The sequence below is a fragment of the Gopherus evgoodei genome, chromosome 7 (genome assembly GCF_007399415.2).
Source record: "Gopherus evgoodei ecotype Sinaloan lineage chromosome 7, rGopEvg1_v1.p, whole genome shotgun sequence".
NCBI lineage: Eukaryota > Metazoa > Chordata > Testudines > Testudinidae > Gopherus > Gopherus evgoodei.
Genome location: NC_044328.1, coordinates 113091974 through 113380258, shown reverse-complemented (window position 1 = coordinate 113380258; position 288285 = coordinate 113091974). Strand labels below are relative to the sequence as shown.

The 288285-nt window shown below is 42.0% G+C and overlaps 3 protein-coding genes across 15 annotated transcripts; 1 reads left to right on the top strand and 2 right to left on the bottom strand.

The window, feature by feature from the left end:
• Window positions 1-14386: 14386 nt before the first annotated feature.
• CAV3 (caveolin 3) lies at window positions 14387-20586 on the top strand. The gene is made up of 2 exons (XM_030569873.1): window positions 14387-14643; window positions 19586-20586. Exons 1-2 carry the CDS (start codon window positions 14530-14532, stop codon window positions 19925-19927), a joined length of 456 nt encoding a protein of 151 aa, XP_030425733.1. The 5' UTR covers window positions 14387-14529; the 3' UTR covers window positions 19928-20586.
• A 6494-nt stretch (window positions 20587-27080) lies between these two features.
• Window positions 27081-44890, bottom strand: OXTR (oxytocin receptor). The gene is made up of 2 exons (XM_030569911.1): window positions 43687-44890; window positions 27081-27467 (listed from the first exon to the last, which is right to left on the bottom strand). Exons 1-2 carry the CDS (start codon window positions 44603-44605, stop codon window positions 27220-27222), a joined length of 1167 nt encoding a protein of 388 aa, XP_030425771.1. The 5' UTR covers window positions 44606-44890; the 3' UTR covers window positions 27081-27219.
• Window positions 44891-123037: 78147 nt separating this feature from the next.
• On the bottom strand, window positions 123038-279840 carry RAD18 (RAD18 E3 ubiquitin protein ligase). Of its 13 annotated transcripts, none has more exons than XR_004001236.1 (14): window positions 279742-279840; window positions 265383-265464; window positions 255509-255570; window positions 252745-252815; window positions 236890-237248; window positions 233782-233881; window positions 230298-230482; window positions 219045-219121; window positions 218148-218208; window positions 201570-201704; window positions 197619-197781; window positions 174087-174149; window positions 156372-158593; window positions 142822-142886 (listed from the first exon to the last, which is right to left on the bottom strand). XR_004001236.1 is itself a non-coding variant. In XM_030569312.1 (13 exons), the coding sequence occupies exons 1-13, from the start codon at window positions 266434-266436 to the stop codon at window positions 123285-123287; spliced, it is 1461 nt and encodes a 486-aa protein (XP_030425172.1). In that variant the 5' UTR covers window positions 266437-266477; the 3' UTR covers window positions 123038-123284. The 13 variants fall into 13 exon arrangements, 11 of the variants coding, with proteins under 11 accessions (XP_030425172.1, XP_030425173.1, XP_030425169.1 ...); XR_004001235.1 differs by lacking the exon at window positions 279742-279840 and adding an exon at window positions 266389-266477; XM_030569312.1 differs by lacking the exons at window positions 142822-142886; window positions 156372-158593; window positions 279742-279840 and adding exons at window positions 123038-123339; window positions 266389-266477.
• Window positions 279841-288285: the final 8445 nt, after the last annotated feature.

Genomic DNA, 288285 nt, shown 5'->3' with positions numbered 1-288285 from the left:
TCAGACGAATTATTACCTTTTATTATGTTGTTTCAGTTAACTAGCTAGGAAAAGTGTGGCCTGTAACCACTGCTTGGATTATATAAACAACCAGTAGTGCTGCCATACAGAGCAATACTAATCGGGACTAAGCATATTGGTAGAAAAGAACCAGCAACTTAGAGGGTATTAAATAAACACATGCGCTCCCCCATGCTACTGCTTTGAATTCACATTTCACTTCCTGTTCCAGGCAAGGATTTTGATCCTGACTGAACTTTTTGTAGTTATTAATAATTTAATCCAGCTGTATGTGGCTGAAACTGAATGTTTACGATTTAAGCAACGCAGAAGTCACACCAGAGCTGAATGTGACCCATGAAATACAGAGGACCATGAAACTTTGCTGCAGGATGTCAGATGGGTTCAGAAAAGTTCCTGCCTTTAATCATACCCTCTTCTTTCGTGTCTAATTTTTTTATGATAAAGGGCATAGTTATTCGTTCAATTTCTTTGGCTTTCGCAGCAACAGTAGTGAGATTTAAAAGAAAGCAGTAAATATGTGGCACTCTTACTTATAACCCTGATTAGTGTCCTGTGGGAACAGTGCAAATAATCATAGGAAACACCGTTGTATTTGTCTTTGTGTTTTATACAGCACCCAGTTCATTGTCACCATTAAACAAATAACATTTAATGATAATAACAACTAGGGACTATACAATATTGTGGGTTATCTTTATCCTAATATTGCCTCAGCAATAACTCTGTGTACATGCTATTCATCTGCCTAACTTCTCTCGTTTCTGTAAGAAAGGACTGCCAGTTCCAGCAGCTGTTTACCAGGGTTTACCACCCCACTTCACAGTACTGTCAGTCTGGGCTAATACAACAGTAGATAATAAAACAAAATCACACAAACCAGTATTAATGGGAGAGGTGGAACTTTTGGTAAGAGGTTAGTCCCACGGCACATCACAGAGATGGGTAAATACCTCATTTGAGTGCTTTAGGTCCACATTTTCAAAAGCAGACTGCAGTTTTGGTGGCCTGCATTTCTGAGTGCCTGGGGTCAGATTGGTCAAGGAGCTGAGCACCCTCAGCTGAGTCTGAGATTCAGACAGGCTTTCCTGAGACTATCTCCCTGTGTACAGTCCTGAATCTTGCCACAGTAGTCTGTGCTTTCATGCTAGTCCACAGCCTGCTTGTGCTTGGATTCAGCTGTAATATTAATATTGTCCTGTTTTTGTCTTTCTATTAAGCAGGAAATCTATCCGACCCTGTAGTAGTACAAACATCCATGCTCGCAGATCCCATTGCAAAACTAGGCATGAAAGAGCTTTTCTTAGGTGAAGTACAACTGCTGTGCTTTCATCCATCCACTCTCATCTCACAGCCCGAAACTCTTCTTTCCTGTTCTGCAGTGATGGGCTCAAATCTGAATAAAGACTATCATGTCCTCGAACATATTCTAGGTTCCTATTATACATCTCTCATTACTCTCCCCAAATCTCACCTGATTGGAAAAAAAACATTATAATTTTTGTCCTAAACAATTGCCATCAGTGGAACATCAGCATCTGTAAGGCATTTCTCTGTGAAGAGGGTCTTATTTAATCTCCTCTCCTAACATAAACATTTCCATAAATGCAAAGAGAACATAAGAACGTAGATATGGGGTCAGACCAAAGGTCCATCTAGCCCAGTATCCTGTCTTCAACAGTGGCCAACGCCAGGTGTCCCAAAGGGAATGAACAGAACAAATAATCATCAAGTGATCCATCTCCTGTCGCCTATTTCCAGCTTCTGGCAAACAGAGGCTAGAGACACCATCTCTGTCCATCCTGGCTAATTGCCATTGATGGACATATCCTCCATGAATTTATCTAGCTCCTTTTTGAGCCCTGTTATAGTTTTGGCCTTCACAACATCCTCTAGCAAGGAATTCCACAGGTTGACTGTGCGTTGTGTGGAAAAATACTTCCTTTTGTTTGTTTTAAACCTGCTGCCTATTAATTTCATTTGGTGACCCCTAGTTCTTGTGTCCTGAGAAGGAGTAAATAACACTTCCTTATTTACTTTCTCGACACCAGTCATGATTTTATAAACCTCTATCATAGCTCCTTTTAGTTGTTTCTTTTCCAAGCTGAAAAGTCCCAGTCTTATTAATCTCTCCTCTAACGGCAGCCATTCCATATCCCTAATCATTTTTGTTGCCCTTTTCTGGATTTAAATAGCAGCTGTATGATATTTTCTGTCTTATTATCTATTCCTTTCTTAATGATGAGTGGGTTTTGCCACTAGGGCATGGGTTTGATTTTTCAAAGGCTTCCTCTTTCTCTCAAATCCCAAACTGCTTTAAATTCAAAAGTGCTAAGGAAAAGACTTAACTTTAATAATAAATATATGTTTTTGTACCTCCTCCACTATGAATTTAAAATTTTAATTGATATTAAATACAACAGAGTTTCTCTTTGAGCTTTTTGTTTGCAACAGTACATTTTCCAGCTCTGTCTGAAAGGTAATGGTGTTAATGCCCTAGTACTCTGTGCAGCTTCAGTCTTCATTAGCATTTGGGGGCTCCTTGAATTCAAACTGAGAAATATAAGGCTGCAAAGACCCCAGGCCTTTCATAAAAGAATATTGTGAGTCACGGCAATTTGGTTTCCGAGGCCATTGCTACAGTGCTTTGCTTGCTGTACCTTCTTGCAAACATTCCTTCAGTAGGAAAACTTGGTGCCAGCTAAGAATCTCAGTCCTATGGGCATTAACTGTCTCATCTGAGTGATCAGATATTAACAAAGCATTGTAGTAAGGTTGGACTTCTCTTCCAGATTAATAGATGCAGTCATACTGAGAGAAGAGAAAGTCCAGACAGACCTTGAAGATGGGGAAGAAAAGGTTTGTGATCAAGATGAGATTTCTAAAGATAAGGGTCCTCTGGTGGAGAACAGGGACCCTAAAGCTAGAAAATAACTATTTTCGGTAGGTAAATGGGGGAGATCAATTCCTAAAATGTCCTTTGTAACTTTAAAGCAGGTGTAATTCCCTGGAGCATACTTAAAATGTGTTGCTAGAAAACTGTGTAACAATGGAAACTTCTAACTTGGCACATCTGTTCCCCATGTGTCTTTAAATCCGATTTGCGGGCTTGAATGGCATAATTAGGTTTTTACTACCTTTTACAGCTAGGGTGACAAATGGTCTGGAAGAGCTAGCTGAACTCCATTGTGCCTCGTGTGGCATGAACAAAATTGTCAGCTACACTCCAAAGGGACAGTCTTTCAATCCAGTGAGAAAGACAAAGGCAGAATCCAGCTTTGTCTGCAGATTCCTGGTTGAGTTTTCAGATTTAGCAGTTCCAAAAGCAGGGCATATTCAGTCCAGGTGCAACTCCTTTGCACCCCTTAACATTGGGTGTTTTGTCACTTTAACATGAGGTCCTAATTTATAAGCATTACTTTTCTGCCTGTTTTCCCTTTTCCACTCATAACACATCCCAGGCTTCAGAGAGGTAGCCGTGTTAGTCTGGATCAGTAGAAGCAGCAAAGAATCCTGTGGCACCTTATAGACCAACAGATGTTTGGAGCATGAGCTTTCACGGGTGAATACCCACTTCGTCGGATGCATGTAGTGGAAATTTCTAGAGGCAGGTATAAATATGCAAGCAAGAATCAGGGTAGAAATAACGAGGATAAGTCAATGTCAAAGCTTTTCAGCTCCCCAAATTCCTTTTCTCTTTATTACCCCCTGTGGCCCGGACCTCTTTGGTTGCTCATGAGCTTTGATTTTCTGCAGGTTTGGTTTATTTCTGTCTGTTTATTTCTTCTCTAATCTAGAGCAATATGCTTCCTTTGCTAGATCTAAGGAAACAGGAGCCCTCTAGGTTTAGGATGTAAACAGATCTATCCCATGGAACAACTGAGGGAGCTGATGATGTGTTTACAAATGGGATCCCCGCTGCCTGGTTGGAATTAGGAATGTAATCAGGGGTTCTAGTTCATGAGATGAATGCTAGATAGTACTAGTAAAGAGTTTAACTATCAATAGATTTTTGGGCAGGGATTTTCAAAGGAACCTAAACAACTGAGGAACCCATCTCCTACTGAATTTCAGTGTTAGTTGGGCCCCTTATTCTCTTAGGTGCCTTTGAAAATCCTAGCTGTAGTGTCCTGTAGTCCCAGCAATACAGGGGGAAGGATCTAATGGTCACAGTATCCAGCTCTGAGAGTCCAAACTAGGCAATTATTTCATAGCTTCCACTTTGGAGTAGAAACATTAAGTAGGGAATGGGTTTGTGCGTGTCAGTCCAGCAGTGGAGCCAGTGAGCACCCTTGATAATTCCATTATTTTCAGACTCTTTATTTACTTTCCTTTGAGACAATGCCTTTGACATTGCCTGTTGTTCTGAACTATTTAATGCACCACATAGAACATTCCCAGGTCAAATACGTTTCTATAAGCCCCCAAAGGGCAGTAATTTGAAACACTGTTCTAACAAGCCTTTGCAAACTTGTGCCTTGAAATGTGTGAGGCATGCACCTTTAATTCATAGTAAAGGCCTATCCTGTTGTTGTGCAGAACGGGCCGCTCTCTAATGCAAACACTTTGCAACAAGGCCATGAGCATCAGGAGGAGTCTTGGTTCCTTCCTGTTGGTCAAGAAGCAGCATTGGCCCTGGCCCCTTCCCTGCATTCTAAACATCTTTCAGTCAGGGTGCAAGGAGCCTCCATAGAACACCGCCCTGTGGCAGTTAGTGGTGCAGACTTGCTGCCTGGCAGAAACACACCAGTTTCATTGCATCCAAGGCCTTCCTAATTTACCCTAAAAGGCATAAATCTACATAACAGTGTCCGCTGGCCCCAAAGCCATGAAACAAAACCAAATATAATCTGAATTATTACACTAGGAAAGTTAAATCTGAATAAATGGAGCTCTCCCAGCTCTTCCCCTGACCTTTATGGTTTAATTAGACAGCCCACTCTGCAGCATATTGTAGTTATAAACTCATGGAGCATCCCAGTCTTTAGACCCCAGACAAAATGATGTTATTTCCCTGAGGAAAAAGTGCAATGGTAATTCCAGGGTGTCTTTCACTCATGTGGCCTACTCGCTGCTGTTTGTTCTGTGTGTCAGCATCTCAGAAGTGATCCATAAATATTACCAGCAGAGATGGGAGTTGGAAATTAGCTCCTATTTCTACACCCGCAGGCATCCACACCCCAACCCCAGAGAATGCTGAAAGAAAAGAGCGAGAAATACCCAGAAACAAGTCAAGACAGAGCTCAGGTCTCTCTCCCAAAGAAAACAGCGTAGAGTTATTCATTCTAATCAGTCAGGCTAGCAGATGAATGAAGTGGAGAAAATGACCCAACATCTGGGCTGAGATTGGCCTTTTGGAGAAGTGATTTCTCTCCCTGAAATGGCAGGCAGGGGGAGGTGGTGTTGTTGATTGAAATGAATAACTGGAAGTAGTTCTTTGGAAGGACGGATTGGTTTCCACGAGGGACTGATTCATAGGGTGTGGGGTGGATTGGTCTTCTTCACCTCAGTCTCTCCTCTGGTAACCAGCGACTTTTCCTGACTTTCAGTCAGCATTTTCTTCGGGCATAGGAGACTGAAGAGAACAAGTAAAGAAAAATATCCAAGGTCTGTAGCAATAATTAATGAGTTGGGGATTTTTTTATGTTTAATATTTCTTTTTTTTTAAAGAAAAATTGCCCTACAGACCTGGAGTCAAAGTCCCACCTATTCTACAGATGGGCTGAGGGGGAGGGAAGATAGTTCTAAGCCAAAACAGCCCTCAGTGTAACATAGAGCAGTCTCAGGCTGTTCTATCTTTCCCCACCAAGGAACTGTCAGAGCACAATGTACTCAGCACTGCCCTTGGATTGACCCCATCTTGCCCCCAACATGCCCATCATTCAGGGTGGAGAGGGATAGGAGTTGGTTGCACCACTTTTATCATCAGAGGATTCCCCTCTGATGTGGGCATCCTCAGCTGCTCCTTTCTAGCAGTTTTTCAGCTTTTTTTGTGGTGGTGTTGAACAGGAAGCTAAGGATCAGAGTCATCATTTTTTATAGGAAATCAGTGATATTCCACATGGCAGGGCAGGGGAGATATTAATGACCTGAGACTGTAGCACACAATACAGAAAGTAGGTATGAATAACACATGTAGCAGAGCTATACGCTATAAAATGGAATGCAACAGTGTAATATGCAGAAGATGGTAGACCCACGTGTAGCCTTCCATCTAGCATGCACAAGCCCTGTGACCTGTGCTGTACATCAGACCTAAGTTAAATAGCAGGACCTTTAGGCTGATACAGCTGTCTGTCCCCAAGCATCCCCGTCCGTTATGGTCTCCCAAGCCAGGCAAGTCCAGTACACTACAGCTTCCATGGTCTTCTATTTATTTTGCTATTAAAATCAATAGAGCATCCACCCCTCTCGCACCTCCCACCCCCAATTTTCATTGCTCAGTGTGCTGCAGATTTTTGTATGGACAATGAATAACCATTGTGGAAGTTGGTGGGCCCGGGGGTGGTGAGGTAGCTGAAGTTTTGGCCAGCTGGGAAAGCTGGTGCTTTTGGTGCTCAGGAATGTGTGGCAAGTGGATTTGGATTTTGGCAACTGGGGGGGTAGGGACAAAGGAGAAAGACATTCAGCTCTAGATTAAGGTTGACCTTAAGAAAGTCTGCCAGGAGCTCTTTTAGCTCCCACCTTATGTGGCATAGGAAGCACCAATATTAGCCCTTCCACCCCTAGGGCCCAGAAGTATTTATAAGGCCCCCCCACTACATACAATCTGAGGTGCTCATAAACACTAGCAGATTTCTCCTCACCCCACCCTGTGAGGGAAGGATATTTTATTATCTCCTTGTTACAGATGGGGAACTGAGGCACAGAGAGACAGTGATTTGCCCAAGGTCACACCTGGAGTCTGTGGCAGAGCCAGGAATCTCACTCAGACCTTCCTGCTCCCAGGCCTTGCCTTTATCACAAAACTATCTGTGTAACTTCCCCTTCCTCTCAAATCAAGGAGACTTCTCTGTGTCTGTGTGTGAATGGGGGCGGGGGGGGATTAAGTCGCCTGGGGCATAAAGACAGTGACTGACTACCACCATTGGACATCCTAGAGAGAGCAGCGTGGGGGCAGGGCACAGCCAAAGTAGGGGAGAGTGCGTGCTGCACCCTTTCAAACTATGTTACAGCCTCTGCTCTGGCATTCTCACGTCCCCATTGCTCCTAAAGGCATTCTGGCCCAGTCAGCTAGAATACTTTCTGGGTCTGCTAGTGGGCTGGAGCATCTTCAGACCAGCCCTTTGCCGTCTCTCCCCTCTACCCCACCTCCAAGTGCATGTACTGCTGGTAAAAACCAGAGCAGGGCCCTTAACATTATCATTGCTCAGTGTCAAAGACAGGATTGCTACTGGGGGAAAATATCCCAGATCACCCCCTTCTCCATCTGTCAGAAGACAGTATTGCTCAGAACAGCTGTGTTTCCTAATTTCACTGCCTGATCTCTGGATCCCTGCCAGACAAGCATTGCTCTTCCATGAGATTTATATTGCTCAGACATTTTCAGCGATGGACTCCACTGCCAGGGCTCTGGAGTGAAATGACTGATTGCACTGGGATGTATGTGTCCCAACCCCCGAGCAAGGCAAAAATAGTTTCCTTTGGATCTGTCCTGGGTAGCACGGATTAACACAATTTAAAAGCTGCTTCCTTCTCTCCCAGACATGGCTGCATTTCAGCAACAGATTGTGTATCTAATTCATAATATCTGTTTTTGCATCCATGATTTTGTACCCTTAATGCATTGCACCCACAGTTCTGTGTCCATGCTTCATTTGGACATTTTGTTGGCAGTATATTGCAGCCAAAGACCTGAGGGGGGAGGAGAGGGGAGGGCACAGTTCATCGCAGGCATCAAACACAAATGGAGGCCCAGCTTGCATGTAGACCACTAACGAATTTGCCTCAGGTTGCAGAAGGAAGCCTGTGGTAAAGACAGAAACTTACCTAAAGTATCCCAACTTTGGAGGTGTAGGGTCATCTCTCTCCTCCTTCCTATTCCTTCGGTCTCTGGAAGCCTCTTTACTCTCCTGAACTTTGTACATATTTGGTATGTTAACAAATGGATGCTTAATACAGAACTGTGTATCTTGTCCTATCTTGGGTAGCAGTTCAAAGGAAGCAGCAGTGAGCCTGATCATTCCCCCATGATCTGCCTGCAAAAGGAAGCCTTCTGGTATGCATCTCCCACTCTCACATGGAAAGGAGGGTCAACCATCTCCACAGCTCCATCTCCTTGTTCTCAGATGGCATGGCAGGCACTCCACAGGTCTGATGATCCATTCAAGCCCAATGGGTGTGTACTGGGTGTGAAGGTCATCATTTTTCCACTCCCCCCCACCCCAGAGGAAATATGGTCTGTGGGTGCATCACTTTTCTCCCACTCAGGTGGGGATCTTGAATGCAGAGGGCGGTCCTGTGGGGCTTCCAGGGACCAGAAGGTGAAGCTCTAGTAGGGTGACCAGACAGCAAATGTGAAAAATTGGGATGGAGTGTGTGGAGGGGGGGGGTAATCGGAGCCTATATAAGAAAAAGACCCAAAAATCAGGACTGTCCCTATAAAATCAGAACATCTGGCCCCCTAAGCTCCAAACAGCCAGAGCTAGTGTAGAGTTGTGGAGCCTTTCACTCTAGGATCCCTTATATCCCTGCCTAGGATAGATAAGATCCCAGGACTTCTTGGAGGTTAGGACCCCTGACAGATTGGGTGCGGGGAGAGGGAGAAAGACAGGACAGGTGGTTGTGTCTTTTCCCAGAGGTACCTCCTGGGTACCTGAGGCATCTTCCTACCAACTGCCCTTAACATGAACAAGTCTTGTCTGTGCCTGGCAGGTGTCAGCATCCTGACTCCACCAGCCACAGGCAGACAAGCCCTCCCCTTTCAGCCCAGACAAGCTCCGCTGTACCTCTGCAGGTTAGTGATAGTCACAGGCAGGGCAGCTTTATGACCCGTGGGACCTGACTGGAATACTCAGTGACGGTACGGTGCTTTGGCAGCACTTCAGCGGTGGAGGGTCCGCTCCGAGTTTTCTGTAGCACCAAAGGACCCCCCCCAACCGAAATGCCGCCAAAGACCCCCATAGAGGACCCCCCCACGGCCAAAATGCCGCTGAAGACCTTCAGAGCAGGGCCCCTTTAGAGCATGGGGCCCTCTTCGACACAGGGCCCGATTCCGGGGAATCAGGTGAATCAGCTTAAAGTCGGCCCTGGGCACATGCCAACCCTTGGGTCGTCCAAGCATCTCCCTGGAGTGTACACATCCAGCTCCACAGCACACTCGCAGAATCACCAGAGCCGCTGTACCCAAAGGAACTTTTTATCTGTACACACATTTCCCAATAATTATGGTGATCAGTGTGACCCTGGCTTTCAGCAGAGCCCTTACATGACATTCTCTGACAAACTAGTATGTAGCTACCAGACACAGGGGGCCCTCCAGCTCTTATGCATCCCTCCATCCTCTGCTAGCGGGCACCAAGAGGTTGCTGGGTCACAGTGTCAAACCCGACACTATGATGGAATAATTGGAGAGAAATCTCTGCAAGGAAAACATCACTGATATTTACTCTTTCTGTAGCCCGAGGTTGCCCTACCTAAGGAGGCCCGTGCCCCCCCATACTAGCTAACCCTTAACTTACATCAAAACCCTTGAACTTCCTGAAATGAAGAAAACAAACCACAATAGGCATAGCTACGGATTAATGCTGCTTTTACTCACAGGATCCTTGTCTCAAAAAAAAATTGCAAATATTGTTAAAACACTCCTAATTCATATGCCTGATCTCCAGGCCGTGTGGGGGCTCCATTCTGGATATAGTCATCTCTCCTTTCTTGAAGAGTATGAGGATTTGTTTCAGTGCTATTTAGCTTCATGGTGGACAGGCTTAGCTTTAATGCTGCAGAAAGTAAACAAGCAAACCCAGCTTTAACTAAGAAGGACTCAGATGGAGTTATACTCAGGCTGGATTTGGTTTATTAAATCAGGATCTGCCAGTACTCTTAGAAAATACCTAAGCACTCTGAATTTGGGCCTGAATTGGGGAGGGAACAGGGGTGGGGGGGATTATTTCCATAAAACTCACTGGCCAGTGTGGATTACAGTCTGCCTTTGTGCCAATCCTGAAATGGTTTGAGTTTGTTACAGCCCCCAGCCAGGGGATGGAGGCTCTTTAACTCACGCCATAGCAGCTCATGCTTTTAGCTTTGGAGGTCCCTGGTTCAATCCCACGTGTGTTAGCCAAGATGGTGGCCATCACATATGACATGATGGTGATCCCCTTAAACACGCTGAAGATATCTTTTTCCTTGGGTGATTCCATTGACTTCAATATGAAAACCAGTACCGTGCACTCTAGAATTCAAGCCAGCAGAAGGTGGTTGGAATTCCATCAGGTCCCTAACAGTACAAAAGGTGCCCTCGTAGGAGAGATGGTTACAAGAGGCCTGTCACGTTTCAACCAGTGAAAGAGAGAATGAAATCTGGTTTTAGTGCTTCATTATACAAACTGCTTTAAAGAGGTAGTTAAGAAAAAGGGTTTGTACAGAAAATACCTAAGCACTGATAACCTCAAACATCAGAGACTGTTGTTGATGAAAACAGCAGAGGCACTGCGTTGGGGGTGCTGAAGCTGATGGGAATATATTTTTTTGCTGTTGTGATTTTTAGCCCCATTCCAAGCGGCTGCAGTCATTAGTGGTGTATATCTTACATAATAAAATCTTCATTATAAATCACCAACACTTATTTGGTAGTTGCTTGTGTCTCTAGGCAATGATCTTTCCTTTAATGAGTCATAGATCTTTCCTTTTTCCTACCGCTTTCATTATGCAGTCTCATCATAATAGGCTCTAAATCAGACTCTCTCTGCATGGCAGATTTTTGACCTGGAAGGAACTTTTTACCAACAAGATGCTTGTAAAGGAAAGAGTCCATAAAACCGGAACACATTGTCCAGTACTAAATCATAGGCCCGAGGGAGCTGATGTTGGAAAGCACCCCAACCTATGTGTCTATGACTTCAGCAGAACCAGCTGACTGAATTAAAGCTGTACTTTTCACTGCAGACTATTTGAATTTGGTCTATTTTGATCATTGATTTATGTCACAATACACTGTTTGTGCACAGACTGCGTTTGGTTTATCTAACTCCACTGGATTATAATAGGCCAGACAGACAGCAGCTTTGCTGTGGGAATCTGCTGCTTGTGCAGTAGCTAACTATCTCTGCTCAGTGTCCATTGTAAGAAAGAGTCCAACACATGAAGATTTCAGAAAGTTATAAGGGGAAATGATTGCATAACCTGCTACCAGCACTTGCTCAGATCATGCTAGGAATGATCAGCTGAAATGCACAGCAGGCAGAGGCTGATTTTCAGAGGTGCAGAGCACCTACTGACTTCAGCTGTAGCTATAGATGCTCAGCACTTCTGCAAATCAGGCCCTGCCACACTTGTGAGTCTGGGACCTGATTCTGCATTTCTGTAAATGAAGTCAGTGGAGTCAGACTGGTGTACAATCTGAGTGAGACCAAAGCCAAGTCTGTAGGTAACTAGACTAGTCATATCCAATTCTACATAGGCACGTTAGGACAGTGACTGTAAATGTTTGCCGTTAATAGTTTCCTCCCTTCACCTGCCATTTCTCACTCTTTGTGGACCTACTGAAAACACCCCTTCCAAACCTCCAACACATCCCAAATCTCCCTTCACACACACAACATGCAGACACAAACCTCTATGTACACACACACACACACAGAGACACTTTGACTGAAGTGTGGCCTCTTGGGAGAAGTCACAGAATGTGTGAAATCTCACGTTTGCACTAGTGTTATGGCTTTGGCATCATCTTGCAACACAGCTTGTCTCAGTTGAGGGAAGAAAATTCTTTCATTAGATAGACACACCCATCCAACATGGCCACCGTTGCCTACCATAGAGAATAGAATTATGACATACTAATAGGTTCCTTTTCTGTATTTAGCTGTTATCTTAGCTTCATTTGTGTGAAAAATAAACTGAACAGGTCTCAACTAGAAATCTGATAACCCATGTAAATGAAAACATTACTACGCTGCAAATTCCACAAATCCTTTGCTGAATCCATTCACCAGTCCAGCCAATGAAACTGGCAAATGAATCCCTAGTGACACAGACTGCTCAGAAGGGTTGGAAGACATCTTCATGTGTGACTCCTTGGGTTTTGTAGGACCGGTTACACTCATTTTGCTCCCTCTTCGCTCAGTTGTAATGGTTACACGAGGTACAAAGCAAGGGAGAATCAGGCCTTTCCTTCTTTATATGCTAGCCATTATTATTTGCCTTACTGTACCATCCTCTGACAGTGTGAATCATTCATTTGCTTTTCACTGTAGATTATTTGAATTTGGCCCATTTTGATTGTTGATTTATGTCACAACACACTGTGTACAGAGCGTGTTCATCTTGTCTAACGCCATTAGATTATAATAGGCCAACCAGACAGTAGCTTTCTTGTGGGAATCTGCTATTTGTGCAGCAGCTAATGCAGGTAATATTGGCAACCCTGTTAGTGAAAATCTAAAACTTAAAAATAACTCTCGTTTTGTTGTTTATTCCACAATACCACATGATAGCACAACGCGGGGAACTAGACTAGATGATCTAGTGAGGTCTTTCCAATCTCTACATGTCTGTGGTAGGAGAAAATAATGATTAGTTATTGTCCAGATAGTCTGTGTAATGCCTTCAAATTAAGATGTGTGTAAACATATTTTTTTCATACTGAAATTTTTTTACACTACGTTTAGAATAAATGTGTTAACGTAGTCACCAGAACCTACAAAGCACTGGAAAGAGAGAGTAGATAGATATTTAACTGCAATAAATGTTCGAAGAATCCTACTTAATATAGTTATGATGGCTCTTTGCCTAACTTTCTAAGGAGACAAATATCCCTGAGTATGTGCCCTTCTTGATTTGTGATGTTGATTATTTCTGTTTGTTTGAAATTTTCTTTACATGAAAAAGCTAGAAGACTCCAAGTTCTTTCCCCGAGACTATATATATTTTGGCTGCCTTTTAAAAGGACTCTGGGGATTTGTTCGGCTGTTCCGTGACAATATGGCTTCTTTGGAGATATTTATAGACCATGATCTGCCTCCCCTGAGTCACTTCTTTTACAGGCTCCAAATAACTCTATTTGCCTCAGCCTCTCATAGGGTCCTGCTCTCTGATCTATGTATCATTTTTGTTGCTTTCTTCTGTCTGCTTTGGTAATGGGGCACTGGAAGGATGTGTAAAATACAACCTTTACTGATACTGGGGTTGCACGGAGCATAGTTCATCATGGTGCTGCCTGCTGTTTGCAGTTAGTGCTGACCTGGGTTGGAGGGAGTGCAAAGCTGCAAAGCTTCAGTGGGAGCAATGGGATATATCATGCTACCTCCCGGTAGCACAGGGAAACATTGTGCTCCACCATACAGAGGAGCACATGCTTGCTACACAATCCCTCAGGAGTAGATTGTATGCGTTTCTCCCTTCCCTCGTTGTCACCTGGACAGTTAGCTAGTGTGTAGGATGCAGGGCCTTCAGCCCACCTCACCTTCCTTACCCTTTTGTGGGTGCCATGAGACCCAAGAGTTATTTTCAGGGAGCAGGCTCCACACCTATTCAAACACTAGCCACTATCTAGCCCATAATGTCGCTTGTACGTTTCTTGGTGGGCTTACATTCTGCCACTGGGCACACTGAAGGATGAATGAGTGATGCCATGGTCCAGATTGTGGCTGGCCTTACACAGGTGTACAAGAGGCGAGGTGGCACAAGCCTACTTCCAATCCCCTCCCTCTGCAGTGGGATCAGTCCTGACTGCATTAGTCTAGCACGGCCACCAGTGTTAGACTGTGCACGTGGGAGTAGGATAGTCCAAGCCCCCTCTGCAGTCACCAATGGAGCTGAACCAGAAGTGTGTGATCATAGTGCACTCTGGAAATGGATGCTAAGTTCCTATTCCAGCATGCACCCCTGCAGAGCCCCTGAAGTTCTGTGTTCTATACTCTGAACTAACACCCGCCTAGAGTGCAGTCCCATTAATGCCGCCAATAATATATTTTTCAACATTTTCTCTTTAAAATTACCCTTCTTCAATCTCTCTATGAATCATCCAGGCCAACTCCTCTGAAAAGATAGCTCTATGGTGTGAAAGCATAGATGAGTCCAGTGCCCCTTTAAGGAATGCTTTCAGGCCTCAGTGTGAGCTACACTATTAATTTTAGCTTGGAGGTTTGCCACAGGCAGATTTCACAGAGGGTCTTGAAGCTATAGCGAGGCAGCTGTTCTCTGGTATCCAGGGTGGGGTTTGCTAAGTAAAGAAGAGCACAAAGCTTGAGATTCTGAATGCACAACTTCCTTTTGAGGTATTTTGCCAGCAGAGCAAGGGTTCTGGGACTTTTTTTAAATTGACTTGTGCCATTCTATCGAGACACTATGGCAGAAGAGCAAACTGGACTTGAGGAAAGGATAATAATAAAGGACCCGCACACAAAGGAAATAGACCTGGTGAACAGAGATCCAAAGCACATTAATGAAGATGTTATAAAGGTACATTTTCTGAGCACCTTTGATTTTTATGAGCATCTCTACATTTTAGAGCAATAAATCTATTGGTAGTTTGCTTTTGTATCAGGCTCAAATGCTATAGTATGTTTAACTCACTAAATATAGTGTGTAGCTGGACAATATGACAGAGGAAGAGGGATTATCGAGGACAGTAGTTTGAAAATGTGCTGTAGGGGGAAATCCTGCGTTGCCAGGGAGATGCATACACTGACTAGGTGATTTCATGTGGCTTTCCCATCTCTGATGAATGTGCTTGTTTAATTCTTTGAACATACTCACTCCGACGTCCGTGACTGTCACTTGCCAATTGACTGACATTTCCCCTTTAGTTTTGGGGAGCAGGAAGTCAAATATAAAACAGAGCCTTATGCCCAGGTCTCGCTAAAGAATGAAAGTGAACCTTTAAAAAAAACTCTGCCAAAATTCATGACACTGACTGTCTCTGCAAGTTGTTCCTGGTCAGTGCAGCATGGGAGATGATGGGGCTGCTGAATGTGTTCACAGTGTCACAGTCTTATTTAGAACAGAATTGTTTCTCCATCACACCAACAAGCCCTGATTAACAGAGACACCAAGCAAGGAATACTAGGCTGAACCTCGAAAGGGCGTTGTCTCTAACTATGACCATTGAAGCGTGTGGGCTTGGTGCAACTCTATCCTCTTAGAGTGAATTTGGCCTCAGAAGGGTAAGCGAGAAGATTGAAAAGGCTCTGTTAAATTATTCTTTTTCCTTAAAGCATCACAGGAATTCAGATGAGATAAATGAGTGTTGATTGAAACTCTTCTTAAAGTCAATAGAGGAGGTCTTGGAAAGTGAGCTTTGGTTTCTGCATTTAGAAAAAGAGCCACCATTGAAAACAGGAGACACAAAGACTAGGTTAGTATTCAAAGTGGGAGGCTCACTGATCGGCCACCAAGTGCAACAGCTAGCATGCTGTAGATGCACATTCAGTGAGCGGGGCAAAATGGGATTGGAACAGCTGGGTAGTGGTGTTATATCCTGCATATGTTCCCCACCAAACATGCATTCTTGTATCTCTCTGCACATCACTATCTGTTTTGTTAGTACCAGTAAATATATTGGTCCAGACACGGCACTCAGCTATACCAATGTACATATGGAGTAAGGCTATTTTTGATTATATAGGGGGATAAACATAGGCCAGATTGGTATATACTTTGGCCGTGTCTCCATACTTAAATGAAAAAGAGAGAATGAAAAGGGGTCTAGTTGCTACAGATGGAACAATAGGATTTTATCAGAATTACATCAAAGAATCGCTTTGAAATTTCCAGGAAGAAGATGGTATTAGACTGAAGTGAGATTAAAAGCAGCCTTGTGGCTGAAGGATCTGTGCTTCTACAGATCTAACACAATTACTTGTATGTTAAGATTCCATCTTCAGAAACTGAAGCCTTATGCCACTGCTTGTTACATGGCCCTGAAGGTAGCAAAATGCAGTTGTTTAGGTCCCAATCCTGTGGAGTGTGGGAAAGTGTGGTTCCTGCATTCTCCCTCTGGCTCCCAGACACCACTGAAGCCCAAGAGGATCTGCAGCTTTGAGGTATATACAGGGAGTGGGAGAGACTGGGGAAGAAGTCATGCTGAGTCACATGCTTCCCTTGGGTCTGGGTGGATTTCCATTTACAAATCTCCGAGGCCTTACTGTGCTAGCTGAATCTGTGTCCCTTGCTTGAGTTAAGCAGAGATGCCAGCTTGGAGGAGTTGATTACCACTCTTTGTCAATGCCCTTAGGCTTTGTGGCTGTCACTTTCAGAAGAATAAGGGAAATGCATATTATTGGCTGCCATGCAGTTTCCTAACAAGTAGAAGAGGTCAACTGACAGCATGCCTAAGTTAGGGGACCCAAGTCCATATTAGGACACTCAAGTCAGCAGTTAGATGCTCATATAAATATGTACTCTATGCACCTAAGATCCAAACTGAATCTCAAGCAAGGTGCTCAGTGCCTTCAACTCCTGTTAGAGCCAGTTGACCTCAGATGTGTACTGGAAGACGGCTAGAGTTCCTGTTGTAGGGCTCACTCTCCATCTAAGTATTATTGACTATGTGAGGCACTTCTAGGTCATTGGCAATACAACAATTACCTCCAGTGGAACCTCATCTGTGCTCCCTGAGCCTGTCTGCACCAGAACAGAACAAATGGGGATTGTTAAGGGCACTCCACTCCCTGAAGAATTAGGACCAGGTGCACCCTTCTTTGAAAAAGGGGCTCCCCACTAGAAAGTCAAAAAGTTAAAGTTAGGCACATGCTGAAGTACTTTCTGGCTTCAAAATCAGGCATACACTTAAGTATTTTGGATGCAATTCTGGCTCTCCTGGTGTCCTGTTGACTTCGGAGCCAGGTTATCACTCCTCCACTTCAATGGGACTACTCGTGTACTTAAGGTTAGGCATGTCCTTAAACTCCTTATTGAATCAGAGCCTAGGTCAAGCATAAAACCATTCTCTCATGCTCAGTCATGCCCAGAGGTTCTTTAATGTGGAGAATCAGCAAGCACAATTTATAATGGTTTCATAATAAAATGACAAACGCCTTTTAACCTGTGTTTATCAGCCGTGAATAATATTTTTTGTCAACGCTACAGTGATAAATGCAGCTGATGAATACATTACGCACAAGAAATACGTCAGCTCCTGCTTTCTCACAGACGTATCTTAATCTCAACTAAGCAGATTTGTAATTAAAAGAAACCCCGCCTGAAAGTTCTGCCGGGTAGCAGCAATGTCCCTAGGAGATGTGGAGAGGAAAGTGGATCTACCCCCCCCTCAGAGTGTGTAAAGCTGCTTGAGCTCTGAATATTTAAAAATATGAATAGGTTTGTGGGCATTTTATGAGTGCAATTCGCCTCTTAGCAGCAAGCCCGCCAATGCCCTTGAAGGCTCGAAAAGGTAGGACTAGGTGGTGTGTGTTATTTCAAGAGTAAACAGTTTCACAGCACATTTCCTGCCCTGGGTGCTCAAGGTGATGGACCTGTGAGTGGTGTTGTGGGGGTGACAAAGCACCATGGGGACAAAGACCTGCATGTTTGGAACCCACCTTCCTAAGTCACCTAGTGTCACCTGGTGGCAATTCAGACTGCATGAGATACTAAAAAAACATGCCTAGCATTGAATTCTTATGACCAATTGAAGAGCCTCCCCAGCTGAGGGCAAGGGCCCTTGTCCTCAGGATTTGTGAGGAAACCAATGCTGTAGACTGGCGCATGTCCGTGAATATTGTTTTTAATTTAATTTAGTCTTTATGTATCTTCCTCTTCCAGTGGGGAGCTTTGTGTTTTTCTTTCTGTTTCTTATGGCCGCATAATCAAGGTATCTAAGCACCAAGAGCTAGATTAATAAAGGCAATGATTTTCCACAAAAAGCACCTCAACTCTCTGGGTCAGACTCGTGTGTGTTACAGACCCTTTGTGCAGCTCAGTGAAAAAGAGCCATTATCCAGCTGCAAATGAGAATTCCCCCTTGGCATGGACTCTGTAACTCTCTGCAGCATCTGGGCCCACCAACACCCCGATATAGAGGGGAGGGAAGAGTGGGGCTGGAAAGGGGTCATGGTGAAGTGGAGCTCCAGTCCACCAATCCTCCATTGTTATAGAGTCCGTGTAGGGCCCTATATCAGAGCTGCTACTTAGAACTGCCCAGCAGTAGCTCTAAGTGGTGTTAGGGTTGGATCAGGAAGATACAACTTGCTCCCCAGTATTCACTCCTACATCTCTCTGAGCCAGCCTCTCCATGCGCCTCCTGTTTTTAGCTCTGATATTTCTGGGGCAGCGTTACCCTTCCCGAGAACAGCATCGCAAGCTGCTGCATTGTCTCTATGCAGGATCAGAATCAGAAGTGCAGATCTCACTAAACAGCTGCTCTAGTGGCATTTCAGACCCAAGGAGAAGCAGGATGTCGGGGAAATCTCACCACAAATCTGACCTGGTTGAGTCCCCACTCATTTCAGCAGGTGCAGTATCTTAGAATGTACCTGGATAAAGTTTAGCTGTATCCTTACGTTTTTTTCATTGCACAGACCAAACCACTGTGGGATGCACTTTCATTACTCAGATATTAAATCATATATGAAAAGGAGGCATCCCAAGAGCAGTAAATATGTTTCAGACAGCAATATTTTTGTTCTTGCATACTCTTCGTTATATAACTGCCTTCACGTTTCCTTCCTGACACCCAAATCAATCTAATTGTTGTGTTTTGTAGTAGCGGTATTCAACAGTTTAAAGTGTGGGGACTACCTGCTTACACCAATCATACTTTAGCTAATGGTAAAAACATTGTCATCAAAATTAAACCATGATTTAGAGGTAGTTCCTGCATCAGCGTAGGAGGTAAAAATGTTTTGTGCCCCATAACAGGCATGCTCAGAGGCAACCCAGTTGTGGACCTTGTTATGTCTGACCATACATTTGTGCCATATGATGTAAGAAAAACAGACAGTGATTTGGTGAAGAACTGGCAAAGGACTCAACATTTTGCAGCTAATTTTGGCCCTCAAACTCAAATGTGGAGTAGACTTTTCGGACAACGGCAGTTACTCTGGCCCAGCTGCACTAGAGCCAGCTGATGAGAAGTGAATGGAGAGTAGGGCAGACACTTTCACCTACCACACAGAACCCATTTTCCACTGGTTCTTGGCTTCGGCCCTCTATTTTGGAAGGGGTACAGAGTCTGATATCATATACCTAATTTCCTTCACTGTACCCTCTATTTTCTCCAGTTCTTCGGAATCGTCACTAGTAGAATAGGGGCGTGCCTCTGTATGACAGATATCAGCTGGCCAATAAACAAAGGAGCGATTGTGAGCACTGTTCTCCAGTTGGATGATAATTACCTGCCCTGCATGGCAGGGTGTGAGTGGCACCCACCCTAATCCACCCCTCTGTCTTGTTTGCATTCCAGGTGGATTTTGAAGATATCATTGCTGAGCCAGCAGGTACATACAGTTTTGATGGAGTATGGAAAGCCAGCTACACCACCTTCACAGTCAGCAAGTACTGGTGCTACCGGCTGCTTTCGGTTGTGTTGGGAATCCCTCTGGCAGTCATCTGGGGCTTCCTCTTTGCTTTAATCTCCTTTTGTCATATCTGGGCAGTAGTGCCCTGCATCAAAAGCTATGTGATCGAAATCCAGTGTGTCAGCAGAATTTACTCCCTCTGCATCCACACCTTCTGTGACCCACTGTGTGAGGCCCTGGGGAAGATCTTTAGCAGCATCAAAGTTGCCCTACGCAAGGAAATCTAGAGTGACTGGCGGAGAAAACTAGCAGAAACAATCACTCACCCAACAATCACACTTTCAAAGTTTTCCTGAAAGACTGTGCACCGTATTCTTCGCTCAGTTACATTGGCATAACCAGGGAATAACTCCAATGACACCTATGCGGTTACTACACATTCAGTCTAATGTAAAGGAGAACAGAACTTCCTCTGTAATTATTTCATGGACCACAACCTTAGATTAATACATGCATTTATTAAGTAACAAATAAGGGTGTGAGAAAGCTAAAGTACATTTGGGTACAGTGCATAATTGTCTGTTTAGTTAGCCATTAGCTCAAAATAGTACCAGGAAGCACAGGTCTGTAATAATTATTATTGCTGCAAATAGTGGCTGTTGTAAACGCTTTCATTTTAATTCGCAATATGCCAAAAGTGTATGGCTTGATGATGTAAATGACAAAGTTTTGTTTCCATGTGTGTTTCCATTTAAGCAAAGCTTTTAAATCCAGGTAACCTTATTGGGTACATTTTTGACAGCTCAACATGCTTTTTCAGGGGGTGCAATTTGTGTCTGTTGTTTTGTGGCTGCAAGTGCATATCATGGCATTTGGACCCAGGGGCGGCTCTAGACATTTTGCTGCCCCAAGAAGGGTGGCATGCCACGGGTGGGGGGGGGGGCGCTCTGCCAGTCACTGAGAGGGCGGCAGGCGGCTCCGGTGGACCTCCTGCAGGCGTGCCTGCGGAGGGTCCGCTGGTCCCGCAGCTTTGGTGGCACACCTGTGGGAGAGCCGCCTGCCGCCCTCCCGGTGACCGGCAGAACGTCCCCCGCAGCATGCCGCCCCGAGCACATGCTTGGCATGCTGGGGCCTGGAGCCACCCCGTTTAGACCCCTTAACTAAGTGTGGGAATAAATCAGGTAGTTAAACATGCAGCTCTTACAATCTGCATCCAGGATTCAAGGGCAGGCACAAAAACTGCCGACATTTGGCCCAATTTTTTTTCTCAGACCCAAATTACACTTGCAAACCGGACAACTGGGCCTCCCTACCACATCTGAATATTTACCTCAATGACTGCAAACATATTTGACTAATTTACTTAAATAATGACCAGGTTGGCTTTCGTAAAAGGTTTTGGCTTATTTGTTGAGGAGGTGGGGGGGGTATGTTATTTTCTTGTTTGATCACATGATCAACTGGCAAATTCGTTTACCTCCCTCACTGCATTTAGTCATAGCTAATCAGTCCTGTTGCCATGTTTCTATGTTCCCTGTAGTTGCAACTGTCTTAACAGGGGAGAAAGAATTAGCTAGAATTAACATCAGGGAGCGTTGTACTGGTGTACACAAGACTAGATTTTAGCTCATTGGGCCTAATTTGCTCATGCAATGTTTAACACAAGACACCTGAGTGTATTTAATGCAGTTAGTTCAGATTTACCTCTGTGTAAGTAAGAGGCGAATAAGACCTTTTGTTTTCAATGGAAGTTGCACATTTCAGGTCAGAGGGGTTTTGGCCCATAAAAATTGGGGATTAAAAAAGGGCATTCAGTCAAATGCAAGGGTATTTCCTACTCTATATTCTCAGGAAATTTGTCCAGCCCATTTTTAATGAATCTCACAGTACGGAACCCATCAACTCCCTAGGAAGATTATTCTGGACACAAAACATGTGAGTGATTCCATTACTATCAAGCAAGGCACTTAAGCACATGCTTAACTTTAAACACGCTTAAGAGTCTTGTTAAATCAGTGCCTGAGCTAGCTCACGTTTCAGCTATTTTTCCTGGTAGGGTTAATGGTCCTTTACTCAGTTCAGTGCATTGGTTTCCCATAAGTACTAGGTCCTAGATCCTCAAAAGGTATTTAGGTGCCTAATTCCCACTGAAATTAATGGTGCGCCTCCAATGACTACTAAGAGCCAAATTCTCTACTGGCGCTATTCCAGTAATGTCAGGGATTTGTGCTTTCATTATTGCAAAGTAATGGCACTAAACACACTAATGTTTTAAAAGAAATAATAGAGAAAAAAATAATGTGGTGATTGAAAAAAGAATAAGGCAAACTCTTAGACATAGATGAGCCAAACAGCTGTACTGCTGGTCTAGGCAGACATGTGAGTATGCTTCAAGCTATGCCCTGTGGGACACATTTTTAAAGAAACTTCAGCCTCACTTCTAATTGTGCAGCCAGTGCAGGCAGAAATGATGGTGATTAGGCAATCAGCTAGCTGATTTTAGGGCACAGCCAGGTAGGTAGCAGGCAAAATGCTATAATTGGTGCATATATTGCAGGTGCAAAACATGAAAACGCAAAAGATGACAGAATTGTTTGAGAAGTTGCATTGGAATAGGGTGTGTCCATTGTTTTTGAGAGCGAGTTAATCCTTAAAGAAACACTCTAAATTGATTCTTTGTTCTTTGCCTCTTATGACCTGATACCCGGAGAACATCATATGGTTATGAGCAATATTTTGAGTTTTTCCTTGTAATAAAAGTTATAATGAAAGGTGATGTGAGGGGTTGTGTGTGCTTTTTGTTCTATTGATTACACACACTACTCAAAAAGCTACACACACAACTCTTCCCAGCTGTAGTCTTAGGTTATTAGTACGTGTGCAGCCTTTATGGCATTGTATCTGAGCTCATGTGCCTTTTGAATGTGTTAATGCAATGCATTTATTCATTTTTCTCTTGTGTAAGGTGTCTTGTTTCATCTTTTCACTGTTCTAAAGTTAGCCTTTTCAGAGCTGGGGGTCTGGATGATAAAGGGCATTTCTTCTGGGCTGCCAACCCATTCATCTGCATCTTAGGTTATAAATGCTTTGGGTCAGGGATTCTGCCGTGCAGTGTTTTAGTGAAATCCTTCCAATCGACTTGCTGGCACCTTGCAATCCAATTAGTACTGAGTAGTTGCATCATCCCAGAAGCTTCCCTGCTTCCCTCTTGCTCGGGGGAGGAAGTGGCATCAGACCTTTTCCTGGTACAGTTCACTAGGGTGACCAGACAGTAAATGTGAAAAATCAGGACAGGGGGTGAGGGGTAATAGGAGCCTATATAAGAAAACAACCCAAAAATCAGGACTAACCCTATAAAATTGGGACATCTGGTCACCCTACTGTTCACACACCTGTCCGTGCTAGTTCAGCTGTTCTGCATAGTACTTGGTGGGGAGGAAGTGCCAGAGCCTTGGCGCCACCCACTTCACATCTCTGCCCACCCATCACACTCACCATGCACTGGAGGAGGAGAAGGAGTGGCTCAGTGATGGCTGTTCTTCCCCTGCATGCACACACAATACCATTAGCCTAGACAGTGCAGCAAAGTGGCTGACTATGCCGTAGGATTGTATCCAGGATCATGACCTGTCCTAAATAATAAAGGCTAAAAAATAGGTAGATTAGGGCAGGGGGACTTTTTTTTTTTATTGTGATTTGTTGTTCCCTAGGTTTAAATTGTAATCAGTGATCATGTCTCAAATGCAATTTACTGAGCTTTCTAGTTGTAAACCATTTCTACAAAGCAGCTCATCATTCACTTCCCTTAATATACAGAATGCTGATGCAGTTGCAGCACAAACTGATTAAACTACCTTACTGGATGGTGGTAAGAAGAAAGTGCAGGATTGGGTTTTAATAAGAGCATGATCAAGCTCAGTGAACAAAATTTTAAGTCCTTATTCAGGCAAAACTGAAGTTCATTGACATCAATGGGAGTTTTGCCCAAGTAAGGGTTGAAGAAGGTGGTTACGTGCTGGCCCTCTATTTCCAGCACATTGTGGAATATAATGCAGTGCACAGTAATCAGTTCCAGAAAGATTTGGAATGTACAATGGATGGTAAGAATAACACAAGGAAACAGCAATGGCCCTGGATTCTCCACTGGCTGGCACATTATGGAGTCACTTACACCTGTGCATTAAAACCTTGTCAGAGCAAAACAGTAGTGTTTAACACCCACTTTCATCATCAATCAATCCTAAAGAGCCATACCCTCCTTGCATCTGGAGCACCACCTGGCTCAGTCTCTAGGTCGGTCCTCAATTTATGACCATAATTGGCTAATACAGGGGTAGGCAACCTATGGCACGTGTGCTGAAGGTGGCATGTGACCTGATTTTCAGTGGCACTCACACTGCCCAAGTCCTGGCCATCGGTCCAGGGGGCTCTGCATTTTAATTTAATTTTAAATGAATCTTCTTAAACATTTTTAAAATCTTATTTACTTTACATACAACAATAGTTTAATTATACCGGTATATTATAGATTTATGGAAAGAGACCTTCTAAAAACGTTCAAATGTATCACTGGCATGGCAAACCTTAAATCAGAGCGAATAAATGAAGACTCGGTACAGCACTTCTGAAAGGTTGCCGACCCCTGGGCTATTGTATTAACACCCAATTTGCCCAGATGCAAATGGGGCCCAGAGGAGAATCAGGTCTACTATGTTGTATACAAAAAGGCAGTGTCATGGGCAATTTGTAGAGACAGGTCCAAGCCATAAAGTCCAATCTAAATAATCCTGAGATATGAGGGCATGTGTGGGTGGGATTTAGGATTTTGGTTGGGCCTATTATATAAATAAGTTTCTGAATTTTCCAAACATTTGGGAAAGATTAGATTTCGGGTTTTGGTTGTGTCCTTTCTCTAGTTTGAATAGGAAATATGTGCTTTGAAATCTTGCAATTAACTAAATCAGAAGCCCACTCTGTCAGGCAGTGCACGCTTCGACTCAGTGGGAGTTGTGCATGATAGAACAATGCAAGATTGGACATTGTCCAACTGGAGTTGTGTGCATGCTAAGATTGCAGGACTAGCCTGGGGCTCAGCTGTCGGACTGAGTCACAGCTGTGCTGGGGTGAAAGTAACATTCAGCACTTACTGGTACGGGGATCTGGGTCTGGGCCCCGCAAAGGGGTAAGGCCTCGGGTAGAAGGGGCAGGGCTATGGGTCAGCCTCCCCCAGCCAGCCCATCTGCACTGCCTGGCCTCCACTTCCTGGGGCTTCAGCTGTGATTTAAAAGGTCCGGGGCCCCAGCCACTGCTGTGGTAGCAGTGGCAGCAGCCGGGGCACCCAGGCCCTTTTAAATCACTGGCTCTGTGGCAGCTGCCTCTTTGCCCCCCTCCCTCCCTGCCCTGTCAGCAGCGGTCCTGCCAGGAGGGTCCCTGCTGGCAGGGCTGCCGATGGATGGGGTGGGAAAGGGGCAATGATGTTAAAGCGCTTTAAGGTCAGCTGCATACAAGCCGGTACCGCCAGCAACTTCTTACCAGTACGCCGTACTGGCCTACTGTCACCTATGCTACTTCTGCTTTACACCACTGGAACTCCACTCAGGGCGGATGGAGGGGAAGAGAGACAATTGCACCAAGGCCCCAAGCTGAGGGGACCCCTAAAGCATCTGTAACTGAGGTGAAATGGGAGCAGCACACATGATGTACCACGGTCCCAAGTTACTCTCAACAGGCTTGACTCTACCGAAATCAGTGGAGATGACAAGCATAAAACAAGAGTAAACAGTGATGAATGAGATCCTGTATTTCTAGCTGTAGATTTTTTTCCATGATCACGATTAAATCATTAAAATAAAAGTATAGTCCTTTCCTTGGGAAGAGCAGAAAGGGGGAAGTCTACACATTTCTCATTTTCCTTGAGTTTAAATGGATAAAGGATGGAGAAAGTGCAGAACTCCACCGTTCCATTGCTTTAGTGCATGAGAACAAGCTGGGATTTAAGCTCCAAGTTGAACCAATGAGTGACACGATGCTTAAAAGTCAGTCTCAAGCTACTATTTTAAAAAACTGCCTGAAGACCAAAACAAAATCTCTAGAACTAAAAGCTGAAAATGGATCGGTTGATGATAATGAAACAGCAAAATTGATAAATATGCAGTATTTATATCCATTGCAAACATACAATCAAATCCCTCAGCCCCTCCTTCATGTGCAGTCATAACTCATGCATGGTGTCCCATTGATTTTGGAACTACTTGTGTGAGAAAGGACGATGAACATGAGTGAAGAGTTGCCCCCTGAGCCCAGCATGGCCTCATCTTGCTGCCATTGAATTCAGTGGGGAAATTCACACTGACTTCACTGGGAACAGGATCGTGCCCTAACTATTTGCATTTTTCCAAAGCGGTACCACAGTGGGGCAAGCTTTATGTTTACGTAATACAATGTTGTACAGGTCATAAATGTTGGGTGCATTCATCTAGAAACGAAAGCATTCCATACAATCTAGATATACTTGTATTTTGTGCATGAAGCATTTTTTCCTCCCAGGTTTCCTTCATATGCTGCTTTTATTTTCACTGTTCCCTTCTTTCCTTCAAGTTGAATTTATAAAATTTAATTTACAAAAAAAAACCCCAATCTTTTAACAAATACTCCCTGCCATAACCAAGATCGTGTGAATTACATGGCAAGAAAATTGTACTGGTATAACACTTCATGGCCTACGGTAAACCAAAGAGGGAAAGCCAGGCCCCGCTGAAGTTTTGTCATTGACTTTAATGGAGCCAGAAGTTCACCCCAAGTATTTGCCTTAACTAAAGCTTTTGAACATAATCAGCATACATGTTACTGTGCCAGCACCCTGATCTCATAGGCATTTATGTACATCCTTAAACTGAACCACGTGCATGGTCCCTCTGAAGCCAATGGGACTTACTCACGTGCTTCATATTAATCATGTGCATACATAGTTTCAGGATCAGAGCCAAAATCCTTACTCAGTCAAAACTCGCTTGATGCCAATGGAGCACTATTGCTGAATAAGGACATATTTGAAGGCCTTAAACAAACCTGGAGCCAAACAGAAATCAGTGAAACTGCTACCATGAGTAATACTTTCTTCCTTGAGTAAGGACAGCCCAGGTTGCTTTTACACAGTGCCATCCCTGTGGTCCAATTCCTTAAAGTCAGTGGAGCTGTACCCACTTACACCAGGTTAGAATTTGGCTCATCAGCTTCAGTAAGTCTACTCAGCTTTCAGGACAAGTCCCTCAGTTATTATTCAGTCGTTACGCAAAACCTCCATTGATCTGGACAAGTAAAGGATTCAGGATCTGGTCCGTTGAATTGAACTCCATTAAGCCATCCATTCCGAACTGTGCTTTTGACTACAGCAGTTCTTTTCTTATTCCTGCCTCAGTTAAATAAAGAATTCAACACACATATACACACACACACACATATATACACACATATATAAATCCCTCCCCACCATATTCTGAATCACAGATTTTTTACAAATACTTATTAAAGATGGTCAGAGTGAAGTAGTAATGCAGTCCATGGAGCGCTGGGACAGTTCTCAGGCTGTGGAAGGGGGAGTGACGCTCTTCTGACTTGAACTCTTGCGACTCAGGACAAATGTGGAGGAGTTGCTTTTTTTGCTGACACTCAGGTCACATCCTTGCCTGGCTTTTAAATAGCGTGTGGAGCAGCAGAGGAACCGGTGTATAAGGTCGTGGAAGAGATGGCCCGTGAAAAGCATGTAGATCCACGGGTTGCAACAGCTGTTTAAACTTGCTAGGAGCATGGCGATGATAAATGGGGATGCTGCAAGGTAGAAAGCATAGCGGGAAAACAACGTGAAAGTGCCATCCAGTGATCTTTAGGCATTGGCAAGAAAACCTGGGCACGTCCAATGAGAAGAAATTGTGGCTTTTCATAGAATCATAGAATATTAGGGTTGGAAGAGACTTCAGGAGGTCATCTAGTCCAACCCCCTGCTCAAAGCAGGACCAACATCAACTAAATCAACCCAGTCAAGTCTTTGTCAAGCCTGTGACCTTAAAAACCTCTAAGGATGGAGATTCCACCACCTCCCTAGATAACCCATTCCAGTGCTTCACCACCCTCCTAGTGAAATAGTGGCTTTTGGAGATCCTGATCCCAGAATCCACCTACATTCTCCCCAACATCCTGGCCTGATTCCCATGCCCCCAGTTGATCAACACACAAATTTGTGGGCCCAGGTCTCGCTGATTTAATGTTACTATGACAAAGCAATGGAATTTTCCCCCAAACCCTTCCATAGTCCAGTGCAGAACAAACTATGTCCCTTTGAGCAAAAATAGCTTGATTGCTGCAAGTGGCAAAAAAGAAATTTTGAAAAAATATGGGGAAAATAAATCAATTTATGTTTTAGACACATTGTTTTTAAATCTTCCCCACGGTAGAAGCCATTTCCCCCCATCTCAAAGATCCCAAAATCTTAAGCAAATCCACATGTTCCATAGAATCGCTATGGATAGAAATTTCATGCTCCAATAAAAATATAACATTAGGGATCTATTATCGACCACCGGATCAGGACAGTAATAGTGATGATGAAATGCTAAGGGAAATTAGAGAGACTATCAAAATTAAGAACCCAATAATAGTGAGGGATTTCAATTATCCCCATATTGACTGGGAACATTTCACTTCAGGACAAAATGCAGAGATAAAATTTCTCGATACTTTAAATGACTGCTTCATGGAGCAGTTGGTATGGAAACCCATAAGGGGAGAGGCAACTCTAGATTTAATCCTGAGTGGAGCGCAGGAGCTGGTCCAAGAGGTAACTATAGCAGGACCGCTTGGAAATAATGACCATAATACAATAGCATTCAACATCCCTGTGGTGGGAATAACACCACAACAGCCCAACACTGTGGCATTTAATTTCAAAAGGGGGAACTATACAAAAATGAGGGGGTTAGTTAAACAAAAGTTAAAAGGTACAGTGACTAAAGTGAAATCCCTGCAAGTTGCATGGGCCCTTTTTAAAGGCATCATAATAGAGGCCCAACTTCAATGTATACCTCAAATTAAGAAAAACAGTAAAAGAATTAAAAAAAGAGCCACCGTGGCTTAACAACCATGTAAAAGAAGCAGTGAGAGATAAAAAGACTTCCTTTAAAAAGTGGAAGTCAAATCCTAGTGAGGCAAATAGAAAGGAGCACAAACACTGCCAGCTTAAGGGCAAGAGTGTAATAAGAAAAGCCAAAGAGGAGTTTGAAGAACAGCTAGCCAAAAACTCCAAAGGTAATAACAAAATGTTTTTTAAGTACATCAGAAGCAGGAAGCCTGCTAAACAACTGGTGACAATCAAAATACAAAAGGAGCACTTAAAGACGATAAAGTCATTGCGGAGAAACTAAATGGATTCTTTGCTTCAGTCTTCACGGCTGAGGATGTTAGGGAGATTCCCAAACCTGAGCTGGCTTTTGTAGGTGACAAATCTGAGGAACTGTCACAGATTGAAGTGTCACTAGAGGAGGTTTTGGAATTAATTGATAAACTCAACATTAACAAATCACCGGGACAAGACGGCATTCACCCAAGAGTTCTGAAAGAACTCAAATATGAAGTTGCGGAACTATTAACTAAGGTTTGTAACCTGTCCTTTAAATTGGCTTCGGTACCCAATGACTGGAAGTTAGCTAATGTAAAGCCAATATTTAAAAAGGGCTCTAGAGGTGATCCCGGCAATTACAGACCGGTAAGTCTAACATCGGTACCGGGCAAATTAGTTGAAACAATAGTTAAGAATAAAATTGTCAGACACACAGAAAAACAAACTGTTGAGCAATAGTCAACATGGTTTCTGTAAAGGGAAATCGTGTCTTACTAATCTATTAGATTTCTTTGAAGGGGTCAAACATGTGGACAAGGGGGATCCAGTGGACATAGTGTACGTAGATTTCCAGAAAGCCTTTGACAAGGTCCCTCACCAAAGGTTCTTATGTAAATTAAGTTGTCATGGGATAAAAGGGAAGGTCCTTTCATGGGTTGAGAACTGGTTAAAAGACAGGGAACAAAGGGTAGGAATTAATGGCAAATTCTCAGAATGGAGAGGGGTAACTAGTGGTGTTCCCCAAGGGTCAGTCCTAGGACCAATCCTATTCAATTTATTCATAAATGCTCTGGAAAAAGGGGTAAACAGTGAGGTGGCCAAGTTTGCAGATGATTCTGAACTACTCAAGATAGTTAAGACCAAAGCAGATTGTGAAGAACTTCAAAAAGATCTCACAAAACTAAGTGATTTGGGCAACAAAATGCCAAATGAAATTTAATGCGGATAAAGGTAAAGTAATGCACATTGGAAAAAATAACCTCAACTATACATACAATATGATGGGGGCTAATTTAGCTACAACGAGCCAGGAAAAAGATCTTGGCATCATCGTGGATAGTTCTCTGAAGATGTCCACGCAGTGTGCAGAAGCGGTAAAAAAGCAAACAGGATGTTAGGAATCATTAAAAAGGGGATAGAGAATAAGACTGAGAATATATTATTGCCCTTATATAAATCCATGGTACACCCACATCTCGAATACTCTGTGCAGATGTGGTCTCCTCACCTCAAAAAAGATATTCTAGCACTAGAAAAGGTTCAGAAAAGGGCAACTAAAATGATTAGGGGTTTGGAGAGGGTCCCATATGAGAAAAGATTAAAGAGGCTAGGCCTCTTCAGCTTGGAAAAGAGGAGACTAAGGGGGGATATGATAGAGGTATATAAAATCACGAGTGATGTTGAGAAAGTGGATAAGGAAAAGTTATTTACTTATTCCCATAATACAAGAACTAGGGGTCACCAAATGAAATTAATAGGTAGCAGGTTTAAAACAAATAAAAGGAAGTTCTTCTTCACACAGCGCATAGTCAACTTGTGGAACTCCTTACCTGAGGAGGTTGTGAAGGCTGGGACTATAACGATGTTTAAAAGGGAACTGGATAAATTCATGGTGGCTAAGTCCATAATAGCTACTAGCCAGGAAGGGTAAAGAATGGTGTCCCTAGACTCTGTTCATAAGAGGATGGAGATGGATGGCAGGAGAGAGATCACTTGATCATTGCCTATTAGCTTCACTCCCTCTGGGGCACCTGGCATTGGCCACTGTCAGTAGACAGATACTGGGCTAGATGGACCTTTGGTCGGACCCGGTACGGCCGTTCTTATACTCTTATGTTCAGTGAATTTCTTGGTCCTTATTTTGTGTTATGCTGAAAAGCTTAGATACCCCACTACTCAGCAGCCTGATACCCACTTGCCATTGTCTGATTAGGAAGTGAAAGCTCTAATGAAGTTGTCATATCAAAGAGATAGCCGCTTCCTTGCTTTTCCATCCTTCTACCTATCTTTTTCCCTACTAGCCAATTTAGAAATTACCAGTCATTTTGTGCGTTCAGGCTGTAGCCTGAAAAGGCCCAGATTGCATTTCTAGATCATCAAGGCGATCCATAGACAGCATTTGCTCCCATTCAAGCCTAATTAGAGCGAGTATCTTTTAGAGTGGAAAGAATCTGTCCCTGTTCTTTGACATTTAATTAAACATTTTCATACTCAAAACTTTGCCATTGGAAATTATGGTTATTTCAAATTTATGTAATGAGATCTAATTGCATAACCACGCTTCTTCAATGAACAGTTAAATCGGGGCAGGGGGGAGGAGGGAAAGTGGATGCATGGGGCATTGTACCAGACCTATATGCATCTGACTGATTGTCAGTATTGCAAGCACACAGAATACATGGCTTTGCACCCCACAGGTGAGGTTTGTACATTGAAAACAGAAGCTGAGTGAAGTCTGCCAGTTCAAGAGTGCAGTTTTGGGTCAGGGCAGGGAAGGTGTGGGGAGAGAACCCTTTGACAATTATTTTTTAAATGGGGTTCACGCATAGGCATGCTGCTATTAGTTACCTACAGTTGCTTGCATAATTCGTTGGTCTTCCATCCTAATTATATGCCCATACCAAGAAAGCCACTGAAACCGAATCAGTGCCAATGGAGGCAGTCAGTGGGTTCGACTACAAATATCCTCATTGCTGATCTTGCCCTGCCACTTAATATGGAGCAGCTGACGATGATGATGAGCGTAAAAATATCAATACACCACTCTTCAGTCTTCCTCAGCATGACTTACAAAGCATGTTTACCATGGAATGCTGCTACATGGGCAGGGATCAATAAAATCACCAGTCACGCACGGAGCGCCAGAACAGAGTGAGGCAGCAGGCCATGGCCCCACCATTTTTTACCTGCCTTAAAGGTGAGTGATAGGGGACAGGGGGCATAGAGCCAAGTGGGGGGCGGGGTCTTGGGGAAGAGGCAGGATGAGGATGGGACTTTGAGGGAAGGGGAGGAGTGCTCCTGGTCACTGAACATCCAGCCAGTCTTCAGGACATAGCTATAGATTGATCTGGGTGACACTGGATCTGCAAGGAGGCTATATCCCTGTGGGATTTACCTTGAGAACGATGAGACCCTACTGTGCTGAAAGTCATTTAACCCTTATGGGGTCTCATCCAATGCCCATTGAAGTCAGTGGAAGTCCTTAGATAAGGTCAACAAAGCCCAAGCAGATGATGTGCATGTGCATGAGGGATGAAATCTACCATTCAGCCCAGGGCCTGAATATGGGACTGCACAGTAATTCAGTCTCCTTGCTCATTCACTCCCTGGCTTTTGTCCTAGATTAGCAACAAGGTCAGGGCAGGCTCCACTTTTTGTAAAGGAAACACCAAACAGAAATGGAGATTTAAAAAAACTAGCTAAAGAGAGGGGCCTGATACTGTGAGGACCTGAGCACCTTCCACTCCCAATAGTAGAGCTGGTCAAAAGTTTTGGGGAGACGTACTCTCAAAAAGCTGTTGAAAACCGAGGAGGTTTGGTTTCATTCCAAAGTTTTCCCAACTTTTTTCCATTCCTCCATGGAAAATATTTTAAATGAAGTATCAGAGGGGTAGCAAAGAGTTCTGTGGCACCTTATAGACTAACATTCTCATCTGTTAGTCTATAAGGTGCCACAGGACTCTTTGCTGCTTTTACAGATCCAGACTAACACAGCTACCTCTCTGATACTTGACACCATGCAAGGCACTGCATTTAGCCCTATGGAGTGGAAATTCATCAACCTCATGAAGAAACTTGCACAAGTACAGACAGATATGATCTTCCTTTCCAAATGCAAGCAGATGGACATCATACCAAATGGACTGAAGATGAAAAATCCACTGCTATCCACATACTACACAGACCACAGTGAGAGATTATGCCATACTCTATCAAAGAAACTGAGGAACTACCTGATCAGCATCCACGTCTGTTAGACTATAAGGTGCCACAGGCAGGGCCGGTACAACCATTTAGGTGACCTTGGCGGTCGCCTAGGGCCTGGGATTTGGGGGGGGCGCCATTTTCTTCAGCAGCAACCACCGTGGCCGGATCTTCAGCCGCCCCAGTCGCCGCCAGCATTTAGACGGAGGGAGCTGGGGCAGGGGAGTGCTGGGAGAGCCGCCTGCAGCAAGTGGCGCTGGGGCACGCAGGGGAACTCTCTGCCCCAACTCACCCCTGCCCCACCTCCTCCCCGAGCACGCCGTGGCCGCTTCACTTCTCCCACCTCCCAGGCTTGCAGCGCCAATCAGCAAGCCTGGGAGGCAGGAGAAGTGAAGCAGCGATGGCGTGCTCAGGGTGCTCGTGCTTGTGCACAGAGCAGGGGTGAGCTGGGGCACGGGGGGTGCTTCAGGGCGGAGGGTGGGAGTGGGGAGCTACTGCAAGGGGGGGGCCTCAGGGCGTAGGGGGGGAGCTGCCGCAGGGAGGGGGGGTGCCTCAGAGCGGGGGCGCAGGTGGGGGGGGCAAGATAGAAGTTTCGCCTAGGGCGCGAAACATCCTTGCAGCAGGCCTGGCCACAGGACATTTTAAATGAAAATTTTCATATTGAATTTTTGGTTCCTTTACCCCCATTTCTCACTTTTTTATTCCCCCCTCCCCCTTTCTTTGGGGAAAAAAGTAACACAAAGGGAGAAGTGGAGGGAAAACTTTTTTTTTCCTGTTGGTTACTGGAAGTAGGGGGGAAATGGGAACATTTCTCACCATTCTGAACGAAAGAAAATTTGGCGGGGAAAATGTTCAAAATATTTTGTTTCAAATTTTAATCCAACAATGAAAAGGTTTGTCAGTCATGCCATTTTTGGGAAGAAATTATCATCATCATAGCAACCCCATTTTTTAACAACAGCAAAAAATGTATTGAAAAAAAATGTTGACCAGCTCTGCATAGTAGGTATTGAGAGAGCTCGGCACGCTGTCTGTATCTTATAAATGAATGAATAGACTAAGTGGTAAAAAGGTCCCTCTGGCAAATGAATATCAGGAGACCTAAGCTACAAATGCACTTTCGGAAAGGATAGCAGGGCCTTGGTCACAAAACAACAAGGCTGCTTCTTCAGCACAGGGAAATCAGTAGCACCGCCTCTGGAAAAACCTTTGGCCAAAAGGCAGTGCCATTTATAGCCACGCATGCAAAACGCAAAGGGAAATGAGCTCTCTTAAAGAAAGGCACAAGTTGATCAGAGGTAGACTTCCATTACTTTGGCTAGGCTCTGAGGAAGCTTTGTCAACGAACATGGATTAAAAAACAAACAAACACACATTTCACAACTATCAACATGAGCTGCCACGTAACTTCTCTGGATATCTGTTTATAACTGAGATCCTTCCTCTATTTCTTTTTGCCTCACTAAAAATCAGCCGAGGTTTTTCAACTTGAAAGAAAAAAGTTCACAGTGCACCTTTAATCGAGTCATATAAAAGTCTTGCCCTTGTGATGTCTAGTCCAAGTGGTCATAAGTTAAAGGATGTGTTAAAAAACAGCCAGGGGGAATTGCTTATGGGGTACAAGCACAAGGGCTAAGCTCCATCAGCTTCCTGAAACCACTAGTTAGAATCCAGCCGTGGCTCAGGCAGCTCTGCAATCTTCTGAAGTAGTTAAGTTGAGCTGAATTTCATGGAGCTTACTGAAGGGCACGTCTTAAAAGCTGATGTCCCCTCCCTGTCTGCATGAATGTTAAAGATCTCACAGCATTTTTTTTTCCCTAATAGTTGAGATTTGCCTCTTAGTCCCTGGCCAAAATTTCCACTTCCCTCACTGTTGTGAAGAATACCCTCCACTCCAGAAGTGGGTGCATTCTAGTAGGCCATGATTCATCAAAGCAGTTAAGCAACATGCCATAGATAGAGAAGTGCTTTGGGATCTTTGATGTAAAAGGCGGTATCTACAGGTAAATTATTATTGATTATCATTAATTATTTACTAGTATGGAGTGTTAAAGGTAGCCCAGTATGTCTGAGCTTTAGTATCCCAATATTAATGTACTGGAGACATGCTTGTACTTCATTCTCATTTCACTCCAGATTAAGAGTGAAAATAAAATGTTGACTAGTTTAAAATGAGTGAGTGACACTGCGGAGGGGAATGTCCCGATACCCTGACAAATATGATACCATTTGCTGAGTTGCAGCTTCATATCCATTTACTGAGCTTTAACAACATTTACAACTGTTTTCTTTGATATAAAGATTAGTGTGTCAGACAGACTGCAACTTAACTGTAAGTTTTTTCTGTAGAGAAATAAAGTGACGATGTCATGTGTGATTTGAATGACACCCTAAACCAGGGGTAGGCAACCTATGGCATGGACACCGAAGGCAGCATGCGAGTTGATTTTCAGCGGCACTCACACTGCCCAAGTCCTGGCCACCGGTTCGGGGGGGCTCTGCATTTTAATTTAATTTTAAATGAAGCTTCTTAAACATTTTAAAACCTTATTTACTTTACATAAAACAATAGTTTAGTTATATATTATAGACTTATAGAAAGCGACCTTCTAAAAACGTTAAAATGTATTACTGGCACACGAAACCTTAAATTAGAGTGAATAAATGAAGACTCGGTGCACCACTTCCTAAAGGTTGCCGACCCCTGCCCTAAACTGATCCACATGCTGTCTGTTCTGATCTGCCGTGGTATAACACTAACATACATTTACCCAGACCGATTCCAGCATCGACAAAAGGCAACATCTGCTGCCAGAACAGAAAATGTTCATGTCATGAAAATGGCTGCAAAATTCCAAAGCATTATGAATTGTTTGTACTGGGCAATGTAGGAAAAAGTTCTCCACAATGGACTGACGGCAGCTGTATGAGCTGGGACAGTGCTCACACTTCAAACTGAAATAGATAAATGAGAATTGGGAGGTTTTAATCGTCCAGTCAATAGAGCACAGCATTGGGACTCAGGAGACCTGGGTCCAGCTCTGCAACTGGACTGCTAAGTGACCTTGGGCAAGTCACTTCACCGCTCCATGCCTCGGTTTCCCCATCTATAAAATGAGGATTATGATATTTGCCTCCTTTGTAAACCACTTTGAGATCTACTGATGAAAAGTGCTATATTGGAAGTAGGTATTAATTATGATTACTAACTGTAGGGTACAGTCTAATAAGAAAATGGATGAGATCTCTATGGATCTATTCCATTGCTTATTTCAATTAACTTAGTAGCTCTTCCAAGCTAAGTGAGGCTGGGCCTAGCCAGTACTTAGATGACACATCTGCATCTATGGCAAGAAATGTTGGTGGATCTGTAGTTGCCTTGTTCTCTCTCACTCACAGCTGATCCAGTGCTCCCGCAACTGAGAATGATGCTGAGCAATCAGCAACATGGGTGGGGGCACTGAGCCGCTGCTATGGGTCCTGTCTTTCAGGTACAACACAAAACCCTGGCCCATCATATAAGGAGGCAAGTGGCATGAAACAGGCATTTTCTTAAGAGCATGGAGCAAGAAAAACTGTGTTGGACCTAGATCAAATCTCTCATACCCAAATCTCCTCCCTGAACAGTGGGGAAATTAATGTTTTCCAGCTGGGCCAATTCTCTACCTCTGAAAAGGGCCAGGCTAATCCCCCAAGATCTAACCCCCCCTGAAATGGTGAAAAGTTTCTGGAGTATAAAGTTGCTCAGATGTTGAAGTGTTTGCTTACTTTTTACTACAACTCCATTTAAACATAGGTTAAGACATAGGACACACCACACAAGCCGATGAAACATGTTTAAAAATTACACTATCTGGTGTAAACACAAGAGATTAAAATGGATGAATATTTTAAACACATATATAACTGCTTTTGGAAATTCCCCGAAAAATATTTCTAGCCAGTGGGATTCCCAGAAGGAAGATGCAACCATGAAAAAGAACTCGAAGCTGCGGTCTTAGTGGAGCAGGGTGTCGTAACACTAGGCAATTCAAATCACAGAAAAATATAGCAAGGAGGGGAGTGCATGTTCCCGTGCTGTAAAGTTAGTAAATAATATGAGTCAGGCAACAGATGTATGTACGTGGGGGGGGGTGTATTTCGAGAACATCCTTATTTCACTTCTTTTTTGAAATGAAGTCAATAGGATTCCTCATGTGTGGATCGTGTTTCATGTACCTAAAACTTTGCAGGATCAGGCCCCAAATTAGTAACGTAGTAAACTAGCAAAGGACTTTTTAAACTCTCTGTTTAGGGCCCAGTCTTTCATTCCTTACACGTTTCAAACTTCCACATCACAGGGAGTTGGGTCTGTTCAAGTATTACAGGCTCAGGCCTCTTTTAAGCCCCATGACGAATGCAATAAGACACAATGCAAAGCACAGCACACACGGTAGTTGCAGAGGAGCCAAACAGATTGCTTTGATACTGGGGTCACTCATTCCTATTTACGCTGTCAAATTATCAGCAAGGTGCTGGAGAGAAGAGTGTTGTTTGTCAAGGGAAGTCAGCTGAGTTAGCGATAGAGACCCCTGAAAAGTAAAAGAAAATTCTAAACTCTTGCCTTAGACTATAAACTCCTTGGGGCGGGCACTCTCTCTTTTTTCTGTGTTTATATAATGCCTAGCTCAATGATGTCCTAGCTCAGGACTGGGACTCCAAGGTGCTAATGCAACACAAATAATTATTAATAATAATAATTGATAAAGTATTTAGCCTAGGTTTACATAGGAGAACTGCTCCATGATAAAAGGAAAATCTGACTTCAGAGGAAAAGGTTCTCTCTGCAGTACAAAGGCCCTGTGCATTATAGCTGGATCTTATTTATCAAGGACATGCAATTAACATATCCACTGGAAAAGTTTCTAAACAAAATAGTCCGGTCACATCCTACAGGTGGCAATATAACTCCATACGTGGCAGCCTGCTCATCACAATAGGTTTCAGCATTGTGCAAAATGACACAGAAATGTTTTGCTTCCATGACAAAATTAAAACTACACTTCCCCTTCCATAGAGAGGCATGAAGGAGAAACACTAGAAGGTGACAATGACTAGCTTACATCAATTTAGGGTAACATTGCATACTCCCTCACTGTTTAGATACGGAGCAAACACACTCAGAGAAGCAGCTCAGGATTTTTTCCTCTTCCAAGACCAATAACTCATTATCTGTTTAATAGTTTCTCAGACAGACTTTTTGAACACTGCAGGTTCTGGAGCCCTGGAGTCAATTTGCAGGGGGACAATTTAGGACTAATTTGGAAAACCATTTGCTATTCATTTGTCTGCGGCCGTTCCAGATCCCATGATGACGGCTTTCCACGTGGTGGCTGATAAACATTTTGTTCATTAAGAAACAGCACATCATGCGGCCTTTGGAAACATGTTTCCTTCCTCCCAAACATCTGGCCCCCTAATAATTGTGTGTTCAAGCAGAGGGCTTTGTTTGCTGTTTGTTGACTTCTACAATTTGCGCACATCATGTAAACCTTGCCAGCTATTTGTGACTCATACCCTTTCTTTTACTATTATGTCCAAGAAACCCAGGGACATTGCGCAATGGCACACAGTTCAGTTACATTTCGATTGATTGTTACACCTCTTTGCACACATCTCTCAAGTCCTTCCTTCCAATGAGATACACTCCTTTGTGCAAAGAAACAGAAATCCAGAAAACAGTGCACACCCACACAAACCTGCAGAGGCAAAACATATGGCAAAACAGACACCGAACCCTTTGGAGCCTAATTCATTCTCAAAGAGATATCAGCTAGAACAGGGATCGGCAGCTTTTGGCACGCAGCCGGTCAGGGAAATCCGCTGGCCGGCTGGGATGGTTTCTTTACTTGCAGCATCCGCAGGTTCGGGCTGATCACAGCTCCCACTGGCTGTGGCTCGCCATTCCTGGCCAATGGGGGCTGCGAGGAGCAGCACAGGCCGAGGGACATGCTGGCTGCCGCTTCCCACAGCTCCCATTGGCCTGGGACGGTGAACTGCACCAGTGGGAGCTGTGATCAGCTGAACCTGGGGACACTGAAGGTAAACAAACCATCCCGGCCTGCCAGTGGATTTCCCTGATGGGCCGCGTGCCAAAGGTTGCCGATCCCTGAGCTAGAATCTGGGTAATATCCAAGGACCTGGGGGAAACCACTATTGGGCACTATGCGAGGGAGCAGGTAGATTTTTTGAAACAGTTGGAGGTGAGCATGTGTTGGGTTTGCTGAGCCTGTCTCACCCCACCACCATCAGGGCTGGCTCCAGGCCCCAGAGTGCCAAGCGCCTGCTTGGGGCGGCATGCCGCAGGGGCTGCTCTACTGGTTGCCGGGAGGGCAGCAGGCAGCTCCAGTGGACCTCCCGCAGGCGTGCCTGCGGAGGGTCCGCTGGTCCCGCAGCTCCAGTGGAGCATCCACAGGCACGCCTGCAGGAGGTCCACCGGAGCTGTGGGACCGGCGAGCGGCAGAGCGCTCCCCGCGGCGTGCTGCCGTGCTTGGGAAAGCGAAATGGCTAGAGCCGGCCCTGATCACCATCACCTGGTGAAAGCCTTACCTCTACTTTCCACTCCTGCTATGCCCCCACCATTCCCCTTTGCTGACTTTCCAAACTGCTTTATCTGATTTAGAAGCAGCAGTAGCAGAGGAAAGGGGCATGAATCAGGAGCCAAGACTAGTTGCTAAGAAGTACCCCAGAAGTATTCTATAGAGAGACAGCACCAGCACTGCAGCAAAGTAGGTTGGAAGCATGAGGCACTCTACCCACCCAGCAGTGCTGTTTCAACTGCTCAGACTTGGCAGAGAGTTCACAGGGGTCTTATTTTGTTTAAGGGAGAAAGCAGAGTGAAAAAGGAGGCAGGGTGCTTGCTTAGTGGTGGAAACGTTATATCCACTGGGTTCAAAGGGTTATAGGATCCCAGACTGCTAGAAAAAATCAGGTGTGTGTGCTGGGTGCTGTGTCCCCCTTGAGTTACTGCCCCTCATCAAGACTAAGAGCCTACTACTGCTGCTAGCTAAGGGAATTAGTTAGTCCTTTAGCTCAAGTGGTGGAAACGTGCACTTTGGAGAAGGAAGTCAAAGGTTCAATACACACTATTGATACTGCAAAGTGTTACCACCATTCGCTGTTCCTAATATAACTCACAAGAGGCTTTCCTCCTGTGCCATTAGATCCTATTATATACTGACAGGTTTCAGAGTAGCAGCCGTGTTAGTCTGTATCCACAAAAAGAACAGGAGTACTTGTGGCACCTTAGAGACTAACAAACTTATTTCAGCATAAGCTTTCGTGGGCTACAGCTCACTTCTTTGGATGCATAGAATGGAACACACAGACAGGAGATATTTATACATACAGAGAATGTGAAACGGTGGAAGTATGCATACCAACAGGAAGAGTCTAATCAATTGAGATGAGGTATCATCAGCAGGAGAAAAAAAAAACTTTTGAAGTGATAATTGAGATGACCCATAGAAGGTATGAGGAGAACTTAACATAGGGAAATAGATTCAATTAGTGTAATGACCCAGCCATTCCCAGTCTCTGTTTAAACCCAAGTTAATTGTATCTAATTTGCATATTAATTTGAGTTCAGCTGTCTCTCTTTGGAGTCTGTTTTTGAAGTTTTTTTATTGCAAAATTGCCACCTTCAAGTCTGTCACTGAGAGAGGTTGAAGTGTTCTCCCACTGGTTTTTGAATGTTATGATTCCTGATGTCAGATCATCTTTAAGGATAGGTTGTAGATTAAAGATGATCCCTCACTCTCACAAATCTTGGGAGACAGGCCAGTCCTCACTTACAGACAGCCTCCCAACCTGAAGAAAATACTCACCAGCAATCGCACACCATACAACATAAACACTAACCCAGGAACCTATCCTTGCAACAAAGCCCAATGCCAACTCTGTCCACATATCTATTCGTGTGACACCATCACAGGACCTAATCACATCAGTCACACCATCAGGGGCTCGTTCTCCTGCACATCTACCAATGCGATATATACCATCATGTACCAGCAATGCCCCTCTGCCATGTATATTGGCCAAACCAGACAGTCTCTATGCAAAAGAATAAATGCACACAAATCTGACATCAGGAATCATAACATTCAAAAAACAGTATGTATAAATATCTCCTGTCTGTGTGTTCCATTCCATGCATCCGAAGAAGTGAGCTGTAGCTCACGAAAGCTTATGCTGAAATAAATTTGTTAGTCTCTAAGGTGCCACAGGTACTCCTGTTCTTTTTATTATATACTGGATGCTCTTGCTAAAATAACATCCTTTGCTGTAGACAAAACACCTGGCTCCCACACCTGATGAGTTATTAACATGCTCTATCTTCAAAGTCTGCTTCTTCTTAGGTAAAGCACCACAGTACCGATCATTTGACAGAGTAAGTGAGAACGAGTGACACAAACATGCAGGCCCGGAAAGCAATCATCGATTCTGAATTTGAGTCCCAATCTACAATTCTATCCTATTGTGAAAGGGAGCTCAACAGTGCGACAGAGAGTTGTGTGTGCGAGGGCATCATTAGCAAGCCCTTCTTAGCAGATGTTTAAAATAAGGACCCTTCTTATCCCACTAGACATCTATAAAGCAGATGCAATTACCAGTGTGAACAACCAAGACAAACGTGGTGAGCAGCTGGCCAGGACAAAGTTCCCATGGGATAATCCCTGCACCAGCAATAAGGAGAGTAGAGAGAAGACTAAAGAACTGCAGATACATACATTGAGGCACAGCCCCTGTTTCAGATTTACTGGGGATATGTAAAAATCTCCCATGGGGGAGTTCAGTTTTTATGCAAAGTAATTTATCATTGAAAGGAGCTTGCCCAAAGGAGGGAGAGGATCATCTTGTGTGAAGGCAGGAGCTGCATTGCCCTACGGGCAGCTGTGAAGTCAGCTGCTGAGGAGCAGGCTGTCTCCAGTAGCATTAATGTGTCTACTGAGCAGTTATTTTTCCATCATGTTTATTTTACATCCCCAAACCAAGCAAAGGTGCTAGCCCTCAGTGAGGGCTCTGGCTGGGTCACGTTTCTGCTGATCTGTTTAAAAACTGCCATTCCCAAGATATTTTTCTTTCACTCTCCCCTACCTCAAAAAAGGACTGAAAGGATTTTCCTCAAACTTTCCGACTCCAATTCAGGGCACAGAGTGAGAATAGAAAGCCTCAGCCTGAAGGGGAAAGTGCTTTTGAAAGTACTGGGAAAAGAGGGGATTGTAATGGATTTTACTGCCTGTTATCAGCCATAGCTACTGCAGCATTCCTGTATGAAAAATGGCACTTCGCCCTTTCCAAAATGTTTTCATTCCAACTAACTAATAAATCACTGGAACATTAAGGGAAACATGCTACCTACAGCCAGCATCAAAGAGCATCGCAGTGCGTGCAGAGAATGGAGAGAAGAGAGAAAGGGAGCAGAGGGAAGAAAGGGAAGAAGGAAAGCAAAAAAGAACAGAGTAAAGAGTAGAGGAGAGGAGAGAGAAGAAAGGAGCATTGAAAGGGAAGAGAAGATGCTGGGGAATGTGAGAACGAGATATCAAACCAGCTGGTTTCAGGGTGTCTCACCCTCAATTCCCCTGCCACTGAGAGCCGATGCTCTGTGCTGTTGATACATTTAACATTATTCATGGCCAGTACCTGATATTCTTAAAAACCCAGCACTCGGAAGTATATGCCTGCAAAGCACCATAGAAATTAATGGGGAAGCCATCTCCAGGCATTATTATTAATGAAGCTTGACTCCTGTGAATGACCTTGAATTTACACTACGAAGAAGATGCCCAGTACAGATGAGCCGGGGATGAATATTCTGTTTTACAGCAAATTCCGAGGTTTGTACGTTTGTACATTGGAATGACAACCAAACCTCTCAAACTTTTTGTTTGCAAAAACAGATTTGTGTTGGAACATCCAGCTTTGCACTGAAACCAGAACTTTTCTGTTTAGGAAGGGGGTAGAGTGATGGTTAAGGCCCTGGCCTAAGGTGTGGCAGACCTATTTTCAAGTCCCTCATCTGCCTGATTTGGAGCAGAAGTTTTCAGATCATTACCTGAGTCTCCGATTAGTGCCCTAATCACCAGACCATAAAGTGCGAGAGAGTCTCTCTCTGTCTCCTTGCTAAAAACATCATCCAAACCAATGCATCTCCTCAAAATGCTTCTGCTTCAGCTAAACGAAATTTCCCAAGAAAAGTTCCACATGCCTAGCCAGGAGGGCTCCCCCAGGTCCCCAGCCTGGCTCTCTGACACACCCAACCCTGCAGGGTGCCATTTCAGCAGACATGCTCAAGCTGCTATAGCTATGCCGTGCTGACAGACAAAAGAGGGAAGTGCACATTGTGTGCAAATGAGAATTGCCTTGGCAAACAGGGAGGGAAACTGTTTTCCAGGTCCAGGTTTCAGTTCAAGACCCAGAGGAGCTGATTCTGGTTCCTTATCCCCCAGAAAACCAGGAGTGACTCTAATGAAGTGTCAGAACTGCATGCCTTGGATCAGATGCAAGTCATCAGTCTCTCTCCTTTCAGCACCCTAATGAGCCTTGGTTCAGACTGAAATCTCTCTACTACCCCGATCACATCTGGAATGGTTGTTTTGCAGCCAACTGATGTGTTAATTATTAGTCACCAACACTAACTATTACATGCAAATATATATTTTCTATAAATGAAATGAGGGAGAACTTTACCTTCTTTGGGAGCATTCTTGTCCCACACAGACCACATCTGCACAAAGAAAAAAGGAGTCCAGCACACTACAAAAGCTAAGACTATGATGAAGGTCATTTTGACTGTCCGGATCTTGGCTTTAGAAATTAGCTTGATGCTACTGACCCTGGAGAGGGCTGCTCCACTGGAGGACAGGTTCACGTTCTCGTGGGCCGTTTTTAGCTTCACATTCTGCCAGATTTTGAAACTGATCAAGCCATAGCAGATGCTCAGCATCAGCACAGGGATAATGTAAACAGTCAGGGTTATCCAGGTGATATATGCTTTGGCTCCCCAGGGCTGGATGAAATCTGCCCAGCAGTCATACACCCCATTGCCCACGTCCCGAAGGGAAAATATGTGGATCTGGGGGATGCTGACCAGCAGGCATAGCAGCCAGGTGAGGAGGACAGATACCCGGTCAGACCTCCTGTGCAATGACCTCAGGGGCTGACAGATGGCCAGGCACCGGTCGAGGGACATCAGCAGGAGCATGTAGGTGGAAGCAAACATCCCCACCACCTGCAGGTACTTGACCAGCCGGCAGAGGAAATCCGGCCCATAAAACCTGAAGGTGATGTCCCAGATGAGTTGGGGCAGAACCTGGAAAATGGCCACCACTAGGTCAGCGATGCTCAGGTGCTTCATGAAATAATACATGCGGGAGTGCTTCTGCCGGGTGGTGTGGATGGCCAGCAACACGCACAGGTTGCCCGTCAGAGCGAGGAAGAGGATGAGGCAGAGCACTGTCACCTCCACCTTGGCCATGTCCTCATTCCTCTTCAGGGGATCAGTGGAGCTGTTGACCCCATAAGTCCGGTTCTCAAGGCTCAGGCTGGAGTTGATCAGTGAGCCATTGATAGTCCACAGGTCGTTCCCTTCCAGGGACAACTTTTCCATTGCCAGCCTCGTCCCATGCAGCACTTTGCACCAACAAGGGTTTCAGTGGGGATCTCCTGTGCAGTATCTCCCCTTTACAGCCTCCCCTTGCAGGAGACCTAATGGTTTTCAGCTCTTCTCTCCTGCCTCTGGAACTCCCCTTCCCTCTGTTTCTTTTCTCTTCTCTCCCCAAGTTTTGATTCCTTTCCCTCTCTGTTGGTTTCAGTAATAGTGACCGCTGGCGTGGGAACTTGTCATCTCTTCCTTCTGGATGAGCCAAGGGAAGCCAATCTCAGTCCTCCTGCGGCAGAGACAGTCCTAGCATCCAAATCCACCTCATCCCCTCCGAAGCCACTTGGCGTGTCCTCCTCAAACAGAAACAAAGCAAGGGAGGGAGCATTACAGCAAACCAACGTTACTGTCCCATCTCAGTAACAATGTCTCTCCCTCCCCATCCCCTTCAGAGTCACCACAGGGCCTTTCCTGGGCATTGCTTTTTTCCTACTGAAATCTACATTTCAAGAACCTCTCAATCATTTTCCCCCTCATTCGCTTCACAGAAACAACCAGCCAGGAGGGAAGGACACCGAATCCTTGGATTTCCCTCTCCCACTTGCAGTCAGCTTTTCCATCTTCATCTGAAAAAGCCCCAAGGCACAGCTGGGGACGTAGACCAATCAAAAATACTGATAACGTAACAGATTAAAATTAAAAGGTGCTTTCTTACCTTCCTCTGCTCCCTCCTTTAGCAGCTCCCAGCTTTCCTTCTTGAAGTTGCTGGTTTTTGCTTAAAACGCAAGACCAAGCAGTTGCATGCTCAGAAGAGTTCAGGTGAGAATCCCCCACTGTGAGACTGCCTGGCAGCTCTACAAATTTGCTCTCAAATGAATCCAGGAGGTGAGAAAGCAGGGAAGCAGGGGAGGAGGAAAGGAGACTGGAGTCAGCCCTTCAGGAGTCACTCATTCATCATGGATAAAATATGCTGCTGCTGGGGTATCTACATACTGTACAATTGCTGCATTTCTAGTTCTATCCCCTAGGTGGCGAAAGAGGCCACCGCTTCACCTGCTCGTCTAAAGAACAGCTTAAAGAATTAGGAACTGGGTGCTGACGTCAGTTACACTGGCATAAATCTGGAGTAACTGCTCAGGGTGTTAGTCTGGATTTACAATGGGGGTAACAAAGGCATGAAAGGAAATGTTCACATTTCCCTCTTTAGTTATAGTTGCTGTGTCTTGTGCTACATTTTAATCCGTTACAAAATAAGGTTATTTCCTCTGGGAAATATTTTATTATTTTCCACTCCCCGGTGCCCCCAGGTGTATTTAATTGTTTAGCACAGAGAAACACATCAGACTGTATAATACCTGGGCACACCGTCTTCCAAATAAGTGGGTAAAAACAGTTTTAAGTAAATGATCAACTAAAATAATGAACAACATTGGCCTTAACATTTTCCCTGTTATGCAGAGCCCTGGATTGATTGATCTCCACAGCAGTACCCCTGTGACTTAGGTAAATCATGTTCTCCCTCTTTTACAGATATGTAAATAGCATCCATGCCACAGAAAATAACTCTACAGGTTAAACACAAGTCAGCTGCAGTGTGTAACTTTATTTATTTATCTGCTTTAAACTGTTTGTTTCAAATGATGCCTTGAATGTTTTTGTTGCTTTACTGTTGTTTCTGCCTCTGGCTGTCTTTGTTAACTGGGCATCAAACTTGCTCCCCAGACTCCGGATGGCTGGCAAGAGTGAAAAGCATATGGGGAAACTGGAAGTGAAGCGAAGTTGTTGTCTTGAGTAAAAAATCACGGTTGTAGTGAAATGTTTGAGAAGCACCCCATCTGTTACCACAGGCTGGAGCTGCAGATTAATTATGCTCTTTTGTGTTGATAAGCAGACAACATAAACGAATGTCAAACACTAATGAAACATGCATTTCATAACTACACTGTTTACTGAATATGGGGCTAAAGGTACTCTCCAGCTCTGGGGGATTTAGGGTTGGTTTAGCAGCAGATTGCAGTTCAGCTCCCAGACCGGCTCTTTGTGAGTCTCTTTCGTTTACTCTGATTTGCAACCACAAGAGGTAGAGACCAAGTTTAAACACGGAACTCAGGCGTGGACTATTTGACAATATATTAAAAAAATCAAAAACTGGAACCCTTTCAAGCAAGACTTTTAGATTAATAATTTGCTGCTACAAAATAAGAAAGAACACTTTCTTTTTTAATGTCTGCTGGCATCACCACTGCTAGCTTCTGTCTCAATATGAATATTTAGGGAACTGGGGTAAAAATCTGTCTGGGGATTGGTCCTGCTCTGAGCAGGAGGTTGGACTAGATGACCTCTTGAGGTCCCTTCCAAACCCTGATATTCTGTGATTCTATGATTTCACAGAATGGAGGGTTTTTTCCTCCAGCAAATTAGGGCCAGATTTTTAAAGATATTTAACTACCCAGGTGCTTTTGAAACTCCCAGTAGATTCCTATCTGCATCTTTAGGAACCAAAATATCTTTAAAAATCTGTCCCTTAGGCCCAAATCCTCCAAGATATGTAGGAACCTCAGTCCCTTTGCTGATCTGGAGTTTGTAAAAGTTACCTAAGATGTTCTTATGCTTAAAGTGAATGTTAATGACACTTGGTCAAAAGTTTCTTGCTAAAATCATCTAGACATTCATTTCTTCTAACTTCTACAGCCTCTTCCCTCCAAGCACTGTTCATTACACTGAATATTCATTCCACGGGATTGCTTTTTCCTGATAAAAACATGATGATTTCTATTTAGAATGCACCTGGAATAAACATTTTGTAGTTATCTCATAAAGAAAATCTTTTGAGGGCCTTAAAGTCCATGAGAGATGTAGAAATTCTAAGTGGGCTAGAACTTTGGCATGCTTTTCCCTTGTGTTCTTCCTCGCTATGCAATAATCTCTTTGGCATCATGGAAGAGAGTGTTGTGAGAACCATGCACAAGGCTTTTTTCACTGTTCTTCTTTTTTCAGGAGAGTTTTGCAAAGAAGAAGTGACACTGGATGAAATCTTGAAGTCAATGGGACCTTTTCCATTGACTTCAGTGGGTCCAGGGTTTCATCACGTGTTTTGCTGCTTTAGCATTATTGCAAGATATAGAATGCTGGCAATCATTGGCTGGTGATGGGACGTGGGTCATGGATGGGATGAGCTCCATGGAGCTGCTCCTCCTCCTCCCATGAACGTGGGTGGATCCAGGTTTCTTCCTCCCCAACGTGCTAACCAGCATATCTGAGCCAACCACAAAAATTTATTTTACGTGGAACCAGATTGTGACTGAGTCTGCTCCTGGAGCAATGTAACGACATGGTGCCCCTCACGCAGGGCTGGTGGCAAAGCCACACGCTAGCTCTGTACACTAGGAGCCCAGATTCTATGGTGATGAGGATCATATAAGTGAGATAAACTGATGTATCGATACACAGGATCAGTGTCTGATGCTGCGTACCCCCCATGATAATGGAGGCAGTAGAGGCACTTAAGATTTACAACCACGTACCTGAGATTAGGGTCTGGCCCCCACAAACATGCTTTGGGATTCTCCAGGATATACACATGTAAGCAGCTGAGATTAATGGAGGGATCAGCTCGAAGAGAAAACTGTGTTTAAAAGTCATTAAAGTGACCAAATGACGGATGTTACCTACAAGCCAATAAAAGTTAATGCGCTGATCACAGAGGTAATGAGCTCAGGCTTCCCTAGTACAAAATCTAAGAACACTTATATAAATCCAAACTGCAATCAGCTGATGGGCTGGAATTAGACAACAACTGGGAAGATTCATAATGGGAACCAAATGGAGAGCACACACAAGGAATCAGAGGTGCCAACTTTCTCTTTTCCCTGGGAGTGCTCGACCATCCCAGGCTCCACTCCCACTCCACCCCCTTCCCCCAAGGCCCCACCCTGCCTCTTCCCTCCCAGTTTTGCTCCACCTCTTCCTGCCCCAGTTCCTGCCTCTCTCCCCACCCAGCACCTCATGCATGCTGCTGAACAGCTGATCACCAGCAGGCAGAAGGTGCTGGGGGGAGGGGGAGGAGCTGATCGTTGTGGCCGCTGGCAGGGGCGGCTCTAGACATTTCGCCACCCCAAGCACGGCGTCATGCCACAGAGGGTGCTCTGCCACTCACCGGTCCCGCGGCTCCAGTGGATCTCCCGCAGGCGTGCTTGCGGAGGGACCAGCGGACCCTTCACAGGCATGCCGCCGAAGGCACCCTGCCTGCCACCCTCCCAGCGACCGGCAGAGCGCCTCCCACGGCATGCCGCTCCAAGCACGCACTTGGCATGCTGGGGCCTGGAGCCGCCCTGGCCACTGAGGGGTACTGAGCACCCACTATTTTTTGTCCATGGGTGCTCCAGCCCCGGAGTACCCCCGGAGTCAGTGCCTATGCAAGAAATATGTTAAAGAAGCTTCCACAAATAGTAGAGGCACATAAAACCAAAACAAACCAACTTCACCTCTAGCTAACAGGGGAAAGGAAGAAACTGCTTCAGTGGGCAGATTAGTCCATCATTATCCACTCAGTGATTCATAACTCTGAAGCAGCTGGTACTGGCCACAGCCTTGGACACAGGATACTGTACCAGATGGACCCCCCAGACTGGGTAATTCCTCTGTTCCTAGCAGCCAGTGGCTCTTTGTGCTAGGCACTGTACAAAGCTATAGCAAGAGAGAGTCCTTGTCCTGAGTAGCTTATTCTCTAAGTATATAACACATAAAGGTAGGAGGGGAAACCGAGGCACAGAGAAGGGCTGTGATTTCCCTAAGGTCACATAGCAAGATAGTGGCAGCACCAGGAACAAAACCCAGATCTGCTGAGGCCTAGTCCAGTGTCCTATCCTTGGAAGACACTACCTCTCAGAGGCTGTGATGGACACACTTTATTTATAAATGTCAAAACAAATAAAGTATCCCCTTGATGGAAAGTCTGACATTAATCTAATCTCAGAGCAGTAATACAGGAAAGTTTCAGGATGGAATGAAGCACCATTGCTTATTAGATCCAGCCAGCACCCAAGCTAGCACCTGGATTGTGTGTTTCTCCCTACATGTCTGTCTTTTTGGTATGTTCAGGGCTGGGGATTTTGGCAATGCCTCCGATTAGCCCTGTTCATACAATAATTATCTTTTTCACAGTAAAAAGAATGAGGAGTACTTGTGCCACTTTAGAGACTAACACATTTATTTGAGCATAAGCTTTCATGGGCTAAAATCCACTTCATCAGATTCATGTAGTGGAAAATACAGTAGATAGATATATATACACAGAGGACATGAAAAAATGGTTGTTGCCATACTAACTCTAATAAGAATAATCAGTTAAGATGGGCTATCATCAGCAGGCTACCACTCTGAAACTTTTTCACAGTGAAATTTCTCCTACCTGAGCCTGTCTCATGGCTACTTTGTGCTCACTAGGTTTCTGGGTCTGTTAAACCCCTAATTATGTGAGGTTCACCTCTTCTGTACATCATCCAATAAGCCCATTTGAGCCACAGCAGTCTGGGGATAACTGCATTCGATTTAACAAGCAGTGACAGTTCAGGCATGAAAATAAAAGAGAAATCTCTGTAGCACTATCACGATCTGTCAACACCATGTGCCACCAACACAGAATTACTTCCTTCCTGTGTGTGGTCAAACTGTGCGCCTCCACTGCTTTCAAACCTCCAACACTGAGCAAAGCTTCAACCCTGGGTTGAGAACACAGCACGTTTATTCCCCGTATGATGGGGGGGAGGGAGGGGCGTACCCATATTTCATAGTCAGACTCCTTGCCCTTAACATCGTCACTGTGAGAGAATGACATTGTCTAACCTTTTCCCCAGCCCCAGCCAGCTCAGCAGTTTGGACTGACTTGAGGGAAGCTCTACGTGAGAGCAGGCGTCCGCACGCACATGGAGTCAAATTCAGGGTCGGGATTTGGGTTGTTGCCCTTTCCCAGCACGCTTAATAGGTCACTTGCCCTCTTAGCCAATCAGCTCTGCAGCCTGGGGAGACTGATCAAGATTGTCTCCTGGCTCACAGATGAGGGTGAGGAGGTCTGTTAAGGGTTGATTGCAGATCCCTGGTTCCCAGAGCCAGCCTCAACCAAAATACAACTTACAGCTGTACATTGCACTTAATGGATCCTATGCCAAAAGAGGACTGGCATCATGGAGCCCCTCCTTGTGTTCACGTGATTCTAGCATGTCCCCTACACCTGGGTGTAGAGGAGCCGTCCTGCACTAAGCAGAGTTCCCTTTTGCCAAATGAATTCTCTGTTGCTGGGCATTGGTAGCCAGACTAGCCCAGCAGGAAGTATCAAAATACAATCCAAGAATTCTGATCTCATTCCAACCCAGCTAGAAATAGGTCCCCGCAGTCTCATCTCACAAGAGTTACAACAAATCCCAGGCTTTTTGCAGACCCGAAAAGTTTCAGATGGTTTGAATCAGCATCTAAGCTTTTGTGTGCTTATTACTCAACTGTGCTTCCAGACATGGGAGGTTCGCTCATCATCAAGTCTTGGCATTAATAGGAGAAAGTTTTTTTTTCTCTTTTCCGCTTCTCAGTAGTAGCAAGAACACAGTGCACCCCTTCCAACAGGAAGAGGATGCAAAGCTCCCAATTCTCAAAGTCATCCAAGATCTACTTGGCACAGTATCCATTGCTAAGTGGTGTGAAGGTAGTTTTATCCCAATGTTTGCAGCAGCTCAGCCCTGGGATCAGACCCTGTTTAGTAGCCAAGGATTGCCAGAGCACAGAGATGCTTTTTGAAGCTCAGAGTTTAAAGATAACAGAGATTGTGCATGGCCTGTAATTTATGGAGGAACAAGTCACATTCGTACTAGGACTTCTGTTAAACTCTGAGATGGGCATTGTTGCTGATGGCTATAGTCTGCACAACTGTGATTTCCCCCTTTCACCTGGACACACTCCCTGGCCAGGATCTGTAATGGGTGAGTAGTGCCACCAAGGGATTCTCACCACTCGCATTGACTCCTCAGCTGACTGTTTAAGGTGGTTTCATTATCACTTGGCAGTGCCAAGGAGTCACTAAATGGGGAGAGCTCTGAGTTACTACAGAGAATTCTAACCCATGTGTCTGGCTGGTGGATCTTTCCCAGCTGCTCAGGGTCTAACTGATCACCATAGTTGCGGTGAGGAAGGAATTTCCCCCAGGTCAGATTGACTGAGACCCGGGGGGGAGGGGTTTGCCTTCCTCTGCAGCGTGGGACATGGGTCACTTGTAGTTTTAAACTCATGTAAATAGTAGATTCTCTGTAACTTGAAGTCTTTAAATCATGATTTAAGGACTTCAGTAAGTCAGCCAGGGGATAGAGGTCTATTACAGGAGTGGGTGGGTGAGGTTCTGTGGCCTGCAATATACAAAAGATCAGACTAGATGATCACAATGGTCCCTTCTGACCAGGATTTGAAGGACATTTTTTCCCCTTTCCACCTCTAGGAAAGGTGTCAATTAATTAGTCTTACGTCAATAACACAGACTGATGTTATTGACGTAAGATTAGAAGATGGAAAAGCCCCATCAAGTCATCCAATCAAGGCAGGATGGTTTCCTCTAGCATATTTTTTAGCATTTTGTCAAGCCCAGTTTTAAAAGTCCCAGGTAATGGCGCTTCCATCTTTCTGCTTGGGGATGCTACTCCGGCAGATTCTGCATTTCTGACATTTCCCCAGATATTCACTCTTATCATGTGAAAAATCAAGGCAGGTCTGTAGAGATACCAAAGCTGTGACCCAGCTGTGAATTATTTGTTTGCCTCAGACCAGTTCACGAGAAAACACCACAGCTGTTGCTCTTGATCCAGCACCTTTAAGAAGCAGTTGAATAATGAGCAGAAAATGGGGGCTGGCACGTATAGGAAGAGGGTAATATCTGCTAGTGGCACTCACCCTGTTGGATGTTTTATAAATAACCAGAAAACCCGTCGGAGCTGCAGTATGTAAGGAACTAGGTCTAGCATGTGTATGTACTGTATATTTAACAAGCTGTTTCTGTATGCGATTTCTTCGTGTTGCATAAAGAAGCAGGAAATGACAGACATTTTTTGTGATTTCCCTCCCTCCCCACCCCCCATTTTTTGTCTTAAGTTTTGTTTCAAAGGAAAATTCCCAATCAACTCTAACAGCCACTAAATTCAATCAAAATAAACTCTCTCCATAAATGCCAGCTGCCATCATAATCAATTGCACTGGGGGCCTATAAACGTTAGCTTTGAGTAAATGAAGATGGGAGGGAAATATGTAAACCAAGAGCACACAGACAATTCATTTAATAGGAATTCTTCTTGTTCGGAGACTGAGCTGGCACATGTCAAGGCATCAGCCCTTCACCACTCTGCCCATAATCTTGACGCCAGCCTAAGAAACAGAGACCAGCTACAGTAAAGGGAATGGTGCGAAGGAAAGGATCCTGTTACATGGTGTGCATGAAAAACACATTTAGCTACTATTTCTGGTGGTATTGAATCTGTTAGCGAGTTTACCCTCCTGAACTGTAAATACAATACAATTGGAGCTGGGTGAAATCCAAACGCTATTTTTAATCATGTTTGCTCTGTCCCACTTTATGCGTGGTATAGAAGAACAAACAGATTTGATTTGAGTTCGTTGGTTAATATTTAAAAAGAATCCAAGTTCTGCTTGAGAAGCAGATATAAAGTTTCATCAGCTGATTCTATTCAGCTAAGACATCAACGTTATGGCATGAGTTACGGAGTATGAAATGTAATGCGGGTTTCATTAAAAATCAGCTCAGTCAAAATGACTTGTAGATAGAACTAGATTGTGAGTGCTCAGAATGAATGATACAAGAGATTGGGTCCATGCAGACTGAAATTTACCAAGGAACAAGTTACATTTGCGGCTAAAACTGGCTATTGGATTCTGGTATTGCCACAGTTGCTGAATGCCAGAGTCTACACAGTTAAAGGATGATCAAGTGCTGGTCTCTATTCATGACATTAAAAGGCTCCCTCTACAAGTTTCTAATTGTTGCTTCTTTAATATTTTCTCTGCAGAAAAAGACATTGCTGCAAATAACAAAAATCCTCACCTACCCTTTATGGCATCTCATCTCATTGAACAACACTTAACTGTTAACAGACTGAGTCAAAAGTGATGTTTGATTGTGCTCTTTTCTGCCTAGGACCTTGAACCAAATTTTGGCCTGGCATAAGCAAGTGCAAATCCAATCCTGCAACAGACATCCCAGTCTTGCAGTCCTTACTCAGGCAATCCTCCTATTGACCTCAAGTGATACTCAATCTTTTTAAAAAATAGATTTTTAAGAAAAGAATCTTGCCAGAATAAATGGATTTTATGACTCACCTTGGGCTCTTTCCAGCATTAAAAATTCTCTGATTCAGTTGGAAACATTTTTATATCAAAGACATATTTTAGAACAGTAAAAAACTAAATTTAATTCCATTTTAATTCAGTGCTGAATCTCAAATAGATCTTTTTTCTAATAACCTTCTTGAATCCCAATTTTGCAGTCCCCATGATACAAGAGGCCTGGCAAAGTTAGCACTTCAAGTCAAGTTCCTTTATAGATGGGACCATAGCTGGTATATGTGTTCCCTTATATGTATATGTGCAGTAGCAGAGGTTGCAACCTAGGACATCAGAAAGCCAAAATGTTTTTTTCTGGCTGGCTTTCCATGGGAAATTATTTTATCTTGGAATCTTTTCCTAACCCCGACATCCTTCCCTTTGCAGCGAGTCTTCAAGAAGCTAAGCATCCACATTGGAATATATGTCCACACACACACTCCAATACACACACCTCCCCATGAAAACAATTCACAGAGCTGAATCAAAGGCCATTTAAGTAAATGGACAAGCTCCAGCTGACTTCGGTGGACTTTTAATAAGGCCCTGCAAAAAGAATAATTATAGAGAAACTCATCAATATTTAGCTATTGTTGCTAGAAGTCTATATGGCTGTTATGTGTCAAATAGTAGATACAACTTATTTTTGTTTGTATTATCGTATCACCTAGGAGCCACAGTCGCACACTCTATTGTACAGCACCTGGCATAAACACATAACACAAAGACTCCCTGCCCCAAAGTGCATAGATAGGAAAGAGATCTAACTACTTACCTACCTGATATACTTTACAGAAGATACACTAGTTGTTATACAGATAAGTAGGTATGTGGTAAAAATGTATTGCATTTATGCTAAGGGATACCTGGTAACATAAGTAATACATAGAAGTATTTGGTTCAAAATATTTATTTTAAATTTTTGCATAAACCTACATTCCATTTTCAGCTAAGTGGTAACACTATTGAGCTTAAGTATTAAAAGATTTAAAATATATTTTAAAAGATATAGGTTAAAGTATTGGTAATAACATTATGGGATCATCTGCCCCCAGGTAGATGCTCAGTTTCCCATATTTCATAGAAAATATTCTTGGAACAGAATAACCAAATAACATCCTGGAAAATTAAAATATAAATCTATTTCCATAGCAAAGATTTTCTTTCTATTAACGCACATACTAGCTTGTTATTGTAGGGTTATTCATATTGGGCATAGATTCTATGTTGGATTAGTTTAGATTTTGTTTTTGAAAATATATCATTGGAGCATTTGCTTTGGAAAAAACAGATTAGGAAGAATCTCATTGGCTTGCAAACAGATAAAAAAGGAAGGGCAGATTGCGTTGAATATAGGAACAAGTATTTCTCAACTGAAAAAAGACATGGACAAGCAAGTTTCATATATCAAGAACTTTTTGAAAATTAGTATTTATTTTCTTATCAAGGGAAACTTCGCTTTAACTTTGAACATCTGCCTTTGAGAAGTTTAGACTTCTTCACATCAGGTGAATAAGAAGTGGGGTTTTTTCCCCAGGAAAGCTTGTGCCTAAATAAATCTGTTAGTCTTTAAGGTGACACCGGACTCCTTATTGGTTTTATAGCTTTACATGGTTCAAAAGATTTCCTTCAAAGAAATCCTATTCCATTTGAAATCTGAATCATCATCTTTAACTCACATGGTTTTGTCTCCTGACGATGTCATTGCAGAAGCCTAAACAACATCCACTGACCTTCTATATGTGGAGTGTTGGCCATAACACTGTATTTCCTGGCATTAGGTCAATACCCAAGAGATACATTTTCCAAGCATTGTGTGGAGTTTTAGCCATCTGGCTACCATTAAAGTCAATGGGAGTCATGTCGCTAAAAACTCCCACACAGTGTGTTAAAAATGCACTTCTGGGTTTCTAACCAAATGCCAGCAAATACAGACCTATGGATGAGATTCCAAGGGCCAGAACTTCAGCTGCTGTAAATTAGCATAGCTCCACTCAAGTCAATGAAGTTGCACTTATTTACAGCAGATGAGGATCGGGATCACTTCACTCGATTTCAGGTATGCAGAGACTGAGGGCTAAATCCTGACATCTTTATTAAAGTGAAGCTCCATTGCTTTCAATAGGAATATCCGAAAAAGGGCTTCAGGAATTAGCCCCCGGCATGGAACATCAGCGATAGCGTCAAGAGCCCTATGGTGCTCAGGAGCTGAGCTGTGCATGAACAGGATTTTCCTTCTGCAAACAGTGTCAAGGAAAACCCCAAATCTCCATGTTTTTCACAAGAAGGAAAAGGACAGAAAAATGTCATGGGGGGGTGGGAATGAAAGGAAATTGTTTAGTTTGCCAGCTGCCTGCCTGGAGGGCAGGCAAAACAGACTGCTCAACTCCCCAGGGTACATGGAAGCCTGCCTTGCTCTAATGCTGCCCATCACTGGGCCTCAGCCAAAACCCATTGAAATCAATGAAAAAAATGTCCACGGACTTTAATAGGTTTTGGATCAGGTCACCAGTGTGCAAGCCTGTGCCATGTTCTATCATGTGTTATTCAGCTTAGCACCTATGAGCAACCCTACAATAACAAACAAGTCTGTGAGAGGGGAGAATGATTTTGTGCTACAAGAACCGATTTCAGTTTCACGCTCCCAGGGGATTTTTAATGGCTTTGCCCTCTTTTATTGTGCTTTAATATAACTTCATCATATTTATATCAGTTGCCCAGCATGGTCATTCATCAACAGCAAGTAATAACAACCAAAATAAATACAGTGAGATCACATTGCCTGCCTACATACCTACCTTGAGGTTAATCTGACCTGGGAACACACTCACATATATTCCCACGGCCAGTTTCTTATGGTCAATGGCGTAAGGCATGATGGAAGGTTCCAGGCTGTAACCAAACATGCAGACACCGAGCTGATTTCTTTATGGTTAATTTTTGCAGTGGTGAGCAGTTGATGATCAGGTAACCTTAAACTGGCTAAGGATTAGGGCTAAATTGCTTATTGCGCATTGGTCATCATAATCATATTTACTCTACATACCTTCATGGAGCAATCTAGAGGTATGATGCTCAGTCCCTCCAGAAAGTTCTTCTTTAGAAAGTAGTTTCCATAGTATTCAAACAAAAAGCTGAGACCACATATGTACTGAGCAAGATACATCTGATTCACTTTTCCATGACATTGGTCTGAATACATTAATCAAGAGTCCAATTTATGGATCCCACATCTCTATATTTATAACCTACACCACCAAACGTAACACACAATGTAAAAAAGAGCACACATGGGCTCATACACACACAATGTACTGAATGTGCAGGTTTAAAAGAATCTTGCAAACACCTGAAAATTGATTTTTCTGAAAGACATGGCAATTTTTCCTAAATTTTTTTTTAAATTTTTTGTAAATTTTTTTTTGCTTCACACAGTTTACATGCACATTTTACACACTATATTTGTCTTACTATTTGGCTAAATCAGTAGCTGCTAGACTTTCCCATTTGAAGGCTGCACTAGTGACTTTCCAGAAAATGCAGCATACCATGGCTATGTTTATTTTAATTAGGTAATGTGGTCCGCAGAAACTACAGATCCCAGCATGCACTGCTCAGTCTTAATCAAAACTATCATCTCCTTTGGCTACTACTGGAGGGATAATATGTGATTGCAGCAAGCACTAAGCAACGGGAAAGGTCATCCAAAGGAACGCTCTAGGCTGGAACATTTTTAGAGATAAAAGCATCAGTGGGCTAGCGCGATATGTACATTGACAATAAGAAGATATGAAGTCAGCCCCCTAAAAGGAATATGCATATCAACAATCACAAATAGGAGTGGAGAACAAAAGAAACATCAAGCAAAATAACATAAGTTCATTTTAAATTAACACAGCACAATAAGATCTAATGTCATCCTCCTCAAGCAAGTCTCTAAACTTGTACAATTTCCTGCTAATTGTAAATGATTCAAACCTGGAATTTAATATTTAAATATTTACAGATAACTAGGTGGTAGAATTATCTCTGATAATAATACTATTCAGCAGGAGGTAATAGATAATTGAAAAAGTGGTAACATGAGACATCAGTGAATCAGAGAGAAATATTTTTATTGTTAAAGGTGCTTTGAAATGGGTAATTATTAATTAAATGGAGCAGTAGATAAATATGGTTTGGAACATGTATAACTGCAGGGATGTAATTACACAACCAGAACCTAAGATCTCTGTTAAGATCCATTTGCACTACAAGCCACACAATAAGAAGCATAGAACTGAAGAGGTGCGCTTGCAGATCAGCGCCTTCTCTCTCTCTGTTCTCTAGACACTTTTTCTTTATTTTTCATTTAATCTGTTTTTAGACTCGAATGCTAGAAATTACTGAAATATCTGTCTCCAAGCCAAATGTTTAATCCCAACCCTCATCTGCCTGCACGGTCCATGTAACTTACAAAGTTAATTACGTGGGAAGATCTTTTTGGATAGAGAAATTGATACATTTATGTAACATGTCTACTTCTGGAATGGGGAATGGCTTCAGAAATTTTTTTTTTTTTGGTTAGGCTCCCATTTCTTACACTCAACAGCCTGTATTTCGTCCTTATTTGAGCACCCTGGCAGATCTAATATTGGCATAGCCTCTCTGTTTTATTTTAATAATTTATTTGGATTTGTAAATGCACCAGTCCAAAAACTGAGGTGCTAGGCAGGTGCTGCAGTTACCATCTTTGCCAGCATAATGGGTATTGAGCCATTGCCCCTCCGAGCTAAAAGTGGGAATTACTACAGAACTAAATCTCTCGAGTTTGGGCTGCAACAGACCCATATCCCTTCACTGGGGTCAAAGTAGATCAAAAGACAACAAAATAAATTGTCCCCCACATCCCAACACAAAATACTCCCTAAATATCCTTCCATGGTGAATTACTGAGTCTCTCTCTTGGAGAAGTAAATAGAGTACACTTTGCAGTACACTTTGCCTTCATAACTCATTTGTCTAGTATCAGTCCCCTCACCCCACCGTTCCTGAGTCTTTTTATTACATTATTTCATGTTACAAAATAAGAAAATTTACTCTCTTTGATCTCTTCCTCCTGAACTCTAAAGGGCTTGATCTTGGCAAGACACTTTAAGCATTTGTGTTTAAACCTTCTGCTTTTTAATGATTCTCTTTTCATGAAACACTTAGCAGCCCAACAGGATATTTTTGATGTGGTTACTTCTCTCATCAGAAATAATTCTGTCCTGTTCCCGAGAAACTACAGAAGTTTGATCTGAGTTTTCTTTGTATTTTGGGGGCGGGGGGTTGGTTGTTGGGGGGGCGGTTGTTTGTTTTTTGTGCTAAATCACTTATATAAATAAGAAGCTGAGAACAATCACTCAACTGAAACAAATCTGAAAATCCTGTAATGGGTGAGATTGTGCATGCCGCTGTACAATGCTTTACGTTATAGCTGTTAAGAATGTCTCCTCGCTTCATGGGACTGTATGTCCTGATCTCTCCTTACTTACATTTTCATATACCTAGGTCACTCACTGTTTTAAAGCTGACCTTCATTTAACCAAATTAGAGTGGATTTGTCAAAGTGGAAAAATTCCACTGCATATCCTGCCAAGGGAGATTATTAGACCTGAAGAGACATTTCATCCAGGCAATTGGAAAAGGTTTAAAAACATAGAAGTCTGAATCACAGTTTTAGAAGGAAAGTGAATCTCAAAATGTAACTCTACTTCTCAAACACTTCTAGACAAAAAAGAATTGTTGACACTAGGCAAGCATTAGTCAAAGTATCACAATGCCAATGGGCTAGAGCTGAGATGGTATAAATCAGGATAGCCCTTTTGACTTCAGTGAAGCCAGGCCAATTTGCACTAAGAATCTGGTCCGGTATCTGTTCTCCTTGAAACAGACTGTGCCATGTAATAGTAATCTCTCAACCATACTGTCCTTCATAAAACCTCAAATTATTTGTTCTCAGATACGTCAATTTTCCAAAAAAATGGAATCTAAGATATAAAGTGAAGGCATGATAATAAAAAAATCCAGCAAGGGGCCTGCTTCTCAGTGCTTTTGCACCTCATGGCGGTCATTTACATCTGTGTAAAGTGAATACAAAGTGGGAGTCAAATCCCTTTTATAGTGATTATTTTACATTCACTTTGTGCAGATGTAAACAACAACAGAAGATTCAAGGCAATGGAGAGTAGTCAAACTCTAGATGCATACAATTTTTTTTTATGTAAAGAGAAAAGCCATTGGGCCAATCAGATTCATTGCTGACTTCAGTGGGATTATACCAGAGATGAATCTGACACCTTGCTTGTAAAATAATCAAGCAGATTATGTTTCTGTCATAGGTGAAAACCAAGACAAAATAAGCAAAGGCAGAACAGACCAGCGAAGCAGAAAATCAAGCTGTAATTTGTCATCCATTACAGAAGTAAAGATAAACCAGCCAGCTCATTAATTAATTAAGAGCACCAAATGCAAACAGACATACAAGGAATAAACTGCATTGTACACATTCTCCTGACAATGGTTTTATACCGCTGTGCGGATGCAGAATGCCCAGTCAGCCATGAAACAAAGAAACCAGGGGCTTAAACAGTGATGGTGGATAACACAGATACCTCAGGGAGACCCAGAGCATCAAAGTCACAGAGGCAGCTGCATGAAATTGCCGAGTTTCCTTTCTTGATGCTTGTACAAATAAATGTGCTATAACCCCCTCCCTGAAGGGATTTAGCCAATGTATCCAAATGGCGAACAATGTGACAAAACTCTCTCACTACATAGCAGCACCTCTGAAGGAAGGTTAGATCTAGGCTCCTAACACTCCTGTTCAAATCCAAGTGGTTTCTATTTAGCAACGTATTTAACTATGGCTAGAGATTCTCATTTACTCTAAGATCCCTTGCACACTTTAAAGCCCCATAATGCTGCTCTCTAGCAGATGAGGGGCCTTAGTGTAAAGGCCCTGGAACCTCCATGTGCTTTCCACTGTGCCATTAACTAGGGTGACATATTGGGACTGTCCCAATTTTGGGGAGTTTGTCCAGCATCCCGACCAGAGTATGGTGGGAACGCCATTTGTCCCAATATTTTGTTTCCTGGTCTTCGGTGGCAATTCAGGGGAGAGTCCTTCAGTCACAGATGGTCTTAGGTGGTATTTCAGCGGTCGGTAATAAACCTTGCTGCCAAAGACAAAAGCACCTGCCTCTGAAATACTACCGAAGACCATCTGTGACTGAAGGACTCTCCGCCAAATTTCCGCCTAAGTAATGGCATTACTTTGCAGTCACTCTTCACCTTCCATCAGCCGATCTCAATGAGTCTATGACCCCAGTCTGGCCATTTCACACCTTTGGTTTAAAACCACTGCCAATACAAACAGCAGTACTTTGCATGCTCATTTTCACTGGGGTCATAGTCATGATTAAGTGGTTATATCTGGTAAATTCATCCAGCTCACTATTTGAATGGTCCAGTTAGTTGTTACTGCTGAAAAAATCTTTAAGTTTCGATCATTGTGTGATGCAAAATGTAGTCCTGACAGAAAGCCAGATGAGTGTATTTTCCTCTATTATGCACTGCACTGACTTCCTTTCTGACCTAGCTGGAGCCTCCCGGAGAGTCAGTCTCTGGGGCACATCCTCAACTGGTGCAAACTGTTGCAGATCCTCTGCTGCTAGATGTCTTCATCTACAATAAACAATGCTGGAGTTAGCGCCCATGTTAGGACTCTGGGTGAATTTTTTTGGACAAATAGTTTATTTGCCAAAAAATGCAGTTGGAATCAACCAAAACTATTTGCAAATTCAAGCTGCAGCGAACCAGCTGCTTTGAAGTCTATTCCCGACTCCCTGGGGGCCATATAAACCTATTTCACCAGGTTCAAGAGAACCAAGGCAGACAAAAATAATAAAACGGGTCTAATAAAATGTCTGCCCCGATTCCCTTGATGAGCGAGAGAGAGAGAGCCTGGGAGAAAGCAGATTAAACCCGTTTCCGATAGTGTGAGGGTGTCTGGATAAGCAAGGCCTAACTAAGCTATAGATAAGATGGAAATGCATGTTGACTGCTTGCTATGTTAAAAACTCTTCGCTCTTGTGTTTTGTTTTTATTGATGAGATTAAATGCTTTATTTTGTTCACACACTGATCACAGCTCCCAAAAGGAAGATTTGCAGGCTCAAATTTCCTCAGGCCTGCTGAGAAATCAGTTACTTTACAGAAGGGGTTCTCAAACTGGGAGTCGAGACCCCCCGGGGGTCGCGAGGTTATTACAGGGGGGGTTGCGAGCTGTCAGCCTCCACCTCAAACCCTGTTTTGCCTCCAGCATTTATAATGGTGTTAAATATATTTAAAAGTACTTTAATTTATAAGGGAGGGGGGGCACTCAGAGGCTTGCTATGCGAAAGAGGTCACCAGTACAAAAGTTTGGGAACCACTGTTTTACAGAGAACTGTCCACCAGGACCCGGTCTGAGGGTTGGAGAATCATGGGATTCCACCCTGAAAGGGGTGAGGCTGCAGAGCCTATCACACCAAGCAAGTGCACTTGGAGAGCACTAAAGTGGGGGTAAAGGTGCAACGAGCCCTGAACTGTGACAACAGGCATCAGATGATAATTTATGGTCATTAGTGATAATCCTGGGTATAACTCTACACTCTAAAGGAAAACCGATGTACTTTATTGGGAAAAAAAATGTGCATTTCTGTCATAAAAAATACCTTGGGTAAAATTTTCAAAAGGGCGTGGGTGACTTCAAAATGTAAGGCCCATTTTCAAAATGATGATTAGGACCCTTAATCTCACTGAAAGTCAATAGGATTTAGTGTCCAGGTCATTGCTAAATCACTTAGGCACTTTTGAGAATTTTACTCCTTGTGCAAATGGACAGAATTCCCATCTGGAGTGCCAGAAAGGTGTTTTGTTTTTAAATCTGTGAGTGATGTGGGCATCTTAAAGGGTTTTAGTGTCAAGCAAGTTGTACGGTAGGAAAAGCAGATCCAAAATTGGAAGCTGGGCTTGTTTGACAGAACCATTTCCATCACAACAAAACAAGAATTTTATTATGAGACTAATACAATATGGACCAATGAGTAAAATGTAAACTTTTTGGGCAGGAACTGTCTTTTTTTTCTGTGTTTGTACAGTGCCTAGCACAGTGTGGTCCTGGGCCATGATTAGGGTTCCTAGCTGTTTCAGGAATACAAATAACAAACAATAATTTTACATTCTTTGTTACTTTTTCTCCTCACTGTGGCTCAAACATTCTAAAGGAAGGTAAGCAAAAGCCAGAATTAGGTGCCAGCTTTGAAAGGTTAGAAGGGATCAGATTGATTAGAAACTTAATTAGAAACATTTCTTACTTGCATGGTGAAATGTGTAATTAATAGTACACCTTGCATGTGTCATGATTGCAGGTGCAGTCAAGGGACAGGCTTGGGTCAAATATCTGTAAATTCCAACGGTGCTAAAATGAATTGAGTGATTATCCCATTGGCAGTGCTGCATTGTGATTAGCAAGCAAAGGGGTGGCTAATCTGATAGTGACACGTTGTGTTCAGCATGAATATTTCATTATTATGCCAGCATCAAAAATTTCCCTTTTGGCTTAATCTGCCTCCTACACGTGATACTCCTCAGAGTACAATGCTTCCTATATACAACTGATGTGCAGCACACCTTCCAAAAGGGCATTACCATTACACAATAGAGTACGAACAAACCAGCCATTACTTACACAAAAATCCCCATTGGCTGCTGTCATTCTTTACTACAATAGGGAATTTTTTTGCTTGAGCAGGCGCTTTGTAAAGACTGCAGGACTTGGTCCAGGCATCATTTTGGAATAAATGGTGTATTTATAACATTTTAGAGGACTTTAATTGCACAGAAATCTACCAGCAATGGTAGTAAATCAAAATTCAAATATATATTAACCCTCAGCCATGCAGATTTGCATCTAGCATCTGCAGACTTTCCTTGTAGGCAGAGATGTAGCAGAAATCTTAATGTTCAATTACAAGAGTTTTCTTGTCAAGGCTAAATTCTACCCTCCTATCAGAGGGAACTGATTAAATTAATTCCATGATGTATCTTTACTATAATATTTATCAGAAGTCAAAGACTTGCCTGATTCTCCGGGGCACTGGAGCAGCACTCAGCACACCTAAAGGCACAAATCAGGCTTTCCACCACTTTTCCATACATCCCCAAGACACCTGCTCTAAGCTGTGACACATTATAACCGTGGCCCTTTTAGCTATTTAAGGTACATAGATGGCCACCAGCACCATGGTATCTGCGCATCTCACTATCTTTAAGGTGTTTGTCCTCTCCACACACTTGTGAGGTGGAAGTACAATTACTGCCTTTGCATAGAGATTAAGGCCCAAATCCTCTCAGGCCTAAGTGATTTGTCCAGGAAATCTCTGGTTTCTCAAGTCCCCAGCCACTGAACCATCCTCCCTCTCCTTTAATGTCAAAAGCAACAAATGATGTAAAATGGCACCAAGCAGTTCCATACCACTTCTTATTCTTAGATCTCAAAGCACTACACAAAGGAGGGGAAGCCCTTCACAGATGAGGAAACATAGGCACTGACAGGTGAAGTGACGTGACCAAGGGTCAGATTCAAAGGTAAAGATGGGAACAGAACTCGTCTCCTGACTCCCTGTCCACTGCCCCAACTACTCCAGCATGCTGCCTCCTGGAGTAGATTACACTCGTGTGGGTGGTTTTTCTGCTTGTTTTCCCAGTCCTCATGATTTAATTAGGCTGTAAGAGAAATAAACTTCAAAAGCTCTCTCTAACTAATTGAGAATGATCCTACAAGTGATAGAACTAAACAATATCGTCGTGCCAGGATTCCAAAATGAAGAGCGATTTGGTAATATCAGAATGTGCAATAACTTGTGATGATCTCCTTGCCCCCATGCAGCTGCTTCTCTTGTTGTTGCTGCTCCAACAGAAGTTCTTCATTCAAAAAATGTTCTACCACTCCCCAGACCACGCTCTCAAGATTGTATTAAATCTTAAGGACGGCCTTGCAGTCTTCTTCCTTCCCAAGAGAGTGAAGTAATAATGCAAAAGGCCAACAAAAAACTATTTCTGGGAATAGAGCTTTGAAAAGGCACTTTCCAGACCAGGGACATGAAGAGCCCAACTCTGATCTGGTCCTAGTGCTGTCATAAACAGGTAGTTAAGGGTTAATGTCTCTTTTACCTGTAAAGGGTTAACAAACAGTGAACCAGACACATGAGCAGAGGACCAATCAGGAAACAAGATACTTTCAAAGCTCGGTGGAGGGAAGCCTTTGTTTGTGTTTTGGGGGTTTTGCTTTGTTCTCTCTGGCTCCTGGAAGGGACTAGACGGGCAACCAGTTTTCTTGCCAATCTCCCTGCTACAGTCTTTTATAGTGAGTAATTTAGTAAGAAAGGCAGTTATAGTCTTTTGATTGTTCTGTATTTGCAAATGTGTAGTTTGCTGGAAGTATTTTAAATTGTAGTTCTGCTGGAGGAGGCTTTTTCTCCAGTTTCTAGAAGCTGACAGACCCTGTAATATTCCATCTTGAATTTACAGTGATTTTCTTTGTTCTTTTTTTTCTTTTATTAAAAGTTTTGCTTTTAAGACCTGTCTGATTTTTCCCCTTGTTGAGGCTCAAGGGAATTGAGTCTGTACTTAACAGGGAAGGAGAAGGGAGGGGGAGAGAAAGGAGGGGGGGAACCCACCTGATTTCCCTGTGTTGTGATTCAAGGAGTTTGAATCATGGTGATCTCCTAGGGTACCCAGGGCGGGAAAGATCTGGGAGGAAGAAAGGAGAAGGGGGAATCCCTTTGTTTTAGATTCACAGAGCGTGAATCTGTCTATCTCTCCAGGAGACCTAATTTCTCTGTGTTGTGATTCAAGGAGTTTGAATCACAGTGATCTTCCAGGGTAACCCAGGGAGGGGAAGGCTGGGAGAGGCAACGGTGAGGAAAGGGGTTTACTTTCCTTGTGTTAAGATCCACGGGGTCTGGGTCAGGGAAGGTTTTGGGGGGACCAGAGAGTATCAGGCACTGGAATTCCTGATTGGTGGCAGCTTATCAGATCTAAGCTGGTAATTAAGCTTAGAGGAATTCATGCTGGTAACCCAACTTTTGGACTCTAAGGTTCAGATTGGGGAAATATACTATGACAAGTGCAACTCCATTGATTTTCATCAGACTTTTGGAATTTAGCATGGCTTTTAATTGGTCATCTTTCCAGTCCCATTTGTATCCTTCCTTCCATATCATGCACATTTAGTGCAGTAGCCAAAAGTCTATCATTCTTTATACCTATAGATGTAGCTCCATAAGGTGCATAAAATTCTCAGGTAAGAGTAACAGAGTTCCCATCTGGACTAAGTTCCCCTTCTTTACAGATCTTACAGGAGATGTGGATTGCCCAGACATTAGGCAGCAAATGCCTTCTCTCATCCTCTACATTCATTTTTCTACCAATCATTCCTAATCAGATCCCTCCTGCAACAATCTCACCAAACCCCACACCGTGTTCAAAAGTCAAATCTCCTGAGCTGGGACCATGGGCCCAATCCTGATCCTTCCGAAATTAATGGGAGCTTTGCCATTAACTCCAGTGGGAGCAGGAATGGGCTCCACAACTTATCCTATGTTTTTCAAAGTACTCGGAATATCATTCGATCAAGTATAATCATGATAAATTGTTAAACATTTGTAAAGCACAGTAAATACTCAAACACTTTGAGGGAGAAAGCAACCTAGATTTGATCATACATTCTCCTGTCAAAAGAAACCCACTATTACTAGTCATGCAATACTTCTCTCTCAGGCAGTCCTTGTTCACACTCCGACTAGAAGGCCATTCCTGTTGGGCTCAAGATACTGGAATGGTCTTTAGCTACCACAATGTATTGTACTGGGGTGATGAAGGGTGAAATCCTGGCCCCATTGAAGCAAAACTCCCATTGACTTCAGGGGAGGGGCAAAGTTTTCATCCAGAGTGCCTTTTTTTGGACTAATTTTAAATTACACCTTTATGTCGCTAACATATGCTGCATTCTAACATGCCAAAACCTTAGGGCTTGACCCTACATCGCTGAGTTCAGTGGGAGTTTTACAATTGACTTCAACATGTTAGAATCTGATCTTTGGACCTTCCAACATTTATAGGCAGTCAAAAAACAAACCTGATGCAGCCACTGTTTTTACTAGCTTTAAAGTGATTCTTTATTCTGAGTAATATTAGCCTGACATGAAAATCAAATACCTTTTAAACCAATGCATAATCCAAATTTCGTCTGAAGACTGCTCCGAGGGGTATCACTCACCCCAGCTGAACTCCTTTTATCAGGTCAGAGCATTCTATTCTAGTATGTTTTCTGCTATTCTGACTCCTTCTTTCTGTCTGCATTAGAAAAAGAGTATGCTACAGGTGCAGAAATGCACCTGGTAGCATGAAATTATCTATGAAATTTGGGAGAAAATAGTGCTATAAAAGAGATTATAGACTCTCATAGACTCTAGGACTGGAAGGGACCTCGAGAGGTCATCGAGTCCAGTCCCCTGCCCTCATGGCAGGACCAAATACTGTCTAGACCATCCCTAATAGACATTTATCTAACCTACTCTTAAACATCTCCAGAGATGGAGATTCCACAACTTCCCTAGGCAATCTATTCCAGTGTTTAACTACCCTGACGGTTAGGAACTTTTTCCTAATGTCCAACCTAAATCTCCCTTGCTGCAGTTTAAGCCCATTGCTTCTCGTTCTATCATTGGAGGCTAACGTGAACAAGTTTTCTCCCTCCTCCTGATGACACCCTTTTAGATACCTGAAAACTGCTATCATGTCCCCTCTCAGTCTTCTCTTTTCCAAACGAAACAAACCCAATTCTTTCAGCCTTCCTTCATAGGTCATGTTCTCAAGACCTTTAATAATTCTTGTTGCTCTTCTCTGGACCCTCTCCAATTTCTCCACATCTTTCTTGAAATGCAGTGCCCAGAACTGGACACAATACTCCAGTTGATGCCTAACCAGCGTAGAGTAAAGCGGAAGAATGACTTCTCGTGTTTTGTTTACAACACACCTGTTAATGCATCCCAGAAGCACGTTTGCTTTTTTTGCAACGGTATCACACTGTTGACTCATATTAAGCTTGTGGTCCACTATGACCCCTAGATCTCTTTCTGCCATACTCCTTCCTAGATAGGGTAGGATTCATGGCAATCCCGGTACTTCTGTGCATTAAACAACACAGAAGTGATATCTGGACCTTCCTCTACAAACTGGAATTAAAGCAGCACTAATGACAGCCAAAAATATATGAAGACATTGGAACAATGAGACACATTCCTCTGTTACAGAATGGATATTTCCTCATAAATATGTCATCACCACAAGCATTTAAGAAGGTATCTTACCAACTGGTTGAAATGGGATCCTTATCTGGTGCCTGTCTGAGAACAGGGGTTAACTAACTCCTGGATGGCAAGTGGCAAGGTAAGATGCTGTGGGATTGGACAAAGCAAAACCCTGACTGAAGTCTCCCAGAACCTGGCCTCAGATACCAATTATGCGAAAAGACACCTAGTTTTGGCACAGATTGCAATTCAGCCTCATATCAAAGTTGTGTTAGGATTTGATTTATACTGAGGCCCATTAGATCTCATCAGAGGAGTTTCCCCCCTGAATATGTTGACTTTTGTTTAAAAAAAATGTAAACCACCCAAAATTGAATTTTTGGCCAGTTGAAGATTCTTGAGTTTCCAGTTACAAGTCAAACTTTATTTGAGGAAAGCATACACTTCAACATTTTTATTTAGTCAAACCCCCAATTTTCTGTCAAGAAAATTGTTAGAAATGTTCAATCCACCTCACCCTACACTGATTTTCTGAAAATTTGAGGAAATTAAACCATTTTCAGCCTGTTCAACCCTGAACCAACCATGAAATATGACTGCTATTGTATAGCACTGGTTTAAGGTTCCATTGTTCAACTGAGGGAATGTTTTAGTAGAACATCAAAACAAAGACAAGAATTTGATAGTCAGTGAGGTTCTATTTAAAAAAAGAGACCCTTTATTAGAAAAACTTCAATCCATCCATTCAACTGCAAACGCACTTTTCTCCCGGTTGGAAAAATAGCTAACTATGGCAAAATAAAAGTGAATTCCTGATTCTTTCAAAACACTAACATCTATAGAAGCCAAAAGCAAGACTAGAATGATACCCAGCAACCCTCATCAGTCTTTTAATCATACAGAGTACATCTACTACATTGTATGATCCCCATATCAGATGGCTTTAGAATATAACCTAATTACTTGGGATGAATGGCTCTCTCACTGAGAACCTCTTGTCCAAATGGAACCTCACAAAAGGTACAGAAATGAGCTCATCGTGGCATTTCCTGTTGCTTCTAATTAGATGCCTTTGCCTTTTGACGAAGACTCTAACAGAAATTCCCTCCAAGACTTTTATACAAATCTCTAGAAGCTGCATTTCAACTAACATGATATTGTTATGGGAAGAAGTACAAACTGTTTACCCCATCATGCATTATTTCTATTATTCCTGTCCCACTACTCCCAGAACAATATCTCCTTTCTTCTCACCTGGCGCCAATCTAGGGACTTGGGGATTTGTTTTTGTGTTTTGTTTATATTTGCTCGTTTTGTTTTAATGGCCTGCTGGGCCATTGCATGGCTAAATTAATTATGGTATGAAAGGATTTTTCTTCCTGCAGATGGATAAAACCACCATGGGAGAAAAAGGAAATAATTTAAAGTAGGCCTGAGGCAGGTGTGTAAAGATTATAGAAGACAAAGGGCAAGAAGCTGCAGGCAGCTGATGGAAGGTCATTGCGCTAGGACATAGAGCCCCAGGTAGGACCTAAATCCATTTGTGGTTAAAGGGCCATGAGAAAGAATTTGCAATATGCCTTATAGAAGCAAGACACGTGAGTGTCAATCAAGAGTAACTCCACTGAAGTCAGAGCAGTTCTACTGGTACAAATGAGAAAACAAGGCACACCATTTTGCAGCCAAGTAACATCACTTGCCAAAGACCACTTTGTGCTTTGTCTCTCTCTACAAAGCAGATTCTAATATTCTTCCTCATGCTGGGTAGTAGCTCTTCTCAAGTAGTCCCACTGAAATCAATGGGCTATTCATGAGGAAGGATACTTCTCAAATCTCAGTGTGAGTAAGGGTACCACATCTGGCCCTAGATGAGCACTTACAAGAGCTGTCTTTGCTTTTCTTTATTATTTGTTTGTTCCAAGGGATACCTGACACTTTTTAGCTGGGGGCAGGCGGTTCTTTCTTGCTACCCTAATTATTTCTCAAATTACATATTGACTCAGTCATGACGGAATGGAGCTCACCAGTCACCTCCAAACATGTTCTAGAGGAATTCGTTCTCTAGGAACGAATAGGTAAGCTACTCTCTATTCTCACTGATTCGTTGGTGTCCTGCTGGGCTTGCCAATAAGGCAGACACTGCCAGCTGGAGCTAATGGGGTGATAGTTTATGTAATAAAAATGCTATTTTAAAAACTGGAATGAGGCCCATCAACTCATTTTACATCAGCCATCAAAACCACACAGCTTTTTTATAAGCCTTTGTCCTTCTAGGATCAGATGCTCAGCAGAGCTGAGGAGCGGGGATGAGGGAAAATGGCACTAAGTCACCTTGAACTGCTGAAAATTTAAACAGCCCAGTGTTATTCATAACAGCCTAAGAGGTGCTCTAGATTCTGCTGTTGAAACAATCCCACGGGGACTGTTGTGCTGGCAAAGTATCAGCTATCTAGCTGTACCCTACCTCTTACCTGCCCCCGACATAGCCTTATGCCAGAGAGGGTTTGTGTGGTGTAAAACTGACTGCAGCTCTACCTCAGCTGACAATTCCACTCCCTGGGAGAAACCTTCAGCAACGCTGTCAGCACTGATTTAAGGTTCTATTGATCCATTCCAGGGACACACAGGAAACCACAGTAAGGGATGAAGATCAAGCCCCAATTTTATCATGTTAATGTTCCTGATACTTGGAAACATCAGACTCATATATTCATGTAAATTGCTCTGGCTCTGACTCACTGCCCATTAGAAAAAAACAACCTGGCTTACTAAATCTTAGTAAACATACCAGGGCTTCTACTTCTCTGTGCTCATTAAACTCACTTATGGCACAGAATAGTCAGCCCCCAGTGTCCCGTTTTAAATGTGGCTTTTCTCTCACTCCAACGCACATCACATGTTTCAGTCATGCTTAGAGCACGAATTCTGAATGTCTTAGATAGTTTTCCACTATATTTTAAGCCATTATGCATGGGAGGAGGTGACATCTATCAGTCTCAAGCTTTCACATGACATCTGATGCAAGCGCAGACTTGTTAAATATGAGGAGCCACCTAACTCTACTAGATGAGTGATTTCATAATAATTATTAGAACAAACACCTATTAAGACCCCAAAGTGCCTTTTTAACGCAGTGCTTTGTAGATGTGAGAGAGGCGGCTCATAGCAGATGAGCCAAATTAATGCACTATCTTCATCTCCAATAAAGATAGCAATAGTTTGGGCTTTGAACTGTGATTTTACTAATATGCAATGTGAAAAATGAACCTAGTGAGTATGCCCACAAAGCACACTGATTTAGGTCTGTATTTAATGTTGTATGGTTGTTCCTGTCTCTATTGTATTACACTGAGTAATCACTTTATCATCTTAATGCTCCAATCCCGGCCTTAGCATGGCTCTTGAGCTTGTTTTCAACTACATTTTAATTCTCCATAACCAAGTAGATGCCTCCCGATCAGAGATGTTAGAAAATGGATACCCTAACTTCATCTTTTCATGCAAATTCATTTCTGGGACCGAACATTGCCAAACATTAGCAATCTGATGTCTTTGCCACTGAAAGGAGGAAAAAACCTTTGGAATATAATTGATTTTCTAAAACAAAAGGCTCAAGAGCTTGTTTCATGATGTCTGTCTGCATTATAATGTTTGAGTTTTCATTAAAAGATCATTCATCACATGCTGGCACCTGAAGATTCAAGGTCTGATTTGTACAATTGAATGTACAAGGTGTGTTGTACAGTAGGGAGGAGCTCTCCAAGGGGGAATCTTCCTTCTCTGGAAGAGTTGTTACCCATTGGCCATGGGTACATCCTATTAGATGCCATGCAACTCCTGGGAGCCAAGGTTGCTCAACAGTTCACCGGTCTGGATCCACTTTGAATGGCAGGTATGATAATATGCAATGCATTTGCCCCATATTCACCGAGTCCCCAGTGAAATGGGGCAACTCCAATTGGCAAGATCTACTCAGGCTCTGATCACCACCAATCAGAGGGCACGAGGCCAACTACTTAGCTTTGCCCCAGACTGAACAACAAAGAAAATCCAATATTTTTAACTTTCGATGTAAATATATCCCCTCGGAACTACAAATCCAGGAACCTGGTTGACAGGACACTTCTCAAGGTTGTTGCGATGTTCAGAGTTCAGCTACCTATGTAGCCATGTGTCCAAAAGGCAGTGCTTCTCTGGGATAAAAGCAAGAATCATGACCATCAAAACACAATGAAAGAGCATTTGAATCATGTGTTTGTACCAAAGTTACAAGACATGCAAAATGCCAGATTGATGCACCAAATGACAGTAACACAACAGACTCTTGGTAAATTGTTTCAATATTAAATGCTTAGATAGATACTTTTCATTCCAGGATCTCGAAGCATTTTGAAAATCTGGTTAAGTATTTGCATTTCATAGATGAGGACACTAGGCACGGAGGGTGAAATACCTCTTGGAGGTACAGCACAGAACTCTCAGACCAAGCAGAATGGGGGCTAAGGTGGCTTTAAGCCACATTTACATCTCCTGAATTCTGAGCTACTCAGGAAGCCAGGTCAGCCCCTGACATAATTTAAACAACACAGGATGGTCAAGTTACAGCCTCGCTAGGTGGGTGTCTGGATGGGAATCAGGAATGCCCTGAAGTGCTATGTACATGTCTTTTCCCTGTTCTTTGAGCCCTGCCCTCAGTACACCCCACATCAGAGCTTACAAAGAACCTTCCATACATCCTCTTAGGGTGGCTTTATGCAGTGCTGGGTGAATTCTCTCTCTACAAGGCATGGAAGCTTTTCCAGTGTACAGGCCAAGCAAAGAGAACGCACACATACAGATAGTCTAAGAACCACTGCAGCAGGCAGAGTGACCGGGGTGATTGCATCACACCAGGCATTGTGCAGTGAAGTTCCGAGATCGGATTCAGTCCTATGAATCCATGAATCTCTGAGGTGGCCCCACAGGCAGTGTCAGGTAGGATCAGGGCATGCACCCCTTCATGCATTAATGGAGAGTGTGAGAACATGGTTTTCTGGGGTGCTTTTGTCCATCCTGCTTTTTGACATAGTGAGCAACTGAAGGGAGGCGACATCTTTGCAAGATTGTGACATTCTGCACAAAGTCAAACCTTATGCTCAGGATTTGGTGTTGACTGCGCATGTGGAATGCCTCTAGGTTTTCCAAGTCTGCCTGTAGGAGGGTTCAGGTTTCTGGTCCATATGGCAATTTGATAGATCCTGAACTTTGTCTCATGTAGGAAGAGGCAAGACATCTGGTTTGCTATGATTATTTGAACTCTGCTTGCAGCCTAGGTAGATGAACTCATCAACGCTCTTCATGGTACTTGATGCTGCCTGCACTGGGGGCTTTGCTGGCCCAGCTCCAAAGTTCTGATCTTGGTCTTCTGCCATGAGATATTCAAACCCATAGTACAGGAGACCTCTTGGAGACCTTGGAGCGGGGTGGGGGCCTGAAATTCTCTGACTTCCCCATAAGTAAGGTGATATGATCAGCAAACACTTCTTGACCAACCCTGGTTCTGGCATGTGGAGCAGCAAGTACTAATATCCAGCGGATAGCTCAGCAGAACAGTGCCAGGGCAAGAATGCATCCCTACTACACACCCGAGGTTGTGCAGGAATGTGGTGAGGTTGTGCAGAATCCATCCCGGAGACAGGAAATGACTTTTCAAATGTGTCACAGTGAGATAGTGTCAAAGAAAAGAATAGAATCCATGATACCAGCTTCCTAATCCTTTGTTCTAATGCCCCTTAAATGCCTCATTTTCTCTGCTGCCTCATGTATACTGAAAATCTGTGATCATTAGTGGTGATGAGTAAACAGAAAATGGTTGGGAGCTCAGTTAGATACTTCTCTGAACTTCCCTCATCTGAAAGACAGCTAAACCTCAAACCTCAGAGAAGAGAAATTCTTCCATGTAAAGAACACCCACCAGAAACAGGTTGATCAGCTCAGCCTAAAACATGCCCAGGCATCATACTCGTAAGTAGAAGCTTCTTAGAGGAACGGAAACTTGAAGGACACTAATTAAAAACTGAATGTGGAGAAATACCCTGTGACTAGCTCAATGAATAGTGCAAGGTCTAACCTCAGTAGCTTGGTCGATGCGACTTGGTATCACTTCTACTCATGGGATAAAGCAGTGTCATGGACTAGAAACTAGTTCAGGGGTCGGCAGCCTTTCAGAAGTGCTGTGCCGAGTCTTCATTTAGTCACTCTAATTTAAGGTTTTGCGTGCCAGTAATACATTTTAACATTTTTAAAAGGTCTCTTTCTATAAGTCTGTAATATACAACTAAACTATTGTTGTATGTAAAGTAAATAAGGTTTTAAAAATGTTTAAGAAGCATCATTTAAAATTAAATTAAAATGCAGAGCCCCCCGGACCGGTGGCCAGGACCCAGGCAGTGGGAGTACCACTGAAAATCAGCTTGCGTGCTGCCTTCAGCACTCATGCCATAGGTTGACTACCCCTGAACTAGCTAAAAGATAAACAGTAGGAATAAGTACCAAATTTTCTGCATTGTAAGAGCTCAACTATGGTGCCTTAAGTTTCTGTACCAAGCCCTAGAGTAGGATATGAACTGATAGTCTTCTCAGCTTAGAGGCAGGATTGCTAAGCACCAAGCCTTGCCATACTACCCTTCTATAATGGCTGACTGCAGCATCTATAGCTATGTAAAGCTTATGATTTTATTTCATACACTGCAATTTTATATTACTAGAGGTTAGCTGTTTGGCTGCAGGCAGCTGCCGTTTTGCAATCAGCTCCATGAAGACTGCTGAAGGCAAACACACTGCATGTGCTCTCTCAGAGGTCCACTTCTACCTTGTTTTGCTCTGGTCAGTCTCAAACAGAAATCACGAAGGATGAGAGGTATTGGCTTGCTGTTCGCCTACAGAGTGGTGAAGCAAAAAGTGAGTTTCCTGTGACTGGGAGGCCAATCCTATCAAGGGGCTATAGAGCTTGTTTGCCATTACACAATTCACCTCATGGCACTATAGGAACAAATAATCTTTAAAGCCGACACAGAAGCTGCTATACCTCCGTGGTAGAGAGCTGGCAATATATATTCAAACAGGAGAACATAATGACACAGATAAGGCAGCCAATTCCTGCCCCTAAAGCGTTGGATTTGTCCCCATATCTGCAATCAGCTAGAAGCAGCTGGTAGAAACGGAATGCCTTCAAAGGCAGCATCTCAGCAATGTGCCTACTGGGTTTATGAAGAGCCAGCCAAGGAGTGCTCTGAGGTGGAGCAGCGAGAGAAAAACAACAGAAGGCCTTGCTTACGCATCAGGGCAAAGAGCGCTCCTTGGGAGCTGAGAAGTAGGGAATGTCCTATTCACTTCCTTTCTGCTCATAATGCACTGAAGGGGAGCTACAGTGTGGCGGCAGAGTGAGGGGCAGCAGTGGGTGGGAATAGCAGCGGGCAAGCTGAACTGCTTCACAGCTACTCTTATAAACGTTTTCCCCATTCTATTCCATTCTCCATAGGTTCTTACACCGACCATCTCATGATAGTACCAGAGCACCTTTGTGTTGTGCACTAAGCAATATGACAAACAGCTGTCACGTGTAGACCTAGTGGTTTGGTGACTGTCCCAAATAATTGCAAAAAGAATTTGGTTTGGGTCAAACTGAATCTGACATTTTTCAGGGACTCAAAAAAGTCTGTGTTGGGTCTATCCTAGAGTGGAGAATTGAACCTCAGTTTGCTTCATCCCAAGTGAGTGCTGTAATCACTGGGGATTATGGGAGGGGAGGAGGAAGCAGCAGCAGCAGCACCCCTACCACCTTCTCCTCCTCCTCTTCTGGCCATTTTATGAATGGTCAAAAGTAATCATGTCAATTTCATGAATAGTTTTAGGTTGACCCAAGCTGCATTTTTCATCAAATAAGCAATTAGTCCAGCTCTAGTTACATGTGTTTCATTCTCTCTCTCATCCAGGGGGACAGAATCAGAGAGCAAATACCACATGTGAGTGACACTGTCAGGAGAGTCACCTGTCAAATTTGGGACCAGTCCTACAAGATACTGAACGATTCCTGAGTGATGGAGGGGGCTTGCCACCTCAGCTCTGCACCTAGGACTTCAGACAGGTTTGTACACGTGGACTAGCCTGTCCCACCACTTATGACACCACAGCTACACTTCTGTTTGTAGCTCCCTAGCTCAACTGGCGCTAGCATGGGTATGGCTGCCTGAGCTGGAAGTTAGACATACCTGCTGAGTATACGCTGCTGCAGCGTGGGGCAGATCATTCCCAAACCCTCTTACTACCCTCCTGGGTATGTGTGTATTGATAAACGTCCCCAATGCCGCAGCTGCATTCGCACCTCACCCCATAACTCAATGGGCTGCCAGCCCATCTGTAACCAAAAGAATTCAAGGGCACATCAAGACATTTAACTTGGGTTTTTGGGATAAAACCTATTTCATTTGCATAAATTCTTAAGGCCTGAGCCTCAGCCACTCTGCTGGCCATGCGGAAGTGATCTTGTTGGAAAATGCAGCGTAAACTGTATAGATCCTTCTCTGAAAATAAGTCCAGAGATAGATAAGGCCAGTGAGGAAGCCCTGGATAGATTATTCTCATTCCACTGAACTCCAGACCTCTCCCAAGGCTGGCAGTACATCCACCCCAAACACTGTTCATCCCAAACATTCCCAGACCCATCTTGCTAAAGCTCCCCCACGCTTCCCACTTTCACAATCCTCTTCTTCAAACTTCCTTCCTCCTGCACCATCCCCACCATCCTCTCCTGCTCATAGGCTTCCTTCTTTTCCTTACTTGCACGCATGGTGGTCATCTTGACAATCAAGATTCCAAGTTACCAAATACAAATCAAGAACTACTTGGAACAGAAAGAGCATTAGAAAGGCAATAGCAGATCTAGTCCCTCATGAAACCCCTGGGGAAAGGGATTCATTGGACGTTATTTTATAAAAATCTGAGAAATTCATACAGTTAAATTGTTAAAGGTATCCTGGGAAATGGAAATCTGAAAAACTGCTCAGGACAAGATGTGAGCTGTGAAAATCCTAATCTATAACCCAAACAGGAGATTGGAAGGTGAGCTCTCTAGGCCTAACTAACTGCGAATAGAGCGGAAAATGTTGGCAACATGGTTTTAAAGCTTCTCTTACTAAAATGATGTATTGAAGCTATACCAGCTGCCACATGTACAGTATCGACATTCTGTCCTTCCCCAAACTCTTTAATTGACTAGATATTTAAACAAGAGAGGAGAAAAAGGTAATTGAAAAGTTCCCCGCTGTGTTCTTGATTATGGCTTTGCCACAAACAAAATGAAACCCACATGCTAAAGAACAGGTTTTACATAAGACTTCATTCAGGCTTGGATTGATACTTTAGTGGTGTTGAGTCAGACTGTGCAGATACCCAGACGGTCGGGATGCAGCCAATAAATCTCTGAATTATTTCACTTATACAATGCCAGGCTCTGTGTGGCCCAGTAAAACTGCTAAGGGAAGTGTTCTGAAAAAATGAAACATTTTGATAACGTCAACAATTTTTCATCCAAAACATTGCTTTGAAAAAAGGCAATTATTTTTGCCAAATAAACAAACAAATAATGTCCTTGGAAACTCGTCTACCTGCTCTACTTTTGAAGATCTAACCTTGATTGTGGGTGCAGAGCACTGGAGCTCATTGAAAATCTTACCATATATTTGAAAGCCTTTTGTTTGGCTGAGATTTCAATGGCTCAAGCATTGGGACTTCCACCATTTCTCTTAGAAGACTACGATGTGGCATTCGCTGTTGAAAGGATAGCAGAATAGCCACTCCTCAGAGGAGTGAACATTGCGCTGATAGAGACAGATGAGCTCATTGAAGTATACTAAAGAGGTTGAAGGTGGAGAAATCAGCAAATGCCAGGGTCCCAGTGAGCTTAGCTAATGGGTTCAAGTGTATGCTGGGGAAGAACCAAAGGAGTTGTTTTTAAATTAATAAACGACACCTAGCTCTTTTATAGTCCTTGTTATCCAAACACTCAAAGCACTTTGGCAAAGGAAGGAGATATCCTTATCCCCATTTTACAGATGAGGAAACTGAGTCACTGAGCGAGGCACTGACTTACTCAAGGCCATTTAGCAGCAGAGCCAGTAATAGAACCCATATCTCCTGAGTCCCAGACAAGTAGTCTATGCATTAGAACACACTGCCTCCCAAAAATTCTATCCGCAGTCAGGTGAACTATGACTCAAAACCATATTCCTCTAATAAACTTGCCCCTGCATTATTTTGGAGGGAAAGGGGTGAAAATGAGTCTGCCAGCTATGCTGAAAATTTTGCTGATGTGGTTTATAAACATCCCTGCATGCCATTTCCCCTTCATGCAGAGTCAGCTACAGCAAAGCACAGCCCTCTATTTGCAGGGTCCCATTGTGTTGTATGGCTAGATTGCCATGATTATGATTAGCACAAAAGAAGGTGGAAGAGAATAGAAGGAAATCTTATAAGCGGTAAAAAGAGGATGTTGGTCCTTGAAGTTCTCTATAGCAGGGAGCTTCTTAGTCCAACCAACCTGTTTTGGTTTTCCTAAATTAGATGATCACTGGAAATGTTTTTTCTCCACTTATTCTTTTCAAAAACATAATCCTTCTGCTGCCAAAGACCACAACCCTGGTAGGGAGCAAAGTTTCTAGGACTACCTCTTGAAAATAAATAAAATGACTTGAGCCCCCACCCAGAGCTGTGCTCCTATTTCTGTCTCTGGGAAAAGAAATTACACTTTCCTGGTCCCACTCATAACCCTGAGGTCCTTTGGGACCATGGGACACAAGAAAACTTTTATTTGGGGAAAGAGGGGAACACAGGCAAAGGAAACATGAAAATTCCCTATCTAAATATATATTCATATTCGGACTAGAGCAATCCAAAATTAACACATTAGGAGTTTGATCAGTCATTCCCTGTCAGCAGCAATAAACACTGAGCTGATGGAGAAGCCCGTGTTACCAGAAACCTCACCCACCAAAAACCCCACTCACAGGTCAAGTCAAGCTGAGTGGTCTGCTCTGGCCCTGAGATAACTGCTCAGCCAAGTCTCAGCCACTCTGGGATGCAGCCATCCGCTCCAATTTGCAGTTCAGTAGTTCAACTCGGCTTGCACTAGCTCATGGATCAGGGCACTGTGAAATCAGCGCAAACTCCACCACCGACAGATCGGTTGATCTTCACCAGGGAGTCAGCTCTGCTATTTCATTACTGAGCTAATCCAGTCTATGTGCAGTCATCTCTCCTCCACTGCCAGTCCAGTCAGGCCTCTCCGTGGAGCCATTGCTGCTTTACTGATACTGCTGGTTTGGTCTTGAAGAAAACTATATCACTACTGGCACCTCCTCCCTCAGATTCCTCCACATAGGAATGATGATCTCCAGATTGAGAACTCCAGGACAAGAATGGGTCTGCAGAACAGAATACTTTCTGCCTCCCTCTTTCTGCTGGATCCAGGCTTCATTACCCACATAAATGCCATTTCTAATCCACTCATGGTGACCCCTCTCCCAAGGCAAATCCTGCACAGTGCTTGTGTCCTTTCATTAGACAGTGAGAATAATTATTATCTACTTTACACATCAAAACTTAAGCAGATACCAACCAAAACAACCAAACTTAGAAAGTGAAATTGTGGGTAAACAAGATATAAACAAAGCTGGTTGAGCTGGCTTTTTCACTTCTTCCTAACAGCGGGAACAGAGTTCCGTTCTTCATCTCCTCTGGGCATGGGTCTTACAAGAACATGGAAGTGAACTTAGTGATCATGAAAGTGGAAAACAAATAGCTCTACTTGTAGCATAGTCCAAGCTGTGTAAGCATCACACACACAGTTTAGCCTTAATCTTTACCTGCAATGACCCCTCAAGTCCAAGCAGCATAGAGATCCCAAGTTCCTTTTGTGGGTTTTTATCCCCTTCCTGCCATGTGCTCTGATCTGCAAACTCAGCTGATGGGAGGAATTCACTTGCATGACTCATCTTCACAGGCAAGTGGCAGGGGACAGCAGAACAAACAAACCCCTTTTGTCTTCTTTAACACCCCACAATACTCCATCTGGTGTCAAAGGACCTTTCCTATTGGGAAGGGCATAACATCTTCTGTTGGAGATCAGCCCTTCACACTAATTAATGTCTCTCTCCTGTTGGTGATTTACAGTCACAGAAGTTCACAGTATAAATGCTCAAATATTACCTTACAATATGGGATATAGATATTATGATATTAATACATGTGCCACTCACAAGCATTCAAAAAAGTATAAATACTAATACTAATACACAGGTGATCCCGATTGACTCCAGCACTGTATTTATCAATGTTCAAATGACACATGGGGACCTAGGCATGAGCTGGCACCTGGTCTGCCAGCATCACAGTGGCATGTTTGTCCAGAAAATCAGCTGAAGCAAGCCCAGAAATTCAATCAAGAGGGTGTTGGTAATAAATCACTTGTGGTTTTCAATGCAGCAGAACATAAGGAAGGAGTTATGCTCTTTATTGTAAATAGCCCGTTTGGTGCAACAGAAATAACACTTTCTTCACAAGACTGCAGAATGAGAAACGTGCTGCTTTACTTAACTGCATCATAGAAACTGAATGGGGGAAAACTCACTCTAACAAAACAGCAAGTAAGGGAGGGTTAGAACATGGCTCTGTCCGCTAGTACTCTGATAAACCTCTCAACCCCATGATGACCACTTTACCACAGTCTTGAATTATATGAACAGCTGTTTTCAATTATGTGGTTGCTTAGAGGGGAGGAAGGATGATTGTGCTTAAGACACATGACGGGGGGCCAGGGGTTGCCTAATTATTCCTGACTTGGACTGTCCATGTAAGTCACTTAGGCCAAGATTTAGAAAGTTGGGTGCCTAAATTTAAGCATCCAAATTCCTGTTTAGATACCTCATTAAATGGTCTGATTTAATGGGAGCCAGATGTTCAGAACCTCAGAAGATGAGGGTAATAATATTTTCCAACCATTCAAGGGCATAGTGAGCTCTAACTCATAAATGTTTGCAAAGAACTTAAAGAGCCATATTTGGGTGGCTGAATAGAAAAGCAAAGCATTGCTATATTTTCTTCAGTTTAGAATACTACATATTGTGTACTGTCATCATGACATGAATATTGGCTATAAATATTGGATAATCATAATTATATAGAGATGTGCTCCTGCTGGTCTCCACTCTGTCACTGCATTACCTCTCTGGTCGAGAAGAAATTTTGTAACTGCCCTGCCTCAGTTTCCCTATCTGTAAAATAGGGTTAATAATTAACCCTAGTTAATTGGATTAATTAACATTGGTACAGCACTTCATTGATAAAAAGAGTTGTGAGAGAATTGTGATTACTCCATTTATTCAACACACTTATCAGATCCATAATGGATAGAAATGAAACACATTTACAAGAAGCCTCTGGAAAATATGTGCCTACTAAGTTAGAGGACATGTTGAATAGGAGTTAATGCTGAACTCTGCACCATTCTTCTAGTCCACTCCGGAGCCACGTGCAGCAATTCAGAAGTTAATATGCAGTTCCTTGTATAGGCATCAACTCTGGGGCTAGAGCAACAGATGTCAATTTTCCAATGTGCTGGGGGGTGTTCACTGTTCAATCCCTGGCTCTGCCACAGGCCCTGCCCCCACTCCATCCCTTCCCACTCCCTCTCTTGAGCCTGCCATGCCCTCACTCCTCCCCCCTCCAAGCCTCCTGCATGCCACAAAACAGCTGATTGGAAGGTGCCAGGAGGGAGCGGCAGGTGCTGGGATCTGCCAGTGTGTGGGAGGCACTCGGAGTGAGGGTAGTTGATGGGGGGGATACTGACGTATTACTGTGGCTCTTTGGCAATGTACATTGGTAAATTTTGGTTCCTTCTGAGGCTCAGGTTGGTCACCCCTGCTCTAGTCCTACAGGCCATGAGAGGCAGGTTCTAAATCAACCAGACAGGCTTCACATGCTGCAAACCTCAGGTAATGTGGCCAGATGCAGAAATCTAATAAAACCTGCAGAAGAAAAGGAGCCGTTCTGTGGCAAGACACGTTCAGGGGTGGTGGGTTTGCCGTTGCGGAGGCATCCTTAGTAACTACCTGCAGAAATCTTCATTTTGAAGTGTAAACCCAAGGTCAAAAAATACAAACTGGCCTCTTTACAGCTCTCTTCTTTCTTCCTTCTGTAGAGCCAAATCCCTACGCCAGCACATAACCAGGCTGTGAGCAGAGGAGTTTTATGAGGGAAAGCAATCCTACACCTTGCTTGTAGAGCTACTCTGGGCCTCTGCTTAGAAGATTTCATCCTGCAACTCAGTACCATGCCTCCCATCATGGCAGATAGCCACCCTGCTCCTGCACTGGATTCACCCATCTCCCTGGATAAAGCAACCAGTGGTCATGCCCTGCCCCTAAAATCCCCCACCCTACTGGAGGGGTGGAAGCAGGGGAAAGAAAAAGAGAGAGAATGCAGATCCCCTAAATACGCTCCCTAAAACCTTTCACCTTGCACAGAGCAAAACGTGTTGCACCTGCAGTCGCAGAAGTTGAAGGAACTGAAGTTTTCTATCCCTGAGTTATCTATCCCTGCTGCTGCTGTTTTGCTTTGCACAGCACAGAGCAGGAAAGCAAAGTCATTAGCCATTTGTTCCAAAATGCTGATTTCTTTTGATACAGTCTCTTACTAGATGAAAGCAAAGGTGCCAGGCAGTTTCTTGCAGCTTAGAGTCTGAACATCTGCTGGACAATGCTGCCAACAGCATCCCCTAAGCCAAAAGATAGAAGCTTCATGCCGTGCAGAAGTCCCAGCGTGTCACTCGTGCTGAGGTTCAGAGTGATAAGGCTGCTGTGAGAAGGCCCAATTAATTAACACTTCATCATCAAAGGAATTCTCTGCCCAGGACAAGATGGTTCTCAAGATTAGAAGAGTCAAGGGGAAAGTCAAGGATGGAGTTATTTTGCTGTTCCAAATGAGGAATACAGAGAAATTTAGTGTCATTGTGAGAGTTAAAGACAGAAGGTGAGATACCCAGCAACCCCGCTGTTCTATCCCCCAATTCCGCAACGTTCTGAAGTAACGAATCCCACCCCAGGCCAATAGAAGCTTTTCATTTATTTAGTAAATAACAATCACTGTAAAGGGAAGGAGGAAGGTGGCTTTATCATTGCTAAGATTATAAATTCCTATAGGAAATGTGCTGCCATGTCAACATGAACAAATACATGGAAAACAGATACCAAGGTGAGGCACTTTAACTGGTGGAACTGAGGAATGCTTAGGATGTAATCCACTGTTCTATTATTATTGATTATTTTATTCATGTTACCTTCCTTTGCTCTTCCCCGCCAGTGTTTTGGATTTTCTAATAGCCATCAGTCACCAAATGGGTGGATGGGAAGTTGTGATAACCTTAGAAATGCTGCTATAGTAAGAGTCAGGAAAGAATCTCAAGGTTCGTCACTATCTGTCCATACTTATGCAGAAGAAACATGTCACCTTTAATCTTGATAATATAATTCACCTGAGACTAGACCAATCCACGCAGGCGGTCCATTTCCTAGACACTACTGTGCTAATAAGCGATGATCACATAAACACCGCCCTATACCGGAAACCCACTGACCGCTATACTTACCTACATGCCTCCAGCTTCCATCCAGGATACACCACATGATCCATTGTCTACGGCCAAGCTCTAAGATACAACCGCATTTGCTCCAATCCCTCAGAGATAAACACTTACAAGATCTCTATCAAGCATTCTTAAAACTACAATACCCACCTGCTGAAGTGAAAAAACAGATTGACAGAGCCAGAAGAGTACCTAGAAGCCACCTACTACAGGATAGGCCCAACAAAGAAAATAACAGAACGCCACTAGCCAACACCTACAGCCCCCAACTAAAACCTCTCCAGAGCATCATCAAAGATCTACAAGCTATCCTGAAAGACGATCCCTCACTCCTTGCTTACAGACAGCCTTCCAACCTGAAGCAAATAGTCACCAGCAACCGCACACCATACAACATAAACACTAACCCAGGAACCTATCCTTGCAACAAAACCTGATGCCAGCTCTTCCACATATCTATTCAAGTCACACCATCATAGGACCTAATCACATCAGCCACACCATCAGGGGCTCATTCACCTGCACATCTACCAACGTGATATATGCCATCATGTGCCAGCAATGCCCCTCTGCCATGTACATTGGCCAAACCGGACAGTGTCTATGCAAAAGAATAAATGCACACAAATCTGACATCAGGAATCATAACATTCAAAAACCAGTGGGAGAACACTTCAACCTCTCTAACCACTCAGTGACAGACTTGAAGGTGGCAATTTTGCAACAAAAAAACTTCAAAAACAGACTCCAAAGAGAGACTGCTGAACTCGAATTAATATGCAAATTAGATACAATTAACTTAGGTTCAAACAGAGACTGGGAATAGTTGGGTCATAACATAGGGAAATAGATTCAATTAGTGTAAAGTTCTCCTCACCCCTTCTATAGCCATCTCAATTATCACTTCAAAGGTTTTTTTTGCTCCTGCTGATGATAGCTCATCTCAATTGATTGGCCTCTTCCAGTTGGTATGCATACTTCCACCTTTTCATGTTCTCTGTATGTATAAATATCTCCTGTCTGTGTGTTCCATTCTATGCATCCGAAGAAGTGAGCTGTAGCCCACAAAAGCTTATGCAGAAATAAATTTGTTAGTCTCTAAGGTGCCACAAGTACTCCCGTTCTAAGTGAATATGTTTTCCAACAAGGTTTCCCTGATTCCACTTGAAGTAGGGTGACCAGATGTCCCGATTTTACAGGAACAGTCCCGATTTTTGGGTCTTTTTTCCTAAGCCCCCAATAGCCCCCCACCGTCTGTCCTGATTTTTCACACTTGCTATCTGGTCACCCTAACTTGAAGTGACCTGACTCTACATAAATAATTTTCTTGGGTGATGTTGACAGATTAGTTTGTAGTACAACCACCTTTGATGCAAAGAAATTTGGGCTGATTTGCTTATGCACATGTATCTTCAGTACAGGACCGCTTGTTTTTTTTAAATAGATCTACTCCCAAAAGACAATCTCCAGACCCGTTTTTATTTAAACTATATAGAACTTCTACAGCTAATCTCTGATTACCATTTTTACAGCACTTTGCAAATATAAAAAGTTATGTCTGTGCTAGGCAATTCATACCCACACAACACAAGGCATTTGGGTTGCTTTTCTCTGTACTTTTGCAGCCTTCTTCCAAAGGTGGTGAGAATTCTACTAATTCAAATAAGTAGATAAAGCAACTGCATGGGGATCATTAGGATCTACTTTGTTACTGTGATTTTTTTTTTCTACAGTGACTTGGATCCTGCCAGTCCTTACCAAATGTATGCCAGGAAGTACAAGGCTGTTGCACTGCACTGCAGTTTTGAGCAGGATCTATGTATCAGTGCAAGAAAGGATAAGGGTCTTAGCACCGGGCTGTACTAAGTCTGACACCTCTTGCCTGTTCACTCCCCTACTCTCAAAAGCTCAAGGTAAAAATTAATCAGATTGGGGGTGGCAAATGAAGACCCATTGACTTACGTGCTATCCTCAACGTGCAGATGAACTGCTTGGCTATATGCTCCCTTCCTTGAGCCTATTGCTGTTATTAGGCAGACATACATTAATCACCCAGTCTCAGCTCTTATTAAGGCAGGATGGGATTCCCTGTGGTCCTTGCTCTCTGCTCAGTACTTTTTGCTTATGTGAGCCACACTCCATGTCTGCACTGTGTGGGATAAAGCCCAGTGAACGTACTGTATCACTACAGAACATTTATTTCTGCCCTGCTCATTTCAGAAGTTCACTTTGTCCTCTGTTCTTAAGCAGAAAATGCTTGCTTACAAAGTAGTGCTATATAGGGTGTATCGTGTCAAACAGCATTGCCATGAGCCATGGCTATGTGGAAGCAATTAAAGTGTGGGAGGGGGGCTGGTCCTGAGTCCCTACTAGCTATTTCTAAGCACATTGACTCTACCAAGTATTTGTAAAAGAGCCCAGTTGTAATTCCGAACACTCTTTGCCTAAGCAAAGGAGAAGAGAGGCAAGAAATCGGCTTGCCATAAAGATCCCTGAAGGTCTAAGTGGAGTTATCTGTTGTGGATGGAGAGAATGAAAATGTAGCTGCCTCCCTAAGGAGTGAGTTACTCTCAAGAGAAGCAGTCCAGCTGCTGTTCAAACGAATGATGTCAGGTTGCAATATCTCAGACACGCTGAGAGCACATCATAGAATATGTCAACACAAGGGGGTGGGACAGAAGGGGAGAAAAGTGTGTTCTTAACTCAGGTTAGCTCTGCCACATTAGCTAACTTGGGTTAAAATAGCAGTGAAGGCCAACAAGTCAGCTTTTAATCTGGGTTAGCAGCTTCACTTAAAGCCCACAGAGGAGCCTGGGATGGAACTCAAGCAGCTAACCTGCATTAAAAGCTGAGTTGCTGCATCTTCACAGCTATTTTAACTCAGTTCGCGAACAGCTGTTAGCCAACCCGAATTAATAACACACTTCTCTTTGCAGTGGGTTTACCCCTCACACAATGAAAGCTCAGGAGAGAAAACTGGCAATAAGAATTTGAATTATGAGCAAGCCCTTTGCCAACAGAGATCGCCCAAACAATCTTTTTGCTGCATTTAATGATAGACTTGTCAGTATTTATCTGAAAGAAGGTGAAGTTAGAAAGGCCCAGCTTAGAGATCTGTCTGCAGCATCACTCCAAGTTACAGCAGCAAAGCTGTCTTTCTGCTAGCAAAAAACTATTAAATCTCGATTTATTCCATGGTAGAGTCCATGGTTTTAAAAACACAGCAATGACTCAGAGGGCTGATTTTAGAAGGATTGAATCAAATACAAGCTTGGATGGGAATATCCAAACTGGGGAAAAGGTTACACACATAATGGGACCCCAACTGTCCTATTCTCCAGCTCCTACAGGTGAATTGAGACATGCAGAGGGTTTAGCTATCTAATATTCTCTTTCCACTAGTCTCTCTGTTTCCTTCTAATCAGTCTCTTTCCTGCCACATTTTTTCATCTCGTTTCCTCCCCATCTGCCCACCTTTGGTTCTTTTCAAGTCTGGCTTAGTCTGCTGATATAAGCACAGAGCCAAAAACTACAGGGTTCATCCGGGCTCTGACATTCACTCCTTTCAGTAACTTTGGCCAAGTCACTGAACTCTCTGTTTCACTCTATAAAATATTTTTATAGTGTCTCACAAGGCACTCAGCTACCTTGAAGACACTCAGCTACCATAGTGATCAACATGATGCGAGAAGCTGCATGGAACAGAACAGACAGGTATATTGAAACATAAATGGTTACAAGATACTTCTGGTTTTTAAAGTGCTATATGCAGTTAGTGCGCCATACTGTTATTAGCAATAACCAATAATGAGGGCTAAATAGTGTCTCTAGCCCAAACAAAATGAAGTCAAGGAGGATGGCCAAATGTAATGATTATAGCTGGTCTAGATATCATCAATATTTATCACTGCCACAGAATTATCATCTCCTACAAACCTTGGTTAGGGTTATACCAAATTGCAAGGCAACTAAGAGTACAGATTTCACTGATTTGAGAATTGTACTAATGAAGGTGCTCCATGTAGCACAGAGTAACACTTTGAGACAGGAGGAGGTCACATGGCCCCTCTAGGTTCATCCATCTACCATACCATCTAAGAAAACTTTAAAACAGTTTATTCAACAACATGCAAAACTGTAATGATGTAGCTGCTGTAATTCTGGGTTACAGATGCTCCACTGGAACCACTTCTACCACTGATTAGCAGATGAGCATGACAACTGAAGTGCTCTCTGCATCAAAAGGCTGTAGAGTTTAATTAAATTTGACTTGAATTTTGAGCCAGTTCCCATAGCACATTCCAATGGCAATGGAGGATTAAATAATTTATAGTCTGAAGAATCGAACCAAAGAACAATCTCCCCTTATCTACCATTTACTTCAGATATTGAAGATGATCTCATGGATGGGTACAACATGTCTCTAGCATCTTAGCCAACTCATTTCTTACTTTTAATACCAGTACAAGCTCTCTGATAACGCCAGTCTTCACATGGGATCTCCACAGGAAGTATGCAGGTATTCAGACCTGTATTCAAAATGTTGTTCAGCCAGAAGGTGCGGGTTGCCTACTTAACAATAGTGCACAGATAAGTAAATTTAGCCTTTTAGGAAACACTCCTATCATAATACAATGAAATAAAGTTTCACTTTTGGTAACTATGTGCTTAGACCCAACACGTTGCTGTGAGATAACTGTGTTTGTTTAGACTAGTGCAGGTCCGAACTCACACTACATAAATCCTCCACATTTTATAAGGGCTACTTTGACTAGGGATTTAGGAACAACATACATCACAGTCTTCTACTAGAGATTGTAAAGTGATCCTCAAATTGATTTTGATTATAACTAGCAAATGATGACTATTTTCCTTTCTGGGAACCAAAGTTGCCCCAAATGTTGGTAGTTAAAGGGGACTCAAGAAGAGAGTAAATAAAAAAGAACTGATGTATTTAGCAAGGATGATGAAACTTGGGAGTTTCACAAGAAACATGGCAAAGAAAAGACCTCATACAGAGCATACAAGATTCCTTCTCTGGCCATGACAATAGGGACATGGAAACAATTTCTAACCATTGCTAACATGGGTTCAACCCCTCTGCTTTTAGGAGTGTTGGGATCCCTAGTGGAGGGGCTATGCTATAGACTGCCAGTAAACGATCTCTACTCCCCACGTTGCTGACACCAGTAGAGCCAAACTGGTTTTAGTACAGTGGAAAAATTTTCCCTAGTGCAGATAAAGTTTCTGAGGTTGAGTATCTAGAATATTCTACATAGCCCATACTGACCACAATTTTTCTGGAACATAAAGAAAAATAAAGTTACACCAGTCTTAGGAAGCTGTGGCATAGGAATAATTACTGCCCCTTTGATGTTTTCCTATTATAATTTTTATTGATATAAATGCCTAGGCAAGATCAGATTCCAAGAGGCTGATCAGGATTCAAAAGGCTAGATTAGACTACATATGTAGCCAAAATAAACTGCTGCCATATCAAATTAACAGCTGTTTAAGCATCTCCAAACCACTAGGTTTAATGCCTTTCCCTAACCAAACACAAAACAAAAAAACAAATCTTAATAAACATTCATTGTTCCCTTGCTGGCAGGTAGGGTTTTCAGGGGATAAAAGTCACAATTAGTGCCTGGAGAATCCAAGTGCCCTAATATACCTTAGTCTATAATTGGCTTTTTCTAACCGCTTAAGGGAGATAAGGTTGATGCCCAATGCATATTGAAATCCACTAATTGCAAGGCTGAATGATTTTCATGCTTAATTCAGAGGTAACACGCCCGTGTTTACATATTCATCTTAATGCCAGGTTTGCAGAGAGCTTTAATGGTCATGCCATCATTGTCAATACTTATCTCCCAGGGCTATGTAGAAAAGAAATGGAATTCACTGACTTTTAATGAGGTACTTAAGTATTTACATAGGAAGATTCACCTTGAGTCCTAGCAGTTCTCTTCTCATTCGCGTGCGGGGTTATGCTGCAAAGGAAGAAATAATCATAGAAGGGATTTTCCTATTCACAAGCTTTATGATGTTTCATTTAGCACCGTATATGAAGCTCCTACCTGTCACCTGGGCAAAGGAACAAGATAGGAGCTTATATAAGAACAAGGTGAAAAATACAGAGCAGAACAGAAGTGCGAGAGAACACAACTCTGCATTAATGAATATGTTGCTGCATTCACACCAAATTACTCCTTGCCCTGTAGCAGCGGTAAGGTCAAAGTCAGACAGAAGCTAATAGCTAGGTGTTTCTTCTGCACACTGAGGAGCACACTTCAACCCACAGGAACTCAGACAGGTCTATTCACAACTTTTGTTTTTTTAACCTGAAGCTCTTAAGAGTAAAAGAGTGGACCTGCAACAAGCTTCAGAATTATTGCTGCCCAGCGTGGAGGACTACACCTAGCACTCAGCACTACCTGCATCAGGCACACGTACACCATTGTGCATGCTCCAGAGAACTGCAGGATGCAGGCCATTGTCCAAGGCAACATGGTGCAGTACATAAATCCCAGGATTTTGTCCTAGCATTCCTTCCCAGTTCTGGACCTTAGCGTCCAAAATATGGGTACTAGCATGAGTTTCCCTAAGCTTAATTGCCAGCTTAGGTCTGATATGCTGCCACCAATCAGGAATTTTCCAGGGCCTGATGCCCTCAGGTCCCTCCAAAACCTTCCCTGGGGACCCCAAGAACCCAGATCCCTTGATTTCTTAAAACAAGGAGAAATAAGCCTTTCCCCCATCTCTCCCCCTCCTAGAATTTCCCTCCCTGGGCTATTCTGAGAGATACTGATCCAACCTCTTAAATCCCCATACAGAGAAGCATCTCCCTTCCCTCTCACAAAGAGGCAAACAGATTCAAGGAAAACAGAGAGAGATTCTATCTCTCCCTCCTCCCGTCTCCCCCACCAGTCCTGGTGAGTTATCCCAATCCCCTGGGATAAAACAAGGGAAACAAGAAAAAAATCAATCAGGTTCTCTAAAAAGAAATCTTTTAATAAAAGAAAGAAAAAGTAAAGAATTATCTCTGTAACTTCAAGATGTAAATATATAGCTTACAGACACCAGAGAGAGACTTTCCCCCTAGTACCAATACAAATCAAAATATTCCCAGCAACTACACATATAAAAGTTAACCAGCCAGATCCATAATTGCAAATAGAGTAAAACAATTAAAAAGCCTAAACCGCCTGGTTTTTACCTTCTATTTGAAAAGAAACCTAGAGAGCCTGTAGTAATGTCTGGTCTCTCTCAGACCCCCCGAGAGAAGAACAAAGAACAAAGTCACATCCAAACTTCCCTCCACCCGAATTTAAAAGTATCTTGTCTTTGGATTGGTCTTCTGGTCAGGTGTCCAGTTTCCTGCTTGTAACCCTTTACAGGTAAAAGAGACATTAACCCTTAACACTCTGTTTATGACAACTCAGCACTACCTGCACCAGGCACACATACACCATTGTGCATGCTCCAGAGAACTGCAGGATGCAGGCCATTGTCCAAGGCAACATGGTGCAGTACATAAATCCCAGGATTTATGCATTAGGTGATCTGGGATTCATCCCCAATAACCCACTGTTTGCTCTTGGACAAGTTGCTTATTTCCTCAGTTTTTTAGATGTCCCATCTAGAAAAATGAGTTAATGATATTTATCGACCTTTTGGAAGTACATTGAGAGCCATTGATGAAAAGTATCACTCTGGTCAGACTAAACACAGAGCTGCTTATCAGAGTCTAAAATGTCCTCTATCTTTTTTTCCCTTTGGAAGAGGGGAGGGGAGCGGAGAGGAGCGGCACTTTGTAGCCAAAAAAATCAGAATGGAAAGAGAGAGAACTCAAGGGCAAGGAACCAAAATGAATTGGTCAGGAACTTCACAATGGCAGACCAGCTCTAACAAGCTATTTCTGTCTTGCTGGGAGCCCCACAGACAAATTTGATGACGTATCCTGAGGCCACAGTGTTACCAAATGAAAGCTAATGATGAATGATGACCGCTGGCCAAGCACCTGATATTTTCCTCCAGCCACTATATTTCATCACACAGTGTTTAATATCCCAGTATCCTGCTAACACAGATGTTGACATTTTCCTTAGGTGCAATTAAATTCTCCTGGAAAGAGCAAATCTACCACGCAGACAGCAATTTGAACTGGAGCTTTGAGCTTGTGCAAGTGAAACATTTTCCTTTAACGGCAAAATTGCTTGCTTTAAGCTTCTTCACTTTTGCATCAAAAAACAGTAGCCCTCCCATACGTACACACACACACACACACACACACACACACAGAGCTTTACTGTGTGACATGACATGCCAAATACAGTTCCTGTTTTTAACTTAAAGTCATGCATTTTATTTATCCTTTCCCCTTTCATTTGAATAAATAAGAATTTAGGCACCCAACCAGGTTTTGGACTTTTATAATACAAAAGTGAAGGGAAAGGACTAGTAGAGATCAAGATGGAACCTGCATAAGGGCCAGATTATCCCACATCTGCATACTTTGGGGTCCTGTATCTTTTTTGTGAAGCATCCAGGATGCTGGCCACTATCAGAGGCAGGTGACTTGACTAGCTGGACCTTGGGACTGATCTAATATAACCATTTTTATGCTCCTTTGGAGGCAGTGGGTGTATGAAGCCGATTTAATACAAAGAGAATAAAGTACCATTTCCCTAATATATCACAGCCAGTCTACTAGTTATTGTGAGTGAAGATCTAAACCAGGCACAGTTCAGAATTAGGAGCTGGGAATCAAAGCAACGCCTTCTGAGCACAACACTGCGCCTGGATTTAGAGCCATATAAGCCACCCGGAACCCAATGGGGCCTAACAACAAGTGTCAAGTTCGGGTCAGGTCTGAAAACAACCCAAGCGCTCAGGCTTGGGTCAGGTTTGGTTGGCTCTGATCACCGCCTCCTGCCCACAGGGTCGCAGCACCTCTTGCCCCGCAGCACTTAGTGCAGTGGCCAGCAGGAGCGGACATGCAGCTGTTGCCATGCCAGCAGGAAGTGGCCAGAGATGGATCCCGGGCACAGGAAGTGGGAAGGCTCCCGCCAGACCAAACCCCAACCAAAAGGCAGTAGTGCTGACACAGGTTCAGGGGAAGGTGTCAGGTTTGGGTTGGGTCTGAAAACAACGCAGCACTCTTACAGATTCATAGACTCTAGGACTGGAAGGGACCTCGAGAGGTCATCGAGTCCAGTCCCCTGCCCTCATGGCAGGACCAAATACTGTCTAGACCATCCCTGATAGACATTCATCTAACCTACTCTTAAATATCTCCAGAGATGGAGATTCCACAACCTCCCTAGGCAATCTATTCCAGTGTTTAACTACCCTGACAGTTAGGAACTTTTTCCTAATGTCCAACCTAAATCTCCCTTGCTGCAGTTTAAGCCCATTGCTTCGTTCTATCCTTAGAGGCTAAGATGAACAAGTTTTCTCCCTCCTCCTGATGACACCCTTTTAGATACCTGAAAACTGCTATCATGTCCCCTCTCAGTCTTCTCTTTTCCAAACTAAACAAACCCAATTCTTTCAGCCTTCCTTCATAGGTCATGTTCTCAAGACCTTTAATCATTCTTGTTGCTCTTCTCTGGACCCTCTCCAATTTCTCCACATCTTTCTTGAAATGCAGTGCCCAGAACTGGACACAATACTCCAGTTGAGGCCTGACCAGCGCAGAGTAAAGCGGAAGAATGACTTCTCGTGTCTTGTTTACAACACACCTGTTAATGCTTCCCAGAATCACGTTTTTTTTTTTGCAGCGGTGTCACACTAATGACTCATATTTAGCTTGTGGTCCACTATGACCCCTAGATCTCTTTCTGCCATACTCCTTCCTAGAGTGTCTTCCCATTCTGTATGTGTGAAACCGATTGTTCCTTCCTAAGTGGAGCACTTTGCATTTATCTTTATTGAACTTCATCCGGTTTACCTGAGACCATTTCTCCAATTTGTCCAGATCATTTTGAATTTTGACCCTGTCCTCCAAAGCAGTTGCAATCCCTCCCAGTTTGGTATCATCTGCAAACTTAATAAGCGTACTTTCTATGCCAACATCTAAGTTGTTGATGAAGATATTGAACAGAGCCGGTCCCAAAATGGACCCCTGCGGAATCCCACTTGTTATACCTTTCCAGCAGGATTGGGAGCCATTAATAACTACTCTGAGTACGGTTATCCAGCCAGTTATGCACCCACCTTATAGTAGCCCCATCTAAATTGTATTTACCTAGTTTATCGATAAGGATATCATGCGAGACCGTATCAAATGCCTTACTAAAGTCTAGGTATACCACATCCACTGCTTCTCCCTTATCCACAAGGCTCGTTATCCTATCAAAGAAAGCTATCAGATTGGTTGACATGATTTGTTCTTTACAATTCTATTATCTATCACCTTACCACCTTCCAAGTGTTTGCAGATGATTTCTTTAACTACTTGCTCCATTATCTTCCCTGGCACAGAAGTTAAACTAACTGGTCTGTAGTTTCCTGGGTTGTTTTTATTTCTCTTTTTATAGATGGGCACTATATTTGCCCTTTTCCAGTCTTCTGGAATCTCTCCCGTCTCCCATGACTTTCCAAAGATAATAGCTAGAGGCTCAGATACCTCCTCTATTAACTCCTTTGAGTATTCTAGGATGCATTTCATCAGGCCCTGGTGACTTGCAGGCATCTAGCTTTTCTAAGTGATTTTTAACTTGCTCTTTTTTTATTTTATCTTCTAAACCTACCCCCTTCCCATAAGCATTCACTATGTTAGACATTCCTTCAGACTTCTCAGTGAAGACCGAAACAAAGAAGTCATTAAGCATCTCTGCCATTTCCAAGTTTCCTGTTACTGTTTCTCCCTCCTCGCTGAGCAGTGGGCCTACCCTGTCCTTGGTCTTCCTCTTGCTTCTAATGTATTGATAAAAAGTCTTCTTGTTTCCCTTTATTCCCATAGCTAGTTTGAGCTCATTTTGTGCCTTTGCCTTTCTAATCTTGCCCCTGCATTCCGGTGTTACTTGCCTATATTCATCCTTTGTAATCTGACCTAGTTTCCATTTTTTATATGACTCCTTTTTATTTTGTAGGTCACGCAAGATCTCGTGGTTAAGCCAAGGTGGTCTTTTGCCACATTTTCTATCTTTCCTACCCATTGGAATAGCTTGCTTTTGGGCCCTTAATACTGTCCCTTTGAAAAACTGCCAACTCTCCTCAGTTGTTTTTCCCCTCAGTCTTGATTCCCATGGGACCTTATCTATCAGCTCTCTGAGCTTACCAAAACCAGCCTTCCTGAAATCCATTGTCTCTATTTTGCTGTACTCCCTTCTACCCTTCCTTAGAATTGCAAACTCTATGATTTTATGATCACTTTCACCCAAGCTTCCTTCTACTTTCAAATTCTCAACGAGTTACTCCCTATTTGTTAAAATCAAGTCTAGAACAGCTTCCCCTCTAGTAGCTTTTTCAACCTTCTGAAATAAAAAGTTGTCTGCTATGCAGTCCAGGAACTTATTGGATAGTCTGTGCCCTGCGGTGTTATTTTCCCAACATATATATATTGAAGTCCCCCATCACCACCAAATCTTGGGCTTTGAATGATTTTGTTAGTTGTTTAAAAAAAGCCTCATCCACCTCTTCCACCTGGTTAGGTGACCTGTAGTAGACTCCTAGCACGACATCACCCTTGTTTTTTACCGCTTTTATCCTAACCCAGAGACTCTCAACTCTTCCGTCTCCTATGTCCATCTCCACCTCAGTCCAAGTGTGTACATCTTTAATATATAAGGCAACACCTCCTCCCTTTTTCCCCTGTCTATCCTTTCTGAGCAAACTATACCCATTCACACCAACATTCCAATCATGTGTATTATCCCACCAAGTTTCAGAGATGCCAACAATGTCATAGTTGCATTTATTTATTAGCACTTCCAGTTCTTCCTGCTTATTACCTATACTTCTTGCATTTGTATATAGGCATCTAAGATACTGGTTTGATCTTGGGTCAGTTCATGTCTGGGTCCAGCTTTAAAATTAGGCCCGAGCAGACCTCTGCCTGTGAGCATGTGCAATGCTCAGAGGAGGCTGACGCAGACGGCATGCTTTCCAGGAAGCTGATCTTTACAGACGGAATCGCAGCGCAAAGCATGACATCGGCAGTGAGCCATCTCCTCAGAGCAGCCTCTCCAGCGACAACCAGCCCTTTGAAGTGGAGGGAACTGTAAAAAGGGCCATGTCATGCTGATAAACTTTGTTCCAACAAAAGATCTGACTGTTGAAAGACATGAGTTGCAGTAACCACGTTACCTATGTTTGTAAAACATACAGCTGCACCAATAGCAGGTGTTTTGTGCATTCCTGCTTCACTCACATTCCTCACCAGCCATGACTTGAGGTCAAAGTTCATCACTCTGCAATAAGAGTCCGATGAACTGAAGACCCTCTCTAGGCAGTGCAAAACCGCTGCTATGGCACTACAAGTCACTGGAAGCAGAGGTGGGTACATCGTGGTCTCTGACTGCTGTGTCTTCCTCTTTACATTGGAGTAGCACTTTTTAGCCCAGAGTGGTAGGTGCTGTACAATGCCACAGTGAGAGACAGACGCCATTGCAAACAGACTCTAAACAGACAAAACAGTCAAAGAATGGGAGGATAAACAGGTTGAGAGGCAAAGTGAGTTGTCCAGGGTCACACATCAGGTCAGTGGCAGAGACAGGAGACATCTGACTATAGCTAAGCAATTTAATTAATTAATTGATTTTTCAAAACCTCTTTTCACTGAAAAATGCAGGATTTGTGCTGGTCAAAACATTTTGCAAATTTGGCTCAATTGCCACTAATTGTTTTGCTTGGGGGGAAAAATGGAAATATCAAAATGGTTCATTCTGGTATTTAAGACTGAATATTTTGACATTTCCTTTTGGAAAAATGTTTCATTTCAGAATTTCCCCTTCATTTTATCACCTCAAACTCTAAATGAAGCATTTTGTTTCAGGGCCACCAAAATTGTACCAGTGAACCTGACCTGAAACTTTTTGGGGGGGTTCACCAAAATTTTAAAAATATTTTCATTTTGGGTTGACACCAAACTATTTTCATTTATTTCATTTTATTTTGGACATGCCCAGGAACCAAAGATGCAGTTATTTGCATTGCCCTACTCCTGACTTGACCGGTGCCCTCCCGGCTGGAGCACTTCATTTCAAATTCAAGCCTGCTACCTTGCCAGAATGCTACAGAGGAGGAAAGCAAGGGATAGATGGGGCCAAGGAGAAGAGGCAGATCTCAACCTTTCTTTAATCTACTTTGCAGTAGTCTAGATGGCTCTTTTCCAGACCAGACAAGGAAGTCAGGACTCAGGGCACTGGAGTGTTATACAAACCCTAAAATACACTGCTAACAAGTGTCTTGATTTGTTATTTTGAAAATATGATCATGCTGGGGCTAAGGGGTAAATTCTGCCTTAGAACGTGAACACCTTCTCAGTCTGTGGCTCAGCTGCCTGGTCAGTGTTGAAAAAAAATTGGCAGAGGGCACTAGAGGAAAGCTTGCATTTACCATAGCTCTTGTATGCAGACTCCACAGCAGGCACTTCTGATTACTGCGGGTGGGGGGGGGGGAAGAAATCAGAACAAATATCAACTTTATGACATAGTTCTGCAGGCTGCTGAGTCCCTCCCAGGAGATCCATGGGAGCTGAGAGCACTCGCAGAAATGCTCAGAACCTTGCAGGATCAGGTTCACAAGGTACAATACTTAGGGCCTGAGATAAAAAATGTTTGGTCTATTTTATGAGCTGATTCCCACGCTAATCCTTCTCTTTGTCTCTTCAGAGCCAAGATGCCAACCACTTCCCAGACCAGAATAGCAAGCCAAAGGCCTAATGAGTCTCTGCTATATGTGTTCAAGTCAAGTTTTGTTTGTTTATTCTAACTGAAATGTAACACAAGATGGAGAATACGTCTGAAAACCAAACTTCCTGGGGCTTTGATTATGTTCGCTCACAATGCATTAAAAATTGAAAAGAGCGGCTTCCCAGGGGCTCTTGTACTCTTTGCAGCCCTGTGTAGGTAACTGAAAAGTGGATATAGAAGAAGTGGTTATGTACTCTTCAAACACACATGCAAAGCTGGAGTTGCACAGAAATGCCTGAAGAAAGGATTGCAACATACAAGAACTGTTTTTAAAATGTCCCCATCTCCTCTTATCCCACATGTGCAATAAACTTAGAATTCCACAGCTCTCCTTTTTGGGGATTTGGGCATACAGTTTTTGTATGATGTTCACTATATCAATTTAGAAACCCAACCTAAGTAAATAGATTGACCTTGGGTCTGATGTGTAAAGAAATAATTAACCTATTTAAGGAACCCTGATCTTCACCTGGCGATAATCAACAGAGTCCCATTGAAGTCACCAGAGCGACACTGACACCAGCTGAGGAACTGCTCCATTGTCTTTTGAAAGCACACCTCCTGCAAGGTGAGTCTTCACAGCCCTGGGTGACACTTAAAATTGACGTTGGCCTGGCTACATCACTTAGGGATGTGAAAAATTTTGTGCCCTGAGCGCCATAGTTATGTCATCCTAATTCTTCCTTCAGCCTGGCTGCCACCTCTTGGAAAGGTGGATTAACCAGATCAACAGAACAAACCCATCTGTCGACATAGGAAGTGTATATGCTTCAGCAGCACAGCGGCAACACTGTAGCTGTGCCACTGTCATGTAGGCCTGGCCTCAGTTGTCTTTAGTTCTCAGACTGAGTTTCTTCCTGGCTTTTCAGGCCTTTCAGTTTTAGTCAACTTTCACTTGTCCATTTATTTGTTTTTTCTCCCAGCTTCATTTTGCTTCACTTCATTTGTCCCATTTGAATGTACAGTCTCACATGTACTGTCTTTTCAGACACTTTTGTTCTTGCTTTTGGATGTTTACATTACATTCCCTATTGTTTCCTTTTGCCGTGTTAGTTGTCTGTATTTCTGGATGAGACGTAAAACGGGGTTCTGACACATAGGTGCTGACTTCCCCTCTTTCCCCTGAGTGCTTGACCTACCACTGTCCCTGGTCCCGCCCCATTCCACACCTTCCATGAGGCCACACCTCTGCCCTACCCCTTCTCACCCCTTCCCCAAAGCTCTCATCCCAACTCCGCCCCCTCCCTGCCCCTAATTCCAACTCCTTCCCCAAATTCCCGCCCCGGCCCCACCTCTTCCCTACCTCCTCCCCTGAGCACACCACATTCCCACTCCCCTCACCATCCCTCCGGGAGCTTGCTAACACAGCGGCTGGGTGGGAAGCGCTGGGAAGTAGGCTGAGAAGCAGGAATGCGGCGAGCTCAGGGGGGAGGAGGTGGGGTGGTAGGGATGGGAGACTGGCTGCCAGTGAGTGCAGAGCATTCCATCCCCGGAGCACCCACAGAGTTGACGCCTATGTTCTGACCTATTGCAGTTATCATTGAAGTTCCCGCAGCACTTCATGCAAGAGTTAACCCTGGTGTCCTTGCCAAATTCCAGTTTGGGTAATTGCAGTCTGCCAAACTAAATTCCATTTGTAGTTTCAACTGTATAGGGTTCAACTTCACTTCCAATCAAACAGTAACATAGCAATGATGCAAGCTATTGAATAGCTGCCAATTTGCACCCAAGAAGTGGCTGCATTTCATTTGCAGGTAGAAGGGCTGAAGTCAAAATGAGTTGTACTTCTTGTGCAAGAGCTGAACTTGACCCAAGATTTGTAAAACACTGTGAGGAAAGGTTACTTATAGAGCCAAGATTATGATTAAATCACTTTTTATTTTCCATTTCTTTGTATTTTTTCAGGAGACAGCAGACTGTCTCCAGGGCAAGCACCTCAGACCTGCTGTGAGGATTTCTAGTCTATGCCTGTAGACATCCTGCTGCAGTAAAAGTTTAATTTTTATAATACCTGAACTAAATTTGACTTGACAGTGTCCCTTTCATATATAGTAATACTTATTATCAGTTATTATTTTATAATCCCCAAAAGTGTGATAGACCTATGATATTAAATATCTCAAGAGGCATTTTTCAAGCAGAAATGGCATGTTTAGACTGTTAAGCCTGTCAAAGCCATTCAAAGCAAGCTCTGGTTTGCATAAAATGAGATCTTCCAAACAACAATTAAAAACCATAAACAGTCACTTTTTTCAAAACAGACTAACTGTTGATGGACCTGTAACAGGGCGCACTCACTGCACGCCAGGACCCCCTGGTCTTGTCCATACCTGCAGTTTTTTTCCTCTCACAGTGCCCCCTCTTGGCTCCTGTGTTTGTCGGGTGGGTCTTTGATGACTCAGTCCTCCAGCTGAGTTATACACAGTCCATGTGAGAAACAAAAACCCCTTCCAGAGTATATAGCCCAACCAGGCCTATCTCAAAGCTCTCAGTATTGTCCTGCAGCTCTCCCCAGGTTCAATCCTTTACTAGTCCAACGGGGCCCATCACAGTCCCCTTCAGCGTTGCTGTAGCTCAGTCCTCAGCCAGTATGTCCATCAGGGCACATCATGGTACCCTCAGTTGGAGTCTGGCTAGTTTGCAAAGGTTCCTGCTCTGTGGAGAAGCGCCCCCTGGGTTTCTTCCCTGGTGACTCTTTGCCTTCCCTGGAGTCTTCAGGGACCCCAACTCTCCAGCTGAGCCACTCCTCTTGAACTCAGTTCATGGTCCCCAGCTCACCTGCTGAGTCAGTCTCAGTTCAACCCTCTTCCCGGGTGTATCAAAGTCCAACAGTCAGCCCCTTCCCTGGGCCTGTTTCAGTGCCCTTTCTCAGGGCTTGGCCTCTTCCCCAGTGACTAAGGGGGGACCTGGGCTTGCCCACTACTCTGGGCCACAACCCAGGGACCCTCTAAGTAGCAGCCACATGCCACATTCATCTAACTAACTTAATTTCCCTGGGCCACTTCCCTGCAGTTCTTACCTCTTTCAAGTCCCAGCAGCCAGCCAGGAGCACCTTTCTTGCTCCCCTAGTCCCTGCCAGTAACTGTTTGCCCAATCCCAGCAGCACAGCCAGGAGCCCCTTCCTTGCTCCCCCAGTCCTTGCCAGCAAACTGAATTTTTTCTGGCCCTGCAGCTCCCTTTATTCATGCCTGCTGGGCCCTGTTTAAATGCTTTCCATGCAGTCTCTTTCCGATTGGTTGTATCCCACGCAGCTGCTCTAGGCAGGTTGGAGGAGTCTTCTCTTCTGCTCTTTCTGGGATGGGGCATGGTAGGACCACAAGGCTTTCAGCAGGAAGCCTCGGGGCTTCATATACCCCATCACAGAGTCCCAAAAACTTCCCTTTAAAATAAACAGTATATTTATTACTGGGGGTGGGATAAGGGAAGGGAATATCACTTTTCATATTTATTTTCTATTTAATAGATTATCATCATCTGCAGTGGGGATGGCACCATGACATGGAAACATTTATTCTGAGAAAGATCATTGATTTCTTTATTACTCCAATTCCCCTCCTCAGTCAATAAACTTCCTGGCTTTTTTCCAAAGTTAAATTAGTGCAGATGTGGCTACTGAACCAACCATTCATTTAAATCATATTTAGAACAGATCACTAGCTGGTGTAAATCAGCATAGCTCCACTGATGTCAATCGAGTTACTTTAGATCAAACAAGAATCTTGCAGCTAACGTCCGTCAGTTTTATAATGTTTATCAATATCATATCCAACATCCACCACTAGGCTTTCAGGTGATTTTGTCAAAGTCACTGCCTAGGCAGCCATCTCAGTGGGCTAGAACAGACGAAGTCAGAGACAGAGCAGGAGTTTAGCAAAAGGGATTAAAACGGCAGTAAACAACTTAATGACAATGTTATGAGTTCTTGATTGCCCATCTCTAGCATCAAACAGTAATGAGCCACCACTACCACCCGGTGGTTAGATATCAAAAATAGAAATAAGAGCAATTTGTAACTGTCATTTATTTATCAAAAGGTTTGGAATAAGCTATTTCAAATTTACCAAATGTCTACCATAAAGATCAAGGGTTTGATGCAGCTTTCATAGAAATCAATGGGAATTTTGCTACTGATTTCAGCTGGAATAAAACCAGGGCTTCTCATGGTGACAAACTGGTGGTAGTACTTTTAAGTCAGAGTTTCTCAAACGGGGGTCGCCGCTTCTGTAGGGAAAGCCCCTGGCGGGCCGGGCCGGTGTGTTACCTGCCCCATCTGCAGGTCCAGCCGATCGCGACTCCCACTGGCCGCGGATCGCTGCTCCAGGCCAATGGGAGCTGCTGGAAGCCGCGGTCAGGACGTCCCTAGACCTGCGCCACTTCCAGCAGCTTCCATTGGCCCGGATTACAGTGGTAAGATACCACTGTAATCAATCAGGCCTTTGATGAAGTGTTACCCAACTCTCAATTACGTTGAAGGAAAATTCATGAGTTATCAATGAGAAAAATAGACTTTGTGCGCAATAGTTCTAATTTTCCACTGCACCTTGGGTAGCCATTAGGCTACACAGTGAGCACAAAATGGACATAAAATGCAACCATATGATTTTATAACAATTTACCCCCATTTTGCCCAGGTGCAAGGCAAAAGAGAACCAGGCCCAGTATGATTACATCCCTCACATTCATGGATAAATCCAGATGGTTTCCTCCATGCTTAAATAACCTGATTCTCGATGCACACAACTATTCTTGAAAACTTGAATGTCACCAACTGGGAGAGATGGTGGGTTCCCTGATGTCAGACAGTGAGGGATTGTGCTTTTAAAATTTTAATGCATCTTGATTAACATTTCAGATAATAGCTTCATTTATACACATACAGTTATGGCATTTTCTTTAATGAGAATCAGATTTAGTGGGTCTTAGTCCAATTCTCAATGGACAGCTGTTCACATCACAAACACCCCCACAACTGATGTTAATTGGCATACTCAGAGGTTAAAAGCCTGCTGTTAATATTTAAGCTTCCATGACTCAGTCCCCACTTATTTGCAGCGTTTGGCTTGTGTATATACCTCCGTGCCTAGCTGAATTTCGTGCAGGCTCAGCACAAGGTCTATGTATCCAAAAAAGTACCCTGGATGCCCTCAAAATAAGGCCTGAGTGGGTTATCCATGGTGCACCTTCTCCTGCCCAGGAATGAAAGCAGCACTGCCAGTTCCCTTGGTTATTTCAAATACTGATTTACTGCAAAATGCTTTTATCCTCATTATATTTTTCTTTCTGTAGAGCTGTTCTGTTATCAGCTAGTAGGTGCACCACTATGCTGCTGGTGCGAACATTGCAAAAGTCCTTAGATACATGTTAAAGGTGTTATACAAAATAAGTCAAGGGAAATTCATCAGAATTCCAATAGGCGTTGCTAAACCAAAGAACATACCAAGTTCTGCACATGCTTTCTGGTCATCACAAAAGAAGACATAAAATGCCTTATTAAAGAAATATCACTGGCACCAAGACAACAGTGCCATTTTGCTAATGCAGAGACAAAGCCAAATGGAGCATTTTTAAAGCAATGGATGGAGTTCCTCTGCCAACCGTCTCTTCCACTGATGTTTTCATTATGCAGAATGTCTGGTACTTAATGAAATCATTTTGTGCCATGAATGCTGGTAGAGTGCAACAGCTCCCCCATTATAATTCTTATTTATATTACCATAGCATGTAGCAACCCTCGTGATGGATCAGGACCTCATTGTCCTTTTGCTCTAACTATAAGAAAAGTCACAACAAATGAGCACAGACAGGCAGGAGAGTACAAAGAAACAAGAAGAAAATATTAGTCTGCATGACAGCAGTCTGTCAAGTTTCACGTGGGCTTCACTGCAAAGCAGGGATTTGAAGGGGGAGAATTTACAGGGAGCTTCTCCCAAGCATGATGGGCAGCATGGGAGAAAGCATAAAAGTGCTTGCTTGAAAATGTAACAAGTGGGTGATGGAGGTTGGCATCATGGGCCAGTTGGAAGTGGGAGTTGACCTCTCAATAGCGAATGAGAGATGAGAGGTAGGCTGGGGATTGGCTGTGAAAGGCCTTGAAGACAAGTAGCTTATGTCTGATGTGCTAAAGAAAGGGAAGGCAGTGGAGGAATGCAAAGAGAGGAGTGACACAGTCAGAGCGACAGGTCAGAAAAATTACCGCTAGAGCAGCATTCTGAATAGGTATGAGTGGTGCAAGACTGCATTCGTCAAGGCCAGAAAGAAGATGCTGTTATAATTGGAATGAGGCAATCCAAGAGAGACTAGACTTATTGGGCCAGTTTCAGGAAAGCTGTAAAGTTCACCTTCCCCCCTTAGCAAAGCCCTTTCCTCATGAGAAGAGATCCAGCTTTTGTCTTGTCATGGAAGGGGAGGCAACTTTAATATCTGCCAGTGCCCTCTAGAAACTCAGCTGGAGGGAGCTCTAAAATGAGGTGGTGGCAGAGCACATTTTCCATCTGCAAATCCTGTAGTCCTTACTCACAGAAACCTTCATTAAAGTCAATAAGCCAAATCCCAAGAGGTGCTGAGCGCTTGCAACTCAATTAACTTCAGGGTGAGTTGCAAGCCCTCAACACCTCTCTGGATTTGGCTGATTGACTTCATTGAAGGCTTCTGTGAGAACAGACTGAAGGATTTGGAATATGGATGGAACACTAACATAGGTGCTGAGTAGTTTCAACCCGCAATGGTTTATAATAGCACCCTCTGAGGACTGGGTCCATTGACAATAATCATCAAAATACTACTCTCAAGGGTTCCAGAATCTGAATCAAAGAGTCTTTAATGAAAGTTACTCTTGCTCTTTTTCTCAGATAACCAAGGAAATAAAAAACATTGGTAATCAACGGCCTGGAGCTCAAGTTCTCCCCAGAGCTCAGGGAAAATCAGACCTCAAATATTTGTGGCAAGATCTTCAGCTGGGATGAATCAGAACAGCTCCATTGAAGCCAATGGTGCTACATCAATTTATGCCAGCTGGAGATCTGGCCTATCAAGTTGTGTTCCAAAGCTAGAGCCTATGTTTTCTGAATAAATTCTAACTTTAGGCCCATGCTCCCTTTCCTAGTTAGGCTCACAAAATTGTACAACCCTTCCTAAATGTTGCAGAGTTATTGTGTTTGCTTTAGTTCTAAATATGAAAGCAATGTGTGGTGATAAACCCAGCCAAGAATTCTTTATGCCATAACTTCTAAAATGAGTCATAGCAACAAATTAATATCACAGCAGAGCCAGAGCAGTCACAGTGAATGTGAGTTGGCTGGCGTGACTAGTGACTGAAGCAATGCTAAGAGGGAGGAAGGGAGCAAAAGGATGTTTGATCACTTGAAGTCCTTAAAAATGCATGATAGGGTAGGGGTAGAGTTAAGGTTCTTGCCAAGATCCAGACTTTGGAATCTGTGCTAGTCATGCTTCATGCAAAGCACTGTTCCTCATATGCATCAGGGGGGACATCCTCAGCTCTTGTAGAGTATGTACAAACAGCCTGTTCCTTTGCAGAGTACCTGCAAGCAACATTCACCAGGCTCATAGCCCTAAACTCAGATCCTACCAGAGAAACTAAGGAACAACTAACTTTCAAATACTTGGTTTTAACTTATCTGGAGATAAATTTAGTCTACCCATCTATTTGGTAGTGCCACATGAAACTCAGTTTCAATTTGCAAGGATGTATTCTAATTGGACATACTAGGTATATTTAGAAGAATTAGCAGGTGCCTTTAGCCTGAGTGTACAGCAGCTCAACAGATGCAACACATACCTGGAGAATGTTTTCACCAAGGGTTTTCTACCTGCTGGACCTGAAACGTTTGCAGCAGAGCACGTGCATTCTATCCGATGGGAGTACCTGGAACATTCAGCATCAGTCATGTAGGGGGAATGGATCACAAGCTTTGGTTCCTGGGATGTAAATGCAATGGAAAATTAAAGAGGAGAAAGGTCTGTACAATACCCTGTGCACTGAAAACCAGTGCAAACAAATACTAAAAAAAATTAGCACGTACCATTTCCAATGCCCAAAACTTTCCAAAGTTTTGCTGGTTACCTCTCTGTGCATCATAGAAAGGAAGCCAGACCATCCACGTGGAAACCCAGTGTGACAGGAAATGCAATGTCAACATTTAAAATACAGCACGTTGAGATCCAATGCCTCTTTGTATATTGCATTAGGAAGGGATGTGTTCATTACACTTTGTATTGTTTGCAAGCATATACTGGGTCTGGTCAATCGGAGTCTACTGGGAATTCTCAGTCATACAGTCTTGTAGCTTGCTGCAGCGTATAGCAGTGATATCTGCTCCACTCCCTCCTTAATGCCCTAGACAAATCTTTTCAATATGTAGAATCAAGTGCCAAGAATATTCTTTGATATTATCTTCATTTAAGAGGTTTTGGTGGTTGGTTGGTTTTTCAATATGGGCAGAAGCATATTTTGTCCAAGATTCCTTCTTTGAGACTCATTTTCAATCTTCTCCAAAACCTAGTTATCAGAGAAGTAACATATTTCAGAAGTTGGTTTTGGGTAGTAACATGCTGAGTTTAATCTATGACCGAAGCTCAAGTAGATGAAAATGCAAACCGGACAGTTCTTTATACATTAAAAGAATCTCAGCAATTATCATCTGCTCTGCAAAACAAGACACTAGTGTGACAGTGGACTCCACAAAAGGTATCTCTTTATGACTGCCATTGCCTTTACAAGACTCAGAGTCATTATAGACCCCATACTCTCATTCCTTAGACCATCTTTGGGAGATGCTTTCCTGCAGGAGAGAAGGACTTTACTGCTGTCTAGCATTGTCCTCAGCTGTAGAAGTAGCACTGAAGCTTCGGATGAGACCAGCGCTACTTCTAGCAGCCAGAGCACTAGGGAATAGTATACAGTCACATCTTGAGAGGGAGCTAGAAGGTGGCCTAAAATTAAAAAGATGTTGAAAAGCCTCTTGTTCCCCACCCATCCCAGTTCATCCAGCCTGCATCACTGGTTCCCAGGTGCAGTACGGCGAGGAAGAACCTATACTTTGAGCACACAAGCTCCCACAGCAAAGTAAATAAATCAGAAGCACAGAAACAATGGGCCCTGAGAGCTGCCCAGTGCCATCATTTTCTCTTGCCAGCAGTGGAAGCTGAGGATGTTCACCACTTCCAGAACTGGGCCCAACTGTTGCCAGTTTTTATTGAGTCCCAGCACAACCAAGGTTACAAACCCCTGGGTCCTGCACTGTGATGGCAGTGGCACATAGGACAAAATCCCAAAGGTGGGATCATTTGACACTGAATCCCAGTTTTGAAAGACTGGTTTTTAAAGCTGTTGTTATTACACCAACATAAACAACTGCTGTTTACGACAACTTTGCTTATCGTCTTGGGAGACAAGAAGGCTGCTTGCCTTGAAGCAGTGTTGCCTTCACAGGCACTAAAGGAAATGAGAAATCGGAGAGGGTGGGGATGATATTTAGCAGGGAAAAGTAATAAAAACATCTGCCAATTCCACACAAACTTCCTTGGGACCCATGTGTTCATCCCAGCTGAAGGAACCAAAATGGTTCATAAAAATTTAAACAGCTCATTTTTCCTAGCTCAGAAGTGCAACGCTAGCAACAGTGCGCGGTGCATGAGACAGCAGATAATTTAGGGGTTGAAAAACACATTGCAAAACAAGAAAAGAGTCTCAGAACTTATTGTCATCCAGCTCTACCTGGGTATTCATATGGCCCTCATCAAAGCAGTACCTGTGGGCCAGTGCAGTTTCACCTGCCATTTCTTCGAACGTTGTACTGTTGTGAAACTAAGTATGGCCAGGGGATTAATAACTACCCCAAAAACTGCAGCAGCAATAGATTATAAGGGCTCAGAGATATTAAGCATCTGTCACCCTATTAACTTCAGCTGGAACCACGTGCGCTCAATCTATTTCTGAAATCAGGCCCCAGGGACCTGAACCAAAGCCTATTGAATTCAACAGAAAGACTCCCTCTGATTTCACTGAGTTTTGAATCAAGCCCCAAAGCAGGTTGTTGGAGTATTAAATACCTGTTCTCAGTGATGAATCAAACAAATGGAATTTATTAAGTGGGAGGGGAGTTTCTGAAAAAAAATCCAGCTTTTAGGCAAACAAAGTGGGAAATTCTTCCTTCCCCATGGCTAATCCACAGCTGTGCCATACCCTTCACTCTGTTCTGAGGGCAGGCTTGGCACAATGCACCCTAGCCCCAAAGCACTGGGTGGATCTGTGCACAGTTCAGGGGCACGGGGTCCTACTCTTCTGCCACCCGATCCTAATTGAGGGAGAGAAATATCCCAGCCTTGGCTACTTCAATGTGCCTGCCAGACCAGAGAGATGTTGCCTCCTGTCCCCAAAAGTCAGGCCAACGGTTCTACCTAAGGCCTAGCCCAACCAAGACCTAGTTCTGCCACAATGACAGATTTTTCTCTCTATAAAAACATCATCAGTGCAAAGTCTGACACTTCATGACCCTGCAGTGTGAGGAATCAGCCAATTATACCCTTGGAGAGGGAAGATTCCCAGGGTGACCCAACCCTTCAGTCTAACTCTGGAATCCTGAGAAAGGAGACTTTAACGCTATGACATTTTGAAGAGCTATTTCAGGTGATTTTAGAGGAGGAGTGGGCAAACTTTTTGGCCTGAGGACCACATGAGGTTTCCAAAATTGTATGGAGGGCCGGTTAGCGGAGGCTGTGCCTCCCCAAACAGTTAGGCGTGGCCTGGCCCCTATCTGACTCCCTGATGGCCCCCCAGGACTCCTGCTCCATCCAATCCCCCCATTCCCTGTCCCCTGACAGCCCCTGGAACCCCTGTTCCTGACTGCCCCCCGCCACCCCATCCAACCCCTCCTCTCATTCCCGACTGACCCTCCCCCAGGACCTCTGCCCCATCCAACCACCCCCTTCTCCCTGACACCTCCAAACCCCTTCCCCTGACTGCCCCCTGCCACCCCATCCAACCCCTCCTCTCATTCCTGATTGCCCCCGCAGGACCCTTGCCCCCATTCAAACCCCTGTTCCCCACCCTCTGACCACCCTGATCCCTAACCACACCCCTGGCCCCTGACCACCACCCCTTCCCTGCCCTCTAGCCAACCTCCCTTGCTCCCTGCCCCCCTTACTGCACTGCCTGGAGCACCAGTGGCTGGCAGCGCTACAGCCACACCACCCGGATGGAGCCAGCTCTTTCGTCGCCACCGCGCAGCATAGAGCACTGGGTCAGGCCGGGCTCTGCAGCCTGAGCTGCCCCAGGAGCTCACAGCCCTGCCACCCAGAGCACTGCGCTGGTGGCGGAGCGAGCTGAGGCTGCAGAGGATGGGCCAGGGGCTAGTCTCCCAGGGCAGGTGCTCAGGGGCTGGGCAGGAGGGTCCCACAGGCTGTAGTTTGCCCATCTCTGTTTTAGAGGTTTTAATGTTTCCCTCTGAGTTCTGTACTTTTGGACTTAGGGCAACTAAGATCCTGGCTATACAGTTGGAAGGATATAAAATGGACCTAATAGGATTTATATTCCAACAGTATATAAAGCTACCCTTCATGATTCACACTACGATCAAGCACTCATTTGGGATGATTTGCAAAACTCCCTGTTCCACCCAGGAGCCAAACGCATGTCAATAAAGTTTACCTCACGTCCCCACACCATCACGTATGCTCTTGCATATTTATACGCGCACACATACACTATATGAATGCTCAGCATATTTGTTAGCTTTCCCCTGGATTTGTAAAGCAATCCCGCAGCTCCCACCCTGCAATTTGATGGGTGAGTTTAAATCTTCCCTTCAGATCACTCTCTGCAATCTTGTGGTATTGCTTTAGGCCAACCGCTAGCAAATTTTATGTTGTTTCGACGTCAGCCCTGCTGCTAGTATCTCATATTACTTTGTTTATCCACTAAAAGGGTTTATCTTCTTTCAACTATGCAAGCTTATTCTTATTTGCAGATACTGTACTTCTTCCACTCTAAAATGGACATTTCCTGGAAGATTCTGAATCTCTTCATGGATCTGGTTTTTTAGATGTGTTAGAACTCAAGGGACTTTATATTGTAGTTAGTATGTAAAGCTAGACAGACAGATGTTGATGAAAGGAAGGAAGAAACAAATCCTGTCCAGATGCCAGCACCACAAGAGCCAGACCTGCAGCTACTCAGCCACAAGATCAAGCAGCCCACCCCATGGCCCCCTGAAGAGCTCTGCTCTGCATGGCTGGCATTTAGTTCTAATGGGGAAAGATGCCAATTCAGCCCTAGCTTTGTGGCCATTTCACTTTGTTTTAATTTCCTACGGTGGCAGCCTATCTATTGAAGACTGACAGAAAGCAGTAAAAGTTAACTGAACATGGCAAGACTTTTAATCTTCTAGCTACCCATACAGATTTGGGAATTAGAAGAGCTTTGCTGCAGAGAGCTTGGAAGAAATGTTCATGCAAGTGGGCCTCTGGTCTATTATCCAATCTCTTAAAAAAACAACAACACTACTACAGGAGCACACATATACCCTGGCAGATAGAAGATGAGTGAATTCATCCATTTAAATCTTCCATCTATGTACACAGGAGCAGATTTAACTCAGGGAAAGTTATGCTTTGATGGATGCATAAAATCCATAACATCTACTGCAGTGGCAAAAAACAAATAATTCTGTGTACATATGCAGTTTTGACTTTGGAGATAACAAAATGCAGCTGACTTCTCCAATCACAAAATAATGTAATCTCGGCCCAAGCTGCAAACCTGAAAGGATCCAGATAAATAGCTTTTTCTGATCTCACAGAGATGGGAACTCTTGTACCCATGGAGTTAATCAGGAATAGCTGTTCCAGAAGAGCTCCCCGTTAGACATGCCCTTCGCACTTCTGTAGAGCCTTTTCATCCCTGTCTCACAGCTTCTTATAAAGAAGTTAAGTATCAGTATCCGCATTTTACAGAGAGGTGAAAGGACTTGCCCAGGGTCACAAACAACAGGCCCATGGGAGAGCCCAGAACAGAACTAAGGTCTCCTGAGTCCTGGTCCAGTGTTCTATCCACTGAGTTGCCCAGTGCCGTACCAGATCAGATCTCACACTGCAGTGCAACAATGATGAACTGACATACGAAGCATGGCCAGGCTGTCTCGCTTCTATCTACAGTCAAGTCCACAAAGAGCTCAAAGACCTTCTGCTGGTAAAACACTTCATGCAGTTTATTTACAGTGGTCTTTTCCACCACCTTTACAGTCTGTGCACCCTCATCTCAACCATACCAGGGAGCCCTCAGCTCCAGAGCCAAGGAGGAAGGCCTCTTTCGTGGTTCTGCCTCACTCTCTCTTCCCCTCTTTTGGGCTTCCTTCCTGTGCCTTCTGTACCATCTGGGTTAATTAGTTAATTATCCTTGTCACTCTCTCCGGCCCAGCCCAAATCTATCAAGCGGGCACTGGTCCCATAGTAAGGTGTGCTCTGGGGCAACTCACCGGAGTTGCAGTGATCAGAGGACTAGCTCAGTTGCCACTGCCTAGCCCTCAGTCACTGCAACATAAGAATCAGGTCCATTGTATGATTGTTGAGCACCTGCAGCTCCCATCGAGCAGAGGACCAGAGCATTATTTTATATTTGATATCATTAAATAAAATTAATAATATAGAAAAAGCAATAAACACATACATACATTCTCCTGGGATCAGAGCAGCTCTTACTGATAAACCTTTAGCTCCAGATGCAAGGTCTGTAGCAGATGATTTCTGCCATTATTCTCTGTTGTACTGCAGTGAATAGGAACTGCTGAATACTCTTTAATGGGAAAGAGATCTTTCTTTATGAAAAAAATACACAGGTCCAGATCTTTCTAATTTGCCCATATAATTACCATAATGGCACATGCTATCATGCCAGCTTCCAGCACATTTTTGTGTCCACAGGCCCCGATCCTAGAAAGACATATGTATCTTTATAACAATTGTAAATAGTCCCATTGACTTCAAAAGGGACTGCTCACAGAGCATAAAGTTAAGCATGTGCACAAGTCTTTGTAAGATTGGGCCCATGTTCAGCAAAACGCAGGTCATAGTCTAATACTTTGATAATTTCACAATGTGGGATCTAAAATCTTGTAAATGTTTGTGCAAAACATTTACTGGGTTTTATATCCACAATAATAATCTCACAAAGCATTAGAGTAAAATATCCGTCAGTTCCACATGCGGCAGCTCAGTATACAACTGGGCATACTTCTCACTCATTAGAAGGATATATTTGGCCTAAAAATAATTAATTCTAAGAGATGATTCCAAGGGCTGTTTTCATTTCACTGCAGGAAGACTCACTAGGATCCTTTGAACTTTCAAAAAATTATGGTATAATAACTAGGTGCTCTTCAACATCTTGAAGTTGTCACATTTCACCAAACAGAATATAAAACGGCATCAGAAATGTTTCCAGCTCCAGCTTTATTTGATGCTACCCCTCAGACATTTGAAAGGGACTCTTTGAATAGTCATTTTGGTGATGGACAAACTTGAAAAGGTGCCATTCAGATAAACATCCAGAAATTTGGCTGTTTCCAAAAGCCTTTGGTTTTAAGCATTCATGAATAGCATCTCTCTGTCTCTGTCTAGATTTCTAGGGACTCCTGCTTTGAGCCAAGTCTGAAATAGACTAAGCCTCTTTCATGAGCTACAGGTATTTTATTTACTGCAATAGCCTACACTAGGAAGTGCAAGAGAACATTTAAAAGAAATTAATATAACTGGATTTTTTTGGGATTCCCAAACTGAATTCCAAAATAAAGGCTCTTCCATTCCCACTGTACATATGATATTAACATGTGATGTGTTTGTAACTGAAGATGCTAATAAATTACTAATGCAAAGCAATAGCAGATCTGAGCTGGACAAAACCTACAAATCAATTTCTGTTTCCTCTCAGATTCCACTCTCATATTTAATTATATGTACTTGTGTCATACCCTTTAGTCCCAGATTTGGACCTTAGCGTCCAAAATATGGGGGTTAGCATGAAAACCTCCAAGCTTAGTTACCAGCTTGGACCTGGTACTTGCTGCCACCACCCAAAAAATTAGAGTGTTTTGGGGCACTCTGGTCCCCCTGAAAAACCTTCCCTGGGGACCCCAAGACCCAAATCCCTTGAGTCTCACAACAAAGGGAAATAATCCTTTTTCCCTTCCCCCCTCCAGGTGCTCCTGGAGAGATACACAGACACAAGCTCTGTGAATCCAAACAGAGTGACTCCCCCTCTCCGTTCCCAGTCCTGGAAACAAAAGCACTTTCCTCTTCACCCAGAGGGAATGCAAAAATCAGGCTAGCAAATCCAACACACACAGATCTCCCCCTGATTTCTTCCTCCCACCAATTCCCTGGTGAGTACAGACTCAATTTCCCTGAAATTTCCCAGAAAAGAAAACTCCAACAGGTCTCAAAAAGAAAGCTTTATATAAAAAGAAAGAAAATACATACAAATGGTCTCTCTGTATTAAGGTGACAAAATACAGGGTCAATTGCTTAAAAGAATATTGAATAAACAGCCTTATTCAAAAAGAATACAAATCAAAGCACTCCAGCACTTAAATTCATGCAAATACCAAAGAAAAGAAACTATATAACTTACTATCTGATCTCTTTTTCCTTACACTTAGAAACAGAAGATTAGAAAGCAGAAACTACTTCTCCAAAGCTCAGAGAAAGCAGGCAGACAGAAAACAAAAGACTCAGACCCAAACTTCCCTCCACCCAGAGTTGAAAAAATCCGGTTTCCTGATTGGTCCTCTGGTCAGGTGCTTCAGGTGAAAGAGACATTAACCCTTAGCTATCTGTTTATGACAACTTGGACTAGAAATCATGTCTTATCATGCTCTTTCTGAGACTCTGCAGGGATCCTGTTTTTCTGACATGATGATATGTTATGCACTATTGTGACTGTTTATGTTGTGAAATAGTGTAAAAATAACATATAAATTTAAAAATTGAAATGAACATTTCATTTAGAAATGTTTCCAAAATGAAAAAAAAAGTATTCAGAAAATATTTGTTTTCATGGAAAATTTAGTCAAAATCTATATGATTTTATAAAAAATCTGTTCTGTCTGAGCAACCTTTTTTTTTTAATGGAAAATTGTTCACAAAAATTTCCAACCAGCTCTAATTGTGAATTGTTTGCTCAATTCTAATCAGAAATCATACTGAGTATTGAATAATGCAAGAATACCTTTTTGGGGAGTATGTTTTCGGCTACAAATGATCCCAGCAGTTAAAGAACAAAGTGGAAAGCTACTGTAACAGCATGTTCCACTCTACTATCATTTTCGTGGGAACATTATTTTAATGGAGATTTAACTAAATGGAAGGATAAACAAAAATAGATCTGTGACTATGGTTTTTTATTTCAAAAGGGCTAATTTTAAAAAATTAAGGAAATTAGTTAGGGAGGTGGATTGGACTGAAGAACTTGGGGGTCTAAAGGTGGAGGATGCCTGAAATTTCTTCGAGTCAAAGTTGTAGAAACTATCAGAAGCCTGCATCCCAAGAAAGGGGGAAAAATTCATAGACTATGCTGGATGAGCAAGTATCTCAGAGAGGTGATTAAGAAAAAGCAGAAAGCCTACAAGGAGTGGAAGGTGGGAGGGATCAGCAAGGAAAGCTACCTTATTGAGGTCAGAACATGTAGGGATAAAGTGAGAAAGGCCAAAAGCCATGTAGACTTGGACCTTGCAAAGGGAATTAAAACCAATAATAAAAGGTTCTATAGCCATATAAATAAGAAGAAAACAAAGAAAGAAGTGGGACCACTAAACACCAAGGATGGAGGGGAGCTTAAGGATAATCTAGGCATGGCCAAATATCTAAACAAATACTTTGCCTCAGTCTTTAATGAGGAGCTTAAGGATAATGGTAGGATGACAAATGGGAATGAGGATATGGAGGTAAATATTACCACATCCAAGGTAGAAGCCAAACTCGAACAGCTTAATTGGACTAAATCAAAGGGGCCCAGATAATCTTCATCCAGTAATATTGAAGGAACTGGCCCATGAAATTGCAAGCCTATTAGCAAGAATTTTTAATGAATTTTTAAACTCGGGGGTTGTAGCATATGACTGGAGAATTGCTAACATAGTTCCTATCTTTAAGAAAGGGGAAAAAGGTGATTCGGGCAACTATAGGCCTGTTAGTTTGACATCTGTAGTATGCAAGGTCTTGGAAAAAATTTCAAAGGAGAAAGTAGTTAAGGACATTGAGGTTAATGGTAACCGGGACAAATTACAACATGGTTTTACAAAAGGTAGATTGTGCCAAATCAACCTGATCTCCTTCTTTGAGAAGGTAATAAATTTTTTTCAGACAAAGGAAACGCAGTGGAGCTAGTTTACCTTGATTTCAGGAAGGCATTTGATATGGTTCCAGATGGGGAATTATTAGCTAAATTGGAAAAAATGGGGATCAATATGAAAATTGAAAGGTGCATAAGGAACTGGTTAAAGGGGAGACTACAATGGGTCATACTGAAAGGTGAACTGTCAGGCTGGAAGGAGGTTACTAGTGGAGTTCCTCAGGGATCGGTTTTGGGACCAATCTTATTTAATCTTTTTATTACTGACCTTGGCACAAAAAGTGGAAATGTGCTAATAAAGTTTATGGATGACACAAAGCTGGGAGGTATTTCCAATACAGAGAAAGACCAGGATATCATACAGGAAGATCTGGATGTATAAAGTGGAATAATAGTAATAGGATGAAATTCAATAGTGAAAAGTGGAAGGTCCAGCATTTAGGGGATTAATAACAAGAATTATTGTTATAAGATGGGGACACATCAATTGGAAGTAACAGAGGAGGAGGAGAAGGACCTCAGAGTATTGGTTGGTCACAGGATGACTATGAGTCACCAATGTATATGTCTGTGAAAAAAGCTAATGTGGTCTTGGGATGCATCAGGTGAGGCATTTCCAGTAGAGATAAGGAGGTGTTAGTGCCATTTTACAAGGCAATGGTGAGACCTCATCTGTGCAGTTCTGGTCTCCCATGTTTAAGAAGGATGAATTCAAACTGGAACAGGTACAGAGAAGGGCTACTAGGATGATCCAAGGAATGGAAAACCTGTCTTATGAAAGGAGACTCAAAGAGCTTGGCTTATTAAGCCTAACCAGAAGAAGGCTGAGGGGAGATATGATTGCTCTCTACAAATATATCAGAGAGATAAATACTAGGGAAGGAGAGGAATTATTTACCCTCAGTACCAATGTGTACACAAGAACAAATGGATATAAACTGACCATCAGGAAATTAGACAAAGGTTTCTAACCATCAGAGGAGTGAAGTTCTGGAACAGCCATCCAAGGGGAGTGGTGGGGGCAAAAGACATATCTGGCTTCAAGACTAAGCTTGAGAAGTTTATGGAGGGAATGGTATAATGGGATAGCTTAATTTTGCAATTAATAGGTCTTTGACTATTAACAGTAAATATGCCCAATGGTTTGTGATGGGATGTTGGATGGGATGGGATCTGAGTTACTAAAGAGAATTCTTTCCTGGATGTCTGGCTGGTGAGTCTTGCCCACACTGCTCAGGGTTTAGCTGATTGTCATATTTGGGGTCAGGAAGGAATTTTCCTCCAGGGCAGATTGGCAGAGGCACTGGGGCGTTTTCGCCTTCCTCTGCAGTGTGGGGCATGGGTCACTTGCTGGAAGATTCTCTGCATCTTGAAGTCTTTAAACTGTGATTTGAGAATTTCAATGGCTCAGACACAGGTTTGATACAGGAGTGGGTGAGATTCTGTAGCATGCGTTGTGCAGGAGGTCAGACTAGATGATCATAATGGTCCCTTCTGACCTTAAAGTCTATGATTCTATGAACTGTGAAATGACTGCCAAACTGGCACACCAGCCCTGTGGAGCCACTACTGATTATCTCGTTGTACTACAAGGAGCTGGGGGTCTTAATGATTCTCAAATGAGCATTCTTGGGATTTCCTGTCGACCTTTACCCAACAAATAGAATATTACACAATTTGTAATCTCCATTTAGAAACAACCCCTCCGTTTATTACAATGGAAAAGGCTCACCAAGTACTAACAATCCTCAACAGTACAGATGGATGACTAGTATGAGTGTTACATACATACGTTCTTACAATAGCACCAGAGAGGCAGCACTTCTGATGGGGGTCAGTTCTTCCTCCGGGAGTCAGAACTAGGCTGTTGTTAACGCAGTAGGGCGTTGTCGCCCAGCAGCGAGAGAGGGAGGAAGAGGCACATCAGCCCTAAGACTGTGGGTGGGCTGAGATCGCATAATATGTAGGCAGACTAGGAGTGAGGGGTACATTCCCCAACTCAGTAAAGTACTTCTAAGTGTAGTACTGCAGTGTAGGGTACTCCATTCCTTGAGGTCTGTCGCCTTTGTGCTCATCCATGCTGTCTAGGTCCTCCCCACATGGGTGGAGGTATGGAGCAGCGCTGCCATGAGGCAATCTGCTCCTGCAGCTCCCAGTGTGCCAGTGGCGGATGCCCACTGAGATCCTCCTTCCTTCCGGGTACACTTCATGGCCTCCACACCCATGCAAGGCCTCTTCTGGATAGCACAAGGCATGGTGGAACAATGGTCATGATTCCTTCCTGCCCCTGTTGATGCATACCGTGAAAGTGAACAGAGGGATAAATCCTTTTTTCGCTAAACAAAGGGACTATGAAAGGCCTTTGCAATGGCCATGCAAAGGATCAGGAGAGGCTTCTTCCAAAGCCTCTTACACACCCACCTGCAGTTCGGGAGAATCTGGACCTTTGAGAGGCAAAGCATAGACGCAACCACTGCTGGGGATATGTCCCCCCCAATCCTTTAATATCGTGCTGATAATCCCCTTTATCTGTGGGTCACTTGCTGGGATCATCTGGCTCTACCAGTTTTAATCAATTCCCTACCATAGCAGGGGCCTCAGGCACAGGGGAACCTCAGTCCCTTCTCTCCTCTGCCCATGGCACATACTAGTCTAGGGGTAGGCAACCTATGGCACGCGTGCCGACCTGGGGGGCTCTGCATATTAATTTAATTTAATTTTAAATGAAGTTTCTTAAAAATTTTAAAATCCTTATTTACTTTACATACAACAATAGTTTAGTTATAAATTATAGACATAGAAAGAGACCTTCTAAAAACATTAAAATGTATTACCAGCACGCAAAAACTTAAATTAGAGTAAATAAATGAAGACTCAGCACACCACTTCTGAAAGGTTGCCGACCCCTGTACTAGTCTATTCTCCTGTGGGCTGCAGTACTTAGGTTTAATTTCAGTTGTTGGGTATAGTGTGTTAGGGATGTATAGGAAGTCATATTAGCTGATTAGGTGGGTCCTTCTGGCCTTAAACGCTAGGACTCTAAGGAAGTTACATGTCTTGGCCATTTTCACTCCAGCTTTATTCATGTGGTTGAACCTTTGAGGCAAAGTCCTTATTCTCATTTCTGCAAACCCTCCCCTAATGTGGGGAAACCCTCAGTAACTGGGAAAATGCTGTCACCATGAAATAAATTAGGGAGCAGTCAAAAATTAGCAAACAAGTGCAGGATTTCTAGATGCATCTGTTTTATGAATTTTCCTGCCTCCTACAACGTAGCCACCTTTAATTCTAACTGGTCTGAGGCCACATCAGCTATTTGGAGTCACCTACACCATTTCACAGCTGAGGACACAGAACTGCTCTTCTGTAATATGATACTCTACAGTCTGCAATAGAATTCATGTGGGAAGGGACAGTTGACAATATCCAGAAATCCTGAGTCATCTTATATTGTATCCTTTTAGATAAGGATGTTAAGTTCATACCTGATATCGCTCGATTGACTGCAGTGGACTTGCACCAACCTGGCCTCATATGATAGATCAAGACCCACTTTCATAAATTCAGGAAATACAAAACCAGCATTAATGTACTTTCCAAAGACATGACCAGCTCCCTTGAATCTGTTTCCACGACTTACTTCCATTTCTGACTTTGGCAATATTTACTGCATATCTCCATAATGATTTCAGTGTTGAAATGCTCAGAGCCCCCACCTCAGCTCCAGCCTTTGATTTTTTATGCTGAATTAGTCACAATTTCAGATGAAGAAACTTGTTAGTGGACGTCTGCTGCATTGCTAATGCGTGTAGAGCACTCAGGAGATGGTTTGGCAACTGAAAGGGAGAGAAAAGAAATAAAAAGGAAGACAGCAGGGTCACCACACACAGAAAAAAAACAATTATTCAGCTGTCAGCCAAGAAACATCTTGGAACAATCACATGGAAATGTCCTGAGAGATGACAGGCATAGAAGGCTTTTAATTTTTATGACTTATTATAGAGTATGTAGTAATCTACCTGGTTTAAAAAGGGTGGGAATTTCACAAGTGTTGGTCTAACGAAATTAATAGGAATTTTATCTTTGACTTCAGTGGAAGTAGCGTTAACTTGACACCAACAAATTACCTTCCTTTTAAGCCTCCCACATAGTCTATTAGGGTTTTTGTAAACCTATTTTTTCCTTGTTAAAGTAGCTGATCTTTCCTCAGAGCTTCTACCACAAAGAAAGTGTCTGGGACCACTTGCATTAAATAAGAGAATTTTTTTTCAGATGTTGCTCAACATATAGCCAGTCCATCACTACTACAAAAATGAAGTACGAGAAAAACAGGATCCGCCACACGATAATGAAAATTACTTTAACAAAAAGAAAATTGTTAAACTAAATTAATCCCTGATTCAGTTCCATTGAGTCACACCAATGATGAATTTTGGCTCAACTCAATCATCATGTATAATAGAAACAGTTCAAACGTCTTAGCAAGACTCTGTGGGAATGCATCTGTCCCTTCATGTGAATTACACATCCTCTCAGTACACTTGGATCACTCCAAATCCATGCAGTGGGTATAGTTTTCAGTGGTGTCCATTCGTATACATGTGGGAGTATCAGTAAGAATACAATTAGGAATGTCTCTAAACTCCTGCTGTATTCATTTTGATGGAATAAATAGGCCCAAAGACACAAAGGTGTTAACATGACCCTGTCACTACCCAACATTAAAGAATTTTAAGCAAGGTTCAGGATTTGGTATACATGGACCTTAGTACTGTGGCAAACACCCCATTAAAAATCTTTTTAACCTTTTATTAACGATACAGAAAAGAAGGAAAAACAATTAAAGCATCTGACATGTAAAGTATTAAGTAAGGCTTTTATTTTGTTTCTTTTCTCCTTAGCTGGAGAGAGTCTTTAGAAGGAAACCTCCCCTATTTGGCAATGTTTTAGATGGTAGAAACTGGCCTTCGCAGGGAAAAGAGAAAGTAGTTGAGATGAGCTGGAGCTGTTGTACAGGGAGATTTTGGCAAACCAGTAAAGTGTCTAAAACCACTATTGCTTATTGCTAATAGTAGTTAAATTAGCAAGCTGTACTGAACCACTCTTGCTTATTGCTAAAAGTAGCCAAGTCAGCAGGCTATAAATTGGTCATGCTGTGGCCTCAGCGTAACCAAGGCAGGAGGGGAGAGGGTTTTGGGTGCCAAAGGCAGGGCAGCTTGACCTTCCTGCTAAGAATGTTGAAATTGCTGATCCATGTATTTTAGAAAAACAGGAAGTGTGTCTATATGTGCTCCCGGGAAGGTTTGTCAAGGCCCCAAGGCATGGACACTCAGGAGGGGTAGGAACATATCTGGTAAAATTGATGACCATAAGGAAATCTCTTGCTTGATCTTTAAAAACTGCTTGCTTAGCAAGTTTTCTATCATAATGTTACTAATGTATAAATAAGGGGGAGAAGTCTGAGGTAACTGGACTTCTCAGAAGGGGCTCTTCAGGGACGCTTCCTGTGGATACATCTTGGGGTCCCCATTGGCAGACGGAAGTTTGACCATCAGAAGCCTGTCCCAGTGCCACTCAAAGGCCACACTCAGCTCCAGTAATTATCGAGGGTTGGGGGTGTTTTACTAACCTGTTGCGGACATGTGTAAGTGCTTGAGACTAAATAAAGTTTAGCTTTAAGTGAAAGCACTTTTGTGTTGTCCTGTTTGTGCCAGCCATCTATCGGTCGGACGGCCATGTCTCTCCTGATTTATCCCCTGACACCACCTCGCACAGAGTAACAGTTACCAAGAGCTTTGGGTTGAAAGAACCCTGGGTAACACTGTCTTGCAAAGGAAGAAATTGTAGCTTCTGTCTCTGGTGTTGACTCTCACTTCTGGAAAACAGCACAGGCACAGCATACAGTAATATCAGCCACTCCAAGACCTGGCAAACTTGAGCATCAAGCTGTTTAGGGCACTGCTTTTAGCTGCCTCTTTTGGATCACAGGCTTACAGCAGTGGTGCTAAACCACACTCTTTTTAAACAGAAGGCAAAGGGAAAGGAACTGGAAAGGGAAAATATAAGCTGGGGAAGGAAAATGAAAGACGGGGAGAAAAGGGTGACAAAGTCTCACATCCCACTCAGAGGGTATTTGGGATTTAGCCAAACCCGGTGATGGTGGTGATGTCTCTGGCCTCTCACGACATCTTTTGGGTTCAGGACAAGGGTGGCCCAGTGGTGTCACAATGCATCCTGAGGTCCCAGGAGATGGTGTGGGTGGAGCTCATGACGATGAAGCTTGCTTCTTCCTATTCTCCCATCTTTCAAGCAGCCAGCATTTTTGGTTGGTTGTTTTTGTGTCTACGTCAAAAAAGTATTTTATTTAAGGACTCCAAAAGGTGAGTGATGGGTGGAATAGCCCATCCCCTCATTATTTTGCCCACCAATTAGACCTAATTCTCAACACATCAATTTTGGTCCACTGATTTCCAGTCCCACACTTCTCTTGTTTATCAGGCATGTTTTTAACACAGCCCTTGATTTATATCAAGAGGCCTTGTTTGTTTGGATTCAGTCAGTCTGTCTGCCTTTTGCACCTTTTCCCATTAACATTTGTAGTTATAGGTTATTGTGAAATTTTATGAACTTTCACTCACTTCTTAAAATTGAGCTCACATTTAGGGTAAATTTGCAGGCCTGGTTATTGCAACTGTCCCTAGCCCATAAAGTATGACTTTAGAATATCATTAGATGATGCTCATAATTAGTTGGTAAATTGTAGAGTAAGTTAAAGACACAATCTGGCATGCTCCAAGGACACACAACATGACATTCTATTACCATAAGACTGTGTATCAGTTAATTAGAATGGTTTCAAAAAATTGTCCTAGTACCTGTTAATGTCACATATTCCCATGCATCAGAAGAGTTAGTATCATCTGTCATCTATCTAGGTACTTACATGGCTCTCATTTTCAGTAATGTGTCGAGGCACATGTGTATTAGTCAGCCTTGAGAACTTTTCAGAATTGCCTTAAATAGTTAAATAAATTTACCTCGGTATTGTTGTACTTCCCAACACTTGATAAATTGGAATATCTAGGGGATACTGCAACCGCTGGCAGGCAGCCTTCTCTAGCTATCTAATTTAAAACCAGAATGATTTTAAAGCTAAGCACTAGAGCCGACCACACTATTTTCAACAAAATATATATTCGTCAAAATATCCTGCTTTGTGGAGATGTATCACTTTCAACGGGAAAGTTTCTGAGGCTCAGAGTCAACTCTGTGGTAACTTTGCACTCAAGAGAGATGGAACCAAATCGAAAACCTGACCTTTTTGACCTGAAAACAGATGTTTCACCACAATTCCGTTTCATGAAAAAGTCTGAAGGGTTGTTTGTGAGGTTTTTTCCCATTCCCATCCAGAACAAAAACAAATTTCTAATGGTCAAAAGTTATGAAATGGAATAGTCCTCCTCTGGCCAGCTCTAGGAAGTACTGGGCAAATGGAGGCCCTGTTTTGGCAATGCAATCCTGCTAGCACTGCAGCCTACAGATTTCTACAGAATCCTGCAGATTTCAAGGGCACTTTTACAAATGTTCTCAAATAAATAGGTCTTTATGGTTTCTAAGGAAATTTCAAAGCACACATTATGACTCCACACCTCTGAGGAAGGTCAATAGTACTATTTAAGCCTGTCTCTGGTAGCAGAAACTGAAATAATGAAAAGTTTAGTGACTTATCCAACCTCATGTAGCTAGGAATGGTTGAAAATGTTCTTTTGAAACTATTTTCCTACTTAAAAGTGTTTTGGACTAAACTAACATTTTCATTTAAAGAGGACTTTTTTCACCAAAAATTTTGATTATTCATCAAAAAACTGAATGCTTGAACACTGAAATATTTCGATACTGAAAATGTGCCACAGTGGCTCTTGGGTGTTGTAGTTCAGGTGCCTTCTGTTTCCATTTTCTCTCTGTGGGCCAGATTCCACAGCTGGACTTCATCTCCCAGGATGAATTGTGGCCATGTGATTTCCACAATGAACAGACTTCCCTCTACAAGAGGCAAAACAACAGAGGTGAATGATGAAAGAGTTAGTATGACTAGGGAGTCCAACCTACAGAGGATCAGGGAAGCATGAAGCATCCTAACTACAATGCCCATGAAGCATCTGGTGGCATTTCAGAATCAAACAGCTATGGTTTTGGGGTGAAGTTTTGGATTTTGATTTTTTACTGAAAACTTGACATTTCCCCATCTTTTGATGAGCTGTAGACAGCAGATCACTGACAGAGCTAAAAATAAAACAGGCATTCTAACTCCCAGTTCCTTGCAATTACTACTTTAAAAAGCACTCTGTTGGCTGGTGTCAAGGTATTTTTCCCACTTCGAACTTTAGCGTCCAAAAAGTGGGGACCTGCATGTACCCTTCTAAGCTTAATTCCTAGCTTAGAACTGATAGCGCTGCCACCAACCAGAAATTCCAGTGTCTGGTACACTACCTGTTCCCCAAAACCTTCCCTGGGGACCCAGGACCCAAACTCCTTGGGTCTTAAAACAAGGAGAAATAAACCATTCCCCCTCCTAGACTTTCCACTCCCTGGGTTACCCTGAGAGGCCACACTGACCCAAACTCCTTGGATCTTAAAACAGAGAGAAATTAACCTTCCCCCCACCAATCCCCTGGTGAGTTTAGACCCAATCCCCTTGGGTCTTAAACAAGGGAAAAAAATCAATCAGGTTCTTAAAAAAGAAAACTTTTAATTAAAGAAAGAAAAAGTAAAAATTCTCTCTGTAAAACCAGGATGGAAAATGTTTACAGGGTCTTCAGCTTATACAGACTAGAGGGACTCCCTCCCCCTTAGCCTAAGATACAAGTTACAGCAAACAGAGGTAAAAATTCTTCCAGCAAAATACACATTCACAAGTTAAGAAAACAACCATAAGACTAATCCGCCTTTTCTAGCTAATACTTACTATTTTGAACATGAGAGACTGTTTCAGAAAGATTGGAGAAAGACCTGGTTGCATGTCTGGCCCCTCTTAGCCCCAAGAGCGAACAACCAACAAAAAAAACAGCACAAACAAAGACTTCCCTCCACCGAGATTTGAAAGTATTTTGTTCCCCAATTGGTCCTCTGGTCAGGTGTCAGCCAGGTTCACTAAGCTTCTTAACCCTTTACAGGTAAAAGAGACATTAACCCTTAACTATTTGTTTATGACAGCTGGTAATAGGATTTATTAACCAATGCACAAGCATGATATATGAATGATGTACGGATGATACGACAGGGATTTTGAAAAGCAGCATTTGCACAGAGTTGCTTCACTTGGAGTCCAACATTTCTAGCAACTACTGAAACTGATCCAGCTATTCTGCAGTCTGCTCCTTGCAAACACAAAAACCTGCTTATTTACATTTTTAAACGCTCTGACCAACATTCTCCCAGTGCATGCACAACATATTAAAATAGCGATTAAAGTAAAAAATCCACAGAATTTGCTCATTTGCAACTAGGCATTTTCCCAAGGAGCCCTAATCATGCTGGCACTCCTTGAAAAATATAGCAAGTTAGGAAAGAATTTGATGACACTTTTAATTTTAGATCAGCTCTGGGAACTGCTGATTGTACACAGGGTGCCTAGAAGAACGTTAGGGACTGCAAAATGCTTTGCCCCATAAAATGCAGGGAATATGTGATGTAAATTTATTCGAAGAGACTGCAGAATTGCATATCTTTGACGCTTGCATTTCATGATAATCGAAATAAATATGAATTACTCTTTACACTGTTCCATTTAAAGCAATATTTTGACCATATTTCCTTTTAAAAACTCTCTCATTTCCTGTTTCACAACCTAAACCATCTCAATCAGAAATAAACTCCCTGGATTAGCAACAGAGAACAAAAGAAAACTTTTGAAGCATCTTTTAAGTGCATTTTAGGGGTCTACACAGATCAAGTGTGGTCCATTATCAGGGCCTGCTGGGATAACATTTGTCAAACAAAGTAATTCAAATTAATCTGGATTCTTGAAATATTAGAGCCAAAACAACTAACACAGCTTTCAAGGGAAATGCAATATAATTAAAGAACCGTACATGTGAAACACCCAGGCCTGCTGCCATTGTCCTCAGTTATGGACCAGGACCCCATTGTACTAAGCACTGAATAAAAATATCTTGACCTATATTATCTTAATATGCTTCAGGCCTGATCTGCCTCCATTGGGTTCAGAATTGGGTCCTTAAAATAATTATTTTCCCTTTTCTCCATTTTTCACAGCTCTTTTGTTTTAATTTGCTCTCCCTTTGGACTTCATCCCAAGAAACGCCAAGAAACCTGCAAGACCCACTGAGTTCAATGGACATTTCTAGGGTGACCAGACATCCCAATAAAATCGGGACTGTCCCAATTTTGAGGAGTTTGTCCTGTATCCCAACCAGAGTACAGTCAGGATGCCATTTGTCCTGATATTTTATTTCCTGGTCTTCGGCAGCAATTCGGCGGAGAGTCCTTCAGACACGGACGGTCTTTGGCAGTATTTCAGCAGCGGGTGCTTCTGTCTTTGGCAGCAAGGTTTATTACCCCCTGCTGAAATACCGATGAAGACCATCCGTGACTGAAGGGCTCTCCGCTGAATTGCTGCCGAACTTCTGGATGCGTGAGTGTAAAAACAACAACAACAAATGCCCCTCCCTGCGGCGGTCCCAATATTTTCCCCTTAACATCTAGTCACCCTAGATATATCATCCTTTCTTCCTTAAGGGTAGATTTGTTCTATTTCCCAGAAAATGACACTGACTATATAGCAAGCAGGATCCCCCTTCTCCCTTGTTAAGGAAACATGCTTACCTATGAATGAAAGAAACATTTATCCTGCAATGTTTGTGAGTAGCCATATTTTGCTGCTCTTAGGATTATATAAGATCATAAGAACAGCTGTACCGGGTCAGACCAAAGGTCCATCTAGCCCAGTACCTGTCTACCGACAGCAGCCAATGCCAGGTGCCCCAGAGGGAGTGAAGCTAACAGGCAATGATCAAGTGATCTCTCTCCTGCCATCCATCTCCATCCTCTGATGAACAGAGGCTAGGGACACCATTCTTTACCCTTCCTGGCTAATAACCATTTATGGAGTTAGCCATCATGAATTTATCCAGCTCCCTTTTAAACATTGCTATAGTCCCAGCCTTCACAACCTCCTCAGGTAAGGAGTTCCACAAGTTGGCTGTGTGAAGAACTTCCTTTTGTTTGTTTTAAACCTGCTACCTATTAATTTCACTTTCTCCACACCACTCATGATTTTATATACCTCTATCATATCCCTCCCTAGTCTCCTCTTTTCCAAGCTGAAGAGGCCTAGCCTCTTTAATCTTTCCTCGTATGGGACCCTCTCCAAACCCCTAATCATTTTAGTTGCCCTTTTCTGAACCTTTTCTAGTGCTAGAATATCTTTTTTGAGGAGAGGGCACCACATCTGTACATAGTATTCAGGATGTGGGCGTACCATGGATTTATATAAGGGCAATAATATATTCTCAGTCTTATTCTCTATCCCCTTTTTAATAATTCCTAACAACCTGTTTGGCTTTTTGACCACCTCTGCGCACTGCGTGGACATCTTCAGACAACTATCCACAATGATGCCAAGATCTTTTTCCTGACTTGTCATAGTCAAATGAGCCCCCATCATATTGTATGTATAGTTGGAGTTATTTTTTCCAATGTGCATTACTTTACCTTTATCCGCATTAAATTTAATTTGGCATTTTGTTGGCCAATCACTTAGTTTTGTGAGATCTTTTTGAAGTTCTTCACAATCTGCTTTGGTCTTAACTATCTTGAGTAGTTTAGTAACATCTGCAAACTTGGCCGCCTCACTGTTTACCCCTTTCTCCAGATCATTTATGAATAAATTGAATAGGATTGGTCCTAGGACTGACCCTTGGGGAACACCATTAGTTAACCCCTCTCCATTCTGAGAATTTACCATTAATTCCTACCCTTTGTTCCTTGTCTTTTAATCAGTTCTCAATCCATGAAAGGACCTTCCCTTTCATCCCATGACAACTTAATTTACGTAAGAGCCTCTGGTGAGGGACCTTGTCAAAGGCTTTCTGGAAATCTACATACACTATGTCCACTGGATCCCCCTTGTCCACATGTTTGTTGACCCCTTCAAAGAACTTTAATAGATTAGTAAGACACGATTTCCCTTTATAGAAACCATGTTGACTATTGCTCAACAGTTTATGTTTTTTTATGTGTCTGATAATTTTATTCTTAACTATTGTTTCGACTAATTTGCCTGGTACTGATATTAGACGTACTGGTCTGTAATTGCTGGGATCATCTCTAGAACCCTTTTTAAATATTGGCATTACATTAGCTAACTTCCAGTCATTGGGTATCGAAGCCGATTTAAAGGACAAGTTACAAACCTTAATTAATAGTTCTGCAACTTCACATTTGAGTTCTTTCAGAACTCTTGGGTGAATGCCATCTGGTCCCCGTGATCCACTATTGTCTGCACATGTCGCCGGTGGTTAAAATTCAGAAGTAGATAGATGAAATAGCAGCACAATGAAAAAAGGTCAAATTTCAATATTCACAGAGAATGATCACATAAGTAGATAGGAGAACCACTCCATATTCATGAAGTACTGATTGATTTTCTATTAAAATAGAAATTTGACTAGCACACAACTCCTCGTTAACATTCAATCTTAGGCGTTATTAAATTAAATTACATCTAAAAATCAAAATTTGAAAAATAGTTACTTCCTTATCTCTGTGATTAACTGCACAAGTGATTCAGTGTTAACTCAGTAAACTCATCAGGTTGTAATAGCCACACGTCCTCAACAGCATATCTGTCCTTAAGATTTATTTCCCATCTGAAATTAATTGTCATGAATGTGCCTCTTTTCATTTTTATAGATGTATTTCTATTGCTCCATGACATTGCTATGGGTCTCAGAATTTGTGGTGCAATTATTCCCTTCACTCATATCATCATTATAAAATTCTTTATTATCTGTGTTCTGACTGCCACATTGTGCAGTAGATGGGTCAATATCTCCAGTCAGCTGGACTGTGCTCCTCTTTAGGCTTGTGGAAAGTTTTCCACTGAAACTATTTTTTGGATGTAAAATTGGGGTTTTGCCTAACAACGTTTTTTTGTGTGAAAAGTGTCTGATTATTCATGAAAAAAATGGTTTTTCATTAAAAAACTATAAAGCCCAAAAATCAAAATATTTTGTCCAAAGCACAAAATATTTAGATTTAGATGTGCCACTGTGGTGCCTCGTGAGTTGTAGTCTGGGTGCCTCATTCTCCTACATTCCTTTAGAGGCTCCACAGGTGGACTTCATCTGCCATGGATGCACTACAGTCCTGCCTCCCTGCATAGAAAGGGAAGATTTGGCACTGAAAATTCTTGTGCACATAGAAAACAAGCCCTATTTTCAACCATCAGTTTGGAACAGAAAATTATTTTGGGCCTCCATTTTCATGTGTGATGATTCTAATGATTTAGAAGGGTTTTTTGTTTTGAGGTTGTTTTTTCTTTTTGTTTTGTTTTTGAACTTTTTACAGTAAATTGGTCACACCATATTTTAATAATAAAGCTTTAAAGAAAACTCTTCTGGTAGGAGAATTTTGATCATCATCTCACCTTTTCTTTGTCTTCTTTTCCTATAACTTGAAAATTTATATTTATTAAAACCTCTACAACCTACTTTCTGCACTTAAAAACTTTCAGAAGCCTCCACAAAATTTCTTGTAAAGGGTTCATTGAAAAAAATGAGATCAAAATTGTTAGCAGTCTGTAAAAGCAGCAAAGAATCCTGTGGCACCTTATAGATTAACAGACGTTTTGGAGCATGAGCTTTCGTGGGTGAACACCCACTTCATCAGATGCATGTAGTGGAAATTTCCAGGGGCAGGTATATATATGCAGGCAAGCTAGAGATAATGAGGTAGGTTCAATCAGGGAGGATGAGGCCCTGTTCTAGCAGTTGAGGTGTGAAAACCAAGGGAGGAGAAACTGGTTTTGTAGTTGGCAAGCCATTCACAGTCTTTTGTTTAATCCTGAGCTGATGGTGTCAAATTTGCAGATGAACTGAAGCTCAGCAGTTTCTCTTTGAAGTCTGGTCCTAAAGTTTTTTTGCTGCAGGACGGCCACCTTAAGGTCTGCTATAGTGTGGCCAGGGAGGTTGAAGTGTTCTCCTACAGGTTTTTGTATATTGCCATTCCTAATATCTGATTTGTGTCCGTTTATCTTTTTCTGTAGCGACTGTCCTGTTTGGCCGATGTACGTAGCAGAGGGGCATTGCTGGCATATGATGGCATATATTACATTGGTGGACGTGCAGGTGAATGAACTGGTGATGGTATGGCTGATCTGTTTAGGTCCTGTGATGGTGTCGCTGGTGTAGATATGTGGGCAGAGTTGGCATCGAGGTTTGTTGCATGGATTGATTCCTGAGCTAGAGTTACTATGGTGCAGTGTGCAGTTACTGGTGAGAATATGTTTCAGGTTGGCAGGTTGCCTGTGGGCGAGGACTGGCCTGCCACCCAAGGCCTGGGAAAGTGTGGGATCGTTGTCCAGGATGGGTTGTAGATCCCTGATGATGCATTGGAGGGGTTTTAGCTGGGGACTGTATGTGATGGCCAGTGGAGTCCTGTTGGTTTCTTTCTTGGGTTTGTCTTGTAGTAGGAGGCTTCTGGATACACGTCTGGCTCTGTTGATCTATTTCCTTATTTCCTCGTGCGGGTATTGTAGTTTTGAGAATGCTTGGTGGAGATTTTGTAAGTGTTGGTCTCTGTCTGAGGGTTTAGAGCAGATGCGATTGTACCTCAGTGCTTGGCTGTAGACAATGGATCGTGTTATGTGCCCGGGATGGAAGCTGGAGGCATGAAGGTAGGCATAGCGGTCGGTAGGTTTTCGGTATAGGGTGGTGTTGATGTGACCATCACTTATTTGCACCATGGTGTCCAGGAAGTGGACCTCCCGTGTAGATTGGTCCAGGCTGAGGTTGATGGTGGGGTGGAAGCTGTTGAAATCGTGGTGGAATTTTTCCAGAGTCTCCTTCCCATGGGTCCAGATGATGAAGATGTAGATGTCATCAATGTAGCGTAGGTAGAGAAGGGGCATGAGTGGATGAGAGCCGAGGAAGCTTTGTTCCAGGTCGGCCATAAAAATATTGGCATATTGTGGGGCCATACGGGTGCCCATAGCGGTGCCACTGATCTGGAGATATATATTGTCATCAAATTTGAAATAGTTGTGTGTGAGGATAAAGGCGCAGAGCTCAGCAGCCAGTTGTGCTGTGGCATCATCAGGGATACTGTTCCTGACAGCTTGTATTCCATCTGTGTGTGGGATGTTCGTGTAGAGAGCCTCTACGTCCATGGTGGCTAGGATGGTGCTTTCTGGAAGGTCACCAATGCATTGTAGTTTCCTCAGGAAATCAGTGGTGTCACGGAGATAGCTGGGAATGCTGATGGCATAGGGTCTGAGTAGAGAGTCCACATATCCAAATAGTCCTTCAGTGAGAGTCCACACATCCAGACAGTCCTTTAATGAGTGCCACAGGATTCTTTGCTGCTTTTACAGATCCAGACTAACACGACTACCCCTCTGATACTTAGCAGTCTGTGTCACTGATACATTATTATCCGCTCTAGGTTTCAACATTTAATATCTTCAGCAATAGAAGTCTGGCATTTGAATTTTTTTGATGATAAATCTTTGTCATCTGACAATTACATTGATAAATCTTGCCATCACAGAAGTTTAGATGTGAACGCTTTTGCCGGAGAAATATGCTTACAAACATTTAAGTGCTTTCAGTAACAAAACTTTTTCTAGGACAATCCATCACTGTGAATAGATTAGGTGGAGAATGCTATCCATGTATGCAGGATATGGTTATAAACATCCACCTATTCAGGAGCTTTTATGGCCTTATCCCTGTAGTATCTGAACACTTCTCAGACATTATTAATGAATTTTATCCTCAAACTGCTCCTTCCGGGTAGGCAGGGCCAGCTCCAGGCACCAACCAAGCAAGCTCGTGCTTGGGGCAGCAGATTCTAAGGGGTGGCATTCCGTCCAATCCTAGGGCGGCATGGCCGCCCTTTTTTTTTTGTTCGCCACTCTGGCTGCCCTGTAGGGGGCGGCAGCGGGAAGAAGGGGAGTGCCTTTCTGGGAGCTGGCAGCGTGCTCCATCTGCCCCAGCCGGTGCTATGTCTGCAGCAAGCCCGGCAGCTCGTGTCCTTTCCTCCACGCTGACCAGAGCAGTGCAGAGCCCTCCTGGCAGGCGGCGCAGCAGGAGGGGCTGAGTGGTGAACACCCTGGCTGAAGGAAGCCCTGGCCGGCCCCCTTCTCTCTCTCCCCTTTGCTCCCGCTCCCCCTCCCCCCTGCTAGCCAGGGTGCACACTCCACTGCCCGGGGCACGTCTGCAGCACAGGGAGTCCCGCTAACCGAAAGTTTGCACCCTGGCTCCAGCTGCCCTGCAGGGTTTTTTTTGCTTGGGGTGGCAAAAAAGCCAGAGCAGACTCTGCAGATAGGGAGGTGTTATCCCCATTTTACAAATGAGGAACTGAAGCACAGGATAGATTATGAGATTTACTCAAGGCCATATAGGTAGTTTGGGTTGGAATTAATCCCAAATCTCATGAATCCCAGTCCAGATCATCCCTTCCCTACTCCTGCATCATTACCCATCCCACACAGAGCACATCATGGTATGCTGAGGACATTACAGACTTTTCACAAAAGCTGTAACCATGCTATATATTTAATCTAGAAGTGTCTTGAAAACAACAATCACATCCATTTGGCGTACTTAGTCAACAAAATTCACCATTGCTCAGTGGTGTCAAAAATCAGACAAACTCTTCTTGGTAATGTTTTGGGTTCTAGCATCAACTGAAAGATTATATTGTCTATTTTAAATAGATTTAAAAAAGAGCTAATGAGAAATACCTGTTCGCAACTCCATGAGCTGTAAGTGGAAACATAACATGATTCATGGCAGTGAGCTGAACATTTTTCCTATCAATGAGCAAAGAAGTTCCCAAAAGCTTCTAAATAGGACACTGCATACATATTAGAAAATCATTTTGTTATGCCAAAAGTGATCAGAGTTTTGGAAGTTATTTGGAAGTCCTGCCTAAAATGTGCTTTTCATAATGTATGTTTGATGGGAGAGATATGAAGACTAACAACACTTTTGGCAGCAAAAATTAAGAGTCCAAAAATCCATCTATTGGTCAAAAACATATTATTCCAAAGATTGCTGTTCCTAATGACAGGAATCTAGAAATTTAGCAGCCTCTATGCAACAGCCAATGGTAAGCCATCATGCTATCCCTAATCTTAGCCATTATTAAATTATGTGAGAGTATTACACATAGATCATAACTCTGATCCTTTACTATTCTCTCCCGAAGACAGCATTGTTTCAGTTCCATTAAGACAGTCTTATATAACTCTGTCCCAGTTTCAGAGTAATATAACTTGTGTTTGTAAAGAATTTAATACGTAACATTGATGACAATACATCTACACCTGATACATTAACTAAGTAGCATCTCCATCCTCAAATCCACACGTAATGAGTCAATTACCAACAATGCACCACAACATTTCTATCTGTGCATTTATTTTATAAGTGCAGCATTTGAAATACTCCAGAGCAAGAGGAATAGGTTTAGACAGCATCAACAGATACACACACAACTGAGACAGTGCTCTTAATGTCATATTTATCATACCGGTGGTAGGAAATACATTGTGCACACAGCTCCAGACAAGCTGGAAGAACTTTCCCACATAGCATGAGAAGAGATTAATTGTTTTCAGGACATCAGGAATAAAGCCTTTTCCATACTTACCACAAATCCCTCATATATAGATGGTACTGCCAGCATTCCAACACAACACGCAAAGGCAACTTCAATGGAAAGAAGTTAAGATATTCAAACAATATACAGTAAGATATCTAAACCAATTACTTAGCATTGACAACTACTTATGGTCACCCAACAATGGCATTAAGGCTGTAGGCGTCTCCCGGTGCTGACCAGCTAATATGTTTTAAAGGGACCCAACTGACTATACTAGTTTTCAAAAACACTAGCTAATACATATTGTGAAAACATGTTAGCTACCATGTTCTTAAACATTAGCTATTTTCCTTGTCTAGACATGACCTTAGTGAAAATCTCTTCATTGTACAGACTATTTAATTGTTCATTTCGTTTAAGCATTAATCACTTTTGTGCACAACACTTATAACAGATGTTCTCCCTCTGTACTCTGCAATATTTTCTTTGAATGCTGTAGTATTTAGTCACCAAAAACCACCAGAGTTTTCTCTGACAGGTCATGCTTTGAGAATGTTTTTGAAGAAGGATCTTCTTTCTAACACACTGTATAGGATCTTCTTCCAAAATACCTTTCAAATTAGCATGAGGGAGGCAGGGCTTCAGGGTTGTTTTAGTAATAATGAAAAATTGTTACAAGGAATTCCAGTGAAAAAGCTACTGGGATTTTTTTTCTAATAGATGAATGAAAAGGTCATCTTTCAATCAGCAAGTCTATGTTTACACTGCAGTTAGACACCCACAGCTGGTCCCTGCCAGCTGACTTGGGCTTGCACTATGGGGCTGTTTAATTGCAGTGTAGATGTTCAGGCTCTGTACCTGGGACCCTCCCATCTCGCAGGGTCCTAAAGCCCAGGCTCCAGCCCAAGCCCAAAGCCTACACAGCAATTAAACAGTCCCTTAGTCCAAGACCCGTGAGCCCTAGTCCGCTGGCATGGGCCAGCCGCAGGCTTTTAATTGCAGTGTAGACATACCCTAAGATGTGTAGAAGAATGTGGTCCTAAGCATTCTAAATCATGCAGCTTAAACTATGCTTTGAAAAACCCACTGCCTGACAGTAGTAGAGGCTTTCTGGGAACCGAACACTACATTCTAACATCTCCCAACGTATGGATTCACCAGTACATGTACTAGCAAATGAGTTTTGCACTCTACCCGTCGATATTTTTTGACCTAGTACCTGTACGACACAGTGCACATTCTACCACAGCAGCAAAAAAACCAAAAAAACAAATAAACCTAAACTTTGGAAAGTGGCTCTGGCGTCACAATGGTTTACCAATTATTTTAGCATTTTCTTTAAACTATTTGTATACTGCACCAGGACCATATTATGGCAGCATCACTGTAATATTATAGAATAGGTGTAAGAATTTTGCTTAATTTTCTTCCATTTGCTATTGGATATCTTAATGAAGGATCTATTTAGATTGGTATAGTTTCAGTAGGCCTCACTGGATGTTCTCTAGATAATGCAGAGGGTGTGGAGGTAGCTTTTAATATGAATGGAAGGACCACCCAAAAAAGGACGTTGCAACAGAAAAAGGTGGGTTGTTTCCATAAAAGGATGCTTGAGTGTGTATAAAGAGGGAATGTGTCATGTGTGGATCAAGATGGCAGATGACTGTCACGTGCTACTTTTAGTTCTATGGGGGGAGCAAGTGCGTAAATGAAACTGTGAAAGATGCTACAATCCCAAGCATAGCCAATATGACTAGAGGTACACGCTTCCACCTACACTGCCACAGCAGTGTGCCTCAGCTCTCACATGGAGGAGATAACCTCAGGAATGAAGACATAGTTTCCATGTCCCAACAATGCTTGACTTCTCTATCTAGATTGTCAACAAGAATATCCATTGGGACGGGCATGGAATTCACATAGATAACCCAAGCCATCAGACAAGAATGATTTTAGGTTTCTAAGAACCTATGCCATATATCCCATTACCAATTCCCAGAGTCAGACAGTCCCTCTAATTCTGTTTTCTGGTTACTGTGTCTATGGTAACAGTTCGTAGAAAGATAAGGTTATCCCCCAAAAGCCAAAAATTAACTTAGACTTAACTTTCTAAAAGCCAAGAGTTGCAGCTAGCTTTCATTTCCACATCCACTGAAGGATGTAACTTGCATAGTTTGGAGATAAAAAAAAATTGGAAGGTGTTCACCAAGATTAAGCTATTATCAGAGTAAAATTGCAATCTAATGTGCGTTTTATGAGTTTTCAGTATAAAACTAAAAGAAACCAAAAAAAAAATTTTTAATGGGCCTGGTGCTGTCCTAACCAACACCCTGCAAGATCATATGATGATGGAAAGCCAAACAAGTACCCTGGAAAGATGAGATTATAAACATTAGGTTCATGGGATCTCTGACAATGAGAAAGGAGCAGATCTTATTGCAGCAATTATGAATATACTGGAGAATACATTGAATTCCACCTCATCACATTGGGAAGCAACCTGTCCATCAAATAATCAATCATGCATCAACACTCTATAGGATATATGTAGATTGTATGATTCTTTATTGGTCTGATCTGGGAGGATTCCCATTAATTTCAGTGGGCTTGGGATGAGGTTGGGAAAGGTGAGGATCAATATTAAAATTGAAAGGCGGATAAGGAACTGGTTAAAGGGGAGACTACAACAGGTCATACTGAAAGGTGAACTGTCAGGCTGGAAGGAGGTTACTAGGGGAGTTCCTCAGGGATCGGTTTTGGGACCAATCTTATTTAATCTTTTTATTACTGACCTTGGCACAAAAAGTGGGAATGTGCTAATAAAGTTTGCGGATGACACAAAGCTGGGAGGTATTGCCAATACAGAGAAGGACCGGGATATCATACAGGAAAATCTGGAAGACCTTGTAAACTGAAGTAATAGTAATAGGATGAAATTTAATAGTGAAAAGTGCAAGGTCATGCATTTAGGGATTAATAACAAGAATAGTTGTTATAAGCTGGGAACTCATCAGTTGGAAGTAACAGAGGAGGAGAAGGACCTCGGAGTATTGGTGGATCACAGGATGACAATGAGCTGCCAATGTGATATGGCTGTGAAAGGCTAATGCGGTCTTGAGATGCATCAGGTGAGGCATTTCCAGTAGAGGTAAGGAGGTGGTAGTACCGTTATACAAGGCACTGGCGAGACCTCATCTGTGCAGTTCTGGTCACCCATGTTTAAGAAGGATGAATTCAAACGGGAACAGGTACAGAGAAGGGCTATTAAGATGATCCGACGAATGGAAAACCTGTCTTATGAAAGGACACTCAAAGAGCTTGGATTGTTTAGCCTAACCAAAAGAAGCCTGAGGGGAGATATGATTGCTCTTTATAAATATATCAGAGGGATAAATATCAGGGAGGGAGAGGAATTATTTAAGCTTAGTACAGATGTGAACACAAGAACAAATGGATATAAACTGGACACTAGGAAGTTTGGACTTCAAATTAGATCAAGGTTTCTAACCATTAGAGGAGTGAAGTTCTGAAATCGCCTTCCACGGGGAGTAGTGGAGTCAAAAAACATATCTGGCTTCAAGACTAAGCTTGATAAGTTTATGGAGGGGATGGCATGATGGGATAGCCTAATTCTGGCAATTAATTGATCTTTGATTATTAGCAGATAAATATGCCCAATAGTCTGTGATGGGATGTTAGATGGGGTGGGATCTGAGTTACTACAGAAAATTCTTTCCTGGTGTCTGGCTGGTGAGTCTTGCCCACATGCTCAGGGTTTAGCTGATTGCCATATTTGGGGTCAGGAAGGAATTTTCCTCCAGGGAAGATTAGCAGAGGCCCTGGAGGTTTTTCACCTTCCTCTGCAGCATGGAGCATGGGTCACTTGCTGGAGGATTCTCTGCACCTTGAGGTCTTTAAAACACGAATTGAGGACCTCAGTAACTCAGACATAGGTTAGGGGTTTGTTACAGGTGTGGGTGGGTGAGATTCTTTGGCCTGCATTGTGCAGGAGCTCAGACTAGATGATCATACTGATCCCTTCTGATGTCAAAATCTATGAGCAAAAATGATGGCAAGGAAATTCTAGTCCTGTTTTCAGAGTTAGAAAATTGGAATTTAATCCATATTATAATCATGGTCTTCATAACTGGAAGGTGTTTTATGAAAGGGAAAGTAAGGCTGAAAATTTCAGATCCAATGGCAAACAAGGGACTTGGGACAAGCTGGATTCACACACAAATAGATTGCTTTATCCTGCTGGCCAGTAGGTCCACCATGAAGATCAGAAATTGCTCACTTTCTTTCATGATCCCTATTGAGTGGCTAAGATGATAGAAGTCAAAGACAAAAACTTCAGACCTGACAGAACCTTTGCAATGCTCCCTGAGATTTGCTTCTTTCCCATGTCTTAGAAGTTAATGTCACTGAGTTTATGGATGATATTGTGTTTCATTTGTAACTGAATTTAACTGATTTAACACTCCCACTCTAGAAAGTTGTGTGTATTCTTAGTGGTAGGGATGTTAAGTTTCAGCACTGGTCATAAATAATTCACTTTGACCAATAGAAAAGTTAAAGGGATGGAAAGTGAAATTTGAATTAAATTAATTGAAATTGAAATTACAGTTAAATTGCCTTTTATTACAGGCAAACGGTAAGTTTAATGTTTTCCAGAAAATGTATTAAAATCTTACTGCTCTGTGGCCTGTCCTACCCAGGGACCAACAGAAGTTGGGACCCACCTGATACTAAAGGATTTCCCTGCTCCCATTAGTGAACTATTGTAGTGAATTACAATAATGACCAGAAACACTCCATTGGAAGATGTAGAGTTGGATTTTCAAACGCACAGAATGCAGCTGCCACTAAAGTCAATATTAAAACTCCAGTTGACTTTACTGGCAGCAGCATTAGGCCAAAGCTGTGTATTCAGGCAAGAACACAACTAGCATTGCTATAAATGTTATATGACACTACTGATAGTTAAATCATACAGTAATAACTATGTCCACTAGATCCCCCCTTGTCCACGTTTGTTGACCCCTTCAAAGAACTCTAATAGATTAGTAAGACACGATAACCCTTTACAGAAACCATGTTGACTATTGCTCAACAGTTTGTTTTTTTATGTGTCTGACAATTTTTCGAAACTATTGTTTCGACTAATTTGCCCGGTATCAATGTTAGACTTACTGGTCTGTAATTGCCGGGATCACCTCTAGAGCCCTTTTTAAATATTGGCATTACATTAGCTAACTTCCAGTCATTGGGTACCGAAGCCGATTTAAAGGACAGGTTACAAACCTTAGTTAAAAGTTCCGCAATTTCACATTTGAGTTCTTTCAGAACTCTGAATGCTATCTGGTCCCGGTGACTTGTTAATGTTGAGTTTATCGATTAATTCCAAAACCTCCTCTAGTGACACTTCAATCTATGACAGTTCCTCAGATTTGTCACCTACAAAAGCCAGCTCAGGTTTGGGAATCTCCCTAACATCCTCAGCCGTGAAGACTGAAGCAAAGAATCCATTTAGTTTCTCCGCAATGACTTTATCGTCTTTAAGTGCTCCTTTTGTATTTCGATCGTCAAGGGGCCTCACTGGTTGTTTAGCAGGTTTCCTGCTTCTGATGTACTTAAAAAACATTTTGTTACCACCTTTGGAGTTTTTGGCTAGCTGTTCTTCAAACTCCTCTTTGGCTTTTCTCATTACACTCTTGCACTTAAGTTGGCAGTGTTTATGCTGCTTTCTATTTGCCTCACTAGGATTTGACTTCCACTTTTTAAAGGAAGTCTTTATCTCTCACTGCTTCTTTTACATGGTTGTTAAGCCACGGTGGCTCTTTTTTAGTTCTTTTACTGTGTTTCTTAATTTGGGGTATACATTGAAGTTGGGCCTCTATTACGGTGTCTTTAAAAAGCACCCATGAAGCTTGCAGGGACTTCACTTTAGTCACTGTACCTTTTAACTTTTGTTTAACCTCCTCATTTGTGTATAGTTCCCCCTTTTGAAATTAAATGCCACAGTGTTGGGCTGTTGAGGTGTTCTTCCCACCACAGGGATGTTGAATGCTATTGTATTATGGGTCACTATTTCCAAGCGGTCCTACTATAGTTACCTCTTGGACCAGTTCCTGTGCTCCATTCAGGATTAAATCTAGAGTTGCCTCTCCCCTGGTGGGTTCCCATACCAGCTGCTCCATGAAGCAGACATTTAAAGTATCGAGAAATTTTATCTCTGCATTTCGTCCTGAAGTGAAATGTTCCCAGTCAATATGGGGATAATTGAAATCCCCCACTATTATTGGGTTCTTAATTTTGATAGCCTCTCTAATTTCCCTTAGCATTTCACTCTAATTTCCTTTAGCATCCTGGGACCAACACGGCTACAACGCTACTGCAAACACTGCAGCTTTGGTCAGATCTATAACCAAAATGATCTATAGGGACATGGTAGCAAATAAGATGAGGCCAAGGAGTTAACATTGTTACATGACTACAGATTCTTGCCTTTATTTAATGCTCAGTGTAATTCTTTCATGATTTCCTAAAAGAATTTAAAACCACCTCTCAATGCCCCATGTGGCTACTTCATGTCTGTCTTTGTCAGTGTTTTCTCCAGCATAAAGTCAATAATAATTAAATTAGCGGTGGTCACCAAAATTGCTGCAAATGTATAAAGAGGACAAAATCAAAATGTTAAATGACTAGAGACCTGACAGATGCAGGCAAGAAAGGGAAATTAAGTACCCATAAAGTCTTATAACAGGGAGAGAAGAAATAAATGGGTCTCACAACAGAAGCATTTGTAGATTTTTATTAGAAAGAGACATTAGCAGACAGTATCACAAAATAAAAAAATTAAAACAATTAGCAATGAAAACAAATTGGAAAACATAAAAACACTAACCAACAGATTTCTTCTTTTAATTATTTTATATATCTATCTTACTATATTGCTTGCAATGACATCACTCTAGTTTAATGATTTCTGATTTTCCACCATGTATGTATAAGACATAAGGCCATTTTGATGCTCAGGGAACAGAGTGTACGGAGAGAGTAGATCTCTGGAGCATAGCCTTCAATCATTCACATGATTTCCCTAGAATATCTTGAATTTTGCCATGTATTTAACTTTCACAAAATATTATGTTTTAAACATTTCACTGTTTCAGGGTGACTGCTTCCAAAACTGGCTGCAGAGGATACAGAAATAACCTCATGTACTAGTGATATCCGGAGCACAGGCAGCACACACCATGAACAGGAAATCGAACAGATCCAACTCCACCAAGATACAGTGGTTTGAATAAAGGGATTTTTTTTTCCGTTTACAGCCTCTCATGTTTATCTTTGTAAATGCACAACTTTAAAAACAAGTTGGCAATTCTATAATCTTAAACAGTTGCCTTTTGTACCAACGTTAACAAACTAAAGATATTCACTACTTCAACTGAGCTATAATACTCCTTGACATTGCACCAGATTCAGAGCCTCCTGTTAGCACAATTAGTGGCAGATTAACGAGCAATGCAAAGGCCCAGATGTTGTTGCTCCTCAAATTTTATTCACACTTGTCTCTGCGGTTAAATTCCATGTATGTGCTAGTATTGGTTAAATTTTCCTTGATGCAGTTGTCCATGCCTAGCAGTGAGTAAAATCATATTGATTTTTTTAAAAGTATCTTACTAACCCCAACATGTTGTAAAAATAGGGCTATAAAAAAAACCAAGGACCTGGTCTGCAAACCCAGTGAGGACATCCTCAGTCAGTATAAGCTGTCATAGCTCTATTTAAGTCAAGAGATGTGACCGATATAAAAAAATGTTATATCTTTCTCTATATAATTGTGTGGAATTTACATCCTGCTTCTGTTAATTGCCATGAACCACAATACAATGACCTAATAAATGGAGTTAATAGTTACCTTCTCCCAAATGGATTGCTTTAATCGAATATTTTAACATCCAATCTCTTATTTCTTGTCTGTGCTATGACAGTTTGCCCTAGCTAGAGATATGCCCATTATACCAGGTATATTGTTTAATACCATAAATTGAATGGGAATACCCCGATAGTAAGCAATTTGCCCAGTAGAAGCATTTGTAATCTCAGACCTCAAAACTGTATTTTAAAATATAAATTCACAGAACCCTCCACCTTAACCAGTTTTTGGATTTTGTGTCATACAAAACACAAAGACAAGCCATGACCAATGCAGACTTTGCTTTCTAAGACAAAATTTGATAATTTTAAAATTAATGGAGGACGTGTTTCCTCTGTGTTCGTACTATTTAAAGGAAAGAGCCCCTTTAATTTTCTTGTATTGCTTTCAACTAGGAAAACTCCTAACTTTATTAAAAATATGTGCATATATATTTCAATATTTATTTCACAGCTAGAATAATTAAAGTCTGAGAACCATCGAATCTCCAATTTCAACTTAATGGATAAATTGCAATAATGAAAGATTACTAAGGAATAAGAATAACTTTACAAATATACATTCTCACACAACATATTGCTTTGGGACTGAAAGGGTCTGAAATATGAAATATTTCTACCACCTGCAAAATCAAATTATTCCAAAAGCGACCAAATGTACTAATCCCCCTGCTATATCATCCACCTTATGATTTAAAAAAGGCAAGGATTTTGGTTAATACCAATGTAAACAGAGCTGAACTGCCACATATATTTAAGATAAAACGATGACAATACAAAAGGTCACTGGATTTATATTATTCTTCAGCATGGTTTGTTTCCTGGTGGCATGTTGAACATTTTACAGTAATTCCTGCGAAATGTAGACATTTTAAATGCAGGCCTCTGTTGTTTATCTATTTATGCAGTGGTTAAGGGATAGATTCGGAAATCCTTATTCACACTGGTCCCAGCTGTGAGCTGACCTATGCATCCCCTACCACCCACTACAGAGGAGTCAGCCTCAGACAGCTACATGCTCTCTCCTACACTAGTAGATAGGGAGTCAGTCTTTTGTCGCTGCCCCTCACAGTGCACCAGACAGCCAACTGAGTTAGCAGAGTGGAAGTAAGCAGTGCAAGGAAATGAACTAGCAAAGCATGCTTCCCCACTTTCAGCAAGGGGAAAGTTGGGATTCAACTGAGACAACCCCAATTTGGTCGGTGCTCTACTCCTGAAGCAGTGCAATAATGCGCTGTCCTTTATAAGGTGCCAGTCTTGTCCATTAAGCAACACCTTGCTCCATAACTAGTCACACTTATCTCAAGAGGGCTACTTGTGGAGCAAACTGCTCTTCAATGTGAGAAAAAGTGTCAAAATTTGGTTCTAAATGATAAAAACCATTTTCCCCACAATACACTACATCTGTCATGCTAAAAATATGGGCAGAAGAGTTAAATGTTTACAGAAAGATACTGACACTGTATGTCCATTCTTAAAGTGAAATGGCCTGTGGTATTGTAAGCAAACTCAATTGATGCAAAGCAGAAAGTAAATCCGTTATTCCAAGGCAGTTAAAATGAAATGAATACACATAATTTCAGTGCTTTAAATTCTTAAATGCTCCAAATATGCTGGAAAAAATAAGGAGTCTGTATGGAAACGTCGTACAGCATCCAGTCGACTGCATAGGGTTAGAAGTAAGGTGACCATATTGCTAATTCTTCCGCCGCTTACTCCTGGGAAGTACTTGACCACTTTCTGGTGTTTTGGGGTGATGTGATTTTCGTTTGCTAGCTTTCACATCTGGAAAGCTGCTGTGAAAGAAAATAGAAAAGAAAATGCATTTTGTAATTGGTTCTAAATGTAACTAAAAACTGAATATTTCTACTAAGAATTATAAGCACCTAGTGCACACCATTCCTATATATTCTTTGGGAGAAAAAAAACCACAATACTGCTTTAATTCATTTTGTCTACTTCATTGCCACCGGTTTGTGAAAATAAGGTGGAAAACAGAGCTCTTGGTATCAGGTTCCTCTCTAGAAATAGCATCAGCCAAAAAGAACAGTTGTCAGTACAGAATGTCTCTTCTGCACCTAAGGGGGCAAAGCCAGAGATTATGAACATTTATTGTTATGGAGTAAAGAGGACACCATAAACTGTTAAAATGTGGAGTGGTTGCTCTTCAAAAACATTTCAGTGAATTGACAGCTTAAGACTTCAGTTCAGTAAGCGACTTTCCAGGATGCCAATATCATGCTTCATGCAAAGTATCAATTCTCTTGGGTACACAGACACAACATAAAAGTGACAGGCTGGATCAAGCAGAATTAATAAAACGACTAAACTGCAGCCCAATTAATCCTTGAAATAATACTTTCCTGGGTCTCAAACCGTTCTCTAATTAGTAGCACATGGTTCTCTCTTTACCTCTCATAACTTTCACAGAAATAGACATCAAAACTTTGGAATCACGGCTGCTCAATGTGTTAAACCCCACTCCATGAGTCTGAAGCCAGAATGTGACTTTATTATAACATTCCCTATGAGGGCTCAACACTTGCAAAAGAAAAAGAAAATTATCATTTTCATAAAAAGTAGGAATCACGTAGCTCACTAGGGCTCCGACTCAAAAAAAGGCACTGAAGTATATAAGAACCCCACTGAAGTCAGTGGGACAGTTCCTAAACTAGTGTAAATGGGCATAGTCAATTTTCAGCAACTGAGGATCTGGCCCAGTGGTAATATACAAGTGCTTAAAGTTAGGCTCTTAGTTAAATGCCTTATTGCACTGGGGCCAGAGTGCTCAGTACCTTGCAGAATCAAGCCCTTAAATTTGTGAATCGCTTAGCTTTTTTACCTCACTTTTCCTATCAGTAAAATGGGAATAATACTTCATAGGAATGCTGCAAAGATTGATCAGTGCTATTTTGGGTATTTCTAAGGCTCATATCTCCGTAATACCTTGTTTACATGGGGAAATTAGTGTGCAGTAAGCTAAAGTGTGAATAAAAGCACACTAGCTACTTTGCACAACTCCCCACGTAAACACTTGTTGCACTTTAGGGGTCCCTTGAGTGGTTTAGCCTAGTACATTTCCAAAGTGCATTCAGCTAATGCGCACAAAGGCACTGTGTGTAGTAAGAGTGTCCACACAGGGAGTTAGTGGGGAGTAGCTGGTGTACACCAGCACCTGTAGACTCTTCCTTGCATAGACAAGCCCAAAATGCTGTTATCCTTACTTAAGTTATTTTTTTCCTCTGCAAAGTAGAACTCAAGCTTGGAGGTTTGTTTGACAGCAAAAGAAATCTTCGATTTAGTAACAGAATTCTGAGGCCAGTTTACTGTTTTCTACGTACATTTTATCAGTACTGTATCAAATTATCTCGACGAGTATTAATTGGGAAAATTTTAAGCATAATATCTATTTTCTTTTAAGCATGAGGACATCAATATCCAAGTTTATTCCATTTATGTTACACATACTTACACATTTTTTCACAAGCAATCTCCAATTTTTTTTTTTTAAATACATTGACAAGATGTCCTAACCTCCTGTGGAGACAGTATGTTACTAAATGAGGCGTAAATGCCCAATCTGCCAGCCATTTAAATGATGCACCCCAAAATACTGATGTCTCAGCATGACAGTCTCTGCAACTTTGCCTTCTAGCTTCCGAAGCAACTCATTTTCCTTGTGAAAAAGGGCTACATTATTCTTACTCTAATATTGTAAAATTCCTACCTAATAAAATGATCATGTGCACGTGTGTTTAAATTGGTAACGAAAGACCAATCTACTCAGTTTCTCCCACAATGTGTATTCAGACAGTGTCATGGAGTTGGAACACCGATGCTAAATCTTGTTGCTTCCTGTTGATGTTGATTTCCTTGCCCTAATCCCATTCCTGGTTCATTTTCTCACTGGCTTTAGTCAGTAAAACCAATACAAATTTGGCTGCTGCCCTGGGTATGCTAGAGGCAGAAGGCTACACAGAGAGAAAGCTTCTGCTCAAATAAATGTGTAAGTCTCTGAGGCGCCACAAGTACTCCTGTTCTTTTTTTTTAAAAAGAGAAAGTGAATGGCCGTTGTCATGTGAAAGTGTCCCCCACGATTTTGGGGGAGAAACTTTCTAGTCAGCACCACCTGACCACCTCTCTTTCTCCCCGCCCCCAAAAAACATCTTGATAAAAGAATGGGTGCACAGTAAGGGGAATATTTTATATTCTGCCTTTTATTAAGTATTTTTACAAAAATACATGGATTTGATTTTACAATAAATAACTTCTCATATGCCATGTTTTGATGTTAGCTGCATCATTTTGGGGCTCTAGCCACAGTAAATGCTAAATTCCCTTATTTTAACTACCAGTTAACCTCCCTCCCCAAACCCCCAAAAAAGATCTCTAGCCTGTTGGCATCAGTAAAAATTTCCTATGGCTCACAAATAAAGAAAAAGATTATAGAACTGAGACTGAAGCACTATGTTCATCTTTAATCTGCAGTACAACGCAATTTTGTTAACGATGGAACAAGATATTTGTGTATAGTTTACAAAGGAAAATTCCACTGAAGCAGGATGTCAGCTATGGAGATATGTTTTAGAAAAAAGTTATTTAAAACCATAAACTGGATGGACTCTGTTTTCCATGTCAGTTAGCTGACCTTCTTGCCTTACAAGGTTCCGCTGCGGCTGGAATTAAATGTTTATTGCTTATTGAAATCACAACCATCAGGCACTTTCTTGGTGTAACAAAATATTGGAAGAATACAGTTGCCCCCTTCAGTGTTTCTGAAGAAAAAGAGTAAAATTCTCTTCATTTTTATTCTGAAAGATAATCCTCCAGTATCACGGCTAATGTTGAAAAGCAGTATAGGTAAGTTATTGACAGAGGTCTACTTAAAATGGAACTCTTCTTGGCAATAAAGAGCTTGAGAGAAGTTACAAGTGATATTTGCCATAGCTCCCTATTAAAAAAGGAACTTTTGGTGAGTTTTCTTGAGACAGACACCATTTGCCAGAGGATCTTCACACTTATGACCAATGGATTTTCCATCATCAGAAATCAAAGAAATAGTTTTTTCCCCCCATATTTGCAGAATTAATTAAAATTGAGTAGAATTTGGGTGCATTTAAATTGCCTCTCAGGCCTGGTCTACACTGGGGGTGGGGGGTTGATCTAAGTTACACAACTTCAGCTACGTGAATAACGTAGCTGAAGTTGACGTACTTAGATCTACTTACCACAGTGTCTTCATGGTGGTGAGTCGACAGCTGATGCTCCCCATCGACGCCACCTGCGCCTCTCGCCCTGGAGGAGTACCGGAGTAGACGGGAGAGCACTCGGCGGTTGATTTATCGCATCTAGGCTAGACGTGATAAATCGACCCCCGCTGGATCTATCGCTGTCCGTGATCTAGCTGGTAATGTAGACAAGCCCTCAGACAAACAGCTTGGAATCCCATGTAGTGATGACATGAGTGATATAATGTTCACCAGTCCATAGCTATTACAATACCAAAATTCTCCACAAAAATACAGTCTGTTTTTACCATTTGCCAAAATTTGTCCAGGAAAAATAATCCAGCTAAATTGGGACTTTGCAACTGAAAGTAAAAATGGAAAAGTCTGAAGTGCCAAAATTACCACCTCCAACAAGTGGAGTTTGACTGGAGCAACTCGTATTTCAGAGCCCACCCTTGCATTGAAATGAGAGTGGAAGGGCCCCAGCATCTGCATGAAACCTCTGCAAAGTCACTGACTATGTCCCTGAACATTAGGGCGAACACTAGAATGTTCAGGATTTCCAATGCTCTTTTGCTGGGTTTGTGTGACCCTAAGAACCCCTGAACGCCCACAGGAAAATGGATCCCTGTTATGTAACTTGACCTAGGGCTGGCTCCAGGCACCAGCCCAGCAAGCAGGTGCTTGAAGCAGCCAGCAGAGAGGGGCGGCACATCCAGCTCTTCAGCGGCAACTCCCTTGGTCCTTCTTGGAGCGAAGGGCCAGTCACTGAATTGCCACCAAAGACTGAAGTGACGGCGGTAGAGCTGATCAGGATCGCGGCTTCTTTTTTCCCCCTCTCCTTCTTCGGGTGACAAAAACCCTGGAGCCGGCCCTGACAGGACCTGATCCTCAGCTGACCTAAACAAGCTGATGTGTGCACTGTTTCTTCGGGGACAGTTTCTGAGAATGTCCAATGGCTAAAGGCTGGACACTACAGGGGAATACTTCAAGGGAACTCAGAGATTGGGGTGCACATATTGTTAACCTGCAAGATATGGTAAGGGTCAGCATTGCTCAGAGGAGAGTGTTTGCATGGCTAATAGGCTAGCGGTGGAAGCTGACAGCCAGATAAGCACAAGCAAAGCTTCCTCTTGCTGCAGGCAGTGGGGACAATAAGGTGACTTAGAGTCCTGAGCATCTCAAAAAAGTATCACAGCTTGATTAAATCCCACTCGGTTATCCACAGAATGAAGCAAACAACAGAATGTACCTCATGCCATCCAAGCCCTTCTTGGGTCATGAAGCTGCAAATCTAAGAACTCTGAGAATTTGATTTCTGCATGCATGGGGGAAGTGAGGGAATCAAAACAGTGACTACTGTTTCCCTCTTCCAGTCTTGCCCAAAACCCAATTCTGGCTGCTTTTGATCCCTAGCATGTTAGTGGAAGACAACATATTAGCTTTAATCCAGAATAAAAAATTGGTACCTTTAAATATTAATGAAATAAAATACTAACTCTCTCTCTCTCTCTCTCTCTCTCTCTCTCTCTCTCTCTATATATATACACACACACACACACACACACATTACATACACCCATCCCTTTCTCTGCTACAGCTCACAGTCCTGCATCATTTAAATTCAATGCAAGTGGTGTGGTTGTATAGCGTGAAATATCTCATTACTGTAACACATTGCTAAAGGCAATTCCACATTGAACTGAAACACATAAGCCAACTTATGAAAGTATTCGTAACAGATCTAAGTTGCTGTAGCTCTTTTATAAGTTTGCCAAATTCCAAAATGTCATTTTTGAAACATCAGCATCAGAGCTATTTTCCACTTATTCATAAAACAAAATACGCCAGAGTGGTTTCTTTTGGTATCTATTTACCAGATTCTAGCAAATTAACCAGTTTCAGTCACAGAAACATTCAGTGCACATGACATGCGTCCAAAGGAAAGGGATATAAACCTTTGTGCTTTAGTGCATTAGTCAACCTCTAATTATATGGACCCTGGATGGTATTCAGAGCACTTGCTGGTGGTCACATGATGCTGGTTTCACATCCTTTTTTCCAGATACTAATTATATTACATACATAAAATACTTTCTTAATGTTACTTTTCCTATAAGCAACTGCCGTAGTTGCCACAGGATGTTATTTGATTGTAAATGAGAGGTGAAGTTTTATGCAATCATGACGGGCAGAGGAGATTTTCCAGGAAACACTTTCTATTAGGAGGTGATCTGCATCACAGAAAAGTTTGGGAACAATTGTCTTTCCAATGCAGGATTGTTTCCTGAAGTACATTTATTAGTACTTTGCTGGGTCTAGACTGAAGTGTCATTTCCTCAGCTCACACAGATGGATCACGCTGGTGTGAAGTATTTTCTGATATTTACCTCACTATTTCTATCAAAACCCTGCTCTTGCACTACCCAGAATAATCTCTCTCCATCCATAACATTTATATCTTTAAAGCTTTGTAGACATTTAGTCACTGCTTAGCCAGGCAATTATTGTGGCAAATTAATTTCATTAATACTTGCTCTAGTCCCTTGATAATTGTTGTTGCTCCATTCTGATATCCCTCTGATTTCTTAACATGTAACATCTCTCTAGTAATGAGGACTCCAGAAATCAATTCAATATTCCAGATCATACCAGAACCGATTAGACACTGACTATTGCCTCCCTAATCCATTACAGAATGCCTCTGCCAAGCAGTATGGCAGCACAGATGGCCAAAATAATTTTGCTTTTCAGTATACATACTCTTGTCTAATATATTCTTCACTATCACACCCAAGTCTCTTTCAATTTTACTCGTTCCCAGCTTCCTCCCACTTAATCTTAAATGCATACACAGTATTATTAGTTTTCATTTTCTAAGATGAGTCTAACTTTGTTATTATCCACCCTCTAGGATGCTTTACATACTGAGGCCCAAAAAAGAAAAAAGTGTTCCAAAATATGGCCCTCGAAACTGTAACAGTAGCCATTCCATGATGTAGTCAAGCATGCAGTCATCTATTTGCTGAAATGTATAAACAGTTAGAAGGAAGGGGATACACCATGAGAAGTGCAAATATTAGCTGTTTAGGGATATGCAATAAGCACTAGACTGGGTAGCAAGCTGAGTCATTGGTTTAAGGGAGCACGGTATGTCAGCAAGAAGCAGAAACAGTCCCTAGGACAATTGTAGGCCAAGTGCATCAACCTGTAATGAATTTGCATTCCACAAATGTGGAGAGACTGGCTACCCAAGCACTGCATAAATTCAAAACATACAACTCTCTGCCAGCTTCCTTTTGTTTTGTTTAATAAAAACTTGAGCTTAATTATCTATTTAAATCTGAAGGACATTATAAATTATTCCCCACCAAATATCCCTTCAGTGCATAAAGTAAAACCCTGCTCCCTCTCCAGTGTTTTTTCATCTCTTCCAAAAAATTCATTGGAAAACAATTTATGTGTACTTGGGTTTCAAGAAGTTTTAGGAGTATCAGTTTTATTTCTATATGAATGAACATTTCATATAACGCTGCCTCTATCCCCGTATGTTTAAGACAATTTAAAATTGATTTTTCTAAAATCATCCAAAAAGTAATGTCTTTCATTTAGTGCTAGACTACTTAAAAACAAATTTTGTTTATAAAAAAACCACACTTAAAAATTGACTTAATATTGCTTTGTTGTCAGAAGCAGTATACAATTTATATTTACTTTGCAGAAAGACTCCAATAGAGTATCTTAACAAAACATTTGTAAAATATTAAGCTATGATATAAATGTTCACTATCAGATCAAGTTTTGTTTAAAATATTTTTCTTTTATAAACTCTACATTTTGAAAAGATTTTACAAAACCAGAGCCCCAAACAAGCCTCTTTTATTGAAACTGTAATTTCATTTTAGAAGCAAACATCTCTTACAATATTTTTAACTCAAATATAACAGAATTTAATTTATGCATGAGAACCAGTGAAATTCCCTAGAAACAAAAATTAAACCCACTAAGTTTATTTTCTTTGTTCAAAGAAATGTTAAAGTAAACAGCAAAAATAGTGAAAAGTTAGTTTAAAATTTAAAGACCTAAAAAGCTAAGCCTAATTGTGCTGTTCATTTACTTTTTTCTTCATTTTTGAAGCATTATTAATCACATAGTTAAGGAGGTTTACCTTTTAAGATTTTAACTGTATTGTACTTTTAAAATGAAACTTAATTCTGCCAACTACGTGGTGATCATTACAGATGAAAGGCAATCAATTAGCACCGTAATGAAATGCTGATGTAAACAGTAAGACCAAACCAAAGTCCTTCTCTATATATAAAGAGAAAGCAACAGCATGAGGCCTCGATGTAGGAAGTGCACTTAAGCATATGCTTAACTTTACACATATGATCATAGAAAGGGATTAAGCAACATACAATCATAGAATATCAGGGTTGTAAAGGACCTGGAGGTCATCTAGTCCAACCCCCTGCTCAAAGAAAGACCAATCCCCAACTAAATCCCAAAATCACCCCTTAAAGGATTGAACTCATCACCCTGGGTTTAGCAGGCCCATACTCAAACCACTGAGTTATCAGGTTTCACAGTAGCAAGCCAAGTCCACGCTTAACATGCACAGACACATGACTTTCTGAATAAGTAACATTGAAACTTCATAATCATTACTGAACCAGAATAGATGTGTTATACAAACTTTTCTTCCAGCCAATAGCGATTAAAAACAACCCAAGGGCCCACTCAGCAAACCTTCACTCACATGGTCTTTGTCTTCAGTGGAGCTGTTCACTTGAGCTGGGTTTGCAGGATCAGGACCAAAATGTGGGGCTCTGGTGTCATAGAAGCTTATTTAGAATCAGGCTTGTAATTAGATTACAATCACACAAAAACAGTGGCATCGATCTAATCCCTAGTGGATATTTGTTCATATCAAAAAACCACCATCCCATGGCAAGATGCAGTACTGGAACTGCTGGGAATGTTACAAGTCAGGTACTGAGATGTACAAGCATAGCTGCCTTGGAATTTGCATCACCACTCACATGCTGAACACTTAAGTTCAGTCACTGCAAAACATCTCGATTCATGATCATTAAACATTCATTATATTCATGAAACCTTTCAAAAATCAAATTACTTAAGAACCAAGCATTCAGGAGTAATGTTTTAAGTCAGTCAGGAAACTAAAATTTAAAACCAGTATTTGAGATTTTGTGATTCCACAATATCAGATCAGGTGACAAGCATCTCACTGATTTGTAAACAATGCAAATACACTCAAAATAAAAGGTCACTAATATAAATGTCCTGCCTGTCACAACTCCTATTGCGCGTCCCCCTCCTGACCACTCACCAGATCACTGAGGGAATCCAGCCATTGGATCCTGCGTGTTTTAAGGCTCTGAACTGGGCACTGCCGCTGTCTGAGGGGCTCTGGACACGCTCTCAGGGTGCAGTTCTATCTAGCACCGCCTCCTATGAGTTCCATACATAAAACCCTGTGTCCACCCCCAGAACTAGTGCTGACTCAGCCAGACTTCCCACATATCTTAAACACACCCTCTCCCAGAACTCAAGCACCAAGTGTGAGCATTCTGGTTTCTCTCTCGAAGGGTGCACATGGTAGCTGTAACATATGAAATGCACAGACACTGTACAGAATTCTATCAACATTGCTCTTTACGAAATACACAGATCAATACAAAAATAAAAAACTTTACATGTATTTCCCTGTTTCAGTTTCATCATCACTTCAGAGTGTTCTTTGGGTCAGGGTCAAAGTCACCTGGAGCCATCCAAAATCATTATCCTGCAGTACATGACTTGCATTCTGAAACATGGAACCTTCTCCCTCAGCTGTCATTGACCTTGGCTGGAACATACTTTTCTTTTCTCCTGCCAAAAATCTCCCCTCTCTCTCGAAATTTCCCCTGTGAGTCCATTTTAAAGGCTACCATCACTACCTTGATACCTTCATTCTGCTGCTGGTAATTTTCCACTCTTCAAGCCCCCAGCCCTTGTTGAGGGAAGTTAGAAAAAAACAGTTTCTCCACTCAGCAACCTCTTCAGCATATGTATTGTCCAATCATTAAATTCTAATGAACATTGTCACTGGTCTGGCAGAGACACAATACAGCCCCCCGCCAGTCCATAGTGGATACCACATTTACACAGAGACATTCAATGATAGAACCATCTTCTCAGTAACAATTTTATAGTATCAACCTGAATTTATAAATTGTATAGACAGATCCCCCAAATCATCACACTGCTTCATTGCCAGAGCAGAAATTAGATAATTTGCCAGTAGCATAGAATTCATTAGAATAGGACATTTATAGTATGCATGCCACAAAATGTGAAACACTAGACTGATGAGCTCTTCAACGTATTAGAAATAAAAAACTCAATATAAACTGTTTACTGTATCTATTACATGGTACACAGTAGTGTTCATGCTGTCTTTAAACTGAAAGCACATGTTGCAGAAACCCAAAAATCTAATTGTGATGGCTCTTTATAAAAAGTATTTTTCTATTTTGTTCCTATATTAAAAGTGCTGTTAGCTTCACAAACTCTTTACTGCCTATTAAATGGATAGAGATGGAAACAGCAGATTCTTTAAACTGTGCTTGTGAAGAAATCCATTTATATTCACTTTGAACAAAAAAGGTAGGAGAAACACACTGAGTTCTTGTAGCATTTCACTATTATCAAACAGCGTTCCGAGACAAAGTTTCAGTATCTAATAAATCTCTTAAAATCAGATTATTTTAATTCTGAATGTCAATATCAGTTTGACAAGGTACATGTCTGCAAAATTCAATTAACTTATTAATTTATGCTCAATTTTTATCCGAGGGCCATTGTAGGTGGCACAGTAGGTTAATGCACTAGCCTCTAACCTCTGTCACCATAGGTTCAAAGAGTTTAGATATAGGAACAATTTCACCAAGTTTGGAAGGGCTCAGGGGACATTTATACTCAGAGATCAGCACACAAATGACAGTTTTTGTGAGATTACAGGCCCCAATTTAGAACAGCATCTCTATTCAGGACAGTACTGACGCACACGTGCATTTGAAGTCAATGGGAGCTAAGCACATCCTTCAGTGCTTTCCTGAAGCAAGGCCAGACTTAGGAGTGACAAAGTCCTGCTACTGCACAGACTTAAGCATATCCTAACTTTATGCATTGTGAGTAGTCACATTAAAAATCAACGAAGATATTCACAGTATATAAAGTTACACACATGCAGAAGTATTTGTAGGATCAGAGCCCAAGTCAGTAATGGAGTGCATTGATTTAAAAAGAGTTTACAAGGAAAAATGTTGATATATACCTGTCCCCCACTTTCATGAATACTAAAATTTATCGTTTAAAAAAAGTTAAATCATACTCAATATCACTGAGTAAAAACAGATTTAAACCTAGATAACAGATCTTTTTTGTCAAGCAGGTATTGATTTGATAATGGTACTTTATTATAACAACTCCATTACATCATTTAAATGTAAAACTACTGATATCTTCAACTCTAATAAACCCATCATTGATTGACTTATCTCCAAAAGACCATTTGCAATGGATCTGCACAGCTTTATCATTAAAAAAAATCTTGTTACATTATTCAAAACAAAGTTTTTACAATAAAGATATAGAAATAAATGTAAGATTATTAATTTAACAACTATTCATCTGAGGTGTTTTATTATTAGCATTTTGCATAAAGCATTCTACAAACCACAAGCACATTTTTTCATTTAAAAAACAGTTGCTATATGTAAGTGAACCATAAGGGTGCTGAGCAAGTTTGTAAGAAGTTGTTCATTCTAAGCATCTATTTTTATTGCACTATGCTTTCCATTTGCGATATGCATGCCAAGGCTTGTAATAGTTATTCTAAGTACACCTCTACCCCAAACCAACGCTGTCCCGGGGAGCCAAAAAATCTTACTGCATTATGGGTGAAACTGTGGTATATTAAACTTGCTTTGATCTGCCTGAATGCGCAGCCCCGCCCCCCTGGAGCACTGCTTTACCGGGTTATATCCGAATTCGTGTTATATTGGGTCAAGTTATATCAGAATAGAGGTGTATATTAAATTGTTCTATCACCACCAGCATTAGAAGATACAGTTACTTACCCTACAGTTTACTGCAGTTCTTTGAGATGTATTGTCCACACAGATTCCACTCTTGGTGCCCATGTGCCCTACACATACAAGATTGGATTCTTTTCAATAGCAGTGTCCATTGGGGCTATTCACACTATCTCTGTGCCCTCACACATTCTCAATTCCTGTAGTGGGGGATATAAGGGACAGGGCTTCCTCTATCCATGCTCAGTTCTTTTGCCAATAAAAATCCCAGGTATAGGATTCTGATGAGCATGAATGGAGGATAGGATGTGGAATCTATGTAGACAACACATCTTGAAGAACTACCATTAGAGTTGGGTAAGTAACAGTATTTCCTTCTTTGAGTGATTGTCCACACAGATTGTATTCTTTGTGATCACAAGTAGTCCTCTGAAAGCCAGGAGGCGAGTGAGTGAAGGTCTACTTGAAGAGTGACCATAGACACGCCCCCTGAAGTCTATATCCATCCCCTTTGATTATGGCTGACATGACTTAACACATCTTTATTGAAGTCAAGGCAACCCTTGGGTGTGTAAGTCAATTTCACAGCTCTGTGGGTGGTGGATGGAACTTCCTGTCTCAGGCACTATGCAGCTGGGTGCCTAGATTTTATTTTGTAATAAAGCTACTTTCAAATGAAGTTCTAATATCAGCATAACAAATGTTTTATGAAGACCCATGGTCTTGCAAATTTCAGGCTTATCTGAATTTTTAGGCCCTGATCTTCTCTCTTACATCAGGGGTGGCCAACCTGAGCCTGAGAAGGAGCCAGAATTTACCAGTGTATATTGCCAAAGAGCCACAGTAATATGTCAGCAGCTCCCCGCACCCCCATCAGCTCCCCCACCCGACTCCCAGCACCTCCCACCCACCGGCAGCACCGATCAGTACCTCCCCCTCTCTCACCACACCTCCCAATCAGCTATTTTGTGGCCTACAGGAGGCTTAGGGGAGAAGAGAGGGAACTGCCAGCTGAGGGGAGGGGGCGGGAAGGGGTGGAGTGGGGGCAGGGCCCATGGCAGAGCCAGGTGCTGAGCAGTGAGCACCCCCCGGCACATTGGAAAGTTGGCACCTATAGCTCCATCCCTGGAGTTGGTGCCTATACAAAAAGCCACATATTAACTTCTGAAAAGCAGCATGTGGCTCCAGAGCCACAAGTTGGACACCCCTGCCTTACATGCACATAGATTTCTGCTTACAATCAGGAACTATTTTCGTATTTGTGAGATTAAAAAAATATACACTCTATGCTTTAAATGAAGAACTACATCTGCCAGTAAAGCTATGAAAGTTTAAATTTGTACAGACTAGTATGTATCTGTTTAAGAGTTCCATTAATAGCGGCACAGATTTGTGAAAGAATTGTGGGTTTTATGATAAAAGCATGCAATTTGCTAGTCTTAGGGCATAACCTAGAAGATTTTCATGTATGGGCCCATTGCCAATTCATGCCACACTAGCTGTGGCAGATATTTTAAAATCTGAATGCATTTTCCTGATGTTTTTCTGATAGATTTTCTTTATGACATGAAAACATTCCAGTGGGTTTTCATTTCTGTGTATTTATATTCATGTTGTCTCAGGTGTCCTAAAAATAAAGTAATGAATAGTGATGCCTTGAAATTTTATGAAAATATTAAGAATTAATATGTTCTGTAGCATGTCATCAGGGAGTATTTACTAAAATATTATATAGAAAAATAGTATAGTAAATTTATAATTTTCTGTTCATGAACAGAAAGTTACATTTCTCTTGGCTAATAACATTTCAGATTGATGTATGCATAACAGGATATTGCTGTGTCTCAAAAAGATTGAAAAGGCAGCTTATGTAAACACACAGCCTAAAATGAGTTAAGAAACAAAAAAGTCTTTCACAGTCTTCGATATACTGAAATATCAGAGTCCCCACCTTTTTTCAGGGAGAGCTGTAATTTGGTCTTGGAGATCTCCCTTGCAGGAAGTCATCTGAACAAAGAGAGATTACTTCCCTTTATTATTATTTCACTTGACAGGCTCTGTTAATGGCTTGGCTTTGTTCTGTAATCTCTCTGTTACAAATGTGGTGTACTGCTGCTGCCCGATCTTCTTAACCTCCCTAACAGGGATAATCAGGTTCTTTGATGTTTTTGGTGTCCAGTTTAAGCCAACACTCTCTTGAGAAGGGATTACTCATGTTTTCTGACCTCAACAAATATCTTGACATGTTGTGCAAAAGATGCCAGGACACCTTTCATCTGCACAGGTTGCTTGGTGTTAGACCCATTTCAGGTGGTTCCTTTCTCTGGTATGGCTTCAAATTCTCCTATCAATCTGACCACCTCTGGTCATTCCATCATCTGGTGCCAAAGGACCTATGGACTTTGTGAGAGACCAACAGCTCCACCATCCCCTTTGATTATAGCCTTATTTTGCTCATAAACTTGGTTAAATGTGATTGCAGAGAAAACATGCTGTATCTTGTGAATGGTGAAGTTCCCCTTTAGAAACTCTCTAGCTGTGTCTGGATGCATGTGTGAAGGCTTACCGTATCTAAGAGGTGAACAGGAATCCAACAAGCATAATTGGTATGAGCTAACACAAACAACCAGTGTGACATCTTTCCAATGTATTCAATGTAGAGAGCAAAGTTGTGCCTGGTGGACTGACAGCACATAGGTCTATATAAGAAGTTCCAGATGAAGTGTGGGATGCCAGAAGTACAACACTGGACTTCCTAGTTTTTGCTTGTGACACAATTTATCATACCCCATGAAAACCTCATCTTCCCTGAGAGCTTGCGTATACTGGTTATATGCATTTTGGAGCAAGATGTATAGATTGCTAGTAGTTACTTTGCGAGTATGCCGAGTACGTGTAACATGAGACACTTTCAAGGAGAACTCAACCATTCCTGGGGAGGCCACTTTGGCTAGAAGATAGTAGATGGACAGAAGCCCTTGTTCAGGCCAATCTACTTGAGACTTGCCATTTCCAGATGTATACCACCCAGCATAATGATAAATTTGTCCTCTGCATACCCAGCAAGCTGGGTTCACTTTATATGTTTGATTAAAATGGGCTGATCCACAATGATCACTGATACTTGGCATGACTTTAGGTAGTGTGCAGAATTCTTTATAACACTCATGACGTGACATATCATTGCTACAGACTTGGAGTCGTCTAGAAGGAGTGAAAGAAGCATCATGATAGCTGGGGGTAAGTCTGGCACCGGCTGTCTGCTGGCATGATAAGCTACTTAGGAAATGTCTTCATCTCTGTTGAAGGCATCCAATCTTGATGCCTGCCTTACTTGATCAAGCCACCAGCATTCTTCTTGCAGGGCTTGTGTAACCAGCTGGTAATCATTCTTGATATCAAGGTTTGCATCATGAATAGGAGCATTGGTTTTCTTCAAGATCAATGACGTCTTCTTCACTGATGCTGCAATCTCACAATCTTGGGTGAGAATTCCACAGACAACTCCCCCATCTTGAGTACTGGGATGCTGAAAAAGTGATATATCACTTCCGTGGAAGGAGTCTGTTTCTGTGGTTGAGCTAGGATTATTCTCTATGTTGTCTATGGCCGCAGTAGCGAACAGACTACCATGAAGCTATAGAGGACAGACTACATTCTCATCCTTGAAGTGTTGTCATGCACTGTTTGCTAGGCTGGTAGAGACGGTCACCACTGTCATAGAAGATGGATAATCCAAGTTTAAAGACAGTATCTATTAGCTTACTTTTTCATGTCTGTGCACGAAGCATCAAACCAACATAGATTGGTAAAAGTGTTTCTTGGGTTTTGTTGTGGTACAAACTTTCTATTCCATCATGGAGAGGGACATTGTTATACTGCAACTCAAAAGAAAGGGTAGTCAGATAAATGGAAACTTCTTCTGAGTTTTAATATTTGGATTATCCAATATCCTGGGCATCAGTGCCAATATTGACTCAGGCACAGATTTTGCTTGGCATCCTGTGTCAAATGATCCAGTTATCTTTGTTTTCATTTGAAACGTGACTTTATATAATTTTTGCTGTTTGGGACAGATGAAGTGCTGTTTTCCTCACATATTTTGGAAGGCAGGTCCAATATCCTGACTGAAGGCAAGGAACATATTGTGTCCTTCTCTGTGTGCTTGGAGATCTGGAATGCGTGAAAGGATACAAGATTTTAATTCAGTGCTGTGAATGTGCCCAACCAGTGTCACCCCCAGTTGTTCTAGCATAGCAGTAGAGAGCCTTTTGGGGAAGTTTGCATTTCCAGTGCTCACAGCATACCAGTTCTGTGGATAAAGATAAACTTTCAGACTGCATGGCTGTCCATCTGGTACCCTTCAATCCCACTCAGAGGCTCCACCCTCACCTGGGAGGTCAAACAGACTGGTACCTTCCACCAGCACTAAATTTCACTTTGTTCTCAAAATTAAAAAGGAGAATAAAAGATGGAGGAATCTCCTATATCAGCAATATATTTATTATAACAATTTTCCTCTGCCCCCCTCCCTGAAAGGATACAATAAAAGTATACATAGATTTTTTTCTGCAGCTTCATTAATATCTCAACAGAAAAACTGCAACAGTAAATCCAGGTTTCATTCAGAGTTCTAGTGAAATTGAATGGGGAGTCAGGCAGGACAGGATCCATCACTGCTAGGTGAGCTTGCTCTCTAACACCCATCCAGACACTAAAGACCTGCCCTCCACACTGGGTCAGGAAACACAAGTGTACCTATGCCAGGACTCAGTGATGGGGATGACAAACCATCTAGAACCTTGCCAGGACCCACTATTTGAGAATCACTGCTTTAAATGGTGTCTGAAGACCTAGGAAGGATTCAGATTCACGTCTTGAACCAATATCTTGGGCATAGATGTCCCCATCATAAAGCCATCATCATGAAGATTTCCAGTACAATCAACAGATTTCAGTACTGAGCACCTGCTATAGCTCCTCAATTTTATAAAATTTGGGTGATCTGCACATACATTCCAAATGTCTTTGTTTGCAAGCCTCCTCAGCAAATTTGAATAGGTAGAAGCTTGATTTGTTACTTCTCCAGAGGATGAGAGACGCAATAAAAACAAAAAAACCTTTCTGAAAGGAAAGGGAACATAAAAATTGTGCTTTAATACATTTCAGGAATGAGCCCAAGATTTAGGTTAAAAAAAGTGGCCAAAAGGCCAGTAAAAAGGAATAAGATGTTACTAAGCTGCCCATTTCCACACTTTTCATTAATAACTATTAAGTGCAATAAATAAAACAACTAATATTTGGATTTACTGCTTCAATATTAACTTTTAACTGGTGTATGTTAATGTACACTGATTAGTGCAAATAAAGGGGGACTCCAGAAGATTAATGTAACATCTCTATGGTGCTCATTAAAAGCTTTATGAGACTAGGCAATTTATTAACTGCAGCATATGAACACTAAATTATCCTTTATTAGCTCTACCACTTAAATTAATACGTACAACAAATCATCCTGTTGCAATCAATAAAACTGACAATACTGTCCTGGTTTGGAACTCTTTCACTTTCAAGCTGTTGTGTCTGAACAAAGGTATTGCAACTGTAGAAGTTGGTAAGATCAGACCAACTTTAAGTTACTGGAAAATAAAAGGTCTAGAAATCAATTAAAATCCAGAAACTACAGTCTCAATTATGCTCTTTCTTGATCTGCCTAGGGCAAGGAATAACCAGATTAGCTACCTGTGAGCAGAAGTGTATAGATTGCTATCTGGTTTCTGACTGTCTTTCAGAGGACCCTATTCATTTTGAAATTTGTAACATAAGTGTCACCCTCATATTAGGTGTACTGTCAAACACTAAAAACAAAACTATTGCCATCAAATGATCAAAAGAAAGACCCTTTTCTGCCACTCTCCACCTTTTACCCTCAGAAACCCTCAAATTCTCTTGCAGCCACTAACCCTGAAAAGAAAAGTATAAGTTACAAGGCATCAGCATCATACTCTAAAGGCTGCCATACGGGTCTGTGGTATATCCTGCCTCAAAGTCAAGGACTCCCCATTGAAAGCACTCTGGGTATGGCTACACTTGCAGCTGTACAGCGCTGCTGTGGGAGCGCTCCCGCGGCAGCGCTTTGAAGTGCGAGTGTGTCACGGCGACAGCGTTGGGAAAGAGCTCTCCCAGCACTGCAGGTACTCCACCTCCCCTTGGGGATTAGCTTGCAGCACTGGGAGCTGCGCACTCAGCGCTGGGGCACTGTTTATACAGCGCTTTTCGCCCCTGAGTGAGAAAGTTGCAGCTCTGTAAAGCGCCAGTATAGCCAAGCCCTCTGTCATCTGGCTTCAGGAGTTCAACAAAAGAATCCTAGCTGATTGTTCCAGCTCTGAGTGGAGACTGAAAGGAGTGCATTGAAAAAGCGATCTGTGGAGAAGTATCTAAAGCTGATTTCCCATTCATAGAAATACATTCTGCCGCACCACCACCACTCTAGGCAAATTAAATTACTGAGCTATCCTTCTACTACTCAACACAGAGCAGCTAGTTGACATATTCATTGTAATCCATTCAGTAGAAAGCCTTAACTCCCAACGGAATAAAAATCATTAGGGTGAAAACATAAAAAACACATTAAATAAAAGGTTAGAGGATTGTTAAATGTTCTGAATCAGACTTCACAGAAAGAATGGTCATTTAGCTGAGGAATAATCATTTCTCTATTCAAGTTAAAAAAATCTTCCTGCTATAAAGAACATAACAATGAACGTCAGCTGTCCCTTACAACATAAAATTGTATGGGTAGTAATATTTATTAGCCTCTTCTTCATAGAAAGGAAATGTGGCTTCAGAATAATAAGTATTTTTAAAAGGTGGTGTTTAAAAGGGGACTGTTAAGTTAAAGCTGCAGGTTTTGTGGTTTTTTGGATAAAAAATCTTCATTGTACCTATGTTACCAATAAGTAAGGTAGATAAGGTTCCTAGTCAGTTTTACTCTGTAGGTTCTCATGCTCTAGTACAATACTGTAATGTTGGATTTGCAAATACTAAGTGGGTAAACATTGCAGTTTGGATACATATTTTAAAAAATTTCCTCCCATCAAAAAACCTGTATTTTGGGCCTGATCGCAGAAACCTAGAAATGTAGGACTGGAAGGGGCCTTGAGAGGTCATCCAGTCCAGTCACCTGCACTGAGGCAGGACTAACTATTATCTAGATCACCTCTAGTGGGTGTTTATCTAACCTGTTCTCATAAATCTCCAGTGATGGACATTCCACAGCCTCCCTAGGTAATTTGTTCCACTGCTTAACTACCCTTACATTTAGGACATTTTTTCCTAATATGTAACAACCTAAATCTCCCTTGTTGCAATGTAAGCCAATTACTTATCTGCAGTGGTTACGGAAAACAATTTATAACAACTGTTTACATCAGGGGTTGGCAACCTTTCAGAAGTGCTGTGCCAAGTCTTCATTTAGTCACTCTAATTTAAGGTTTCACCTGCCAGTAATACATTTTAACATTTTTAGAAGGTCTCTTTCTATAAGTCTATAATATATAACTAAACTATTGTTGTATGTAAAGTAAATAAGGCTTTTAAAATGTTTAAGAAGTTTCATTTGAAATTAATTTAAAATGCAGAGCCCCCCGAACCTGTGGCCAGGACCTGGGCAGTGTGAGTGCCACTGAAAAATCAGCTCGCGTGCTGCCTTTGGTACCTGTGCCATAGGTTGTCTACCCCTGGTTTACATATATTACTGTGCCGCCCCCCCCCCATCTTCTCTTCTCCAGATGAAACAGTTTTTTCAGTCTTTCCTTCTAGGTCAACGTTTTCTAGACCTTTTATCATTTTTGTTGCTCTTCTCGGGACGTTCTCCAATTTATCCACATCCTTCCCAAGGTGCGGTGCTCAGAATTGGACATAATATTCCAGTTGAGGCCTTATCAGTGATGAGCAGAGTCGAAGAATTACATCTCATGGCATGCTTACAACACTCCTGCTAATACATACCAAAACGATGTTCACTTTTTTTGCAACAGTATTACATTAGCTTGTGTTCTACTACAACCTCCAGATCCTTTCCTGCAGTACTCCTACTTAGGTAGTCATTTACCATTTTGTATTTGTGTAATTGATTATTTCTTCCTAAGTGTAGTTCTTTGCATTTATTGAATTTCATCCAACATATTTCAGACCATTTCTCCAGATCATTTTGAGTTCTAGTCCTGCCCTCAAAGTGTTTGCAACCCCTCCTAGCCTGATATCATCCACAAACTTTATGAGTGTCCTCTCTATGCCATTATCCAAATATTTTATGAAGATATTAAATAGAGCTGGATCTAGAACAGATCCCTGCAGGATCCGACTCAATATGCCCTTCCACCTTCACTGTGAACCACTGATAACTCTAGTTTTTCCCAGTTGTTCACTCACCTCACAATCGGCTTGTCTAGACTATATTTCTCTAGTTTGTTCATGTACGACAGTATCAAAAGCCTTAGGGCTTTTCTACACCGGCACTTAACAGTGCTGTAACTTTTTTACTCAGGGTCGTGAAAAGATACACCCCTGAGAACTGCAAGTTTCAACACTTTAAAGTGCCAGTGTAGACAGTTCACCAGCGTGTTATTCCCCTTGTGGAGGTGGGTTTTTTTAAGAGCGCTGAGAGAGCTCTCTCTCAGTGCAACACCACGACTACACAAGTCACATTAAAGCTGTCATAAACAGATAGTTAAGGGTTAACAGAACAGGAGTACTTCATGTCTCTTTTGACTGTAAAGAGTTAACAAGTTCAGTGAGCCTGGCTGTCACCTGACCAGAGGACCAATCAGGGGACAGGATACTTTCAAATCTTGAGGGAGGGAAGTTTTTGTGTGTGTGCTGTTAGGTTTTGGTTGTTGTTCTCTCTGGGTTCTGAGAGTGACCAGATGTGCAACCAGGTTTCTCTCCAATCTCCCTGATACAGGTTCCTATAGATTCAAAATAGTAAGTACTAAGTGATAAGGCGAGATAGGCTTATGTTTGTTTTCTTTATTTGCAAATGTGTATTTGGCTGAAAAGATTTTAATTTGTACTTGTATACTTAGGCTGGGAGGGTATTCCCAGTGTCTATAGCTGAAAGACCTGTAACATATTCCATTTTAAATTTACAAAGATAATTTTTACTGTTTTTTCTCTCTTTAATTAAAAGATTGTTTTTTTATTCTGGTGAGACCCCAGGGGACTGGGTCTGGATCCACCAGGGAATTGGTGGGGAGAAAGGAGGGAAGGGGGAGAGAGAGGTTAATTTTCTCTCTGTGTTAGGATTACTTTCTCTCTCAGGGAGTGTCTGGGAAGGGGAAAGAGAACGAGGGGGGGAAGGTGAATTTTCCTCTCTGTTTTAAGCTTCAAGGAGTTTGAATCACAGTGATCTTCCAGGGTAACCCAGGGAGGGGAAGTCTGGGAGAGGCAACGGTGAGGGAAAGGGTTTACTTTCCTTGTGTTAAGATCCAGAGGGACTGGGCCTTGGGGGTTCCCGGGCAAGGTTTTGGGGGGACTAGAGTGTACCAGGCACTGGAATTCCTGGTTGGTGGCAGCGCTACAAGTACTGAGCTGGTAATTGAGCTTAGAGGAATTCATGCTGGTACCCCATCTTGTGGACGCTAAGGTTCAGAGTGGGGATTTATACCATGACAAAAGCGTTCCTGTGGCAGTGCTTTAACGTTGCCAGTGAAGATGTGCCCTTAGTAAAGTTGGGATATATCACATCTACTGCTTATGCCCTATCCACAAGGCTTGTTACTCTATCAAAGAAGGATATTAGGTTGGTTTGACATTATTTGTTCTTGATAAATCCATGTTGATTGTTAGTCATCCCTTTATTTTCTTCTAGGTGCTTACAAATTGATTGGTTATTTGGTCCAGTATCTTTCCAGGTACCAAAGATAAGATAACTGGCCTATAATTCCCTGTATTGTCTTTATTCCCCTTTCTATAGACAGGTACTATATGTGCACTTTTCCAACCCTCTGGATCTCTCTCATCCTTTACAAGTTCTCCAAGGTAATTATGAATGGCTCAGAGATCTCTTCAGATAGCTCCTTAAGTATTCTAGGATGCATTTAGAATCATAGAAAATTAGGATTAGAAGGGACCTCAGAAGGTCATCTAGTTCAATCCCCTGCTCAAAGCAGGACCAATCTCCAGACAGATTTTTACCTCAGTTCCCTAAATGGCCCCCTCATGGATTGAATTCACAATCCTGGGTTTAGCAGGCCAGTGTTCAAACCACTGAACTATCCCTCCCCCCATAGATTTCTTCAGGCCCTACCATCTTGAAGACATCTAACTTGTTCTTTTCTTGCTTTAGCCTCAGATCCTATCCCATTTATACTGATGTTCACTATGTTAGTTATCCAATCACTGCTAACTTTATAGGTTGAAAATTGAAACAAAAAAGGCATTTAACACTTTGGCCAATGCTGTGTTTTCTGTGATCGTCCTTCCTTCATTGAGTAATGGGCCTACTAATCCTTGATCTTCCTCTGGCTTCTCATCTGTATTTGTAAAATGTTTTCTTGTTATCCTTTATGTCCCTAGCTAGATTAATCTTATTTTTTGCCTTGGCCATTCAATTTTGTCCCTACATGCTTGTGGGGGCGGGGGGAGGTTTATATTCATTCTCCAGCATTTGACCTAGTTTCCACTTTTTATATTACTCTTTTTTGAGTTTTAGGTTGTTGAAGATCTCCTGGTTAAGCCAGGGTGGTCTCTTACCATACTTCCTATCCTATGCATTGGGATAGTTTGCTCTTGTGCCCTTAATAACCTTTCTTTGAAAAAACACCAACTCTCCTGAACCCTTTTTCCCCTTCAGACTTGCTTCCCATGGAATCTTACCTACCAATTCTATGAGTTTGCAAAGGTTTGCCTTCTTGAAGTCCACTGTCCTTCTTCTGCTGTTTTCCCTATCATTCCTTCGAATCATGAACTCTATCATTTCATGATCACTTTCTCCGACAGTGCCTTTCACCTACAAATTCTCAACCAGTTCCTCCAGAACTAGATTGTCAGAATCAAATCTGGAATCGCTTCTCCCCTAGTTGATTTCTCCATCTTCATTCCAAAAACTTATTGGATAATCTATGCCCTGTTGTATTATTTTCCCAAAACATGTCTGGGTAGTTGGAATCCCCTATTGCCACTAAGTCCTGTGTTTTGGATGATTTTGTCAGTTGTTCAAAAACAGCCTCATCCACCTCTCCTTTCTGGTTAGGTGGTGTATGGTAGACATCCACCAAGACATCACCCTGGTTTTTTTTTTGCCCCTTTTATCCAGAGACTTTCAACAGGTCTGCCTCCCACTTCTACTTCAATCAGTGCAAGCGTATGCATCTTTGATATACAAGGCAACACCTCCTCCGCTTTTCCTCCTGCTTATCCTTCCTGAACAAACTGTACACTTGTATACAAATATTCCAGTCACATGAATTATCCCACCAAGTTTCTGTGATGCCCATTATATCATAATTATGATTATTCACCAGTGTTTTAGTTGTATATTCCCCATATTTCTTGCATTAGTAAACAGACATCTAAGATGTTCATTAGGTTTCCCCTCTATATTCCCTCTAGTCTCTCCTTTGTCCCTGCTGTGACTGCCTGTTTCCCCCCCGATTCCAAACTTTCACCCAGGTCTCTCTGTTTTGTACTTACCTGTGGGCTTTTGTCTCATACATTAAACCTAGTTTAAAGCCCACCTCAGTGGGCTAGCCCATTTATATCCAAAGATACCTTCAAGAAAGCAGAAGAGTATCACTTTAACCATTCTTTATCTTTCAAAGTTGATCTAAGTGCCGGAAAAAAAGGCAAAATTTATATAAAAGTTCAGTACTAACTTTTATTTTTGTACCATATGTTGAAAAGCCTTCTTCCTATACTTATTAGATTTTTCTGTTTAGTACACTCTAGATACAAGATGACAATATATTTCTCAAATGTTGGCTTTCAAAAAGAGTGACTGAACTATAGCATAGTATATGGCTAAGAAACACTGATCAAAACTATCTGCTGCGCCAGTTGTATCATGATACAAAGTGCAGCTGCCAGTTGGATCTATTTTTGTCTTAGCAGTTTATGACTATCCTTGTAAGAACAGATTACTCAAGTAACAGAATAAACTTGAAATCTCATTCTATGCAGATATTATACATTTTATTATTCTAGCTTTACTGCTTAACTTCTTCCAAAGTAGGAGACTATTCACCACTATGAGAGACTGTACCCTTTATGACGGATTCCCCCTGGGGTGCCACCTGGAACTGGGGTACCAATAAGCCCCTTGACCCACCAGCCAGGCCTCCCTCTCACACTGTACTGCTGTGATAAGCTACAGAGCCCTCCAGCCTGCACTTTCACAAACATGCATATAGGTAGGGACGTATTCAGCTACAGTTATAAGCAGGCTCTTTGACCAGCCCCTGCATGGAAAAGCTACTCCCAGCTCCCCAGGTATGCACCCCCTCTGGAGTATAAACCCAAAATTATACTGTCTTGCACTGCACAGGGAACTGTACAGCATAAGCTCATAAAATTTGCCCCCTTCCTCAATGTGTAGAGGAATATGCAACAGCCTACTGCCCCTGAGTTATGATTCCTACACACGTCAGCCCAACTCACTGGCTTAGATAAAGCAAAAACAAGTCTATTAATTATGAAAGATACATTTTAAGTGATAGCAAACAGATCAGAGCAGATTACCTAGCAAATAAACAAAAACCGCAAACTAAACTTAATACACTAGATAGTTTGGCTAGGAAGAGCGGATTCTCATCCTAAGAGATGATACAAGCAGGCTGCAGATTCTTAAGGGACAAACTGCACTTGCTTTACAGCTTGGAATCCCCATGTGTTTCATTCACAGGCTAAAAATCCCTTTAGCTTGGGTCCAGCACTTTCCCCAGTTCAGTCTTTGTTCTTCAGGTGTTTCCAGAAGTCTTTTTGTAGGAGTGGCGAAGAACCCCAGATAATGTTACTCCCCCTCCCTTATATAGATTTTGCATATGACAGAAACCCTTTGTTCCCAAAGCTAGGTCCCCAGACCAGTCTGTGGAAAAATATTGACATCCCAAGATGGAGTCTAGAGACATGTGGTCTCATCACATATCCTTGTAAAGTCATAGCAGCCATAACTCACAGGATGTTTGGAGCATTCACAGGAGGAAGATAAGCTTCTTCTAAGCCCTACTGTTTGTTTTTTTTACTGGCCCATTGCCCATCCACTATCTAGACCCATCTTGTCTAGTGGGCGTTACCCAGGTGTAACTTCATTTGAAAAACAGATACACAGTCAATATTCATAATTTCAGATACAAAAATGGCATATGCATACAAATAGGATAATCATACTCAGCTAATAACTTTTCCAATGACACCTCACATGACCTATCTTGCATAAAATACATTATAATTATGACATAATTATATCAGAATAATATCACTGTGAAAAATATGGGGAGCAGTGTCACACCTCTATATTCACAACTTTTACAAGACTGATAAATTTTGTACAAAATCTGCTTTGTGAGGTATCATTTGTAAAGTCATAATTTGCTGATCATTATTGTCCTGATAAAATACTGTGGCAACATTACATGTAAATACTCTACGGTCTGATGTTACTACAGCATATTCCAAATCTGGAGAAGCAGCCCAAACCAGTTCCTCAGAGACAAAAGACAGACACCTCAACCAGGTGTCGTCAAAATCAAACAGACTATCACCTGGGTAGACATTTTTTGGCAGGAAAAAGGGTGTGAGCAACAAATTTACATTTTGGCAATAGAGCAGTTGAAGGTTACTGCGTAAACAGACTGGCAGCTGCCTGAACCGCAGCTAGAGATGATTCTCAAAGAGACAAAAAAGATACAAAAATGAGGAACAGAAGACATAAACCACCTCTCTCCCCTTATCGCTACTCACAGCATCAACAATGTTTGAAAGACAAAGGAAGCATCATTTAACTTGGGAAGTGGTCCTAGCTGAAGGAATCCAGACAGACTGCTGCGAGCATATGGGGAGAGAAACCTTTTGCTTTAAATTCACTTAGCTTGTTAAGTTAGATATTAGCTTGCATTTTACCTTTTATTTCTTTGTAACCAGTTCTGACTTTTATGTCTCATTACTTGAAATCACCTTAAATCTATCTTTCTGTACTTAATAAACTTGTTTCATTTCATCTAAACCAGTGTGTGTTTGGATTGAAGAGTTTTGAAACCCCATTTGAGATAACAGGGTTTGTGAAGATCATTTTCTGTTAATGAAATGACAGACTATGAGCTTGACTCTGCACAGAATGAAAGAGCTAGGATGTACAAGACGTATATTTCTAGGAAAAAGTCTGGGACTGGGTATTTGTTGGTGTCACCCCAGAACAACTCAGGAGTGTCTGGCTAGAACTACTCATATAACTCAGCTGGGAGTAATTTACATGCTAGAGGAAGTGTGAGAGCAAGGCCAGTGGTTGCTCTCACAGTGAAGCAGTGTAATAGGCATCCCAGATTGGAGAATTGAGTTCAGCAGTCCAGACTGTATTCTGGGAATGTTACTAATGTCTTCTTCACTAATATATCTATATATCTATATATATATTAAGTGAAGTTATAAAACATACAGCCAGAATCCATGGCCTATCCATCTACCATTTGACATAGTATCCCCCTCTTACAAATATTTATAGAAAAGTATGTGATAACAATGGTCTGTATCTTGCTTGACTCATTTTAAATAAACTCAGTTCCACACACATGCCAGTCTGACTGTTCCACAGTGTACCTGTCTCTGATTTTACATAATAAACTCTTCAGGCTAAGGCTCTTGTTTGACACAGTTTACCTATTGTACAGCTCAGTGTCCACTTACTAAAGTGTAATGTTCTATAATTAACCTGAAGAACATGAAGCATAATCAAAGTTGTAGTTTACTTTCTGCTCTAGATTCTTGTGCACAAATCAACCTGTCCACATCTTATTACAGTTTGACTTAAACAAACCAAATGTTTGACTAGATTCTCTGGTTTAGAAAATTACCAAGGGCAAGAAATGATTTTTCTATGAACAAGTCATCTTGCTAATATTAATTTCCCACACTGCTGTGCAGAAATATTCTGCATAGGAGAACAGAAACTCTAAGTTTCAACTCTCTCTTCCACTACAGAACATGGTCTGCAAACCCACAAAGAAGCTAATGGTTCCACTCCCTTAACCTCTGGAAATCTGTTCAAACCGAATCAATCATTGGCACTCTCCGGATCACAGTTTCAGTGACACAAAAGGGAGCATAGGATTTTTATTCTGTCGTCACTGGGAAAACTAGCTGCATGTCATTGCCTGGTAGTTTAAAAATGGTAGGCTTCCATCTATGACTCAGAGGATGATGATGATGTCGGGAAAATAAGAGTCCCTCCACTGGGGAGAGATTTTTAGCTGCCCCATTAACCTTTGCATGACATTCTCAAAATACATGGCAATGATAGACTGGATAATACTAAATAATCAAGAATGGTGTAAGAAAGAAAAATAATCAATGCATTGTTTTCACTAAGAAAATTATTTCCAACCGCCAAAATATTTAAACAATGGGTTCTAAATGTGGAACCAGATAGAAAAAAAATGTTACAATAGGATCCATAAATAAGCAGAAACTTTGGCAAGTTATGGACAAATAAAAAAATTCCCAGAATGTACACTGAAATATCCTCACATGGAAAGCCTGGATCAAATACTAGTACTTCACTCAACAAAAAACAGGGCTGCAATTAAGTCTTAGAATAAAATACTGAAAATAAATATACTGTATTCTATGATATAAGGTGCTACTATTAAGCCACAAGCTTTAAAAAAATGGAAAAAAGGAAGATATCCATCTAGCTGATGAGAAGTGATAAAAATATTGTGTAAAGGAAAGAACGATATATACAGTGCTGCAGTTTGCTTTATTCATGCATATGGCCACATTACTCCACATGATCACTGTGGAAGACTCCAGCAGTGGTCTGAGAAGCAAGAAACCAGTCTATCCTTCTTGGGAGCATATAATGAGACCCCTACTATACAGGACCAAATCCTGTCTGAATCTTGCAACCCTCAGCAAGCGGGCTGTGCTCTGGGCAGATTCTGGGCATCTAAGGGAGAAGGATTCCTTCTCCTCCTCCAAGCAGTAGGACCTCTCTGCAGCTGCTGATACAGTAGATTCCCTCTAGCAACTGGGCTCCCCCTTTTCTTTGATCCTGCTCCCATTTCAAGCCAATGGAAATTTTGCCACTCATTTCAATGACAGCAACATCCAGTTCCATTGTGTCAGAAACTGTTAGCTGATGTTGTTTCTTTAATATTATGGGATGTTATGGATTCAGCAAATTGATAAAGATGCATTTTCTAAAATCTGGAAACTACATTTGAACTGAATACATCTAGCTTATAACAAGCTCCCAGTTCATTATGGATAATGTGTGAAGAAATGCAAATATATACCCTGATGTGCTTTTTTGGTATGCTTTTATAAATTTCATCTAGTTTGTAATATGCTTTCAGTGGACATAAAATATATCTATGATGATTTCTCTTAAGAAATTGTAACCCAACAGGAAATATTCCGAGCAGCGGAGGTCAAATGTCATGCTTCAAACATAATAATTTAGGACAAATTTAAAGATCTTTTCAATTTCCTTCTTTCATCTGATATTGTCAGATGATTATTACATTTGTCATCTGCAATAACCTCTCTGCTAATTCATATTTGAAACCATGTACTCTAGTCATTTTTTGACTCAGCAAGTTTCAGTCAATAAGAAATCCCTTTTATATGGTGCACCAAAATGCAATGTGTTGATCTGGATGTATCATTTTCTAGAAACATTTACAAGAGTACAGATCTGTTCTGCAAAGGTGCATCATGGTGGTGCGGGGGAGGGGAAGGAGTTCTCGCCACATTTGCCCTTCCTCCTCCTCCTCAAAAAAAAAAAAAACAGCAAATATGTAAACATGTACCCTGATTTATATGCTGATCAAAAATGGGAGACAAGAGAGAGATATAGGTCGCTTCCTAACTACCCATCAAGATGGAATTTTTATATATCTCTCTCCCCTCGTTAACCAGAAGAACTGCAAAGAAACAAATAAAGTTCTCATTTTTGTAGCTTCTTAGCAGTACAAATCTGTTCCTTAGCCACTTTTATTTGTTACTTTTTCAGCCTAATAGTTGCCTTTGAAACCAGTTATTAGTATCTGGAAGGAAACAAACCCAGCAACACTTTTTCAGTACCTTGAGGCAATGTTACCTGAATTGAACCAAGAAAGTGACATTTTCAGGGAAGTGACTAAATGTCCCAGATAAATCTTTATGGACATTCCAATTGTCTAAAGAATAGATGCAAGATAAATATATACATATTTCTGCTGGGTTTGGGAAAAATAATACATACAATATTTCATATTTTAGCCTTGAGTTATTTTCATCCCATTTTCAACTTCACTTGACAGAATAAAAAGGTACAATCTATCCTATCCCCTTACAAGCGGAATCCTAAAATAAACTGCTGCCCCAATAAACTTCAAGAACAGGATCTCTTAGATTTACGTTCAAATAACATTCAAAATAGATAAGCAAAGGGGACCAGTAACCAACTCTGTGTCATTTCACGATCGATAGTATGTTATGATCCAAGTGTTATAACTCATTTGAAGCAGTTTGCATCCCTTATTAGGTTGCTAACACCTGACTACCGATCATACAATGATACTCGCATGTGTCTTTTCAGGAAGAGGATGTTTGAGGAAGGAGTCAAACGTTCATACATGAGCATACCCTAACTATTAGGAATTCTAACTCCTACCCACTGCAAAGGCTTCTGGGCTAATGTTCTAGACCAGCGGTTCTCATACTTTCGCAACCTGAGGACCGCCGTTTTGATTTTGAAATTTTCATGGACTCCCAAGCTGACCTCTCAGCCACAGGTCCTGCCCCTATTCCACCTCTTCCCCCAAGGCTCCACCCCTGACCCATCTCTTCCCCACCTCTTTCCGCCACCTACCCCAAGCGTGCCCTGTCCATGCTCTTCCCCCTCCCTGCATGCAGGAGGCACTGGGAGGTAGGGTGAGGTGTTAATCAGCAGGGCTAGTGGCCCCAAGCATGATTCTGTCCTCTCCCCCAAACGCACCCCATCTCCGTTCCTCCCACTCCCTTCCAGAGCCTCTGGCACACTGCTGAACAACTGTTCCCTGGCATGCATGACGCGCTGGGAGGAAAGAGGAGGAGTTGATCAACAGGGCCAGCGGACCCCTTGGAGTACCCTCCATGGACTCCAGTTTGAGAAACACTGTTCTAGACAACGGAAACAGCAGCAGAGGAAAATCATGAGGAAAATGTTACAATGCAGACTACAGCACTGGAAAATATGTACAACTGAATATTTTATGCTAGTCTCAGTAAATCACTTTTAGGTGCTGCCAGAAATTATGCTTATGAACATTCTTCTTCTAAACATCGCCCATTTCTCTTCTAACCATGGGCTGTTCTACACTAAACTTCTAATGATTACTTATTTGATACGTTTCTACTGATTAACATTCCCATTGATTTCTGGCACCATTATCATCAAGGCCTTGTCAGTGTTTCCATTATAAACTGTTATTATCCAGTATAGCACTATACTTTAATGAGTAAATAATAAACACACTTTTAAGAGCTCCAAATTTCATTTCAGTTATGGACTATGAGGTTTATGAAGAGCTGCATCAATTTACTGAACACACATGTTCTTGGGATAATTTCCCCAATAAACTATTCTAAGGACTTCCTTAAAAAAATTACTTCACAATTAAGTCAGATATGATTCCTCTAATATCACCCTCTTATGCCCAACTACTGCAGCTGGTATGATATTGAAGCAGGGATTCCAGCACCAGCAGAGGGACCTTACATGCAAAATTAGTTCAGTCCTCTGGGCATACTGGATTTTTCAGAAATACTAACTAGTCCAATCGTATGACTTAAAAAAAATGTCAGTCTCACATGACAAACTGCAGTATTGTTGCAGAATCCTTCCAAATCTTGATTTCTGTTTTGACGATTTTAGAAATTTACTGGGGACAGGGCACAGGACTGGGACTCTGAACACCTCGGTTCTATTTCTAGCTCTGCCATTGTTGTATGATCTTGGACAAAACCATCTATCACTCTGGGACTCTAAATCTCCTTCCACCCTTTGTGTGTCCTGATCAATTTACACTGTAAGCTTTTGGGGCATGGGCTGTTTCTCACTATATATTTATCCAATGCCTAGTGCAATTAAGCCTGATCTCAGATGGGACCACTAGACACTACTGTAACGCAAATAATTAAAAAGTTATTTTCTGTTCTAAAACACGGTGAGCTTTTAAATGCAGAGGAGTGGGGACTTCTTCCACACAAAAGAAATCCAAAATGAATACTTGAAATGAAGTGTGCTTGATTTGTAAAATTTGTGATGCATGATCTTCCAACATTTCTAACTTCATCATGGCAGCCTTAACTGCAAGTTTTCTGTTAAGTGTTTATTCAAACCAAGCCTTTTTATTTATGCAGAGGAAACAATTAAATGGCCTACAATAGTCTCAACCAATTACCTCATTCATCCATATACTGTACTCACTTATCCGATGACTCTGAAACCATCTCAACTTCTTGCAGATCTCTCAAAATATCTGAACTGGAGCTGAAAGGATAATATAAAAAACCCTTTTAGACCAGAACTGGACTTTCAATAATAAATTCATTCTCATGGAATTTCTCATAGCTCCCCGATTCTCAGGGTGATTCTTAGCTGATCGAGGTTCCAGCATAGGTTAGTGAGGATAAAAGACCACACATCAGCTGAGCATAGCCAGAATGCAGTATGTTCTGGCCACTTCCCCTTCCCATTTCCTGAACAGAACTCAGAGTGTGTGTAGGGAGAAAGAATCAGTCATGGTGGTGGAATTCTCAGCTGGCCAGATACAACTGCTTTCCCTCCTCTTTGCACCAATCACGTAGTCCAAAGGGGAGGTATCATAGGGCTTGTCTACATCACAAAGTTGCAGCGCTGGTGAGGGGGTTACAGCGTTGCAACTTAGGAGGTGTACACATCTGCAGGGCATCACCAGCGCTGCAACTCCCTGTTTGCAGCGCTGGCCGTACTCCCGTTTTGTCTCGGGTGTAGAGGATCCAGCGCTGGTAATCAAGTGTAGACACTTACCAGCACTTTTCTTGACCTCCGTGGAATAAGCAGGTATCGCAGCATACCTGAGGAAGCCTCTCTGGTAATCAAGCAGGTCTCCTTCCCCGGTTTGCTCTCGCGTTCCCCAAACCCCCGAGCAAGCAGGTCTCCTTCCCTGCGGTTTGCAGGGGGGTTCGGGGAACGCGAGAGCAAACCGCGGGGAAGCAGGTCTCCTTCCCCGTTTGCTCTCGCGTTCCCCGAACCCCTGTGCAAGCAGGTCTCCTTCCCCGGTTTGCTCTCGCGTTCCCCGAACCCCCGTGCAAGCAGGTCTCCTTCCCTGCAGTTTGCAGGGGGGTTCGGGGAACGCGAGAGCAAACCGCGGGGAAGCAGGTCTCCTTCCCCGTTTGCTCTCGCGTTCCCCGAACCCCCGTGCAAGCAGGTCTCCTTCCCTGCGGTTTGCTCTCGCGTTCCCCGAACCCCCGTGCAAGCAGGTCTCCTTCCCTGCGGTTTGCTCTCGCGTTCCCCGAACCCCCGTGCAAGCAGGTCTCCTTCCCTGCGGTTTGCTCTCGCGTTCCCCGAACCCCCGTGCAAGCAGGTCTCCTTCCCTGCAGTTTGCTCTCGCGTTCCCCGAACCCCCGTGCAAGCAGGTCTCCTTCCCTGCGGTTTGCTCTCGCGTTCCCCGAACCCCCGTGCAAGCAGGTCTCCTTCCCTGCGGTTTGCAGGGGGGTTCGGGGAACGTGAGAGCAAACCGCGGGGAAGCAGGTCTCCTTCCCCGGTTTGCTCTCGCGTTCCCCGAACCCCCGTGCAAGCAGGTCTCCTTCCCTGCGGTTTGCTCTCGCGTTCCCCGAACTCCCGTGCAAGCAGGTCTCCTTCCCTGCGGTTTGCAGGGGGGTTCGGGGAACGCGAGAGCAAACCGCGGGGAAGCAGGTCTCCTTCCCCGGTTTGCTCTTGCGTTCCCCGAACCCCCGTGCAAGCAGGTCTCCTTCCCTGCGGTTTGCTCTCGCGTTCCCCGAACCCCCCTTGAAGCCGCCCAACAGCGCTGCAGTGTGGCCACATCTAACACCACTTGCAGCGCTGGTTGCTGTAAGTGTGGCCACTCTGCAGCGCTGGCCCTATACAGCTGTACTAATACAGCTGTAACAACCAGCGCTGCAAAATTGTAGATGTAGACATACCCATAGTATAATTCCCAATTCTAGACCTTAGTGTCCAAAATATGGGTACTAGCATGAATTCCCCTAAGCTTAATTACCAGCTTAGATCTGATAGGCTGCCACCAATCAGGACTTAGAGTAGAGTGCCCGATAGACTCTGGTCTCCCCAAAAAACCTTCTCTGGGGGTCCCAAGACCCAAATTCCTTGAGTCTCACAACAATGAAAAATAAACCATTCCCTTCCCCCTCTCTTCTCCCTCCCAGCTCCTTCCTGCCCTGGGAACAGTAGGAGATCGCCTGATTCAACTTCTTGAATCACCACACCGAGAGGAGTGTTACCTTCCCCCTCCCTTCTTCCCCCCCTCACCCAGAGGCCATACAGATTCAAGCTGCGTGAATCTAACACAAAGAGAAAAGTTATCCTTCCCTTCTCCCCACCAATTTCCTGGTGAATACAGACACAATTCCCTTGAACCTTAACTAGGAGAAAAAATCAAACAGGTCTTAAAAAGCAAAACTTTTAATAAAAAAGAAAGAAAAAGTAAAAGGTTTATCTCTGCACTTTAGATGGTAAAAAGTTACAGGGTCTTTCAACTTATAAACAATAGAAAGAAACTTTCTCCAGCAGAAACACAATTTAAGCTACTTCCAGCAAGTACACATATGTAAATAAAAAAACAAACAAATTAAAAGACTATGACCGCCTTTTCTTTCTTACAGTTCTGAATAGATAAGAGACTGTAGCAGGGAGATTGGCAGAAACCTGGTTGCACTTCTAGTCCCATCCAGGACCCAGAGAGAACAAAGCCAAACCCAAAACCCACAAACAAAGGCTTCCCTCCCATGAGATTTGAAAGTATCTTGTCTTCTGATTGGTCCTCTGGTCAGGTGTTTGGGATCCCTGTTTGTTAACCCTTTACAAGTAAGAGAGACATTAACCCTTAACTATCTGTTTATGACAGGAAGGGTGCATATTAGCATAGAGAAACTGGCCCTTTAGTTGCCGTTTAGGTTAGCGTCAATGAAATAAAGACTCAAATGTATTATGTGAGCACCACCATGGAAGCAGCTAAACATGACAGCCACAAGTTTAACGCATCTGAAGGAGATGAGAATAGTAATCCTTGTCTGTTTACAGTGTCCATCATGCATGAACAGTTTGACTAGGCAGATTTTAATATAAAGAGATTGTGTCAAGTTTCTTTTCAACGATATTTTCCTGTCAATTTTTCTGTCACATCTTTGACAGCAGAACAGCAGAATGTCAATTTCTTTAAAAAAATATATCACCTCTGTTGAAGAACGACAAATTAAGTGTAAAAATCCTAATCATATTGAATTTCCAGTTTCGAAACAATAAACCAATGTACTGTCATTTTGGCTTAACTCCACTCCTTGTCCACCTCGCACAATCATTTCATAGGATTTTTTCAAGTATAGCGAACCTGTTCACGTTATGGTGAACAAACTCTCCAAGCACTAAGATCATGTAACGTCATTAAAGAGAAAAGCTTTTTTTAAAAAAATAATTTTAAATATATTGGATCAAAAACATGAAAAGGTATGAATAATTTAAGCACAAATAAGAGAAAAAATGAAAAAAAAATCCCTGTTCAAACTAACAGATGACAAATGTCAGAGTTTCTTATGAACAATTTAATCACATCATGGTCACTGGTGGAGTAAAAACATGCTGCTTTTGTGGAGCATCACAAATTTTACCACCTAATGACTCCCATCTGAACCTCGTCTTTCCAATCTCCAACTGATTCCTTCATTCCCAACATTCATATTGCTACTGCATCAGCTCCTTCTGGACAAATACTCTACCTTATATTTCCTCCTTCCTGCCAACTGTTGTTCCAACACCTCCTCTTGCTCAGTTTCCCACCCTCTCCAAGTTTCCCAGTGCACCTAATCTAAGTCAGCTCTCCCGCTACCTTCTACAACCTCTTACACTCCACAGAGCACCAGGATGGAATCTTAATGAGAAAGACTGCCATATTTTTTTAAACAATTAAGAATGACTGTGTCAGTGTGCTGCCTGTATATGTGGCTGGGAATCGGTGTCAGAAGTTCCTAAATCCCAGTGCAATGCTTAATATACTAGGCAACACTGTACCAGTCAGTGCTTGAATCAAACGTATATCGTTTTCCAACTTTCCTTTTAAAAATTACAATTAAAGGCAAGAGACATGTACATAAAATTAGGATCTGTTCATCCATTACCAGTTCTCTTCTTCTTGCTTCTTATTACCCAGATGAACATACAATCCTTGATTGCAAAGATTACAATTAGTTGCCGTAGAGATAATTGTGAAATCACTAAAAGGATTAGGACTTCAGAGGAAAAATAAACTACCAAAATCAGATTAAATGCTATAGAACAGTGAGACTTTTTATGCAAATGTGCCTGCAGTGTTATTGTAGAAAGCTTGGGATATTATCTCACACATTTTGTGTCTCTGTGCAAATGTGCTCAGTCATAATGATGAAAAGAGAAGATAAAAAGCAGAACAAATGAAGGTATATAGACAAAATGATTTCAAAGCAGAATGGGTTTTCAAAGTTTCCTGCAAAGCATTAGAGTTTTTCCAATGACTCCTTTGGAGCATTTATGAACCACTGAATAAAGCATCAGTAATTAACAAATATTTTAAAACATATAGACTACCATAATCTGAAATTAAGAGCAGTGATTGTGATTATGGGGTAAATATCTTTCTGGTGCACCAATTCTAGGTCGTAGGGCCTGGCACAAGAGGGCCCCACAGGGGCCAACGAGAAGGAATTCTGTTTCCCTCCTCACAGGATGCAGAATAGAAGACCTGCTCCATGACTGCCTGGGATCTCCATTTGAGTTGCATCTGGCTTACGAACGGACACCTGCCTGGTGGGCTCAGTAACTCTCAGGATCAAGCTTCAGCATTCTAAACAAGCTCCAAAGGCGGTTGTGTGTGCACGAATGTATACAATCATTAATATGGCTACATAAACATAAACCAAGCAGTTGATAGCAGTGAAAGAAAGACTCTTCCCTTCCCAAAACAAACAAATGGCTGACACCCCTCCAATTCCATCCTTCCCACATGCGGGAAAGTTAAGAGGAGAGGAATGATTTAACATGACCTATGTAGAAGTCACTTGTGTTACTCACATTCAGCAAAGCACTTAAGCACATGCTTACAGTTAAGCATGAGCAATCCCATGAATTCTAAATGTGGCTACTCGTGCTTAAACACTCTGCTGAATCAGGTATTGAAACATCAGCCCTGTCAGAGAGCACCAGCATACTGTACCAGCTATGAGCTGCAGAAACAAATGGACTGTGATTTTATCGTTAATTCAACTCTCAGGGGCTGGAGAGGAAATAATTGGTTTGTTACTGTGCAATAATTCAACTAATCTGAGAAAGTTAACTGAAGTACATGGTCACTTCACTATGCATAGGTAATTTAAGGATCTCAGATCACTCTGGGTATGTGGAATCTTAAATGTCGTAAATGTCCAGACACAACAGAGCACATTATGAATGGAGTAGCAGGCCTGCCTAGTGGTCTAATGAGAGTGAATTCTGTTGTCACGGAAGGGACCACCGTCTGAGTGCATACCCTGGAAAAAAATATCCCATGTTACTCTTGAGATGCCTCTTCTGACCAAGGCAGAAGCAGCCCTGGCAGGCTGCAGCAACCAATAATTAAGAAAGCACTTAGTTGGAATGGATTTGATACACAGTACATTCCCATTTATCTGAATGGCCTTGTGGACACCCAAAACTTTTGGATAATTGGATGTTCAGATAAACCCACTAATAACACCTTAAGTAGCCTCTTTGCAACTGTTAGAATTCAATGTTTTTTTAAGTTGATTAGCACTTAGCAGATAATTAGCTGGTGATAATACAGGGGCACATGAGGGACACACTGAAACTGGATAATTAGGATTTTCGGACAAAGGCAATTCAGATAAACAGGAGAATACTATATACACACTAATCTTAAAACAATGCTACACTGTGACTTCAGTAGAGCTACTGCAGCTGTGCACTGGTTTAAGTGATAATCAGCCCACATCCTATATGGGTGAGCTGAAGCATAATAAGATGCAGACATAATTAAAGAAAAAGAAAAAAGAAAGAAAACCTGAAGTCATTCTTGTGGCACCTTAGAGTAGGGTGCCCAGATGACAAAAATGAAATATCAGGTCGCTGGGGAAGGGAGAAAAAAAAAAAAAAAGCCGGAGCACCACACACACACACCCTGCGCCAGATGGCAGTGGCACAGCCCCGCTTCCACCCAACTCTCAGCTCTGACCCCCAATACACCCCAAGCTCTCCCCATCCCTTCACTGTGCAGCCAAGCCACATTCTGGGCCCTTCCTGCAGATCCTGGCCCAGCCGCTCCCAGGCTCCGTCGCACCGGCCCCCCAGTAGAGGCCCCAGGCAGCCCATTCTGGCGGTGGGGAGTTTGGGGACCCACCTGGGCAGGGGGCGAACCAGGCAGCTGGGCCGGCCCCTCCCAGCAGGAGCATGTCCTTTCCCTGCTTGTCTCCGCTCCCCGCCTGGGCCCTGACCACTCTGCACTGCCCCTGGACCCATCACGCTGCCCTGGGGGCTGCAGGGTTGGAGCAGCCTCCACGCTGCGCTCCCGGCCCCAGCCCATGTGCGAACGTGGGAGGGAGGAGCAATGCCTTGTGGTTGGGGAAGAGGTGGGGCCAGGGCTGGGATTTGGGGAGGGATCCAATGGGGGAAGGAGGGGGCGGAGTTGGAGTGGGGGCGGAGGGGTGAGAGCCCTTCCGGGCTCCGCCTGTGAGCCGGAGCGGAGGGGAAAACTGCTTGTTTGTCCAGTGTCCGCACCAAACATCAGTCGGGATGCGGAACAAACAAGCAAATATTGGGACAGGACCGATAAAAATCGGGACATCTGGTCACCCTACCTTAGAGACTAACAAATGTATTTGGTCATAAGTGTTTGTGGGCTAAAACTCACTTTATCAGATGGATGGAGAGAAAAATACAGTAGGCAGCTATATATATTGCATCACTTGAAAAGATGGGAGTTGCCTTACCAAGTGGGATGTCAATGCTAACGAGGCCAATTCAATCAGGGTGGATGTTGCCCATTCCCAACAGTTGGCAAGAAGGTATGAGTATCAACAGATGGAAAATTACTTTTTGTAGTGACCCAGCCACTCCCAGTCTTTATTCAGGCCTAATTTGATGGAGTCAAGTTTGCAAATTAATTCCAGTTCTGCAGTTTCTCGCTGAAGTCCATTTTTGAAGTTTTGCTGTTGAAGAATGGCCACTTTTAAGTCTGTTATTGAGTGTCAAGGGAGATTGAAGGGCTCTCCTACTGGTTTTTTAATGTTACAATTCTTAATGTCTGATGTGTACATTTATTCTTTTGCATAGAGACTGTCTGGTTTGGCCAATGTACATGGCAGAGGGTCATTGTTGGCACATGATGGCATATATCACATTAGCCCCACCATCAGTAATACATGTTCACCTGCACACCTACCACATCTACTGGACAGTAGGCTACCCCTCTGAAACCAGACATAATGAATGCTCACAGATTTTGGGTGCACAGTAAGGCACACGGCCAAACAACAGGTTTCTACGTATCTAGTATTATTGATGTTGTGAAGTGCGTTATTGCTTTAAACAAAGGTTATGCCATGATAGAAAATCAACAGCTGATTAAAAAGAGAACATTTTTAATATAAAGGACAGAAAAATTGTTCTTATTTCAAAATAACATTAATTTTCACTGATAGAAAGTTTATTTCCAGGAAAACAGAACAGCAGCAGAGGTGGCTGGACTGTTGTGTATTTCACATGTTGAGACTGAAGGCTAAAAATTCTTTACTTCCAACATACTCTTCAAATCTCTATCATGTTGCCTTCTAATCACATTACCACTACATTACCATCTAGCTGATCACTTCTGAACATAACCCCACTATGATTTCAACAAAAGAAAATGGAAATAAGGTTGTGGAACAAATATTGGCTACCAACACATTGTTCATGCCCCTATCTTTAGTCTGTCTTGTCTATTTAGATGGTAAGATCTGAGTGTCTCTAATTCTACAAAACCATCAAGGAGTCCGTCCGGTGGCACCTTAAAGATTAATAGATTTATTTGGGCATAAGCTTTCATGGGTAAAAAATCTCACTTCTTCAGATGCATCTTTTTTCTCATCTGAAGAAGTGACATTTTTTACTCACAAAAGCTTATGCCCAAATAAATCTGTTAGTCTTTAAGGTGACACCGGATTCCTTGATGGTTTTGTGGATACAGACTAACAAGGCTACTCCCGATACTCTCTAATTCTAGTATATAGCACAAAAGGATCCTGCACCTGGCTGGCCCATTGGCACTGCCTTAATGAACATGATTAATAAGAGCAATTTTTAAATGGTAAATAGAGTCCAAAATATGGAGTAGGGATTATCCCTATGTTTTTCCTTCTTTAATTGGCAAAGTAAATTGCCCACTAATTAATAGCTATATAAGTGCTAAGTATTTATTATTAATTATGCACAAGCTTTGCACCAATATTAAATACTCACACGGCACACATTTTGCCAACTAAATGCCTTATTTTATCATGCTTGTTTTTAAAAATGACAAACCTAGTGCACTGTCATTATAACACAAGGATAGTAAAATATTTTTGAGAGCTGGAAGACTGAGAACTTCTAGAATACATTTGGGAGCAGATACAGAACTCAGTAGTTTATGCCTCAGGTCAGTTAAAAGTTAATTATTCTACAAATGAAACATGATTGACCTCTGGGGAAAGATATAAACTTGATTTATAGAGCAGATACACAATTGGTTTCACATAGCTGTACTGTCATCATCTCACTGCGATCCACTCTCTCAATGACGTCTCGATACAGAACAGTATGTGGAAGAGGAACATAAAAATCTGTCAAGGGTTTACAGCAAAAGAGATAAAAGCTGTTAAATCTGTCTGATTATCTTTCCTACTGATTAACTATCAACTCAAAGATGACAAAAGTCATGGTCCAGATTCAACTGAGAAGTACTGCAACTACTCCAGGTGCATCCATCGATGATGTACCATTCAAGCTCACTGGCAAATTTTGTTACCTACACAGTTTTGTTTCACATAATGCAATGACTGATGACAACATTATGAAATGCACTGGGGCAGCCAGAGGTGCCTTCAGAAAACTTCAGCATTGTGTTTTGAAACAAACACGGTGTAGAACTGCAAACAAAAATTGATGTTACCATGTTGTCATCATACCACACTCCTCTATGGCCGAGATACATGGACTATTTATCAATGTCACATAAAATACTTGGACTAATTGAACATACAATGTCTACGGTAGTTAATGGGTATTAAATAGCAAGATTTGATTCCAAACACTGAGGTTCTTGAGTGCCAAAACATCATAAGCGGTGACACTTTTACAGTGAGAGCACAGCTGAGATGGTGCGCTGATGGGGTCTGCATGTCCAACAATAAAATACCAAAGGCTGCCTTCTATGGAGAATTGCACACTGGAACTTATTTTAGGAGCAGGCCAAGAAATCAATACAAAGACATTTTTCTGAAGGTAAACCTTTAATCTTGCAATGTTGACCTCAACACCTGGGAGCTCCCAGTTCATAACAAGGCCTCTGTATTTTGGACTGGAAGACTTTGAGAGTGCATAGACTGCTGCAATCAAGGAGAGATGTGCAAGGCATAAAAGCTAAAAGCAATGTACATTCATCTACAATTCTTTTCACCTGTGGCACTTGTGGACAGGGTTGCAGGTCCAAAATTGGTCCTTGATCTCATCACAGGATCTACAATAAGTGACTGTAGTACATCTGTGCAATTCAGCAAGAGACTTGATCGTATCTTTTATTTTTATTTTTTTTAAACCCGAATGTCCCTTTGACCAGACATTTTGTTTAGACGTTAGTAGAATTGTTGGTATCTGGTAAACATCATGTTTTCTAAATGAAAAGGGGTCTCCTACACTCCCTATGTCCGCTTCTTAAGTTGGCAGACAAAAGCCCCAGTTCAGCAAAGTACTGCAGCACATGCTTAAGTGCTTTGCTAAATCTGTACATTGGAGGCTCATCTAAAGCACAAAAAGTTAATGACAAGACTCCAGCTGACTTTAATAGGCTTTGAATGAGGCCTTAATACCAGGGATCAGAAGCTCAGCACTTTAAATTGGTCCAGCTACACTGACTCCAATGAAGCTGCATTGATTTATACACTGGTTTTCAACTTTCTTCCATTTGTGGACACCTAAAAAATTTCAAATGGAGGTGCGGACCCCTTTGGAAATCTTAGCTATAGTCTGTGGACACCAGGGGTTTGCGGACCAGAGGTTGAAAACCACTGATTTATATGAACTGAAGATCTGTCTAAAAGTCTATTCACCCTCTTCAGTGAGAATTTCAAATTAAGTTGTCATATTTCATTACACATCTTAATAGCTTAGCCTATTGGTTAGCCACTCCAGAAAACATTAGATACAGAAGTACCTGATATTCCATTAACACACAAGTGCAACTGCTGTCACCATTAATGGGTGCCTCCCTCACATGGAGAGATTTTATAGAGTAGCTTTTTGTTTGTAAGCTTCTGCTTTCTGCCTTGGAGCTGCTCCCAGGAGCCTTCTGCTCACTGTGCAAGGGGGGGAGGGGGAAGAGTGGTGCTAATGTCAGGGTATCCACCTCCTCCCACTCCTGCTCCCCGTTCCTGAAACCCATCTCCACAGAACAAAGCGGACACAGAACAGGGCTCAGGACAGAAGGAGCCTCCTGGCAGAAGCTGTTGTCTCAGCTCATTCAACTTGTATTTAGAGTGGGGTCAGCGTACTTAAAGGGGCAATACGCATCTGTCTCTCCCCCTCCCTCCCTCTCACACAGGTGCATTTCTCTCTCTCTCGCTCTCACACACACACACACACACACACACACACACACACACACACACACACAAACAAACTGTGTCTCTCAGCCATCCTGTCTCCCCTCCCTCCATTCCTGCTCTCTTGTGCGAGTGTGAGGCTACATTAACGTGTTAACCCTTGAGGGCTCAGCCAAGTGCTAGTTCATCATTTAGCAGTAAGGCATTCTCTGGGAAATATCCCATTCTCTTCCACCCTCTGACTCCATCACCTCAAAAAATAGTCTTATCAGGCGAAAAAAATTTCCCTGGAACCTAACCCCTTCATTTACATTAATTCTTATGGGGAAATTGGATTCGCTTAATATCGTTTCGCTTCAAGTAGCATTTTTCAGGAACGTAACAACACTAAGCGAGGAATTACTGTACCATACCTACTTATACAGAACACAGCAGTTCATGAAAGCTATATACATGACTTCATTTAATGCTGTTGGAAAAATTATCCTTTAAAACTCATGCATTTTTGTAGTTTTGTTCTTTTGGCATTTTAGTAATTGATGAAAAGAGACTGAACATGTTTGGATTTCTGTCATACTCCATAGTTACATACTTTATTAAAAATCTTTGGACATATATCAAGTGCCCTTTACTCTCATTTCCTCAGTTAAAAACATGAGTATATATATCTAGTATATCAGCAGATCAGTTCTAGTTAAACTAATAATGCACCAGTTTCTATCACTGATACACCATGGTAGTATTAAAAGAAAAAAATTCAGGGACTAGTATTAAACATTTAGTTAAAAATACATTTTTATGAACTAACAATATAGGGGTAATTAAATTACCTGGAGTACAGTGCTTCATTACAAAAAAGACAGAAACCATACATTCTTTTAAACTTTAAGGGTCTTTTGCTCAAAAATCCTTCTCTCTCTATTACTCTCCTATGAATGTTTAACATGCAGGTTTGGACTTTGAAATGTACTCCATTGACTATCGCCAGATGATATCCTGATATCAAAAAAAAATGCAATACTCACAAAAATCATGGTCTTGCACAAAATATGCAATGATATTTAAATCAAAGAGCTAAATTATTCTTTTTTCTTGAAGACCTACTCCATTTATTCTTATCTGATTATACACCTCTACCTCGATATAACACTGTCCTCAGGAGTCAAAAAATCTTACCACTTTATAGGTGAAACTGCGTTATATCAAACTTGATTTGATCCACCGGAGTGCGTAGCCCTGCCCCTTCTGGAGCGCTGCTTTACCGTGTTATATCGAGGTAGGAGGTGTATATTAACCCTATAGTTTCAAGAATGAGACGGGATACTTTAATTTTATGCTAACTACATTACCATACTATTACATTCCACCATACATTACCACCACCTTACATCGAAGGACATGGGGGTATAAAGAATCTTGCCTTGCATCTTCCTTTAAATGTGATTAAGAGTTGTTTAATTCATATGAAGCATGAATAAACAGTAGCAAGAGGTATAAATCATGGTCTAGCACAGTTTTCCTAACACTGTACCTCCCTGAACCCTGGGTATCAAACAGAAAATGCTATACCATGTTGAATTTAATGCAATGCACGTATTCTGGTAAATAAGACTTTGAATGTCAATAGCCTTTTTGACTTTAAAAATATACCTTTGGGGCAGCCAGTTAAGCTGACAGAATATACAGTAAATACAGAGGTGACTATTCAAAAAAAAGCCTGTTTTCCCTAAAATGAATCCAGGTGCTCCTTCCCAATATTTACTATAGAAAATACCTTGAGTACTACAAACACTGAAGCTGCCCAAATGTAAATATTTATTTAGGGCTAGATCAGGGATGGGCAAACTACGGCTCACAGGCTGCGTCTGGCCCATCAGATGTTTTAATCCGGCCCTCAGGCTCCAGTTGTGGAGCAGGGTCAGGGGCTTGCCTGTTCCATGCATGTTGTGGCTCCGTATGGCTCCCGGAAGCAGTGGCATGTCCCCTCCCCTCCCGCCCCCCCGGCTCCTACATGTAGGGGCAGCCAGAGGGCTCCGCACACTGCCTCCATCCCCAAGCACTGCCCTTACAACTTCCATTGGCCAGGCCCAGAGCCGCCTGGCCAGTGCCATGCAGGAGCCAGAGGTGGGGACATGCCACTGCTTCCGGGAACTGCTTAAGGTAAGCACCACCCAGAGCCTGCACCCCAGACCCCCTCCCGTGCCCAACTCCCTGCCCCAGCCCTGATCCCCCTCCCGCCCTCTGAACTCCTTGGTCCCAGCCCAGAGCACCTTCCTGCACCCCAAACTCCTCATCCCCAGCCCCACCCCGGAGCCCGCACCCACAGCTGGGGCCCTCACCACCCCCAACACCCTGCCCCAGCAAAGAGCCCCTCCCACACCTTTAACTCCTCATTTCTGGTCCCACCCCAGAGCCTGCACCCCCAGACAGAGCCCTCACCCCCTCCCGCACCCCAAGCCCCAATTTTGCGAGCATTCGTGGCCTGCCATACAATTACCATACCCAGATGTGGCCCTTGGGCCAAAATGTTTGCCCACCCCTGGGCTAGACCATCCCTAGCCTGGACGCAACTGAGCAGGAGGAGTGTCCATACTCTTCCCCCGCACAGCTGGATGAGGGCTGAATGTATTGCTGTTCTGAATGTAGGGAAGAGAGTAATCAAAAGTTCCTCATTGCTAGCAGGTAGTCAGGGCAAACCACAAGTGTGGGCAGCATGCCTCACCCCAAAAAGGAAGCAAGAGAGGAACAGTGACAATTCCTTATTGATGCTCCTTCTGGGGTGACACTGCTAGGTGCTAACTCATAATCAGGCTTGAGTCTAAATTTCAAATTAGCCCACATTTACTTAAGGTCCACCACTGTAAGGAGCAAGCAAAAGGCAGCAAAGCAAATTGAGCAACTGCTCCAGACACTGACCTAAGAAAGATTGGCACAAAAAGCAGTCTCCTGAGGTGCAAGAACTCTGTAGGTTCAGGCCTAAAACCAAGGGTAGGCTGAAAACACAGCTGCAGCATTAGACTCCTCAAGGGGCAAAAAGAACAGACAGGCTTGGATTTAGTACTAGCATTTCTGTTTTAGATTATCTCTCAGAGTGACTGAGAGGAAGAGCAAGGGCGAAAGGAGCCCAAGTGAGATAGCTGCTTTTTGCATCTTTGGCTGCGATATTTTCCTAACAGTCTCCACTTGCTAAGTAAGGGGAGATGGGAGGGAGGGAGTTGTTTTAAAATAACCAAAATTTATGATGTGTGTTTTCTTGCAAGGGAAAGTGGTGGTCTGTACAATCTTTGTGGCTCTCTCAGAAAAACATATTTGGTAGCTTTTTAAAGTGCAGTTTGGAGACAGGAATGCACTGCTGGCAATGGCAGTTGTCTTGCACGTATCTGCAGCCATTTATGCACTTCATTTAAACCTTTTTTTTGTTAGTATCAGCCTTGCTCCAGGTCTGCTGAAAAGACAAAGAAATTACAATGTGTGGTACTCAAGGGCACTCCAGACACTGTCTAGTTGCCTGAATGCGTGTGTATTGCTTTAACATACAACTTGGCCAAATTTTTTAAGATAGTTTTGAACCACTGCAATACCCGATTGTTCAGGTTCATGATTTTAAATAGCACAATAACCTGCATTAAAAAACAAACAAGAAATATCCCCAAAGCAGGAAAGATGAGGAAAAGCAGAAAAGATTTCTGAAAAATACAGTTCTTTGGAAACTCTAGTTACTTTGAGACAACTCAACATGGAGCTGGATCAAAGAGTAAACCACTGGCAACTACTAAATATTTATTTTTTATAAAGAAGGTCCAGATAATTACAATGGATACCTCCTGCTGTTCACATCTGTGAGATTATGGGTACAGTTCAAGAATTTACGGATATTTTTTATTGTGTTTTTGCACTTGAGAGTAAATTTAGTTCCCATAAAAGGGAGGGACAAAAACCCACTCTCTTTGGCTAGGCATAATGCATCCATATACTCCTCCAGATTGGGACTGTAAAGTACATTTAGATTATTAGTAACAGCAACGCTAATATCATTTACAAGACTTTCTTACAGCAAGTACTGAAGTTTATACATTTAAAACTTCAAATATACAACTTCAAATGTGCTGAGCAGCTCTGCAGAAGAACTTCAGAAAAACTGAGGAATCATCTCTTACACCTCACATATTCCAGAAGGGACCATCTGAAACAAAAAATCATCACATACTCCCACCCACAGGAAACTGCTTTTACCAAACAAACAAACAAGGACATTCCACTAGTGAAGTAGATCGCATCATGGAACGGGCTACCCAAATACCCCAAGGAAACAGGCTTCAATACAGAAAAAAGCCTTCTGACTACACTACCCTAGTTGTTACCTACAGCCCCATGCTAGAACCCATTCGGGGCATCATTAAACAACTACAACTCATACTCAACAGGGACCACACCGCAAAAGAAATATTTTCAGAAACTCCTCTTCTGGCCTTCAAACAACACACCTCAGCCTCACCACGCTCATCATCAGAAGCAAACTCCCCACACACCAGGGCCCAACAACTCAAAGCAGCACCAGACCCTGTCAGAAAAACAAATGCAAAACCTGCTAACATATGTCCACTGTTACAATGACAAATACTCCCCACAACACAACTTTCAAGATACAGGGTCCTATATATGCCTATCACAACATGTGGTGCACCTCATCCAGCGCACTAAATGCCTCAACAACAATGTGCATGATACTAGACCAGGGGTCGGCAACCTTTCAGAAGTAGTGTGCCGAATCTTCATTTATTCACTCTAATTTAAGGTTTCAGGTGCCAGTAATACATTTAACATTTTTAGAAGGTCTCTTTCTGTAAGTCTATAATATATAACTCTATTGTTGTATATAAATTAAATAAGTTTTTAAAAATGTTTAAGAAGCTTCATTTAAAATTAAATTAAAATGCAGAGCCGCCCCGACTGGTGGCCATGACCCATGCAGTGTGAGTGTTGCTGAAAATCAGCTTGCGTGCCACCTTCGGCACGCGTGCCATAGGTTGCCTACCCCTGTACTAGACCATCATTATACTTTTGAATGACCTCACACAGAAAAAAGTACAAACACACCATACCACCTGTGGGAAAACACTTTTAACAAAACAATCACTCCATATCTGACCTCTCAGTCCTCATCCCCAAAGGAAATCTGCACAACACCGCAAAGGATGAGCCTGGAAGCTGCAAATTCATAACTTTATTAGACACTAAAAATCAAGGTCTTAATAAAGACACTCTATTTATGGTTTATTACAACAATCTGTAACCTACTAATGTCCCCTTTTTTGTCCTGTGATTGCAGGGGTGTTAATATGCAACTTAGCCTTAGAATATGTTGACTACTTCTGCTAAACAATTTGTTCCATCTTTAGTGTAATGCTTAGAATACATTTCCCAGAGCTGAAGAAGTTGGTCCAATAAAAGATATTACCTCACTCACCCTGCCTCTCTATTTAAAACGTAATGCAGAAAGAGGAATACAGAAAATGGTTTGGCAGGAGAGAAAACAAAGGAGGCCTTGAAATATCAGGTACTCACAAAAACAACGAGGAGTCCGGTGACACCTTAAAGACTAACAGATTTATTTGGGCATAAGCTTTTGTGGGTAAAAAACCCACATCCATGCATCCGACGAAGCGGGTGTTTATCCACAAAAGCTCATGCTCCAATACATCTGTTAGCCTATAAGATGCCACAGGACTCTCTGCTCCACTTCGTCAGATACTCTTTGTTGTTTTTGTGGATCCTACTAACACAGCTACCCTCTGATACTTGACATCAGGTACTCAACCATTCTATGCCAATTTAAATTTAATACACTTTTCCTATCAACCCTGTAAATTTGGGAAATGCTCAATGTTTGAGGAACAAACAAACAAACAGAAGGACAAAGCAATTTTGCAAAGCACTTTCTGAAAAGGGTGAAAAGTCAAAACAACGTAGACAATATTCCAGCTTAAATACTTATGCTGAAATGCTTGTACAGTATATTTTATTTTTGAATACAGTTTGTCTATCATAAAAAATAGCACAATAAAAGTAGATTAAATTTGTCTTCGCTACACAGTGACTTTAACAGAAGGTACTACTCTATAAACAGACCATTTTAATAAATATGTCTGTAAATGGGTTTACATACAGTAACTAGTGCATTTTTTTTAAAAAGTTGTCTGTAATTCGGCAGTCTCATTATTAAATACTGTTGAGCGTGCAAGTACAGTAAAGCAATTAAACACATGCACAGTTTACATTAAACTATTTTCAACATTAATATACATAGAAAGTGGGATTAAACAAACTTTCATGGCAGCCATTTAAACTGGTGAGTTTTCACTATTTTGATTATCTTCAACCATTGTTACTATATGTGGAATGTTATAAACTCCAAAGAGGTTTTGGTTTTGAACTAGCTACTTATCTGCAAATCATCTCTATGATCTTAGAAGGCATGAAAAGATCCAACAAGGATAATTATCAGAATGGACAATAGGAAATAAGAAGAACTGATAAACTAAATGAGATTAAAAATGACAGTAATCAACATTATTCTGATTTTTAATAGGTCTATGTTGTTAATATCTCCTGTATTAATCTGCAAATATTAAAATTTCTTGGATTAAGAAACATAGCTTCATTTTTCCATTAACCTGTCAAGCTACATAAGCTAAAGTATAATTCCAGTTTGGATTTTTAAAAGTAAAAAAGTAAAATAAAATGTACTTTTCTTGACAAGAACATTTGAATATATGTAGGTTCAGTTATCCAAACAAAGGCAGGTCAGTTGACTAAATTATTTCCCTAAACATAGGTTAACAGAAATTCTAAGAGTGAACAGAAGGCAGTACATCTCATTTGAGAGGCAAGAATGATTGCAATCTATTCATTCCCAGCCATTTGTTTACAGAAAACTTGCTTGGTTTTTAAGTGTAGGCATAAAGAATTATCTTACAGTTCTCCAGAGAAGGCTTCATACTTTACTCTGAGCTACAGTGATCTTACTAATCAGCAATACAAATCACACCTGCATAAATTATTGACAAAAACAGTTTTACATAAGCATCATTCTTAGGGATTAACAATCTTCTAAAGACAGTGAACGAAACATCTGTTCCTCAACTATTCTGCAAATTTACATTGAAAAAAGTTTTCAAGAATGCCAAATTCCTCCCCCAACCCCCTCCAAATCTTCTACATATTTCACAGTCTCATGTGTTTTTATTTATAGTGATTTTTACTGTCTCTCCCCAAAAATCAAAACCAGTAAAAGAAGTGAAGGTCACAAACAAAGCTTGAATGAAAGTGCTGACTACATATACGTATGTGAGGATAAAAGCTACGGACTAAGATCATCTGCATATAGTTTATGCTAAACTAATTAAAAATATGAAAGATATGCTGTCATAGCTGGGCTGGCCCTTTAAGAGTGGTTGGTCTCAGCTCAGCCTGTGATAGCTCAGCTACCACCTCACTTCCCTATAAGCTGATCAATGCAACCATTACATTCATCTGGGGAAGAGCAGAGTGAGTTCCATGAAAGGGCTGGGACAGCTCAGTTGAGGAGGGTATCTGCAGCAGGGAGCTTAACTCTGTGATTGACCCAGAAGGGGGCTCCTGTGCCAAGCCCTGGAAAAGACTAACCCCCAGGAAGACAGCCTGGGGATGACCAGACTGAGGGGAAAGGACTTCAGAGAAGAAGCCCTGCAGGGTCAGCACTCTGAGACAGCAGGGCAGACCAGGATGGGCAGAAGACCTTTTTGTTTCATGCTTTTTGGACTTCACTAGACACTGCTACCTGACAGGTCCTCCCTGAGAGGACTCAGGTCTGTCGCAGAATTATTGTTGGGACTAAAGTGGGAAACAGAGACAGAGCCACTGCCACAGGGGACACAAGGGGGTGCAGAGTGGGCATACTGCCCAATATGCAAATAAAATTGTAAAGGCCTCTTCCAGCAAATCATGCAATACTTCGCCAGCTCAGATTTTTGTGCATGCACGCACGGTCAGATCAGCTACTCCATTCACATTTCAAGTACAGATGGCAATTTTACTGGCTATTCGACAATGCATGGTTACCTACATGCCAGTCTATCAACATAAGCTACTTTTAATAGTGCTTCATTTGTGGGTAGCCTCAATGACTAGAGAGGGACTACTTGTGGAGTAAGGTATTACTCAGCATGAGTAAGGGTGACAAACGGGAACTTATGCAATTAGAGCAGATAGCAGAACAGACTTATAATTGAACTTATAATAATCACTACTTCAGCTTGGCAGGTGGGCCAACACTTTCTAAAACAGGGGTGGGCAAACTACAGCCTATGGCACTCTAGACCATGCACCACTCCCAGAAGCAGCAGGCACCACATCTCTGCGGCTCCTGGTGGAAGGGGGTGGGCAGAGGGCTCCATGCTCTGCCCTTGCCTGTGGGTACCTCCCCCGAAGCTCCCATTGGCCGGGAACAGGGAATTGTGGCTAATGGGAGCTTTAGGGGAGGTACTCACAGGCAAGGGCAGCGTGCACAGCCCTCTGCCTCTCCTCCCCCAGGAACTGCAGGGACATAGTGTGGGTGTGGCGCAGCCAGGGCCAGGGCAGCCTGCCCTTGCCCCAGCGCGTGCCACTGCCACCTCAGAGCCACTTCAGGTCAGCGGTGCCAGGCCGAAACCCAAACCCCTCCTGCATCCCACACCCCAACTCCCTGCCCTGAGCCCCCTGCCACACCCTTCACCGCAACCCCCTGCCCTGAGCTCCTTGCCACACCTCGTACCCCTCCTCTGTCCCAACCCCTTGCCCTGAGTCCCTTCCTGCACAACGCACCCTCTCCCACACCCCAACCCCCTGCCCCAACTCTGCATGTAATTTCCCCCCCAATGTGGCCCTCAGGCCAAAAAGTTTGCCCATCCTTGTTCTTAAAGGTTTAGCTACCTGATATAGCTAGACCGTATCATGGTCAGAATTCACCCAAAATGCATACTGCATATAGGGAGTCTCCAATATACGTCTCCCCCTTATCTGTCATTTCGTATGTCTGTCGATCATCAATAGGGGAACGTGTTCCGTTTCCCGTCGGTCCCAATCCACAAATCCATCACTTCACCTTTTGTGTGGCTTTTCTTTGGGTGCTTCCTTCGACGGCTAGGAGACTCTAGGACAGAGGTGGAGGAGTGGAGATGGGGCGCACTCAGAGGAGTGGGCAGAACTGGGTGGAAAGAGGCGGGGGGGCAGGAAGATGCACGATGGGCCATTATTTCTGATGCGGAAAAATTCCCCGGTATCCACCATTTCAGTATTCATCGCCCATTTCAGGAACACAACCCTGACGTATACCAAGGACCCGCTCTAACAGCTCACTACACATGAACAAAAGACAAACACAACAAACTGTTGTCCAACCCTACAGTTTTTGCTACTACACATTCTACAATTCCTTATTTTCAATATTTTCTTTAATTAAATAAAGAAGAACTGAAATTTAATTTTTGATTGTTTGCTGCTGAATTTTCAGTACTTTTAAGCAATGAACAAGAACAACGCAGCGTATTTCCAGTTAAGGTGTGAAAGCACACGTAAAACGTAAACAGGAGAGTAACTTCACTGAAGGCAAGATCCTAAAATTCCTACATGAAGTAAAGTTCACACTGACATAAAAGGCTGCAGGAGAGGGCCCTAAGGTCTAAGGCATATCTTAACATCAAACTTGCAATAAAACAGAAATGTATGGTAAAGAAAATTAATGAGCCATTACATGCTATTCCTGCCTCTCAAGAAAAGCCTTTTCATTCTAAAAAGATTAAAATTCCAGATTTGCTGGGGCTGTTAATGCCAAACAGTTAGCCTGAAATCAAGAAAATAAAATGAGTAAAACAGATGAGAATTAGGCACTATTTTTTCCATTCATTAGTCTGATTTCCCTCCTATCTACTTTGTAGAATTAAAACAATAAGTCCTGGGGCAGTTATAGCAGCAGTAACGTTAAGGGAAAGGGATCCCCCTTTGAGATGTGTGCTTGTAAAACCTGACCCTCAACATGAACTTCTTAGAACCGAACCATCACCAACCCTTGTGAACAGACTTCCAATTTGTAAACTGTACACAAACTGAACCTATGGGGTTCATGCTGCCACACATTTACCCAAAACCCTTTGTCAACTACAGCTCAGTGATGTCCCCCAGGGCTTCAGGTTTGAAACACAAGGCTTCAGGAAAGGAGACAGATGAAGCCAAAACAAACAACACACAAAAATGCCAGTAAAGCAGGGCTGACTCCAGCAGCAAAGGCGAGAGAAAAAGCTAGTAAGAGGAAAAACAGTGGAGCTGGATCATTTGTAGGTCATAGAAGTAAGAGGTTCCCACTAGCAGATGGAAGGGGAGGGCCTACCCCTCAGCCAGGGCCAGTGGCAACAAAACCTCTGATGACTAGGAGAAGAAACAGAAGACAAATGGTACAATTAAAAGTCATGCTCATTATTTACCCAAAGCAAGGCTTTTGCTGAGAATGTAAAAAATGTAAAAGAAAGGTCAAAGCTTGATCCTCCCTTAGGTATGCATCACTGTATAACTTACAAAATAGGCTACTGATCCTGTGCATGCAAGTACAAAAGCTAATTTAAAAGCTACGTGGCAATGTGCAACAGCTTATCCGAAGGCAAAAATGAATCCTTTCAGTTCATCTGAGTTGTCTTTAGTCAGCAAGTGGTGAGGGAAAGAAAGTATTCCCTTCACTGAGTCTGCATAATGTCAGATCCAGCTAAACTATTGTACAAATTGTTTAGCTCATAGGAAGTCAAAGATATAATTAGTCATTGTCTCATACGTATCGCTGATAAAAAATTAAAGCAACATGTAACAGCATACTTAGCAAGATCTGAAAATGACCCTTTTACTCTCACTAGCATCTCCAGATAAACAAATTGTGAATACAAGTCTCCAGCATTCATGATTCATTTTAACAAAGCTCTGAAAATGCTTAATGGGTTTCTTTCAATAAAGTAATCAAGAAAAATAACTTTAAAGCAACAGCTTCAAGATGCTCCTAGACCATATTAAGCTACAGGTTTATAGGAATGTTCCTTATAACGTCAGAACTTCATAACTATCTGGGGGGAGCTTCAGAGAAGGCCACTTTATATAATTGTTTTAATTGCAATTTTTTCATATAAAGATGTACTGAGAGCCACACAGAGGTAATGAGCCATTTTTTTAAATTACTTTCATTCACAAGGGAAACCCACAATTCAGACGCTCTGCTCAGTGATTTACAGTTCATTCTTATTGTTCTAGAACATATCTGTCTATCAGGTGTGTTGGTCCCAGGACATTAGAGAGACACAAGGAGACTGAGATAATATCTTTTATTGGACCAACTTCTGTTAGTGAGAGAAACAAGCTTAAGCTTACTATAAAAATAGTGAATGGAACAATGAATTCACACTACTGTGACTCTTTAGGGTAATGCTGATCACTGATTTGTCTCCTGAATCACTGAGGTCTGAATATCACTGCTCTGGAGCCTTTTCATATGGATCCCATCTGACTAGTCATTTAACAAATAGCACAATTTTTTTTTTTAAATCACCTTTTATGGAAGGAACTCTATTTCCCCCAATATTTCTTCCTCCTCTTCTGGGAAACATGTTCTGTTGCTAGTATCTATCCCATATTCTTCTTTTTACACAGTAAGGCAAAGAATTTAATTCCCCTTGCATGTATTAAAATGTTTGACTTCAATTTTCTTTTCCATCATTAAATTGCTTGTCATCCCTTGGAAAACCTACTGTGTCCATATCCTCCATATCCCTCACTACATTGTTCCTTAAGTGACTGAATGTCTCATTGCCTAAAAGGGTAAGACAAACAATCTTAGTTTTATTCTCCACGTTTGCGTTGAGGGTTTCTGTTTTTAGTCACAATTCATGTCATTCTGTAAACTTGCTAATTCTCCATTGTACCAGATATTTTATATCACTGGATTAGTTTTTTTAAGAACCTCTATTGTCCATACACAGTTGTGTTACTTCTAGATGGCAGTAATATGGGAAAGCAGCATGGTCTTGTGAGGGATAGGAGCTGTGTGGCCTAATTCTCAGCTTCGATTGACTTCAAGAGAACTTGAGAGTGCACAGCACCTTTGAAAGCCATGCCAACTGAATTTTTTACCAATGTTTCCACAGACTACTTCTTGAGCAACCATGGGCAAGCCACTTAAAGAAACCATAAGGCTCAGAGTTTATCTGTAAAACAGATATATTTCCCTACTTAACATGGAGGGAAAATTGTTTGCATGGTACTTTGAGAAACCTCAGATAAAAGGTGAGATAAAAAGGAGAATTTAAAATGTCTGCTATACATTAAAATTAAATTGCCAATATAACTATTTCCTTTGAAAGCATGTCTTCACTTACAAAAGCAACCTGGCCAGACAGTATATTGAACTTTGTAAATGATTACTTAACAGACACCCCCAGATAGTTCTATAAGATCATACAGACATCAAAAACTAAACTAGAAAGACACACAACTCTGACATAGGAATGGATGGCATATTAATTCTTAGACAGAAAACATCCTAAACAGGCACTCAACATCAAATAATGGAAAGGACTTGTCAAAAAAACTGGTTTCACGTTAGCAAAGTAATTCATTGTCAATTAAAAAAAATGAGTCTCTTCTCAGAAATATATAACTATTTGAAAATGCACACATTTGTTACATTACTTGTAATTAATTGATCCCCCAATTTAAAATACAAAAAGGGACTCATTGCCGAGCAGCTGAAATAAAAACACAGAGAAAGGTAGCATTTTGCTGCTATCACAAGTCTTCCCATCTTTGTTGTCAGGGCTATCATGAGATACATATGGAAGAAAAGATCAATATAAATCGTTATGCCACTAACCTCCTTGCTGATCCTGATGACTCTGAGAATGGAGGAGAAAGAGATTCTGAGCCCTCAGCCAAATTATAGGATTTGCTTGTGTCAGTATCAGGTATTTCAGCTTTAGGTAACTCATCTGTTACAAAGGTCTGGTCAGTGCATTGTTTTTTAATATTCTGTTCTCCTAGCAGAAATAATACAAGACAGAGATTAATACCTGGTAGATAGTTTAGTTTCCCTTTTATGTCTTTTTCTGTTTGTTATTCTCTAGCTTGGAAAAGCCCCCAAAAAATTTAAATCATATTTCAAACGTATTTCCTCCCCTCCTTTGATAACCTGTGCAAGACTTCTATCACTGTTTCAATAAACTGCATAATTTTTCCTCACCATAGTAAACACCCACCATGAACCAGAGATAACAGCAATATTTGTCCAATATCTATTTTAAGCGAGGGTAAGAGAAATTGCCAGGGCTGTGTATGTGCGGTTGTCACCAATCACAGGAACTGACACTATATTTTAAAAATTAGCAAATACTCAAAATGTGGCAGCTTTGTTTTCTGGTGTCCAGTATAAATTCACTTTATATCTTACAGGCCACAGTTTTATAACTTAGAAGTTTGACAGCTCAAGGTAATAAGGTGGCTGTAAATAAAACTAAGCTAATGATTTGCCAATGCCCCTGGAAAGACAAAAAAGTCAACATACTGACTTTTTTGGTTTTTTTAAGTTAAGGAAGCATGTCTAGAAAATACTATTCTAAATCCATTCTATTATTTTATATTTGACAAATGTTTTTATCAGTAGTTATCCCCCAGTGATTCCCTTTGCCATTCCAGAGGGACAGAGGTATCCATTATTCCCTAGAAAATATTATAAAGAAACTAAATTGTTTTTATACCTTGTCTACACTCATTTTCCAACGTAGTTATGCCCATATTAAAACCATGCTTAGAAACAATACTCAAAACCTACTAAGCATTAGTCTCTACTATGGTATTGCAATAACAAGTGTCCTGCAAATACAGAAGATGTAAACCATGATCACTTAGAAGAAAAAATTTCAAGAATGACGGTCAACTATGACTTTGCCTAGCACTGCAGAACTGATCTTGACAAAATGCCAAATACTTTTGTAGCTACAGTGTGGATAAAGGCTTTGAGGCATTTCGTTTTAGGCAGTTTCCCTCGCCTTAAAATAAAATATCAAGAGGATTCACCTTGTCAGTTGCGAATGCACTGCAGAATTCAGTGAGTTAGATGGTCAGTTAGCATAAATCAGCATAACTCAATTGAAATTAATGGATTAAAAATGGGAAAGATCTATTAGGTCTGTATATAATCCCCCAAAAGGCGACCTATCCAAAATTAAAACTCTTTTTATACATGGCCTTAGTCAAAAACCGAATCAAATAAATATTTTAAAGAATACAAAAATATTATGAAGATGAGAAATTTAAGACACAAAGCCAGTCAAGAGCAAGTGAGATAGTTTTGATCATCTTTCCTCAGATGCAGTAAGAGAACAATGATTCGAGCATCATCAAAAACATGGTAGGAATTTGGAAGATTTGCAAAGCTTATTAAATAGAACCTGGCCACTGACAGATATTGCATCCACATGCAGAATTTTTGGGGACCACTGTACTAACTTTATAAATACTATATATATATATCATTGTAGGCATTGTATTCTGCTCCATGGAAAGAGGGCAGAGGGGAAAGGGTACGTTAACCACAGCTCCTCTACAAACTTTAGGGAGAAAGGGGTAATTACTGCAGTCTCTAGAACTGTAAACAGCTTCAGAGAAGTACCATCCCCTCGAGTGGTTTTCAGAACCACATTGGTTCATGTTAAGTTCGAGTGACGCAAGAGACAAAGAAAGAACCTGGGGTATAAAGTGTCAGCTAGAATTGACAAAGAGAGCTTGATTTTGATTCAATAAATGGACATGACCATTTGTCTGGAGGAGACCACACTAAACCCTGAGGAAGGGCTGGAAGAACTGAAACCTGCTATCATCTACGTAGAACTGACGGGGGACTTTTGGCATGTTTTCTGTGCGTTTAGACCTTTTGTTGTTTTGTATGATTTCTTTGTATGGTTCTGTGCTTAAATAAATGTACTCTGCCTGGAAAGAGCTGTTTGATTACTCATACTCAGTGGTGTACACTGGTCACAGCCCTTGGAGAGAAAGCAATGTGTAAGAACTGGATTCTTACTCAGAGTTACTGGGATAAACACAGTAAATTACAGGGAAGCTGTAACCTAAACCCATGGCCATGAAGGAGAGGGACACAGGTCCCTGCCCAGAGAGAGGTGGTAACTACAAACCTGAGAGGACATTCCTTGAGTAGACCATGGATAGGGTTAGAAGTGTAGCTACCGTGATATACTGACAATCACTAAAACGTAGAAGTCAATGGGAGTACTAAATGAAGAGCCAACAAAGTACATACCAATACATATCCACTTCTGTGAAGAACTAGAAAAAAAAATGTACAATTCACATGAATGTTTCTATTCTCATTAGTGAATCTTTCACATAGGAGTTCACTAGTGCACTGTTCTTTTCTCTCTCATCTATTAAAATTTGCAGGTTGACACAGAGAAAATTACCTTTAATTGAAGACACTGAGAAACACTTTTTTTTTTCTTTTTTTTTTTTTTAAAAAGAGTTGCCAAGAAAACACAAGATTTATGGATGAAAGAACAGTCAGATGCAGCTAAGATCTGGCAGAAAAAAAAATACAAACAAACATTCATTGAAATTTCAAAGACTATGGAACGTTCTGAGCATATGAAGTATAATGAATATTTTGCACGCGTCTTTTGTGATCACTTGCACCAAGCAAAATCGAAGAACACCAAATGATGCAAACTTGCTGGGATAAGCATATGAGGCAATGATGCAAGTACAATACAGCAGAATCCTCTGTGCTGTGGGTTGAAGATTTAATACACTAACATAGCTGAAAATATGATGGGAGTATTTTTTTAAGTGGATATGAGCAAACTTTAGAAAAAACTATGTATGACTTATTTTAGTTTAGCTTGTCAATAAAGCCCACAATTGAAAAAATACAAATACAAAGGCTGAATGAAAGATATATACAATCCTTATACATCATGATGAGACCTAGGTTTAGAACAGAGCATAGCTAGAAATTAATATTTCAGAGTCTTGGATCCCTTCATCTAATAAGATTTCAGAGGGAGAGGCAAAATATAAGAGAGATATCATTTGTGGAACAGGTTGAAAAAGAAACTTTGCCTCCAAGATTTCTAAAATTGTAATAGTTCAAATAAAGATTATTATTTACTGCATCAAGCTCTGTATGAAATAAGCATAAAGTTCAGGTGTTAAAATGGTATTTCCATTTATTTTTATTCATGAAAGCTCTGTCAGAGGAGATAGGTCACGAGCCATTGACAGGCGAAAGCACCAATGCTGTTACCGTGAGAAAAGCAGGGATTTAAATGGCTGATCAAGTAAATTGACAAGTTTCCTGAGGTAGCAGCCAACAACATGTATCCAACTTTGGTCAGTGGAACTATTTAGTTGAAATTCTGTAAGTTTCACATGTTTAAATTCCACAAGGCTCAGACTCTTAAGTACCCTCCAAGATCATCCCTAAAACATGACCACATTGCCACAACAAGCAATATCATAAAACAAATGAGACTGAACAATCTTATAGTGAGAGAACTAACAGGTATTTTTGGGGGTATTTTTTTGTCACTGCAGGTAGTAAAGACAGAATATCTATGCTGGATGTTTTTCCCACAGGCTGGACTACTCACATGCTTAACCTTAAGCATGTAAATATTTACCTTGTTAAATCACGACCTACATGACCACTGGGTAGTTGACTCTGTTTAATTGGTGGCTTTGGGGTATGCGTGCATCATCCTGTCTTAGGGAAACCCAAGAATTATTTTTATTTTCAGATGTATTAAACATTACTCACCTGTGTCCATAGTCTGTTCTTCAGCAGTGGGTGTCTCTCTCTCTTGTAAGCTCTCAATTTTCCTTTTACCAGTTTTCTTCCATCGGTTATTTACCTGATCCACTAAAAGCTGAAATTCACCTTTATGTTTATTCCCTGAAAAACAAAATTACACTCCTCTATGAAAAAGAAATTGCTCAGAGAACAGGCAGCACCATGAGTGTGCCAGGGGAGAGTGAAAAGGACATGAACAGAAACACAAATGCATAATAATGAAAACATCTCTCCATTTACAAAAAATCACCAACTGACTCACTGTTGCAACATTTTCAGTGTTCTATTTAAGAGCTCAATTATGAAGAGTGCTCACTGAAGTCAATGGGAGTTTTACCACTAATTTCAGAGGAACAAAGATGTCAGTATCTCTCTAGTTAATTTGTTAGTTTTTTGTTTTTTTGTTTTTTTTAAATCAACTTGGTTAAAACCTCTGGAACCACATATCTTTCTGTATTCAAAAATAATTTCCACCAGTTATTCTGGTTACTTTAGACAGTTATTTTACATCATCAACTACTAGGTATACAATTATGTGAAAGATGTTTTTTTTTTAAAAAAAGGTCAAAAAACTAAATAAGAGACTCAGGATTTTTCCTCCACTTTAAGAAAATGGAAAGTTGGGGTTTTTTTGTTTTTTTTTAATTATTGTTATTATTTTTTTTAACGTTTACAAAAATGTTGTCCATAAAACAGAATCACACATGCAAGGTAGATCAAGAGAACATGCAAGAAGAAATGTTACTAGTCCATTTGCATTTTGCTAAAATTCATTTTAAACTTTTTTTTAAAACAAGATGTGCTATAGAACAAAAACATCTGTTCGTTCAAAAGCCAGGTTAAGTGTGCAAGCACATTAGAATTAAATAGTGTTTGTTTTTCCCTAATACCATCATCTGCCGATTTTAAAAAAATCTGCTAAATAATTTAGTTATTCTTGCCATAATATTAGATAATGCTGTTGAAGAATTCTAGTTTCCTTGGGATTTGCTGGAGTACTGGTTGCTCATTAGGGTCCAGATGGCTCAGTGAATTGATCAGTAAGGGGATAGCAAGCTTTCCATCTCTGTCACTTGTCCTAATTCACAGTGGACAATAGTTAATGAGAATAATCACAAATGATCTATTCAGAGGCCTATGCAGAAGGTGCTAGAGATTTCAGTTCGTTACATGGTGGAAAGCTATCTACATTCCAAACCACCACTGTGACATTGTGCAGTCTTTATGGTTTTATAAAAATTTAATAATAAATGAATATAATGTAACTGAGATATGCTTCATGCAAAAGGTCTCTTGTAAGGTATCATGAAAAAGCTTATAATCTACTGAGTGTGATCATCCTATTTGTATAAATGTACCACTCTTGTATCTGAAACCAGAAATATGAAATATAACTCTGAGGGCTTAGTGTAATTATGTAAAGTGTGGACCATTAATGGTGGTTTGGAATCTTGATGACTCCCATTAATTAGGACCACTGTCTATAAATGGCTGTGTTTTACCTGTAAGTCTTCCTGTATGCATGTGTGCTGGCAAGTGGGTAATGAAGTCTTGCAGCAACATGTGATCACGTCACCTGAACTGGAATCCATCTTTAACCTAGTGTCTTTCCATTGAGAAGGAGGAGGAGGTGAGAACTCAAAGAGGGACAAAAGGATTCCCACCTTATACAAGAGATACATAAAGGAGTGGAAAAGAAGAAAGGGAGGGAAGAGCCAACATGAAGAATCCCCTTGCTACCACCTAAGCAGGGACAAGAGCTGTACCAGGGGAAAGAACTGTGCCCAGGCCTGGAAGCTGTCCAGTCTGAGAAAAAAATTACTGAAACATCTCTGAGGGAGAGATTACACTGGTCTACAATTTTTGAGAAGTCGTCTACTTCAGAGATAAAGTGTGATATTTATTATGTATTTTGATGTGCTGAATTCAAATATGACAATTAAAACAACTGATTGACTACTGTTTCTAAGATCTTTAAGTTTTTACATTTTATGTCTATGTATATTGTGTAGATACCAGAGTTTTAATCATAAATTGTAAACCTAGGTCTTTTCATGTGTTTATGGTTGCTTTACATGATAATATTTCACCTGTCCTGTTTATGTAACACTTTAAAAATCAGCAAAAGGGTTCTATAAATAAAATTTATTATGAAACAAAAGGCAAAAAACTATTATGGACATAGTTTAGTCCTATTCAGTATCTACTCCGCGCTTCTTGGCTTGTCTCTTGTATTCATTAAATGGAGCATCTCTTGTCACTGTCCAGCAATAGTCTGCAAGCATTGATGGGCTCCATTTGCCCTGATAGCCTGCCAGGAGATTCCACTGCTGTAGTCTGGAGCCCAACAGCTCTGCCTTACTCTTGGGTAGTTCCAAATTCCTGACAAGGTCATTCAGTTCATCTTGTGTTATGAGGTGTGGTTCAGAGGAGGAGGATGGGAGAAAAATCTGGGTCCTGTGACACTGATGGTTCAAGACCAGAAGCTTCATCCTCTTCCTCTTCCTCGTCTGACTCAAGTGAGAATGATTCTGGTGCATCAGGAACTGGCAGTCCTTCTCCGTGGGGTACTGGGAGTATAGCTGATGGAATGTTTGGATAATGCACAGTCCACTTTTTCTTCTTTGACACACCTTTCCCAACTGGAGGCACCATGCAGAAGTAACAATTGCTGGTATGATCTGTTGGCTCTCTCCAAATCATTGGCACTGCAAAAGGCATAGATTTCCTTTTCCTGTTCAACCACTGGTGAAGATTTGTTGCACAAGTGTTGCAGTATATGTGTGGGGCCCACCTCTTGTCCTGATCTCCAATTTTGCAGCCAAAATAAAGGTGATAGGCTTTCTTAACCATAGTGCTTAGACTGCACTTTTGTGATGCAAAAGTCACTTCACCACAAACATAGCAGAAGTTATCTGCACTGTTCACACAAGTACGAGGCATCTCTGCTCACTTTGGCTAAACAGAATTGTGTCCCTTTGCAAAATCCAACACTGACAAATAACAGAGCACGAAACTGTATGATTTCTAGAGTTGACATAGGGCAATTTGTTCAGCAGAATGATATAAGCTTTGTTATGATTGCATCATCCATGACTTCTAGGAAAAACATGATGCGATTCATATCATGTATGACACAATACCAGCTTCAGATTGCATCATTCATTGTTTTGCCTAAAAAGCAAGTACCGTCCAAACCCAGTCATAGATTTATTCATAGATCCAGTCAAAGATGTATTTTAGTCGTTTCTGGTTTAAATTGAGATCCCTTCCCTTTATAACTCCCTTATCCTCCGCCATTCCCAAGTCAAAGGTCGTATATACTGACCCAATAGCATATCTTGAAAACTAGAGCCAATCAACAATTTTAAGCATCATTTTCGTTCTCAGTGACCCAGAATTAGTAAAGTTGGACTACATTTATTTCAGAAGCATTTTGGCTGTGAAGCAATGTTATCTGTATTCAGTTTGATTAGATATAGATTTGTGTGTTTTATTTTATTTTGCTTGGTGACTTACATTGTTCTGTCTGTTACTAATTGGAACCACTTAAATCCTACTTTCTGTATTTAATAAAATCACTTTTTACTTATTAATTGACCCAGAGTATGTATTAATACCTGGGGGGAGCAAACAGCCGTGCATATCTCTGTCAGTGTTATGGAGGGAGAACAATTTATAAGTTTACCCTGCATAAGCTTTATACAGGGTAAAACAAAATTATTTGGGTTTAGACCCCAATTGGGAGTTGGGCATCTGAGTGCGAAAGACAAGCACACTTCTGTGAGCTGTTTTCAGGTAAACCTGTAGCTTTGGGGCAGGTAATTCAGACCCTGGGTCTGTGCTGAAGCAGACGGAAGTGTCTGGCTCAGCAAAACAGGGTGCTGGAGTCTTGAGCTAGCAGGGAAAACAGGAGCAGAGGTAGTTTTGGCACATCAGTTGGCAGCTCCCAGGAGGGCTTCTGTGATCCAACCCGTCACAACCACCATGGCTGGCACTACCCAACAAAGAGTAAAGAATGGTCATGGAGACTGGACTGCCTCTTTTACTCCTAGCAACGATCCCCTCTACTTCCAGAGGAAAGAGGAAGATCACTGTGTAGGAAAAATCTGCACTGCTGCCGCTCCGCCCTGTTCCATGCATAGAGTATTCAGTCCTTAGGACAATCAACATAACTCAGACACTCTTATATTATATATTACAGGGGGCCTTTCAAAACTTAACAGAGAGAAATGCCAGACAACTCACTGAACCACTGCTGATCCAGACCACAATTTGGAAATCTGTTTTTCTTGTTAGAAAAGAAATAAAAAACAAATGTTAAGGCATTTTGTGCCACTAGGAAAGGCTAAAAACACCCTAAAGGGGAACTTAAGGCCACACATCACTGATGTTCTCTCTTCGCTGCAGATGTGCACAGAGCTTGCAGAACTGCCTTTTCTGCACACGCACACATAAAGACACAGACAAAACCATGGCTTCCAGGTAACCAAAATAATGAGAAAGCTCCACTAATCATCTTAGAATTTTGTATTTGCTAATTTCACTTCTCACCTCACCTCCCCCAATCTAACACAGGTGAGGACTGCCACTATAAATTACACCAGAATTACATCAATATTTCTGTAAAATAAAGACTAGCTTTGAATAGCCAACTACTACCTTTTTCTGAGTGAAAATGTGAATTCAGAAAGACAGTCATAAGTGTTACAAAGAGCAGATGCTTAGTTTTTTAAAAACTGCACCAACACTAACATTATTACAGTTGCAAAATCAAGTATTCAAAAGTTATGAAATGCCAGAATGCCTATGCAGCCTTAAATAATTAATTCAGCTCCCCTGAAAACATAGCCTTCACGTTGTATAAAAGGAAGCACTGATTGCTTAGAAAAGGATTGTTCTAGGCTGGCTATCTTCAACTTTTTCAATACCAAGACACCCTACCCATCTCTGTCTTATCTGGGTGCCATTGTTGTCAACCTTCCAGCATTCCACTTCAGTTTCTAGACTCAAAGGAAACAGAAAGATTTAACAAAGAAAAGTTCAGACTTTGCATAACTTTCCTTACCTCCCCTATATCAATGTCTCTGGAAAGGGACAGTGAAACAGATATCTGCACATTGTTTTAGGCAAAATGATGGTCAACAGGCTATAGATACATTCCATAAATCAATGTTAAAAATGCTATGCATAGAATCAGGACCAGCGCTAGGGGTTTGAGCACCCTAGGCGGATGGCAATTTCGCCGCCCTGTGCGCTGGTCCCGCGGCTCCAGTGGAGCTGCCGCAGTGGTGCCTGCAGAGGGTCCGGTGCTCCGCGGCTCCGGTGGAGCTGCCGCAGTCATGCCTGCGGGCGGTTGACCGGAGCCACGCGAGGAGCTGACCGTCCGCAGGCACAACTGCGGCAGCTCCACCGGAGCCGCGGACCAGCAGACCCTCCACAGACACCACTGCAGCAGCTCCACCAGAGCCGCCTGCCGCCCCCTCCGGCAAAATGCCGCCCACCAATTATTCTGGTGCCCTAGGCGATTGCCTAGGCTGCCTAAATGGTAGCGCCGGCCCTGCATGGAATAGTAAACTTCATTCTGCACTAATGTAACTTCCAGTTGCAATTCAAAATCCATGCACACTGTTTTTTGAGCAACTTTGCCCAATGGATTTTATAGGCAATAGATCTTTTGTTCAATAGTATCACAATTTAATAAATATTACTACAGAGGGTTAACGTTTATGACTACATCTGTTATTTCATATTTGAAGGAAAAAGTCTCTCTGTTCCAAGATGGTGACAATTTTTTCAGTAAAGGAAATTTTAATACAGAGCTGTGTGTTTTATTTATGATACCTCAGTGATTCAGAACATTCCTAATCACAATTCAATGCTACCCTTTAGTTATGTACTCATTGCATTTTTGATGATTTAGTATGTTTATGATCAGCTTCTGGTAGTCAGACAAAGCAATGCTTATTATCTGGATACTCAAAATTCTCTTACTAAAAGGCTGGCAAAATGAGAAGTTTGCTCAGACAGAAGGTTATGTAAATTACACGCTACCTATAGGGTGAAAACATACCCATTTATTTTTTTTAAAATGACTTTTACAAAAGGTTATTTGACTGTAATTACAGTAGTAAGGAAAGCCATGAAAATGTATTCATGCCTGTAGTTAGTTTTAGATTAATTGCAATATAAGGGCAGAGTTAGGCTACACATTTCTTTCCATTGAAAAATCCCAAAATCTAGAGATGTCTTGAAAAATAGATTACTCTTTTTTGGCCTTTCAGAATAATTAATATTTGGAACATCTAATCTGGTGGAGGAAGCAGCCATTCATTTTCCATTGTTTTGTTTTGAATTAAATAAGCCCTGATCCCAATATATTTCTGAAAATTTTCATACAACAATGAAGATCTGTTTTTGCTGACACACAAAAAAAAAAAATCTCAACATTCTCCAGGACTCCACATAAATATACCCAAAGAGCCAGTCCACAGAGATTTCAGACAGCCAAATCACCTAGAAAATAAAATATGAACAGATGTACGAGTTAAATGACTATCCCAAAATCAAAGAAACTGAAATATTTTCCAATACTTCATTTACCAGAGGGGATTCTAAGAAACAATAATGTTTCTCTTCTGTCACTATTTATTATAACAGAAGTCTGTTGGTAACATAGGTGTATGATCTGTAAGCAAACCATTACTCAGAATAGTAGTATATATGAGGTACTGTACAGATATACATTATACAGCTACTGAATATTGGTGCAATGAAACAATTCCTCCTATATCCAGATTAATATTTATGCTTTATGGTAGACTAGAACAGTGTTTAACACTGCTTCTTTGTAAAAGCCATTCACATGCTGCCCTGAATGCATGTATTGTGGAGACGACTGAGGAGGCAGATCCTATCCTAACCACATAGCCGGAAAATCTAATTTGAACCCTCAGAAGAAATAAATGGCGTCTAAGGGTCAGCTCCTCAGCTGGGGTAAATCAGCACATCTCCATTGGCTTACCTCTGGACCTACTTCCACTGCAAAACGTAATGAACTAACAAGCAGTTTGGACATGTCCACCCAACAAAGTCCATGGTAGTAGACTGGGAATCTAATATACATTTCATATTCAGTCCTATAACATCAGTGCTTAGGAAAGCCAATTTCTGGTATTGAAACCAAGGTGCTATGAATTCTGCAATTGTGAATTCAAACTTTTGGCCCAGTTGACACAGAAGTACTACTCTTCCAAGTCCTGATTTTCAGCCTCCATCTCTCTGTTTACTCTAAAACCTCTTGCGCGCACACTGTGAAAAAGAAGAATAGCAGCACTTCCCTCCATCACCCCACGCATCACCTTCACCTACCCCTCCGTCCACCCTGTAAGATATTGGAAGAGGCTCCCCTTGGTGTTTCTGGCCCCAGCTCCCTTCTACTCCCACTCCTCTCCTCTGTGTCACTGCCAAATGCCCAGTCTCCCTTCCCATTCTCACTCACTGCTCTCCCTCTTCATACTCTCTTTCTCCTCCTCAAGAACTTAGTCCCACTCTCATTCTCTTTCCCTTCCAGTCACCCTTTCCTCTCCTATTCACTCATCAGTTATCACAGTCTTTCAGCCATCATAAAGAGGAAATAGAGCTCCGTAGCTCTTCACAGCAGCCAGGAGGAGTACATTCCCCTGACCTCCAAAGTTCCAGCTTTTTCTGGCATGCAAATACTGAATCAGGTAGAAAAAGGGAAGTTAGAAGATGCATAGAAACTGAATTAATAAAACAGATTTTTATGAAATGATCAAAATCAATAGATATAACTCAACACAAAGTCTCATCTGAATATCCCTCTATGAATATCCCTCTGATAAAGAATTATCAGCACATTGTGACCTGTTCACAGAAACCAGAGGTGCCTTGGCAAAGATCTTAGGTTCAATAAACAAATAAAACCTATGGAAGTTTGATTCATTTTTTTTCCCCCCCATCTAGAGAGAAATATTATTGGAAGTGCCTCCTATGATCCACACAAGAAGCTCCTTCACCTCACTTCTTCTGCCAACCCTTTCAACATTCCTCATTTTACCAAGGATGCCTCTACGTCATCTTCCATCAGAACTTGTCCTATGCATGAGATCTGAGATATTCACACACCACAGTGGTGGACAGAGTTGACTCATTTAGATAGAAATTAAACTCCTCAATGCAAGGATGCTGTCTATTAAGTGCTCTGTAAAGAGCCATGCACATTTAAATAATAATTATTTAACTATGAATTCAAGTTCTATGATATTGATTTGACCTAGCTTATCCTCCCACTGAAGGGAAAAAAGATTTTAAAATGGCGTATATCCTTATCTTGTACATTTGACACCCTTCCTTTTGCTGCAGATGGCAGAAAATAAATACACCATGAACAATTCTTTTCAATCAAAAAGTTAGTACATAAAATGCCTGTATTAAAGCAATACATATTGGTTAACATACTTTTCTGGCTCTTTACATGTTTTCCACATGTGTCAGTATTCTTTTAGTTTGTGGTGCAGCTACATAACATTTAAATCACACAAGCGATGTCCTGGAAAACAAGCCACATCTAGCATACAATATAAACCACTGCTGTGCAGTCTCTAAAATTATACCAGGCACATGTTTTTAAGAATTGTGGGCATTTTGATAATACAACTGCAAATGCAATTACAAACAATTAAAAAAAAACACGACATCAATCACTAAACCTCTCTCTCTGAATCACAAGGCAAACAAAAAGATTAAGAAAAAGTTACAGTAGAAAATGAATTTTTTTGTACAAATGAAAGAAAATCTACAGAAAAAACAGGATCTGGATCCTGCAAAGAGCTGAGCTTAGCTCCAAATTCAATAAAAAAAGGCCCTATCCTGTCATTGAATTCAAGGGGAACAGCAGGCGGACATGTGTTATTAAAGAAAGGAAAGAATGGTTACCTACCTTCTAGTAATTCAAGATGTTGTAGTGACTATGAATCTTGCTGCAGGTGCACATTAATATCATGCCCATGAGCCAGGACTCTCTTGAATAGTAGAGTCCGGTGGGGACACAGCTTGCCCTATGTTTCCTCATGGTCTTGTGCAAGGACATAAACTGCAGAGCAAGCACAACTCTCACTGAGTTCTCTCGAGACTTGAAGTTCATGTTAGCTGAGGACTCCTAAAGTGGGAACGGAAGATGAGCCACAGAACTCACACTGACAACAACATCTTGAAGAACCACTGTGACTGTACAATTGGCAACTGTTTTCTCTTCTTTGAGAATGGGTCAGTGTGGATTCTATTTTGACTGGAAAGCAATATCCTCTTCAAGATAATGGGGAAGAGAAATATCAGCTGTATCAGTCAATTAGAAAGGACTACCACTCTTCCAATTCTGGCACCAGTCAAGTCCAGGGTATAACGTTTGACAAATATGAGCAGAGTGCTCCATGTAGCAGCTTTGTAAACTTCAGATATTGGCACGTTACAGAGACAGGCCAAGGATGCTGAGTGAAACTTGATAGTCAGTGGGGGCAGCACATCTGGCAGCAGAAAGCATAGTGAGGTACACTGAATTATCCATTAGACAGTCTGTGAAGAAACAGCCTGGCATTTGGACTGACACAAATAGATGCGGTGACAGTCTGAAAAAGATTTAATCCTGTCGGTGTAACATTGGAGAGCTCTGGAAACATCCAGGGTGTGTTGCTTCTTCTCCTTATGCATGGAATGCAGTTTTGGTAAGACCTCACGACAAGGCAATAGATTGGTTTATGTGGAACTGAGAAAGCACCTTAAGAATACCTTTCATATCACCTTGTCTTTATGGCACACAGTATGCCATAAAGACATTATGAATGCCTTAAGCTCACTTACTCTTATGGCCATGGTGACGGCCACAAGAAAGACCATTCCAAGGGTAAAATGGTGAATGGAGCTCTCCAAGAGGGGTTCAAAGGAAGGCTTCATAAAAACTTAAGCAGGATGATGTTGAAATCCCATGCCAGAGTGGATTTGGCAACCAGTGGATATGTACACATTAGGCCCTTATGACACTTGGATATCATTGGATGAAATGTGAAAGCTGGCTGACCCCCCTCAATAGATTACAAGCAGCCAGTAGGTGGGGGGGGGGGGTAAGTACTGTTCATGGACACAGTAGCTTGCATTTTTTCACTCTCTCCTTTCCTCTGCCTCAAGGCAGGAAGATCCTGCTCCTAACCAGTTAGTTCTACTTAGATAAGGGAAACACGAGACTTTACACTTACCAATCAGGTATTAACACGCAAGGGTCTTTGTCTGAATGTGTATAAAAGGTTTGTGAAATTTGTGTAAGACAGAGTCTTTTGTACCAAGGTACAGGCTCTCCTTTTTCTGCAGAATAAAGCATTTTTCCTTATCCCTGTCAGGCTGTTAATTGGCTCTCAGCTAGGCAGACCCGATATTTCGGTAACAAAAGAAGACAAACAACAACTGTGTCAAAGGATGATATGCCAATATTACCACTAGACAGATTATGATTGAACTAAGAATACAGGTGCTTCAACAACAAATCCAGAAACTTCGGTATTAGGAACTGCACTAGATGTAGGCCAAACTGGAGCTTCCATCTAGAGGAAGATGCTTTTTTTGTGGATAGCTTCCTGCCTTCTATTACAAAGGAGCAAAGAACAGTCTCTTCTAATAGTACTCAGCCAGCCAGCATCCAGATTAGCAACGATAGCATCACTGGGTCTGGATGTAACACTTGACCATGATCTTGCAATAGCAGGTGCCGACAGTTCAACAGCCTGATCCGGGGGGTTTCAAGAATATTCTGAGCAGGTCCGTCAGCCAGAACATCTTGGCCCATAGGGAGATATAAGAATGCACTTGGCCTGGTCTCTGGGTTTGGCAATCACCTTGGATATCAGTAGGATTGGTGGGAAAGTATAAAAACTTCCTTGATTCCAGTGCAAAAGGAAGGTTTATGCCCCCTCTGGATCAGAGGTTGAGACATTTGGTGCTCCCCCCAGAAGTGATCAGGTTATCATCAGATTTCCCCCACTGGTGGAATATCAACTGGACAGACTTCAGTAGTGACCACTTCTAGTTGGCAGCAGTTTCTCTGCTTAGAGAAATCTGCCAAGTTGTTGCTTGATCTCAGAGGATGCAGGGCTATCGTGGCTATACCGTGTAGGCAGTAGCAATTCTATAGCTCAATCGCCTCTTCACTGGGCAAGGGAAGGAGGGCTGGCCCCATTCTTGTTTATGTGGGACATCATTAGTGTGTGATCTGACAGTATTTGTCAGGGCCTTAAGACTGGGAGGAACACCATACACACCAGTATAATGGATATCAGTTCCAGGGCATTTATATATAATCTCTTGTCTTCTAGGGACCACGTCCCTTGTGCCTGCAGTAGGGCACCCAGGCCGACCAAACTCCCTCCCTTACCCCTCAGCCTGCTCCAGACACATCCATAAGCAAAGCTCTAAGAGGGGATGGGGTTTTGAGTGGTATTTCTTCTTGGACACTGTTGAGGTGTAGCCACCAGGTCAGTGCCTTGAGGACAAAAGCCAGAATTATTACTCTCTTGCTCAGCCTATGCCTGGTGAGAAAGTAGATGGACCTGAGTCAAAGTTGTAGAGGCCTCAAGTGAAGTCTGTCAAGTGCTGTCACAGATGTACCCACTGATACGCAGCCTAATAATGTAATCAGGTCCATAACATCATAAGACATGCTATCAACCTGTTTAATAATGACCTTAGTGAGAGAAACCTGTCCTGAGGTAAGTACACTCTCGTCGTTTTGAACTCTACCCTGGCTCCTATGAATTCTGTCATCAGAAATGGAAAGAAAGACAATTTCTCATAGTTCACCAGGAGGCCCAGTTGGGTTAACAGAGAAAGACTATTGCCACAATTTCAGAGTTAACAGCACCTCTGACACCCCACCCCCTCACACACTCTCCTGGTCTTCCTTGAGAGTACCCACTTAAGGTTTTAGGCTTCCTAGATGCCATCTCTCTTGGAGCAGAGACCCATGTCTCTCTCCCTTCAAACTGTGGATTTAGACTTGCAGCCTCTCTGCACTTGACTGTTTTTCCACCAGTTCTAATAGGGTCCAGTACCTGTGGTAACACTTTCTCCAGGATCTACAAACAGCATATACCAGTTACCAACCAGCCTTCATAAAGCAAGGGGCATTTAATTCTTAATGCAAAAGCATTAAGGAGAAAACAAAAATAATAATCTACATGCATAGTAAAAGCTTACTAAAGGTCACCCTTAACTCCAACCCCAGTATTTCAGATCCCAAAAATGGGATTTTTACTCCCCTTGGTTACAAGCTCATGTCAGTTTTTAGGTCAAGTACCAGACCCCAACTAGAAAGTTCAGTTGATTCTTTATATAGCTAGGACTTTAAAATCCAGTGTCCGGGAACAAGTAATCACCAGTATCCACAAGGTGCAGGTTCAAAAAGCTAGGTTTTTTAATAACCAGGGTTTGGGAATTTGCATTAGCTATGCCCCAGAAAACCTGTTTAATACATTGTCCCAAACGTCCATGCCTATCTGGTACTTTAAATACAGTCCTTTTAACTCCTTATACTTCCAAGATCTCATATCTGTCACAGGTGTAATTTAGATTTGCCAGAGTTTTGTGATCAGATTTGCCTCTGATCGATCAGTCAACTAAATACAGATAGGTGTGGAGGCCTCTCCTTCTTAGGGGTGTTGCCACCATAGCAAGGCACTTTGTGAAGTTGCGTGATGAGGTAAAGAATCCAAAAAGCAGTACCACATGCTGGTAAGGATTCTGTCCCACTGTAAATCTAAGGTACTTCCTGTGGACTGGGTGAATGGTGATGTGGAAGTACGTATCCTGAAAGTCGGCAGTCACTAACCAGTCATGAGTCTGAGGAGCTGGAATGATGAGGCAAATGTTACTATTCTGAAGCGGAGGCAGCATATGTATGTATTCAGTCTCCTCAGGTCTAGGATAGGACAAAGACCTCTCCCTCTTTCTTCTTTAGAATGTGGAACTATCAGGAGTAGAAATATCTGCGCTTGTAATCCCACAATTTTTTTTCTATGGCTCCTAGACAGAGCAATGAGGCTACGTTATTTCATTTTTATTTTATTTTTTTGCAACTGGCTCTTGTGAGGAGATTCTCCAAAGAGAGAGAGTGAAGACAGCAGGTAGAGAGTAAAGAGAATTGGATAGGGTAGCCATAAGTAACTGTCTATCATCCATTTGTCAGCTGTGATCCCTGACCAATGGAAGGGGATGAGGCAATTTCTGAAGATTGGCTATAGGACCTTGGTTTCAGCGTGGCTCGCAATCATTTCTTCAAACCTGCTGCCTCTGGGAATCAGGCTGAAGTGCAATGTTCTCGCTACTAGTTTCTCTTCTTTGATGGGATCTTTGAGTTCCCATCGGCAGTCTTGTGGAAGCCTCAACAGGAAGAGAGTCACCCATTCCAATATCAGGAAGCTCTATTTTTCAAAACAGAGCTTGATAATGAGCGGTTCTAACTTGCAGAGAGGCCAAGTAGGCCTTATTTCCATCTCAAAAGATCCAGCTTCTTGAGACCCTTATTCTTTGGGGTCCCTTTAGTTGATCTTTGTTTTGTTTTCTCCCCTGAATCACTGAAAGGACTGCAAGTCCTAGTGTGGGATGTGAGAAGAACTGTTCAAAGGCCTTAGGTGCGACTTGGTAATGTTTCTGCACTTGCTTCTAAGTCAGAAGAAGTGAGGCCAGCATGTGCCAGTGATCCTTCGCAGTTTCCAACTTGCCCTTGCTAACCAGCAGGGCAATCTTTGTAGGCACTGAGGAGCTCAAGATGTTGAACAGCTAGTATATATTCTCTTGAATTACTGTCATCTCAATTTCCAAGGTGTCTGCTGTCTTGTCAGAAGCTCCTGGAATGCTCTAAAGACTTCCAGAGATGGGTTAGGGTTGGTACAACTGCCTCACTAGGAGAAAAAGATGAGTCTTCGCATGGAGAGGGCAGCTGGGCTTGCTTTGCCCCTACTCATGGCAGGGCAAGAAGTGAAGCTTGAGCCTCATGTCCCTCAGTTTCTGATGTGCAAGGAGGAGTGGCAAATGGAGAAATTGCTGAGAATGTGCCACCCTGATAGACACAGCTGTTCAAAAGATTCTGAGGTTGTGTACATAAGACAGTTACATTTATAGTGGGATCCACTCTGACACACACTTAAAGAATCACCTTTAACATTTTTATTTTTAAAGGTACAGATTCTCACAGCAGCTCAAGTGGCCTTCAGCAGCAGGCATACAAACACCCATTCTACTGAGCCAAAAAATATTCATTTGTTATTCTAAAACAGTTCACAATCACCTGAAGAGGGAATTGCATACTTCACCGTTTGCCAAAAGTATGGCAAACTGTACTCAACAGAAGAAAACGGGTCTTGCTTCTGGCTACTTTGAGCCTTTTAAAGAGGTTGTTGAAGGAAATATCACCTTGTTGCAAGTTTCATACTGAAGAATACAACAAAAGAAATGACACCGCATATGGAATATTTTAGCATGTTATGGAACTCATGCCAGTAGAAAGCCAAAGAATGAACATGAATTCAACTATGAATTTTCCAAATTTGGAGTCAAATGTGCTAAATTAAAAGGATGAAAGTGTTCCACGCTATATATTAAAACCCTGAAGCCCCTCCATATTACAGACAAAACATACCTAGTGAAAGTCTTTTAAATTCTGAAATGTCCTCTAACTTTGCAGGATTGGAATCTAAGTCTGAATACATTTTGAGACTTGTCCTCAGCAGCCCATGATCTTTTGTTCAAATACATGACTTAAATGGATTTTGGATCAGTCCCTTAAAGAGCTACTAGACACTGGTCAGAATTAGGAAAGCATGCCTTTTAGAGACTATTAAGCTTAATCAGAATTTCTGCATTTCTGTTCCCCTGAATTGTATTAGTAGAGATTTTTGCATGGAAGCAGAACTATTATTAATGAATTGCTTTGACTTAAATGAAACTGCTTAAGATCTAAAACCAACAACAACGTGTATGCAGAGATATAAATAAATATATCTGAAATAAAACTGTTAAAAGTAAAATAGCCCGAATTCAGGCTTGGTATAAGTGGTTGCAACCTTACAAATGTCATCAGAATAGTATCCAGTAAATGCAGAGTTGTATTACTCTAGGGATTAGTTTGGCCCTAAGGCATTGGAGGAAAAATAGGTAGAAACAGGAAATATGGCCACATTACAGTTTTAAATAGATCCTTAAATATAACCAGGACAAATTATCCCTTCATTTCACTGCTACTGCATGCTTAAAATGGGAGACATTAAAATGTAATGCTCCTGTAAAATGCTGAAAATTGTATTGGTGGGATATAGCTCACTGTTGAGATACCTTGAGTTTCCGAACAGACTGCCAATGAAGTGAAATGACTGGGGTAGATAGGAGAGACAAAAATCCAAGAACAACAAAATTAAAATTCAAGAGCTAAGGATCATGAATGTTCTATTTATAGACATATAACCCAGCAAATACACGAGTAACAGGGAAATCAACATACTGAATGCAATTTCTGCAGCAAGTTATTGGAAAAAGGATGCAGGTTCGGCAATCTGAATGCAAGAATGCTACCCAGTCAATAAGGGTGCATCCCAAGTGGTACCAAGAGCTCCTAATTCCCTCTCGTAGGAGATGCTAGGAACTTTGCAGGATCAGATCATAAAAGGAATAAAATGCACACTATATAATACATTTTTAAATAGCATGAAAACCCATCCTCTTGCTTGGAAAATCTATTGAGTAATTGGTCTTATTAATGGAATTGAACATTTCCCTTCTGGGAGGACAGATTCATAGATTCCCAGGCCAGAAGGGACCATTGTGATGATCTAGTCTGACCTCCCGTGTAATACAGGCCATAAGAACTTCCCCAAAAAAATTCCTTGAACATCTCTTAGAAAAAACATTCAATCTTGATTTTAAAATGGCCAGTGAAGGAGAATCCACCAGGACCCTTGGTAAATTGTTTCAGTGGTTAGTTACCCTCACTGCTAAAAACTTACTCTTTATTTAGGTGCCAGGGTCTCAAAAAAAAAATTTTTCAACACACCAACTGCTCCTGAGGACAAACTGTAATTACTGCATACTGAATCTTCCCTTTTTGAAGTAGGCTATTGGGAATTTAGTACTGAAACAACTGTAATGGAATCCTTCAACTTCAAGAATTCTTGAGCCCTGTCAGCTTGGGTTTAGGCCTGTGGATGGGTCCAGAAACTGTACTGGATGCATTAGTTAATTATCTTCTTCGGTGAGGGAGGAAGATCATGCTCTGCCTAAGATATATAGCCTCCACCTACACTATCTGAGTGCTTCACAATATCGATTGTATATTAATGCCTCACAACAGAAATGTTATGTTATGGTCCTCATTTTTCTTAAACAGATGGGGGACAGAGGCAGAGAGAGGCTATTTTTATATTTGCACGTATGCCTACAGCAAAGAATAGGAGTTTTTAAAACGTAAAATGCGGAAGTTGTATTACTTACGATAATCGGTGTGAATCTCATCTATTTCCTTTTCTGTCTGGTCCTTTGTAAATGTCATGCTCTGCAAAGTGATACAAAATATTCATTTGAAGAAAATGAAGATATAGATCACGTTTTAAAAACACAAGCTTTAATGTCAGAATGTGAAGGAAACTTACCTTTGAACCAGAGGAAATATTCTTTTTTTACCTCCACTCTTTAGACACTATGTCAACTCTATGTGGGAGGAGATCATTTGTCCAGATCTTTCCCACCATCTCTGATCAGCACTGCCGTTAACATTTAATATATACCTGGGCTGTTATAAAGTGTCCCTTTGCTCTACTTTCACAAGAGCAACAGGAGACTGCCAACCTGGTAAGGAGACTAAACAGAACAAAAATAGACCTTCCTTAAGGCCTCCCTCCAGTCTTCTGATTGGTTCAAGGCCAGATCAATATCTTTATCTCACTTTATAAAAACCACTCAGTATTTTTATTGCAATCATAAAATGCTCAAGGTAGGTGGTTTGACCACAGAAGCATCAGTACTATGACATTTTAACTAAGTTGTTTTACACTAGTTATTTAAAATACACCCACAGAAATATCTTGAATATGCTACTAATGGCTGTAGCATCTTGGCACCATGCGTTCTGCTCCCTCTTTCCCTCCCCCAAGCCATCCTGCCATGTACCAACAACAGCGCTCTCCTGTTAGAAGTACCACCATCACCATGATTCCCTCTCCCTGCTTTGAAGGACTGAGTTGGGTAGGATTTAGCCCAAGATATAAATGGTTTTCCAGTTGAATATTTTAGCACACTGAAAGGAACCAGCAATTCCTTTGAAGAAGTAATATGTAAAAATGCTTCATGTCCCATTCCAGAACTCTTTTGATACAGAGATGATAAACTTACATTTTCACCAGCTTTACTAAATTCAAGTTGAGTCCGAGTTTTCTCGTTGTTTTCAAGCTCTTTCACTATTTCTGCAACTGTTAATATCAACAAGCATTATAAATGGCAGAACCACAAAATGGCTGTTAAGATAAAGAATAAAACAGCATTGAAAAGAACTGTCCTAGAGCTAAATGACATTCAGGGCTACCTGCATTAATCTTTCACCTCAGGACACTGTCTGAAATTCAGATTTGAGTCACAAATGAAAACAAAATAGAATAGGCTTATCCCTGTGGGCTAGTGGACATTTGTTAACACTGCAAAACCATAATTTGCAATAGTTCAGTAGTATTGGTAGTCCATGCACAAGACTCAGGAACAAAACACAAGGTCAAGAGCTATGGGCCCTGGCAGAGCTGCCTTGAGGAAGGTTACACAGTGCTTGCTTTCAGATGGCTCCTAGCCCCAGGCCATTAATCTCTTACTTTCTCCCAGTATGAAATTCATTTCCACTCTCTCTCTCTCCCCGCCCCCATATATAAGATTTTCATTGGATGTTGTACCAACATATTAGATTTTCTATGATATATAGATGGATATATTTGTACCAAGTCTCCATTTTATAGCACATATTTAAATGAAAAAAAGAGATTAAATTATGAAATATGCTGTTATATTCTTTTTTAGTTCCAAGGACTACATCCCAAATGCAAAACAAAACTGCCTGTGGCTGTCATTCCAAAACCCATAGTCCAAAGAAAGATCACATATTACCATAAGAATTAAACCAGGCACATCTAAAGATTACAATTAGGCACAAGTGGGCGCATTAACACTCTAGACATAACTAGAGCTATGCAGTACTGTGTGTAATTTATTGTGCTATTTAAATTACTAATTCATCTCTATGCCTAAATATATCTGCAGAGCCACCAGAAAACTATGTGTATTTATAAAAACAAATACTTTCATGAGACAATTAAGTGTTCAGGGTTTGGACAGAGAATAAAAAAATCTTAAATTATATAGGAATAAAAATTGGAAAGAACCTGGTTTACGCCAAAATCCAGGAATTTGGCTCACATACCCTTTCAGCAATTCAGCTATCCTTATTTCACAATGGCCCCAGCAGCTTTGCTATAGGTGAGGCTGAATTAATACTTCCTGGGATTTAATATTCCAGCTTTGTAAGAAGCACATTGAGTCAAAACTTGTTAAAGGTAGCACTGCATCATGTATGGGCTGCTACTTAAAGTACGCTGTAGAAGTATTCATTACTACTATGGGAATCTATATGTGAAAAAATTGCCCTTAGAATCGCCCTTAGAATAGAGTAATGCCCAGAACCCTGGACCTGTAATACAGAACTGTGTGTACTGCAGCACCTACGTTTAGTGGGTCTTGTGTAAACATACTACTGAAGCCTCATCAGAACTGGTTTCTTTTTATGTTGTTCTTGCCAAACAAACCCTACACCAGCAAAAACCCCACTCCCATGAACGCTTCCCTCCACTCCTGTGCTCCTGCTTGTCCTCTCTGAACTGTCTAAACCTTACATAACCGCATCCTTCTTCCACCTGCCACCATTTTCTGTCAATTCAAGGAGGGAAATTTTTAATGTTTCTTTAAAAAAAAAGTTAGTAAAAACTATTATAGTAAATACAATTGTCCTCTGAAGAGTTATGTTAAAACTGGAGACTAAAATTCAATAATGAAATTGTCAATTGGGAGTTTTAATCCTAATGTAAAGGCAAATCTCACACACCTTAAAGATGGAGTCACTACAGAGCCTCCATAATTAAGGAAGCTTGCTGTATTCAAACTCAGTTTTAAAGTTAAGATGAAGTTTACAAGTCCCATTTTTAAAATGGATTTAGCAATTTATATGCTTATATTTAATTGAAAGCCAGTGGGACTTCAGCTCCTAAATCATTTACATGCTTTAAAATAAGTTTACTCTTAGTCAATAATTTGGTAAAATAAGGAACAAAATGAAAAACCACCAGAAGTGTTGGATGTCAAACTAAGTTCTCTCAATTGCTGTTCTGTAAAAAGCCCTATCTGTACTTGTTTCTGTGAGGTACCCATACATTTTGGTGCACACATCAAATACTAAATTATATAATCCTGAGAATGTATTATTAACTGGGAAGTAAGGTCAAGATTTTCAAAATCAGGAGTCGAAAGTTACACTTCAAATTCCTTACAGACACCCAAATAAGTGACCTAATTTTGAAAAGCACAGTTTCAACCTGGATGCCTAACTTTAGACTCCTGTTTATGAAAATACTGGCCTAAAACCAGGCTTGGAAGGATTAGATTTTTAATAGAAAAATGTCAGAAAATATCAATTTCACCATATGCACACAAACCAATGAAAAAATATTTCCATAGATGATATTCAAACTTTACAGATAGGCAAAGAAAAGAAACGCTGCCTGAAAATTTATCAGAGTCAAAATCCAGCTATTTTTTACTTGGATTTTGAATTAGGCTTGTTACAAATGGACTAGTGAATGAATATTAAAAACAGGTCTGATTTGTTGATTAAATAATTTTTACTTTGTATATTTTGACATAGGTTGACACTGTATGTTTTAAAACCTTAACTTTTTCAATTTCAAGATCTTCTGTCATTAAATAATTTTGACCCACTTCATAGTTTCCTGAAACTGTAAACATTTAAATAGAAAAAATGCTTAAAACCCATAATTTTGTGCAATTGTGAAAAATATTGGATTAAAAAAATCTTTAAAAAAGACCCTTAAACATATATATTGATATTATCCAAAATTATTGAAATGTTGAATTCTGCCAAGCCTACCTAGAACCTTTCGCTGTTTAACATTATTCAGACACAAGAGTATATTTTTTACACTACACACTGAATAAAAATTACCATGTTTATTAGAATACTGGTAATTATATTCTCAAATACAGTATAGTCTACCGGTTACAGAAGAAGAGTCAGGGCTTCAGGATTCTGTTTTCATTTCTGCCTTTCATTTCTAAGATTGTGTGATCTTATGCAAGTGACATAACTTCTCCAAGTCAAAGGACTTGTCTAAACTACAAAATCAGGTCAACTTAATTTAGGTCCCTCTACGGCCGCCGCAGTAATTCAATCAGCTGTTTTTTTCCACACTACCCTCCTTCTGCTGGTGAAGCCTGTCCTCACTAGAAGCGCTGACATCGACTGAAGTGGGGCATTATGGGGCACTGACAGCTGCACAAGGCTCACATTTGGAGCCTGGCAGATCTCAAGCGTGGATGTGCTTAGTGTGGGGAACCCAGGTATGGGATGAGAAGGTTCTGTGTGAGGCAATCTGTGTATGGGGCGTTGGGGGGAGTCCAGGTGCGGGGAGGAGATCTGGATGCACAGGAGCTCGTTGGGAGGGTACCAGGTGCAGGGGCAATGGGACTCTGCAGGAGGGTCCAGGAAAGGTGGTAAGGGCTAGCGAGGGGGAGGGGGTCTGGATGTGGAGAGATAGGGTTCATTGGGGGGGGGGTCTGGGTGTGGGAGGGGTCCAGGCACATAGGGGGTAGGAGTCATCGGGGTGGGGGTTTGAGTGTGTGGGCCTCTGTGGGGAGGATCTGGAGGCATCTAGATGCACAGAGCTTGGGTAGACGGGGGAGCAGCTCCCCATATAGTTACCCCTCTCCCCCATGGCTGAGGGGCAAGAAGCGGGGCAGGTTTCTGGGAAGGCTCTGGCCGGCCCTGGCAACTCCATGCAGGAGAATTGCACTCCTCCTCCACCCCCAGCCCAGTCAGGACTAGCAGCTGAGTCCAGCACAGGGTAGGAGGGGTTTCTGGTAGCAGTGGGTGATGCACAGGGTCCTTATGCATGGGGATTGTGCGAGGGAGGTGTCTGACCCAGCACCGGGCAGGCACCCCCAACACCGCCACAGTGATTTACCTCTCCACAGGCCACTCTGGGTGCCTGAAACCACACGCCTGTGCTGCTGGGGAGGGGCACATGACCTCTCTTGTGGCTTCCCATTGCTTCCACATCAGAAAGTCATTTTTCGGTGGGGAAGAAAAGAAATCTGCAAATTCTGTACACCTGCAGTAATGCAGAATTCCCCCAGGAGTAGAAATTGAGCCCTGTGCCAGGCTCACAGCTCGGCTCACAGCTCAGGCTATGGAGGTGGGGTGGAGGGAGGGTTCCTGCTGTGAGCCCCATGCTAGGCTGACAGCTGGGATGAGCGGGGCCAGCTGTGAGCCTCACACAAAGTTCAATTTCACCGCAGGGAACCTACTAGAAATAGACATTCTTGTCAATTTCACAACTCCAGCTGTGAGCCCCGTTGCTGACAGTGACAATAAACAGCTGATGTAAGTAATGCAATGTCTACAGGGACACTGCATCACCATAGCTACACTAACATAAGCACTACGCTTCTCATAGAGGTAGAATTACGATGTCTGTGTAGCAGGCCACTTATGTCAGCAGAAGCAGAATTCTAGTGTAGACGCTGACATAATTAGGTCGACTTAAGATGCCTTATGTTGACATAACTGTAGCGTAGACCAAACCTAAGGGCTCATCTACACGGGCACTTTACAATGCTGCAATTTTCTCACTCAGGGGTGTGAAAAAACACCCCACTGAGCGCAGCAAGTTTCAGTGCTGCAAAGCGCCAGTGCACACAGTGCACCAGTGCTGAGAGCCCTGCTTCCAGTAGCTAAGCCCTTCGTGGAGGTGGGTTTTTCAAAGTGCTGAGAGCGCTCTCCCCCAGCCACGGCAGCGCTTTAACGTTGCCAGTGTAGACTAGCCCTCAGTTTGCCTACTTTTAAAACAAACTATAACACTAGCAGTTTACCACATAAGCATACTGTACAACAAGTGAAAGCACTCACATGGTAAGACACTTGAAAGTTTAGTGTTCTTCCTTTTGTAAACAAAAGTTATAAGAAAGCATCTATATTTCTTTAATTGAACAAATCTACATTTGAAAATTTGTTTAGTTAATTGAAGCGTGAGCATAATTGCAAACCATAAAATAACTATTGCATGTGTTTTATACAATATTTTAAAACATGAATGCACAAAACCATGAGGTGCATACACAAACACACACAACATGATCCTGTTTGAAAATACTGGTGGACATGTGTGAAATTTAAGGAGAAAATGAATATTTCCAGCACATGGGTTTCCCAACATGCTCACCTCCCTCTCTCTCAGGAGCTCATACTTTGCTTTTCCTGTTCTTCCTCCCCTAGAAACCAACACAGACCTGCCCTCTAAGATGATAAATAAGACCCACAAAGGGGGAGATTTAAAAGCCTTACTTCACAGTTTAAAAGAAGGCCATAACCTTCTGCACTTACATCTGTTCCCAACATTCTGTTCAGCCTAGATCCTTCAAGAAAACTTGCAGAATTGTTTCGCTCATGACCTACTCTCTAAAAGCCCTAATGCTAATCCAGCCCCCATACAGAGTCTCATCTACTTTAATAGGCAGGATCTTCCCTTAAATTCCATAGATCTCTGTTCAGGCATATCAAAACATGTTGGTGGATCCCTTTGCAGGACTAAAAACTGAATATGGAAAAAAATCAGTAGTATGCAAAGGATTTCCTGGTCACCAATGAGGTTCTACTGGGGTATGGTGTGTGTTTGTTTTCATTTTACAGACTGAAATTACATTTGTTACATGTTTCAGAGTAGCAGCCGTGTTAGTCTGTATCGAGAAAAAGAACAGGAGTACTTGTGGCACCTTAGAGACTAACAAATTTATTTGTGCATAAACTTTCGTGGGCCAAATAAATGTTAGTCTCTAAGGTGCCACAAGTACTCCTTTTCATTACATGGGGGTTCTAAACACAAACACTAACCCACTATCATACCTAAAGTTATTGTAAGCATTACATCTAAAAAGATTATACATATAAAAGATTTTCCTCTGTGATTAATAGCATAGGGAAGAGAGTGCTTTAAAAAATGAATAATATATAGAAAACCCAAGTATAAATGTTCTTAAGTAACACACATTTTGTAAACTATTCAGGGCATGTATAGTATCACACAATGCCTTACTACACTGGTGTGCCAATTCTGCTTTGGGCCTCTAAGCAATTATGGCAATATAAATATTAAACAATAACTACTGCTCCCAAACCTAACCTGTGTATTCCTTATTTACCACCACTAACCAGCATTTTGTAGAATTAAAGATCACCATTCATTTGTTGCTACCAGCGACATATGGCTTATATATTATATATATATACACGTTATTATATATTACTATTTTATACAAGCCATATGTCGCTGGTAGCAACAAATGAATGGTGATCTTTAATTCTACAAAATATATATAAGCCACCTAGAGAGAGAGAGAGATAGTGATAGTGATAGTTACCCTCACTAGGTGACCAAGATTAAAAAATTAGTGACTACACACAAAAGATAGAAACCGGCTATGGCTCATGATTTCCTGATAAACATGTGAGTAACCTAGTATAGCTGTTCAGGAGGAAAAATCATATGCTTTTTAATATGCTATTTTGTACTAGAGTACATATCAGTGACTAGGAATTATTATGTGTATATGTATATTTATCTACTTTCCCTTAAAAACTGTTTGCATTTTGGTATGTATACGTAACAGGAATCTTAAACTGAAGGCAGAGCTGTCTCTTAATATGTAAAATATGGTATATGTGGCTCAGGAATATACAAACTCACTTTCTTCTTTCGAGTAAGAGGTATTACGTTTTCTTTGTACAATATTATATTCCTAGAAAGTTATTTCACAGTCCCTTAAAATAATTATTCAGAAGCAATTCAAAATTGCCTTTTCTAAAACTTTGCTTGCTGGAAGTACATTACACAAAAAATAATATATATGCCACAGTTAAATAAAGAGCCATAATTCTGTTGTGGATTTATGGAAGACAGATAAAGGATCTTCACCTTCACATTTGTTTTGTAAACAAACCAATTCATAACCTCTTCACCACCATAGTCTGCTCCTCTCTCCTAAGCACATTACTGTCTACTGACAATCTGTTCCCACACAGCAAAGACTTTTCCTTCCTGTTTTTCACTTACATTTTTGTTTATGTATTTGAAATGAAAGCTGACTGTCTTCCATTCTTCTTGTCCACCCGAACAACTAGTCTGCAGCAAGCTGGGGTCTAAAATAAACACACACACACACACACACCCCTACCTGCTGCTAACTGTCCCTGTGGGCCCTGCTGAGTGCATTAACGGTTAGTTAATTTCAAAGAGGACTAGATCAAAGTGCATTAACCAACTGTTAATGCACCTCAGCAGGGTCCACAAGAACACTTAGTCTGCAGCAGACTAGTAGTGTACATCTTTGTCCTGAGTATTTAAATTCTGCTCCCAGCATACACAGTAATGGAAAACAAATTACATGAAAGGTGCTGATAGTCTGAAAAAACAGCATTGTGGGATTCCAAGATTTTAGCTTGCTCAATTTATTATTTTTTTCCTTAAACTATCTGCAGCCCTGCAGACTTATCCTGGGATTTAAAGCCAAGCTGTTTTTTTTCTGGCACACACACCTTCACCAGTAAAACATTCTGCTACTGGAACTTAAAGATTCTCTTTCATGGTGCTCAAGCCAGACTGCAATCCAGTTCACTCTCCAATATCTTTATAGGCTACGCTGTGCTAGCAGAAGTAAAAAGTTGGCAGAATTCATTTTTGTCGGAAAAGCAAGCAGATGGACTTGAAATATACACAGGCAGCAGACCTGTTAATTAAGAAGGTACTATATCTCTGAGAAAAAGTCTTCTGACCATAATCAATCACACTTAACATTTTCCAGTAGGTTTAACATTTTTAGTTACAAAAGGATTCTTTGAATTTTATTTGTGGGAAGGGATGGAGGGGAAATATTTTTGAAAGAAGGCAGAGAGAATACAATTCTCATATAATCACGTATTTACAAAATTCCTAGATCCCCCTACATTCACCCACAATTGCTAACCCCTGTATTTTACAAGACAAAGGTAAACTGTACTGATTTTCCTCTTTCTTACACCAGGACCAGGGTACAATCAGAGTAACTCCACTGCTAACCCAGTACTGAGGAGAATCAGATCCTACTTGTTCTATAATCATTGATGCATTTTCTGTCTTTAGTCTGAATTTAAAGAATGCATGAAAATAGGAAGTTTTGCTATATGTTGTGTTGCCCTGAACTGACAGTCAGCAAGACAAGATATTAGGCCAAATTCAGTATTGCTGTGAGAGGCCACAACTCACCATGACTTCAGAGAGAGTTGTAACCCACTACCACCATTGCTAAATTTGATCATTAAATTAAAGCTGGTTTAAACTACACTGATAGCCATTATAAATCAATTCTAAAATGCAGCAATAAAAAAGCAGCCTCTCTTCCATTTAAGCTACTACAGTGATTAAACAGCTGTCAACATCATTCATCGCTAACCATATCAACCTGTCTCCAAATCACTGTACTGGCTTCCCTTTTTAATTCCACATGTTCAAGCTTCTCCTCACTTTCACGTTTCAGAGTGGTAGTCGTGTTAGTCTCATCAGCAAAAACAACAGAGTGTCCTTGTGGCACCTTAGAGACTAACAAAAAGCCCAAATAAATCTGTTAGTCTCTAAGGTGCCACAAGGATTCCTTGTTGTTTTTCCTCATTTTCAGAAATTTTAACTCCAACCCCATGTCCATCTCTGCCTACTCCCTACCCCACCTAAGTTATTCCCGGATCTCCTTTATCTTTCCCATCCATGCCGTCCTTCTTCCAGGCAGCCCATTCGTCTTAGAACAGTCTTCCTATTGTGTGCAAACTTTCCCTGTCCTACTAAGAGCATCTGAAAATCCATCAGAATCACGCAACACCATCACTGTATCCCCAATCATGTTGTTTCAAATCACTATGTTGTATCTATTGCTATTTTCAGAGTGCAAGCAAGTTCTTCAAGGCTTACATTTCATTCTTTGCATTTAGTTATACTCACTTAGCTAGTGGGAACTGCTACGCACATTTATGGAGATATGTAAAAGTCATATCAGATAAATTAAGTTGTATTCTTTGATATAATATTTTGTTTTCCCATGCTCAATAGTGCTCATAACCGTGTTTCCACAATGAAACAGAACAAGGCATAATGGTTTTACCACTATTTGTTTTATTTTTAAAAAATGTAAAAATTATTTCTGGTTTTCTGACTGTCCCACTGTCAGAATATTCCAACTCTGCAATCTGGGCTCATTCACAAATGTAACAAACATATTGCTGCATAGAGTTTTACATCTGTTTTCATTCTGGTGCACATTATATCTCTGCACGAGAACTTAGGTTGGAGTTCAACATTTTTTCCAGGTATTTAAGTGGTAAGGTATACAGGTATTCACTGTTTAAAAGGCAGATATTTCTAATAGATAAGATTATAAATTAGCCATCAGTCATTTCTGCACTACAGATTTGGGATAATCCTAAAGGATTAGCATAAAACAAGCTTTAATTCAATTAAGGAAATGATTCTTGGCCTTTACCATCCCTATCAGAACCAGGCAGGATACACTAAAACAATATGGGAAAGTCTTGATGGTCATGATCCCCGACCCCCGCACTCCCCCGATTCTCATTCACAGCTCCACATGCTGAAAACCCACACTTTAGGATAACGTCATTCTTCTCTATAGGAAAAGTATACCAATAGTTTTTTGCTTCCTCATTTTCTATATATGGGGCAAGTAACTGTGTTTTCATTTTCAAAGGAAAGATGGATGATCTGGTTATTAAGGCACAGATCAGTCATGGAATATGGGCTCTATTCCTGGCTCTGCCACAGAATACCTGTGTGATTTTGGGCAAACTGAAAAGTAAATTGATCAAAAAATGCTTTTTTCAGGGCATTGAAATTATTCATGAATATGACACAAATTAGATTAATAGTTTCAGGTAAAAACATTTTCAGGACTGAGAAGCCAGTCACAAAACAGCTGGGGGCAGGGGTGCCACTGCCCCCCTCATAAACTTTAGATTATGAGCTGTTTGGGGCAGGAACTATCTTTTTGTTCTGTCTTTGTACAGCACACAACACATTGGACCCTAGGCACTACAGTAACACAAATAATAATATATAATTAAGTAGATTCGATTGTACAAGTATAATAATAAAAACAGAAATTAAATGTGTGACAGCAGTCAGTCAGTCTTGGAAAAAGACATAAGAAGTAACTTTTTATAAATTATATCAAGAGGTTTTTTTGAGTTATCTTTGGGGCTTGAACTACACTAAATTCTTTCTATACCATTGTGCCAATTGTTTTGTATATGTAACAGATACAGTTGCTTCCCTCTAACTCTCATGCACTACTCAGAAATGACAAAGGTCATGTTGCCTATAAAGCCAGAAGAAATCCAAGAGAGCCAAAGTGCCCTTATAGAGATTGGAAGGCTTGGCTGCATTTCATTCATGTCCCACAGATGGCACTGGCTAAGGAGAATGCAACCCACACCAGATAAACAGTGGTTTGTAGCTTAAAGAATATTTACCCTGTAATTTCATTAGGTGTTAGAACGAGTTCCATTTCCCAACAAAGCAAAGGAAACTGTTTAAAGAGATCTATGGTTACAGTTAGTTAATTATACTGCAGCAAAGCCACATATCTATATTGATTGGGGGTGGGGGGGGAATCTCCATAGCAATGCACTTTCTTACTCATTTAATTTCACACACTCCACATCATCTCCTCTTTATAAGATTAAAATTGAAGACAAACCCAACTATATATACAGAATGCACAACTGAACAAGATAAAGAGAAATTCAAAACAGAAATTCCCCTGGCATTCTTAAAATCCTGATATTTCCTAGCTTGATACTGATGACCCAAGAATTTAAACTGGAGACACCCCAACATCATTATTCACATACAGTATCAGTGGCGCCACAAAACACTTGGGAATTCATTGAGCAAACCAGGAAGTGTCAGAGGATTTTATCACAGTAGAAAAGATGAGGGTTTTGTTTTTTTTTTTAAATAAAGTTAAGTTACAAATTGTTTGTGCTGGATGCTCTCCCAGTATGTGTGTGTCAACTAATTTTGCCATTTTAGCTTCATAGGTCACATGTTATATGATTAATGCAAATTCTCTTAATCTCCATGTTCTCCCACAAGGCCCCAAACTGTCTTGCTCCTATTCTGAGAGCTAATTCAGTTTTTCACAGGATAGAGAAAGAGAGAGATAATTTCATAAGATGTATTAGGAACTCTAGGAGAAAACATTATAGCTTTGCCATCCTACCTGATTTGGGATTTAAAGAATCACATTGAGCATTATGCATATGCACAAATTCTTGATGTCTTTTAATGAGCTGTTGCCTGGTTCCTTGGATAGACAGCCCATGTTCCTTTAGCTTTCTCTTCAAATCACGGTCAGAAAGTAAGTTGTAAACGACTTTAGGCAGGGACTTCCTTTTGTGACCAGAACTGCGGGAGAAAAACTAAATCAATGAAAAACCAAGAAATTCTGTCTTGTATAGCAGGAAACCAAGCAATAACTTATAATTCTATAGTGCTTTTCATCCAGAAGGATCTCAAAGCACTTTACATGTAATGCTTATAAGAATCATATGAGCCACCATTGAAATGTTGCTACCTCTAAGGTGCAATGCAGTACCTACAGTAACATTCCTATGAAGTGAGAACACCTTACCCATCTAAAGCTAGGGGGGAATTTTAAATATACAGAATGCAATTACTCTAGTATAAATTTGCTCAGGAATTTGGGGTGAACATCTCCATCTCTTGTAACAAGCACCATGGGGTCTTTAATAGCTATAATGGGTGAAGATTTCAAGTTCATATCAGCTGCTACCCTGAAGCCTAGGTTCAGCATGCACTTAGAGGGAATTCAGCTCCTAGATTTTCCATCCAAATACTGGCTGTGCCATAATTGCATAGTTATTGAGATTTTAAAGGTCACAACGTAGATTTGTGTTAGAAAACTTTCCAGTTTCCTCAAAGATATACCCCAAGGAAAAAAATTTCAAATAACTATCCTAAAAGCAAATTTGTAGATGCCACCTAATAAATTGTATTAAGAAAATGAATAGTGCTCTCCCAATTAATTACCTCCTACAAAGAACTCCACTTCCTGACATGCTTAGTGTGAAATAAGAATGTGAAGACATCCATTCTGCTGTAGCACAGGGGAAATGGCTTAATTACAGGAAATAATAGAAAACGGAAGGCTCAGTGTAACATTTACATTTTTGAATGAGCATAACATTCACTCTACTCAATCTTGGAGACAGAGAATGCATAAAACTGCAAATGTATGGTTACCTTAATGGTGAAATTTGTATCTGAGTTGATTAGATTTGGCTAGTGACCCATATTAATTCCTAGCTAATCTTCAATTTAAATAAATAATTGTGTGCTAGTGACACAAGAAGATAACAGTTACAGATGTTTTTCTTTTCTGAAGCAGAACACAACAATCCCCTTGCATAAATTTTACTATGGCTCTCTACATTATACATTATGTAACAGCTTTCTACCTCTATAGTAAAAGATAGTTTACTTATCATTTGAAAAAAGTGCATTTTCCAAGCAATTTTAGCTCATAATACTGAAAATAAATTTAAAATGACTACAAAACAGGTTTTCATGACAACCCTAATTACTTTACTTTAATCTCTTGTAATCACTGGAGCACATCTCACAAAAAGATGCATTTCCTCCCAATTGCTTTCAAGAAAAGAAATGTTTAAGATTCTATTGGGGAACAAACTTTTTGTTGAATTAAACTTTTGCAGAACTTTGAAAAGATTTAACACCTATTGTAATGAACAGGCTGCACGACCTAGTGGACTGAGAATGGGGGGAAGAGGAGAGCAAAGGGCTGCATGATAATGCCAGCGATTCCACCAGAATGTTGGATCTCTACGGATGTTTTGTTTAAAAAAAAAAACTCTAAATTTCTAAAGTCATGCTTACCTATAATTATCGATATCCTGTGTGCAATTTGGAACTAAATAACTAGCCTCACTGAAATACAGCGTTCAATATGACCTTAATTTATGACAAAGCAGAAACTGAGCAAATTCCTCAGAAAGGAAATAAAAACATACCAAGTGCTACAGAAATATAAAGTGTTATTGCAAAAAATAAAAATATTTCCAAGGTCACGCTTAATTCCACAGTAAGTAATCCCGCATGACTAATACCTTCTTGGATACTCTTTTAAACTCAGAAGTCTAGATGAAAATAAATCATATTATACAAAAAAGTTTAAACTCTTTATATTCTAAAGGGAAAGTGTGTTTCAATCATGCACGTGCCATGAGCACTTAACAACTGCAACTAAAAGAATTAACTAAAAGGTCAACAACCTGTCAAAATAGTAAGATTAGCACCTGTTTGGAGCTGCACAGTACATTCCTGTGGCAATAAGACTGGTTACGATTGTCTGTCATTGTCTTCTGGATGGCAACAGACACACTAAAACACACAATTTGCTGTTCTCTTGAAAACCACAAGAGTTCTGTATTTAAAATCTTGGATCTAAGCAAACAAAATGAAAATTTAGCCCATTTTCTCATTTGTCAAAGAAGGCACGAGAAAACAGTGACAACAATCTCACTGAGCAGCACAATGGAGCACAAAGTCTTTCAGCTCAACTCCAACATTTTGATGCCATTATTCACTTGCAAACACTTCAGCTTGTGGATTTTGTTGTAGTAAGCATGAGAATGCAGAACACAGGTTTAAACCTGCACTGAATAAAGCAGACATAAAATCACTTTCAGTGCTGGCACAACAGCATGTGTCAGAGATCCAGGGTTCGATCCTGGAACAGCAAGGTCTAGAAATAGTGCTCAGAAATTGGACGAGGAGGAAGCACTTGTATTGTCCTCTGGCAAAAACAAAGCACTGTTTGAAAAGGTCTCTGGAGTGAGCCATACCTAGCATTCTATGGTTGGAAAACTGTCACAGCACTGGACTCAGCAAGAGGGAGAGTGGAGACAGGTCAGAGGACTCTGGAAATACAATTAGAATGTAAAGGATGCATACAGCAAAATTTCTGCATGGCTCAATGATCTGTAGCAGTGGAAGATAATATTCCTGCTCAATTTAGATAATTGACAACAATGAGGGAGAAGACTCCACATCACTGATGTGAATAGGGCAGAAATGGGACATCATTAGGAGGGTACCTGTAACAGAACACTGGCCCTGGGATGCATACATAAAGTAAAGCATGTGCACAAGTCTTTGCAGTATCAGGGCCTTAAAGAGCAAGCTGTGCCCAATCCAACTGAGACCCCTCCCTTAAAAGCGGGAGAATGTACATTTTACTTTTTAACTTGAGAGCTTGGGAACACCTGCTTTTTGGCTCAATATCAGAGCTTTAAAGAGGAAAATTTGAAGCAAGGGCCCCTTCCTATCACTGAAAAAACGAAGAGAAAACCCATCTAGATAGAATTTCGATGAACAGAATTACAGAGACACTAACATACAAGACTATACTCATGATAAAACCTATAAAATTTAACCAAATTTCCTACCATTATAAAACTATAAAACTTTGACTCAATTACAAGAAAAGAAATAAGGTTGGCACCAAATGTATCATGCTGAGAGAAGAAAATCATCACCGTCGTTACTTACATAGCAACTTCGACGTCCATAGCACATAACAGAGAAGCAAGACAGTTCACTATTATAACAGTAGCAGCAACTGGTCAAATTCACATAAAAGTTCTTAAATTTAAGTTTCTTACCTTCTGAGACTGTCTTTCTTCTCATCTCTCGTCAAACAACTATCTAGGTGTCTGTTTATATACTGCTCTGGAATAGCAACCCCACACACAGGACAATCCACTGACAATAAAATAAAGGGCAAGTTGATGGATTTTTAAAAGCTTATTTATTAATTACTTACAGCAAAGCCAAATATTTTCATATGAAAAATACAATAGTTATTTACAGAGAGTCAAACACAGAACTCTATTTTTCTTTTTAGAAATTTGGTACATACACCCAGACAAATACTAAAAGGTAATCATTTCCATTTCTAAAACATTGATTCCTACCTTTTTCAGTATTTTGAGCAGCATCTTCTACCCTGTCACAGCTTAAATGTTTCATATGTTTGCTATGAACACTGCAAATATAGGGGTAACAATATTTGGGCTTCTATGCCACTGTAATTGTGCATTACTGTGAGTTTATGTAGTTTGAATTATTTCAACTCCCACTAAGGAAACTGTTCTTCAATTCTGATGAATAATAAGATATGCCAATATTTCATACTCATGTAGCATTTCCTTAATCCAAGGATTTCAAAAGGACTACTTTCATATATTCATTAATTAAACTGTGCCTTACAGGAGCCCTGCAACAAAGACAAGTATTAACCTCATTTTTTGTATGGGTAACTGAGGCAGAGAGAGGTTATGTGACTTAGCCACGGTTTTACAGCATAACCGAGAACTGACCCAAAATCTCCTGCTCTGCAGGTAACACATGCTCCCTCTCCTCCACCTACAGCAGAGATCATCTTAAATGAACTCTTCATGTATTTATGTTCCCCTAAGCATGTATTTGTAAAAAGGAACATTGAGATCTGCAAAGATGTTGCTAAAACCTTTTATTCTTTTAATATGCTTGCCCTTATGTGGTCAATCACTATGTATAAAACCCCTCTACTCAGTAATTTTTAAGGCATAATTTGAGACTGAGATTCTTCAATCATCATCACCACTGTGCTAATATAAAAAGGGTCAGTTTTAAACAAGAAAATTAATTCATGATGTCCCTGTAATACTGTTTCTTGTAAAGAAATTTGATGCTGAGACTTCGACTAACACTTTTAAAAAACCTTGTGAAACTCAAAGATAATTGTATGATCACACTTTTGTAGTACCCACTGACTCCTGAATCAGTATTTCAAATCAGAAATACCTTAGCCAAGACAGAAGTACAACAAACAAACAACTCTACACAGCCTATTATATATCTGAGATTTATGATTCAACTCCCAACATGGCATCAGAAATAATATTCTCCTTTGTAATAACTTTAGACTCAGCAGGTGCTGGCAAGAGAATCTTTCTAGAATAGTTTGGCCAACTAGATCAGATTTGTTGGAATAATTTATGTAATGAATGCTGGTTTAGCTGTTAATCATAAAAATGGTAGCCCTGAAATCTTCATTTACTAAAGAACAAATGAGGAGTATACTATACAGAAAGACCTTACAGTTGGTTTCAGTGAGAAAATATGATGCACAATGCCAAGTAGCAGATCATCTGGATATGTGGATAATATTTTCACATAGCCACTTTTCTGACCATAAGGGCATATTTAAGTGGTGTTTAGCAAGCTGATGAATAGGTACAGACTTGTGAGTGCTAATCTACTAGTAACTAAGTATGCAAGTCTTTCACGGAGGTCCTGGAAGTCACGAATTCCTTGACTGGAGGAGCGTTGGCAGCAGCGGCAGGGCACTGGGCCACTCCCCAACCCCAAAGAGCAGCAGCAACTGCCAGTGCACCCCCACAAGGCAGCAGCAGCCCCCTCTCTCCCAGCACCTATAATTTAGTTCAAGGTGTTTTTAATAAAAGTCATAGACAAGTCACTGGCCCTGATTTTTTGTTTATTGCCCATGACCTGTCCATGACTTTTACTAAAATTACTCGAGACTAAATTGTAGCCTTACTAATAAATTGTCAAATAGAGATTTAAAAGAAGAAATAAAGATGCGATAATAGTCACATTTTTACACTTGCACAATATATTTATTTCCATTTTGTTCTTTAATCAGGACAATAAGGTACCATAAGGATGTCAAAATTACGAAGATTCCACTGTTTTATTTTAGCAAATATCGTTTATTCTGAATATTGAAAATACTAATTTGTGCTTTTCTTAGCACTACAGAGGACACAGACCTACAGCAGGCTGAAGTATCTTTTTCTGGACAGCATATCAACAGAATTGTTAACTAAAATGCAACAGCAAATAAACAATGTACCTATGTGTGTATCTCTCAACTCCATTATAACTACACCTTTAATACACTTCACTTGGGTCAGGATGAGCAAGGATGCAAGAGCCAGAAAGAACATAGTGATTAGACAGCAAACATCTTAAAAAAAACAATCATTTGTAACTGAGGAAGTTTGCTATGTAATCCTAAAGTGTCTTAAAAAAACCTTTGTTTTTACTAATACCTTTCTTAGAGCTGAATTACATTTTAATCATTTGGTGCTGACCTAAGTGCCCCCATGAAGTATGTTTTTAATGCATCATCATCCTGATTAAGCAGCGGCCGCCAATCCCGTTTCAGTACCCTCAAAGGGTATGTCTACACTTCAGATAGACACCGCAGCTGTCCTGTGCCAGCTGCCTTGGGTTCATGAGGCTCAGATTAACTGGGTTGTTTAACTGTGGTATAAATATTTGGGCTCTGGCTGCAGCCTGAGCTCTGAGGCCCTCCCACCTCAAGAGGCCCTAGAGTCAGACTCCTGTCCAAGCCTGAACAACTAGACTGAAATTAAGCAGCCCCTTAGCCCAAGCCACACAAGCCCAAGTCAGCTGGCACGGGCCAGCCATGGGTTTTTACTTGCAGTATAGACAAACCCAAAGATGTCCCAATAATGCAGCCCTCTGGATGAAGCACATCCCAGTTAAACATAGCAGAATGTAAATATTTGTACCTTTCATCTCAAAGTAAAATAGAAAGATTAATTAAGCATTTTAATTTATTAATAAAAAATAATTAAGGCAGGCAGTGTATATCTGATATTGGCAACAAAAGGGTAGAAGACTTTGGTGAATACAGCAAACTGAAGCATGGAATGAGAAAGACAACATAGGCAACTCACCTTTCGTAACTGCTTTCATTACAGATGTAGAGGGTTTCTCAGGATTTCTCATGTCTTCGGGACTTGGGGCTGCCATCCCTTCACTGACTACATCGTGAGTCTCTGCAGAACTACAACAGACATTATCTGTTTCTTGCTCATTGTTGCAACCTTTATATTCCACCTCAGCTGCTACAGATGTCCTTTTAGGGGTCTGAGTGTTTTCCTTTATCAAGAAATGGTCTAAAAGTTGTTTGTCTTGTTTGAAAGCTGAACCAACCATGGAACCCACAGCATGACCTTTGCCAGTAGAATATTTGGTATAGTTTGTTGAAGGTGAAACTGGTGGTGAATCCAAGACAAACTTGAACAGTTGCTGCCTAGAAATATCCAAAAGGTAAACATATAATTAGATAAACATAATATTATTATTGTGTCCCTCCAATAGCCTTCCCTCTACCCTTCTTTGGTAAAAAAGCAGGGAGTAAAGAGAGTAAAAAAAAAAAATAATAATGGAGGTACACCTATCTCCCAGAACTGGAAGGGACCCTGAAAGGTCACTGAGTTCAGCCCCCTGTCTTCACTAGCAGGACCAAGTATTGATTTTGCCCCAGATCCCTAAGTGGCCCCCTCAACAGTTGAATTCACAACCCTGGGTTTTGCAGGTCAATGCTCAAACCACTCCCTTCCCCCCTAGGAAGTAGGGAAGCTTCCTAAGCTCTAGTTCCAATTCTTTGTCATTCCCCTACCTGTTAACAAGGCACAGCTTGAGAAATCCACCTCCTCATGTAAAATAGGAAGCACTCTCATTCAAGGGTTCAGAAGAATCAAAGAATTCATTACAAAGAAGAAGCATCCAACTCTTCCAGCAAAGAGAACTTACTAAACATTAATCAAGTGTAACCACCGTGCTACCTTCCTAAATCTACAGACAGAGCTAGTGCCTCTGTGGCAACTCAGAACTCTGTGAAACTAAAGCACAGCAAAAACACTTAAGTGAAAACTGCTAAAGAACCCTGGGAAAGACCCTCCTTGCTACTATAGGCCTTTCGTGCTGCTGAAGAAAATTAAGATGTTCATTAGCGTTCCAGAGTTGGCCTTGGGAAACTTCTTCCTGACACAGGTTTGCACAAGGAGCTTATATTGCCCAATGAGGCCATCGCACTTCAATCCCCAGCACAGGGGGCTGAGGGACATGTTACAGGGTGTGTCCAGAACACACAGTACTGCTGAAATTCTGGGTGGCACTCTGACCATAGGAAGTTGTGAACAGGCTACGGTAGTCCACAGGGCTGTCTTACGTTATATGAAGGGTCTCATTGGCCCCTACCACCACCTCAGAGCTGCTTGTTTTTGTGCTGCACTTCTTAGAGAGAGGCAATACAAATATTACACCCCCTAAAGGCAACAGTGAAACTAACAAGAATCAGGTGAATTTCATTCTGTTTAAGATTGGGAAAGCTTTGAATAGTAGCAGAGGCAGCCACTGGTGCTACTTGTAGACAATAACTCATCAACTGAGGCTAAAGAAATATAGAGTAGTGGACAAAAGGTATCTATTTTGCAACTACCTGAAAAACTGAAGGAAGGCCACAGGAAACCACAAAGGGCAACACACTTATTTAGGAAAGCTGCACAGATGTGCACACTGCACTCAGAGTGGTGGCCACAGGTGGGCCTGGAAGATCGCAGTGAGATGAGGTGGGGAATAGGTGGGGCCAGTGGGTCGAGGTGAGGGGTGGTGATAGCGGAGTTTGGGGCATGCAGGGCTGCTGCGGGGCAAGGCGCCTCTCCCTCGGCCCAGCCCCAGCCCCAGGGCTGCTGCAGCAGGGCAAGACACCTCTCCCCCAACCCAAGTGCTGCTGCAGGGAGAGAAAAAACAGTGACTGCAACAGATATTTTTAGAGTGCCATAGAAAAGAATAAAATAAAATATAATGGAATAAGTAGAGAATATGAGGTAGGAAAGAAAGAAAAAAGGATAAAAGGAGAAGAATGTCACTAGACACAACACAAATGCACCATAATTTATTATAAAAATAGAGGGGGAGAAATGGTGTTAAGCCTGGAAGGGAAAAGATTGTTTGGGTTGGGTTTTTTGCAAAAACAAGAGAAAGGCAAGCAAGTTACATTTTTAAATGTATCAAACTGGCTGGCAATATGTTACATTATATCAAAGTAAACAGCATACAACTGTTCCAATCCTTTAAATGGAAGGGAACAGAGGTATCAGGTTTTGGGTTTTTTTTATTCTTACTTGAAGTTGCAGGATTAGTATTTTCAAGTGACAGATATAAGCCTATGAGTACTGGCACTCTGCATCAGTATTACTACTCAAGAAACTGTGAATGTAATCACACCATTTGTACTAGCACAGTCTCCTCTCTATATTTATCCTCTGCATTACCTGAGGATTTCTCCTCCTTGGTAAAGATTATGACTGTCCACTCAACAGAAAGTTCCTATTAAAGAAAGAACAAGTAACAATGTCCAATTCAAAACATTCTTATACTAAACCAACTAGTTAGACTATTTTTATTAGTTGTTTAAGGTGCAGTAACTGCACAAGATCCTTTGGTTGGCTGGTTTTTTTAAATCCATACTTCTGCCACCAGGTGAATCTGCAATACTACTAGTCAATGGCTCTTACATTAATTTAAGGACCACATTAATTTAAGGATCACAGTTACCACTCACACTGAACCTGTTAGCCCATGTACCATTGGTATAATTGCAACAACTATTTAAGAAACATACAGAGAACCGAGAGCTCTCATTCTGATTTTTATGCACTACAAAATTCAACCTTACACTGGCAAACTCACATTTACAATAGTCCCAAGGCATGGTGAACTTCAAAAGCACAAAACAAGAGTCAAGACCAATTAACTGTGGCAACAACAAATGTTTTGCTGTCTGCTCTCAAACAGATGTGGTCTGTAAGTTTCTATGGGTGAAAGGATTGTTATTCCATGACAGACATGCAATAACAGAAAACTCTAGCTACTGTTGTCACAGGACTAAATTCAGGAAAAAAGGACTAGCTGGTTCTGAATATAAAGAGTGAAATTCACCTTGTGCAGTGTCTTTATGATTCACTTTATACTCCTTGTTAGAAGCTTACATGGGGGGTTAATTTCATCCTAAATGATCAGAAAACTATGAGATAGTATATCCATTTAAAGCCTTAAGCACCAATAAAAAAAAATTATAATTCATATATGGGAGAACAGGACAAGACAGGTGCAGATCACCATACAGCAATCTTCAAATTAAGAGTAATATGCTGAAATTTTAGAAATTTGTCATATGGTGGACTGCTACATCCTACATCAAAGATGATGAGAAATTAGACACCTATTATCCATAAATATTTAGGCACAATACACTCCATCAGTGTGTCTTGCCAACGGCACAATTTTTGGGGAAGAGGTGAGCAGAATGGAGGGGCAAGAAAAGAAGGTCAGGGCATGATGTTTGTCTTACTGTCACATAAAATGCACATTTCTTCAAAATCGACCATAAACACGTAATTACAGCAAACAGTCTTTTCAAATTGTTCTTTTCTACAGAAGTCGAGCAGGTACCATTTCCTCCACTGCAGCAAACTAAACTACATGCAGTTCAGATAACATAAAACAGATCAGAAAAGATATTCATTTGGCTTTGTAACACAGATCAGCTCTCGCATGTTATTGCAGATGATAAAAAACTTCTAATATGTTCTTATTGGTGAAATATCTAAAAGATTACCTAGTGGCCCATAACTCAGTTTTCTTACACGATAGAGCTGAATCTATTTCTCCTATCTTTTCAGCTCATTGTTTCATATCATAGATGTCACATTCCCTCAACAAAACAATGTACAGTGGCTAGAACAATAGGTCAATGATCCTACATAAATACAACTAAGAGATACTAATGTACAGACAGCTATCTTGTATGCAGTTTTTGTTAACTCCAGCTCCCATTCTAAAAATGTGTTCTGGCATAAAGTAGGCATCAATGCAAGGGACAATGATTGGGGTTAGGGGAAGAACACAAATTGCTTCTAAAAAATAAATACAAAAACCTAGTTTCTCTATCAATAAAATGGGCTAAAATTCTATATTAACTATAAAACCTAAGAGAAACACATATTTTCTTAAGGAAGACAGAAAAAGAAGCTTGTATAAACTCTTCTGTTCTACTGAAATACTAACACCACTTCATAAATCGTACTGGATTAAAAAAAAATTCTTCAAAATTAACTTGCAAGATTCTCACAAAATTACATCAATTACCCAAACTGAACTGTTAACAACAATCAATTACATTCTCAGAGTTCTCTCTCATGTTGCGTTAGATAATGAAGACTGAAAACAGACTTTTTAAAGACATCGGTAACCAAACTTTGGACTACACACAATAGAAAGAACTTTACACCTTTACAATTCAGACATCCATGCTATGACTACTATATTTTAACTTGTCTACCAAAACACAAATGGATCAAGTCAGTCTACACTTATTTTGTGGGAGAATCAAAATACTGTTACCAAATTCCAGAAAGACGACAAAAGTCACACAATGGGATTTTCTGAGTCAAATTTTTTTTGACAACATATCACAGCTACATTTAGCTGTGTGGTGACATCTAGTGGCTATAGTTTGTGTGTGATGAACCAAACAACGTACCGAACACAATGCCAAAATCTAATGAAAAGTCACTAGTATGTTTGGTTGTAAATACAAAATAGCCCCATTTACCTGAACCAACACTACCGTACTTGAAGCTTTCTTTATTATTAACTGCCACCACCTTCTCTTCCCGTCTATTGAATCCCAGTTATCCCAATTTCAAATTATCCCTAGTGGTTCTGACAACAGTTGCTCCAAGTGGTTTTGACAACTAGGTTTATACTGCAGTTTCATGTGTCCCTCCAAACCAGGGGTGAGGAAACTTTTTGGCCCAAGGGTCACATCTGGGTGGGGAAATTGCATGCAGGGCCATGAATGTAGGGCTGGGGCAGAGGGTTGGGATGCAGGAGGGAGTGCGGGGTGTGGTATGCAGAAAGGGGCACAGGGCAAGGGGTTGGGGCAGAGGAGGGATGCAGGGTGTACGAGGGAGCTAAGGGCAGGGGTTGGGGTGACGGAGGGGGTGCGGAGTGCAGGAGCGGGCTCAGGGCAGGGTGTTGAAGTGGAGGAGGGGAGCAGTCGGGGGTTGGAGTGCAGGAGGGGTGCGGCAGAGGGTTCAGGACAGAGGGGAAGGCTGCAGGAGAGGTTCAAGGTGCAGCAGGGGGCTCAGGGCAGGGGGTTGAGGTGCAGGAGGGGTTATGAGTGCGGGCTCCGGTCCAGCGTCACTTACCTTGAGCAGCTCCACGGTGGCAGCAGCACACAGCAGGGCTAAAGCAGGCTCCCTGCCTGTCCTGACACCGCGCCACTCCCAGATGTGGCCAGCACATCTCTGCAGCCCCTGGGGGGAGGAGAGGGCAGAGGGCTCCATGTGCTGCCTTCATCTGAGGGTACATCCCCCAAAGCTCTCATTTCCGGAAATGGTGTACCGTGGGCAATGGGAGCTGTGAGGGGTGGTGCCCACAAGCGAGGGCAGCGCATGGAGCCCTCTGCCCGCACACACGCGCACACACACACACCCTGTTCCCCAGGGATGTGGTGCCGGCTGCTTTCAAGAGCGACAGCACGGGGATGGCAATCCCACAGACCGGATCCAAAGCCCTGATGGGCCGGATCCAGCCTGCCGTTTGCCCACCCTGCTCCAAACCCAGAAGGCAGAAAGGCCAGATACAAGGCTACCCATATAACTAATGCCAAGTATCAGAGGGGTAGCCATGTTAGTCTGTATCCACAAAAGCAGCAAGGTGTCCAGTGGCACCTTAAAGACTAACAGATTTATTTGGGCATAAACTTTCGTGGGTAAAAAACCCCACTCCTTCAGATGCAATTGAAGAAAGCTTACGCCCAAATAAATCTGTTAGTCTTTAAGGTGCCAGCAGACTCCTCACTGTTTTCATATAAACTAATGGTAATACTCACTTTCTGTCACACCCAGATTTGTAAATTTCACCTAGAAACTGATTCAAGTGGTAAGTACTGGTTTGACACAGTAAGACTGCATTTGAAATTGCAAACAATGCAAAGTGTATATAACTACAAATTAAGAACAACTTTTACCCTCAGCTAAATTATCTGATATGTTTTATAATTTTAACACAGCAGCATATTACCCTATCTAAAAGGTTACAGCCTCATAACTGGGAAACCTTAGTTTGAGAATGTGTATGGTCTTCAATTTTAAAGGTATAAAGAGGAGCCAACAAGATCTGTAAATAATCAACATCTCACAACCTTTCACTGTTTTAACCCTTATGTCTGCATCCCTCCTACTCTTTGTTTACTGCCATCTTCCTATGTTATGTCTAATTTAGATCATAAATTCTTTAGCGCAGAGATTTCTCTTTTGTCTGTAAATTGGCATATATACTTATGGTTCCATGTAAACTGCTTGCCCTGTCTAGGTGTCCAATGGCAGCAGGCATAGGTTTAATGTCATACAATACCTGGGAAAACTTGTACAGAGCACCATCTAAGATGCACAAAAAAAGATAAAAGCAAAACCAAACTAAATCATAAGGAACTTGTGGTGTACTTTTGCTATATCAGGAGAGCCTGGATCCCAATGATCATAAGCACATTTCCCTTGCACAAGTGTTTATGAGTGCAATGGTGTGTACTTGCCCCACACTGGAGCAGAAGGGGTTAAGGCAGCACTCTGAGCAGCGGAAGCCATTTCCCCTCAACCCTGCTGGGCATGCTCCAACTGCTGCTACAGTATAAAAGGGAACAGCCTAGCTCAGTCTGGGCTGACCGCTGAGGAGGAAGGAGGCACCTTACTGTCTCCAGCCAAGGAGCAGCCAGCATCCTGGACCATGGGAGCAAGAGATTCTGAGACCCAGGCAGGTGCCCTGGTACCTGTGGATGCCTAGGAAGATGCAGTCACCACCCGAGGAGACTCCAAAGACACCCAGACTTCAACTAAAGGAGTCGGGGTAGAAGGTAGCCCTGGGAGGAACTAGCCAGTGTCCCTGCAGCAGTCAGAGTATTGTGGGCAGAATCCATGCTGACTTAGTGGTGAAACCATTCACCACTACCAGGGCCCTGGACTGGGACCCACTGAAGCAAGGAGGGCCTCAGTCCCCCTACCCCAGCCACCCACTTTGGGGGGCGGCCCAGCAAACACCATCCTACTGACTCTACCCCTTGGGCCGCATTTCCCCGCAGCCCAAGGGAGTCCTACTGACTCTGGCCCTTGGGCCATGCTTCCCTACAGCCCAGGGGGAGTCCTACTGAACACCAGCCATTGATCCATGCAGCCCTGAGGCTGAAGGCAGCCATACTGACTTTACCACTAGGCTACCACGCCTTTGCCCCACCCCTAGGGTGATGGGGTGTACTTGCACCATGACAATGAGATAGCAAATAAAGAGAAGAGGGTGAGAACTCACTGCTTCCAAATAAAAATTCAGGAGAGGAAAACAAGTTAAGCCTCCTAGAGAACAATTACATGGGACCACTACAAATGTATGGCATGGTATTTATAACCCACACATACAAATTCTTCTGAAAGTGTACATCTACATAAAAAATTACAGCACTTTCAAGTGGCAATTACCAATATGGGAAAGATGGCGGGAGGAGAAAGGAGGTTTTATATCCTTTCCTGGATAACAAGTATTCTTGAGTAGAAAACCCGACCATAACCATTGGGGTTGGGGAGGGAGTTCTCTCTTTACCACATAAATAAAGAACAATGATCATTTTCAGTTCAGACCAAATAATTTTTCTGTTTATGTGATACGCAAATTGACTGATCACCTTCACCCAGCTGATTGCTATTAGAATAAGGGCTTGTCTTCACTGCCTGCCTAGCTCAACGTATAACTCAAGTTTTGCCCCAACCCAATTCCTATCCAAACACACAAATCTATCGCTCAGGTTAAGTGGTGCCTGAAGTTCAAGCTGACTGGTCTATCAGGAGGCATGGGCTGAAGCTCCAGAGCAGCTTACGCTCTCACTAATAATGAAGTAGAGATGCAGCAGGTTGAATTACAACCACCCACCAACTACTTATCAAATCACTCTGTGTGACTTGAGTGTTGCTTCTCAGTTGGCTAAGCTCTCTTGAGCTAGAAGAGCTCAAGTGAAGCAGTACTAACTCCAGCTAAATGTTGTAGTGAAGACAAGCTCTAAGGCAGATGGGCTTTTTTTAAACCACATCAACCCAAGTTTATATTTCTGATTAGTTTGGAAACCACTGTTCTTACTGCCAATGACGCAGTTCTACACTGTTAACACATAAGGGCAGCATCAACAGCAGTCCATTTTACCCTCCACGATCCACAATTCATTTTCATGCCTCATTCAAAGAGTGGTAAATTTTGTCCCTAAACCATGGTCCAAATAATCAGGCTGTGAGCTGGTGAAATCCAAGAAGGCTGGGGAAAGGCTGTTCTTTAGCCACAAAATTATCCTCAAGGCTGCAATTGCCCCCAAAGGGGGGCACTCCATTGCCCCAAAAAACGTCCAGTGAATTGGCATGTAGCCTGCCCCTCCCCCCAAAATTCCCTCTTCTCCAGTCAGTTGCAGGGAGATCATGTGGAACATAGTTCTATAGGATGCAGTCCCCAAAAAGATTCCCCACCCAAAGCAGCTTCTTAGAGCTTATCTACGCTACTGCTTAAGTCAATGTAACTTACGCCTCTCAAGAATGTGAAAAATCACCCCCTGAGTGACATAAATTACATTGACTTACACTATGTCGGCGGAGACGCTCTCCTGATAACATAGCTTCTGCATGTTGTCGAGATGGAGTAATTATGTAGCGTGTCTTCACCAGATGCACTGCAGCAGCACTGATATAGTGTGGTAATAAAGATGAGCCCTCAGAATCTCTCTCATACACCTGTGCTATGGAACTATGCCAATTCAGAGCCATCTACAACCACCTGGTGGGGCAGGAGTCACAGCACACAGTGGGCAATTGGCAAACATTCATAGGCCCACATTAACCTTATTAGGTCCCCCATCCTGCAAACAACATGGGCTTGAAGTTAAGCACAAACAGAAGAATTTGCAGGATCGGGGCCTAAGACTTATTAGAATTATTATGGTTATTCCTTTCCATGCCCATGCACACTCTGATCTTGGGGCATAAGCTTTTATTCAGCATTTTCCAAAATGCGCTTGCAACAGTAGCATTTTCCTTTCCTAAAGGCCTGTTTAAGGGAAATATTTGAATTTTGTGGCACACACAATATTTATTAAAAAACCTGAGCACCTGGGCTCTAACTGAAATCAATATATGCTGCAGGTGCTTGGCACATTTGAAAGTCAGGCACTTGAGGGAGGTTCTCTTTTTTTGGGGGGGGAGGGTGGAGGAAGAGGAGGAGAGAGTAGGAAAGGGTGTCCTGCACAAGCCACTGCAGGACAGAAACCGGCCCTGTGTATTATAAGCTGGATGAGCACAGCCCACATGCAGGCAATATTCCCTCTGGAGTCACCTTTGGCTGCACAGGAACTGCCAAGTCAGGCCATAAACGAATGACTACTGCAGATACTTTCATTTTTACAACTGCAGTCACCTCACAAGCAGTCCCCTAGCTCCTGCATGTGATTTCAAGATCACATAAAACTGATGAAGGGATTACTTACAGAACTGTAAGCCCAGTCTCAAAAATATGTAAACGTAAACTGTGTATCCCAGTGATGCATTCATTCTCTTGCATGCCTGAGAAGAACATACAGGAGAGACTGGTAGTCTTGAAGCAAACAAGGTGGTTTCTGTTCTTGCACACATCAGCTGAGAGAGCTTTTTTGGCAAGTATCATACATACCACACATTAAAATTAAGCAAGACTCCCCACTAACAGAACAGGTTTCTGTCTTGCGGACCACAACTGCTTTGCCATATGCTTCTCACACTTTATTCAGAAGGCCTCCAAGGCACCCATTTTGTTTCCTCTCTGATGAACTGCCCTGTCCACAGCTAGCACTAAACACATGCACAGCTTAACGACACTGCTCTTTATACATCAGGACAGAGCCAATCAGTCCCCAGCCCCTTAAAGCTACATGCACATCCCTTTCCACACATCAAGGATGAATAACCATCCTTTCCACACACTAAACCACATAGGGGCGAGAGAAACAATCATAGTTCTACACAGTAAGAACACTGTGTTTTTCACCAGCAATTACAGCCCATCATCATTTCACACAAAGCTCCAATTAGGCTTTTCTGTGGCCTGATCATAGAACTTAAGCTCCTTCAGCAATCTACCCACACATGGAGGTGACTGGGGAAACACTCTCACCCTTTGTTTCCCTACTGCCCTCCAAACTCTCATTGGGTGTCCAAAAATCAACTACCAGTAGTTACTGCAGTGTATCTGAGACCAGTTGTTCCTGTGCTCTCTAGCCATTTTATTTCCACGAAGGGAGGCTACTCTTCTTTTAGCCATTGTCTATCCTAAGCACAGTAAGGGCTCGTCTTCATTGCCAAGTTAACTTGAGTAATAAGTCCCAGTGTCACCCTTAATTCAGTCCCATCCACACACAAAATCCCTTAACTCATGACTGTGGCGCTTTTTGCTTGAATTGGCTGGCTCACACAGGGGCATAGCTCAGCACAACTTGTCAGCTGCTAATATGGCCACTCTGTAGTATAAACGCAACCACTTCAGTGCTGCTAGTCCTCCAATACCTTTCCACGATACCCCCTTCTACTCTGAGTGCCCAGAAAGACAGACAAGTTCTCTCATAATTCACTAAGAAGAGTTCATAGCGCAGTTCAGCTTCCTGAAGCTCTATGAATCATGTGATATATCCCCGGAAGTCTTAGCACCACATGAGTGAGTACAAAATGGGCCTGGCATATTTCCCCACCCTCACTCTTCTTGTCCTCAGTAAACAGCTGAATACTTCTGCATATACTTTCTATATAAGGCTGGAAAACTTCTGCTTAAAAAGGTAAATTGGAAAATTACAAGAGTCTCAAAAGACATCTCAGAAAAGAGCTTAGGAATAGTCAACTATAGATGTCCTTCTGTGTACACACAATAGAAAGAAGTTAGAGCACAAATTATTCATAAAATTGGAAAAATGGAAAACAATACACTTATTCCTTTAATGAATCTGATGCAGTTCTACTGCAGAGACTTGCAAAGGAAGGTATTACTGAGGAATTGTCTACACAGTGCATTAATCTGCACTGGAGGGGTGTAAATTCTAGCGTACACTAGCATGACACTAATTGGCCCATGTAGACACTGTTGGCACACATTAAAAGTTCTCTAGCGCACACAGATACAGTCCTGTTTCACACTAGAATCTCTTTGGCATGCACTAATGGACTATGTAAACAAGCCCGTACATAATCTTCCAAATATAACGTTGGCTCAAAATTCAGTACTTGCACTAATACAATGCATTTGAGGTCACCTTTCCAATTTCAATTGAAATATTTTATGATGCATATTCCTATTCTATGCCTCAAGACACTTCCTGCAACCTGACAGTCATCACACAAAAATATTCATAAGTGATTATGGGAATTCACAGTAACCAAAGGTCAGTAAGGAACAGTATTCAGTACTGATGCACTACAAGTACTTCTTTTCCCCCCCCGTGAAATGTTTTTTTCAAGGCTGTTTTACATGCTTCCCAGATTAGTAGAGGAGACTACTGTTTCAGGTCTACCGATCCAGCTCTTTGCTGAGAAATTTCAAGTCACAAGGGCGAAGACTATTAAATCACTGTGAACTGTAAGATTTATATTGATTCATCAAAGCAATCAAAACAAATTAAGGTTTAGGATTCAATATCATAATGGATCCAAGTCAGCACTGCTTGTTCCCTGAAAAGTTAAATCCTAATTTAAAAAAATCCATTTGTCACTAGAGAGAAAGTGCAAGCTCAACTATTGGAATGGTGCAATTTAAAATTTTTTTAAAAATTCAATTAAATCTAATTGCATCCATGGACCTTCCTCAGGAGACAGACACACAAAATGAACAATATATCCTGCCATCATTTATGAATCCAAACTCCTCATTGACTTTCAAGCAGGGGTCAGCTATAAAAAAAAAATAAGAAAAAAACCAATAGCCCATAGCCATATTTGTTTCCCATAACTAAACATAATTAAAAAGAGGAGCAAAGAACAAAAACAATCACTTGCTATCTTACTCCTTTTATGAGTCTCTCCATTACCCTTTGGTTAGCACAAGAAATCTCACACAGACAAATGCATCAACTCTGTGGTAAATTCTACACCAACTTGTGCTTCTTTTGCTGTTCCCACTGTTCAGTGCTACAAAATAAATCCCTAAGGCGAACCAAGAGCAAAACAGGAAATAAGGAAGACAACATCCAGATGAAAGCATAATATTCCAACAAATCCATTAACTAACTAGAAAAATTCAGATTTTAGTCTCCTTAGACAACTTTACATTTATTCTGCCTCTTAAATTCATGTGAGAATTATCTTCTGAATGAATAATCATTAGACCTGGTCAAAAAAATTTTGTCAACACATTTTTTCATCTAAAAAGAAGATTTTGCTGAAAATGTTCATTGTTGACATTTTCTATTTTGTTTCCTATGAAAACCTTGAAACCAAAAATAAGTTATGATTTCAGTAAAAATTTGTTTTTCAGTGTGTCATAAAAGAAATTTTCATGGGTAATTTGGGGAAACTTTTTTAAATTTCTCACACAAAACTAGTACTTTTCTACGAGCCTTTTTAAATCAAAAATCTGCAGCCGAATTGAAATTAACTCCCTTTTCCTGTTTTAAAAAAAAAAAATTTCACCCAGACAAGTATTGTTTATTTTTAATCCATGGCTAAAAAGTATTGTTCAAATACTTTTCTTTAAATTATGGGTATTTGTAATACAATACTGTCGCAAAGGTGTATTTTCTCTTTTCCCACCCTCACCATGTCAAAATAATCTCACTAACTCAAGGAGTAGACCTTCCAATTCGTCTCTGGACCACAAATTCTCCCACAAGAATGAGTGAAAGAAATAAAACTTAAATTCAGTGAGGTTATGTGCCCTTCATAGGCATCCCTAATGCAAGCTGGAACTTCATTAAGCCCCGTAAGTATGTAAAGCAGCTGCTGCCATAGGATGTGGCAATGTAGGTCTTCTCAGTCCATCTCCTTCTTCTCTTGGCATGGTAGACCTTTCTTTCCTCCCATTATTGTCTCAGGCATCTAACAAATAGCTCTCTCGCGGTTTCCATTATATCATCTCTGCTTCAGAAGGCTTCTGTTTCTGTTCAAAAACACATCTGCTTCCACAGAATATCCACAATATCACTGAAGTGTTCTCCAAAAATTTTTTACAGTTGCCTTTCACCTATGAAAGGAACTTCTCTAAGCTGGTTCCAGGTTTTAGGATTTTCTAGACTGGAATACAAGCCCTTTTGAATGTGTATCACTGCAACCTTTTCTCCATTCTGTGGTTCACCTGTGTTTCCTCATTTCTTTAAGAAACACAGCAATGATGTAAGTCTCCATGGCCAAAATTAACTCCTTACATTTAAGAAACGCATTACTATTACAGAGAAAACCCATCAGAGTACTGACCTGTACGAATCTCAGTATTCAATCCCTTTCCCCAGTGCAATTGCTCTTATCTTAAAAGAATATGAGTGTATGTGTGTGTAGATGATAGATAGATAGATAGATAGATAGATAGATAGATAGATAGATAGATAGATAGATAGATAGATAGATAGACAGACAGACGGATGGACGGATGGACGGATGGACGGATGGACGGATGGGAGGTCAGAAGTTCAGTTCACTAAAGAAATTACATTTAGGAACTGGAAGACAAGCACATCAGTGCTAACACAGTTCAGTCTCACAACTGGCAAAGAAGTTGTCCAACTTTCCTCAGCACCTTTTAATAAAACAGTCACTATAATCCTAAAATAGATTTGGCAACATCTCTTTCACAGAGGAAGTACCTTGTGCACTCTGACACTGCTTTTCTTATGGGAAATCAATAGCAATAGGAGCTTAAAGGCTTTCCAAGGTGGCAGAGTACCTTGGTTGGCAACAGCAGCAGGACTAGTGAGTTACAGGAAATTTTCCAGAACCTGCTCTGCCTCACTGCCACGTTCTCTATTACATTTTTTTTGTTAATGGCTGGTTGTGAGGAATCTCAGTGTTGCATGGTCATTTATGGCTTTGGCTTTCTCCTCTTTCATTTAGCAGATCACTAGCTGTTAGGAAAAGTCTGAGGTTCAACTGCATTATAAATCATGAGAAGGATTAACTCATTTATTAAAGGTTCCAAAAGAGTCTGAAATAGTATTCTGTTTATTCCACTGAACTTACCTTAGTGGTTAAAGACTAGTACAGCATCCAACAGGAAAATGGACTTCACTCTCAGCTTTTCATAGGCTTGTCATGTTTACAATTTTCTAGATAATTATTTTAGAATCACAGTAACAAACTTTATACTGTAACTAGCACACAACATATCTATTTTAGTATTTCTACTGCAGTTATGACTTTCTTACAATCATTTTCCGCTAAAGACCATTCATTTACATAAACAGAGGAGCTTTTCTAGTATAGTATATGCTACAGAGTATGTCTGTTTGCAGATCTTACTATTTAATTGAAATTTCAGGCATACCTAACACTCAATTTGTTATTGTCCAATGCAATATGTGGAGGATACAATTATCAGTTTTGACTTCCAGTAATTACAGTACTGCTATCAGTTTCAAGCAAACCTGACTAGCATGGAGGTTACAGGTCAGAGTAGGGTGACCAGATGTCCCGTTTTCAAAGGAACAGTCACGTTTTTGGGGACATTTTCTTATATAGGCGCTTATTATCCCCCACCCCGATTCCGTTTTTTCACAGTTGCTATCTGGTAACCCTAGGTCAGAGTAAACTTGAGTATAAAATTAATTACAAACATCTTTGAAGCACCATAAAGCAGCTGTAATACTGCTACCAACTATCTTACCTACTTGTATAGAGAGCACTACTACAAAGTGCGAAGGGCCAGGTTCAAAGCCTACTGAAATCCACACAAAGGAACCCACAGACTTCAGTAGATATTGGATCAGGCAAGTGCAAAGAATCCAAGTATGAAAAAGTAGAAGTAAACGTATCTTTATTTGTATTTGTGCTGGCACACGCAATGTAAACCGAATCACATTGCAGCACCTAGTATCTTTCTCAAAGATTATCACACAGCCCAAGAGTAATTTTTCCAGTATTTCTTCGTAAACTGTGAACAAGTTCTCAAAATGGTCATCTGCCTCAAGTCAGAATGGTAGTCTATTTGGTTGAACAGAATGAAACTACATAATTTGAAAAAATGGAAAAGCTAAACACCTCTCCCTCCCACCCTTTTTTAAGACCAGATTATGTGTACAGCTATCACAATGATGGGTTCCTTATAAAAACCTGTAATAATAAACCATTAGAGACATCTTCTGCCCATCTAAGATTCCAATGACTTCATCTATAACTAAGTATGCAAAATGCACCTTACAATCCGGCCCTTTTTCCCTAAATTAGTCAATCCTTGTGGCATTTAGGTTACAAATTAAACGTTAATCTCCCCACATACACCCATTAATCGATTAATCGACTATATGAGATACGGATGGGAAAATTTTCAGTAGTTTATTCTCTTTGGTTGCATTACGACACACAGGCCTGGGTTTTTAACTCAAAACACACACACACACACACTAGGGCATGCAGGCTTAGCTAAAGGAGTCAAGTGATGTCTATATTTCTAACCATCGAAACATACGTAATATTTGAAAAATTCTGTTGTACCTTGCAGAATTAAAGTTTTTTACCAGCTCATCTAATATCCAGTTATTTTTCAGGTCAGGTTCCGTGACTGCCTACAAAAGAACAGAAGTAAACAGACAGTGTTCAAGCAAACATAATTTACTTCTCAGATGTGTGTTTCAGACACCACCCATACAACCCCCACCCCTCAAAATTATTAATTCAACAAAGTTGCATAAAAATGAAGTTCAAATATCTTCTACTGAAAACCATCTAAGACCCTGAAACAAGTGAGTCTCGAAAACGTTAGGTAATACCCAGAAGTATAGATAAAAACAATACTTTGTTCTAAGACCAATCCCATTAATACTAGTCTCCAACAGTGCTTTATTGTACCCAAGCTCCAATCATTTTGGAAGACAAAAATAGGCTCCTAAGGATGAGATGCGAACATTAAGCAAGAAGGAGTAAACAAAGGAAAATGTCAGTTTGAATAATGATGGAATAAAAGATACAGATTACGGGGTAGTTTTCTGAATACATATTCTTTTAAAAGAACCTTCCTCTCTATTTTAATTGTTCTCCTGTGTTACCATTCCAGAGCTTCCTTTGCTCTTATATCAATCAATGGGATTTTTAAGAAGGTAGAAGGATGGATATAAAATGTGCAGTTCAGAAATATATACTGAAAAGTCTGCACTTTTTTAAACATCAAAAAACTGACAATATATTACAAACAGACCTTTCTGAATTCTTGCCTTGAACAGACTCATGCTTTAGGAATACGTAATGAAAAATTACCTATATTTTGCCAGTACTTTTGAAACATTGTTTGTTGTGTTTAAGCAGCCTACCATTTAAAAACATCCAGCAAAATCCAACAGGCTTAAAGGCAAATCCTATCTTAAAGTCTAAGACAGGGGTCGGCAACCTTTCAGAAGTGGTGTGCCAAGTCTTCATTTATTCACTCTAATTAAAGGTTTCACATGCTGGTAATACATTTTAACGTTTTTAGAAGGTCTCTTTCTATAAGTCTATATTATAAACTAAACTATTGCTGTATGTAAAGTAAACAAAGGTTTTCAAAATGTTTAAGAAGCTTCATTTAAAATTAAATTAAAATGTCGATCTTACACCGCCAGCCTGCTCAGCTCGCTGCCAGCCTGGAGTTCAGTTCACCTAGGCCGGCAGCAGGCTGAGTGGGGCCTGCAGCCAGGACCCCAGCCCTGTGGAGGGGAAGGGTTCAGGGGTCAGGGCAGAGGTCTGGGTGTGTGGAGGAGTTCAGGGGTGAGGGCAGAGAGCTGGGGGGTGTAGAGGGCAGAAGACTGGGTGTGGGGGGGGGCTTCAGGTGTCAGAGCGGAGGGCTAGGAGATGTGGGGGGTCAAGGCAGAGGGCTAGGGTGCTCAGCTCGTAGCGGTGCTCCCAGACCTCAGCGGCTCATGGCAGGGGGCTGGAAGGGATGTGCCCTGTTCCACACCCTTCCCCACCGCTCTCTGCCTCCTCTACGAAGCTGCCTGCACACTGTCGCTCTTCCTCCTCCCCCTCGCAAGAGCCATCAGCTGATCAGTGCAGGGAAGGAGAGGAGGAGGGGCAGGAAAGCAGCATGCTGGGGGAAGAAGCAGGGGAGATGAGGAAGCTTGGCTGCCACAGAACCAAGCTTCTGCCTCCTGCCCCAGCAGGGGAAAGCGGTGGGTGGAAGGGTGGGCTGAGTGGGGCTGGGACCGCGGTAGCTGCCACTCAAAATCGGCTTGTGTGCCATGTTTGGCACGCGTGCCGTAGGTTGCCAATGCCTGGTCTAAGACAAATGGTCTTCCATGCCCTTTGTTAAGTGAAAGTCTTTCAGATAAGATCTTAATAAGAAAGTTCTGCCTGTACTGCATGACATGGGTATTGTTGGTCCTCACAGTGTTTTTCAGAAGAGAAGGGATTTACCCCAGTATCCATGGCCAACATCTACTACGCCTCTGCTCTATAGTATATTGCCATCTTCCACCCCAGAAGTGGCTGCACTACACATCTGATGTGTTGGATGGAATTCATTTTACAATATGAGTAGGAAATATATTAAACTACTTATTCTACACAATAGATACATAGGAATACACTTAATCTCCACTATGCAAAGTGTCCCAGCAGCATCAACAAGACTTAATTAATTAGAACTAGAATGTTAGAAAATGCTCATTGGAGGAGGAGCGGGGGGAAAATCAGAAAAATTACTTCTGAGTTTACTCAATCTAAACATTCCATCACCAGCCACGCCAAAATAACATGTACTCCTCAATTTAAAATATGGGGGGGGAGGGAAAATCAATCAAAAGCCATTTCTATCGGCTATAGGTTCTGTAAAAGTCTATTTTTACTAATCCTAAATTCTGGATCAAATTCAACCTAGCAGTGTCTCTTTAAAAGACCAGTAATGTGAACCATGCAATGATCAAAGATTGATGAAAATTAATTGTCCCTTTGGGGAATAAATGCAACATTTTCAAACTCACGTGCCTATAAGTAAGTGCCTAAATCTGTATTAGACCACTTATTTAGGTGCCAAAGATTGCAATGACTTCAATGAATATTCAGGACCTCTGAAAAAAATCATGACACTTAGCTGCCTAGATATGGATTTTAGGTACTCAATTTGAGGCTCTCTCATTTGAAAATACCAGCAGAGGTGAACAATATAAGAAGCAGTTCTATGTATCTTACAATAACATATCTGATTAGACCCAAAGAGAAAAAAAAAAAGTCTTAATACTAAAGATTTACCCAAAACAATATATAAGAAAAACAAAACAAAAACACTTACCACACAACATGTTGGACACTGAGTTTTATATGACAGAAATTTGCGTATACAAAGGGAACAATCTGAAAAAAACAAATTACATACCATATAATCAGAGTGTACTAAGCTAAGATGAACACACATTGTTGACAAGTTTCAGAGGGGCAGCAGCCGTGTGAGTCTGAATCAGCAAAAAAACAAGGAGTCCTTGTATCACCTTAGAAACTAACACATTTATTTGGGCATAAGCTTTCATGGGCTAGAACCCACCTCACCAGATGCATGAAGAGAAAAATACAGAAGCAGGTATAAATACCCCTCTGCCATGTACATTGGCAAAACCGGACCGTCTCTATGCAGAAGAATAAATGGACACAAATCTGACATCAGGAATCATAACAGTCAAAAACAAACACTTCAGTCTCTCTAGTCACTCAGTAACAGACCTAAAAGTGGCAATTCTTCAACAAAAAAAACTTCAGAAACAGACTCCAATGTGAAGCTGCAGAACTGGAATTAATGTGCAAACTGGATACCATCAGATTAGGCCTGAATAAAGACTGAGAGTGGTTGGGTCATTACAAAACCTAAACCTAATTTCCCCAACACTAATTTCTCCCTGCTGTTACTCATACTTTCTTGTCAACTGTCTGTATGGTCCACTCTCTTACCACTTCAAAAGTTATACTTGGTATCCTGCTTTTAACTGATTTATCTTATTAGACTGACCTCACTCTTGGTAAAGCAACCCCCATCCTCTCATGTATTTATACATACTCCTGTATTTTTCACTTCATGCATCTGATGAAAGGGGTTCTAGCCCAAAGCTTATGGCCAAAAAAATGTTAGTCTCCAAGGTGCCACAAGGACTGCTAGTTTTTTTTTTTTAAACACATAGTTGAGTAACTATATATATTTTTTTAATCTAGCAAAATGTGAACTAAAGTAATTATAGTCATATGTAAAAACCGAAACATTCAATAAAGAACACTATTCTATTTTAATGGAACCTTTACCAGCATATTTCAGCATTTGATCTCAGTCTGTGTGTCCATTTAAAAAAATATTTAGCAAATATACCCCAAAGCACATCAACTTTTATCGTTAAAATATCATGGTTTACTGAGCTAACCTTCAAGTTTGAAATAACTACACTTTCTAGAACCACAAAATTCAAATCCCATCCAGTATATGGAGTAAAATCAGGGGGAAGATTTAACACAGGTTTCATGCTCCTATCTTTTAGGGCCTTTTCCAAAGCTCGCTGAAGTCAATTCACTAACTCCCATTAACTTCAGAGAGCCTTCCATTAGCCATTATTTTTATCCTCCTGCTAAGAAATGATTAAACGGGGTAAGAGCTTAATCCTGCAATGTACTGAGCACCCCCAACCGAAGTTGAAAGTTTATTTCAACGGGAGTTGAGGATGCTTAGCGTCTTCCAGAATTGAGCCTTCCAGAAGGGCTTCTTTGGACGAAAGGAGTATGAAGGGCCTAGGAATTCCTGAGTTCCAGTCCCAGCTCTGACAATGACTCAGTATGTGGTTATGGGAAAGGCACTTCGCTTCTCTGCCTCAATTTCTCCTAAGACCTCCCTCACAGGAGTGTTTTTAAGTGCTTTGAGAATGTAAAGCTCCATAAGCATATGAGTGCTCTGGGTTACTCTTATGTAAATTAATAGATCTGATTAAGTTCTCTGCTGATAGGTTTTTATTCCCTACTCATCTACTGTCAAGTAAATGTTCCGTCCTATTTTTAACCATAGACATGGCTTTTATTACACCTAAGTACAGTTGATTAAACTTTCCAATAATATTGTAATTCCATTTCTTCTTGAAACAAATCTATTTTTAAGGAAAAATCTGTCAGAAGCATCACACTCTGCATCCCAAGTTATTCACAGATTGCTTTGGGCATGCAGCTGTCTAATAACAGCTGGAAGAACACACCAACAATAAAACAATTATTAAAGATAATTTTAGCATGTACTTTCTTATTGTTCCAGTTAAATTTCCTGCACCTCTCTGCCTGCAATAATTACAAGAACACCTATGTGAAACTGCTTCTGCAATATACCTTCCTAAGGGCTAGTCTACACTGAAGCTGTAAGTCAACCTAAGTTATGCTACTTCAGTTACACAAGTTAAGTAAGTCGAAGTAACTTACGTCGACTTAGAGCACTACCTACACCACACTATTTTGACGGGAGACACTCTCCTGCCAACTTACTTCCAGTCTCTCGGGGAGATGGAGTATAGATATCAGGAGAGTGCTCTGCCATTACTTAGCTTGTCTTCACTACACCCCCTAAATCAACATTGCTAAATCAATCGCAGCAGTGCCAATTTAGTCATAAGTATAGAGAAGCCCTAACACAATGTGAAAAGAACATTAGGGTTACAAAACCAAGCACTCAAAAATTGGGAAATGCCAGAATTAAGGATGCCTGCACAAACTTAACTCAGCCCCACTGTGCATATGTTAGCACAGAGATCGGCAATCTTTGGCACATGGCCCATCAAGGAAATCTGATGGGGAGCCAGGACGGTTTGTTTACCTGCAGTGTCCGCAGATTCAGCCAATCCAGGGCTGCAGGAAGTGGCATGGGCCAAGGGATTTGCTGGCCGCCACTTCCCGCAGCCCCCATTGGCCTGGAATGGCAAACCATGGCCAGTGGGAGCTGCAATAGGCCGAACCTGCAGGCACGGCAGGTAAACAAACCGTTCAGGCCCACCAGCAGATTTTCCTGCTGGGCCACATGCCAAAAGGTTGCCGATCCCTGTGTAGCATATCAATACCAGCAGCATTGACATCACTGAAGAGTCTCCCTGGTGCCTAGCACCAGACCAACCCATAGCACCCAGAAACAGCAATGGCAGGGAAAGTCCTGCTTGGCCCCTGCAACCCTACGGTATGCTCAGTAGAGATGTAATCTGCCAAGAATTTAGCTGCCAAACTCCACCAAGTCTCTACAGACTAGGTGCAAACAGATTTTCAGAGGTATCTGAATTTGCCCAACATGTACATTTTTTGGCACAACCAGCAAAGGCACCACCAGGGCAACACCTTTGTCAAATTTCAAGCCCTTGCGCCAAAGCATTTAAACTACATAGCTTCTCAACAAACTGTAATTTTTTTTTAAACATGAGCAAAACAATGTATTTTTTCCTAATCTCACGCACTTTTTTGCTGAAACTTGCCAGCAAATTCAGGCAGACGCCCAGCACGGAAAATTTCAGCCAAGAAAGTTAATATTTGGCAAAATCATAATCAACTGAAAACAGGATCTTATAATGGGAGATGACAGGTAATCTTAACAAGAGGCAGCACTACCAGCTCCACCTATAATCCCATCTACAAGACAGCTTTGAGCCCTACTCCTGACTCTGGGTTCTGCTAATGTATTATTCTGAAAGACACTTCAGCAGTGAGTTGACAGATATACTCTTTGTAACAAAAACAATGGCATTTAAATGCACTAGTCCCTACAACAGACATCTGCATTCTCAAAAAAAAAACACAGTGGTTGTTTCCCAACAAACCTCTCAAAAAATGACTGCCCAATTTACAACCTGCATTTATGAAAGTATGGGCTAGGATGTATAGATGAAAGATGGTGGTCTTTGCTCCCTAAAGACAGTGGTTACCACTGAATCATCTAGTACGAGGCACCATCTGCAAATTCTGACTTAGAAGCAAGGACACTAGAATTTTGCTGTTGGGGGCAAGTTGCCTGCCAAACTGCCCCAAATGTGAGTGGCATTGCAACCTGGCACACGGAGTCACAACATCACTCAAATTTGACCTGGCCTCCCCTCTGCTGTGGCAGCAGAGTAGGGACTCCGCTGTTACGCCACCCAGCTGTGGTCAAAGGTTGGGGGAGGGAATCTGGGCCACCCCCTCTTTGCACCCGTTTAAAAGGGCTATACATTTTTTTTTAAAAATCCCATCAAGAATTTATAAGCTCTACACTGCACTCTAGTAAATAATAAATGACCAGATCATAACTTTCCATATGAAACACCATCAGAGAGGAATTTTTATGAGGAAACCTCTGCACCAACTCTCTACAGCATGCCATGAGAACAGGGTGCAGGAAGGGGCTAGCTCCCTGCAGTAAAAACCACAGGACCATCCCCCAACCCTGACAGATCCTGGGGGAAATCACAAAAGGTCAGGATCATGCACACTAAGGCTATGTTTACACTACCGCAGTAAGTCGACCTACGCTATGCAACTCCAGCTACGTGAATAATATAGCTGGAGTAGACGCACCTTAGGTCAAGTTACCATGGGGTCAACAGAAGAAAATCTCCTGTCGACTTACTTTACTCTTCTCATCGGGGATAGAATACATGGCTCGACTGGAGAGCGATCTGCAGTCGATTTGGCAGGTCTTTATTAGACCCGCTAAAGCGACCGCCGGTGGATCAATCTCAGCGCATCGATCCCTGACGTAGTGTAGACCTGCCCTAAGCTTCTATTCCTCAGCTTTAGCTCTGGCCTTGATTTGCACCCCCTTGGGCTCCATGCAAGTGAGACTTCATTGGAGTCAGGGTTTCGGGTCCCATTTAACACAGTTGTTCCTGTATTTCCTGGGACAGAGTGGAGAGATGCATGGAAAATTTAATACAGCTCTAGGCAATGTTCTATAAGGCAGGGGGGTGGGCAGGAAAGGAATCTGCATAACTTTTGCCTCCATCTGTTGATGTACCACACAAGGGGTTCACTCACATAGGGCCCGATTCTGCAGTCACTCCATGTCATAAACAGATAGCTAAGGGTTAATGTCTCTTTCACCTATAAAAGGGTTAACAAACAGTAACCTGAAACACCTGACCAGAAGACCAATCAGGAAACAAGACTTTTTCAGATCTGGGTGGAGAGAAGTTTTGGGTGTGAGTTCGTTGTTCTTTGTCTTGGGTCTGTGCCATCTCCGCTCTGAGAGTGATTTTTCTATCTCCAGGCTGTCTAATTTTCTGTTTCCAAGTTGTAAGTACAAGAATAGTAAGACAATAGGTTTATATTGTTTTTTTGTATTTACATGTGTGTAGTTGCTGGAATGTGTTAAATTGTATTCTTTTTGGATAAGGCTGTTTATTCATTTTTCTTTTAAGCAACTGACCCTGTGTATTGTCACCTTAATACAGAGACTATTTTTAATGTCCTTTTTCATTCTTTTTATATAAAGCTTTCTTTTTAAGACCTGTTGGAGTTTTTCTTTAGTGGGGACTCCAGGGAATTGAGTCTGCAGCTCACTAGGGGATTGGTGGGAGGAAGAAATCAGGGGGAAAATCTCTTTGTGTTAGATTTACTAAGCCTGACTTTGCATACCCTCTGGGTGAGGGGGGAGAGGGGTTAGATCTCTCGGTGCTTGTGTTTCAAGGACTTGAAGCAGGGAGGGTGGAATCCCTTTGTTTAGATTCATGGAGCCTGCTTCTGTATATCTCTCCAGGAACCCAGGGAGGGAACACCTGGAGGGGAGAAGGGGGAAGGGAAATGGTTTATTCCCCTTTGTTGTGAGACTCAAGGAATCTGAGTCTTGGGGTCCCCCAGGGAAGGTTTTGGGGAGACCACAGTGAGCTAGGCATTGTATAATTCCTGGCTGGTGGCAGCAATTACCAGGTCCAAGCTGGTAACTAAGCTTGGAGGTTTGCATGCTAACACCCATATTTTGGACGCTAAGGTCCAGATCTGGGAAGAAATGTTATGACACTCCACACGTAGAACTCCTGTTAATTCAAGTGAATAGAACTCCTGTTCAGAGCATGGCTATAGAATCAAGTTCTGCAACTGCTCATTGTAACCGTTGAGTACAAGTGGCAGGTCTTTCATATGCTCTCTACTAACCTAGAATATTAGTCACAGGACAGTACACATAAGCTTGTAGTAAAAAGCAAAGGAAGTAAAAAGGTTCATCTATCTGCACACAAACACAAACAGCATATCTAACCAGCAATGTAAGCCCAGGGTTAGTGGGACTCGAGTCAGCTGAACTGTGTCAGAGAATGCTGGGCTTGCACGTCCATACTGCATTTTAATCTTAGGTTAAGGATTTTCTGATCCGTGCTCAAACTTAGAACTCTGGCGTCCACACTGCAGTGCACAGCCCCGAGTCAAAGTAACCCTATTCCAAAGTGCCTAGCGCCTCTCCTTCCCACCAAACCAGCATTGACGCTCTAGCCCTACAATGTGTTGCAAAATGCAAAAGCTCTACTGCCCACCCTTTTTCCTAACTTTGATGGTGTTACTGATGAGACTCAGGTGCCCATAAGGAGCACATAAACTGCACAATGAGCTCCTTTGGAAGGTAGTTTGAGAAGGCTTTATACTGAACTACCATCTAGTTTGAGAAAGGTGCTCTCCACCTCTAGGCTGAGTCACACTGGCAGGAAAATGCCCATATGCACCTGTTCTGAGGATAATTAGAACATCCGTGTCCAGGGCTGACAAACTATTGGAATGAAACTTTGCGATTCTTAATTTTTAAAATGGGATGTTCAATGAAGGTGTTTTTGTTTGGTTGGCTATTTATTTATTTTTGTCTGTTTTGAAGGTTGTCATCGAGCAGGGGTCTCAAACTCAAATGACCACGAGGGCCACAGGAGGACTAGTACATTGGCCCAAGGGCCACATTACTGACACCTCCCCCCACCGCCCTCGGCCCTGCCCCCACTCCACTCCTTCCATGAAGCCCCACCCCTACCCTGCCTCTTCCCATCCCTTCCCTGCCCCCATTCCAACCCCTTCCCTGAAATCCCCACCCCAACTCCACCCCCTCCCTGCCCCCAGGGGGTGCAGGAGGGTTGTGGCAGGGGTTTAAGGCAGGGAGTTGGGGTGTGGGGTACGGAGTGCATGAGGGATGAGGGGTGCGGCAGGAGGTCAAGGCAGGGAATGGGGTGCAGGAGGGATGCGGCAGGCAGCTCAGGGCAGTGGGTTGGGGTACAGGCGGGGTGCGGCAGGGGGTCCAGGGCAGGGGTTCGGGTTCAGGGTGCGGCAGGCGGCTCAGGGAAGGGGATTGGGGTGCAGGAGGAGTGCGGGGTGCAGCAGGGGGCTCAGGGCAGGGGGTCAGAGGGCAGGATACAGCAAGGGGCTCAGGGCAGTGGGTTGGGGTGCAGAAGGGGTGTGGCAGGGGGTCACGGCAGGGAGTTCGACTGCAGGAGGGGTTCGGGGGGGTGGGTTCTGGCCCAGCGCACACCGGGGGCAGGGCAGGCTCCCTGCCTGCCTGCCCTGCCCCCGCGCCGCTCCAGGAAGCGGCTGAAATGTGGGGGAGCAGGGGCACGGGGTGTGTGTGTTGCTGTTGCTTCAGGCACTGCCCCCAGCATCTCCCATTGGCTGGGAACAGGGAACCGCGGTCAATGGGAGCTGCTGGAGGCGGTGCCTGAAGCAACATCAACACACACCACTGTGCCTCTCCTCCTCGTCCGCTTCCCAGAGCGGCATGGGGGCAGGGCAGTCAGGCAGAGAGCTTGCCCTGCCCCCAGTGCGGGTCCAGCCGGAGCCACTCTAGGTAAACACTGGGAGAGGGCAGGGGGGCCGCGAGGAGCTCCCAGGCCACAGAAAATAACCTTGCGGGTTGCATGCGGCCTGTGTGTTTGAGACCTCTGACATAGAGTGTAGGTTTCAGAAGAAAACACACACACACACACACACACACACACACACACCCCAGCCTGGCTACTGTCAGCTGTGGAGCAATGAAGTGCATCCCCTGGCCTTGGGTGCAGCATGCTCCAGCACCCCCCTCCTCCCCCTGGGAATCCCTTATCCCTGCCTCTGCCACACTGCTGCAGGCAGGGATAAGGGATCCCCGGGAGACTGTGGTGAAGTTTTTGGACTGGCTCCCATTCACCACCCTCAGCGCATGCTGCCCAGGCATCTCTGCACACACAGCCCCAGGAAGGGCAGAGGAGCCCCAGAAGCAAAGGACAGAGGGCAGAGTGGGACCAAGAGGCTGCCCTGTAGGTAGGCAGAGTGGCAGAGCTCCTGGATCAGCACAACCAAGGAAGAGAACCCCCAATATCCTGGCATCTGGAAGCCACCTCCCGCCTGTCAGCTTTGCTTCCTGCTCTGGGCAAGCTCTGAGCAGCAGCGAGGAGGAGCCAGAGTCCCTGCCACAGGAGGCTGCAGGACGGTTTTGGGGCTGGCTCCCCTCGCTAAAGCCCTGCACAGATACAAAATCTGTATCTGTATCAGATCCGCAAACATGGGCCACGGATATCTGCAGCTTTGAACATAAAGCAGATATGCAGGGTTCTACCACTTGCCGCCCTGACAGTGCATGCTGCCCAGATGCCCCTGCACATACAGCCCCAGGGAGGGCAGGAGTGGATCAGAGAGTAGAGTGGGAACCAAACAGCTGCCCACCAAGAAGGGGGCATTGCCAAGGTGTTGTGGAGCTGAGCCAGGCGCTCTGGTGCTCCCTTTTCCTGCAGGGTTGACCATGAAGCAGCTCTCTTTGCAAAAAGCTTCTTTTGATCAGTCTCCATTGAAAACCCTGCAGGCTCTCTGACAGTGTGTTTGCAGACCAGTGTTCAGGAAACAACAGGTTAACGCTGATTTGAGCTGCTGCCCTTTGCAAAGGGAAGTGTGGCTTCCATTTGCAATACAGTGCAATAGACTGCACCACGGACTGTCCACATAGAGAAGACTAAGGAAGTTGCCCCAATGAACTCTGGGATAGGTCCCAGAAGTCCTCTGGCTGTAAGTCAAACCAGGGCCACATGTACTCAGGAAAGCGATAGGGCTCAGACCCTAGAATCATAGGACCAGAAGGGACCTCGAGAGGTCTTCTAGTCCAGCCCCCTGCACTCAAAGCAGGACTAGGTATTATCTACACCATTCCTGACAGGTGTTTGTCTAACCTGACCTTAGAAATCTCCAATGACAGTGATTCTACAACTTCCATAGGCAATTTATTCCAGTGCTTAACCAACCTGACAGTTAGGAAGTTTTTCCTAAGGTCCAACTAAACCGCCCTTGCTGCAATTTAAGACCATTGCTTCTTGTTCTATCCTCAAAGATTAAAGATAACAATTTACCTCCTCTTCCTTGTAACAACCTCTTATGTACCTGAAAACTGTTATCATATCACCCCTCAGTTTCTCTTCTCCAGACTAAATTAACGCAATTTTTTCCTCATAGGTCATTTTTCCAGACCATTATCATTTTTTTGTTCATCTCTGGACTTTCTCCAATTTGTCCACATCTTTCCTGAAACATGGTGCCCAGAACTGGATACAATACATCAGCTGAGGCCTAATCAGCACGGAGCAGAGTGGAAGAATTACTTCTTATGTCTTGCTTACAACACTCCTGCTAATATATCCGAAAATGATATTTGCTTTTTTTGCAACAGTATTATGCTGTTGACTCACATTTAGCTTGTGATCCACTATGACCCCTAGATCCCTTTCCACAGTATTCCTTTCTAGGCAGTCATTTCCCATTTTGTATGTGTCCCATTGATGGTTTCCTTCCTAAGTGGTGTACTTTTCATTAGCCCTTATTGAATTTCATCCTATTTTCTTCAGGCCATTTCTCCAGCTTGTCCAGATCATTTTGAATTTTAATCTTATCCTCAAAAGCACTTGCAACCCCTCCCAAGCTTGTCATCAGCCGCAAACTTTATAAGTGTACTCTCTATGCCATTATCTAGGTGTCAGCTTAACAAGGGCCTTGAACCTCAAGCCCTGCAGGATGCTGAGACCATAGGTTCAAGCCCTAGGTTAACGTAATTGGTGGTGTGGACGCCAGGGGGGTTAGGCTCGAGCCTGGGCTTACACTGCTGTGTTGACGTACCCTAACATCTAACAGAAGAGATGGCAGGATGGAATGAAAATCAGGCATTGGTAAGGGATACATACACACACCCACAAAAATACGCCTGTACTTACAGTTATGTGAACACTGTGGTATGATCATTGCAATATTAAAGTAATCAAAGCATATCCCACAACGCAACAAATCATCCACTGCCTGCAATGGGAAACAAAGTTAAGGTCATTCGAAGGTATCCTTCAAAAACTCTTCATCTGACTATACATATGATATAAGAAATATCTACATGCTTTCACTCTCAGAAATTCTTGTCCACCAGTTTCCTAAACCCCATAGATGAAAAACAAAAATCCCTCACATCTCTTGGGGACAAGTTTAACAGTTGTTTTATGTCAAGAGCTGTTACACTAAATGGCAACACAAATGCAAACTGTCACGTTGCTCTTCGGTAGCAGCTTGAACACAAATTCAATAAACAAATTGAACTGAGAACAGCTTCTAAAATCAGTTCCAGTGTGTATATTTAATCTTTGGCACCTCTGCTAGAGCTCAAGAGTGAAAAGGGGGAAGGGAATGGCAGTTCTTGCAGAAGACCTTTCCCAAATGGGAAAGCTGCTAGTAATTCAGTATTATCTGACACTCCTCCTGACAAACTCTCCCCATCCAGCTTCCTCCCTAGCAAAAATGGGGCCTGGGTCTTGTTTAAAGCAAAGAGCCTGTTCTGCCACCTAAAAGTTTTAGGGAGGGTGGGGAAGGTAAATTCCACTATAAGGCCAGCTGCAATCCTCTGATCCCCACGGTCACTCTTGGGAGCCCCCATGAATCAAAATGCCAGCCCTGACACTTGGCCAGCGCTGGGGAGCACTCTCTTGCTTAAGGATTTTAAGGACCCCTCTCTTACTTATAAGGATCTTTGGACCACAAGTCTATTACCACCCCCAATAAGCACCAGTGGGCGCCCCGCCATCCGCTCCCCCTGAGAGACTCTCCCCCAGGGCCGGTACCCCCCGTTGTCATGGGGAGGCTCGGTACAAGCCCCTACACCTGGGAGCCGCGGCTCCAGGGAGCTACCCCCAGCGCAGCGCCGGGACTGAAGCCCTGAGGAGCCTCCCTCGCACTTACTTTCAGCAGGGAGAGGTTCTCCGGCCAGCGCGGCTCGGCCAGCGCCATGGTGCCCGCCACAGGCAGGCCCAGCTCGCGGCCCGCGCGCAGCCGGCCCCAAATCACCCGCGCTCAGCTCCCGGCACAGCAACCGGCGCGCGCATACTTCCGGCCCCGCCCCAGAGGTTGCTGGGAGATGTAGTTTGTGCGGCGGCTGCGCTCTGCTCCCCTGTCAGGGCTGTGGTTGGGCCTGGCCCGGGTGGGGCGGGGCAGGGCCAGGCCAGTCATTGAGGGGAAAGGCGCGTCCCTCTAGCAGAAGGTGGATTCCTTCTTCGCTACCGTGTGTCAGCCTCCCTCTCACAGAGACGCTCCCAGGGCTGTTTAAAATACAGGGGCCAGCAGGCGCAATAGGACCCTCCCCTCTGGGATTTCTCTAGACCCCCCCACCCACCCCGAATTTCACCAACCCCCTCGAGTTTTGTGAACTAGGTGCATGCATTATTGTCAATTTAGTGATTGTTTGGACATTGAAATTGAGACATTAATATGCACGTTAAAAGCATATAAAGTGTATGATAAAATACATGCATCTGAAAAAGTATAATGGATTTGAAAAGTATGAACATAGACTAGCTTCCTTAGACAGCTGTTGGTTTTTATGGCCATGTCAGTGTATTCATTTTTGTGATGTTGGCCAACCTAATAATTTCAAATTATGATTTGTAAGCAAAGTCTAAATGAGCTCTGACAGCTGGGGGCTGGGGTGAAAGGGTTCAGGACCAGATTGTATTTGCATTCACACCTAATCTACATAGGTATCCAGCAAACAGAGCTGTATTACCCAAGTAATAAATTTTGGCTGGGATTGGGTTATAAATCCCTTGAATGAGGGGAGTAATGAAATGTTATTGTATGAGTAAAGGGCCGTAGCCTGTACTGATTGAGGACATCAAGAGAGAGGATGGGGACAGGTGTTTTGCTTGACAGTCTGCCTGAGTCACAAGTACTATTACAAGTACTCCACTGTTTAAGGACAGAGATGATTAGGCTCTATAAATAGCCTTTTGGTTTGTTAAGTGACCACTACAGCTGAAATCACTGATAATTAGGTCTAAGGGCTTAGACCTGCTGTGGGACAGTGTTTCTGTGGAAAAGACAGCCCAGCCTGCACTAGCAATGAGGTTTTCACACTGAGAGCTCAGTGAAATCACAGAGAGCTGGGTGAAACCTCAAGAGACCAACTCACAGAGGTCACAGTAGCAGGTGGCAGCAGAAGGTGATGGTACAGGGCCATTGGCAACACAGCGATGGAGTGAACAGTGGCACAATGAACAACAGTGGCCAGAGGGAAAAGTAAGCAGCTGGAGGAACAAGCAAGGTGCCTTCTTGCCCACCATCTGGGAGGTGAACTCATGTGAAAGCACCTTTGAACTCTGAGTCTCCACTGACCAAGGACAACACCAGTGAGTGTTAATGAGGCTGTTAAGAATCCTGGCCACATAACACAATTCATGCGAACAAACAGGGCTATGGCATCATACTTTCTATTTAAGCATGAGATACAACACGCTACAAACTGGAGGCCAATATTCATCCTGAAGTTGAACACTGGTTCCAAACAAGACCAGCAAATGTTCACTGTCTTTCTGCAAGAAATTCAACTGACTGGCTAGAAGCATGTGGTGCAACAGTGAAAGACTCAACAGTTGAAAAAGCGAAGAACTCTCTCACCACATTCAAAAAACTTGCATACGTGGCTGATGAATGTACCAATGCCAATGGATATCAAGTATTAAGTCATTGTGTACGTTATCTTGATGTCAGTGGTAGGCCAGTAGATGCATTTCTAAATGTTCAAATTATAGAATACACATCAGTTGCATCTGTGACAACCCAGTCTTAGAAGAGTTAAATGCTTGTCAAGTGGACCCCAAACAGATGGCTGTTTGTTCATTTGATGGAGTGCAAACTTCTCTGGAAGACATAGTGGAGTACAAGCTTTGCTCAGAGAAAAGTGTAACCCTAATCTCTTCTATACACACTGCAGAGGCCATCTACTCCAACTAGTGCTAGTATGAGCTGCAGACTCTTCAAAAGAAATTTTAAAAGCTATAAATGTAATGTCTTCATCATATTCTTTTTTCAGCAAAAGTCCAAAAAGACTGAATATCTTGGAAAATATAGAAGATACACTTGGACTGAAGTTCAAATTAGTCCAACCTGGGAAAACCCTCTGGCTTTCTCATGAACAATCGTTGGCTGTTCTTTTAAAATTACTCCAGCCGTTATTATTGGCTTTGGAAAGTATCTACCAAGATGGGATGGTTCTAAGTAGTGAGGCTGTTGGATTACTTTTGCTACTACATTCAGAGAAGACTATTGCCATCCTCTCTCTTGTAAGTCTACTGTTGAAAATACTTGGGTCATAAAACAATGGCATCCAGTCATCTGCTACAACAGTAGTAGATCTTTGTTCAGCAATAGAAGCTACATTTGGATCAATCAGAAAGCTATCCATTGAAAAAATACTGGAAGAAGCAAAGACTTCAGCCCAGAAGTTGACTAATGAAGGCATTTATATTGAATCCTTAAGCGAAGAGGACAAGAAGTGTTTGATAAGACAACTGAAAAAGTACACAGACTTGATTCTTAAAAATCTACCACAGCAACTTCTAGATTCTACTCAACCTCTACATAGCTTTTACAGATCCCTGTCCTATAAAACGCTGAGTGGAGTGAGTAAGGCACTACCAACTGCCATGTGCCATGTCCCCATGTCCCCATGTGCTCAAGACAGAATAGAGAATTTGAACACAGAGTGGAATATCATACGATGAATGAATGAAGATTTGACTTCAACTTCTTTATCATCACTATGGCTTGACCCGATCTTTATGCTATGTTTCCTGGGATTAAAGAAGTAGGAATTCATCTCTTGCTACTCCCAGTCACAACAGCTACAGTTGAGCGTTCTTTTTCATCGAGTAGAATTTTGTGTTCACAAAGAAATTGCCTTCTGCCTGATCATGTGAATGAACTAATGAGCATATCAACTGAAGGAATGGAAGTACCAGACACATGAGAAGCCACCAAAGATGAACACATTGCATTCAAGAAGTTCACTAACAAAGTTGTGCAAAATTATAACAAGAAACCAAGAAGGATGTAGATGTAGTGCTTCATAGAAGGCTTGAGTAGCCAACTTTAATTAGTGTGATGATTTTAAAACATGAGTTAAATCTAATAAAATGATCATGAAACATTTTTCAGTTTTTACTGAGATGCTATATAGCCCACCTTCACCCTCATGGTCTGACCCCTTATCGTCCCTGACACACACATACCTGCGTAAATTCGAACACCCCCGCTAATTTCAATTCTTGGGGAAAACACTGCCTCCCCTTGTGTCCACAGGGACGTATCCTGGGATCCCGCTGCTGGCCCTCCAGTGAATTCAACATCAGACTCCACTATTGTCATACCAAGCACTCAGAAATCATGCCAGACACCATCCTGCCCCCTCCATATCATGAGATTAGTATAACTATTGTAGTAGGAAGAGAGCCTGAAACATAAGCAGAAGCCTTGTATGAGGCCTGAGACCTGAACTAAAGTGATCAAAACTTTGTTGATATAAAGCAAAGTCAAGTTGTGAGCAAGAGGCAGGCCCTATTCACAGAATTTGATATGCATAGGGGTGATATTGCAAAAAACATATATTCCTAAGAGGTGCGAGGCACAAAACGAGCAAGCATATTGCAGAAGGGTGGTACCAGAATGCTCCAATAAACACATTTCCCAGCGATAACAAGAATACACTGACCCATTTTAAGGATAAGGTCAGGATGATGAATAGAGATGTTTTGATCGAACCTACAGATACAAGGCAATGGGTGGCACCCTGATATGTCAGAGGGCAATAAGTAACTTGTTTGGATTGGTGTATAAAGATGCATTTCCGAGGGAGTGTCTTTGTCCAGCCGAGAGGGCAGCGTAAAGGTCTGCCCCTGACTGAGCTGCATCCATTTGCTAGTGTAACTGTAGACATTAATCCAGGGAGGTAGGACCATGCTTTGCTACAATAAAACTGGCCAGGTGCCTTCGCACCTTAACGGATTTTGTGGTCATTGGGCAGTTCGCTCAAGATATGCTGTGCCAGTTAACTGCGTGGAGCTGGGACAGCACACAAGGAACACACATGCAGCCGAACATCTGATGACAACTATCACAAGATTTTATTAAAAAAAATACGTTTGGGCAGCTTTTTATTTGCCTCTAAGGTTCACATTTTCAGTCTTTTCTTCACAACCACAAGGGGCAGAAACTTGCTTAAAAAAAAAAGTGGCAATCTACACATAATCTGATGATTCCAGGAGCAGAGGCTTCAAGAAAAATGTGAAATATTGCAAGACTAGCAATACAGTGGTAAGCATGAGCAACAGTGTAGTCTTCAGAACATGCTACAAGGCCATTAGTTCAATGGTTCTCAAACTGGGGCTGCCACTTGTGTAGGGAAAGCCCCTGGCGGGTGGGACGGTTTGTTTACCTGCCGAGTCTGCAAGTTCGGCCGATCGCAGTTCCCACTGGCCGTGGTTCATCGCTCCAGGCCAATGGGGGCTGCAGAAAGCAGCGAGGGACAAGGGATTTGCTGGCCACCCCCGTTGGCCTGGAGCAGCGAACTGCAGCTAGTGGGAGCTGCAGTCAGCCAAACCTGCGGACCTGGCAGGTAAACAAACCAGACTGGCCCGCCAGGGGATCTCTCTACACAAGCGGCGGCCCCAGTTTGAGAATCACTGCACTAGTTTGTCCATAATTTTGCCTGAGGAGAAGCTGGAAATCACTGATGACTTTTAGAGTCACAGAATAAGTCTAGAAGGGACCACCAGATCATCTAATCTGACCTGGCTACCACCACCACTCCCGCATTAAACTGAAATTATACAAAGTATTATAGGAGACTAGACTATATGTGCCACAACCAGAGAATAGGAGGGACTACGGTGCACCAGGGCCAAACGCAAGTGCAATGGCAGGGAAATGATCCACACCCACACGCTGCAGAGGAAAGCAAAAATCCCCCAAGGTCACTGCCAGATTGACCTGGGGGGAAATTCCTTCTTCACCCATACATGGCAATCAGTGAGACCCTGAGCACATGAGCAAGAACCAAGCAGCCAAGTACTAGAGAGACAGAATGCTTGGCATCACCTCAGAGCCCTGGTCCTCCCCATCCAATGTCCCATCTCCAGCCCTGGCCATCCCTGATGCTTCAGAGAAAGGAGATGAAAACCTAATCAGAATAAAGTGCGAGCTCAGACACTACAGTGATGAGAGCTATATAAATACCTAGATAGATTTGAGTGTGAGGATTTCATTGATCCCTGGGGTTTTCAGTTGGATCATTCTATAAACTTGGGTCTAATTTGTTATTTAATTAACCTACTAGGGGATATGCTGCAAAACAGTTTTATGGCAATAGGTAACTCTTATTGCAAAAAGGGATTTTATCTAATATGGAAGTGTAAAGCCTGAGGTTGCGTCTTTGTGTTTATTTTTTGTGTAAGTTGTAAGGTTTGCTTTTCTTTACTATTTAATCTTTGAATCTATGTTTTCTTCTATTAACCAAACTTTTTGTTTATTTTCACTGCAAGCAGGTCTCTGGTATGCAAACCATGTGGACTGTGTAAGCCAAAATAAGCTGATATCTAGGGGGCTGGGTTCATGCTCTCAGGCGTGATGAACCAGAGGGGAAAGGTCAGCATGTCTGATAGTTCAGGAGGACATATTTGGGGAAACTCAGGACTAGAAGGGCTGTTGGTGTCACCCTGCATTTGGCTGGTGATACCCAGGGTAAGACCTTATGCTTGTGGGCTGGCGACTGATGTCAGAGATCTGAACCATAGCTGCACAGCACCAAACTACCCAAACGTTACTGAGCAGGTGGTGGCAACCACTCACTGGTGTGGGTGGACCCCAAAAAGTCATAACAGAGTAACCAGCTTTTGCCCTAGATTGACTATAAAAGATTACTATTTTTCAGTCCTCCAAAGAGCAATTTCGGCTGTAACTTTACTTATAGCCAATGTTCTCAAACCAAAACAAGTTAGGTCCTGTGTAATTTTGATAAATTAGAACAAGAATGTGAAAAATAGATGCTCTGATTCAATTTAAACTATGAGTCAATGGCACTTTTCCTTCCTGGTTTCTGTTCCTTCTATTCACCTTTTTAATTTGTTTAAATTCCACCACCACCCCATTTGTAAAATCCTCTCTCTCCGAATTATCCTCTGTTCACGGGAGTGAGTATGTCAAGAGATCAGAGCAAGGACTTAGGACACAAGATGCTTGGGGGCTATTGTCTGTTCTGCCACCAACTTGAGTAAGTCACAATCTCTTTGCGCCTCATTTTACCCATCTGAAAAAAAGAAAGTGAATTACTTGTTAGAGGCGATATAGAGCTTAATGTACTAATAATGTTTGTAAAAACAATAAGGAGTCTGGTGGCACCTTAAAGACTAACAGATTTATTTCAGCATAAGATTTCGTGGGTAAAAAACCTGGTCTCCATGCATCTGAAGAAGTGGGGTTTTTACCCATGAAAGCTTATGCTCAAATAAATCTGTTAGTCTCTAAGATGCCACCGGACTCCTCGTTGTTTTTGTGGATACAGACTATCATGGCTACCCCTCTAACGTTTGTAAAGTACTTTGAAAGTAGCAGGTAGAAGATGCCACCTCTATAATGTGCAATCATTATTAGTCATTCTGTTCTTCTGCATAACAAATTATTATCCATGTCCTACATACTTTAATACAATAATTATAAGTTTAACAATTTTAAAATCTTTTTATCTCTCTCTATTTCCAGTACCATTTTCACTCCACATGACCGTGGAGTAAAACGAATGTAATCTATAAGAGAAAGTTGTGACTAGATGTCAGGCACTTATGAGTTCTAATATTTCATCTAAGTTACTGAAACTCATTTTTGGCCTTGAGCGAGTCATTGAACCTGTCCTTAGTTGTAAAACTGTGATGATAATACTTACCTACCTCTTCCTCAAGGGTGTCGTCAGGATTAATTAGTTAATGGTTGGATAGTGTTTAAAGCCTTATAAAGTGCTATTAAGTTATTTCTGATTATAATCAGAATGTATTATTCAATTTTCATTTTCTAATTAAGTCTAATTAAATACCAACATAGGAACTTTAAAAATCTTATACAATAATTTTTGCTCAAATAGTTGTTCAAACCCAAAATTTCAACACCTGCAGTTCATGAGCAATATTAAAAAAATGTATACTTCTACAAGTTTGGGAGTTATGTCTAACAATGTGTAAAACTACTCCCAAAATACCATTTTAAATGGACTTTGTTTATCATTTCCAGTTTAATTTTATTTCCATAGTGACTGATATTTTTAGCAGCTGTCACACTGAATGTGGAACAGAATCTAAGCCAATGAAACTGTTTGTATAAAGCTATTGTTCATTTTCTCTGCATGGCATTTCTTCAACTTTAAGCACTCAGGCTGTTTGCATGGAGTAAGTCAGGGCCAAGTGAATCTTGGCATAAGCAGGTGCAAAATCCCCAAAAGTCTCAGGACCTAGATCACCAGTGACATAAATGACCATGTAAAATACACATTAGGGCTCAATCTTCTCTGGGACTTTAATCTCCTCTTACTTACACAAGGGAATGCTTACACAAGAGTGAAGTCAGCGGAGTTACTCCAGATTTACACCAATGTACATAAGTACAGAATTTGGCCCCAGACATAAATTGTTCAGAAAACAGATAAGTGTATGTAAGTGGCACCGAGTTGGCATTCAGATATGCAAAATTAGTGTAATTTTCATGCCTATAATTTTAGATCAAAACCAGAGCCTGCTTACCTCTTTATCTCCCATCCCCTATGATCATGACCCTTTATGATCATCACCTTCTCATCTAACACTCACTACTAATTTTTTGTTTCTTCATCTTCCTTTCCCTCTTAAAGATATTTTTCCCCCCTCCAAATTCATTACTTTCCTTTCTTGCCCTTTCCTCAGTGCCTTGTTATCAGGATTCAATTGGCATGACAACTTGCAGATTTATTTGTTAATTTATTTTGGCTTTTGGTGTTTACAGGTCTCATGTTATAAATGCAGTAATACAGGTCCTTCAGCAACATATACTTTGCTATTGCAATATTTGCATTAGTATTGTTACTAATAAGTTTAAAATAAGAATAAGTTTAAAGTTTACAGATAAGATGGTGGGATATTACACTGGCATTTCGATCAAAGTTTATGACACGTGGACAAATGCCTTCTTCCCTGCTGCTTTAGGCCTAGCACAGGAGATAAAGCCATTTGTCTCTTTGTTTGATAATATCTTAATAAATAAATCCAGTGTTTGCTGGATTCAGCAGGGTAACTGGAGAGGACATAGTGACCAGGTTATTGCACCAACTGAAATTAGGAATAATTCCATGAATCAGTGGAGTTATACCAATGATAAACCAGAATCAGGCCTACAAATATTCAGTGGGCCAAACAACTTCAACAGGTGAGACTGAGAAGGATCCAACCCAGAACACCCAAGGATTAAAGGACTCATCTGGGAGGTGAGAGACCTGCAGTTAAATCCCTGTTCTGAATCAGACAGACTGGGGCTTGAACCTGCACTTCCTACATCCTAAGAGAGTATTCTAACCTGTGGGACATAGGATACAAGAGGACCACTTCATTTTTGCAAGAAAGGGATGACCTGGCTTATGCACCTAACTTCAGGAGATGGTCCACAGCTCAGAATTGGATGCTTAATTCCCCTTGGCATTTTCTACTGTCTACCTTAGGCAGCTCCCTGATCAGCTTGCTGGCTTCTGTGAATCTTTTTCTTAGGCACCTAATTCTTCCTGTGCATTGTGAAGGGAGCCTGGGCACCTAACGTGGGCCTGATAATTCCATTGGGTAGAAGGGTGCCTGAATTTAGGTGTTGCAATGCTAAGCCTAAGTCTTCTTTGCAGGTCTAGCCCAAGGTAATTCCAAGTAACACAACATACATTCCAGCCACAGCACTTCTCCTGGGAGGGAACTAGACTACTGTTCCTTCCTGAGAACTTCTCAGCCCCAGATTCTAACTCCTCCTGATCAGAAGGCTACTCTCTCCTCCCGACTCCTCACCAGGGTGGAGGCAACAAGCTACACTTCGCAACAGTGAGCAGCATGGCTCAGTTAGCATCTTCCTACAGGTTCTGACACCTGTTGAGAGTATGGTGCTACACTGTTACACCACCCAATGCCATTTTCTTTAGCTCCTCCTTTTTCTTATTTATTATCTGGAATAAGGAAATGCTTTGCAGCCCCAGTCATGGATCAGACCTCATTGGAGTAGTTACTGTGCAAATACATCATAAAGAGATGGTAGAGAATCTTGCAGCAGCATTCAGGATGGATGGAAATGGAGCAAGATGGGCTTTGTCAAGGTTGGAGAGGAAAAGAAGTTGCAATTGTCGAGGCGTAAGATGAGGATGACCTCAATGGAAGTTTAACTGTCAGACAAAAGGCCAGATTTTATAGATGTCATTTAGGAAAAGGTGGAAAGATGTAGATATGTCCTGGATGTGAGGCTCTAGAGAGAGGGCCAGACCAAAGTCAAGATCCAGATTATGGCTTTGAGTTACAGGGGGATGGCAGCGTTGTTCACAATGACTAAGAAAGGAGAGAGTGGGAATTCTTGCCTTTGCTGTGTCTTACCTTTCCTTCTCCACAGCAATTCGATCTAATATACGGGCCATTTGGAGGAAAGACTTAACTAGCTAGATCTTGCCAGTAGCTGGATTCACTGTTTTGTACAGACACTATCTGTTGACTAGGGTCCTAGTTTGAGTCTCAGATATGTCAAGGAGCTCAGAAAACAGATGGGGCATTCCCCCAGCTGGTTAAATCCAGTTTAGTGTATAGTCGTCGTCCCCACCCCACCTCCCCAGCTGACTAAAACAGGAAACCAAATCCATACTTGGTCTAACTCAAATTATTTTAATGGCATGGAACCAAGGATACATTTGCCACAGCAACTCCCATTAAACACTGAATTGACCTGACAGAAGTTGGGTTCTATCACACTGAAACGTATAGAATTTCCACTATAGTATGTTTAAAAATAATCTATACAAGGTAAAACCTAGTGCTGCACCAGTAAAGTCAATAAAACCATAAATCCTAACAGTGAATTAATTGCTTTATTAATTATTATTAATAATATTTTTATTAGCACACACTCTGATATGATGAGTGTGGTACAAATACTGTGGCTAGACATGATAGAAAGAGATAGATAGGAGGCTGGAGAGAGAGATAAGAAAGATGTCAGCACTAAACCAGTGAGTGGCATTATTGTACACTCATTCTGCTCATGGAAATATTATAGCCGTCTATAGGTAATCCAGTCTCAGAATGAACAGAGCTATACTTTATATTGAGGTTATGAACTTCCATTCACTACATGCAATACTAATTCTGATACTAACTAGTTTACATTAGCAATGGATGATCAGAAGCCAATGTTTGTATAATCGCTCTCAGTGGGTGTGAGACTCCACCTGCATCTTCAGAGATATGTTCATTTAAAAATGTTTCGACACTCTGTGTCCACAAGGTCTGGAAGGATGGTCTCCCTCTTGACTTTTGTAATTAGCTTACTGCCTCTCATCCCAGTAAATTCTATTTTCTATTTAAAATTTCTCGGAGGAGCATACAGCAGTCCTGTGCAACGGAAACAACCTCCTGTGTCTACATGCATGTTACTGTGATGGGTTGCCAGTGCTATGTGCATTACACCCACAACTGCTATCACATAAGGTGGCTCAGGTCTGTCTTTCTGATTGCCAGAAGGGGGTGGGGTGGGAGGGTGTTACAAAACCCATTATAGATATCCAGCTCCTCTGGCTGGAAGTAAGCATCTCAGATGGCAGCAGATCATGCCTGAGTGCCTCTGAAGTGAGTCAAGAGGTTCCAGTGGATTTTCTGATGTTCTTGGGGGAAAGCTCAATTGTTAGATACTGGCTGAGTAATATAGGGTGAAATTTTCAAAAGTATCTAAGTGACTTAGGAGGTTGAGTCCCATGGGTGCTTAGACACTTGAATATATCACTCACAGAGTGCACATTAAAAAGTTAGTATTTGACAATAGGAACCACACACAGACAGCTAACATTTTGCAGTTAGAATTCTATTTTATATAGTTCTTACACTACCTTCCTTACCATAGCAGCTGGACCCCTTCCAGAAGTGCAATACAGTGATGCGAGTTACATCTGTTTGTGAGATTACAAGTGTGACTGATAAAGGTAATAGAGAGGATGTAATATACTTGACTTCTGTAAGGCATTTGACTTGGTAATGTATGACATTTTGATTAAAATGTAAACTGATACAAAATTAACACAGTGCACATTCAGTGGATTAAAAACTGGCTAACTGATAGGACTCAAAATATAATAGTAAGCAGAGAATCATCGAGTATGTTTCTACTGGGGTCCTGCAGGGATCGGTTCTTGGCCCTATGCTATTTAACATTTTTATCAGTAACCTGGATGAGAACATAAAATCATTGCCTGCGGATGAACATGAGCTCCCAGTGTGATGCTGTGGCCAAAAGGGGCTAATGCAATGCTTGGATGCATAAACAGGGGAATCTTGAGTGGGAGCAGAGAGGATATTGACCTCTGTATTTGGCACTGATGTGACCACTGCTGGAATACTGTGTCCAGTTCTGTGATGTCCACAATTCAGAAGGGATGTTGATAAATTGGGGAAGGTTCAGAGAAGAGCCACAAGAATGATTAAAGGATTAGAAAACAGGCCTTATCGAGAGACTCAAGGAGCTCAATTTGCTCAATGAAGAGAAGGTTAGGGATGGCTTGATCATAGTCTGCATTATAAGTAACTATGTGGGGAACACTGGAAGTCTTTTTAAAACATATGCTCTAGTTGAAAATAAATTATTTGGGGGGGAAGTTCTATGGCCTTTGTTATACAGGAGTCAAACTAGTTGATCACAGTGGCCCTTGCTGGCCTTGAGATCTATGAATCTATGAAACAGGAAATAATTATGGTTAAGGCTAAGTTTTTGTCATGGATATTTTTAGTAAAAGTCATGCACAGGTCATGGGCAATAAACAAAATTAAGGGAAGCCCATGACCTCTCTCTGACTTTCACTAAAAATATCCCTGACAAAATGGTGAGGTGGGTTTGCTGCTGGGGCTCTGGGGGCTCCTGCCAATGCAGCAAGTAGGAGCTCCAGGATTCCCCCCCCCCACCCCCACACAGGGGCTGAGCAGTTCTAGGGGTGCACTGCCACTCATGGCAGTTGGAAGCTCCAGGGGATTCCCCACCACCTGCAGTGAATGGGAGCTCCAGGGTCCCCACTGCCCAAGGCTGCTGGGAGCTTGGGCGGTCCCCTCCCCACCACGGCTAAGCAGCTGCAAGGGGTTCCCCTGCTGCCTGCATGGCTAGGCAGCTGCAGGGGGTCCACCTGCCACAGCTGGGCAGCTGCAGGGGGTCCCCCCAGGAGGGCAGGTACTGGGAGCTGTGGAGGGAGGCCCCCCAGCTGGGAACTCCAGCCCCAGGGCAGAAAATGTCAAGGAGATCAATGGAAGTCACTGATTCTGTGACTTCCATGACCTCCAAAACATAAACGCAACCTTCATTATGGTATCTGTTGGTAAGCGATAATTATGTCAAAATAGAACAGCTCATCAAATAGAAAACTTCTTTACCAGCTCTGACTACACTTGCTGAGGCTCATGCTGTCACCAGCCAGATTCCTGCAGTTTAGTAAACTAACGACCTTGGAAACACATTGTCCTTTTGGATAGCAGCTACATGATCGGAATGTACTACTCCCTAGGACAGAGCAAGACTTCACAGTACACAGAATGCAATGTCTAAGCTGTCTTGTAAAACCCCACACGATGAAAGGACTGCCTGCTGGACCTCCCTCCTCCAGCTGCCTTAGATGAACATTAATACAAGACAAAAGTTTGACACGATGAATATTCACCTGCTTGTGCCTGTGGCAATGTAACTCCTCAATGCTTTTCCTGGTTTCTCTTTTTCTGAATGGTAAGGAAGCTGTTATCACCATTTTGGAGCAACCCAAATTTGCCTCTCAAAAACACATCTAATCCAGTGTCCTATACCAAGATCACACTAGCTTTCACCCAAACTTAGGGTGACCAGATGCCCTGATAATATAGGGCCAGTCCTGATATTTGGGGCTTTTTCTTATATAGGCTCCTATTACTCCCCACCCCTGTCCCGATTTTTCACACTTGCTGTCTGGTCATCCTACCCAAACATCATCATAAATCATCGTATACTTACTGGCGATCCACAGAAGGCAGCTTCTTTGCAGTTGCTCCTGCACAATACCCTGTAATGGCATCACAAAGGTGAAAATTTTGCGAAGTGTGCCATCAGTCTGACCTTGCAGCCCGATGGGCAAAATGTTCTTTATGTGCTTCATTGCGATAATTGTTACAGACCATTTGACTCCAAACAGCTGCCTGGTCTTAATCATCGTGCTATTAAACCTACAAGCATCAACACTGTTGTTAGGCTTTTAAAATAGTTTACTATAATTAAATTTGTACTAGAGCTGTTCATTGCTCACACAGATGTAATTTATTTGCATTGTATTTAGTCTGAAATAAAACAGTGTCCCACTATTTGACTAGTCAAGCCCATAGCTTTAAAGCAGTGTACGTTAGTTGTTCAGAGTTCAGCAGCTGCTCTCCACTTAAACTGGTTATGCTTTTCGCTGAAAACTGGGCAGATTCCTATAATTCTCTTCCTCACACAAGCCTTACAATAGCCTAACTTCAGGTGATTGTCTCCCTGGTACACAGTGGGGTGATTTTGGGTAAATGAAAAAGCCAAGCTCTAAGGACCGATATTCAAATAATTATTTAAGAAAATTTGTGACCTATGTTATGTAGGAAGTCAGATTAGATTATCATAATGGTCCCTTCTGGCCTTAAAATGTATGACTCTATGAATTTATATATCTGAGAAGAAACTAATTACTTGCAGAGACTCACTGATCTGTAGTGAGAGCTTACAGGATAATTTTAACGGCAATCTAACTGCCCGCTATTAATATTTCCTCCAGTTAATGTTTTCACTTTCTTCTTCAGCTCTGACAAATTCATCTCAATTTCCTATGGTTTGTTTTTTAAACTTTCTGTCCTTTGGCTCTCCCTCTCACATTGTAACTATCTTCCTCCAAGTTCATACACCATATGACATAAGCCATTGATTTGTAATTAAATGATATCACCCAAGAATGACACAATGGTTCCATTTCCATGGGAACACATCTGCAGCTCTTTTTGGTATGCTAATCAACATCAAAGGGCAGATGGTATATTCCAAATTCTTGTTGAGACTCCTGGAGCTGTTGCCATATAAGACTGAATCCCGAATATTTCCATGTTCAAAGCACCCAGCCAAGCAACCGAGAAGCTGCTTTCTTCTGCAACTGTGTTAATCATATCAAAACAATCTCTTCATAGCAGATTCCAAAGAGCATCCATCTTCCTAGGCAGTCTGGCCAAATTATCCCCATAACCCTTGTAATGTAATAACATTACCGGGGCTGATTCTATTCTTCACCTTGACCCCAGTATGTTGCTCAGGCAGTGTAAAGGAGCCGTCAATGCAACGCATCTGGCTTGTGGGAGGTGGGGATTCCCCTGAGACCAGCCCAGCATACAGCTGACTTATTTACCTATCTTTCAAACTCCAGTGTAGAGGGTGTATCAGGGGCAGGGCTGGGAGTATGAGGGTTGTGCCAGGGGAAATAGGGGTTGGGTCCACAGCACATGGCACTACCGGAATTTGGGGTTGCAATGAGTTTTAATCTCCTTTGTTGGCTTCCTTACATTTATATAAGTGTTGATGGGAGAGATGGGTCCAAATCAAAACTGAGATCCAAACACCCTGAACTTTGAGGAAGCTGAATCTGTACCTAAACTTTACAGCTCAAGTCTATTTAATAAAAAGATAGACTCCTGCTGGCATAGGGTGTGGTTTGCCCTGGATAGTTTTTTTTCTACCCGTTAGATGCCCATATTTTTGTGTTAAAATTTGGATGTAATTAGCAGGCAGGGCACTCTTAGGGTCAACAGTTAAAATCCCTGGAGATCATCTTACCAAAATGCAGTGTGTATAAGTTACAGGGGTTAGCATGTGGTTTATAGATAAAGAGTCCCATAAAACTGCCTATAACTCCCTGCTTCATAGTCAGGTTTCTTGTCGTTCTTAATTTCCCCTATAAGGGTGTAGAAAGCATACCACAATGGCTCACCTGGGCCACTGGATAGGTAGACCCCACCCCAACACTGGGTGGCCAGGCCACCCATGAATTGGTGCTTCCCACCATAGATTGGTGGGGTGATGAGGAGTCAGTGCGGCCACCAGGATGGTGAAACAGATGCAGCCGAGGGGTAGGAGGCCACAGGGTGAGCAGGGAGACCACTACTGTGGAATGGGGCTGTTGGGCATGGGAGGAATTCACCTTTGCAAGTCGGGAGTGCACCAGGAAGCTTGGGTGTTATCAGCCATGGAGCAGATGCCACTGAGCAAGTGTAGATTGGCCACTGTGCAGTATTCCCCTGGGGTTTAGAACCCATCCACACTTGGGCCCATCCACACCTAGAGCCAAACATGCTTGTAACCTGTGTTGTGTCCCAGAAACCATGTTTTGGATCCTTGCTACAGAGCAGTAGGGGCAGGGAGTGTATAGCAGGGATTCTGCAAGCACTATTATCCAAGTGCTTAACAAATAAACTCATCGGACAGGAAACTGTGCCGGAGATATGTCTCTTCCCTGGGAAGAGACTAGCAGCAGATTTGGGCCTGGGTTTGGCTGGCACTGCATAGACACCGACGGGATTATCTGGATTTGTTCCCCTTATTTCCCTGTAACATCCCTCCTTCTGCCCCATCCTTGCCCATAGAATCAAATTGTCCTTAACTTCACCCACTTCTCCTTACATCACACTGACTAATCCCCCTTCCTCTCCTTGCTGTTTACACCCTTCTGGTGTCCATAGTTAGTTCTCACATCCCATTGCTGTCATTCCATAGCTGGGCTGAACTTTCCCCCTAAATTAATCCTTTCAGCCCCCTGGTCATTCCTGCTGCTTTGCCTGGAGCTGGCAGTACCCCCAAAGGAGGGCAGGCCTTGAGTGGCACCATAGTCCCCCTTACCAGGTTCCCAACTGCTTTAAGTTCCATTTTGAGCTCTGTAGAAGCTTTGCTGTCACAGGTTCCCTGAGAGATACACTGAATCAGAACATCCTCTAGCTGGCCTCATCCTGGAGCCCTCACACCTCCAGGCAGACTCCACCTTGTGACCTCGGGACCGCTCAGGGCCAACTGATAGAAGAAACAGGAGTGCATAAGAGTTACAGGGATCCCCTAGGTATCTACATACTGGTTCACCAAAGAGCGTCCGGACAGGTATCTACTGAAAGCCCATGTCACACTGCTCATCATAATCACTGTGAAATGTATGCACAGATAACATGTATGGAGTTAGGTATCTCTTCTGAAAATCATGCTCTGAAGATCTGTCATGTGAGGCTGGTCACCAAAAGGTGTTAAACAAGTTTTCTCAGTCAGGAGACACTTCTCTACCTGTCCTGTCTATATGTAGATGGAGTATTGTATACTTCGCAATGAAAGCCCATTTACAGTCTGAGCAAAATGCAAATCAAGAGATTGAAAAGTCCCCAGCAGGTAAAAACCAGCAGCAGGGTTTACCTTTTTTCACAAGTGAAGACAATGAATGGCTGGAACAATATCTGGGTGTGAAAATACACTCGCTTATATCCGTCACTGAGAGGACAAGCAGCCAGCTGGCTTGGATTATGAAAGAAGGATCACAGCTGGTCTAGCAGTTTGGCAGTGATAGAGAAATTTGGGGTGAGCTAACTTTTATGAGACAGGAAAATGTCTTGCTAGTTACATTTAGGATCTAGAAAGCATGTTATGATCTTATCTTGTATGTAACTATTTTTTCCCCATTAATTCTACCTGCTTGTTCTCAAATCTCTGCTCTGTGTTAAATAATTGTCCTGGTTTTGCTGTAAACATGGCTAAGCGCTGTGTGTTGAGTGGAGCGGTGATCCTGAAGTGGAACCGGTAAGCTAGTGTGTGTTACTTTTTGGGAGTGGCAGATCTGTTAGTTCTGTCCATGTCCAGTGGACACACCGATCATTAACCTGTACCAAGAGAGCAGGGCCTCCAGAGGCCTCGAAGGCAGTGCTTGTGTTGCCAGAGGCTGGTAGTGTTGAGTTGCTGACCCACAGCAGGGACATAAAAGACTTCCTCATGCTAAGGGCAGGTGGTAGTAGGGTGCCAGACAACCCTGGGTACCCCCAGGGAGCCTCACACCACTACTGGGAGCCCCTGCAGCCCAGGCTCCACTAAGAGAACCCAGGTGAATCTGGCCCATAGTCTAGTCCCAGCCCAGCTCCCCTTTTTCTCTTTCTCTATGTTTTCTGTTCTGGCAGTTGCAGACAATAGTGCTGCCCTCAGATGCAGAAGAATTTCACAACTTTATCCTGGTGCAGGGGAATCTGATTAGTGATTGGAGGATCTGAGTCTGGTCCCCTCTGCATCCAGCTGCCTGTGCAAAGTGCTTCTGCACCTGAGCATGGCTCTATCCTGTTGCCAATGCCAGTTTTCCCAGTAACTAAGTCTTCCATAAAGTGGCAAGTTACTGAGTGACAGCGAGGAGAGAGTGCTTATGCATGTTGGGAAGCCAGGAGTTATTGTTAAGCATACGAGTGTTACTGTTTACAATGTATAGTGCCTACCCCCTGAGCAGATACATGGGCAAAGGTACACCCCCATACATAAGTGTCTTGGGAGAAACCCTGCAAGGTCACTGGAGGTGAGGCAGGTGAGGTACTGCAGTAATGGATCACTCCAGTAGATAGGATATGTGGGGATGGGTGACACATCTACAGCTGCTCCTTGAGTTGTAGGGAGAAGGAGAGGAAAGAAAAGTAAGCAAGGCCCTGCATGATCGCCAAGCAAAACTCTAAGATCATCTGCAGTCCACTGAAAGCAGAGATGGGCATCTCCAGTCCATCAAGGGGCTGCTCCATGAGAACCTGCAGGCATCTGTAATCCACTGAGGCCTGCTGCATGAGAACTTGGGGCAATGTGAAGTCTTCAGCCTACTGAAGGCTGCTCCCCGAGAGGCTGGCTGGGCACTTAGATCCTCATGCCTGAGCCTCAGGTTTTGTGGCTTGGAGTGCTGGATGTTCTGTCAACATGACATTTTTGGTAATATGTGATTTAAGCACTGATTGTTCACATGCTGGGCTCTGATAAGAAGAACATCAAGTGATGTGAATCACACCTTCAACAAGTCTAATAGATAGTTAGAAGTGAGTCACTTGTAATCCCACAAACATGAATAAAAGTGTTTAAACTTGTTTATCTTCACTGCATTCCACTCAACCTCTCACTGAAAGGCACGCAATCACAATCCATTGTACTATTTTAGAACAACACCTTGCTAGATTTCCTGCTTGAAGAGGAACGGACTCACCTCCCGCGGTGCCTCTTGCTGGTCTGTTCCGGGAATTAGCTCTTCCAACTCTGGAGCACCCTCTGTAGGCTGGTGATCCACCTGTCCTCTGGCTCCCATGTCCCTCCCTGGACCCCAATGCCCTTTTTCCTGGGGTGCTCCCCCCTGGCAGTAACCCCTCAGTCTTAGGGGCTCCCCTCCCCAGGAAACCCCCACCCTCTATCCCCACCTCACCTCAGTATATGGCTACTGCCAGTCATTGTCTAGCCCCACACCCTGGGTCAGACTGCAGTATCAGCCTACTCATCGCTGGCAAGGTTGGCTTTGGACCTGCTGCCTTTGCCTACCCCTGGGCTGCCCTCTGCAACCCCCAGTACCCCTTGGCCTTCTGCTAGGCCAAGCCTAGGGCTCCCCAGCCTTTCCCCAGCCCTGCTCCACTCAAGTACCTTGTCTCTAGCTCCCTGCAGCCAGGCCCATCTCCCTCTACAGACAGAGACTGATTCCCTGGGCTCCTGGCTCAGTGCCTCTTATAGGGGCCAGCTGGGCCTGATTGGGCATGGCCCCAGCCTGAGCCTACTTTCCCCCAGTCAGCCCAGGCTTTTCAAGCTGCAGCCCTCTCCAGAGCTGCTTTTTAAACCCCTCAGGGCAAGATCGGGTAACCACCTGCTACACGAGCCATCTCATTCTCTGTATAGCTTTAAGTCTTTTACTTTGCTCAGACTTGGGACAAGGGTGGTAACAGTGTGTTGACATCCCAAACTTATTCTTTCTGGGGACAGGAGAACTCAAGTAGTTGCTTGTGATTAAGGATGGTCCTGAAATTTGTCTGTTTCCTTGTTATGTTCCACTGCAAGCAGGGACAGGTTGAAGCCAGATAATACAGGCAATTTGACATCCTTACTGCCCCTGTGTTTCATGAGGAACAGCCTTTTGGGAAGCCTAACGCCATGGACTCATTACTTGGCAAGTACAGTTCACTCCACTTACAGGTGGTGCTAGTGGCAATGCCTGTAATTAGTTTCCTAAAACTTTACATTATAACAAACTGTCTTCAGTCACTGATAAGTTTGCCAAACTAACTGTTTTCCATGCCAGGGGCCTGCCTCGGGCTGAATTTTTTGGACAGTTTTAGCAAAAATGGGTCAGCCATTTCCATGACCAGAAAAATACTTTGTTTAAAAGAATTAACATGGGAAACAATCATCCAACCACAATCGGACCCATAGTGCTTGGTACTTACAAAGGCACTTTGCATCTTCTGGTATAATCTTCTAAATCATTTCTGATTTTGAATTTTCAAACCTTTGCAACAAACTCTTGTTTTCTTATGTCTGTTTTGGATGGATGGATGGATACTATAGAGAGAACAAGAGCTGACCATGCACCCCTTGGAGTGGTTGTTGTACACCGGGATTGAGGTGGGGAAGCTTGTGCTGTCACTGCCCAGACTAGAGTCTGACCCCTGTTACACGGAGATAGATCAGACATAGCTGATCTAGCGATAGAGGACTTTAAGATCCTGCAATGTCAGTACAGCTCTTATTAGAAGTGCTACATTTACACAAATAAGAACAACATTTTGAAAAAAAAAAGTTAGGCATCATGGGAGATGCAAAACAATAAAAGAGTGGTGTAGGTGACCTTTTCAAAGTGCTCTTGCAGTGAAAATAGATCCACCAATAAACCAAGCAATTCACCTTTTTCTTTATGAATTAAATGATTCTTACTTCAGAATTGTGTGTCATTTTGAGAGACTGTAAATTAGAATAATTTATATGAACAGAGTCTGCAGAAAGGCTAATATCTAGTGTGGCAAATTATCTGCTTCTTCTGAGCGGGCTCAGTCCTTTTTAGCCTTGGAGACACAGGCTTGGGCAAAGCAAATCCCTCCAGGTAGCACAGGGTCTGGCTGATCCTTTCCTCAATCAGTCTCTTGTGCTGGTTTTCTCTGCTTCTGGGGATGGCATGCAGCCTTCCTTGCTGGAAAGGTTCAGAACCTTGCTATACTTAACTTACTGGTTGCTTCTCCCCTCTGCTTCCCCGCCAGGCAGGGTTTAAAAAGGTCTCCAGCAGTTGGGGCCAGCTGAACCTTATTAGTTCCCTGGTCACTCCTTTTCCAGCTGAACCTTATTTCCCCATGGCTCTCTCTCCTCAGTGGATAGGGAGAGGCCTTTTAACCCCCTGGGACTAATTACTACCCCTCCCTTTGTAGCCATTTGTCCTGGGTTTGCTACACTAGAAACATCAAAAAAAATCCCCAAATTCTACTATTCTGAATTAAATTAACTAAGTAAAGGTTTTTCTTTGCATTGTTAATAGTGCTCCTCCCACATTAAAACCATGTGTACAGAACAGATGATTGCAATAGAGGTTCTCCCAGTTGAGTTATCTACTGGTAGTTCATTCAATACCCTCCTCTAGTGATCAATCTCATCTATATTCTACACTGTCATCTCTTCCCCAAACTTTAATAATATTCTGTCATGAAAGATGTGTTCATGCAGGAGGTGGAAAGAAGGCAGGTTAAATGAATGGAGGGGGAGGTAATGCTCCATAAATCAGTTTCACTTACTGGAGTCTGGCACAGAAAGTATACATTGTGTTATAGATAACAGGTAAAATTTTCAAGTTCCATTTTCAAAAATGTCTAAGACTTAAGCACTTTTGAAAATTTTACACCAGAGCTGAGATTTTCAAAGGAGCCTAAGTGAACAAGATGTAACTTTGTTGGTCCAAATGCCCTCAAAGAGATTTACCTGTGCAAGCTTTTCAAAATATCTGAAAATGGTATTAACCTTTAAAAAGCTGGGAGTAATTATTTCACAACTGTGTCACGCCTTTCAGCCCAAAGCACCAGGCTAGGGCAGTGGGGACTCTCTCTCCCAGATATGAACACAGGGGTGCTGGAACAATTTGTAGTGGGGGTGCCAAGAGCCATTGAACCAAACTGTAAACCCTGGATATGATGGAACCACTTCAAGCCAGGGGGTGCAGCAGCACCCTTTAGTTCCAGCACCTGTGATGGAACAGAAATGAAGTCACTTCATAGCCACCCACGTCAGCCAGAAGGATGATGGAAGCTGTGCCCATTGCTGCTCCCCTAGCTCTGTCCCAGAATTACCTTCCACACTTGGATGCAGGGAGCAACTATGGTGCTCGGCTCCCTGTCATGAATGAGAATGGCCCTTGTGCATAACATCCCTGTGACAATTAGTGCAACTATTTTACATGGAAAAGCAATACTGGAATATATGTTTCCACCATCTTTCACTATGATTTAGCAGCTGGAAACATGGAGGAGGAGTTAAGACCTTGTGACC

Coding starts and splice junctions, on each gene's coding strand:
- OXTR (XM_030569911.1), bottom strand. CDS start 44,605: ATGGAAAAGTTGTCCCTGGAAGGGAACGACCTGTGGACTATCAATGGC. Junction 27,468..43,686: donor CAAGAATGCTCCCAAAGAAG/GTAAAGTTCTCC, acceptor TCTACCTTGCAG/CATCCCCATTTATCATCGCC.
- RAD18 (XM_030569309.1), bottom strand. CDS start 266,436: ATGGCGCTGGCCGAGCCGCGCTGGCCGGAGAACCTCTCCCTGCTGAAA. Junction 233,882..236,889: donor AATGAAAGCAGTTACGAAAG/GTGAGTTGCCTA, acceptor TTTTATTGTCAG/TGGATTGTCCTGTGTGTGGG. Junction 174,150..197,618: donor TCATCAGGATCAGCAAGGAG/GTTAGTGGCATA, acceptor TTATCCTTTCAG/CTCCAGTTCAGATATTTTGA.
- CAV3 (XM_030569873.1), top strand. CDS start 14,530: ATGGCAGAAGAGCAAACTGGACTTGAGGAAAGGATAATAATAAAGGAC. Junction 14,644..19,585: donor TTAATGAAGATGTTATAAAG/GTACATTTTCTG, acceptor TTTGCATTCCAG/GTGGATTTTGAAGATATCAT.